This window comes from Rhinolophus ferrumequinum, chromosome 7 (genome assembly GCF_004115265.2).
Source record: "Rhinolophus ferrumequinum isolate MPI-CBG mRhiFer1 chromosome 7, mRhiFer1_v1.p, whole genome shotgun sequence".
In the NCBI taxonomy this organism is placed as follows: domain Eukaryota; kingdom Metazoa; phylum Chordata; class Mammalia; order Chiroptera; family Rhinolophidae; genus Rhinolophus; species Rhinolophus ferrumequinum.
The window spans coordinates 80,890,113-81,156,322 of NC_046290.1; the positions used below are offsets into that span (position 1 = coordinate 80,890,113).

The 266,210-nt window shown below is 37.3% G+C and overlaps 1 protein-coding gene across 1 annotated transcript; it reads right to left on the bottom strand.

The window, feature by feature from the left end:
* Nucleotides 1-119,515: 119,515 nt before the first annotated feature.
* Nucleotides 119,516-239,289, bottom strand: DTWD2 (DTW domain containing 2). The gene is made up of 6 exons (XM_033110683.1): nucleotides 238,991-239,289; nucleotides 204,047-204,137; nucleotides 198,536-198,630; nucleotides 196,121-196,313; nucleotides 125,783-125,911; nucleotides 119,516-119,891 (listed from the first exon to the last, which is right to left on the bottom strand). The coding sequence occupies exons 1-6, from the start codon at nucleotides 239,206-239,208 to the stop codon at nucleotides 119,721-119,723; spliced, it is 897 nt and encodes a 298-aa protein (XP_032966574.1). The 5' UTR covers nucleotides 239,209-239,289; the 3' UTR covers nucleotides 119,516-119,720.
* Nucleotides 239,290-266,210: the final 26,921 nt, after the last annotated feature.

Below are 266,210 nucleotides of genomic sequence, written 5' to 3' on the forward strand. Positions count from 1 at the left end.
AGTACAGCATTAATCCATTTACACTTCAAGAAATTGTTGATAGATATGTATTTATTGCCATTTTATTATTCATATTTTTATCTTATTTTTTTCATTTTAAAAATGTTCCTCTAAGATTCCTTGCAATTCTGACTTGGTGGTGATGAATTCCTTTAGCTTTGTTTTGTCTGAGAAGCTCCTTATCTGTTCTTCAATTCTAAATGATAGCTTTGCTGGGTAGAGCAATCTTGGTTGTAGATTCTTGCTTTTCATCACTTTGAATATTTCCTGCCATTCCCTTCTGGCCTGCAAAGTTTCTGTTGAGAAATCAGCTGATAGTCTATGGGAGCTCCCTTGTAGGTAACTAACTGTCTCTCTCTTGCTTCTTTTAAGATTCTTTCTTTGTCTTTAACCTTTGGCATTTTAATTGTGATGTGTCTTGTTGTTCATGTGTATTTGGGTTCATCTTGTTTGGGACTCTCTGTGCTGCTTGGGCTTGTATGTCTATTTCCTTCACAAGGTTAGCGAAGTTTTCCATTATTATTTCTTCAAAAATATTTTCAAATTCTTGCTCTCTTTCTTCTCCTTATGGTTTCCCTATGGCGTGAATGTTGGTGCGTTTGATGTTGTCACAGAGGCCCCTTAAACTGTTTTCATTTTTTTGGATTCTTTTTTCTTTTTGCTGCTCTGTATGGGTGTTTCCTGTTTCCTTATCTTCTAAATTGCTAATTCGATCTTCTGCTTCATCTTATTTGTTGATTCCCTCTAATATATTCCTCATTTCATTTATTGTATTCTTTATTTCTGACTGGTTCTTTTTGTTTTATATGTTCTATCTCCATTTTTATGTTTCCTATTTCTGTTGAAGTTCTCCCTAAGTTCACTGAACATCCCCATAACCAGTGTTTTGAACTGTGTCTGGTAGATTGCTTGTCTCTGTTTTGTTTAGTTCTTTGTTCTGTTCTTTTATTTGGGACATGTTTCTTTGTCTCCTCATATTGGCTGCCCCCCTGTGGTGTTTCTATGTACTAGGTAGGGATGTTATATCTCCCAGTCTTAGTAGAGTGGCCTTACATAGTAGGTTATGTAGTAGGTGTGCTATGGGGCTCAGTGATGCAGTCTCCCTGATCACCTGAGCCAGGTGCTCCCAGGTGTGTCCCTTGTGATTGTTGTGTGTGCTCTCCTGTTTTAATTGAGTCTTGTTTGATATTTGCACATCAGTGGGAGGGATTGACTCTCAATCTCATTGGACATGAAGACTGGCCATGACTACATTGGAGGAGCTGTTGTACATTGGCTGACCCTATGGAGCAGGATTTGCTTTAGCAGGGCTCTGGTGCCTGGCAATCTGCTCTTTGGGTGTTTCAACCCTGGAGGTGGCTGGGTGATGCTCTGGCTGGGTTTGAAGCTGGCCACCAGCCATGCCAGATCCAGGCCTCCTGGGAGGGATCCGCTGAGGGCCAAGTTCAGCTTCAGCCTTTGCCCTGTCTGGGACCATCTGGAATGAGCTACAAAGTCACCCACACTGGCCTTGGAGATGACTTAAGAGGCAAAGTCGCAAACCAAGGCCGTCTGTTGCTAGTGCCGAGCTTAGGGTTACTCAGCCAAAGTTATGGGACATGCTGAAACCAGATGCTGCTTGTTTGGGTTTTGTGACTGTTTGGGAGATTTTAGGAAAGTCTACAGCATGAGCCAAGGCAGGCCGTTTATAAGGAAAAGCCACTGGAAGTGGCTCTGGAGTGCCCCAAAGTTGGGTGGTGCTAGGTCTCAGGGAATGAGGAAGAACGAACGTTGTTAGCCAGACTGATGGAGGTTCAGATATGGCAGCCGTCTCTGTGTGCATGCGTAGAGGGGGAAGAAACAATGGCTTCTGTCAGCTTCTCTGTCCAAGAAAAAGCTGGCCCTCCAGCCCTCGCCCTAAACCAGACAATTCAGTTCTTCCTCGTATGTCCTTGGCACCTTGAGTTTCTGCCCCCTTGGCATCTGAGTTTCTGCCCCAGCACTGGAGCTCAGAGCGAGTGAGTCCATCAGCAAGTTAAGTCCATGTGCAGTCCCTTTAAAAGGAACACCTGGGACTGTAACCACCCTCGTCTCACTCAGCCACAATCTCCACTGGTTTTCACAGACAGAAGTTATGGGAATTTCTCTCCCTGGCTCTGGAACCCTGGGTGGGGGAGCCTGGTGTGGGGCTAGGACCCCTTGCTCCTGGTCGAGGGGGGAACACCTCCACAGCCAAGATGTCCCTCTGGATTTTTAATGGTCACACGCAGGTGTGGAACCAGCCTGTTCTTCATCTCTGCCCCTGCTACCAATTTCAAGGTGGCTTCTTCTGTATGTCCTTAGTTGTAGTTCGGCTAGACTAGGTGATTCTCAATGATGGTTGTTCTATAGTTTAGCTGTAATTTTAATGTGGTCATAAGAGCAGGTAAGCAGAGAGTTTACCTATCCCACTAGCTTGACTGGATCCATGCCTAGCCCCTTGTTGATTTCTTCAAAATACCTGTCCATGTTGGCAACTGCCTCAAATCAAAACACCTTCATGGTGGTGTCCCATAGCAATGTGGTTTGTTTGTGTCAGCAAATCTCCTCCACTCACTTTCCCCTGATCATGGCGTGTTTAGTACCACCTCCATCATTTCCTTATGCTAATTTCATCTATCCTCCTACTGGAGGGCCTGTACCTTTCCCAACCTTCAGAGTCCAACTCCCATGTCACAAATCCAATGAAGATTTCTCTAACTGGAACCACTTTCTATTTTTTCCTCCTTTTTTAAATCCCTATTATGCACATAATTAATACCAAAGGATGAAGCTCTAGTTTGTGCTTAATTGAACTAAGTTTTAAATTTCTACAATTGTCCTAGAGTTCTAGCACAGTGTGAACACATTTTGGATGCACAATAACTGCTTGTTAATTGAGAAAGGAATTGAGAATACTTGGCTTTGGTGAGTTTTACTGATTGGTAAAATTTATAACAGGATCACAAATAATTGGGCTAATAGAATGAAAATTTACCTGCAAAGTTCAGTTCAATTACTAATAAAAGAAAGACTATTCTTTTAATGTGCTGTGTATTTGTGTGTTTATGTATCAGTGTTCATGCAAACATATTTTCTTTTCTCATTAAGGAAAATAAAGATAAATGAAATGTTCCTGTCCCATATGTTTTACCAATTCTACGTTTTATGTAATTTGACCTAACCTGTTTTAAGAATGGTAGTCCTGAGGCAGCAGCATATAAATCACAAGAAAATGGAATCTGAGAGCTAGAAAGATGTGAGAGTTCATCTGGTCCAATCTTACTTCAAAAAGAGAAACCAGGTTTAAAAGAGATTGAGGGACTCATCCAAAACCAAAATGCCAACGTCTGGAACCCAAGTTCTCCAGATCCTATTCTAGAAACAACTCCCCATCAACAAGTGCTGCATATAGCAGAGACCTAAGGCAGACACAACAATGTGCTCTTGGTGTACAGGTGTCCATGTGTTTCTCTGAGTTCTAGTTTAAATGAAATCACCCCTGCTATCTGTTCGCAAAGACGAAAAACAACCTGTGGACAACTATTCCAGCATGCATAGAAAATAGTTATAGGCCATTTGGCTTTTCTATAGTCCTGGTGTTAATTCCTTCGTAGTGAACATCTATAGTATAAGAGGTGTTACACTAAACTAAATTTCTGTTGATATCATGAGGTCAGCCCAAGTGGGGGCCAATCTAACTATAAATGCATGTTCCAAAGTAGCTTCACATACATACGTAAGAAGGGTTTTGGTTTGTGTTTTTTAACAAAACACTAATTAACATCAATATCTGCATGTATCCACTGATTAGCATGCAGAAAAGCCAGCACCAATTAATAAAACAATATGCCAACAAGCACACAGCCTAGATAAGCCATATTAGAAAAGCATATGGCAAGAAGCTTTGAGCTCTGGCTCTGAAGGCCTTCTGGTTCAGTCTCCCCAATACTTTTTTTATTTTATTTTATATTTTTTAATTAAGCTCTTCAAACACACACTTGTGACAAATTAAGAGGGAAGGTGGGAAGGCAAAACTTCCAATAATCCTGACTCCTTTGCTTAAGCTATAGCATAAATAATACTTCTAAACTACAGCAGGTTTCTGACTGATTGTGCTATTGGGTTTTTTCTTTGCCAGCCACCTGGATGCTATTTAAATCCAATTCATCGATAGGGATTCTATGCCATTTTCTTCTGAGGTTCCTTTTTCTCCCTCATCAATCACTAGAGTGTGAATGGAAACAGAACAGTTGATCCAATGTGGAAGGGAAGACAATAAGAATAGATAACAGGTAACTGCCCTGAAGTTTGAGCTTCAACTGCATCTAACTTCTTAGTCTTCCCTCTGGTCATTTCACTTTCATGTGCCAAACAAAGACTTTTTAAAGAATTTTAAAACATGTTCCTTTAAGGGTTTTCTTTCAGAATGAAGCCTTGCTTTAAACATCTCTTTTGTGCATGCTCTGCAGGACGGCTGGACAATTTCCAACATTGCCTCTGCCTGTAGTCTTTCTTTTTAACAATTTCTGTCCCAAACATGCTACAGAGGCAGCTGATACATTAAAACCTTCAGAAAGGTGCAGTTTTAAGGAGAGCAGTCATGGGCAGAGCTTTGATTCTTTATCTCCCAACAACAGACAAACAGGCCCTCAGCAACTCACCACCAGCGCTGGAATGGGGCAGAACAAAAACATCAGATTCAAAGGCTTCATGCACTTTAGAAATAATGGGTCTTTTCCTCTCTGTTTATTTTTCTTTCCTTTTCAGTTTCAAGTCTGTGCACTACCTGCTTTGGCCATTACAGGGATTACTTACCTATCACATTTCCTACAAAATTTGTTCCTTGGTTGCAAAAGCAGAAAGCACGGAAAAACAATTCCTCTGTACCATCTCACCTAATTCTGGGATTTATCTGTACTTGGTTGAATCAGAATTTTGAACTTTGTGGGTTTCACATATAATCTTTGTATTTTTCTCTCTCAAGATTCCCACTGAATTTAAAAAAAAAAAAATTGTTTAACCATTTGAGGACCTGCCAGACTGTTTTCCAAAGCAGTTGTATCATTTCACATTTCCACCAGCAATATATGAAAGTTCTGATTCCTCCACATCCTCACCATGCCTGTTGTTTTCTGTCTTTTTGAGTACAGCCATCCCAGTGAGTATTAAGTAATATGTCATGTGGTTTTGACTTGCATTTCTTTGATGGCTAATGATGTTAAATATCCTTTCACATGTTTATTTGGCCGTATGTATATCTTCTTTGGAGAAATGTCTCTTTGGATCTCCTTGCTCATTTTTTAATTGGGTTCCCTTTTTATTATTGAGCTGTAATAATTCTTTATATATTCTAGATATAAGCTCCTTATCAGATGTATGATTTGCAAAAATTTTCTCCCATTCTGTGGGTTGTCCTTTTACTTTCTTGGCATTGTTCCTTAAAGTATGAAAATGTTTTATTTCAACTATGTCACAGATACATTCTTGCCTCCAGGCTCGCCCTTAACTTGAAAAACTATAAAGCCAGAAGTTCACATTCACACCATTCTTATTTATTCATTTCTTAGCTAAGAATCATTTTAATGATTGCAAGATAATGGCTAAGAAGCACCCCCATATTGAGCTTTGAGCAAAACTTTATTTCAAGATACTTCACATTTCAGGAGCACAGCTTTTCTCCCCCTAGACTTATGTCTGAGGTCCGTTGCTTACTGGACTCTACAGAAAAGGAGAATAAATTGAAGATTTCAAACCAGGCCACAGATGCACATTTGCCCCTATGAGTTGATCCAAATAAGCCCTGCTTTCTGTAACTACTGCCATTCAGAATTATGGGTTTTAGTCAGTCTGAAAGAGACTTCAAGAGAAGAGATGCCATTTGAAAAATATAGCCAAAATTCTATCAAAAAGCTTGTTTCACATTTATTTGGTAAGGTTAACTCATGTGCAATTTTCTTTAACTTACCTCAAATGACTTGTGCAGATACCAACCAAATAATATAGAGATCCTCAAAAGCCGAGTTATAATTTGAGTTGTTTCCATCAGTAGAGCTATAGAGAGCTTTTCAACAAAGGAGAAAGAAAACTGGAATGGACTTAATGAAGCTAGGGTATGTGGTGCGCCAGGAATGGGCCATTATACTTGTCTCTGTAAACAGATCAATTCTCTCAGCATTTGTTTTGTTAGGCGGAATAGAAATGGAGGCAGGTAGGGCTATAATCATTTGTTCTGCTGCATGACCTCAATATATCTTTTTTGTTTTCCCCCTGTCACAGCAGCCTTGATCATGTAAGAGCCATCCATACCTAAAAGTGACCACTCACAGACAGTGGATGAATAAAGCCTGCCGGAATGAAAGGGAGTACTGTATAATCATTATGGTATGTAGGTAGAAACAGACAATTCGGTGCTGGTAGTAGATTACCCCCAAAATTCCAACTATTTCTTCTGCCAATGGCAAAGATTCCTAAGAAACCGGCTAGCATCACCAGGAAAATGCCTTTAATTAGATGGGTGGTTAGTTTTTCAGATCCTTTTTAAACAAAATGCCTTCTCCCTCCTCCAATGAAAAAAATAATGGAAACACATAAATCAAAGCTACAGTCTGTATAATTCTACCCTCATCTCCCAAAACACAGTCTGTGGGGGACTTTGTGGGGGACAAAAAGGAACTTTCACTAGAATTAGGAATGTGACATTGAATAGCAGCTTTTACTTTTTCAACAAAAACTTCAGGATCTTTGGAAAATCGTGTCTCAACTTCTTGACCATGTTCACAAGAAAAGATCAGGGTTGTGGGCAGAGCAAAACTGCTACATTAAAGCGACAACACCTTGGGTTCCTACAACGCTGCCCAACTTTGAGCCCATTTGAAAGGACTGTCTTTTCCAAGCACCCAAGACCCCAAGAGGAAAAATCATTCTACCTGTTATAAAGATTCAAAACCTGAAACACAGAATATTTTCATAATACCAGTAATTAGTGACTCTTTGATTGCTTTATCCCTTGCTATTCTAGACTTCCTGTCTTCTCCTGACTCCAACCCATCAATCTGGGCAAACTATGCAGGGAAACATTCTCTGTGCTCCATGGATGTAGTTCACTGACCCCCAAGAGGGCCAGTCCTTGAGTCAATATCTCAAGTGTGACTATTTGGTGGAAACTAGGTACCACCTGTTCAGGTCTCCTTACTCAGAATGCAAACACACTCACCAAGTTCTATGGTTGCAGTTTATGCCGTTTACGGCTGCTCATCCAGAGGGCCAGAGATACACCGTCAGCAAACCCCACGCCCAACACATACACACACTACTGCACTGTCCTTCTGAGAAATGGACCCTCTGCCAAAATCACTTCACTCTTCTTTCTGTTTTAGAATATACGGACATACCCAGAAGTTATGGTAACCGTCTGTCATTATACCTGGGCTAGGAGGAGGGCGTTTGGAGTTTGTGGTAGTCCTCCACTTGGTGTGGCATCTTCCAGGAAGCAAATCCCTGCACACACTGGCCTATTCTCAGTCCTCCAGGGTCAGTGAAGCATGCAGGGATGAGGGTCTACCTGCCCAGGACCCAGTCCCATTAACAAGCAGTGAAGCTGTGCCATAAAAGGAGAGCTTTGAAGTCAGGCAGATCTAGGATGAGTCCCACCTCTAACATGACTTATACTTCAACAAGACATAATCTCCAAGGGCCTAGGTGTCCACATCTTCAAATAACAATGCTATTTTCGCAGGTTGTAGTGAGGATTAACAGAGATGCTGTATGTAATGCACTGAGCACAGCCTGACACGGAGGCCTGGTATAGGGGAAACGTGTGATATGATGAGCAATGGCAGTGAACGGGCTCCAAAGCCCTTGTGAATACATGAACTTGTGCTTTCCATAGACCTGCACATAGCTGTGAGCTCTGAGCTCCCCAGACATTGTTCTGTGCCTGGGATCCCGTCTATTTCAGGAAGCCACCAAAGGTTAGAATCCAATCATTTAAAACCCATGACTGACAGCAGCACACCCTGACTACTGGAATTCCCTTCCCTATTAAGCTCTTAAAAGTTGAGTGAGCAAATCTACACACGTAGGACACAGTCCCTTTTATTTCCAAGAAGCATTCATTGGGGTGTGTACTGGGTGCAAGGTACCTGCTTAGTGCTTCCCGGAAAACCAGGATGGATAAGTGCATTTGCTTTTCTCAAGGAATTACGATGCACTGAGGGAGTTAAACATACTGTTATATGTAATGATGACAGACAAAATACACTCAGAGATAACACGTTCACAGAGTCCCTTCGGAAAGCACAGGCTCATCAAGGACTGACACCCAGTGGTTATGATTCAGGCCCAGAAATAAAACACAGCGGAGAAAAGGTACAAGCAGTGATTCCTCTGGGTAGGGAATCAGCCTACCTTACTAAACTTTCTGCTCTCCAAATGTGAATGGGATGTGGTACAGCAGCCAAATACTTGTGTCCTCACACATGTGCACTTCTTCTGTCTACCTGGGCTCAGGGGGGCCCTGAGACATCCAGCCAAGCCTGTTTTTCTTTGTTGCCCTGCATCTGTCTGAGTGTCTGGTGGGCCCTCATCCAGAGCCCTGCAGCCCTTTGCAAACATGACCAAGATGTCTGCTTCTAACAAAGGAGAAGTTTGCACATTCTTCAGAAAGTCCAAGCATCATCTAAGTCAACAAAGGAAAAGCTGAGAGTGACAAGGGCATGTAAGGGCGTGGGCAGGAAGTGGTGGGCATACAGGCCCGTTTGGACAACTCAGTCAGGCAAAGAGCAAATGCTGACTGATGGTGTCCTGTGGAGCCTCAGCTCCTTCCTATCAGCCTGCAGAGGAGCTGGCTCTTCTTTCTCCACTCCTGGTGAGGCTGCAAATGCCAGCACCAATCTGGACAGGAGACACGCCTCAGTTAGCACCCAGGGTACTGGAGGCAGTGAGCAGCTCCTCTCCAGCCTGCTGAGGCACTCGCAGAGGGGGCTCAGGGTTAGACAGCAGCATCTGGTGCCCTCTCATCATTTACCCCTAGACTAACAGCCTCAGGACCTGCGCCCACCAGCCTGGAAAACTCCAATTATGCAGCTGGTGGCCCTGTCAAGAAATGAAAGCATCCTCACTGGCTGGCCCCTCCAGTCCCACGCTTCACAACCATGCCCCTCCCCCATGCACACAACACCTTCCACAGTCACTAAAGATCCTGCTAATGGAAGGTGCTGATAGCTTCACTCTCCTGCTTCAAAAGTTCCCATTTGGAAATCACAATGATTTCCAAACTCCCTGGTTCAACATACAATACACTTCATGACCTGCCTTCATCCCACTTTTCAGTTGTCTCCTGCCATTTTCCCCCTTTGTCTCTATGCTGTGGCTTTCATGCTGAATTCCCTCAGTCCCAGAAGAACATCATTCATTCTGTGTGTGTGTGTGCGTGTGTGTCTTTTTCTTCTCTCTCTCTCAAACCCTTACTTCTGAATATGACCCATTCTGCAGCTCTAATCCTTCATCCTCTTGCTCAGTAAAACTCTTTCAGGACTGAATTGAAATGTCATTTCCTCCTAGAATCTGTCTTTATAGCTTCTAGGAGATAGAAGCTTCTATCTCAAAACACTAAGTGAGGTATTCCTCCTTGGAATTACCAAAGCACCCTCTACTTCTCATAGACTAGCATGAATGACATTAGATACTTGCTATTGATAGATATGTATCAGTTATCACCAGCCCCCTATCTCTGCATATGCTGGGCTCCGTGGAAGTGAGATTCTGTGATTCACAATTGCAGGCATATCCAATAACCCAGCTCAGTGGTTGAAACATAAGTAGGTAGTCTATAAGTGTCTACTGAATGAGTGAATGATAGGAAAGTGAATCAGCATCAAAAGCGAGTAAAGGACTTTCCTATAACTAAATTAAACTTTGGGTCAAGAAGAGACCTAATAAAGAATCCAATTCAATCCTCTTTCCTTTATTTTTTTAAAGATTTTTATTAAAATATAGCTAACCTACAATATTACATTAGCTTCGGGTGCACAAAACAGTTATTCAACATTTACACACTTAAAGAAGTGATCACCATGATAAGTCCAGCAACCACCTGATACTGTACCACGCTATCTCAATATTATTGACTATATTCCCTATGCTGTACATTATATCCCCATGACTTATGTTTTATACCTGGAAATTTGGACCTCTTATTCCCCTTCACCTTCCCCCTCCCCTTTTTTTAATTTTTCAATTTCAGTTGACATTCAATATTATTTTACACCAATTTCAGGTGTACAGCATAGTGGTTAGACATTTGTATAATTTAAGAAGTGATCCCTTGACTAGTCTAGTACCCACCTGGCACTATGCATAGATATTAACATGTTATTGACTATATTCCCTAAGCTTTACTTTACATCACCATGACTATTTTGTAACTACCAATTTGTACTTCTTAATCCCTTCACCTTTTTCACCCTGTCCCCCTAACCCCCTCTCATCTGTCACCCTAATAAATCTAGTACCCATCTGACACCATACATAGTTTTTACATCATTGCCTATATTTCTTATGCTACACTTACATCCGCATGACTACTTTGTAACAACCAATTTGTACTTCTTCATCCCTTTCACTTTTTACCCACCCCCAAACCCCCTCCCATCTGGCAACTATCAAAATGTTCTCTGTATCTATGAGTTTGTTTGGTTTGTTTGTTTATGTTGTCCTTTAGAGTCTACATATAAGCAAAATCAGATTGCACCTGTCTTTGTCTGACAGACTCCACTCAGCACACTAACCTCCAGATCTCACCACAGATGGCACAATCCCATACCCTTCCACGACCAAGCAATATTCCATTGTATATACGAGTATGAACCACTTTCTCATTATCCATGCATTTACTGACAGACACCCAGGCTACCTCCACATCTTGGCCATTGTAAACAATACTGCTGTGAATATATGGATGTACATGTTTCCCTGAAATAGAGTTTTGGGTTTCTTCAGAAAATACTGAGAAGTGGGATTTCTGGGACTTTCTTTGTCTCTTGTTATAGCTTTGTTTTAGTCTATTTTCTCTGGTATAAGTATTGTTACTCCAGCTTTTATTGTTGTTGCTGTTTCCATTTTCATGAAATATCTTTTTCCATCTCTTTACTTTCAGTTGGTGTGGATCTTTCTATCTGAAATGAGTCTCTTGTAGACAGCATATGTAAGGGTCTTGTTTACTTATCCATTCAATCACCTTATCTTTCAATTGGAGCAATTAATCAATTTACATTTAAAATAATTGTTGAGAGATGTAGTCATTGCCATCTTATTATTCATATTTTGTATCTTTTTTTTTCCATCTTAAAAAAGTCCCTTTAACATTCTTTGTAATATTGGTTTGGTGGTGATGAACTCCTTTAGCTTTTTCTTGTCTGGGAAGCTCTTTATCTGTCCTTCAATTCTAAATGATAGCATTGCTGGGTAGAGTAATCTTGATTGTAGGTCCTTGATTTTCATCACTTTGAATATTTCCTGCCAATCCCTTGTGGCCTGTGAAGTTTCTGTTGAGAAATTAGCTGACAGTCTTATGGGAGCTCCTTTCTAGGTAACTGCTTTTATCTTGCTATCTTTAAGTTCTTTCTTTTTCTTTACCTTTGGTATTTTAATTATGATGTGTCTTGATGTGGGCCTCTTTTGTTTGGGAATCTCCACTTCCTGAGTTTGTATGTCTATTTCCTTTGCCAGGTTAGGGAAGTTTTCCTTCATTATTTCTTGAAATAGGTTTTCAATCCCTTGCTGTCTCTCTTCTCCTTCTAGTACCCACATGATACAAATGTTGTTATGCTTGATGTTGTCCCAGAGATCTCTTAAACTATCCTTTTTTTTTTTTTTTCTTTTTTCTTTTTGCTGTTCTGACTGGGTATTTTCTGCCACCTTATCTTCCAAATCACTGATTCAATTCTCTGCTTAATCTAGTCTGCTGGCGATTCTTCTTAGTACATTCTTCATTTCAGTTATTGTCCTCTTCACTTTTTTTCTGGTACTTTTTTTTATAGTTACTATGGTCATTATTATACTTTCTCTTTGTTGAAGTTATCACTGAGACCATTGAGCCATTGTTTTGAATTCTGTATCTGGAAGGTTGTTTGACTCCATTTTGTTTACTTCTTTTTCTGGAGCTTTGTTCTGTTCATTCATTTGGGACATTTGTCTCTTCATTTTGGTTGCCTCTTTTGTTTATTTCTATGTATTAGGCAGGGTTTCTATGTCTCCAGGTCTTAGTAGAGTGGCCTTAAGTAGTAAGTGTCCTATGGGGCCCAGTGCTGCCATCTTCCTGTTCACCTGACCCAAGTGTTCCAGGTGTGTCCCTTGTGTGAATTGCATGTGCCCTCCTATTGTAGTTGAGCCTTGTTTGCTGTTTACATTTCAATGGGACGGACTGGCTCTCAGACTCATTGGTTGTGAGGACTGGCCATGACTACAGAGGAGGAGCTGTGGTGCAGCAGCTGATCTTACAGAACAAGATTCTTCTTAGCAGGGCTATGGTGCCTACGTAGTCTGCCCCTTGGGTGCATCATCCATGGAAGGGGCTGGGTAATGCTCTGGCTTGTTCCAAAGATGGATAAGAGGTGCACAATCCATGGGACCTCTTGGGAGATGCCTGGCCAAAGACCAAATTAAACCACAGCCTATACACTGCCTGGAGTCAACTGACATGAGCCACAAAACAATCCCCAGATGGCCACCACCCATACAGGGCTTGGAGGTGTCTCAAGAGGCCAAGCTTCGCTGTGAACCGAGGCCAGTGCTGATTGGAGATACTCAGCAAGAAGTGTGGGACACACCAAACCAGATCCTGCTTCTTTGAGTTTTGTAAACTTTTGAGAGATTTTAGGAAAGTCTGCAGCATGAGCCAAGGCAGGACATTTGTATGAAAAATCCACTGGATGCTGCTTGAGTGTGCTCAGAAAGTTGGGTGTGGTGGGGTCTCAGGGAATCACCAGGACAGGGTGAAGAATGGTGTTAACCAGGTTGATGGAGACTCAGATATGGCAGCCACCTGTGTCTGCATGCCAGGATGGGGGAGGGCTCAAGAAAGAAACAATGAATTCTGCCAACACTTCTGTCTGTAAGAAAGCTGCCTCTTCAGCCCTCTCCCTGAAGCCAGATAATTCAGTTCCTTCCCATATATCCCTGGTGCTTTCTGAGCTACTGCCCCAGTTCTGGATCTCAGAGTGAATGAGTCCATCAGCAAGTTAGTCCACACACGGGCCCTTTAACAGAAATGCCTGGGACTCTAGCAGGCTCCATCTCACTCAGCTACAATCTCCACTGGTTTTCACATCCAGAAGTTAAGGGGACTTCTCTCCCCAGCACTGAAACCTTGGGCTGGGGGACCCAGTGTGAGGCTGGGACCTCTGCAGCCGAGATATCCCACTCAATTTTTAACTTAATAAAGTCACATGCAGGTGTGGGACCAGCCCGTTCTGCTTCTCTGTCCCTCCTACTAGTCTCAAGGTGGCTTCTTGTGTATGTCCTTATTTGTAGGACTTCAGTTCAGCTAGATTTCAGGAGATTCTCAATGATAGTTGTTCTGTATTTTAGTTGTAATTTATTGGTCATGAGAGGAGGCAAGCACAGTGTTTTATCTACTCTGACACCGCTTCTGGAAATCCCCAACCCTCTTTCCTTTAAAAATATGGGAATTAAGTCCACAGAAGTTAAGTAATTGCCTGGTTGACAACTAGAATTTCAGCCTTAGTAAAATCTAGATCCCTAAATTCCCCAAGAATTGTTCATAAACACCAAGAAAAATTAAGAATCTACTATGAAGGAATAATGTCTTGTTTTGTGATAGGATCCTTAAGACTCTAGCTTCAAATCAGACTAATATTCAGTAGCACAATAAGTGTCCTCACCAAAGGAAACCCTATCTTTAACCTATTCTACTGGATATATCGTATTATGTAGAGAGCCACTCTAATGATTTCACATTGTCCTTTCAAGTTTTTCTTTGTCTATGTAGAAAGGGTAGGCATGAACAACCAGACTATTATGCCATCATCACAGTATCCTCAAAACCCCTTTATGGTCTAGCATAATAAAGATCAATGAGATAAATCCTGGGCTCTCCAAGTTCTATTGCTAATTTATGACAATTTGATATCTGATAATGCTATTATCTGTAGGACAATCGCTGATATAAATTTGCAATACCATATTCCCTTCCTATGGAGATTAACAGTACATTATAATCCAGATTGCTGCATTGGGTAAAATTGAGAGGATTGGATTTTACAAATATTCCATCTGGAAGCTAAATTCAACTCCCAGCCTCCTTCCATGCTGCAGTGTCATGTAAGCAGAGGGAAGTTAGTGCCGCTGGTACTGGACAGCAGGGGAACAATCAGAAGTCCCTAATTTCCAGTGCCAGCTAGAAGGAGTGATGTTATACTGCCCTTTGGGTGCAGCAGGAAGTCCTGAGTGATTGCCCTTAATAAAGTTACCCAGGATCCCACTGAGCTCAGCTCCTGGACTCTGGTATTGACGAGAATGGGAGTTAAAATTTATCACCAATTTTTAGTTCCCCTGTTGAAAATAATCTCTCTCTGAGGCTTTTCCCAAGTTCTAAAATAAGCTGATTTCCACTCTCTGCTAAAGGCTGCCCTGGCTCCTTGGTGAGGGGCAGCAGCATAGTCCATTTCTCTGGGCCCAGTCCCAGGCAAGCAGAAAGTTCTTTGCCTTCCATCATCTTCCATCACCATGATCTCTCAGAAGACGGCTGCCCCCAGGAGAGAGAGATGCTGGAAACTCTTAGTGTGTCCTGTTCTTCAGCGTAGGAAGAAACAGAGCAACTCTGCCTCCAGAAATATCCTGAAAACACCAGATGTTTGAACGGGTAATATCATATTCAAGGAACACTCTATTTAGAGAAAGAATCTGCAACCAACTCATCAGTAACATAAATGTGTCTTAGGCAGAAAACAATAGAATTCTTGCTCTCTGGGGAAAAAAAATCATAAATAAATAAATTTGATATGAGGCTAAGAAATATAATTAATTGTTCCACTTTCTTCTCCTTTGAATTAACCATTCTATATTCTTTCATAGAGTAGCCTAACTTCCTTTAACATATGTTTTTTAAACTAGAGGAATGACATACTTTTCAAATCTACAATAGGATTCAATTGCATATGATGAAATTCTCAATTAACCAAAGATATCCCATAGTAGATCCTACTTACCAGTTCACTTGATCACAGAGTTCTGCTCTCAAAAAGACACTGAGCCCACTCCTTTACCTCTTCCAGGTCTAACTCTGAACTGAGGCAGCTCTTTCCATATTGCCCTCCATCCAAAGGCCTTGGTTGGACAGAAGCCACACTGGTTTTCTAGTTCTGTGAACATGACTCTTTCTAAGATCACCTTTATTATCCTAAGAAAATATACCTGCTCTCTGAAATGTTCATTTTTTTAAAAATCAAATGATGCGTCCCCAGAACACTGATACAGACTCACTTAAAACACTGCAGATGTCACTTTTTCTTAAAGAAATTTTTCTGTCAGAACAGAAAACAAAAGTTGCTTTTATCCTCACTCCCTTCTTATTGGTTTGAGGCAGAGGAGGATTTGGAGAAATTGCCAGCAAGGCACTTCGAAAGGCTAGACTACTTGTTTACATGCCGGTCTCTTCTGGGACAAAGACAGTGTCTTGTTCATCTTTGTACACTAAGCCTGTGAAGCAATTCCAAAGTCTTTAGAGTTGTTCGATAAATTCTGTTGAATGTTGACTGAATGACTATACTTGGTAAGAAGCAGGATTGTCAATGAGATCCTTACAGTGTTTGGATAAGAACAATGTTTGGATAAGCAAGTTGCCATTCACCCCTAGACTCCCACTCAAAGGAGGAACCACTTTTACAATAGCCTGGCTTCTGTATAAGTTCCGGTGACAAAAAGTTATTTTACTCCTTGGAGACCACCCCCTTGCTCTGGAAAATCCAACTGCTTATATTAAACTGAAAGTAGCTCCCTGAAATTTCCATTTCATTTGATACAACTTAGGCTTGAAATCCACATCTTAAAATTATCTTGGAGGCTCTGCTTAGCTTTTGAGTTTAGCAGTGGTACACCAGCTTCCTTTGCTTACTCTAGGAACTTGGACCTCATAGAAGAACTCAGGGAGGAGTAACTGGGTACAAAGCTGATGTTCACGTATATGTCCCCATCCTGGGAGGAACACAATGAAACCAAAAAAAACTTTCCATTGCTAAGGCAAGAGAGTCACCTATGTCGCAAAGGCCTTAACAAAAGGATATCCCTCTTCATTCCGAATCTTAATGTGGCTGAAGTCTACCAAGTTGTTTAAAAACATAGACATTTATCCATTCCCAAGTACCTTTCGCAAGCCTACTACATGTCAGGGACTGTGGTAGGTACTGGACAGATAGAAATTGAAGACATAGTCAAGATTCTCAAGCAACTCATATTCTAGTTTGAAAGAAGTAAACTAATACATATAACACTCTATAATAAATGGTCCGATGGCTATAGACACAGAGTTCCAGACAAATTTAACCAGAGAAATCCTTAAGTCAATCAACAAAGGTCATGGGGAATCTTCCCCAAATTAGAAATGCTTGACTTGATTCACTGGATGACAGAGTAAAATTTAGCCAAACAAAGAAAAGGAAGTGATTTGAAGCAAAATGATTAGCCTGCCTAACAGCATGGAGAATACAAAGACTAAAAAACTTTCTGGCTTACAAATGGCTTAATGTATTTGAAATGTGGGCTGAAATAAGGGATTCACAAAGTGGTGAAGTTAGATGCAAGTGCCGGTGCCTCACCATGAAGAATTAATATGCCATGCTAAGGAGTTTAGCCTTTATCCTTTAGAACAGAGAGTCACTGAAAACTTTTAAGAAGGGAAGTAGCAACCTGACATTTGAGTTTTGGAAAGATCATTCTATAGTGTGGTAGAAACTGGATTGGAGGTGACAAGAGTAATCCAAAAAGAAAGAAGGAGATGGTTGGGATGACCTAGGATAGAATGAAGGGAGATACAGTGAGAATAGAGAGAAAGGGACTGATTTGAAGCACACTAATGAAATAAAACCAAAGGACACGGTAGCCCCTTGGACATGGTTTGAGTAAAAGGGTTGAGTCTAGAATGATTCCACAATTTCTAGCTCATGTGACCAGGTGGAAAGGGGCACGTTCAATAAGCTGCTTTTCTCAGTGTTGCATATGGACCACAAAGATCAGACTCACTAGAGGTGTTTGCAAACAATGTCAATTCCTCACCCCATCCTAGACTTAATGAATCAGAATTCATGCATGATGAAGCTTAATGCACATTGCACAAAAGTAAGAAATACAGGAAGAGGTGCTGATAAAATAGTAAGGAAGGCAATGAGCTTAGTTAAGCTCATTAGTTGAGAAGTCACTGGAACTTCCACAGTGATTGGTTCTATGAGCAGTGGGTAATATAGGACTCCAGCTCAGGGGAAATGGTCTGAAGTTGTTTTCTTTTGGAGTCAAAAGCTTTGAAGAGGTAGCTAAAGGTATAGGTGCTTTTTAAACAAAATCATCCTAGATGGTATAAAAGGGAAACAGTAAAAAAAAGCCGGAGATTAAACCTGGTAACACTGAAATGTAGGATATTGTCAAGGGAAAAGTAGCCCACAAGGAAACATGGCAAGACATTATACAAAAGTACTGAGTTCAGCCCTGGCTTTTATTGAACCAGCAGCAATGAAACATAGGGCAAGCGTAGCTTTTCTGATGATTCCAATCCATTATTTCCAGAGACAGGAAGGAGAGTATGTCAGATGGCTACCACTTAAATCTACAGTAAGAGATTTTACAATGTCTTAACCATGAAATGCTCGGGTTCTTTTTCTACCTAATTACTCCCCAAAACAAGAAGACTTCGATCACTACAAAGGAATACACAGTAGTCACTGGTACAGTTGCATGCACACAAGTTTTGTGGACAACTCTTAGATCCCAGCTTAGCCCCCGGAGCCCAGGGGGAGGAGTGATGGGCAAAGCAGGGTGATATAACGGTTTCTCACATGTTCTCTGTGACAGCAGAGGTGGGTCACTGGGCTCTGGGCTCCATAAGACATAGGCCAGGCTCCAGTGGTGACAAGAAATTTTTCAGACGGACCTCAGGAACTAGCCCTTCAAATCTATTCAAGGTAACTTCCCCACTTCAAGTTTGGCAATGTGGTCCCATACCGCCCCTCAGTAACAGGCACAGAGAGGATTGAATCACTTTCCTATGCCTCAAATGCATTCAATCCAACTACTTCAAACATTTACACTAACCCAATCTATGCAGACTTCAAACAGCAAACCTAGCACAGTGGAGTCATTATCATCCAAAACATTTTTTCTCCCAATCAATAAAAACTCATTATATTTGAAAATGTAGACAATTCCCACACTACATCACTTAACCATAAGTCATCCATCCCATAACCATCACTTCAAAACAATTTATTTACAGCTAATAGAACCACTAAGAGCCTTCCTAAATCGTCATTTGTAGAAGCACTTTTAAGGTTTCTTTGAGCAAACAAACCCTCAAGGGCTTTTCCCAGTATTATCTCTGGCGAACAGAAAACAGCTGATTAGCAAGGTGCCATAGATACAGACTGTAGAAAGACTGTGGTTACAGCATGTCCAATATTTTGGCTAATAGTCATCAATGTGGAAGGCTAATTCTGATCCCAGCCCACCTAATGGTTTATCAAGCAGTTTATTTAAGTCTCTTGGCATTCTCTCTCTGTGCCTCAGTTTCCTCATCTATAAAATAGGGGTAATCATTTAACCTAACTTGTATGGTTGTTGAGAAGGTTAAATGAGGTAATCTATAAAAACACATAGGAAGTGCTCTGCAAGGTTTGTTCTTATTATTTTCATTGTCAAAATCAATAAAGGTCCCTTTTCATCCAGAAATCATGTGAGTTAAAAAATTACTTTAAGGAAAAAATCCTCATCATGAATAAAGCTTTTTCCTTTTTCTTTTTAATCATCAAAGACTCTTAATCACATGCATGTAAAGTCCAAATGTAGCTTATTTAACGAAGTTAGTACAATTTATCTCCAGGAATACTTGACTTGTAGCCTAAATAGATGCCACAGGATTCCATGCGGTGGGGCAGATTGTTGCAGAGTCTAAGCCCTGATTCACTGAATTTCCAGCTTTGAAACATTGAGAAAGGTTCTTAACTCTGAGCCCTATCTCCTCATTCATGGAAAAAAGACCATATCACTAACTTGGAAGGGTTTTTGGAAGGATTAAAAATGAGATACTGTAATAATTTTCAATTACTCAATTTCTCTTCCTCTCTCAGTAGAAACGCCAAAACGTGTCACAAAACTGATCATTTATGGAACATTTGTCTGAGGTCAAGAGCTAAGGCCTAGCAGCGTTTAACTACAGTCCTCACATAATAATAAAACCACCATTTTTCTTCTTTCTTATTATTCAGTGCATTTAAATCATTAAAATTCAAGCAACACCATGTCAAATATCATCCCAGTAGCACAACAACAACAAAAAAGTACTAAATAAAGTTCATTCCAGATTGAGTATAGAACTGAAGCTCAGTATTTGTACCAAGGATCACAAATGCAAATCTACAGGGATCACCCATGTAATAGAAATAAGAGAAGCAGGTTGAGTGTCACGATAGGGAAAGGTGAGGACTGAAAAACTAAACAGCATGTGCCCTTTCTAAAGTTAGCAGTAGCAACAACACAGTTTACCCCCATTGTCCCAGTGCAAAAATGCAAGCCCAGTCAGTGTTGCCAGAGCTTAGTTTTTGAAGAGAAACCAGAAATCACATTTGTATGTGAAATATTCTGAATTCTAAATATTAGCATCAAGTCTTATTAAAAACAAACACTCTAGGCCAAATAAAAATCCTCTGTGCCAAATTCAGTCCATAAGCCATCAGGTTGCAATTTCTAATTTATAAATCATCATTATGATCACCATATGGCCAACCGTGGCAGCATCTCAAAACTGGCCACTCATGTGAACCCTTTCTTTCCTACCACCCATAACTTGCTTTGTTCTCCTTCACTTCATATTGAACCAAGACTAACAATGTTAAAAAGAACTTGGAAAGGACATTTCAAAGAAGTAAATTTGCCTGAACTACTTATCTCTGGGCAAGTTGTTTGGTTTTGTTTTTTGTGTTTTTGGGTTTGTTTGTTTGTTTTGTTTTTGCTTTGTTTTGTTTTGTTTTTTTACCCAAGATCTACTCAAATGCTTGCTTTGACAAGTTCCGGGCCCCCTGGTATTGAAAGGTCTATCTTCTAATGCAGAAGCAAAGGACAAAAAAGGCAGGTCTGACTCAATTCAGGAGTTCCCCTCCCCCGTCATGCCAGCTGACCTTGACAAGAAGGGTGGTGGAGGGCAGCTGGCTGGCTCTCAAGCCCACTAACATTTGGAAGCACAGGTGCAGCCCAGAGCCCTGGCAGCGTCAGGCCAGGCGCTCCTATGACAAGCCCAAGCCTGAAGGGGAGACTCCCCTGACAGTCTGAACAGGAGGCTGAATCTATCACTGTCTGGCTAGAGTGGCTGAGGCGGCTGTCTGCGACAAGTGCTGACACCGGATGCCTGAAGAGAGGCTCAGTCAAACAGGCATTTGTTACAGAAAACTCCCCCAACTCATATTTCACAGTGATCAGAGGCGGTGAGGCAGAGACCCGAAGTGGCTCACCACGAGAATATTAGGCATGGTGGTTATCATACAGAGACAGCTGGGCAGGAGCCAGAGAAGCCCTCTTAGGAGACAACAAATGTTCAGTTCCCTGGGGTGGTAGGGATGGGGCCGGCCAAGCCTCACTCCACCCACCCCCACCCCCCAATCCATCACTGCATAGCTCTCCAACACCCCCGTGAGGCTCTGAAAGGAAAAAGCACAGGGAGACTGAGCTGGGCTGGGAGGAAGGCACACGCTTAGAGGGAATGACAGCCTAGGGGCTGAGCCCCGCCTGTTGTCACTTCAGACCCCAACCCTGGCCTTTCGAACCACAGCCTCTCCTGAATCCTGAATTGAAGCACTGAGAGCCTTTTGGGACTTATCCTTCTAAAACAGGGTGTTTTCTTTTTCTTTCATCAGTGCTGCTCTATATTGCACTCTACCACACTCTCAATTTTGTGCTCAATCAGTCTAATGGAATGTAAAGACAAATAAAAGAGGCATAGGAAATGCCATCAAATTTCGTTTCTGTCTCAGGAGCTTCACAAAGAAATGACTTACGCCCACCCCACACCTTCTTCTAATCATATTGGCATGGCAATCCAGGGTGGTGATGATTCCACGCATCTCACCCATTGACTAAGATGCCCCCAAAACCCTGTTTCAAAGCCTGTCCTGCATTGTTAATGACGTATCTCCTTTGGGAAACTTGAGAACCAAGTTTAAAATAATAAACAAAAGATGGTTTCATCAATTAATCATGACTCTTGAATTCAGAAGCCAAATGGCTTTGGCATGAATAACAGATCTGCAGTTATACAGTTACAAGTTGGTCAATAGAAAGAAGGAGATAATCGCTGGACTAGTCACAAGTATTCAGGTGATATATTCAACCATAATGGTAATAGCAATAATATGAAGAATAACCACTTAACTTTATTGGATGCTTCGCATGTAATAAGCCTTCTTCTAAGCACTTACATGGACATTACTGAATCCTCACAATAACCAATCAAATGGGGATATTACTATCCCAATATTAGTGGAGAAGAAACCAAGGTCCAGGAGACTTAGTTAAATTGTTCAAGTCACATAATTTGCAAGAAGTAGAGTTTGGATTACACATGAACAATGCTTTACACACAGTACATTGATAAGAGTTGCTAAGGAGTGGTGGTGAAAAATCTCAACTTAGAGTCAGAATACATTTAGTCTTAATATGTAAAAAACACCTACCAATTAATGAGGGGAAAAGATGACTATTCCAACAGAAAATAAGCAAAAAATAGAAAATTCCCCCAAAATTTTGATAAGTGACTAAAAAAATGCATATAAAATCTCACTAGTATTCAGATATTTGAAAACTACAACGACATGCTATGCTATGTTTTGCCTACCAAACTGACAAATATCTCTTAAAATTGTAATATCCAGTGTTAGTAAGAATATACCGTCAGTCAATACCTGAAAAAGTGTTGATTTATGTATCATTTCTGGGGGGCAAGCTGGTAGTGTATGTCAAAATCCTGAAAGTGATTTATTTATAGCTATTCTGGTAGTTTTAAAACAAAAACATGGAAACAACCACAGTGTACTTCGATAGATGATTGGATAAAGAAGTTGTGGTATATATACACAATGGAGTACTACTGTGTCATAAGAAAAGATGAAATATTGTCATTTGCGACAACATGGAAGGATCTTGAGAATATTATGCTAAGCGAAATAAGTCAGACAGAAAAAGTCGAGAACCATATAACTTCACTGATATGTGGGATATAAAACTTAAAGCAAAAAAGGAAGACAAACAAAGAAACAAAAGCTCATAGACACAGACAACAGTTTAGTGGTTACCAGAGGGTAAGGGGGGAGGGAGGTGGTCAAAGAGGATGAATGGGGTCAAATATATGGTGATGGAAGGAGAACTAACTCTGGGTGGTGAACACACAATGTGATATATACATGATGTATTACAGAATTGTACACTTGAAACCTATGTAATTTTACTAACCATTGTCACCCCAGTAAATTTTAATTTAAAATAAATGACTATCAATGCTTTGACACTCCTTCCATTGAGAGGTAGGGATCTGTATGCTCTCCTCTTTGAATCTGGCAGGGATTGTGACTATTTCAACCAAGAAAGTAAAGCAAAAGTGACACTATGTTACCAACAAGTCTAGTTCATAAAGCCCGTATGTCTGCCTTGTACCACTGAAAGACTCTTGGAGCGCTGAGACAAGTCATAAAAGTACAACTACACTGAGATCACCAGGCTGGAGACGCCACATGTAGGAACAGCAGTCAACAGTCCTAGGTGAGCTTAGCCTTTGAATCTCCCAGCTGAGATCCCACACGTCATGGAGCAGGAAACAACCATCCCTGCTGCGTGCTTTCTGAATTCTTAAGCTGCAGCATCCATGAGCAAAATAAAATGGGGGTTGTTTAATGAGGCTAAGCTTTGGGTTCGTTTGTTACACAATAGTACATAACTGGAAAAACCACTTATGTAGTAATTATTCTTCTGAAATCTATTCTAAGGGAATAATTAGAGATATGCACAAGAATTATACACAAAGATGTTTATGGCATCATTGTTTAAAATAGGGGGAAGTAGGGAAACATACATTTGAACTTATTAGGCTTTCTGCATGTCATGCAGGGTGTCAGGAGGGGTCTCTAGTCCCGTTCCCCACCTAACAACGCAGGACATGGTGAGGCCAAAATGTAACACCCACGGAGCCATAGGTAGGGGAGTCATACCACTACAGTCTCTCTGGCAGCTGGAGCCATACTATCCGCAACCCGCCATCCACTTGTCTCTGCCAAACAATCTCACTCGCTAGCAATCTGCTTCTCTACAATCTGCAATCCACACTCCACCACTTGCTAGCTCAGCCACCATCTTCTTGTTAGCCCCCATATAACTGCTGGCATAGCCATGGCAGTTATATTATTGGCCAATGGTCACTGGTTACAGCTGACAGCCAACCAGCCATAGCTGATGGCCATTTACTACCCGAGTGAGCACCTTTCCACGTGAGGCTGAGAGCCTGGAAACTGCACTCCTGGCTCTGTCCCCAAACTTCATCCACATAATAAAATGTGGCAATTTAAAATCAGGTTTTGAAAACTATTTAAAGTACAAAAAGACCTTCATAACATAGTATTTAAAGGGGAGTTTAAAATAACATAGAAAGCAGTTCACTTTTGTTAGGGAAAAAAAAAGACATATACATATGCATTAAAATTGGATGAAAATACTCCAAAATTTAAATGGTGGCTATTTCTAAGTTGTAATACTATGAGTGATTTTTATTTGCTTGATGATTTTCTATATTTCTAAAATTCATACAAATAGTGGACAATATGCTAACAGTACACAGTAGGACCTCCTTAAATCTATGTAACTTTTAAGAAATCTTACTGAAGACCTGAGTTCAAATTCCAGCAACTTTCATTTTATTTTATTGTCTTTGGAATGATTCTAAACTTTAATTTCCTTATCTATAAACCAAGATAACATCTACCTCAAGAGGTTTTTATGAAGTTAAACTATACAATAACTAATTCCTGGTATGGACCCATGTACCTAGTAGGCATTCAATAAATGCCTTTTTTTGTTCAATGACAAGTACTTTGTCCAACTTTTCAAACACCATCAGAACGAGCATTTGAAATCAGTATCTGTAGTCCCAGAGTGAATAAAGCACATTCAGGTTTGGCCTCATTTTTTACCATTTGTCTAAAACAAGTGAGATTTGACATTAAATGTATATTGTGTATAGTGTTAGATAGGTAATAGACTTATCGTGGGGATCACTTCATAAATTATATAAATGTCTAATCACTGCACTGTATACCTGAAACTAACATAAAATAATATTGAATGTCAACTATAATTTAAAAAATATATAGTCACGGGATGTAAAGTATGGCATAGGGAATATAGTCAATGGTATTTTAATAGTACGTACGGTGTCAGGTAGATAGTAGACTAGTTTGGGGTTATCACTTTGTGAGGGGTGTACGTGTCTAATAATCACGTTGTTTTGTACACCAGAAACTAATGACAAAAATCAATCAATTAATTAATTAATCAATTAAAGGTAAATAAACAAAACAAGTGAGATTTGGTGGACTGGGAACCACTCTGCCTCTTGCCGCCGCCTGTTGGCCTTATTCATTACCACTGGGGATAGGCAAGCCCCAAGCTTTCCTGCTATGCCCAGTAGATGCCAAAAACATCTTGGGAGTAGAATGAAGCTGCTTGTGGTAGCTGGTTTCCCTCTCTGGATGCGGAAACCCTTTCTGCTATTGATTGAATCTGTCTCCACCATGACTGTGAAGAAAGTCTTAGACCGAAAGCCTCCCAGTGAGCTATAAAGAATCATCTCTCCAGTCTTCTTGGTTTATTGTTTCCTCCTCATTCCTATGGCACGTTATGGTGACCTTGTTAAATTAATATTGGTTAAGCAGAGCCCCAGAGCATTGAATGATGAGCCTGGTTCAACAAAAGAACACAAAGGAAACTGAAATCGAGAAGTTTACGACTCCCGTGTCCTAGAGGAAGTATATGGCATACACCTGGAGCTGGCACAAGGGGAGGTCAAGGCAGGGAGCAGGCAGGGAGCAGGCAGGACCTAGGACACAGGCCTTTGTTAGGGACCGAGACTGGAGAGCTTTGGGGTTCTCAGGCTAAGGCCAGATTGGTCAATGAAAACCAAAAACAGCAGGGTTTTGGTAAGCTACAAGGCGGGGGTCTTACCTAAGAGGCACACAGGGGAAGGAACTGGGGTGACTTTCTCGCAAGGATTGCTGGGGAAGTTATATCAGAAACTTAGGCACTTGCTTGTGATTCCGAGGGCTATTCCCTAAGGCTGTTCTCTAGGGCTTGGGATTTCCAGATATGCTAGTGTCAGTTCAAGGTCTCTGCTTGGCTGTACAAAATAGATGCCAGGGAAGCAATATCACGGAGTAGTTTAGCTAAATCTTTGACACACATGCACATTCTTGATAAAAACTAAGAACAGGAGCTGACCTCTGTTGAGAAGCCCTTTGTGCTGGGTACAGTGCTGAGCACTCGACTTGTATTAGCTCATTTAACCCTCACTAGTGCACTCTGACGCAGGTACTATTATCCCTGGCTCTCATGTGAGTCGTCAGAAACACAGGGGAGTTAAGTAACTCACCCAAGGTTACACAGCTAGAAAGCAAGGTGATGAATCTGGTCAGTCAAGCTTCAAGGCACGTCTTCTTTACCTCTCATCAAGATGATTATTCTATTCATTATACAAAACATGGCATGGGAGGAAGAACGGCAGACTACTTTCACTTAGTCCTATCACCAGGGTTAGCACTTGACCCTACAGCCAACCCAGGTGCTGCTTACTCATTAATAGTGTTACAAATAGAGAAAAAGAATAACCCCTCTTCTACCCTGATCCCTGGTTTACCCTCTCTCCACCCCCCTATGGCACCACCTTTTGTCAGATCCAAATTTCCTTGGACATGTCCTATTAATTTCTGTATCCTCCAGGCCTGGTGCACCATGTAACCATCTCAGCAGCTTAATAACAATTTGCTCAGCTGATCTGAAGACGGTCTACCCAAGTTAGCAATTCCTATCTAATTTCTGCCTTCCAGGAGTTTCTCTTTGGAAGAAACACACACACACACACACACACACACACACACACAGAGTTGCTGAATAAATGCTGACCCATCTAGCATGTGGAGTGGTCTGGGTTTGGAGTTAATGCCTTAAAAAACCGTAATACCTGACCTTTAGGATTGAGTGGAAATTGATAAATGACATCCCTAATGCTGGCTTTGAACCAATCAGGTTCAAACTGGGAATAAGATAAGAATAAGACAGATGGAATCCAAATACAGTATTAACATTTCACTGATTAGGCTGATATTGGAGAATGTGATTTATAGCTGTAGGTCAATGGGCTTCACAAGCCTGAATTCCACAATTAGACTTACACCCTCAGTTGTAGGAAGTGCTGCACCAGGACGGCCTTTCCTCTGGCAGGACAACTCAGGCTCTGTGAGTAGGTCTGCCCCGAAAGAGAAAAGAAAGAATGGAATGTCCACGCCCACTATCTCTTTCCAAGTCACCAATAAAATTAAGTCAATCTTCCTCCTCTAGGGAGAATTAATGGAGAGGGTGGTGAAAGTCCTAGAATTTTAGTCCTTCAGCTGCTATGATTCTTTGGTGAATAAGAACCTGAAAGTCATAGTGAGAAAGCTTTGGTAGGACTGAGGAAAGCTGATAGATTTCACCATTGGGTTGCGCACTTAATTACTACAAATTATTTACATTCCTATTGCTCTCTTATCTGTATAATGTATAATATATGTTGCATTTAATATCAACAACTAAAATTTTTCAGTTTTAAGTTTGTGCTGTGAACCCAGAAGAGCTAAGTATCACATTAACAGAGCCCTCTAAAAATTTGTTCCCACTTCCTTTTTTTTAATTAAATGTATTGGGATGACAATGGTTAGTAAAATTACATAGGTTTCAAGTGTACAATTCTGTAATACATCGTCTATATATCCCATCGTGTGCTCACCACCCAGTCAGTTCTCCTTCCATCACCATATCCACTTCTTATTGTGTAGTAGTATAACCCTGAATTAGGCTGTAAGCTCCTTGAAATTACCGATTTTTTTATTTAATTGTAGTCCCTAGAATACTATGCACATGGTAATTTATTTATAAATGCTTTCCCATTGATACATATATGAAGATACAGTAAAGTAAAAAGAAAAAATCTCATTGACTATTCAACTTGTAACTCAGGGAGAAAGAAAACATAGGCGGTCCCAATTTACAAGTAGGCTGTGTTCTAATAATTCATTCACGTATCAGTTTGGGGCCCTAGGAAACAATTCTCCCATAGAATAGTCTACAACATGCATCTTTGGACACAAAAATAACAAGAGTTAAGATTCATCTAAGTTGCACATGAAAGCCCTAACATCTTACTCCACAAAGAACATGCAAGCATTTCATTTTGGGACCTAGGATGGAGCACAGAATCTAAAGAATGGAGCCTGGGGAAATGGGAACGGGACCTGGAAAGTGGGAGAGAGGGGCAGAGTGCCATGATCTGGAGACTGGAAGAGCAGTCCAGGGGTTTTTGTGTTTTCTTTTGTTTTCTGTACGTCCCCTCCTTTATTCCACCCTCGTTACTTAGGCCAGTTCTCCTGCCCCAAATCATGCCCTCGCCCATCACTAGAGACAAGTGGGAAGCAAGGGGAGGGAGCTATGGGTGCAGGAAGAGAGCTCTGTAGGGTGAAAGGAAAGGGGAAGGAAAGGGACATGAGAAGTACTGTTCCCCAGGAGATGGAAGGAGAGCTCCTGCAGCCAGCAGTAGCTACTGAGGTCTTTCTTATGTGAGGTCCAGTCACCGAGCAAAGAGGACTGAAGTAAACCTATTCAAACTAATATGGGTTCCAGCGTGCTGGACACTTGGTATCATAACTGAAAACAGAGTGGAGAGAGGCAGGCCTCAGTTCCATCTCCATCACTTACCACCCAGGAGACCCTGGGGAGATTATTTATCCTCTGCCTGGTACACAGGGATAATTAAGTATTTACGCCATTCTGGGCAAAGTTCCAAGCACTTTACATGCATCATCTCATTTAATTCTCAAAAAAAAAAAAAAAAACCATCTTAGGAAACAGGCCCAGAGAACCTCGGCCTTAGGGACACTGATGCCACCCAGATGGCCCTCACTGATAGACGTATTGCCTCAGCTGCTGGTAGACAGCGTTCTCGGCTCCTCAAGGATGCCCCAGAGGCAGAGCCGCCTTGACTAAACCCACTTCCCTTCTCAGGACCCACACCCAATGACTGATTGGTGTGAGGGTTTCTCTGCCCAGCTCAGGACAATTCTGCAGGGCCATTCTAGCTCCAGAGCCCCACTGCATGGCTACGTGACTTGTCCTTCTGCCCAGTCCTGCTTCTGTCCCCTTCCTCCCTCTGCCCAGTCCTGCTTCTGTCCGCTTCCTCCCTTGGACCAAGGACACTCCAAAATAAATGACCTGCATGCTAAGCTCATCTCAAAGTCAGCTTCCTGGAAAATCCAGCCAGAGACACTAACTTGCTCAAGGGCCCAAAGACACGTGGTGGGGATTCAAACCCAAGCGGGATGGCACCGGAGCCATTCTGCCTCTCCACTCCACTGCCTCCCACCACTAGCCATTACTACTTCAGTACCCATGAGTCCTGCCACAACCTACGTATCCCCTCTTACCGCCCTGACTTTTCATTAGGTAGATGGCTCAAGTAAAGATTTTGCCTCCAAACTGCCACACCGAATTTTAACTAAGCAAGGGAGAAGCATGCAGCCCTCTGTCTTTGAGGAACAGATCTCATATTAATAAACTCTCCTAACTCTATCCATCTCCCCATTTGCAAAGGATTTTCAGTGGCACACCAAGTCAGTGAGACAGCGACAAGCTAAGGTTTCCTGAGCCCCAGAACTGAAGATTAAAAGGAGAGAAAACAGAGTCCACAGTGCAAGCTCCCTCTTTGGTTCTCCCAGCTGAAAACCGGGACCATGTTTAAATTTAGTGAGAGACTAGTAAGAAGCTAATTTTCTAAAAGATCATTTTCTATAACGCACAGGCTAAAATATTTTCCAAGTTAGTGTTTCCTTCCACTCTGTTGGTATACTCAATCAGTGAGCCCAATTTCCACTGTACCGACGGCCAAAACCGCCTGACAGTGGTATAAACAACTGTGAGTTCTCCAATAGAACACCTTGTTTTGATTTCGTTTTCTTTCTGCTTCTGCTGTGGAGTTCACAGCCACCTCCTCTACTGCACCAGCATTTCACGTACAAACATGTCACACTGTCTAAATTTAACCCCATTAGCCAGCCAGAGCCCCTGACCCGCAGAGCGTTTCCCCAGCCCCCCGGCTCCCTGGCCCCATTACCCTCAGTTGTAAACGTGAAGTCATTTCCCAAAACCACGAGAGGAGAACAGGAAACTGGTCTGGACAACAGAGAAAATGGTCATGGCCCCTCCCTTTTCTGACAACTGACTTTCTTTAAGGTTTTTACCTCTCATTAAAGGGTATACCAAGTGCCATGGCGGCCAAGAAGCCCTGGGATAATCCAGCCTGGTGGCTTTCATTCCCCTTCGTGGTGTTTTGGCAATCAGGATGAAGCCCTACTGCAAACCTCGTCTTAGATATGCTGCTGCTCTGTGCAGTGGCAGTGTTCGATCATCATGAATTGCATGTTCACCTTGCTTCTGATTGTTCTGGTCACGTCAGAGATGTATCTTTGATGCAGACATTGAACTGGAGAAAAGAGGGAAAAGTAGCAGAAAGGAGAGAGAGGGATTAGCAGCTCAAAAGCTTTGAAATCTTGATTTCATTGAAATGAAAACATGTCTTATCTACCGTCTTTAGATGTTGATGATTGCATTAATTTCAGATGACAAATAAATCAGTAGGTGTCACTTTTTTATTCCCCCACAAAGCTGGTGAAGTTTTTCTACAGGGAGACTATAAAGGCAACTGTCTCTCTTCTAGGGCTCTTCAGCAAAACACTGATGTACAATCCCACCAAAATCAAAGTGACAGCTACAAGGCACCCCTAATCACCAGCTCTCTGAGTTCTTTTAGGGCTTGAATACAACTGTAAATTATCAAGGTCCCTTTGAAGACCAGACAAGTAACAGTGGTGCAAAGTCTAAATCGACATCACTACATTTGCACATCTAATAGCAGCACATCCAATGACAGACCCAAGATCCAATGGTACACGGAGGTTAAATTAGGAAAAATCATCAAAGCAACTATAAAATAAAGCATGAAAATGTGTTAGTAATTGGGTTTAATGCAAAGTCACATGGCCACAGTTATCATATCTTCCAAACCAAAAATGAACACATATCCAATACATGGTCTGACCGTAAAAATTGCTTCAATAACTCTCTATGGAGTGACTACTGTATACAAGGCACTGTTCTCAGCTCTGCAAATAAAGTTGTGAACAAACTTCATTTGTGAACAAAAATGAGGACCTTGCCCTCATGGAAGTTATATCCTAACAACAAATATAAAATATTCAATTCTATAATCCTAAGTGCCATGAGGAAAATTATACCATTGTCACATCTTTTCCATCCCCTTCACCTTTACATCATAATAAAATGATGAAAAGTGTTTCAAGTGGACCAAGAAATACTTAGGAATTAAGAAATTCCACCATTGCTTGGGAAGAGGGGCTGAGAGAAGTGGAAGGGACGGTCTCTTTACTGTCATCTCACTTCAGTGATTGAATGACAGAGCTGGTTGCCTACCAGTCCAGTCTCCTTCAGTGCCCAGTCACATTTAAATCATTCAAGACTGGAATCTATGCTGCTTTTAAATGTCTTTCATGGTATTTTAAGGAGATTGGGTTCTAGTGGAGGGGGGAAAAAGGCCTTAATAAAATCATTTGGGACTGTCATTTGAACTGGAGATCAGAGAAAATAAAGAGAAAACGATTAGACAGGAGAAATGAAGCTAAGCCTCTTCCTCCCCAAGCTTTCAAGACCAGAGTTATTTCTGTCAGGGGAAATGAGAAAAGAATCACATGACTTAACAAGCCCTTGGAGGGAGCTCTTACTGGATAAAACATCATTGTGAAATATGATGTCCAGGCAGTTAGAAGAAAGCAATCAGCAGGTGTCTATGCTTTTGCTACTTTGACACTTGGTACTATTTGTCTGAATTCTCCTTTTAATGTTTCCCCCTTTCCTGTTGGCTGCTGTAGCTTGCACTCAAAACAGAAGTAGGGTTAGCAGGTTGGGATGCTGTCTCACTTAGATGGTTTATTGTTGGGGTGAATGAGGATGAAAAGAGGACTGATTTTTTTTTCTCCCACTCTGTATACGTTCCCTAAGCACCTTTACCAACTCTCACGGTGTTATCCATCATCAATGTCTAGCTCCAAATCTCTGCATCCAAGTGTATTTTGTAGCTGTCACACTAGTATTTAAAATCCAACACGGCCAGCACTGGGTTCATGGTCTTCTACATACCCTGCATCCTGTTTCTCTTCATGTACCCTGTATCTTAACATTTTTGCAGTGACGTTCAGAAATGTTTTCCTGTGGCTTGCATTATTAACAACAAAGATGTTTTGTACGCCATGTTCTGTAACATTTTGTAATAATTTTTTTATGTCATCAATGTCGTTAGATTCTAATTTATCTATACTTAAATCTAATTGATGCCACGTAGTATGTTTTGAGTATTTTTTGCTAAAATTCAATACTTTATTACCAAATAACAAAGGTTTAAAATAAAACTAATGTCATTTATGTACAAAGCAGCTCAAAATGTTATTAAATCCACAAAATTGTCAAAATATCAACTTTTTATTTTTTGTGGCTTCTTGACACATTTTGAAAAAAAAAAAACTTGAAATCAATTAATGCAGGGAAAGGATTTTAATGAGGGCACCATCATTGTGTCCAAAGTCACCTACCACTCAGGAAAAACTATAAAGCAAACATGCAGCTACCTGTAACAACATTTTAGAATCAGAAAAATACACCAGTGAAAAATATTAAAGAAGATACAAATAAATGGAAAGGCATCGCATGTTATGGAGAGGAAGACTTAATATTATTAAGATGTTCATACGACTCAAAGTGATCTACAAATTCAATGCAATCCCTATGAGAGGTAGTAACCATAAAAGAGTGAAAAAGAGAATGAGGAAGATGCCACGTTATTAGAAAATGACTTTTTTTTTTTTAATGTAAAGGATAAGGAGATTTCACTGGGTGAAAGGAAATGGGTAGGAGTGGAAAATGGCCACTGGAGTTGACACGCGAGCCTCTCTAATCCTTCCCTCCTGATGTCTGAGTTTGGAGAGGCAGAGGTGTGGGAAGAGATTAGGGGAGTTGATTTCCACACCTACTTCCTTGCCCCATCCATATTTAAATCCATTTTCTCCGACCATGCTATTTTTCTCTTTCATTTGAAATGACTTTGATTGTTGTTATCGTACCAGCTGTCATCGACTCTGCCCAACCGAAAATGTAGTAATTAATTCTCTTTTCCAAGTTCATTATAAATACATTGAAAAATGTTATCCTCAGAATGGATGTGTTCAATATGTACTTCCTTTCTCTCCACTTTTTAAACTAAAACCAATCCCTCATTAGTAACTACCCAGTGATTTATTAAATATTTAAGGTTGCACCTCCTCCACATAATGAGGAGAATGCCATAAAAATGCCTTAAGAAAAAACGCACACTTCAGAATAATAAGGAATATGGAGAAGGATGGGGAACAAACACCCCTCCACCCCAAGGAGGAAAGACATATAAGACTGCACTGTGCTTCTAGTAGACAAATTAGCAGGGCCTGTGCAAGTGATTTTGAGTAAATACAAAGAGCTCCCCAAGTATTTCCCTCAGTACATTGAGCCACATGACCCAAAGCAGCCCTGACCAGGAGGAAGAAGCAAGAGGCTATCAGCCAGTGGACTGATGCTTTCATGAGTCTCTGCTTTCATGTAGTTTATTTCTGGTGAATGACCTCTGCCACTTTGGCTTTATGTGCGGGCACTCATCCTTTACAAGCAAACACAATTGTGAGCCGTTTTCCTCTGTGTATCGTTAGATAATGAATTATTCCTGTTGCAAAGTGACCTCAAGAGCCCAGGACCTCATTTCATTTCAATTTGTGCCAATGAAATGCTTGACAAATTGCTCTTTTTAGAGTCATGTATAACTTTGGGTTTTAGCCTAAGCATTGTTGCTCTTCTGACAAGGACAAATCGGGCTGAGGATTTGTTCCCTATCCATGGCAGTGCCAGTGATTACACGACCAGCTGAGTGGGATCAGCATTGAGTATTTCTCTGTGCTCCATTCACTTGGAATATAATTACCACAATCACAAAGCCCTAGATGAGCTAAAATCATCCAACGGAGAGCAAAACCTACTTTTAAATATATAAACACACAAAGACACACACGAAGAGTACTGATGAAAAGTATTCTTGCGATGTTTACCATTCCTTATTCTCTAATACAAATAATTTCACTTTTCTCGTCAGAGCTTTTGTTCTATGATCGACCTAAACAGAACAATGTTTCTGCTGGTGCTCTTGGCAAACAGTGAAGCTCTCCTGTTTGTCATCTGTTTTGGAACACAGGTGATAAACCACATTTGCACTTTGCTGACCTAAAACCCAAGTTTTTAACCTGAGCGTCACAAAATCACATTGGGAGACACGCCTGTCCAAACACTATCGTAACTGTGCCAGGGCTGCTTGGAATAGCTGTCATTTGCTCGTCTCGTGTTACCCTGAAATTATTTGAACTTCACCTATTCCCGTCTCAAATTATCCTATAATTGCCTTTCATATTATAGGGTTATATCAAAAGTGGCAACTCTGCCAACTGGCATGCAGACATTAGGGACACGAAACTGGCTGTCCCTTTTCACTCACCTCATATGCCCTGATCAGTGTTCATAGAATTATCTAAGGAAAGAAAAGTTTTCTTTAATTCTAGAAATTTACTTAAGGTGCCATCAAGAACATTCTTCAATATGAAGTACACCTCAAAGTCACAAAACTTTACTTTTAAAAACTGTTTAGTTGTTTGTTGCTCAGGGAAAAAAAAACACAAAAAAACATGCATTATTTGCTTCTTGCTTTCCAAGGGGGGATATCAAAATTACATATTGATCATCAGGATTATTTTTGTCTAAATAACCATGATGATTATAATCATGAAGATTTTTGTGTAAATTCTTTGAAAATTAAAAGCTACTTTCAAATTTCCCAAAATTGCCTTGAAAAATAATTTCATGGGTTGCCCTTAGCTGGTTGTGAAATCCCACTGTGGCAGTCTCTAAATCAAAAGATATCAATGCCCACACTGTTTTCTTAATAAAAGATTGTTTAAAAATCAATTTGTGAGCACATTTCCAAATAGGAAAAAATGCTTTAATATCGTGTAGAAAATCATCTATCTAATTGTATGCTTATTATGTGTTCTCCTTTTAACTGATGGTTGAAGTCTTCAGAGGGCCAGGAAATGACAGGAGCAATAGACATGGGACCAGGTTTCTGTCATCTTGACACCTTCAAGTCCCGTGACCTGGGGCAGATACTTCGCTTCTCTGAACTTAAATTTCCTCATCTTTAAATATGGGAATGATTGTGTTTCATTTCCAACAATATGGTGGAACAGATACTGTGAACAGCCCTCCCACTGATAATAACCAAAACTACTGAAATATATATTAAATCTTTTAAAATTCATCACTGACCTGGCAAGTAAATAAGGACACATCAGAGCAGGAAAAACAAAGGGAAAGCTAGACTCCAAAAAGGTAATCAGAGCTCTGAGGAAGGTTTTCATCCTGAGGTCATCAAATTAACCCAGTGACTTTGAGCCTCACTTTTAAAAGGTAAAAGGAAATAAGCCTAGAGTTGCCTAGAGCTTATAGGAGATGGCTGCATAAAGATGGCCTCCAAAGACCTATGTAAGAGTGAAATAGAAATAAACCTTCCTTTTAGAAGGAGACAGAAAAGAAACTTAGTATTTCTCAACCTGGCTATTGGTCTCCTCTGATATTTCATAACCACCACCAGCCACGTTTTATGCTTCTAGCCTGAATTCTAATACTACCTTTGTGACCCCAAAATCATCAATCTAATTAGTTAATTTCCTACGTCAGTAATGTCACCGAATATTCCCCAAAAACAAACATAAATCCTATTTGGAAGAACATGTATTTTTCTCAGATTACAAAAATCCTATCAAGTAGCTTTCTAAGGAATATAAGATCACAGTCCATAGAATAATACCATAAAACACACAAAGAAACAAGAGCTAGAAGAATCACACCTATAAAGATTCTATATAAAGAACAGTGTAGGTAATATAGCCAATAATATTGTAATAACTATGTACAGTGTCAGATTTATTGGGGTTATCACTTTGTGAGGTACATACATTTCTAATCACTATGTTGTTTTGTACACCTAAAACTAATAAAAAAATATTTTTTACACTGAAATTATAAAGTTCAGAATATAAAATAAGTGTATTTGATATGTTTAAAGATATAAAGAGAATACTTAAAATATGAGAAGAAAGTAACTATAAAATAGAAGAAAATTTGAAAAATAAATCGAGAAATAAAAAATATAACACTTGAAATTTAAAATTCATACATTGCAGTACATTAGACATAACTGCAGAGAGAATTTGCCAACTAGTGGATTTGAAGAGATTCAAAATGCAGCACAAATGGACAAAATGATCCTCCAAAATAATGAAAGTTTAAAAAGCATGGAGGATAGAGTTAAAAGGTCTAACATACTCTAATTAAGATATCCAGCATGAAAGAAAAAAAGAATGAATGAGATAAAATATACAAAGAGAGAATGGCTTAGAGTCTGAGAATTGAAGTAAGATAATAAATCAGGTTAAAGAAGTGCAGTGAATGCTCAGAAAAATAAGTTTTTAAAATCCACATTTAGATACATCATAGGGAAATTTGAGGATATTAAAGAGAAGGAAAATATTAAAACAAGTCAGAGAAAAAAACACAGATTGCCTACAAATGACGTAGCATCAAATTTATGGTAGATCCCCCAATACCAACAATGGAGGCCAGAAGAGTAAAATAATATCTTCAAAATTCTAAGAGACTGCAACTCCAAACTAAAATGTTGTACCTACTTAGTAAATCTCCTTTGAAAAAAATCAAGGGTGAAATACAGATATTTTCAGACAAACAAAAACTGAGTTTGACAACATAGACCCTCTCTATTGCAAATTCTAAAGGATATATTTCAAGCAGAAAGAAAAAAACAATATTAGTAGGAAGATTTGAAATGTAAAATGGAGTAGTGCAAAAAGAACATGGCATATTGTGGACAAATCTAAACAAACTATATAAAACAACAACATTATCTAAACTGAAAGTAAAACTAAAATATAGTCCAACAATAGAGAACAAATCAAATGGGAGATAATCAAAAATAAAGTATCCACAGGTTCACGTATTGATCTGGAGGAAGGTAAAGGTATTCATTTTAGAACGTTAAGCATGTATATTTCATCAATCTACTAAAAATATAGAATGTATTTTCCAACTAGAATAGCACAGGGAGAAGTAAAAGAAGGAAACCAAGTCAATCCAAAAGAAGACAAGGAAGAAAGAAAAAAAAGGAAATACAGAAAAGGCAGGATAAATAGAAAGCACAAAAGAAGTTGGTAGAAATAAAACCAGAGCAGCTATTATAACAAAGTCTTCACACAGAGAACATTCTCTGATTATGGTATATATATATTAGATATCAATAACAGAGCAATAAATAAAAAAAACTGCAAAGGTTTGAAAATTTTAAAATATACTTTTAAATAACATGTAAGTTAAAAAGAAATCATAAAATGTGTAAACTTTGCCTTCACTGATCAACTTAGGAAATTCTTCTGAAATATTTTCTCTAATTGTATTCAGTTTAAGGAGAATCACTGAGGAAATTCCTCCTCTTTGGGAAATCCCCTTTACCTATAAAGAGGTTTCATAAAGGACATTAAATATGATAATCTTTAAAAAAAAAATTCTAAGAAAACACCAGATAGGTAAGTTTAAGGATAAGTTATTTTTAAAATGAAATACTTACATAAACTCTACCAGAATAAAGCAAAAGAGGGAAAAATTCCCCCAACTCATTTAATGAAATCAAAAACCTTGTTCACATGAGCAGAAAATGACAGTCTATATAAGGAATGTCAGGGTAATTTCACTCATAATTATAGATAATAAAAATTTTAAATAATAGTTAAGAAACAAAATTCATCATGTAATGTACAAAAAAGATCATGGATAATGATAAATTTGAATTTATCACAGAAATGCAAGGTTGGTTTAATATCATAAAAAATATATATATAATTCATTACATGAGCAGAGTAAAGGGAAAAAAATCATGTTGTCACAGCTGAGTTCCCAAAAAGCAGACACTGAGACGGAGTTTGGGGTGTCAAATGTTTATTCAAAATCAATACCTGCCAAAGGAAGGGAGGAAAAGCAGGATTGGGAATGGAAAGAAGTTGAACTGCAATGCAGACCCAACAAAACGTTGGTGGTTCAGCAAGAAACTCCATCAGAGTTATCCCACATCAGAGGGAAGTGGGCCTTTATCCTTGACCTTGCTCAGTCACTGGATACAGGCTGCTCTGGGAAGAGTGTGAGTGTGGGCCAGGAGACTGTTAAAAAGCTGGCTAACAGAGGCCTTCAGCTGCCTGCATATCCTTAGCTAGAGAGCAAGTCCTTCCTTGAAAGTGGCTCTGACAGCAAGTCTCCATGTCTAATACACATCCCAATAGATAAGGAAAAAAACCTTTCATATAGTTGGACATCTCTTTGTCATCGTGAAAATTTAATCATAGCAACTGAGGGAAGCTTCCTTTATATGATATAAAAAGAATCTACAAAAAGCCCACAGAAAACATCATACATAATGGCAAAAATGAAAATAATCCCATTAAAATCAGGAACAATACAAGGTTGTCCATTATCAGCATTATTATTTTCCTTAGCATAATGTGCTGGAAGACCCAGTCAGCACATTATTGTAAGGAAAATAAATAGATGAGGACTGGAAGGGATGAAACAATCTGTCATTATTTACAGGTAATTTCATTTTCTATATACGAAATCTAAGAGAATTAGATGAATTATTCGTTTGGCAAAGTAGCTAGACAGAAATCAATATATATAATTCTATTTACTTCATACCAAAAAAAATTTAACTGATGTTTTTTTAAAGACACCATTTATAATGGCAACAAAAATACAAGGTACCTGGAAATAAATGCAATAAAAGATAAGTAAGTACCTTGTGTATAAAACTTGATATGCATAAAACTTCATTAAATGAAATTAAAGATCAACAGAAAAATATAGTAAGTTCACAGATAAGAAGACTTAAAATTCTAAAGAAGCAAATTGTTTTCAAATTGATCTGAGATAAATTAATTCCAATAACTATCCCAGGTTTTTTGTAAAACTTTATAAGCTGGATCTAAAATTTATATAAAAAAACAGAAGATCTAAAGTAAGACATTCCTAAGAAGAGAAATAAGATGTAGGGATACCCCACCAAATATCAACATGTATTACAAAGAGGAAATAGGATGTTGGGAGTGGAAGAATTTCTTTAAAAAGACACACATACACCAACCACAAGACATTAAAAAAAAAGATTAATGTACTTCGCTAAATTAAAATTAAGAACTTCTGTTGGCAGAAAGATACCATAAAGAAATTTTTTTAAAAAAAGCTACAAACTGAAAAAAAAATGGTGACACATAGGACTGACCAAGAATATATGAAGAGCCTCCAAATGAACAAGCGAAACAGAAAAAGTGGGGAAATGGGCAAAAGACAGGAGCAGTCACTTTACAGAAGAGAAAAAACAAGCATCTGCAAGCATGTTCAACCTGACCCTCATTAAATGCAAATTAGAGCCACAAAAACTACTGTTTTAGGCCCATCAGATTGGCAAACATTAAAAAGTCTAAAAGTGCCAAAAGTCAGCAAGAATTTAAAGCAATGGAAATTTGTACTCTGCTGGTGATTTCTTTGGGAAACCATTTTGGCGTTGTTGTATATATGTGTACTGTATATATGCATATCCTACAATCCTAGGTATCTACATACAGTTCATTCCCAGCAAGAGACCTGTATAGTAATTCATAATAATATTTTTTGTAATAGGAAAAAAGGAGGAAAAGTCTCACTATTCCTACCAGTAGAATGGGAGACAAATTGTAGAATTTTTAATCAATATTACCATACAGCAATATAAAATAATTAATTATAGGTAGCCCCTTCAACAGGTAAATATCAAAAAGCTACTAAACTTAGCAAAACCACAAATCAAGAGGACTACATACAGTAAGTTTCTTACACATAACATTCAAAGTCTGCAACACTGAAAAACAAATTTTTACGTATTCAAACAAAGCAAAGGAATAACTAAAACAAAATCAGGCATATTAGCTTCTTTTGAAAGGCCAGGGAAAGGCAGATAGGTTCTTGAGGGACACACAAGGGCCTTCGAAAGCACTAGAAATATTCCATACGTTAAACTGAGCAGAACCCACATGCATGTGTTATGTTGTTACCTTTAATATCTTCCACATACGTTGTAGTATGCCTTTGTACCTATTCGGTATTTAACAAAATTATTTATATGAGGTGAATAGCACTTTCCTAATCCACATGTAGGGTTACTGTGGTATTACTGCCTGATGATGCTGAAACTCTGTAATCTGTTAAATCTTAATCATCTGTAAAAATTATAAATATATAAAAACGTATCTAACGTTAGGTGTACACTCAGAATGATGTGTCTCATCATCTGTAATACTTAGACCATAAGCCAAGAGATCTTTGGTCGAGAAATAGAACAATAGATTAAAAAGGGACAGAGCGACTCAGGCTTTGGAGAAATGCAGAAATGGGAGCTCGCGAGACAACGAAAGAGAAGTGTATTGAATTCTGGAAGTTAGAGGCTCTGAGTTCTAGAGGGGGAGAAGAGCTAACTCAGATGAAAAATTCTGGCCACTCTGAGAAATACTGAAGCACAGTTTTGCTAGTAGCCAGGATTGAGGCCTGGGAACTCTCAGAAGTGAGAGAGAGAGCGATCTGGGGAGACCAGGAGTGAAACAGGAAAGAGTTGAAAAGCAAAAGCAGGCTACTACGGAGACAGGGACGAGAAAAGCACAGCCTGGAACGGGCCAGCACGCTGTACAGAGCGCTCGCACATGGGTTGTCTGCTGCACTTTAAATTGACGACTGTTACCATAGCTACGTGAGAAGGGAAAATAGAAAAGTATTAAGGGAATTTCTCAGGCTATCGTCTGACGAGAAGAAAATCTAGACGCAGCACACCAGTGACCTGGCCCACAGGTGTGTTCTGGTTGGTCTGAACCTGAGTGTTTTTGGTTTTTAATTTTTTTAATTGTACTTTGAATTAGTCACCAACATGTAAAAACCAGATTTCTGATTTGAGTTGAAACAGAAGACACGGCAGCATGGGGCCGGGATTACGTACTGCCAATTGTCTGCTGGCACAGGGCAGCCACTGCCTGCTCTGGGTGGCAGTGCTCTACAGACCCCCAAGGTCCCCGCCCAGGTGACCCCACTCACACGTGACCTGCTGTGCCCTGTCAGTATTTGACTTTGGTAACCTTGTTTTTATCTTTAGCGGAACAAAAGAAATAACCATAAGTAAACAAAATAAGTCTCCCAAGGTGGGTGCTTGGGGTGGGGGGCAGCCTTTCACCCTAAAAATGGGAGAGTAGGAACAGGCTTAATTCAATTCTTCCAAGCTTGTCTTATGATTTTAATTTTATATGCATACATTTATCATTTCCAGCTCAATAAGAGCAATAAAACAAGAATCTGTGATTAGATAACAGTTTCGTTTGAGGAAGTTCAATGACCCTTTTCCATGTTTCATTTTTCTTGTTATTATTTTTATTGACTTTAGTGACCTCTGACCTCAGCAGCTGCTCTGTGGGGAGCTGTCGTGGGTGACCACAAGCTGGTGACCAGGCACAGGGAAACATATGAGGCAACAAATCAGGCAGCTGTGGGCTACTTGCAAACAAAAGGCACTGCCAGTCCAGCCTCGCCGGCAGCCACAAAGAACAAGGGGGCTCTAGAGGTAAAACTTAGCACAGATCGTGGATCTAGGAAGTGTTGCTATACTTACAGCTGCAAATAAAGGCAGAGCTGCAGGAAGGACTATGCAATGATGTGTGGGGTTTTCCTGATATACAACATACCCAGCATCCACTGTCCCTGGAACCAGAGACAAGTTAGCCCCTAGACAATAATACAAACCCTAACAAAATATCAGGGCCAAGAAGACAGGGGAACATGAGGAGCAGGTACAAATTATCAGGCCTTGTTGGTAACACCTGCTTGTTGATGTGGCGATAATATCAACACAAGCCCACACAGATGACCCAGAAACCCAATAAGGGGTCTTCACCAACTATATGAATTTCAATACATGTCTCCCCCTTGTTGGGAGACTCCCATTTGTTTCCACTGGGGCCCAAACCCACTTTAGGTTGGCTCTGCAGAGTGGTACCATAAAACAGAGAACAGGCAGACTAACTTTTCCCATAAACTAAATTCTCAAGGGTTCTATACTAGGCATTTATAGAAACTCCAAATTTTTAAATTGTCACTTATTATACTAATGCAAGAAAGTATGTAGAGCATCTCAATCTAGAGAAGCGTCAGGTTCAAATGGCATTTCTTCCTTTCCCTGCTCCTGTTTAAAAGTTGAAAGCAGAATACAGAATTACTGGAGCGTATGGTCCAAAGTGGTCAGCTCAGCAACAGCATGATTTATGTTTATTATTAGGAAGTGAGAACAGTATTAAGAACAGAAGACTTACAACAAACAAAGCTTATACACAGATAACAGTTTAGTGGTAACCAGAGGATAAGGGGGGAGTGGGGCAAAGGAGGTCAAATAAATGGTGATGGAAGGAGAACGAACTCTGGGTGGTGAACACACAATGTGATATATAGATGATATATTATAGAAATGTATACTTGAAACCTACATGATTTTACTAACCAATGCCACCCCAATAAATTTAATTAAAAAGAGAAAAAAAATAAAGTATAGAAGACTTAACCTATAATCAGAAGACTTCATCTGTAATCTAGATCCATGTCTGCCACTTAATAGCCGAGTGATCTTGGGCAAGTCACTTCTCCTTTCCAAACCTCAGTTTAATCATCCATAGAATGAGAATAAGAAAAGCTGGGCCGTAGAACTACCAGGGTTGAAGAATGATACAATAAATTACAGCACCAGAGCACATTTTAGCAGGATGTAAAATGTTTCACTCATGTAGAAGAGTAATATCAGTGGACAGTTTCATATTAGGCCTGGCACTCGTACCAAGTTCATTTCAGGTTGCTTGACAAGAAGGGCCACACATTCAGAAAACTCCAGTGCTATCAATTGTCCCAGGGAAGGCTGTAGTCATACCATGCGTGTGATGGTTAATTTTATTTGTCAACTTCACCAGCCATGGGGTGCATAGATCAAACATGATTTCTGGGTGTCTGTGACGGTGTTTCTGAATGAGATCAGCATTTGAATAGTGGACTCAGTAAAGTAGACTGCCCTCCCCACCGTGGGTGGGCATCATCCAATCCACTGAAGGCCTGAATAGAACAAAAGGCAGAAGGAGGAATTCACCCTTTGTTTCTTCTGCCTCACTGCTTAAGCTGATACAGCTCATCTTATCTTCTTCCACCATTGGACTGGGATTTACCCCATGGTTCTCAGGCCTTTGGACTGAATTACACGAATAGCTTTTATAGGTCCCAGCTTGCAGATGGCAGATCGTGGGACTTCTCAGCTTCCATAATCACATTAGCCAATGCCTCATAATATGAGGTTGGTGCAAAAGTAATTGCGGTTTAAAAGGTTAAAAATAATGGCAAAAACTGCAATTACTTTTGCACCAACCTAATACCTCTTTAACTCGTTCTCTTGCTTTCTGTATTTACACACACACACACACACACACACACACACCCCTACTATTACTTCTGTTTCTCAGGAGTATACTGACTAATACAACAGGCAGCAACTCAAACCCTGGGTTACCTGTTCAAAATAGATCAAAGAAGATCAGAACTAGCCATTGTTCCTTCCGAGGTAGCTGGCACTGATATCCACAGCCTCAGCAACTCAGGGCGAAAAACGGTCTCCCCCCATTCCCCATTTCCTACCACATTTAAACCCAGTAGACTACACGTCTACTGAATATCATGCAAATTGTTTCAAAAAGAAGTGATTAGTTCTAATCTTCTGAATTAGATTCCTCGTGTTTTGAAAATTCTACAACTTCAAGTTTGCAGGTAGAGCCAATAGTGGTCATACGTCCAGCCTGAAATCTGCATGGAGCATTCTGAAGTCCATTTCAGAACCACTGTGACTCATTTAACTAAGTCATATAATACAGTATCCAGCTAGACTAGACCCTAATAAGAATCATTGGTGGAAAACAAAAAGAATTAAAAAAGACGTTTCCTGGTCAGATGAGGGCTTTCTAAGTAGCATGTGCTTTTATCCAAGATATTTTAAGTGCTTTGCTTGAAATACTCACACATGTGAAAATTTTAATGATCCCTGTTCTCAAGCCTCTGTTGCTTCCAATAACTGAATTTTTAAATACTTGATATTTGACATATGCAAGCAAATACATTTGAAACATACGTATGCTATGAAGTAGGTTAATAAAAAGAACACACATAAACCAATTTCATTTTGCAACGCCTGAAGACGATCATTTCAAACAGCAGAATAGAGGGCGAATTGTCAAGCAGGTGAACACTGTTTTCTCACACCTACTTTTCCTTTTTTATCCCTTCCTGGGAGATATGAGTTTTAAAATAAAAATAACCAGATGAAGCAAAGCTTAAATCAAAGGAATGGCTCTCTATTGGCAGCAGTCAGACACTGACAATGGACCTTGGAGAGATATCTTCAGACAAGAAGTCCTCTTATACATAAGCACCTGCCATCTTCATCTGTCAAAACAAATAAACAAAAACATTGTATGCAACACAATTCTAAAATTCAGGTATCTTCGAGTTTAAACAGGACAAACTGAGAGCCAACCTAAAAATAGAAAACTCAATCAAGTATCGTTTTTTTACATCTTGATTTGTAAACTACTCTCTATATAAGAGATAAATTAAGACAGGGCTACAAGCATCAGTAACTTACAGAGAGAGATACAGGACTGAGGCACAACCCTAACTCTGGATCTGCTCTTGTCCATCTCTGCTGCTCAGTCTTGGATAGCAACATACTTAGAGGTCTTTTCTTAAAGTGAAAGTTTCTAGATCATACGCATTTCTCTAAGTGGCTCTACTACTCTTAACTGTGTCACCAGTTCTGGCTTTCATGTAAGAGAGACACCACTAAATTCCATTATGGCCTCTCAGTACATAGGTCTTAGTGCAGTAAAAGATCCAATGGACCACAGGCAAAATTTTGCCTGTTATCATCTTGGGGACATTTATCACCCTTCTGCACTTTTCAGCTTCCTCCTCAGAAACAGGAGGGAACAAGATGAGATTAATCCTAAAGTCCACTCCAATCCAAAAATTCTGAAATTGCCTTTGATTTGAATATTCAATCTATTTGTTAAAAGAAATGCATGAATCTTGTGTGCTATCCCTGAAATCTTAGCGGAAGGAAAGCGTCTCACCTCTGTCTTCCAATCTATTCTAATTTAATTTTTCTCCTTCCTGAATTTCACAGTGTCTGTAGATTCTTGTTGGTATTAGAAAGGAATACTCCTACAATCTGAAGCAATACCCAAAGCAAAAAGGGAGATTAGGGCAAAGGAGGTAGCATTCCTCTAATTCATTTTTCCCCTGAGGAGAATCAAAATTTACCTTTGTTCCACTTGACAAACATACAATCAAGCAGAGCCTCTTCTGAAGCTTATCAGTGTGGTGAGACCACTTTTTACTAAGCCCTGTATTTAAAAAATGACTAATTAACTATACTCTCAACCTTTCATTTTTAAGGAATTTTATGCCACTAAAAGAAACTATTTTTCTTGAGTCTATTCTTAGAAGAGTCAAATCTTTTTCACAATGAGTACCTTTGGACATATTTTGATGATAACAAAACAGACTTGAAACACAATTTACAGAATGGTTTGAACAAAACGTTCTCATTTTAAGTATTTGCTACCTAATATTAAAAGCAAGGAAGCCCACCGATTTTGGGGTTTTATTTCATGATACAGTGGTAAGAGAGAACACTTGGGGCAAGGGGAAAGAAGGTGAGAAGTGAGCAAGGGGACATGGTTTTCATCTGTCATGAACTAATAACACCTCCTACAGAAGTCGTTTTATTTACACATTCAGTCATTCTAAAACTTAAATTCATAAGTTTAGAAATTACATTAAAATCAAAATGGATCAAAGGGCCAGATGTTGCAGGCAGGATGACTAATCAAACAGGGCCTGGGTAATGTGCTCCACGCCTTGCTCAATGGGAAGTAATTACTCTAACATTAGCTTTACAGTGTTTAAACAACCATTTCATTATATTTTTTTCTACACTGATTAAATTTTCTCGGCATTTCTAATGCATCATTATATCTGCTCTGCATTTAGATAATGCACGGCATTGCTACCCATTAAAAAGTCCCTATTCTCTTTCATCACCTTAATAAATCTAATTTGGCTTTATTTACATAAGGCTTTATAAAGAGTGATTAGTTCTCTTATGAATAGCATATCTTGGATGGAAACATCCCACCTATCACCAGCTACAGCAGTTCTTCACAGAGTTACAAATGGACCCCCAAGCATAGCCACCTAAGAGCACACGGGGTGAAAATTTGTAGCCCAAATGCCATTGTAGAATTACTGCTCATGCTTTCCAAGACTGCTGAGGAGTGGATATGATGGCCATGGGACCATATAAGGCACTTTGCTTCCCGTTCCTAAATATATAGCCTAAGGAGTTGTAATAGAGAACAATAAACTCACATTTTTAGCCTTCTGCGTCAATATTCACATTCACACTCAACAACATAGTTAGAGATTCAGGCATTTTAGCCCTTGCCCAAGTAATGGACTATAAAGTAATCACGGAAAGATATTAGATAAGATGAAAAGCTCTGCTAGGGTATCAGATATGCCAGACAATCGCTACACACACTCAAATTGTGCTAAGTTCTCAGGGAACTTTTTCAGCATTGCAATAAGTGGATCATGTTGGTGAACTCTTATGCAGTGACACTGATTCTGTCTTTGAACTTAGGGTTCTAATAAAAGAAACTCAAAACCCACTAAACAAGTGCCTTATAAATCAGAAGAGGAGGGCGGAGATCCTAAATAGAAAGAGAATAACAGCTGAAATCAATGCGCAGTATACTGCATTTGGACGAGTAATGCTGATATTGGGCATGGAATGGAGAGAGCAACCCCTCGTTTAATTCTTGTGACAGAATAAAGCATTGCAAAAACAAATTCCACCAAGTGTTTGGACTCTCCCTTGAGAGTCAGTAACTCACTGTTCAATTCTATGTCGTTATTCATTCCCCCAAACATAAACCACTTCCACAGTGAGAAAAATACTGTGTATTGTAGAATGTACTAAATGTACTAAAACCAAGTTCAAAGTCGTGTATTTTCAAAGCCCTAAACCTTCCCCTCCTACCACATCTCCCTTCTGTTCCCCGCTCTCCTCTACATCCCCGAGTCCTGAGCAGCCTCATGGAGCCTCTGTCTACAGCTCACTTCAGAGTCCCACTCTGCCTGCTCCACTTCATGTGATTCCTGCTGAACAATGTATGAATCCTAACATAATGACAGTAATTACAAAGTTTTTACTCAATTTTATAGGGACTTAACGTCTACTAGGTCGATGGCCAGTAATGAACAAGGGAATCAAAGATAGGTGGCGTGTTCTTAATAATAAAACCTGTTATACAGAGACGAACTTGGCTCTAAATCTAGCCATTCTAAATAACTAATTAGGGAATCTTTAACATATGAGAAGCCTAAGAATTTATAAAGGTGATATGTTCATTTTTCCTTTCCTCCAGGAGAAAATGGCAGGAATGCTACCTGCTCGATATGGCTGATTAACCCTCCTGCCCCAAGACAACTCTCTCTCTGGGATGTGTGCTTAGGGACTGTGGTTACAGATGTGTTATTTTCTTAGCTCATTTCTCCCTTCTAGAATTGTCATCTTTTGTTATAAATAAATAACTTTTTTTTTCTGCTTCAATCCACGCGAGTAGTAAGAAATGTTTTTATTTGTTCTCACTCAAATTATCCAGTAGGTAAAACCCTCATTTCAACATAATTGATCTCATCTATCCGTGAAGAGGAAAGAAATGGCATCAATCAATATACCCAGAAATGGGATTTACTAGTGGCTGGATGAATGCTGTCTTTCTGAGAAAGTCTGGCCCTCCCACAACTCAGACTCTGAAACCATCCACTATTTACCTGAATGTAGTTTTTTTCAGATATTTCCAGACAAGGCAAGGACATGAACCATATCTTTTCATCTTGGTTTTTACCTTGTTCTTTCCACTCTGAGTTCTACTGTAGAGGATACACAGATTAAAAAAAAATAAATAAAAAAAGACTATTCTCAAGAAATTTACAATTAAGAATATAAATTTGATTTTTATTTAACTTTTATAATATATGGCTATTTTGACTGAGTTATAGTTGAAATTCTGTTGGGCTGCCATTTGGTATTAGACAACATAATTTCCAAGAAGTCCTCCGTATGTTCCATTGCAATGGTTCTCAAAGGATGGTTCCATGACCAGCAGCATTACAACACTTGAGAACTTATCAAATTCCCTGGTTCTGTTTCAGAACTACGCAATAAAAAGCCTTGGGGTTGGGTCAAGCAATCTATGATTTAACAGCCTTTCAGATAATTCTAGTATAGGTCAAAATCTGAGAACCACTGTTTTAGACCAACAGGTCTCGCAACTGTCATTGACTCTTCCGGGGTTTCTTAACAGATTATTGTTTATTGAGGGGCCTCGCCATATGTATTACTTAGCACAGGGCCTATGGGCTCATGGGAGAGAGTAAGAACACAGTTCCCAATGGGTTTTCAGAGCAGATAAAGAGTATTGATAATGGGCTCCTCAAAGAACATCACCAGAGAGAAGGCCAACAGCGTGGATCAGTAGGTCTGAAATTAGCGGAACCCATGGCTCCCGCTACAGTCTGTAAATGTATAAGGTCACTTGGAACCTAGTGGTTCCATGTGCACAGAAACAGAGGGGCTCGTTGGCTGGTCAGAGAGAACAGGGGTCAGACCCAGAGATGGTCAGCAGTGGCACAGGTAGCAGTGAGCTTAGCCTCAGTCAACTGCAAAGTGACTGACAGCAAACCACAGTACAGAGAGACTCTTCCATGCGAGAAAGTCTATTTTCAAAGGATCTATTAAAAGAAAAATTAGAGAACAGAATGCTAAAAAAAACAGAACTCCCTGTGAGCCAAGTCACCAGAGGCTGAGCACATTGGTTTCTACACTTTTGCTGCACATAAGGTGCCATTCTTCTGACTGACGGAACATTAGAGGTATATATTAGTGTACACACATCTAGCATATATATAGGAGCAGGAAAAAAATCCAATGTTTCCCTTCCCCCATTTTCTGACAAAGACCCACATTATCTCCCCCAAACAGAATGGCTTTGAAAGGCATAAAAGAGCCTCAAAGTTTGCTTCCTATGAAGCTGTAGCAAGTGGTGGCTCTTGGTTTATTTGGATTTTTTTGTTTTGTTTTGTTTTTTGTTTCTTGTTTTTACCCCACAACCCTTGAATCCCTGAGTTGAAGATTTGTGATCCGTACCTACCACTGCATTGATGTGTTTCTCTCTAACTACTCTTTCTGTATTCTTGGGGAACTCAGGATCTCATGTGTGCCAGGTTTCCTATACCCTGGTCTCAGTCTCTGAACTTCCTCACTTCCTAAAACCTCTTCTATGTCTTATACACTTGCTCCAGACCTTGCCATCACACCACCTCCAAAGTCTTGATTTAAAACACTTACTCTATTACCTCCGCTCCTCCCAGATGACTTACTTATGCACCCTCATTCTAATCATTATTTCTCGCTGCAGAGACTTCCAATCCATTCACATTGCCACTTTTCACGGTGTTCATCACCCCTCCTTCTCACTTCTCTTCTACTCAGCTTAGATCCCATGGTCTAGAACTTTAATAACTTCCTTAAAAATACTATTAGCTCCTCTGCCTCCTCTCCTGGCATCATATGAATCTGGCAAAATTAACCTTAGACAATCCGAACCCTATATACTATGTGACCATTTCCACACAGCTAAATATTTTGGGAGAAAAATCACTCATGACATGTTTCTCTTTAAACATATATCCACAAATTTCAAGTGGGCCCTTACTATTTACCAGCAATCCTGCCACACTTACCAAGGAAATCTGCCTTCCTATGATGTGAGTTAACCATTTCAACGTCCTGTTCTCTTTTATCCAACATACTTCTCATTCTTCAGAGACAATAAATAAATGCAGTCAGATAAGAGCCACCTATCTTCCCCCTCCAAATCCATTAGGAGGTTGTACCTGTACTCACCTGGTTTCCCTTCTATTACAGTAGCCTTTACCCTATCTAAGATGCCCTGACCCTGTCTAAGGCCACCCCCTCCACGTGGGTTCTATTCCCCTCTTCTACTCAAAAATTTTAATCCCTCTCCTGCGTTAAAAAAAAAAAAAAAAAACCATTGTTCTTTTCTGTATTTTATCCACAGCACATTTGCTGTGGATAAACTTGCTATATTATTTCCCATCTTAACAAATAATCCCTTGACCCATATCTCTTTCCAGTTTCTGCTCATTTATCTCCTCCCTTCACAGAAAAGCTTTCTACATCTTTCATCTATCTATTCTAATCAAGTTTTTGTCCACCACTTCATAGAAAGCGCTTCTATCAAGTGATCGTTTGCTCATTTCCCAATACCTATCAATATGTAAATATTTGTGATTGATTATATAAAACAATAGCTCTGAATTCTGACCAGATGAAGTTTTGGATATTTGCATTATGATATGTCAATCTCCTGACCAAACTGTTTACATTTTTTTATTTGAATTTTTTAAATGCAGCTGTCATTTTAGTAGACCAAATCAGACAAAAAAACTACTATTTCCTACTTCGCCTTTGTTCTGACTTGTACATTCTGGAAATGTACAAGAAGATCCTACTCATTGTGTTGGGAATATCAACGAAAGTAATTGATTACACCTGGAATACAGAGATACTCCTGCAAAGATAGAAACAGAAACCTCTAAGCCTAGAAAAACATCATTTTTTCAGTATTGAAGGAAGGGATTTCTGAACTGCAATGTTTCACATCTCCAAATAAAAGCATTCCGTCACTCCAGACTCAACAGCTGAGCTTAAACTGGAATCTGGAATCCAGAAACATTACCAACAAAGAATCCTTAGGTTTCACCAACTATGGTTAAAAGTAGGTTTTATGGTTGTTGTACTTAGTTTTTTGTTTGTACAGATTTTTAAACTGGGGCTCTACTTGTGGGCTTTATTTGAAGTGATAAGAAACCCAAAATAATTTTATTAAAAATTAAATTTTTTCAAGCCACATGAATCCTACTGAAAAAGAAGAAAAGGAAGCAGGGAGGAAGGAAGGGAGGGAAGTTTTTAATTACACAAAGAGGCCATTAGACTAATTTGGCTCCAAAACCATGGTGGCCTACCTAAACAAACCAAAATCTAACCCTGTAAATGCCTCAAGGTTACAAACCCAAAATCCTACAGACAACCAATCACAAACAGCCAACTAGGCTTTAAGCTATAACCAATCAAATAAGTTCCTTTCTGTGCTTCACACTTTCTCTATGTAAGTCTTTCCCCTGGCGCCAATCAGCAGTGTGCTCCTAACCTCTTCTGGTTCGGCGCTACCCAATTCCAATCAATCTTTGCTCAAATAAACTCTTAAAATTTTTAATATGTCTCCGTTTACCTTTCAAAGGAAGGAAGGGGGGAGGAAGGAAAACTTCAGAATACATTGACTATACTTTGAAGTGTTATCCATCTGTTAATTTCCCTGATGATTTTATTCCCTTTCCTATCTGTCTCATATAATCCTAAAACATTGCAACAATCTCTTCCAGCACAGGAAACCCTACATCTCAGGATTTACAGTATGATTAGGGTGTTTAGTTTTGCCTACCATCTCTATTAGACAGGAAGCTCCAGAAAGGCAGTTAACACGTGCCTGATACATGGTAGGCACTCAATAAAAATAAACAAATTAATGAAAAAATAAGCAGATGAAATGACTGCATTCTAAAGTAAACGAACTCCAATAATGCATCATGCATACTCTAGATTTCCCAAATTTCATATATCTGCATTCCACCATAACATTTTCCTTCATATTGCTCACTGGTTTCACTAAATATAATTTCTCTGAAATAAAGTTTCCTATGACTACAGTAAATGCAAAACCATGAATTCTATATCATTTGAATATTGGTTGACATAAATAGGTTGACATACATAGGCAACAACTATGAAAACAAATACGATAAATGTTCGCTTTCTTTGCTTGGTAATTTTCTTTGTGATTATTTTTTTTAACAGCTTTATTGAGATATAATTCACATACCATACAATTCACTCATTTAAAATATACAAGCCAACGGATGCTAGTATATTCACAGAGTTCTCCACCCTTCTGCACATGACAGGTTTCTCAGCCCAGAACTGAAACTGGTTTACTGTGCAAGTCTAGCAATCTTGTCCATGGCTCTTTCCTTAAAGAAGATGAAGTTCAGATTGTCTGTGAATCAGATCTTCCATAGTGCGGCTGTGCATTTTAACCCACGAAAACAGGTTTTCACTGAGTACTCCCAGTACTGGGTAGAGGAAAGGGTCCTGCAGAGTATGCCCTCACAGCTTTTAAGTACACACTGTATTCATTTCCCTCTCCCCAAGTAGAATCACAGGTGAGTGACAGTTCCACACCACACAAGCTTCCTGAACAGCAGTCCTCAGTGGGACCCTGATGAGTGTGTTTCTTTCCTTTTGGTGGATAAAACCCAGGCTTCCTTAGTTCAAGTATGTGCATTAAACACTAAGCCACGAAAGCCCACCTGTCAAGGATCACAAGTTCTCTGATTAAAAAGTAAAGCCCAATCCTGGAACCGGGGGTTGCCTGCCAATAGGCTCTTTGCCCCAGGTATTATGAAAACTGACACAGAAGTGGGCAGAAAAATCATTCCTTACCCTAAAGGATGACTCTTTCCTCGCAAAACAGATGAATTTAGAACACCGTCTTAGTCAGACTAATAAAGGCAAAGGTACAGGGAATTTTACGGAAAATGATCCCCTCTGTATTAGTCTTGAAATTGAATTTTCCAGTCTTGAGATATTTGACAAGCCTCCTGTCTCTCCGACTAAAGGTCATGCCAAAAAGTAACATACGATTATTCATTCTGATCATCTACCTGAGCCATGGTTTACCCGTGCCAAGATTATCTCTGAGGTTCACCCTGACATAAAAATGTTTATTTCTTGTTACATGACTTGCAAATTAGCATGTTCTAATTTCAGAAATGAAGTCTATATCATTTGAAATTGTCTTTGAAATTTCAAATAGAATATACTGTAATAAATACCAAAAAAATTAAAAATGGGAGTGTTATGGGGAAAGGGGAGGATTTTAGTAGCCGTTTGAGCTAGGACATGGGAGCTAGGTGCTCCTCCTTCAAGGCCTTTCTGTTTTCAAGGACAGTGTAAGTGCCTGACCTTAAGCTTCTAAGTGCCAAGGCATCCATTTCCAAGACATTTATCTCAAATAAACGTGCTGCCAGCTATATGACACAACTACTAGAGAACCAGCCAGAAATGACCAGACTGCCCCACCCATGACGTTCCCCTTTTAGGAAGCCCTGGGTAAGCGAGATAACTGACCACCTGAGTGACCTGCTTCTTCCTTCCCACTCCCTAATTCCCACTCCTAGGTTTTAAAATTGCCAATAAAGAGTGAACCCTCAAAACCCTAGGCACCCCACCCTTAACTCTAATAAAGGCAGAGCCTTAGGTCCAAGCTCCCTCCCTCCCTCTCTCTCTATCTGGCAACTTGACCTCACTGTGTGGCGTGCCATGTACCCTCCAGGACCTGTGAGTAATAACCCTTGTTTTTTAAAGTTCCCTGAGGTGAGTTCTACAATCATAGTAAGAACCACAAGGGCCAATCCAATCACAATATCAACGCTAGTCAGGGACTGTCTATGGGACTCGCCCCGAGTAATACAGGCCCCGGTGAGTGCCTTAGGCATTTCTAGACCATAGCATCACCAGCAATAGGCTGAGACGGGCACAACATCAAGTAACTCTTTCTAATTTTGCGAATTAAAATTTATTTCCCTGAAATAAAACGAGTGATAGTAGCTTGGGATAGGCAATGAAACTGACATCAAAGTTGGTTTCTTTTTACTAAGTGTATTAATATAATACATACCCGAGGTATAGGGGTTTTTTTAAGCACATATACATATCCAAGATATGGTTTATTTGCTTTTTACGTTGCATTGTTTTATTTTATTGCCCAGTCTAGTTGGGGTCAAGGGTGGTGAGAGGGCTCTTTGTGATGAGAAAAGAATTTCTGCATTGCATTCATTCCATGACGCACATGCTTTTCCCAGTTTCAAACATATCTGAAACTGACTGCAGCGTAAAATCATGGTTGTCTACTTGGGATTGTGACGTGGTTATCATTGCCTGTGAATATGTGAGTTTGGTTGTTATCACTGGAGACCTGTCAAAGCATGTTTATATTTGTTTATAAATTACTACATAGAAATTTACAACTGTGAAGTCACATTTGACATTTGACTAACATAAGTGAATCAGAGGTGTGGTAGATAATTGAAATACTGTATACTATTCCTGAAAGGAAAAATCAGTATAAACATGAACTTAATGTGATAGATACGTATAAGCATACCTAAACTCTGCTTGTTTTAATGAAACGTGTTTTAGGAGCCAATATTATTCCTATAAAGTATAATGGAAAACTATGGATACACCTTATGAAAACAATAGTGAGATTTTTCACCATCAGCTCACACGCATTTTAAGAAGCAACATGACAGTCACTCACGGGAATGTCTCGGTTCCTTTGAATGTCTTTGTCCTGTTTACCATCCACATAACCTGGACTTTAAATTTAGTATAATTTGTGGTTCAGTTTTAAGTTCGTATTTCCAACATAGTTACATCTCTATATTGCTTTCTGTTTTCTCATATGAATTTATCATCTATTCATGTAAATCAAACATCAGACAAAAGTCTCCAGCTTTTGAACCCTATTTTAACTCCTTTTAAAATTACTTCCAATGTGCCATACAACAGTAATGCCAATAACACCACAGTACAGCCTGTAGCAACCACATTAGTAGCTTTGGTCAATGAATACATGCTTACACTCTTCAAAATTCCATCTTTTCACATACATCTAACTGATGCCTCAGAAAGCAGAGATATTAGCAAACCAAATGTGGAAGGAGACTGCAGGAAGGAACATAATCAACTGATATATTTTCAGAATGTGAACCCCGCATATAATTTCAAAAACTCAAAGACTGGAGATGACTATAACTCAGATTTCATTTTCAAGACAGTGAAATATTGGGTGAGTTCTTATCAGTTGCCTACTTGGATAACTTTTCCAAGTATGAGAGGTTTCCATTTTGCAGCCAACACAGTCTTATTTTATTTTCCTCTCACAAAAAGCAAGAGTCCTTATATCCTGAATTTCTATTCCTTGATCCCCTCCTGGTTGCTAGCTTTTTTGCCTTTGATGAGATTTACCCAACACAACATGTCCATTTGACATGTTCAGTCCTCACTAACGAGATAAAGGTGCGTGCTTGAGCCACTGTGGTTCAACCTCCACAGCAATCTTTTTGGGCAGGAAGCCAATCAGGATTCCTTGGTAATCTTGGTTTCTGCAAGGAGCAGCCCTCTGTCTTCACCATGTCAATGTGGGGAGGATCCCTTCTGCAGTTTTAATGTATTTATACAAGAAGATTCCTTCAAAAGAAAAGTGTTGGCACAGGATCAAAGCAAAGTCATAACTAAAGACCTATAGTCTTGAAGTTTCACAACAACTCATGCTTAAGAAATCAAAAAGACTACCATGACAGAGAGGTATTCATGAGAGAACAGCATGTTAGGTAGTTTCAGGCGGTGAATAGCTAGAGGAAGCAAAAGCAAAATGTACAGAGAGCGTCAGAAAGAAGCAGAAAGAACCTCTGGGTGACTCTATGTGGGCCAGTTATGCAATACTGGAGAAGGAGCATTAACCGTCCTTACTGGCCTGACTAGATTTTTGCATACCATTTGGCAATGTTCAAGCATAAATGTCCAGCTCTCTGTTCACAGGAAATGCCCCTGGATCTTCCCTCAGCCAGTCCAAAAATAGTAGAGAGGTACAGCTTTTGTCTTGAAGAATGAAGATAAAAGAAAGCATTTGCTAGATAGAAAGTATTAGGTTGTCCAACTGGTAAAGGCATGAAAAAAAATGCATTTTTCAAGACTGGCACTGGAATTGGGTCTTGAAGTTCAACCTACAATCTCAGCAGTTCCACCCAAGAGGCAGTGCTTCTGTGCCAGCACACTATATGGCCATTCACTTCTCGAGCACAGTTAGTTCACATAGATACTATAGCCAAAGTCTAAAATTTTTAATTAGCTAAACTAGATCTTGCAAATGGAATGAGCAATGCTAATTACCAGTGAATTACTATATTAGCCATCTAAACAGATACACCTCGCTCTTTACTAGCTCTTTCCATCTCTTGCATAGTAAAAGCTGCTCTCATGGGCATTAGACACTCAGAAGGCACAGAATTCTCGAACTGCCATCTGCTCATTCCAGTTACTGGCACCTCTCAGGCCGACACCCACCCAGGGCGGCAGGATGGCATAACTAGAAGGGAAAACAGGCTCTCGCGGAGGGAGCCAGGGAGTTTTCAATTCTTCATGAGGCTGACTGTAACTGTAGCAGGGTTGTAACAGAAGAGGTGGGATGACAACCAGAAGCAAGCTGGAGAGGAAGAACCAAAAGCCTGATTTGTGGCCACAGAGTCCAAGGAGATCAAGGAGGACTTTGCTTCAAGGAACCTGTAAGGCATCAGAGAAAGCCCTCCACAAGGCCAACACCAAATCAAAGTACAAGCCACACAAACCAAAAGACTGCAATTTGAGGCAAATGGTCAATATATGACATCAGGAAAATCATCATCCCTGGGAAGACAAGCTGAAAACCAGGTCTGGAGCTGGACAGGGTCTGGAGTCTGTACAGAGTAAAGGTTTGCCTGCGTAGCCAGGGAGGAGAACGTCCAGGGGAGACTCAGGCCGTGATATAGAAGAGGCACAAGGCCTAAAATATTAAGGAGGGGGTGCCAACCAAGAATTCCAACAGAGGAGGACACACATGCAACATCTTGGGAACAGAGAATAGGACAAAGTGTCTTGGGGATCTAGAGACAGAGGTATTAGGTAGATGGGACCACACCATTATATCCAAGATGGAAATGAAGGATCGCGTTCCACCCCACCCACTCCATCACCCTCCATCTCTCCTGTACACTTACCCTCTAGACTGCTTTTCCAACCTCATTGGCATAGAGGCCGTCTCCCCATTCTCCTGCCTCTCGTTTCTTCCTCTTCTTCTCTCCTTTCCTCTCCTTTATCTCTTTTTCTCTCTTTCCACTTTCACTTTTCATTGCTATAATTTCATAAATGTTAAATTGTGACAAGTTATTCTAATAGGGAGAGTAGAAGAGACGTAGAAGTGATAAAGTAAAGGTGCTGAAGTGAGTATAATTTGTGTTACCCCTGTATGATTTCAAAAAGCTAATAGACTCAAAACACAGTTATCAGGCTATTTACTTGCCTTTTCCCGAGCTCACATTCCAGGCCACCAACAATGGCTCTGAGAATAACATCCCTGAAAGTTACAACAGCAGCAGCACATCCACAACTCAGAAACTAAGCAGAATTCACACTTGTTAAAAGCTATCCTCCCGTGGTTCCAGAACAGGTCAAATATTAAGGTCAAACAATGCAATTTTTCTCGCATCATTTCTTCTACTGGCTTTCATGCTTAGAAATCTGTGCCTTTAGCTTAATAGTGCAATGAACTGAATGTCTGCGTCAGTCCAAAATTTATGTGTTGAAATTCTAACCCCCTAATGTGAATGTATTGGGAGAGGAGCCCTTTGGGAGGTAATTAGGTCATGAGGGTGGAGCTCTCGTGAATGGGATTAGTGCCCTTATAAGAGAGATTCCAGACACTGCCTTCCTCTTTCTGCCATGTGAGGAGGCAGTGAGAAGATAGCCATCTATGAACCAGGAAGCAGGTTCTCTCTAGACACCAAATCTGCCAGTTCCTTCATCTTGGACTTCCCAGCCTCCAGAACTATGAGAAATAAGTGTTTGTCATTTAAGCCATGCAGTCTGTGGTATTTTTGTTACAGCAACTGGAATCCAATAAGATGAGTAGTTAACTATCTGTCCTTCTGTATATTTTATGTGTTCATATTTTACACTAAATTCTTTAACCTTTCTGGGATTTATTTTAATGTATGAGATGGGAGGAGCGGAGACTAACTTTAACTGATTTCCCCAATACTGTTTGTGAACTAATCTACTGATTTCACATTGGTTTACAGTATTCCATTATCATCTTTTAAGTTTTACTAGGGTGGTATTAATATCCTGTTAAAAAATTATTTAACATAATCCCCCTTTCCCTGTGGTTACCGAAGAACAATGAGAATTTCAAGGACTCTATGCTCTGTCTCTGTAACCACCATCACATAATTAATATTATTTATCACTTATACTTCAAAAAAAATGCATAAAGGACAGTATTTCCACAAGAAGTTTTAGTCACTCTCAGATCTATGAGAAGCTCTGATTGCCACAAATGGAATCCAGAACAAATCTAAACAGTATCGCGTGTTTCTGGGCTTTGCGTCCCTATGAAGAACTCAAAACCAGGTATCAACAATGATGTTAAGCAACTTCAGAGAGAGTCTTTCTCAGTCTGCAGCAGTTGTGTTCTTTGCAGATGTACAACTGATACCCTTTGTTTAGGTTTTATTTGCCTGGTTCAATGTCGGCAATCTGCAGGACTTAAACAAGACAAAGTAAATAGTGTGTTGGAGGAAGTTGTGCTCAGCCAGAACATGGTACTAATTTAATTGATATGGACAATAGTCATCGGTCAAGATGCTCCTATCAAGACCCTTGCCGATCTGGGACCAGGAAAATGAAGCAGGGGGTCTAAGGACCTGGAATAGAAAACCTCCGCCCTGTCCCAGGTTCTTGAAGTCTGAGCAATTAAGTTATTACAGACAACAAAGACAATATCAAGAAGAAATGGGATTAGATAGAGGTTAAATGAGCTTGGTCATGGCTTTGTTTGTTTGGTTGGTTGGTTTTGTGTTTAATATAAATAGCACTCTGGCAGAAAGAACAGGTAGAAAAAAATAGGCTTTGACTTCCTAATAAAATCCCCCTAGGGTAGATGAAACACAGGTTACCGAGCACAAAGTGATGGTACCAACTGTGCTAAGAGAATCTGATATCATTCTAATTTAAAAATGAAATTCACATTTCATTTTTTTAAAAAGCAAACTAGCTTTTTTCTCCGGGGACAAAACAGTCCCCGGAGAAAATTGCAATCAAGATCTGCAAATCATTTTGTCAATCACGACTTTCACGCTTCAAAATTCCTCATTTTTCAGTCTCCTTAGGACTTAGAATTACACAGTCCCTACCTTCCACACTTTCACTGCAGTGTAATTTATATTTATGTTGTGTGTGTGTGTGTGTGTGTGTGTGTGTGCGAGAGAGAGAGAGTGAGAGAGAGAGAGAGAGAGGAGAGAGAGAGAAACAGAGATTGATTGATTTATTAATCAATTTTGAGAATTAATTTGGGTTTAAACTGTGAAGTATTGTCTCATAAATTGAAAATAACCCCCAGTAGTGTAATAAGAACACAATCCCAATTTCTACACAACAGCTATCACCTGAAAAATTTAAGAGAGAAACAGAGGCTGTCTTTCAACTTCAAACTCACAAAATAATTTGTGATTTTTTTTGTTTCCCAAAAAAGGGAATCTGCTTTTTAGAAGTCTCACTGCTAGGTTCCTTTAGGTAAAAATTTCCCCTGGAGCATTTAAAACGTATTTACATTTCCAAAAATTTGACTGACAAATAACTTTTCACATAAACAGCTGTTGCACAGGTAAAGCAAATTTTCACATGTTTACCTCCAAACAATATCATTTAGATTTAAATGTGCTGAAATTCTGAGACATCATTTTCTCAAAAGGATGGTTGATTTTAAAGGGAGAGTTGACGGGAGGGTCAACTCAACATTTATGCAGGGGTGGAAAGGGAGAGGAGTAGAGAGGGTGGCATGAGGCAGGGGTGGAAAGGGAGAGGAGAAAAGAGGGTGGCATGAGGCAGGGGTGGAAAGGGAGAGGAGTAGAGAGGGTGGCATGAGACAGGGGTGGAAAGGGAGAGGAGTAGAGAGGGTGGCATGAGGCAGGGGTGGAAAGGGAGAGGAGTAGAGAGGGTGGCATGAGGCAGGGGTGGAAAGGGAGAGGAGTAGAGAGGGTGGCATGAGGCAGGGGTGGAAAGGGAGAGGAGTAGAGAGGGTGGCAGGAGGCAGGGGTGGAAAGGGAGAGGAGTAGAGAGGGTGGCAGGAGGCAGGGTTGGAAAGGGAGAGGAGTAGAGAGGGTGGCAGGAGGCAGGGGTGGAAAGGGAGAGGAGTAGAGAGGGTGGCATGAGGCAGGGGTGGAAAGGGAGGGCAGGTGGAGAGGGCGGCATAAAGACTCTCAGTGTGCTTCAGATGGCTGGTGAAAAGCAAAGCTTTTCTCCCTCATCCACTGAGGTTTATGTTGTCAGTCTATGGTATGACACGGGACAGCAAATTGGCCCGGGGCCAGAACCAGCACAGCAACAACCCACAACTCTCACCCACCTAAGTCACGGGGGGCCTGAGACCATAGATCATCATGGATAGTGGAAGCAAGGACAACGAAACCCACATGCTCCGTCAGACAAATGTGTTCCCCCTTGGGGACGCCGTGGAGGTAGCATAATAATAGGAGGCAAGGCCAACAGAATAGTATGGACTGAACATTGATGTGCCCCTCCCCCTTCCAAGTCCATGTGTGGCAGGCAGTCTGATGTCCAATGTGATGGTAGCAGGAGCTGAGGCCTTTGTGGGGGGAGATTAGGTCATGAGAATGGAGTCCCTTATGATTAGCTGAAGACACCAGAGTTCGGGCTGGAGTTCAGGAGGAAGAGCACAGTCTAGGAACCAGGAAGTGGGTTCTCACCAGACACTGAATCTGCTGGCATGATGATTTTGGACTTTGCAGCCACCATAATTGTGCAAAAGAAATTCCTGTTGTTTATAAGTCACCCAGTCTATGTTAATTTATTACAACAGCCTGAGCTGACTAAAACGGGACGATGTCTTCAATGATAAAATAGTAGACCCTAGTGTTCTAGCAGAGAATCGAATAACCTCAATTAGTGTTCATCCAGTTATACCAGGTAGGTAACCAGCGAATATGGCTTATGCGTAAGGCCAGAGCTGAATGAAAATTTCAGGGGGGAGCAGGCAAATCACATTAAAAGAAATCTGTCTCCCCAAACTTAGCTAGAAGTTAGGGTGAAGAAAGTGTGAGCTGGGCAGCAGTTCCCATTACAATTTCAGTACATAAGCATGAGGCTAATTATGAATATTCATACTGAAACATGGCACGTGTGGCTCTCAGAACATGAGGGCGTGAAGACATGAGGGCTAAAGTGTCTGGCTTGCAGCCAAAGCAAATAGCACCTGCTCTGAAGAAGTTGCTGCCTTTGGGGAGCATATAAAAGTAGGCAACTAGAATGCAGTGGTAAAGCAGTGTGCCCAGTGCTGTGGGTGCCGAGGAGGACCCCATGTTCATGCATGTAGCTTTTGGAAACTCTAAATGTAATCAGCTAGAATTCCTTTTCCAAATGCAGCACCTGTTTTTAAAGTTAAATCGATTGTTCATAAAGTGCATGGTTAGCCTGATTTTTGATTTTAAGCTCTTCCCAGGAGGCCGGCTGATAACCTATGGGCATTTGGGTGATAAAGGGTGACAACCCAGAGTCCTGCCACTTTCCTCAGACTTGGGAGACTGAGGATTGATTCATGGACTTAAAACTCAGGGACATTAAAGAAGCAACCTACAGACTCAGGGTATAGGGTGTGATTTTTTTAAAGCCAATATTCAGTTTCATAACCAGGAATCTATGAAGGGAGAACAAACCATGGAAAAACAAACAGTTTTATGGTGACTGAGATGATACAAGTTCCTGGGTAAGAAAAAAATCAGTTTTTAAGGACAAACAAGCTAAACCTAGTTCAAGCATCGAGACCATGTATAAAAAAAAAGATATAGTAAGAAACCTGAAGAGCACCTTGGGTCATTAACAGCTAAAGTAGGCATTTCAAGTGGTGGAGGAAGATGTGCTCCAACCATGACCTCCACCCACCACAGCACCCACAGTGATGACGGGGGCTCCCTGAGAGCAGGCATTGCGGTCTTTTATGCCTACATCCCTAGAATCACCCAAAAACTGCATTTCATATTACACTTACAAAATAAATGTCCATTGAATGGAACAATGTTGCTAAATTCTATACTGTTCTCATTCAAATTGGAAAGAATTAAAATAGAGCAAACTAATTTTCTATCCCTATTATCACATATCTCTGAAATTTTAAAGTGGTATTTGACAGGACAGGGAGTGTAAATGCAAATACAGTTGACCCTTGGACAACATGGGTTTGAACTGCATGGGTCCATTTATACATGGATTTTTTCCCAATAGATGCCTACACTGGTCTCAATCCATGCTTGGGAGTCCACAGATGAGGAGAGCGAACTGTATGCACTGACGTCCGCCATTTTATGTAAGGGACTTGAGCATCCACCTGCGATTTTCATTTCCACAAGGGGTCCTAAAACCCATGCCCCATGGATACTGACGGACTAGTTAAGTTTTGGGGAGTCAAAAGTTACATGCAGATTTTTTACTGTGCACGGGAGGGGAAGGAGATGGTTGTTGGCATCCTTAACCCCTGCATTGTTCAAGGGTCAACTGTACCTTATAGAAGACCTGAATTTGGGTGATACATCTTGATATCATATAGCATTTCTGTGAAAAAAGTTAAGCATGGAAACAAGCTTATATATTAGGTTTTTAGAAGAATAATCTAGACTAGTGAACATTCACTATTCTGGTATTTTCAGTTCCACAATGACACAGGATTTTACTAGACTTGTGGTAGCCATTTCAACTACTAAGAACAACCTGACAGGAGGAAAACCATATATATAAATTAGTCAGCAAAAGTTCTTCCAACCAGCATGCTTTACCCAAGAAATATTAGGTTTCCTGGGGTACTAGATCAACTTTCAGTAAAAATGAATTCAAATTTTACACAATATTACTATGCCTTCCCCTTAGTGAAAATTTCTTAGTTGGTTCAAAGTGTGTATCTATACATTCTTTTTGAGTCTGAACAAGCAATGACAATAATTGTGCATGTTGAGCATGTGGTCTTGCCATTCATTGAGAAGAGAGGTCCCTATTCGTGGCAGTCACTGTTAGTCCCCCACCGGAATTTCTCCTGTCCTCCTTCGTAACAGAACCCCAGTGTTGCTCAGGCGGTCATTGCCCAGTTACAGGGGATGAGCAATGATCCACCTGAAATCAATCAGGGAAACCCCATTGCTCTTGACCAGTGATTGACCTACAAGTGAGCACACGCCCTACTTCTGACCAGAAAAACGAAAAGGAAATACTCTCTTCTGTGATACAGAGAAAAATGCAAGAACAGATCTCTCACCCCCTATCCTCCTTTCCTATTTTGTGTGGGGATATGGTGCCCAGAGCTGTGGCAGCCGTCTTGCCAACTATGAGGTGACAAGCCCTTGAAAGAACACCAGTACACTGAGGTTGGCAATGTGGACAGATGAAAAGGGCCTGGGTCCTTGACGATACCACTGAATCACTGGACCGATCCTCAGATGGTCTATCCCCATGCTTTTTAGTAAATGAATAATGAAAGCCCTCACGGTTTATAGTCACGAAAGTAGGGCTATCTGATAAACGTCTCCCAAAGCATCCTAACCGACTCACTCCAACAATTCTTACATGCTTAGGCAAGGATTCAACCTGTCCTGCTTTTCCTCCATTTTCTCTAATCCAACTGTCCCTTCTTCTTTACATCAACTTCCCTATTGGCCTATCTCACATAATCTGTCATTTAATCATGTGCTTACTAGTATTCTCAACTCCTTAGCACATTTGTCCTGCTGCATGAGTCCAGCAAAACCCTATCCTAGATCAAATAAAATATGTACATTGCCCAGCCATATCTGGGCTGATGAATAATGTCAGAGAAAGTCATGGAATCAGCACATTAGTGTCTCCATAAATTCAAAGCCTGCATCCTCAGTTAGGTCCTTAGGAATAACTTACAGTCTTTCTCTGCATCTCTAATTAGCACCTCTCCCAACAACCATTTCAAGCCTTCACTAACTCATTCCTCCCCGTTAAAGGACACCTCTCTTCTTGCTGTGCAGGACTTCCTCAACTTCTCAGAAGCCAATCACAGTTACTTGCCCTCACTCTCATCATTTTCTTTATTTGTTGGAGTCATTCGGTTGTTTACCAAACACCCCAACTATTCATCTTTCTAGCACTTTTTAAGATCACACTATCTGATCCCCTATTTAGAGAATTTAGAGAATAGTTAACTAGTTCCTACCAATGATTCGTTAGGGAGAATGACATATGTTGCTTTGGGGTCAGAACATTTAATTGCCAATGGGAGACCTACCAGGGCCCTCTTCCCCTCTGGCATAGAAACCAGCAATATTTGAGCTCCATTGAAGTAATTACAATGAGCAAAGAAAAGTAGAAATGTAGCATGAGTGAGAATTAAGTCTTTTTATTTTTAATTATTTTTTATTGGGGAATATTGGGGAACTGTGTGTGTGTGTGTGTGTGTGTGTGTGTGTGTGTGTTTTCCAGGACCCATCAGTCGTTGTCCTTCAATCTAGTTGTAGATGGCACAGCTCAGCTCTAAGTCCAGTCACCGTTGTCAAGGGGCACAGCCCACCATCCCATGCGGGAATTGAACCAGCAACCTTGTTGTTGAGCGCATGCCCTCTAACCAATTGAGTCATCCCGCCGCCCCACCAGCAGCTCGTTGTCTTCAATCTAGTTGCAGAAGGTGCAGCTCACTGGCCCATGTGGGAATCAAACCAGCAACCCAGTTGTTCAAAGCTCGTGCTCTAACCAACTGAGCCATCTGGCAACCCCAAGTCTTTTTTCTTTTTTTAAATGACTAAGATTTTAGAGTTGTTTGTTATTGCAGCATAATCTAGCCTTCTCACTTATACATATTTCCTCCCACATCACAAAATATTCTCTCTCTCCTGCCATTTTAGATGTATCCCTCCATTTGCTCTCTATCCTCAGCAAACCTACTCCATTCATCATCCTCTCTCTTTTTCTCTATTTTTAACCTTCCCTTCATTCCATTCAGGAAAAAAAAAATGCTAAAATTACTCCAATACTTTCAGTCTTTTAAAAAATGTCGTTTATCAAGTCTATGTACTTCCTTTAGCCTCCATCTTTATCTCTTTCTCTCATATGCCAATTCCCACAGCCCTGACCAAAATACAGTCTTTACATATTGGGTTCACTTGTATACCTCCCATTCACTCCTCATTCCATTATAATCTGATTGCCACCTTATACCATTCTACTCAAAGGATTCTTTCCAAAATTATACGTGCAATTCAGTAGCCATATTGAAAAAAACCTGTACTGGACATGTTGATTAATTTACCTACTGAACAAACTTCTCCTGGTCACTTCAAGTCGCCAGTCCACACTCCTCCTAAATGAAGCTGCTCTGCCATGACACACGGGCTCTGTCACGTAGCCCTGGATGTTCTCTCTACCGTGAGATCCTCCCAGGCAACAACCCAGGCCAATCACAACTAATTACCCAGGAGGAGATACCTGATCTAAAGGCAGCTAACCAATAAAATGGGCCAGAAATTTGTGATTTGTATATACAGGCCCAAAAGAAAGAGGTTGGCTAGGTTCCCTCACCCATTTGAACTAAGATCAAAGGAAATCTGACAGTTGGTGGGGAGGCAGTGGACCTAGGAGGCCACAGTGGCAATATATAAGGAAGCACAGAGAAAGGTATTGGCTGAGAACAGACAACTAAGCAGCCACTTAGAAATGTCCTCGGGAAAGGGGTGGAGGGAATAGCTTTGGTCCCTGCTGGCTTTCCAGATCCCAGGGGCCAGTCCTTTTGTGGTCTAGTGGTTTGGTTTTTATTCTCATATTTACATGAAACTCCATCAGATATCCTTAAAATAAGCCCTGATTACGATAGCTTGAGTGGATGTCTTCCTAGCAAAAGAACCTTTTAAACCCTTATTTTATTTTGCCTCTTTATGACATTTTACACTACTGACCACTTCCTCGTTTTTAAAAGTGTCTCCCTCCTTGCCTCTCTGACGGGAGGCTCTTCTGCTTTACGTCCTACCTCTCACTTTTTCTCAGTCTCCTTTGAGAGCTCCTCTTCCTAGGCCGATCCTTTACATGCTAAGGGCGCCTGGGGTTTTCCTGTTGGCCTCGGCCCACCTCCCCAGGAGCCCTAACCCATTCCCACGTTCTCGACTCCATTCCAGCTGAACTCTTGGGATTGGTTTTATTCTGTCCAACGAACATGCCTTTACAGAAAATCACATTTGCGTTTACTAAAATACTCAGTTATTAGTCATATGACTACATTTTTCATTTCAAACTGTAGTTTGTAATGTTATAGTGAATGTCCGTGAACAAGTTCTCAACACTGTAATACATTAATGTGGAATGACAACTCTTCAACAAGCATCTGACCAAAACACTTCAGTAGGAGAAGCTAGAGCTAAATTATAATATAATACAATATGATACGATATAATATAATATAATATAATATAATATAATATAATATAATATAATATAACTTGTCCGAACCTTCTGTTTAAATTTGTTCAAAGGGTTTTGGTTATATGCCGGAATCTTGTAATTTCAATTTTTATAAATAAAAGATTATAAATCAAGGTGATGACTGAAGTCAGCTATGACTTGGGAAAAAAATCACTACATATATATAACATCAAAATGACATGAAGAGTACCGAGAGTATGGATTAGTATCATAGAATTTTTAAAAATTTTAAGATCATAATATCCCATTGTCTCATTTTACATATGAAGAAATGGAGAATCAGAGAACTCATGATTTTCCAAAAGTGACACAGCTACCTCTTGGCAAAGTGGGACAGTCGTTAAGATCACCTGCCTCCTTGCCCTGCACCCTTGTGGTACACCATGATTAGACCATAATCAACTGTTCTCAAACTTATCAAGAGCAAAATGGCAAGAAGACTTTGAGGACTGAAGAAGATCTAGTCTAGAGGGCATTTATCCTTTCACCAGAATTGTCCTCTTTTACTTTCTTCCCATTAGCTACTGCGTGTAGGAGATGGGAAGCAGATGTTCTCAGAGCAGGGGTGTGAGAAAGGCAAACTAACACCTTCTCTTTTGATGAGCTTGGAAGGACTCAAACTGCTCTCTCTAGAGTAGTTAAGACAGCTGCAGAGAAGTAGCAAAGCTTTGATCCAAGAGCTTGCGTTCCCAAAGTCATGAAATCACCCCAGGAAGAGAAATAGGGTAATCAAATATGGTAATCTAAGTCTGGGTATGAAATATATTAAATCAGAAAAAGTGGTGACAGATAAAAGGTTAGTGAAAAATGTGCCAAATAATTTCATCAGAAAATTACTCTAAAGTACCATATTTAAATATACTGAAGTTATTTTTTTCAGTATTTCCAACGTTCAACTGGTTTTAAAGATATATAAGTGAATATGTATGCGTTTGTATGTAAGAGTGTATATATATATATATGTATATATATATGTATTTGTGTGTGTGTATTTATGTATAACTGTATTTACTGATTGAAAGAGAAAGAAAACTGCTAGAGCTTGAATAGAAAATCTCATTTGAATTGGGAAAAAGTAAAATCCTGTGGTTCAAACACAAGGCATCTGCCACTTAGTAAAAGCATTTCCAAATTGTGAGTTTAGCTTTTTTAAAGGGCAAAATGAAATATTTTTAAAAGTACATGAAATGTTTTAAAGCTACAAAACATTATATAGCTTCAAATACATACATATAACTATATAACTATATATACATATAACATGTATACATAACACATATAACTATGTATATTTCTTGTCATTTTGTGCTATATATGTACAGTCATAATTATATATGCTATATGTAACTATAACTATATATATTCCCACACTATATAGTATATAGTTATACGAGTATATTATATATAACTATAACTACACATACACACACACACACACACACACACACACACACACACACATAGTGATAAACAACAACATCTGTGGGTTCTAATTGAACTTTTCATATATTATGCCAAGAGAAAACATATTCTTATTTCTCAGTGGAGGACAAAATAACTAAACGGTGAGGGGGCCATTGAACTGCAGCTTTGATTAAATGGCTACACTAAGTCCAAAATTCCAGAAACATTTTGACTGCCTATCTGCGCAGTGGGTCTATGTTAGATCATTTATATCCTGAGGTACCCACATCCAGGGTAAAGTCAAAATCTCTCTTTAGAACAGCAGAGCCATAGCCCAAACATGGCACATGCTTTAGCAGCTAATTTTTTGCCCTTCTAGCATGGATTAAAATGCCCTTGTATGGCAATGCACAGAGTCAGTGTACAAACCTTGGAATCTCCTATTCTTTTTTGGTCCTCAAACTCAGTTCCAAGTCAAAACTCCTTCTCCCAGAGTCCCTTCCTCCCAACTCCAAGGAGAAGATTCTCATTTCTAGCCTTCCTTGCCCCACGAATCCCTTGAACACTCTCCCTGAACTGGCCCTGCCCAGCTCTGGATATATTAAATAATGGCTTCCCAGATCGCCCCTTTTCCAGCCCTTCTTTTTTGTCTTCCATTGTCCAAAATAGCCAGGGACCCTTAAACCTGTCCTATATCTTCACATTTTTTAATGATTCCATCTTTTCTTAGAACACCTAATTGTCTACGCCTTAGGCGCCTCCCCTCAGAACCACCTGCTGAGACCAATACTCCAAATCTATCAGATCCCTCTCAGCAGGAGCTGCCACGCCATCATCACTCTGTACAGACACTGGCCTATATTAAAGACCATACACAGTATAATTACTCATAGCCTACCAGATGAAAGCATTCTCAGTCTGTACACATTTCAGGAAGCTCATAACAGGAAAAATTTCAAAGACCAACAGAAATGAACCTTTCTCCCTGGAGACTGTCACTAACATCCAAGGTTCACCACAGCCCTCAGCCTCAGGAAAGTAAGAAATGCATTCATCTGTTGTAGTTTTAAAGTCTTTACCTCTTGTCAATGTGCTGCTCTGTTTATAAGCTGCAAAATGTTTGGGATCAGATGTCTGCTCCTCAAATCTGCTACTTTTGGCAGGGTTTTCAGTAGTATTGAAGGGTGCTGTTTTGGACAATTTCATGAATTCTCTATGCAAGCTTACAAAAGGCCATTCTCTCAAAATGGACTGGATTTCACTCTCTCATTTGGTATATTTTCACTAACACAGCCTCTCTCTATGTTCAATGCAGCCAGGAAACAAAAGTACGTTGTGTCTCTTCACTGTGAGACTCCTCCTAAATCACTCTCCAGCATCCTCTATTTAGTGATGGATTGTGTTCATTGTCTGCCCACCAGCTGGAAGGTAAGCTCTATGGAGGGCAGGAATTTGTCTTTGCCGCTGATTAATCCCGGGGCCTACAACAGTGCCTGACACAAAATATAAGTTCAATTTATGTTTATTGAATTTGAGTTTATTAAGTAATTAATGTCCTGCTATAAAAGCTTAAACCTACCTACTTTAAATGGAGAAATACCTTGAGGGCTTTAAATAAAAAGTTAAAGGAAATCACGAACATTCCACCCATTCATAATGGAATGAATGACTCCATGAGGGGTAAGAAACATAATATTTCTTTGTGCTCCTAAATGAAGCAAATCTCACTCAAAACCCCCCAAAGACAGTCTTTTTGAGAAGTCCAGTGAAAGTCATCTTTTTGGATTACCTCCCCTTCCATTCTTTCAAACAAGAAATATAGAGCCATGGGGTCCAGAAAAATGGAACAGAGGCTGTTATTCTGTTCCATTTGGTCACTGATGCTCTCAGTCCATGATAAAGAAAATGGTTCCACCCATAGATCTCCCTCCATTCCATGCTCAGCCATGGGGACTCTCACTCAGCTCCCAAGACTATAGTATGTAGCGCCCAGTGTATGTCGGCACCCACATGGCCATCTCCACGTGAGAGTCCTGTATCCATAAAGGCACTGCTTTTCAGTGAGATTAGATCTCCACTACTAATGAAATGATAAACCCCAATTTCCTTCCCAGCCCTCAAGTATCCATCCAATATCCCTAAACCCTTTCATTTTCATCTTAACTCCTTTCCCTTCCCATCTCTCAAACAAACAAACAAAAGTTATTTGTACCTGTTTTGCTCTCTCTCATAATGGTGTTTGACAGCTTGTCCTTATAGATGGATAGACTCCAGGCCCTAGAAACACAAAAAGATCTGGTTTGTCTTTCTCGGGGAACAAATAAAATGCAGGCTTTAAGCTATTCCTGATAGTGGAGTGGGGGGAATTCAGCTAGGATTGGGTTCAGCTGCTTGTGACATAAACCCCAAAGCAACAACAGCCTTTAAAAGACACATTTTTATTTTATCTCCCTTAAAAGAAGTTCTGAGATAGCATTCTAAGCTGCTATGGAAGCTACTGTCTTAATGCTCCACCAGCTTTAGCATGCCATCCCATAATCGAAGATGACTGCTCGCGTACTGACCTTATAGAAGAGGGTAAAAGTGCATGCCAGACGTCTTTTAAGGCTCCCTAGGGTTATTATAATCTTTCATTGCATCTCATTGGCCAGACCATGGAGTCACACAGTCAGACTAGTTATGAAGGAAGATGGAAAGTGTAGTCTTTATCCCATATATGGCCAGATTAGATATTAGAGAAGGTAACTAGCAGTCTATGTTCACAGGGTGAGCATTCATTCTGTTCTTTCATGCTGAGTTGGCAGCGATGAAAAACAAAGCCCAGCATTTTCTCAATATGTCATCAAGCTATATTGAAATATTACTAATAATTCTTTTATTTTTTTCCAAGTTTAAGACCCACCTCAAGTCTCAATTGCCATTTGCCCCTCACTTCTGGATCAAGGAAAGGGAAAGAGACAGTCATTTGTCAGCAGGAACTTCTCAGAAGTTCTTTTGTCATCTGACTTGGTCTCCAATAGATGAATAGATATTCACAGATATGTCATATGGAAAGAAAGGGATGTAAGAGAATCGAAATCTAAAATCAAGCCTGATTTCAATTCTATGAAGGTTAGGCATGCGGCACTGAAGAAATACAGCCAGTGATATTATTTGTCCCTACCTCCATTCCCACCAAATTATAAACTTGAAGAATTTGCATTAGTGTTTTATAACCCCAGAAACTTCTATATAGCCAATACTCGATGTATCTTTGCTGCATTGAGTTGAAAACGGATAATAACGTACACATACACAAGAACTTATATGAAAAGAAGAAGATGAGGAATTTAAAACATTTTTAAATTAATGGCATGGAAGAAAAGAGCACTGAATTTAAGGTTGGCAGGCCTAGGTTCTGTAACTGTCTTCACTAATTACTGCTCATTTGACCTCTGTTTCCTCATGTAAAAAATGGAGACTATAACTCTGCCTCCTCTCTCTGGGTTGTAGTAACAAATGAATATTAATTGTAAAATGCTGTGCGGGATATTACTTTTTGTACCCTTCTTCCTAGGCCCACCCAGTACGTACCCCAGATCAAAGAATCTTTGCAACTCAAGGGATAATCGAAACAAGAAGCAATAAAGGAAACATGTATTGGGATGAAAAGCCAGACTCTAAGGCATTGTATAACCTCCCAGTGAAGCTCTACACAGCAATAAAGAAGACACCCAGAAACGGCAACTACACATCACCCAGGGCAAAACCCTCATGGCAGCAACTAGGAGTAGACGCCTTCTTCCTTCGCTCAGGGCCTCAGATATGGTTCACATTCTTTTTCTGCAGCTCTCATAATCATAATAAAGACAATGAGCAGAGATGTGCTCAGATATCCTTACAAGGCCCAGGAGTCATCAGGAAATAAGCACTCTGACTTAAAAGGATGTTCCAACCACTGTTGGAACCACTGGCTACACACATGCTCCTTGAAGAATCCATTAAATGTCTTTTGGAAAGTCACTATGTGGTTGGAATTTAAATTCAGACCCTATCACCTAATCAGGCAGAGAGGTATCTTCACTCCCGGCCATTACTTGATGGGGATATTAGACTGTATCTCTGGGCTTTGAGAATATGTCCCGGGAAATTGATCAAGTCTGGAGGTCTAGGGAAGGTTCTTCAGAAGCTGGGGCATTTGATCTGAATGTGAAGAATTCAAGTAAAGAGAGATTGGAAGAAGTTTCCAGACAGAAGAAACAGTATGTGCCAAGGCCCTGCAGTAGGAGAGAGAGTAGAGTTTACTGAAGGACCTGAAAATAGGACACTTTGAGTGGAACATGAAGAACAAAGAGGAGGGCACTACAGGACAAGATTGGAGAGTTACAGTAGCATTTGGGGTTCTTTCGTTGTGAGCCACAGAAGTGAACTTGGCCTCGTTCATCAGAATGAGGAGGAAGGTTTTTGGAAATACTCTAAAGAACTCACAAAATTGAAGGATGTTCATAGGATTTAGTGCCACCAAGGTCACTGGTGATCCTACAAGTGCAGTTTTGTTGGATCCAGAGTGAAATGGCTGGCTCGAGGTGTCATTGGGGAGTAGGTGAAGGAGGCATTAAGCACAGTCGGTCTTTTGGGCAGTTGGGGTAGTAAATGGAGAGGTCAGAGAGAATGAGTTGGTCCCAGATATGGGTGCAGGGCCAAGGAAGGCTTTTTCTAAAAACAAGGAGTCTAAACACATTTCAATGCCAACGAAAGAGAGAGGCTGAGTACACAAGAGCTAAGCAATCATGTTTAGCACAGGTTTTCAAGAAGGCAAAGAATGGGTAGCATAAGTGGAAGAACTGTCCTTAGCTCCTCTACTACATGCCAAGAGGAAAGGAAGGAAGTACACAGATGCAGAGCGATTCCTTTGTGATGTAATAAACAGACTCAGTTGCCTGCAGATGGCTTCCATTTTGTTTTTGAAGTCATTTTCTGATATAGGGAAAGGTGAGAGGTGAGTAAAGAGGGTAAAGAGGATTAGGAAATTTGAAGGAAGTAGAAAAAAATTTAAAGTCATTGTGGAAGAGTGGGAGAATGAGGAATGAGAGACACAGCAGAGATGCCAGGCAGGGTTGAGAGTCCAACTGAGAGGCATGTTTTATATTCTTAAATACTGGATGTGAGTGTGTTTTGAGGCCAAGAACCATCTTTATGTTCACCTATGTGTAAACAAATAGTGGGTGTTTAACGTATTCTCGTGGTTTGTTCATTTTCAGGCTTCAGTATCAATGTTGAGTTGGCCCTATGAATGTACTACTTTGCTTCTTATCTTAGGAATTCAGTAAGTTCTGTAACATCTAAATCAATTGTTAAAAATGTGGAGCTGAATTTGTAGCCCACTTATGACAAAGTGTATAGGCACTTGTGACAATTGTTAGTAAAGTTACAAAGATTTCAGGTGTACAATTCTGTAATACGTTATCTATATCTCACATTGTGTGTTCAACCACACGCCCAGTGGTTAATCAACCGTGCCTAGGTAATGAAACTCTATATAAAAACCCTGAAACAATGAGGTTTGGGCACACCCATGTGCTAGGAGGGTGACGGCTCTGAGAGGGCATGGAAGTTCTGCGTCACCTCACACCCTTACCTTGTCCTATGCCCCTCTCCTGTTGGCTGTTCCTGAGTTATACCTTTTATAATAAAATTGTAATCATTGGTTAAAAAATTATTATAGATATGTAAGTGTGTGTATAGAAATAGATATAGATACATATAGATATAGCAATGTTTGCTGACAATTCCTATGGAAACAAGGAATGCAAAACCTAGCTGAGTTTCTACTATGAGAAACAGATAGTAAGAATCTAGCATTTTGTAGAAAAGGAAGACATATTTCCTACTTATTGGTTTAATATTTCCTATAAAACTAAAATATTTTTACTAATATCCTTTCAATTATAAGCAGGAAAAATTATAATCCAAGGTAATTTTATAAAATGTTGAATTTGGGAGAATAGAAAGGATTTTTGTTTCTTACAATAAATTTGTCATGACTGTAAGAACAAGGGGAAATATTTAAAATAATAGTCTCAAAACAACTACTTTTAGGAAAACAAGTACTTTAAATTTAAGCATCTTATCTGGAAAAAGTCACTTATTTTCAGCGTACTTCACACTAAATAATATCAGCGCTTTCTTGACTTTGATTTTAAAATATCTAAGAGAGCACCAAGACGGCATAACAGTTAAGACTGTAGACTCGAATCTCTGTCTGACCGTTCTCTGCCTATATGATCTCATGAAAGACCCTACACGTGCTTGACCTCTAGGCTGTCACGGAGATTCAATCAGTTAATACAGGGGCAATGCTTAGAAGAGTGCTTGGCATATAGTAAGCACCATCTCCATCATCTCAAAGATGTAGAAACTGTATTTCTCCCAAGTGCCACCAGAAGCTTAACGTATCACAGGCAACTATATAGTTGAAATGATAGTGACAGGTTGGTGACGTTGGTCCTTTGGCTTTAAGAACATCCTATTTGCATTATCAAAGGGTAAGGCATACCTTCCTTTGTATTCCAGAGGCAGAACCAAAGCACTAATGACCCCACGTTTATGTGAAGGAGAGTCAGACTGCCCTTCGAGCCATGGGTGCCCTTAGAAGTATCCAGGGGTGAGAGAACCTCATTTTCTAACCTGTTTCACACTCTCACCACCAGTGACACAAAAAGGCACTTTTTGTGTAGGTCTTCTCTGCCTACAGCTCAGGTCTCTGAGCCCGGAAGTGGATTTCAGGAATCTTCAATCCAACTTCTAGATGCCAAAGTGTTTCCCCCAAAGTGTCCAGTCTGTCAGGAAGCGCCCACCAGTCTTTGCTTCTTCTGGACTTGTTGGCAATTAAAAAGCAAACAATTGGTGGAAACTGGCAACAGACAAACTGAAATCCTCTTCTCAGCTCTGCCACTCAATAACCAATGACTTTCATAAGTTCCTTACACTTTCTGAGCCCCCGTTTCCTTAGCTGTAAAATGGAGGTAATTAGAGAAGACTTGTTTGTTTATATCTGTGCTGTGAAAAAGCATCTGGCTTACCCTGTTCTGATGGTTGGGCAGAAGCTTCCCACTTCACACTCTCTTCTTCTATGGAACCCAAATTATAGTGGAAATCCTGGAGTCCCTGTATATCACACAGAGTCCATATACCACAGTGGTACCCATTAATATATTCCCTGTATTATCAACAGTCAAATGTTTCTGATACCAATGCCCTTGCCATTCCATCCACGAGCCTGAATTCCCAATGTTCTGCTTACAGCACAGGGCTTGAGGGGAATAAAAGGAAGAAGCAGAAACACCTGTGGATGATAAGGCTCCATGGTTCTGGTCAATTTAGTATACTATCTATAATAAAAGCATGGAGGAGAGTGGAATCCTTTATTGAGGCACACTATAATTTTTAAGGCTTTGATTAGTGATTACCCTGGGAGTAAGAGTATATTATGAATAGTGAGGACAGTGAAAAACTCCAGGGCTTTTCCATTTATATGATAAAGTGTATTATGATTGTTTCTGATTGACAAAGCCCTTGAAGCTTACAAACACAATTTATAGACAGGTATTTCTCCAGTCTTTGCTGTCGAGCATGAGTACTTTCTGAATTTGAATGGTACACTGGCATTGAAACACAGGCTAGCACATTTCACTTTTATATAGTGCACTTACGAAGGCTACAGTTCTCTTTCAATTGGTCAGGGTTTCTTGTCCCAAGTTTGGTAAACAATAAAACTATCACGGTAGTTTTGGGTTAATTAAAGTTTGGCGAATGCCAAACAAATCTTATTATTTCTATTGTCCTTTATTTTATAAGGTGAATGATCACATCTTTGTGTTATCTAGTGACAATTTAGGTAAGTGGGTGTGCTTTCTCCTTACAGTCTTGCCCCTTCCACTGGCTTCATGCAAACGACTTTGAGACCCTAGGAGATGGTAGGGCCACAGGACAAGAGAAGCCTAGGTCCCCAAATTACCACATGGAGGAAAGCCATCTGCCTACGGAACAGGAAAACCCACTGTGTTACGCAACTGAAATTCTGTGACTTATTTTGCAGCAGCTGTTACTCTAATCAATACAAAAGTTAAATTCCTAATGTAAATACTTGCACATAATTACAAACCTTTCCCTAACATAATTACAATTTAGAACAAGATAGAAGGAAGTGGTACTCAAGGGAAAATATGAAGACTTTCCTGACCAAGCATCGCACATGATTATTCTGCTTACTCCAACAATGTGTTTTTACAGACAAATGGTCCTCCATTATTTTGCCCACACCTCTGAGAACCAAGATTAAATTTCCAGACATACTAGTGGGTCTCAAAAAAAATGACCAACAGATGACAATGACTCCTCTTGTGAGGTACAGGATAAACACAGCCTGCTCCCCAGTCCAGCTGAGAATCACTTCTTAAGCCCAACTATATTTTCCCTCAATCTTTCCTAACATCCAAAAATACTTCAAGGAAATATATATATATCACCATAGTCATTGGAACAATTTTGCTTCAAACCCTTATAGGCAGCTTTCTTTTGGCCTGTATCTATTTACTTCAATTTATCATGAAGGGGTAATCTTTTTGGTAATCCATTGAGCAATCACAACATCCTCCTTTTGTCTGCTTTGCATCTGTTCTTTTTCACTTCCAACTACGTATTTTAAGCCAGGACTATGAGAACCTTCTGCCATCTTCCTCTCATCAGAAAATTTCTTCAACATCTGGTCTTACTAATTTTCTAGACTTCTCTCCAGCCTCTGAAGTTCAGGGAATCATAGAGAAATATTTATTGATTTCCTTGAGGTCATCTTTTGAGAGCTGGACACTGATTGGACCAGCCCTTTCTTTGCTAAACTTACATTTTACACATGTTTGACCTAAGGGTTTTCAATTAGATAAAAAGTGGTTTCCTCATATTCAGCAATGAAAACCTTTGGCAAAACAGAATTCTTGTTCATCTGAAAAAGGACTGGACATATGGAAGAATTCAGAATGAGATGCAAGTACAAGCTTGGTTGTTAATTATTCCTGGGGATTTTTTGTTTTATTTTCATGAAAGGATTTAAGATACAGCTTTATATGTTTAAGGGCATATTCACTACTCAATTTACTAGAAATTCCTGATTGTCGTATTATTAGAAGCCAGCAGGACATCATAAAGGACACAACTTACATATGAAAAAAATCTATTCCCATCATTTCCCAGGGAAGGAAAGAGTGTCATCCATAACAGAGGGAAACATTGCTAACTGTATCATGAGCTTCTTTCATTTCCATGGATAATGTAACAACAGCTTTCTTTTCTGTTTCCCTCTGCTGAATATAAATGCAGTTTAATAAGCCCGTTGAGTGTCTACTATATGAAAGCCTGTGGAAATTCAAAAATGAGTAAGTCATGTTCTCAGCCTTCAAGGGGCTTCTGGTCTAGGTTAATAGATGTAATAAAAGGAATTTGATTTGGGATAATGAGAAAGTTCTGGACACGGATAGTGGTGGTGGCTGCCCACTAGTAGGAATATAATGTCACAGAACTATGCACTTAAAAATAGTTAGGATGGGTAATTTTATGGTATGTATATTTTACCACACACACACAAAAAGAGAAGGAATAGAGACTCTCTCCTCCTCTTCTTCTGTCAGAGGTAGAATTAGTCAAAATCAATCAACTGGCACCAGCACCACTCCTTGAGCAAGAAAGAAGCATGAAAAGTCAGTGTGTGGGGTTTCCCTCTAAGATGCCATCAGGCCCAGGTAGATGGGAAAGGCTCAAATGTGTCGCAAACCGTGAGGGTCATGTGCTGCTCCTGGATGGCAAAATCAGAGTCCCACCCGCAGGCAAATGTGCTTCCCTGGAGCCGCACGTGAATACATTATCTCAGGGGAAAATTAGTTAATGATTTTGACAACAGTGCTCCCTTTACAGGTGACCCAGTCAAAGTGGCAGCTGGGCGGCTGCTCTCACAGAAGGGCAGGGCCCAGTCACACAGGCCCCGGTGCTCAGTGCTCTGCTGAAATCCCCCAAAATCTCTCAATGAGAGGTCCCACATTACCATTTTATACGAGGCTCAGCAAATTCGTTAGGTCACAGTCCTGCAGAGGGGGAGGACACAGCCCCATTTCCCTCCAGAGCCCGCGTGGAGGCCAGAGAAGAAGGGCAATGCTCCAGAGAACAGGCTAAGACATTTGTCAAACTGTGCAAAGCCAAAAGGAACCCAGGGAGAGAATCCTTCCATGGAAAGGAGCAGAGTCATCCTATCCAACCAAGAGACGCAAAGATGGGGATGCATGAGTGTATGTGTCCGTGTGCGTGTGTGTGCGTGTGTGTGTGTGAGTGTGTGTGTGTGCGCGCACAGGAGGATATGAAGCTGGTCAGGGTGGGGCAGTTTACACAAGTCATGAACTTGAAATGCCTTCTCTTGGGGAGTATGAGGCAGCTTCTGAGTTAACTGGAACTCCAACGTCTACAACGTCTTTCTTACAATATTCCACCCTTCAGAAAACGAACTTGAGAACATTGACATGTGGGTCGTGGAGGCCAATGGGACAAGAACAGGGATAGGCAACTCAGCTTCGTCCCTTTCCTCTGAGCTCCAACAGAGAAAGGCATTGGTGCCAATCTGTCACCTCACACCCCAGGCTGGCAGGAAGCTCTCTTCAGTATAATAACAGTCTCCCACAATGAGGAAGCACTCAAGAAAGCGCAAACTTCACGACTCACCCATCTGTAGTGAAGACTGGCCCATAAGAATGAAGGACCCAAGGACCCCCAGTTTTGTGGGGCAAAACAGATGTCATTACAACATAATTATCTTTCCGTACCATTTGAAATTTTTAGCATGAGTCCCTATATATGACTTACTGAGGACTGTCAACTCGTTAGGAAATAGGCCTGACATATATACATTTTTTTTCCTGGTAAATATTCCTAGATGTCTTATATAAGAAATGTCTTTCTTAATATCATCTTCACCCAATTCCATAAGTTTTCAGATATTCTGCCTTACACAAACGGTATCCTTTCATTTTCTAAGACTCAGACCCATTATTTTAAAAACCTCAGTATTACTTTTGATTCCAATCTCTTGTCTCTACCCTTCCCCAACCCACACACAGGCCATCGCTTTGACGGAACTGACCTGCAACGGACGGGTGGGTTGCATGGTCCTTCACTTCTCATCTCCACTCTTCTTCTACCCACTGCTGCCTTCTTCCCTGTCAGGGGAGCGCTAAAGTAGCAGAAAAAGAACAAGAAATACTGTCCTGACTGTGCCAGGTCGTTGTCCTGCCTCTAGGCACTAGATGACAGTGGCACCCCTCCCCAAGTTAGGACAACCAAAACTATCTCCAGACATTGCCAACTATCTCTCAGCCGAGCAAAACCACATCTAGTTGAAAACCACATGGGTTGACTCCTACAGGTAGAGGGGAAATCATAACTTGGTTATGATGTCGCACCTACAGGCTCACGGTGCAAAACAGCATTATTTCTGAAAATTACATAGCTCCAGATTACTGAAGTGTAAGGTGAAGTGAAGTGCATGCTGGGAGGTGGGAAAGGAAAAGCATGGGTGCGGGAAAATGAAGGGACTGATAGAGCATGTGGAGGTGAAAGAATGTCACCCCTTTTGGTGATTATACATCTCAGAAAGAGAATGACATATGGGATTTGAGTTCCAGACAGATGGTACAGGGACTTGGGACTAGTAAGACTGTAGGCCATTGGATCATTCAGGAGCTATGTCAGAAGTCAAGACAGCAGAAGATGAAAAGCACAGGGACTGGTGGAGTGGCAGGAGGGACAGGAACAGGTTGAAATGTATGTAGGAAGCCTGAGTGGATGGCCCTGCTGCTGACAAAAGCGCTCAGAAGGATGGGTGATCACGTTCCATGGCTGGGAAGGAGAAAAAAAGTTTGCCTGTGTTAAGCTGTGGGTGCCTTGTTTCTCCTCTTGCTGGTTAATTTAAGATCTTAGTCTATGGAGATCTATTTCATCTTGACAATTTTCTGGATTTTCCAAGGATGAAATGCTCTGAGATGTCAAGCAACTACCGTGTTTCCCCGAAAATAAAACTGGGTCTTATACCCATATTTCCCCAAAAATAAGACTGGATCTTATATTAATTTTTGCTCCAAAAGACGCACTAGGGCGTATTTTCAGGAAATGTCTTATTTTTTCATGTACAACAATCTACATTTATTCAAATATAGTCATGCCGTCTTCTTCTGGAACATCGTCAAAACGTAGTAAATGCGTCCGTCTAGCTGACGATCTTAACTGGGGCTTATTTTCAGAGTAGGTCTTATTTTGGGGAAACACGGTAGGATGCTTATCTTTTGATCCTTACCATCTTAGGAAACATGTTCAACACACAAAGCATCCTAAACTACACAGTGGTGCTTTGTCAGTAGTCTAGAAACCCTCATTCCAAATGCCACTGACATTACTGCAGCATTGGCCCAATTACTAGTGGAAAGTTGTCATTGTTTTGTTATTTTCTCTGGCAAACTATTAAAAAGAAAACATGAGAGCAGCCAACATACTAGAAGGAGAAGAAGGGAGCTCCTAACAAAAAACCTGATACAAATGACTTTGCCCTAGGTTGGTACTCCATCTTACAAAAATATGGCTAGGATTTTGATTGGATACTTTATGAATTAACTCCAGTGGAAACATTTCTGGAAAAAGAAAACTATGTAGCAATAGTATATACACAAAAACAAAGCAATGTTTGCTGTAGAATTGATGAGCAATCATCAGCAGCATTTTTAATGTAATACATGGAGTGGATTTTTTAAAAGGAGATTTGACTTCTAAATAAACTTTTCATGGTAAGCAACCTAGGAAGTTAAGCTCCTATTAGCCTCTTTCTCTGTTCTTGTCAATGGTTCAGATCATTTAAACAGATAAGCAGCCACTGAACTACACAAAAAGCTCCTGATAAACAGCAGCTAAGGGAAGGCAGGAAACCTGCAAAATTCAGCTCTAGTGACATAAATCTTAATGCAAATCCAAAGCCTGACATATGTGGCTATATCAGTGTCCCCAAATGACACAGAAAGGCATTTGCCTGATCTCTGAAGTATATTTTTTGCACGTTACTGTTACAAAAATGTAAAAAGGATTCCATTTCCTGCTTGATATATTCTTTCCCAACGTCTTGCAGGTCCAAATGAAGATTTGGAGACACTCCAAACAACACATAATAATGTGAGGGGAAGAAGGAGGTGGGGTGGGAAAAAGGGAGGGAAGTTAAGAACGATTTGCATTTCTCTATGTCCCACACTTGTTTAATGGGCTATAATCAATATCACTATTAATTTGGTTTCAGCAAAAGTTGCAAGCAAGGTTGGCGTTAGCACTAAGAAAGCTAATTTCCGGGTAAATATTATGATGGGGTAGGACAAGCGTGTCTACATTTATTAGGCATCCCTTGGTTAATGGCACGTGCATTTCATTCTTGGTCGCCCAGTGCAAATTGCTTCACTTCTCTAAGTAACTAGTCCGCATCAGTCAAGTGGGAATATGCAGCCACCACCATTCTGTGAGGAGAGGCTGTATTTGATGTCTAATTTCACTGCTTTAGAAATACCTCTAGAGCAGTGACACTCAAAGGATAGTCCTGGGTGGCTGGTTGGCTCAATTGCTTAAAGCACACTGCCCATAACACCAATGCCGCTGGTTCGATTCCCACATGGGCCAGTGAGCTACGCCCTCCACAACTAGCGTGAAAACAATGACTTGACTTGGAGCCGATGGGTCCTGGAAAAACACACTGCTCCCCAATATTCCCCAATAAAAAAAAAAAATTAAATAAGAAGGATACTCCACAGACCAGTAGCATAAACATCATCCAGAAATTTGTTAGAAATTCAGAACGACCAGCTCCACCCTAGATTTACTGAATGACTCAAAACAGCATTTTAACAAGACATTTAAGTGAATGGATCAGATATTGGCGCAGCACTGCCTAGAACCATCTGCTGGTCTACAACTCACGTGGTTCTGGTCCACTCCTAGATATGCACAGCATTAGGGTGTAAGCATCTAAACCTTGGATGGCGCTGTGGCCATCACATCCAAGCACGTGAGCAGTGTACTTATGTCCTTCACAGGCAATGGACCAGTGTGGGATTTCAGCCCTCAGGTGCTCAGCTGCCTGTAACACAAGCTACAACAGAACCCCACGTCATCAGGATGGATTTCAAAACAAGAATAGAAAAACAAGCCCTTTGTCACCGTGTCTGAAAGGCACTACTCCAGAGCAAGGGCCAGCAAACTTTTTCAATAAAGGGCTAGATAGCTAATATCTTAAGCTCCGTAGGTCATGGAGTCTCTAAAGCAACTCCTTACCTGTCTTTATAAAGTAAAAGCAGCAATGGATGATGTGTAAACAAATGAGCATGGCTGTGTTCTAATAAAACTTTTACCCAAACAGGAGAGGGCCAGGTTGGATTGACCCCTAGGCTGTCCTGGGCCAACTCCTATTTTAACAAACACGAGTGGCCAAATATGATGCACTGAATCCACGTGACCCAATACAACCCTCGCTTTTGAGAACTGAGGAGGACATGGAACAAATGGCCACTGCCCCCAACTTTGTCAGCGATTTGGCCTACTTGCAGTGGCCACAAAAACAGAACCTGCTCCTCCCCTTCTGTTCCTCTAATAGGGGGAAATCTATGAGGACGAGGCCAAACACATCTCGACCCTTAGCTACCACCCTAACAAAACAAGAGGATCAAAAGGAAGTGTCCATATCAGAGAAAGAAAAGTTAAGTCTCCCTTCTTCTAGTTCAGAGGTCTGCAAACTATGGCCCATTGGTTAATGGCATCTGCCAAATCCAGCCTGCCACCTGTTTTTGTAAATAAAGTTTTATTGGAACACAGCTATGCCCACTCAATTATACATTGTCTGTGGCTGCTTTCAAGCTCCAGCAGCAGAGTTGCATAGCTGCAACTGAGACCTACGGCTGACAAAGCCTAAAATATTTACTGTTTGGAACTTTACAAAAATTTTGCAACATCTGCTGTAGTTCCTCCCATGACTGGCAGCCCCTGTTCCAACGGATAGGAGGACAGGTTTCTATGCCACCATTAATAGGACAGATGCCCACTCTTCTGTCTGGAAAACCATCTGCTGAACAAAGTGGCGCAATCACGGAGGCTTCTTGCTGTTTCTCCCAAGTTTCTTGGTGGCTTTCAAGTTCCTTTTAAGTCAGTTCTTATAGTATTAAAAATACATAGACAGAGTTACTTATTCATGAGGCTTTCTATTAGTCATGTAAAGGCGGCATTAATGTGGTGCCTTTTTACATAAAATTCATAAAAAGAATATTAAAAGCCTTGACAAGCAAAAAAAGCTTGACTGGTCGGACAGTAGCAACCTTGCACTGAGACCTCTGGAACATTCCCAAAGTGAGCAAACAGTTGCTAAACAAACGGGTTCTCTTATTTCTCAGAGAATTGGGGGCTGTTTTTGTCAAAGCTTCAAAGAACAGAAAGCGTATATACGTGGAGCAAACTTCAACAAACAAAACCTTCCGGCCTTTGAATTCAGTGTAAGTAACTCTCCTGACAAGGCAGGAAAGTAGGCGGCAGCGGTATGGGAAAAAGCAGAAATCCACACACACACAAAATCTCTGTGTAACCCGGTGTTAACAAAACACAGTTTTTTCCCTTTTAGCCAGCTGGAAAGAGGCAAGTGTTGCATCAGTTACCCAGTGTTCTGCAGCGACACCTTATAAATACTACTAGTGCCACCTTCCGGTCATCTGTGTCTATTGCATCACCACTGGTCACACGTTGGCCTCATTTTCCCCAAGCCAGTGAATCATGTGTAGTGTAGAATCACGGACTCCTAAGAAAAGAGGTCTGCAGAGATCTCTCCAGATCTTTACAGATTACAGAGAGCCCAGACCAAGTTGCCTTTGAATTGACTTTTAATGCTGCACACGCTTCTTTGCGACCACAGTTTAGCCACATTGGAAAGACCAGAATCACTTCTACTTCTTGCTCCAAAAGCTTGAACATTCTCTGTCAGCAAGAGAGACAGGACTGTCCTACTGAGCTTCCACTCATTGGCAGCTCTCCCCGTGCCCCAAAGACAGCCAGGCAAAGAGCAGTCACTGGAGAAGACGAGGTACATTACTCTTTGGAGCCACTCTCCTCTGATAAAGGGGAAAGGAACTCTTAGGTTTGGGGCCAGGTTTCTTTAGCCAGGCGCCATAGTCCCCATAAGAGTATTTTAGGGGTCAAAGATTGGTAGGAAAAGTCGTTGCTCTTCTGTTTTGTAACTCTTGCTGCAGTAGTTAGATTAAGTAAATAAAGAGAGGAAGCACCCAGACTCTGCTGGGAAAGCCCACCTACACAACCACAAGAACAGAGCCAGTCTTGCTGTTCCTCCAGGTGCTCTCTGCGTGGCCTGCCTTCATCCCCAGTCACTCTCTGGATATAGAACAGAGCAGGACCCAGGCAAGGTTTCCAGGAGGAAGATCAGGAAGGGAAGGCTTAAAGCCTGACAGGGAGGTGAGGCTGGTGGGAAACACACAAGGGCCTTGGGGGCAAAGGGAGAGTTCCGCTGTCTCTCCCTTGACAGAGAGAGGCCCGGCTTGCCTGGGCTAAATCCTTTTGCTACTGATTTGAAAAACATTTGGCTTCCTGAAAAGTAAAAATTATGAACAGAGGCTTTTTCTTAATCCATCTTGCACATCCTCAGAGTTGACGTCAATAAGCCACAAAGGGAGGTTTCTACCAGTCGTCCCTGGGGCGAGGAACGATGGCGGCTATCCTGGCCAGTGTGGCCCAGGGTCCCCAAGGGGAGGAGGAGGAAGCGTCACAGGGCCTTCTGGGCTCTGTCAGGAAGAGAAGCACATCCCCCTGAGGAAAAAGGCATTTGTCTCAAAGAAAAATGACTGCACTCGGGAGAAATGTCATACTTAATGAAGCTAACCAATAGTAAAGGAAGCAAACTGCTATCTCTTTGGAATGTTAGAAAAACAGTGTGTGTTTCGAAGACATTGCTATGATTTACAACGATAGCTGCCATTTGTTGATGGACATTGTTTTCCTTTAAAAAGATAGGCGTTTACTGCTCCTGTTTTATAGATGATGAAATAAATCAAGGTTCAGAAAAGTTCAGCAACTTTCCCAAGGTCAGCAGGGAGTAGGTAGAAACAGGCCCAGGTCCACCTCTAAGCCTGTGCTCTGTCCACTCTGCCCCCTGCTCCCATGATTACAGCAGCTGGTTTGCTCTCACAAAATAAAAGTCTGCACAGGAGCACTTGTATTGAGATCCTCACTTCTCTGAAAATGAAGACCAGAAACACAGATTTCCTGGGATCACCAGCAAGCAAACACATTCCTATGGACAACTCGTTCCCGACCCACAGATGGCCAGCTGAAATGGACTGGGGACTTCAGGGCTGGCTTTAGCAACAGCTCTTCCTGCAGCCAGAGGCACAGCAGCTGTTCCAACTCGTGCCAAGTCAGTGACCTAAAATGCACTGCCCATTCTCAGCCCCACACAGTTCATTACCTCACCTATCATCTTCTTTGTTTCCTACACTTTTTACCAGGACCCTTCTAGGATGAGAGAAATGGCGCTATGATTTACAGCAGGTAGATGTTTCATCCTGAGCTCTGACAGGGAGTGTTACCAGCGACAGATTTCTACAGCAGATGCCAGCAGGACATTCAATGATCAAGAACGGTAAGGAACATCTCCACAGTAACCAGGGAAGATCCAGACAAGACCCACTACCCTATACCACTTTCCTTGAGGCCCCCTTCGCTGATACCCAGGGGACCTTAGGGAGCAGGAAGTGGAGAGGCAAATCTTTGAAAGGACAGAAATATCCCTTTTTGGTAAAAAGTTCAAATCTTCAATTTGAATGAGTATTTGTCTGAAAGAAAAAAAAAAAGACACTGAACTAACCTAACACAGACTATTTAAAAACAGAAGAGACCAAATTACCAGGATACCAAGAACTGGCAAGTTTTAGATTTATTTTTCTTGCTCCCAAATGGAATATGGGATTAAGGACAAGTTGAGATCGCTTATGGAAAATAAAGAGTATTATTTTTTTTGCACCTCTGAGTTGTAACGTGTAAATGTTGTCCCACATGTGCTTACGTTTGTGTATGTTTATGTCAAATAGCCCAATTTCCTTTTTGACATGGTGAATCCATGCAAGGGTTTCAACAAGGCATTTTTATAAAGTCTCCCATGATATCTCTGTGGACAAGATGGAAAAATGTGGGCTGGATGATAAAACACTTCTGTGAACTCTCATGCTGCCTATATTTTGTTGCTTTTTGGACACCAGATTTTCAGGGAGATATTGACAAAGTGGATTTTCCTGTAAGAAAATGGCCAGAATGACGAAGAACTTGGTAATCCTATCCGAGGAGGGATGGAATATTTTATCTGAGGAAAATGCAAGCTCTGGGTGAAGGAGAGAGGTATGCGTCTGTCATAGACTGGAATGAATCCTCTCTTGGAGGTGAAGTTCTAATCATGAATCTTCCTTTTGCTATAAAATGCCCTATGTCATCCACATGCACTTACCATGCTCTGTACTGTACCTCCATTGTTTGCAACAATATCTAGGGTGGGCAATGAGGGCACGGGGAGACAGAGAGCCAGAGTAAGAGAGAAGGGGTAGCAAGACCAGGAAATCTGCGAGAAGAAACAGCAGCACCAAGGTGGTGCTAACACTTACAAAGTGAGTTCATATTCTAGATATGGCATTTCTGGAGCAATTACAGATGGAAGGCAAGAGTTCTAGCACAAAGAAGCAAGAGAATGTGGCTTCAGAATGGTCACATGGGGTAGAGATGGCAGGAGGGCCAAATCTGGAGTAGGCCTGTATCCAAGGAAGACCCTACCAAGAATGGGTGGGGAGTACCACAGATGGGATGGAACCCTGGATGTAGCCCTGGCAGGAACACAGCTGGAAAGCACTGTCCTGCCAGCCTGGCTATAAGGGAGGAATTCTCAAAACCCTACTGAAGGAGAAGCTATGGAGCAAGTCCAGAAAGAAAGGGGCGTGTCCGCACCAGAGGACACACTGAAAGCCATCCCTTCCCTCTTAGACCTCCTGGATCATAGCCTGAAATTCCACTTTAGGATGATCATTCCCTTGACTTAAATGTAAATGGTCCTTAGTGTTTCTTATCAAAATGCCAGTATCCTTGGGAGAAATAATATATTAAGTATTACAATACATTAATTCTTTAATGAGGCTTGGTTCCGGTAGTGGCACGCATTTCCAGAAGTGGAAGCTAGCTGGGATCCAGCCTGCACAATTAGGAATCTACATTGTTTAGGTGAGATGATTGGTTGGAAGAGCTAAAGGAGGGCCTGTGGCTGGCGGGTCGTAGCAGACAGAGCAGGGGGAACCCAGGATGCAGGGTAGCCTGAGAGTCCTGCATATCTGGAGGCAAGAACAGGTGGAGAATGAGGCTCAGAAAACAGGAAAAGAGCAACAGTGAAGATGTGTGAGGCTCCGTGAGGCAAAGCTCATCCACATCATAAGTAGTTCAGCTGAGGACCAGGCCCACCTATTGCTGCTTTATTTCACACCTCTGCAAAGAGCAAAATGAACATGCATTCACTCTGTGAGTTTCTTCAATCATTTGAAAAAATTATTCTTAACAGAATAACTGAAAGAAAACCATTTGTTCATTCATAAAGCATGAAGTCACTAAGATTAGATTATTTTATCTAAGGTCCTTCAAACTAAATTTAGACACTTGCCCTTTGAAAAATGAAAAGACCCAATCTCTCCTCACCTTTTTTTTTTTATACCCAGAACCTGAAAAATACCTACCATGTTTCACCGAAAATAAGACCTAGCTGGACAATCAGCTCTAATGCATCTTTTGGAGCAAAAATTAATGTAAGACTCGGTATTACATTTTATCACATTATACCCGGTATTATATTATATATTATATTATATTATACCCAATATTATTATATTATATTATGTTATATTATATTTTATATATTATATCATGTTATATTACACCTGGTCATATATTAATTTTTTCTCCAACAGACGCATTAGAGCTGATGGTCTGGCTAGGTCTCATTTTGGGGGAAACACGGTAGACAATAAGGAGAGGGGAGACATCTAGGAAGACAAACTAAATGCTCCGAAGTCGGTGCTTTAAACACATGCATTTGAATTATGTGTGAGCCGTTTCAGTCCTCCTTATCTTAGAAACAAAAACTAAGAGAGAAGCCCAGGAGCTTCCTAAAAGCAGATACACGGATAGTTGTTAAGAAGTGGCAGTTATCAGAAAGAGAGAGATACCACCCAACTAAGACAGCTTAACAACCTGGGGTCATGGGCACAGAGATAAAGCGCTCTAGTTGCCTTGAAATCCTTAAAGACATTGGAATGTTAAAGTTCACAAGTAGGGCAGAGTTATTAAGAAAAGATAGGATGGGATTAAATAACCTGAGAAATACCTCCGATTAAGCCTCACAACCTTTGTTATCTGCATCCTGTATTGGTGTCCTTCTAGTAACTCAATTTAATATCTTAAATGCATCCCTAGACATAACAGAGTTAATCAAGATGGAACAGCCACAGAATGCTCAAGTCTCGGACTGATGAGAGGCTCAGTAATGGTAAGGTGCTGAGCTAGGGGGGAAAATGTGGAAAACAAATATGTCACATAAATCCAGATGTGAATGGGACTCCAGTATCTCTCAACAAACATGGAGACAGAGAATCTGTTATAGAAATAACATGATACAAAAAGAGTCCAGATTATATTCCAAATGGATTAGAGAATCACCAAGCAGACTTATCTGTGATAGTCCCTCACTTCTAAAGCCAAGAGGTGGAGGTGGAAGCATGGAAAGCTCCTAACTAAATCAGGTGGTCGGCCCATCAGGTAAGAGTCTTCTCATTCCAATTCACCACCTAGACCTGACCCTGACTTAGGTACATTCCTATAGGGTCCTACTCCTATAGAGAGTGTCTACCACCCATTAGAAAAAAGCTCATTCCACGCCACCCCGTGGGTTCGCATCAAAAACACTAGCTCGTAGAATGCCATTTGTGAGAGGTTCACTGGGATTTCAAGCTCTGAATTGGGAGGAGACATGATATAAAGTACATTTCCTATTTAGTCCACTCCATCTCAATAAACATTCTTAGAAAAGCCTACATGCAAAGAATATTAAATATGATTAGCCTCACGCAAGTCAGCATGGAAATTTGAAAATCTATCAAGTACTGAGAACGGTAAATTTTATTGGCCCAGGTAGAGCTTTTACAAAATATTGTTTCTTTTTTTAATAAACTATTTAAGGAGACAAAAAAAAGTCCATGTTTTTAAATAAGATAAATTGTGGTACGTATGGTAGACATTTACCGTTGCCTTTCCAGTTGCAATTAAGCCTTCTTATGCCCTTGGTCTTCACTGGAGAATTTATCCCTTGCTCTCTCTCAATCCACTGGACTGTTCAGGGCTCCACAGGCCCAGGGCAAATCAATGACCCAGGCCTAAATCAACCAGTGCGTATTATTTCCCCACATCACAGTCAAGGTTCAGAGGTAGGCATGTGATATAAATCAGTTCAATCAGAGCGAATCCCAGCAGCTCTATAGCAGGCGTGTCTGAACTTTTTTCAATGGTTTTCACCAAGGGCCACATGCGGTAAAATACACAAACAGCCGGGCCACTCACTCGAGGTGAAGTACGTGTTGCCTCACCTGGTTTATTTAAGTAAACTAAATATATTTTTGGAATTTGCTGCGGGCCAATTAACAATGGATTGCGGGCCGCAGTTGGTCCGTGGGCCGCAGTTTGGACACCCCTTTTCAGCTTTTCAGAATGGCCCACCCACCTTGGTAAATTCCCGCATACATGGCCTGGTCTGCTCCCTGGAAAACTCAGAAATCGGATGCCCTGCTCTATAGGATTAAGTGGAAAAGAGGCAGAAGGTAGTGATGCTCTATGGCTGGAACAATGAGAGATGGAGAGAGATGAAATATTGGTGATACCATCAGAGGCCCTTCACCAAACCCTACCTTTCACTTTCGACAGCCATTCAATTCTTTTCCTTTTGCATTAGCCCATTTGTGTTGGTTTTCTGTTAATAACCAGTAAAATCACTTGCTGTAATGATTTCAGATAAATGAGATGCCACTTGATGGAAAGGAATATTATACAGCCAATATAATTGTGCATCAGTTAATACTTTTCACTTGTTATCTTTAGATCCTGTTTTCCTGAGGGAGTAAGAATTCTTCCTGAACACAGGACTCCCATTTTTTGCAGCTATAATCTACCGTAAAGCACTTTGGAATATTTCTTCTTGCCTCCTTATAACCCTGAAATCAGGATTGATTTTTCTCACTGAATTTTCCTTAAATTTTTCTCATTTTTTTCCTTAAAATTTCCTTACTTTTTTTTCCCAATGAACTCTACTATGAAACTGTTCCTCTAAAATAAAAACTTTAGCTGAAAATTGCCATGACTGAAAACAGTGGATTTGAAATAGTAGATTCATAAGTTATTCTTAGGTATATATCACAATAATTATGACATGTGGCCTATATGCATTCAGTTGTATATAAAATATATAGAAATAGTTTGAAAAGTAAGGCCCCAATCCAAAAGAAGCAAAAAAAGCTAACCAACCAAAAGCTTGCCTGTAAGTGAAATGGTCAAATGTATTTCAGACATGCCCTGCATCCGCCAATGTGAGTCTAACACAAAGGGTTAGTCTAAATTGACCACATATTAAGTTGTCAGCTCCAAACCCAAGTCACCCTACATCAACCTCAAAGCCAGTCCTGGGACCCGTCAGCCGAGTTAGCCTAATTCCCCTTGGCTCAGCCCAGGCTGGCTGTCTCTGCACAGCAGTGCTCACAGGCCCTAAGATGGGGAAGCCTTCAAAGGGTTCCTTTTGAATGGTTTCTATTGAAACCAAGAAAACCTCCTGATTGTGGGGCTGACCTCATCATTCTGCCTACATTCCCCAGAGTTACGGACAGTAGCTGGAGCTGAGGAAATGTCATTCACCAGTTTTGTGCAAATGAAATTTGAGAAATTTGCACGATACATGTGGAGCCCATTGTTCTTATCTAAGCTTATTAGCTGTTTTCCTCCTGAGAGCACAAAAGAGTTAGTAAGAGTGAAAAAGAAATCCCTTCAGATGAGGGGAAACCGGAGGGGCCTCCCGGAGGACCCTTTGCGGCAGGCCTCATTTAATTCCAAATGACTTCAGCCGAAGCCTATTGAAAGGAGGTCACAGGTATTTACCTTTCTTCCCTGTCTGTTTCAATCTGCTTTATGAACAAGGAGAGAAAATGCCAATGCTCTCCTTATTCTTGAGTCCTCAATGTATTCATTCTGCAGACTTTTTTATGGACGCGTAGACTTTTAAAACAACAAAAGAAAATGTCATTGGAATAGACGTGGGCTTTACTCACAGACCGATTTCTTACCTTAGCTACACTGGATTACTTCCAGAGGTCCTGTCCTTTCTTACAAGTGTTGTTTTGTTAGAACAGAATAGTGGCGGCATTTATGGCTTAACACATCCTTAAATATCACCCACCTCTAACAACATTGCAACAATGTTCACACAGAGAATTGTACAAGGGGTGAGAAAACAGAATAATAGTTTACAAATACCATTATTTGATTATTAGGCAAAGTATGTTAAAAGAAGGCATATATAATCCAAAAGAGTAGATGTTCAAAAATCTACCTTGTATATATGGTTAAATATGTCTGGTAATTAACCTCAATTCATGTATGTTTCCATTCGGTAAATATTAACTAAATGCCAGGTACTTATGCCAGGTACTGTGCTAGGTGCTAAATACCCACAAAGATGAAAAAGGAGTATTTGCTTTCAAAGGTCTCTCCCTCCAGTAAAGAAAACGAGAGAATAGACACGGTTCTATAATGTTGAAGTAAATTATATAGAATATTACGGAAAATTAACATATTTTCAGGTGCCACTGTTAACGGAACAGGTCACATGGCTAACTGTCAGGAAGCTTTTCAGAATGGCCCGCCCACCTTGGTAAATTCCCGCATACATGGCCTGGTCTGCTCCCTGGAAAACTCAGAAATCGGATTTTTGTCAGCACACTGAGCATAAATCTGTCTCTGGGACATTGACATACATTAACTGAGCTTACTAACAACACTAATGCATAACCCAGAATTCTAATTCTAATTAGCTAATTTACAATGAAACTTGCATTGTCTGCAAAAAAAAAAAAGTTTAGAAAATCAAACTCCTCTGTTTCAGCTGTTAAAATAAAAGCTGTGTTGAAAAAAAGAAAAGAAATTTGCATTGCCTTGGGAATTAATGGGCAGAGGGCTTGAGATGACACCGCCAGTTCATTCTGCTTCTGAAGACAGATTTACCTACACACTCTCAACCTCAGTTATACTCAGAAGAATGTTTAGATGAATATAGTCAAAACCAGGGAAATTACTTAGACACATCACATGTTTGATGACTTCAGGTTACGACAGCATGAAGGATCCATCTCCCTACCAGCAATTGCTGCTCAGGATACCTGAATAATTAAGATAACAGCCATCTTAATCCTGGCCGAGGCACAATGGCATGCTTTCTCTGGTAAACAACCTACGGTCATATGAACTCATTTTTTTAAGTTTTAATATTTCTCATTTTAATTGTGTGTACATATTTTTCTGACTGCAGACAAATTAAGAACAAAATTAAAATTATCTGTAATCATGTCCCAGAATTTGGAATAGATTTTCCCTCTAATCTTTACTACATTTGGATAGATAGATAGATAGATAGATAGATAGATAGATAGATAGATAGATAGATAGATAGAATCATATACATATATGTATATGTATTCTATGGTTATCTGTGGGCTCTGGAATATTTCAGTTCAGCATCTAAAATCATTGAAAAATAACAAATATTTGCGATAGTCTTTTGCAAAAAAGAAAAAGACAAAGCAGGAATATATTTAGCAAAACTTCTTTAAAACTCCTTTACCTCATTTGATTTATTCTCTCAGTGTCTCACACCTACAATTCTCTCCCACCCAAAAACTCTATACCCCTTTCAAAACTCACTTGTTCTTTTCAATGAACAAGATCTCTTGCTTGCTCTATTTCTTCTTGGTCCTTTTCCAGTGTAAATCTGGCTATTACCCCATCAGCATCAGCACCGTTTAGTATCTGTTTTCCCCACTAATCCGTAAGCAGAGTGAGGGAAGTGAACAAGTCTTTCTTCTTTCCAATTAGCCCCAGTGCCAAGCAGTGTGTTTAATACAGTTATTGATCACTGAATAAACACACACACACACACACACACACACACACAAACTTATACACACAGGGTTTTATAGAATTGAATTAATCCCCTGTATACCCCTGAATCACTTACATTTTACATTGTGAACAATTTCCCAAGTTAAAACAATTTCTTCCTATGGACCACTTCTTATTGGTTGTATAATATTCCATTATATCACTATTCCATAATTTTATCATTTGCCAATTTGGATATTTCTCTTTGTCTCTGCATAAATAATGCATCGATAAACATCTTTGCACAAAATCATCTCTGAATATTCCCTTAGAATGATTTTCTAGACGTGGACTCACTGGACTTCACTCAATATGAACTTTCCAAGGTCTCAATACAGACTGCCAAATTGCTTTACAGAACAATTACAATTTCAATTGCAATCCCACAGCATTCAAGAGTGCCCTTCTCCTTGAACCCTTACCAGCACAGAATATTGGGGATATTTTGCTTTTATCTTTTCAAAATTGAAGTTTGAAAAAAATATGTCTTTCTATTGGCTATATTAATACCTCCAGTAAGGATTGACTTGACCTGGGAGACAATACATACTAAATCTTTTATGTTACGCAGTTCAAGTTTCCAAGGAGACCCTATGTCCTCTATTTCCAAGCTGATCTCTTAATTTTTTTTTTTTTTTTAAGAACAAGGTGAGGTATAAATGAATACAATCTCCAAGTTCTAGATGAGCATCTTACTGCTGCTCCCAGGAGAGAGAAATTAATAATCCCCATGTGCAACGGAATCATGTTAAGAAAAGCTTCGGGGAGGACATGGAAGGCTTTTTAGAGAAGAAAAAATGATCAAAAGGAGTTTTGAACGAAAGTTCTGTAACAGTTAAACAATGGAGATAATAATTGCACATACTAGATTCTTTCACTAGTGGCCCCCCCCCCCCCCCAAGAAGCAGCATCCTGGCATCCAGGCCCTTGTACAGTCATTGCCCACAATGACTCTCAGCTGCACCATATGACCAGCTTTGGACAAGGGAATGTCAGCAAATACGGAACCACGGAGGCTTGCTAACTACCTGTCCTTTAGGACTTGCCCACCATAAGGTGAAGAAGCCCAGATGAAAGACAGCAAAGAGAGAGGTATCCGTTGTCCCACTATTCCAGGCGAGGTCCCAGATACATGAGTGAGGCGGTGTCAGACACTCTGTCCCCAGTCTGGCTGCCAGCCAAAAGCAGCCAGTGAGTGAGGTGCAAGTGAGTCCAACAGTAAAATTGTGCAGACAAATCTGTGCTGCTTTCATCCATAAATCTAGGGAGTTTATTATGCAGCGATGGATAACTCATCCAACACATTCTAGGCACAAGAAACAGCATTCATTCAACATTTATTGAGCACTTAGAGGGCACAGTCCTGAAAGAGAGATTTATGAGATCATAAAAATAACTGTATAGTGTGACAAGAGCTGTGATATTTGATGAGTAGTGGCACAAAGGAAGGAGTTCTGTACCTTGGTTAGTCAGAGGTTTCAGAAGAAAGAAAACACAAGAACTTTGTCTTGAGAAATGGCTGACTAAGAAGAAAACGATTATAATAGGTCAAGGAAACAATGATGGTGTAGAGATGAAAAATAAAACAGAAACCTGCACATGAATTTATCCAGTAAGAGCACAGATACCTTGTTTCCCCGAATATAAGACTTAGCCGGACAATCAGCTCTAATGTGTCTTTTGGAGCAAAAATGAATATTAAGACCCGATCTTATTTTACTATAAGTAATTTATAGTAAAATAAGACCGGGTCTTGTATCATATATCATATATCATAGCATATCATATCGGGCCTTATATTAATTTTTGCTCCAAAAGATTCATTAGAGCTGATTGTCCGGCTAAGTCTTATTTTCAGGGAAACACAGTAGGTTTCTGGAGAGAAGCAAAAGGTGAAGTTCTTCAGACTCAGATAAGGACTAAGTATCACTAAGTATCATGAGATTCCTACTATCACCACTTTACAGATACGTGAGAGACTCTGAATAGAAGTGAGGCTGTGTCCTCCCTTTCTAAAAGTCCAACTTAGTTGGATCTAAATGCATCATGGTCTATAAACAGCACGTTTTAGTCTACCTTAGGAGATAAGGTATCAAGTTGGGGAGAAGTTAGATCATATCTCACTTTGGGTAGCTTGTTCAGCAATAAGTTCATCCCAGTGAGTTCCCCAGTCTATGTCTAATATCTAATATCAGATAATTCAGCTAGATTTTATAAATTTCTCTTAAAAGTATTATGAAATCTGATATGACATAACAAAAGAAACAAATTTTAGATGATCTGAGAATGGAGATGAAGATCCAGATGACATCCAACAAATAACGTGAAACCAGCAGTGTTAGATTTGAGTGTACTGATTGTTTACACTAATTAAAGGATTAGGTCCAAAGTTGTCGTTTTAAACAAGACATTAAGTATTTTTTGATATGAAGAAACCGAGAGTAAAATGAAACAGCACCAGTTAATTCTTAGCTGGTAAGACTAATTTATTTATTGAGTCTCTAAACTCCATTTTCACATAAAGGCAGGATTTTACACTAATGAGAATAAAATGCATAAAATTAAACAAAAAGTGAAGACAAAATCAAATTTTAATTAGGACGTATCTATACTGGTGTTGGCTGTCTAACAATTTGTTGTATGTGTAAAAGAGAGTGCTGACACTTGTAATTTGCTCTTGGAAAATGTGCTTGGCTCCAAAGCTCCACACGTGGCCCTCCACACAGAGGCACATGATGAACAATGGCTCCCAAATAGATGGAGCCCCCTTTAACCTCATCAGTTGTTGATATTTACAGAAGAGTCTCCCTCTCACTGCAGATAAGGAATGATAGACCATGCAACAAAATTAACGAGGGTCAATAAAACAAGAGTCAACAGTTAATCGATTGCAGAAGGAAAGCTTCAGTGAAAGGAGCCAGACCTCTGTTTTCTCAAGATAATCAAATGCCTGACTCATGCAGACTCATAAAATTGACTTGTTTTTTTCTTGTTCTAATTGACTGATGCCTGGGTATTACATAAACCTTAGGTGTCCTCAAGATAAGACTATACTACTAAAGCCAGACATCTAATTACGCCGTTCCACATGAAAGATAGCCCAGTGAAATGGATGGATGTCTTTCCCACTAAGACAAGCCTTTGCTTTGAAAGTGTCAAGGAGGTCTGTGTGAGCCCTATTGAGGAAGACCTTCCGGAAGCCATGCCAAAGAGATAAATCTTCAGCTATAAACAGTACAGATGAAGTTATAACTACAAAATACATTATGCATGTGACTATTACTCTGAATTTTGTTTTGCTTATGCAAAACTGATTCTGGTATGGTATTTTATAACTTTACAACTGATTTTAAATCTATAGACTATTATACATAAGAGGGACTTTAGAGTTTTTCTAGCCTAATAAATCACCCAAAAGAGAAACCTCGTGTACAGTATCTCTGGAGATTAGACATAAATGTGCATAATGAAAGGAAACAAACAAAAAAACAATTATTAAAGTAAAAATAAAATTTCAAAGTAGTACATTTCCTTTCTGAATAGTCCTAATTATAAGAAAGTTCCCTATAAAGTAGGGCTAAATAGGATTCTTGAAATTTCTACCCACTGACACCTTCTGATAATGCATGTGATTAATCTAGTACATTTGCTTTTGTGTGCATACAAAGCTAGATAACTGTACTTTGTTACATTTTGCTCTTGTAACATTTTTAGTATTTCTGATTTAAGAAAACCTCAGTTCAATATCTATATTTTTATACAAATATTTTTCAAAAATTTAACTGTCTGCTTAAAATGAGTAGTTTCTAAATGTTTTATCCAATATCTCCATCAGTAAATATTTTTGAGTACAACTTCAAATATGTATTTATAAATTATATATGTGTGTCCTTACTGTCATTTTAGTATAATACATATCAATATAAATTTTTAATGATAGTTTAGAAAAATAAAGTGTTCTATATGACCCATTAAAAATAATGGATTATACCTACACATTTATCACTATTCTCTTCCCAACCCCACAAAAAATGACAGTAAAAGACTTAGAGATGACAGAAAACTGAAATCTTAAAAGTAGGAAGGGCAGAGGTAGGGGATTGAGAGAAGTAAAGTGACTAGAAAGGTCAACTCACAGCACTGATTTCAGAAGGACTTAAAAACTACAGGCACCGTGTAGGAGTCTTCGTTGGAACATGAGGATCAGCTGGAAGAGCCCATCTCCCCTCTATGTGGCTAAATGATTCCCCTCATACCTCATCCCAACCTACACATTCTGGTAGAAGACAGTAAGTTTACTTTCTAGACAGCTTTGCATGGCTGAGTGAGACACTGTACTGAGTGATTAAGTTAAATTCTACATACACAAATGTGAGACCTCCAGCTCCCTCCTTTACCCAGCAACCAGAATACCAGAAACCAAACTTATTCCATCCCTGCATGGACTGGAGAGTCCTCTGAGGAAATGAAGCTGCTAAAAGAATAGCTATACTATTTGGCTATTCCAGATGAGAAAACCTGCTCATTGCCTTATTACTCTATCATGAAGCTCACCAACAGATAAGCCTCAATCATACACATAGAAATTTCATTAAGCTTTTTATTGTCTCATTCTTTAATACTGACAAAGAGTCAAGGATCACCAGAAATTTGAGGAAGCCCTCTGACATGAAAAAAACAAGATCAAAACTAACAGAGAAAAAAAAAGATACTCATAAAAAATACAGCACAAGTTTACAAAAATTAAAAGGCAAACAAACCAAAAGAACAATCTATAATCAGGAGCTCTAAGATATTATATCTGTGACACAAGAATAATATGTTATAATCAAAGAATAGTCAAAGAAAAAGAAAGACCTCTTGGAAATAAAAATGTTAGCTAAAAGATGGTTCAATATAAGGACTACAAGGAGAAAAAATACACCAGAAAGTAGAATGAAAAAATAAAGATGGAAAACAGGAAAGAAATAAGAACATTAAAATGAATATGTAAGTTCCTATATCTAATTAATAGGAGTTCTAGAAAGAGAGAATAGAAAAAAGAGAGGGAATTAAAACAAAAATAATAAAGTTTTCCAAAATGAAGGAGATGAGTATGTAGACTGAGAAGAACCACCAAGTACTCTGCACCATAAATGAAGAAAGATGTACACTAAGGCGTATCATACTAAAATTTCAGATCACTGGAGGAAAAAAGAACATTTATAAAAGTTTCTAGAGAGAAAGAAAGGATCAGGAATCAACATAGCATTGGATTTCTTGATAGCAATTCTGGAAGTTAAAAGTAGATGAAATAATGCCTTATAAAGAAAAACAAGTTTCTAAACTACAATACTGTAAGCATCAAAACATTCAATCAAGACATTTTCAGACATGCAAGTCCTTGAAAACCTTCTCTCCCACATGCCTTTTATCAGGAAGCCACTGGAGAATGAGATCTACCAAAATGAGGCAGAAATGCAAGAAAAAGGAAGACATGAGATACAACAAAGTAGGAAATCAACAAAGAAAGGAGGCAAAGATGGTGAAAAAAAGTCAAAGCATGATAGCTATACAGCAACCAATCCATTGCCTTAATAATGTAAACAGTGAATATTAAACAAAAATTTTCTGTAATCATACTGAGATAATGGCAGTATGGCAAGAGTATGAGTGAGCAGAATATAGGGCAAAATCCTCATCTTTCATAATAGAAGTCAACAGATAATGTCTACAATAGAAAAATCAAGAAATAGTAGTATAGGTGTACTATTTAGAAATATAGGGGTAAATGGCAAAGGAAATAGCCTTTGGGGAAAAGGAACAAGAGTGGAAATGGGTATAACGGGGAAATAGTATTTTTCTGTTACAAAGTTTTTTAATTTTTAAGCTTTGTAAATGTATTTCATTCACAAAAAATTAAATTACAGAGGAAAATTAATAGTTCTAATATTTTCTTCCTGGAAGAGAAAGGATTATGGACTCCACGCACATTGTACTTTGGAGACCATCCTTTTATACAGTAAGACAAATAAGATCTTATTTCAATAGCAAGGCTTCCTAGGAACTCTGCAAGTGAGAAGGAGTCACAGAAAAATGTAGAATTCAGAGAGAATGCTCTAGCCTATCTCAACTAATCCATAAATGACATTTCCTATAGAATCAGGTAGTCTGCTTAGACTAAGTCAGTTCCAGGAATCCAGAAGCCCAGCTTCCTTTTCCTGTACAAAGCAAAGGTTCTGGTTCCACAGTGCTCAGAAAAACTACCTGGAGCTCTAGCTGAAAATGCACACTCTGCATGTCTCCAGGGATTTCTATTTAGTAGCCAGTGTAGCACTGGGACCCAGGAGTCTGTACTTTTACAAATGCCACAGGTGATTTTGTCATTGATGCCCAGATCTTGAAAGAACATCAGGGTGTTCTTTCTAGGTTTCATGCTTTAAGGGCGGGGTTGGCAAATGTTTTCTGTAAAGGGTCAGATAGTTAATATTTCAGGCTTCATCAACCACACAGTCTCCATTACAAGTACTCATCTCTGCTGTTGTTGTGTGAAAGTAGAGATAGACAATATGTAAATGAATGAATGTGGCTATGTGCCAATAAAAAATGCAGTTGTGGACACTGAAATTTGGATTTTACACAATTTTGACATGTTACTAAATATTATTCTCCTTCTGACTTTTTTCAACCATTTAAAAATGTGAAAACCATTCTTAATTCCAGGGCCCTACAGACAACAAGTGGGGGACCTGGTTTGGCCCTGGAGTGGTAGTTTACTGACCCTGCTTCAGGGCACTCCACAACCACAAATGAGCAGTGACCCTGAGAGGAACGCATGGGGAGAAGGCAGCTCCAGAAACCAGAGTTAGAAAAGATCTGCGAAGATAACGGAAGTACTGAAAGGAAGACATTTTATGACATTCAAGACATCAAGAATAATACAAAATTGCTTTGAAGGGTGGACTCGGCGCTGGCATCGGTGCATAGCTTCCCAAGGGGAGTACTTTGAAGGTGACCATAGCGATATTCAGCAATGAGGTATGGAGCACTTTTTCTAGGATGAGTTCATGAACTTAATTGTCAGACCTCGTAAATCAGCCATAAAAACCCATTACAAACAAAGCAAACTGAGTAAAATTGGTGCTTCCTTCCTTTCACACATGTTCTATTATGGAAAATGATTTATGACTTTCCCCCAGTTCCCAAAGTCTTACCAGCTTCTTTCAGAACTTTCCTTGATGATTATATTAATCTGATTTCACCCAGATAAAAATACTAGGTGGGAAAGGTGAAGTTCACAGAGTGATTTCCACAAAGTCTTCTTTCCTTGTAAGATTAGGATTCCTTTCTAGAATCAGGCTTTCACAGGGATTTTAAATTGTCTTAACTATATGAATTTTCAGATTATCTAAGTAAGTCAGAGTTTTGGGCATCCAATAAGATGCTTAAATTCTAAATTTTTCTGAATTACTAGCTACCATCACACTGACCCAGAATCTTAGCGTCTAAATGAATCATTCATTCTTTTTGTCATTCATTTGATACTTACTGTGTGACAATTAGTATGCAAGAGTTTATGAGACTTACATTATTACACTAGAAGCTGGTTTAGAGAAATTGGTCCCTATAATTGAATATAGGTTCACAACCATGACAATTTCTACACCATTTTATGGGGTGTTAGAAGCATTCCTTTGTCCAGAACATTAGATGGTTCTTCTCTCAGGTATCAGGCTTCCATTAAGATGATCTGGCACCCCTTCTAAGGTTTTCTCTATCTTGTATTTTTTTCCTTTCATGCACCCACATTTAGAGTAACAACAAATTCAATTAAAGATTTGCTTCCAAACATCCTAATTAAGTTATCCGCCCTTAAGGTTTAGTATAAAATTACACAGACCATTCTGACATACATTACACTGTTTACCATTAATGTATTGTCATTAATTTAGATTGTTTTGTGACTAACCAAATAAGCTTATCAGTATATATTTATATCTTTAAGTTATAAATGAGGGTGTTCTGCCAGAATATAATCATTTAAAACTATTTCATAAATAAAATTTGCATATTAAGAGCTCAAATTATACATACTTGATTTCATCATGAAAGGCAATTGATGATTCCAAATGTAGTGCAACTTAATGGTTGGTTACAAGTTGAAAATAAAAAGGGAACGGTACTTCTGTGCAGTGTTTGCAGACTTCAGTCAACACTGAAATACTGCGTGGCCTTGGAAAAGAACTGTTTACAATCCTTTAGCAGCTCTGCCCATTTGCCTTAGATGCCACTTCACATTCAGATAAACACTTTTCAAAAAGGCAGTGATTTGCCCCATCTTTTGAGTGATTCTTACTGATCTGATCAATTATTCTATCTTGAAATTCCTTGGAAGACTAAAAAACAAATAAAATGCAAATGTCTGTAGCAGCCAGGAGAGCAGATGTGTGGAAGAGTAGACAAAAGAAGTCTTTGGCATGTCAACCCTATACTCAGTTGCATCTTCCAGGTGCCCTGAGCTATTTCCAATCCAGTCTGAATTCTTCCCTACACACACACACACACACACACACACACACACACACACACACACACACAATTTTCTTCCTCCCTCTCCCTCCATCACTCTGCCCTCCACCCTCCATCCCTTTACCCCTCAAACACTCTCTCTCTCATTTCCTGTTCTATACCCACCCTACTCTTGATGCTCTCCAGAAAAGCTAGCCACTTCAACACTTTTACATTCCTTTTCCAAAATTTAAATACTTCTTCAGATGCTCACTCTGTAACATATGCTTTTAATACCTTGTCTCAACTTAGGAGTAAATATAAAAATAAAACAAAGAATCAAGATCTCAGGTTAAAAAACTCCTTAGCTTTACAGGAAAGCAACAGAAACATAACCACTTTGGCTTCAGTCTCTGGCACACATTTTCAGTACCTGCTACTCCCCACCCCCAAGTATAAACATTCCAGGCAGGTATAAAGAACAATGGTGGATGGTGTAGATACTTGACCACTGCACTGTACACCTGAAGCTGAAGTTGAATAATATTGTATGTCAACTATAATTTTATATATATATATATATATATATATATATATATATATATATATATATATAGAGAGAGAGAGAGAGAGAGAGAGAGAGAGAGAGAGAGAGAGAGAGAGACTATATATATATAGTCACAGGATGTGGAGTACAGCATAAGGAATTGTAATAGATATATAGGATGTCAGAGGGGCAATAGATTGGGGGAGGAGTGTTATCACTTTGTGAGGGGTGAAATGTCTAAGTATTGTGTTGTTTTGTATACCTGAAACTAATAAAAAAATAATAAATTAAATTAAATTAAAATAAAATAAAATAAAAATCAACCTTATGATAACAGCTAAAAAAAAACCAACAAAAAACAGAAAAACAATGGAAGGTAAGCAGCCTCTAAATCTGGGATCAGTTAGATCCAATGGTTCACAGGACTCCACTAACCTGCTGCTTCTCTCTGTTGTTCCTTATGGCACAACAATGGACTTTTAAAGAATTTGTTCATTCTTAAACTGTTTACTATACATTCCTTGGTGTCTGTTATAGATACTATTCCTTCCAAGCAATTTGCTGGTCATTCCTATACAGTGAAATTTTCCCTCAAGTACTCTAGTTGGAACCAAACTTGTGTACAATGCTTCAAGTGCAGACAGCAGCAGCAAGATACGCCTTCATGAACATGCCTCAGCCCCAAGGAACAAAGATTTTGAGCCAAGCAACTCAGTTCATATTGAAATATGATTGTTTTCCACCAAAATCTTACACTTTTAGCAAACTTCTATGTCCACCATAAAACCTGGAAAAAAAATCTTAGGAACAGTATTCTTATGCCTGTTAATCTGTTCCATTTTTGCACTGTTTTAGATCAGACAAGCACAGTGAGAGCAATGAATCAGCAGCTATACCTACAAAAAACAATCTAGACACCGCTGGGAGCATAGAAACCTTTCTTAGCATCCTCTTTGACTATAAGGAGTTACATGTAAGCACTCAGTAGGATTCTAAAGAGTTGCAGCTCAAAGGAGGATAGGACCAAGGCAGGTGACACACACGTGAATGGGAGAAGAAACTGAAGGACACCTGTGTACAGGGGGGTAGGTGACACTGGCTGCCCTCTGACTGTTGCTGTGAAAGTATATAGGCTCAATGAGGCCACATCTTTTAATTTTTTTGAAAGAAGACAGGAATCTGAATTTTTAAGCAAGATTCTCAATATAAAATGCTAGCAACTATTTTTTTAATAGTGGCAGGTTGTAAAAAACATGCCACTATTCTGACATATCTACATAGCTAAAATAAATTATCATCATAACCCCTCCAACTCTACCATCAGGAAGGAAGCAACTCTCTTGAATGCCTCTGTGACAAAATTGAGGCAAAAAGGACAGAGAATGATGTCCTGTCCACCACCTTACTTGGGACTAATGACTGAATACTTTGGTAAGAGAAAAGTGGGGTCATGATTAGAAGTGTATTAAGGCAACTCTTCTTCTAACAGCCAACTTAGTTTATGAGAGATAAAGGTGAACTAGCCTGAGAATGCAGGGAGGCTCTACAGAAAGATGGCTGGTCATCTGTGAATAGGTGATTTGGCAAACACCTGCACAGAGTGCTGAGCGCATAGAAGGCTAGGGGCCAAAATTCTACCATGTCAGACAGCTATAACCCTAGGCTTGGATCCCAGCTCCTGACTCCCCCCAGTAATTCATCTTCAAAGCCCTACATTGCAAGGCTGGGCCCCTTGCCCAGAGCCTGGCATTCAACTCTGTGCTCTTCTCCAGAAGGTGAAGGGTGAGAAGCTCCTATCTCCTTATGCTCCTCCTCCCTCTAGGTTTTCTCCAGTAGATGCTATTACAGGCCCAGGTGTGCTATCTGGTCATTCACACTTACTAGGCCTTCAGATGGCTCTAGACAAGATTTTAGGGAGAAAGCAAGGTCTAGGCTTTAGATGAGAAAGATGAGAGTCTATGAGGTTTAAATATGGCTAAGCTCAACTCCCGAAGGCTTAAGATAAATGGGGGTTTAGGTAGGACAGAAATCTAGCCAGAGATGCATTTACTAGCAACTTCCCTTGGTCAGAACTCTCAGTAAATGCTGACAGAACAGGGTCCAGTGGGAAAAAAAAAATGAGCTGGCTTCACAACTAACAATGGGAAGCTAATTATTTTTGTTACAGAAAAGAAGACTGATTAAAGCAGAGAATGCCATATAATATTACAACTTGCAGCTACATCTTCAAAACCAGCCTAGATCAATTAATCAAGTCTTGCTATCATATTTGTACATTCCTGCTGTTTCAAGTCAGCATAGAAGTGACTGGTTGCAATATCAGTCAAAAAATATTTTTTTCTAAAAAAAACATCTTAAAAGATATTTTGATCTGTTAAAATTAAGCTTATACAGATGAAATCACATTAAGGTAGAAATGATTGACCTGTTCAGAAGTTTCAGAAAATAAGAAGAAAAGATACTGCAATTATACGGGAGGTAGTAAGTTATCTAATTACCTGAAAGATTCATGAAAATTTTCAACATGAAAATGTTGGAAAGATAAGCATTCATTAAGACAGATTAGATTATTGCAAAGTCAAATTTAGAGGAAAGATAATTGTGAAATAAACATGAAAAAGGCTTAGCAATTATTTTGTCATAGAATTTGAGCACAAAATGGACATGATTTTTTAGGGGCCAAAAAAATTTAATGTCACAGAAAATATTAATCGGTAATTAAACGAATCAGAAGAAATCCCCAATACTCTGAAAGCTTTACAATTTCTAAGTGCTTCACTCGTAAGTAATGTAAATGTTGACTTTTTCTTTCAAGTCAGTGGAATCGATTCTCTCATGAAGAATTCATGCTACATGGGCAATTAGGCTTAATGTACAGAAACAATGAAGTGTTTGGGTTTTCTTTTTAACTCAAAAAAAAAAACAAACTATCATTTCTTTACTATATTTTCACAGCAAAACTAGGTTGATTTCCACTTTCTTTTTATTCTAAGCTAAAAAATTTTAATACTTCAATAAATCAAACCAAAAATCAAGAGATCATTTTCTTACCTTTGAAAATATGAAATTTTTTGATCTGGGTTCTAGATGCAGTTCCAGAAAGATTCCTAAAAGGTTGTGGAATATATAACCTCCTGAGCTAATTATGAGCCAGGGAAGGGTTGAATATTCTCAAGACTGGTGGCATTAAGTACAGCATTTTAAGGGACTTGAACTCCTCCTCCTTTCAACTACCTTTATGGCCATCTTGTCTCCTGCTACCTCCAGTTTATAAGGGTCTTTGTAAACCAGCAAACACTTCTTTTTTCTTAGTCATGTGTGCTTGGCCTTTTTGAGTGATCACAGACGTTTTTTTCATCAGGAGCTCCAAAGATACAGTAAGGAAAACCCCTCTTTTTGAAAGGCAACCCTGATAGAGCTCAATGGGTGCTCTAAGAATCCAGAGCACCCATTCTGCACAGGGAGTACCAGCAAGTCAGCCGCTGGAGGCTCCAGCAGGATTTCCTGTGGTGCTGTAAGTGCTGATGTAACCATCAAGTGCCCTGAAGGGCTCTTCTGCTAGTCTTGAGAGTTTCACTCTGTAGTTTCCTCAGGTGGGGTTGACGCCCCCTGCACTCTAATGCAATGAGTAACCATTAGCTGGTTCATCTTTACGGCTCAGCTGGAGACAGTCACAGTACAAAGTCAAGAGGAAGTAATTGGGGAGTGAACAGTAAGGCTTTAAGTATCAAATCCTTAAACAGTAATTTTAGCTTTTCCTTCAAAAGGCAGCATACACATTTTAAAATTCCACATGTTGCAAGAATTAATGTTTCTCTTCGGTCTTCCTGACTTTTGAGCAAATCAGACAGTTTGAGAGCAGAATACTTGATATTATGATATAGATTTTGTCATTAGTTTTCTACTTAAAAGGAGTGGGAATATCCACAATTGACATGGTTGAGATGCTGCCATAGAATCTGTTGTAGAATTTATGTCAGAATTTTTAAGTCTGGCAATCAGGAGCCTGGCTTATAATAAAATCAGAATAAGTCATTATAAGAACTAAGAGAGAATGAGACAGAGAGAGACAGAAATAGAGATAGAGCTAGACATAGAGATAGAGAGATAGAGATAAAGAGAGAATTTTCTGAATTATTTTTTCAAACATATTTACCTAAATAAGTTGAAGGAGGAACAAGAAAAAAAATTGATGCCAGAACTATATCTTGTTAAATGCTTCAATTTTGCATGGCTGATTGGTGGAATCCTAGCAATGCATAATGAGAATTTTGTGAATTAGGAAACTCACATTTCAGATTTTGATCATTTGAGAAAATGTTTTACAAAAAAAAGAGATTAGAAATCTATGAGTTATTTCTTTCCTTACTTCACTTACTCTATGCAGTCAGTCCTAAGATAAAAAATTAAAGGCAGTTCTGCCAAACGCATGATGTCCATTAATGAACATTTTAGGATTCTTCATATATTGCCCTATTTTCTTTTCCATATTATTAAAGAATATTTTTGAGGCTTCTTTATTCCATAAATTAATTTCAGAAATGTTTATCTACATGTTTATTCATAGATATTTTTGGCTAAGCTTGCTTATTCATAAATATCTAGATAATTAAAGGATTTCATCATTGGCCTTGAAAAATGTATTGCTTCTTTTTGATATATGTTACGTATAGTACTGTACTTGTAACCAGAAAGTTAGGTTCCCCCCCCCCCTCGCTTTTTAGAGAAACTCAGTATTCACATCAAGTAATGCTGGTACAACTCCAGACAACAAGCACTCAAGCTCCTTCTGGTTCTATTTTAAAAGAGATTGTTTTGACAGCTCTAATTGTGGCATACAGAAATTCTAGTCAGGTAGCTGAACTTGCATTTCAAAGACTATCCTTCAGGACTGGATTTATTAAATATTAAATATGAGCATTAAGAATATCATACATTTTACATAGAATATTTTGGTTTCAACATGATTTCCTCATTGGTCAGTCCAATCCCTTGCCACTATCTTATTTGAATTATGTACTAGGCAAGGCATTTTCCTGTAGAAATCAGCAAGTTAACTGGAACATCCTCTCTGCAGGAAGGCCCTGTCAACATATATTACAATCCTTTTTCTGAATTATATTCTGATGATAATAAAGTGAAGTAGGTTAAGAAAATTAATTTTCTTTATAAGAAATATCTAATGAAGCTTTTATTCACTTCTGACAGGGATTCACCATATGGTGTGAGCAACATCCTGGGCTCAAGAGGAAAAATCAGATTCCATTCTCCACTAAAAAAGGAAATAGATGTAACATGATTTCTAAAGTGATAAATTAAGGAATTAATGACTAGATCACAAGGATTGAGACAAATATTTTAATAGAACAAGTATATATAAAATATTACTGTTGTTGTATCCTTTCTTATACAGATCCACACAGGATTAAAGGATTTCCTAAAGACTACTAATGCCTTAAACCACTTTTAAGTGATTAAAAGTACTCTATTTTTCTCTAGTAGACATTTATAACTACAAAAAGGGAATTAACTGGACAACAGTCAGGTTGTACAACTGGCTTTTTTCTAAGAACAAGATTTTTTAGGAACAAGTATTTATTTGAAAGTGTTCTCACACTATCAAATTTTCCTATCTAGAATCCAAAATATTAAAAAAAATCCAAATAGCTAGATTTTTTTTAATGTACTAAAAACAGCGCCTGATACTTACCAGGTATTAAACATATATTTGTTTACTGAATGACAAATAAGATGGATTAGAAAATGAAGAAAATCAAGGTCTGCATGGTGTATCTTTTTCCATTCATTTACTTTTAACCTTGTCTTTATAAGTATGTGGTCCTTTTTATAAAAGGCATGAAGTTGGGTCTTGCTTCACTATTCACCACTAATAATCAGGGCAATGCAAATCAAAACCAGAAGATATACCTCTCACCTGTAAGAATGGCTATCATCAAAAAGAAAGATAACAAGTGTTGCTGAGGATGTTAAGAAAAAGGAACCTTTATACACTGTAAGTGGAATTTTAAAATGGTACATCCATTAGAGAAAAAAATATGGCAGTTCCTCAAAAAATTAAAAATTGAATTACTGTATAATCCAGCAGTCCCATTCCTGTATATACATTTGAAGGAATTGGAATCAGAGTGTGAAAGAGATAACCTGCATCTCCATGTTAACTGCAGTATTATTCACAATAGCCAAGATATGGAAACAACCTACATTTCCTTCAATGGACTGAATAAAAAAAATGTGGTAAATATATGTAATGGAATATTATTCAGCCATAAAGAAGAAGAAAATCCTGCCATTTGCAACAACATGAGTGAATCTGAAGGGCATTATGCTAAGTGGAATAAGCCAGAAAAATACAGACATATATGTACTACGTGGTACCACTTATATGTGGAATATAAGGGGGAAAAAAGCCAATTTCAAAGAAACAGAATAGAATGAATGAAGGTTACCAAGGGTTGGGAGTTGGGAGTTGGGTGATATAGATCAATGGGCATAAATTTTCAGTTATAAGAATAAGAAGTTATGAGGATCTAATGTACAACATGATGACTACAGTTAATACTGTATCGTGTATTTGAACATTGCTAAGAGTAAATCTTAAGTTTTCATCACAGGAAAAAATAATTTGTAACTATGTATGGTAATAGATGTTAATTAGACTTACTGCAATGATCAGTTAGCAATATATACAAGCATCACATTGTTACATTAGATCTTAAGCATTCTCATCACACACACACACACAGTAACCTATGTTAACTATGTGAGGTGATGGATGTGTTAATTATCTTGATCCTGGTAATCATCCCACAATGTATATCAAATCATCATATTGTACACTTTAAATACATGACTATATTTGTCAATTATTCCTCCATAAAGCTAAAAAAAAAATCACCATTAGGATTTAAACATTCACTGCATGTTCTGACCTCAGGATGAATCCCATCCTATCTTTATATCCAGTCATCTCAACTCAATCAGAAATGCAAACCTCCCTCTGTCATCATAGAGACTCACACTAGGTTTCCCTAATACATCCCATTTCTTACTCTTCCTAACCTTACAAATTGTGATATTGTGATTTATCATAAGAAATATATATTTGGTCTTCTTCCCCATTTCTGGCATAGAGCTCCTAAAACCCTTAGAATTTCCTAAGTGGTAAGAGCAATAAAGGTGTCTTGATATTCATAACAAATCCCTTTCAACCATGCCTTTTTTGAAGTGTTTATGAATTGACTTTTGACCTAAGGATAGGGGCTGGTTGCCAGGAGAACCAACCATGTGATTGGAGGGTTAGAACTTTCAGTCCCCTCATGTTATTGCAGCATTATTCGCAATAACCAAGATATGGAAACAGCCTAAACGTCCTTCAGTGGTTGAATAAGGAAAAAATTATATGTGTGTGTGTGTGTGTGTGTGTGTATAATTATATATACATATATATATATATATATATATGAATGTGTATTTGTTATAATTAAATATTATTCAGCCATAAAAAAAAGGAATTCCTACCATTTGCAACAACACGGATGAACTGGAGCGTATTACGCTAAGTGAAATGAACCAGAAAGACAAAGATCAGGGAGAGGAGAGGGGCTGGCAGCTGAAATCAGTAACCAATGGTCACTGATCTACTCAATCATACCCACGTAATAAAGCCTCCATAAAAATCCAAAAGGATACAGTTTGGAAAGAGATTCCAGGTTGGTGAACACAGGGAAATTTGGGGAGACTGGTGCGCTCAGACAACATGGACGCTCCAAGTCTCTTCCCACATAACTTGCCCTGTACATCTCTTCCATCTGGCTGTTCCTGAGTTATATATCCTTTTATAATATACTGGTGATCTAGTTAGCAAAATATTTCTCTGAGTTCTGTGAGTCACTCTAGCATATTAATCAAAACCAAGGGGTGGGGGGCTGGGAGGGGTGTTGGAATTTACAATCCATAGCCAGTTGGTCCGAAGCACAGGTAACAGCCTAGACTTGAGACTGGCGTCTGCAGGGGTTGGAGGGGGAAGAGTCTTGTAGGACAGAGCCCTGAACCTGTGGGATGTGACGCAATCTTCAGATAATAATACCATGTTTCCCCCAAAATAAGACTGGGTCTTATATTAATTTTTGCTCCAAAAGACACATTAGGGCTTATGTTCAGGGGTGTCATCCTGAAAAATCATGTTAGGGCTTATTTTCCGGTTAGGTCTTATTTTCGGGAAAACACAGTATCAGAACATTGTTAGATTTGTGGGACACCAAGTCAGTGTCCATAAAGAACTTAGTTACTTGCTTGGTGGTGTGGAAAATACACGCACACAATGGACAAATCCTTCAACTGTGTCTTTTAAAATTCAATGGGCGGCCATCAATAGGGTGACTACGTATTACTGTACCACATTACTGTTTTTCTAGTATCCCATCCAATAGATGAAAGTATTCTCATTTACAGAATAAATCAGATGATCAACCTAATTATCAGTAAGCTCTCCTACTCTCCTATTTCCCCCACCATCATTACAACTTGCTGTCCCCCAGGGACACTGCTTCCCCTGTAGCCCTCTCAGATGGAGGTTGCTTTTCCTCTCACATCCCTCAAAGGCTGAAAGTAGGGTACTTTTCCTCTTTGATGGCCATTGTCACTTTCCATCCTACTGGCTTGCTCTCTCCTCCTTTTCCATTAAAAGCCTCTAGCCCCTTTGAAATGTATTGCCCCTTACCCTCTCTGTTGACATTATCTGTTAACCTCCAGTCACTTCCCCCACTCATTGATGAATTCAGCACCTACTTTCCACCACTCTTATTATTCTTGGGGACTCCCATACCCCCAAAAGTTATTCATCCAATTCATAGCCTCTTCATTCTTTAACTACCTAGCTCTAAACAACTGGTCTACCAACCTTAACATCATTTCTGTGCTCATACACTGGAAATTGTTATCAGTACTAACTGCACCACACTTGAAATTTCAATTTCAAATGTCCTGTTCTCTGATCATCACCTTCCATCTTATTTATTCCAGAATAACCATTCCAGCAATTCTCATTAGGATCTCCAATCAATGACCATACCAATTTTTCACTATCCATGGTTCAGATGTCACTCTTCCCTCCTTATCCAGCCTAGATTCTATGGTCTAGCGTTATAACACATTACGCCAACTCCCTTACCTTCTCTCCTTCCCTTGTGCTCATCTAACAACACCCCAATCCAGTATCTGCTACTCTCTAGAACCTTACACTACAACAGAATGTGACACACACACACACACACACACACACACACACACACACACACAACCAGATCCACTTCAAATTTATATCCATATATCTGAAAGGGGCACACAACAATGCCTACAGTCCTACTCTCTCCCTCAGTAAATCCACTCTCTAGATAACTATTCCTTGAGCTCTCTCCATACACACATCTCAATAGCCCCCTTTACACTTAATTGATAACTTTGCCACATTTTCCACAGGGGAAAAAAAGGCAATTTGATAAAAATTTTCATATTTTTCTTCAAGCAAGTCTACCAACCTACCCATATGGCTATTATTAATATCACATATCTCCTTAAAACAATTCCTCTCCTTTGATCCCTCCAAACTATAGTTTCTCTAAAAAATTCCATAATAGTTATTTATGTGCTGCTTCCTTCTCATCATTTAGAACACAACTGAAATGTCACCTCTTCCAGCAAGACCTTTCCCACTACTGTGACTAAAGTCTCATCAATACTCTTCTACAGAACCCTTTTCAATAGCAGGTATCAATACCTGAAATTATTTTATTATGGTATGTCTCCAACCCCAAGAATTCCAACTTCCTGGATACAAGGATTCTGTCTTCTACATCACTGTATTTTCTATTACCTAAAATAGAGTTTGACACATATAAGAGCTAAATAAAAGTATCTACTAAATAAATGGTTTATTGGACTGATTACTGAGAAACACTAAGTAAACCAAGATCTACTACTAGTAGACAGACATAAAACACAGAACTTACACTTTTACTATGTACTGAAAATTGACATTTTTATGGATACACAAGCCTATTTCACTACTAAAATCATCATGTCCATTATCCAAAATAATGGTAAATACCTGGAGGGATATATTACCCAATAGATTCTTTGATGCTAAATACTAGGAATAATTCATATGTTTCAAATTGAATATTCCTGATATTTTAATAACGCTGTTATTGAGAATCACCGCAAAAATAAAACAGCAATTCATTTTTTAAAATAATTCAAGTAACTTTTGTTATCAACAAAAAATAGTAAAAGCATTATTCAAAATAACTACTAAGTTATTAGTACTTTAATTTAACTATTTTTTAAATGGAAGTTACGTTTAACATTTTATTAAGAATTCACTGAATATTAGATATTATAAATTATAAATGTTTAGTACTAAGTAAAAATTATTATAACCCATCAGCAAAGACATTTAAAAACTCTAAGTTAAAATGAGGACCAATACTCTTAAAAGTAATGAAATCAATTAGCACAAACGAAAAATCAAAACTGACATTATAATCCATTTTTCCTACTTTAACTTATTGAATAAACACTTTATAAAAGGACTAGCCAATTTGTTAACATATTTTCCCTTGAAATTTTTCATTATTTCTATTAATCTTTACTCTTACTTTATTCACAAAACAGAGATTTTTTTTTTTTTATAGGAGATTATATATGCCATGGGCGAAAGTATCTGTCATTATTTGCCGCATACTATTTGAATTTGCAAGAGTTCTTAGGATAACTAAAAAAGTATGTATTAAAATAAGATATTAAAACAACAGATATAAAACATGATGATTTTGTTTCTATAATTGTAGATATTCCAGAAATGGAAAAAATAAAAGCTTACATTTTAGATCCAAAATCAGTGTTTTGCATATACATTTAAAAGTGTTTCTTCTTTGATTCTATTAAGAAGCAACTTTAGAAATAAAACTATTTAATAAAGCCAAAATAAAATACAATTATATTTGTAAAATCTGATGATCACATTGTAAATTATTGCGTTTTTAATATCAACTAGTGTTTCCCATGTAATTACATACACACAAAAAATATAATAGATTTTTCACCTTGTAAATAACATATTTTGGGGCAGAAATGGGTAACTGTTATTGGCATGCAAAATCAATGAGAAGTGTATCTGTGATGAAAATAATCCTGAGGCAGATGTGCTTTTAAAAATGTTTTTATTCCTTAATATACTCTGAAATAACAGTAAATTATAATTTCTTATTCAAAGGATATCAATTTCAGTTTTTAAAAAAATTCCTTACGTCACTAAGTTTCCTTAAAAAATTATTATGTTGTTAATTCAAGTGAACATTTATTAAAGACTAAAAAACAATCACTTGTTTCTCTAACGTGCTTTCTTTACTAGAGTAAGGGAACTGAGTCATCAGCATGGAGCCAGTCCTGGCGCACTGACTTCCTAGACAAATTTTAAATATAAAATTGTAAATTGTTGAGACTAAAACAGGATCTTTTGTAAAGAAAAATATTTATGCAACAATACACAAATAATTAGGGAAAATAAAAAATAAAAATAAACTAATACACAGTATAAGGATAACAGAAAAGGAAAGAGGACTGAGAGAGAGAAGAGAAGAGGAGGAGGAGCCTGGAAAGAAAGAAGAAAGTGTAAAGAAAAAGGAAGAAAACATTGGTGACTAAAGTTGATAACACTAGATTATATAACTGAAATTTGCTAAGAGGGTGGAACTTAAATGTTATCACAAAAAATGAAAAAGATAAATATGTGAGGTGATGGATGTGTTAATTAACTTGATGGGGGGTTCCTTTCGTATATGTGTATCAAATCATCATGTACACCTTAAGTATTTTACAATTTTATTCGTCAAAGATACCTCAATAAAGCTGAAAAAAGAGAAAGTAGGGGGAATATGCTAAGCAAACCTAATAAATACAATAAAAAATTTAGATTGGACAAATTAAGAGTTAGTGATTCTAAGGGGGTCGAGGGGTGGTAGATGAGGGTAAAGGTATCAAATATATGGTGATGGAAGGAGAACTGACTCTGGGTGGTGAACACACAATGTGATATATAGATGATGTGATACAGAATTGTACACCTGAAACCTATGTAACTTTACTAACCATTGTCACCCCAATAAACTTTAATTTAAAAAAAAGTTAACGATTCATTCTATGCTATGGGACATAATTAAATGCAAAGTTTCATTACATCTAAAAACAGTAAATGTACCTATAAAAATATCCATTCATACCTATTTTTAAGGCATAAATCTACATAGTAAAAGTCCAGTTATCGAAAACTTTTGAGTTCATTAAGTCAAACTTAATATTTTACTTAGAGCATTTCTTTTTATCAATAACATTTACTTCTATACCAATGACAGCTGTATTCAAGAGTCAACTAGTTACCTCCCTGAAATTCAGCATCATTCAAGGGAAAGGAATTGCTAATAACACTTTTAAAAATATCACATTTAAAAACAGCTAATTTGGGGCAGTAAGTGGGGATATGTGATGAAGAGACTGAAGAGGTTATATAGAAGTGTTCGTCTACATAATTCACTGACAATATGGTAGTGAGGAGCTTGCGCTTTCCAAAATCTTTAGCAAAAACCCCTAAAATTGTAATGGTCATGACTAAGAAAAAATGGGTTCGGAGTCTTAAAGTGGGGGAACGTAATTTTTCATAATATAACTTTTCTGTTCCACATAAGAAATCTTATAATCCAAGCTACAGAAAACTAGCAAGCACTATAACTCATTTCATATAGTGTAGTTCTCAACTCTTTATTCATGTGTGTAAGAAACTCTCAAAATATCACACATTACACAGTGACTTTCACAAATGGGCTAAATGCACAGTCACCGTGCATGTAACAGAATACTGTCCTCTGAGTTACATGGTTTAAATAATTCACAAAACAATCAGCCCACAAAGTGTAGAGTGTAGTAAAGTCTACTATGGGTTACAAAATCCACAAAACCTGAAACTAGTCCAAGGAAATCAAGTAAAAATAAAGCATCTGATTTTAAAAGGCACCTAATACAACAAAAAAGTAACAACTTTTAAAAGCCAGATTGAATTTTCAGTTAAAAGCCTCACAAAATACTACATACTTTGAGAATTTTTAGTAACTGAAACCATTAATAATAATTTTTATAACTACTTAATGAGAGCAAGTAACTAAACAAGTATTGTACACTACAGAAGATTAGATGGAATCATACTGTTAAGAGGTCAATAAAACAATTTTTAAAATTAGTAAAATAATTTAGGAGGTCAGGAAAATAATTTGGAAAACTATGTATTTTTTTCTTTTTAAAATTTTATACATTTCCAAAACCACCAAATTTTAAACTTCGTTAAATGTTCAAAAAAATACCCTAAATACGGTATTTAAAAGTAGTAATTATTCTAAAAATGTCAACATGAATTAAAATAAATTTTTGAGACTTTAATAGTATCTTCTGTAGGAACTTTCTTTTTTAAAAATGTTTAAGAAACCAATATAATTATTATATATTAATTATTTTCTATTATACCTAGATAATAACTTGGTAATAGGTTTTTTAGATTATACATGAGCTAACTTGTTTTTCAAATCCAAGAAAAGTCAACAGTAGAAGAGAGAAATCTAACTTTCAATATTTTAAAATATTTTCTGCATAGTTTCCCCAAACATTCATTAGCTTTCTAATTATGATCAACATTAAAGCTTTTAATAAGGGTTTGCAATAAACTAATAAATAAGGATGAAAATGGTCAGAACTATCTACTGATGTATGTCTGTATATATATGAAGCTTACTTTTAAATGTCATGTTTAGTTTTTCCTTACATCCTATGACTGGACACAAGACGCTCTAGAAGTCATGAAGAATAAAACGAAGTCCCCTCTTCTTGCCAAAATATGTATTTAACTGTAGCAGATTTAAGTTAGATATAAATATATATTACATACACGTCTCGTATTCTATACAAAATCTCAGGAAATATTTTACCAAGGAGATGGGGGAAATTTATTCTCTCAAATTGAAAGTTTATGCCCACAAAAAAAGTTTTAAATAGACCTAGTTACAGAAATATGTTCTTGAAATTACAGTTGTATTATATTCTGCTTCAGTTATGTCATATGAAAACTTCAATAAAACTAGTCTATCAGAGTCAATAAACTGGTGCAATGAATACTAAAAATTTTAAACTTGTCCACAATGATTACAAATAAAAAACATGTGCTATTTCAAAATTAGGGTTACCACCCAGAGCAAATTATAGATTCAATGTAATCTCTATCAAAACACCAATAGCATATTTCACAGAAATAGAAAAATCCTAAAATCTATATGGAACAAAAGACCCCAAATAGCCGAAACAATCTTGAGAAAAAGAACAATGATGGGGGCATCATGCTCCCTGACCTCGAACTATCTTATAAAGCTATAGTAATCAAAACAGTATGGTATCAGCATAAAAGCACACAGATCACCAGAACAGGAGAGAGCCCAGAAATAAACCTGTACATACATGATCAATTAATTTACAACAAAGAGCCAAGAATACACAATGGATTGAAGGGACCCAAAATTTTGCCACCTTGAAGCTGGTTTGGGGGATACTGATTTTCAGCTGTTTATTAAGAAACAAGCCTCAGAAAGAACCTTAAACCCTCTCCCATTTCCTGTCCAAGAGATGCAGACAGAGAAACCTGCTTTGGGAAGGAAGTCTTAGAATGCTGCCTTAGCCTAATTTGAATTAAGTATGGAAAATAAGAGGACATCAGACAGGGCCCTGTTAGCTAGATACACCATGTCCCATTGTTTCTGAGTTGCCCAGCAAGAATTTGCCTGCCGAATGTGTTCCATTCTTCTTCAAGTACTTGTAAATTACCCATTCTCACTTCTGAAATCTAATACCTCATCCTCTCCTTTCTCCTTTGTCCAAAAATGTCTTATATACCCAATGCTGCCTCACTATCTGGAATTTTCATGGTTATGTGAATTCCCATGTGCATGTATTTAAATTTTGATTTTTCCCCTGTTAATCTGTCTATCTTAATTTGATTATTAGCCCAGCTAGAAGAACTTAGAAGGTGGGAGGAAAAGTATTATTTTTTTAGCCCCACAGGGTAAAGGACAGTCTCTTCAATAAACAGTGTTGGGAAAATTGGATAGCCACATGCAAAAGAATAAAATTGGACCACCATCTTACATCAAATTAACTCAAAAATTACACAAAAATTAACTCAAAATGGAACAAAGACTTGAATGTAAGACGCGAAACCATAAAAATTCTAGAAGAACAGAGGCAGTACGCTCTTTGACATTAGTCTTGAAAGTAATTTCTTTTTTTAATCGGACATTAAAAATAAAGGCAAAAAAATCAAAAATAAGCAAGTAGGACTACATCAAATTATGAAGCTTCTGCACAGCATAAAAACAAAAATACGAGAAAAAAAAATCAACAAAATGAAAGGCAACCAACAGAATGGGAGAAAAATATTTGCAAATCATATACCTGATAAGGGGCTAATATCCAAAATATACAGAGAATTCATACAACCAATAGCAAAACAAACAACAACAACAAAAAAAACAATTTGATTAAAAAAATAGGCAGAAGGCCTGAATAGACATTTTTCCAAAGAGAACATACAGATGGCTAATAGGTACATGAGAAGATGCTCAGTATCACTAACCATCAGAGAAATGCAAATCAAAACCACAATGACATACCATCTCACACTTGTTAGAATGGGTATTACCTAAAAGACAAGAAATAAGTGTTGGCAAGGATGTGGAGAAAAGGGAACACTTATACACTGTTGGTGGGAATGTAAATTGGTGCAGCCACTATGGAAAACACTACAGAGGTTCCTCAAAAAATTAAAAATAGAAATACCATATGATCCAGCAATTCCACTTCTGGGTATTTATCTGAAGAAAATGAAAACACTAACTCAAAAACATATGTGCACTCCCATGTTCGTTACAGCACTATTTACAATAGCCAAGTTATGGAAACAATCTATGTGTCCGTCAATAGATAGATGCATAAATAAAATGTGATATGCAAATATATACACACATACAATGGAATATTATTCAGCCATAAAAAGAATACAATCTTGCCATTTGTGACATGGATGGGCCTTGAGGGTATTGTTCTAAGTTATGAAATAAGTCAAACAAAGAAAGACAAACACCATATGATATCACTTATATATGTGGAATTATTAAAAAACAAAAACAAAAAACAGCCCATAGATACACAGAACAGATTGGTGGTTGCCAGAGATGGGGGTCCAGGGTGGGAAAAACGGGTAAAGGGGGTCAGTTATAACATAAATAAGTCCTGGGAATGTGATGTACAGCATGGTGATTACAGTTAACAATACTGGACTGAATATTTGAAAATTGCTATGAGTAAATTTAAAAGTTCTCACAAGAAAAAAAAATGTTGTAACTATGCATTGTGACTAATGTTAACTAGATGTACTGTGACGATCATTTCGCAATATATAAATATCAAATCATTATGCCGTATATCTGAAACTAATATAATATGTCGATTATACCTTAATAAAAAAAATTATGGGCCTTAATTGAACATTTAAGCAATTAACTGAGTTCAAGTTTAGTCCCTAAAGAGTACTTACTTTCCTTACTCTGTTGCACTATTTTATAAAATATATAAGTTCACTCTAAACTACTTATTATTTTCTTTTGTTACTTATTTCAAACTATAAAGTTCATGTACACTATTGCAAATTGATGTAGGTATCCTGTATTATATATCTACACATAATTATCTATGAAACATTAATGGAAACAATACTGTCCCAATCAGGCACAATTTCCTTCCATTTTATAAACATCTAAGCCAGCTCAGCAACTAATCACATTTCAGATTATAGATCTGAAAAAATTTATTAGAGGCACATTTTTTAAAACAAACTCAGTATAAAATTTTTCTTTTTACCGAGTCGGTGTAATTTTTTTTTTGTTTGCTTTTATGGCTATTTGTGTTATATCCATCTTCTGGGCAAGTTTGGTATGCAACGCTCATTCTTTAGACCAGGGGTGTCCAAACTTTTTTCAACAGTTTTCACCAAGGGCCACATGCGGTAAAATACACAAACAGCCGGGCCACTCACTCGAGGTGAAGTACGTATTGCCTCACCTGGTTTATTTAAGTAAACTAAATATATTTTTGGAATTTGCTGCGGGCCAATTAACAATGGATTGTGGACCGCAGTTGGCCCACGGGCCGCAGTTTTGACACCCCTGCTTTAGACAGTCAAAAAACACAGACTTAAATTGTATGAAAAGTTAACCTGGTATTGTCAGCTGAAGACACCACAAATAGCACCGTAAGAACACTGTACTAAATTTTAACACTGTTCATTAACAGCTCCATTTTCCTGAGTTTGCGTTTGTTCTTTGGCATCGGCTTAGGATATAATCCATTTTTCAGAAGGTATTCCTTGCTGAGGCGAATTTGAGCACCGTGCTGAAGCTGGAAAGAGCATAAAGCTTGAAGAGGGCGAAGCAAAGTCTGTTAAGATAAAAACAAAAAACAAAACAAACAAAAAAACTAAAAAGAGTGTCTATGGCAGTAATGATATTCTACCTAGATTACTTTTTCCTTCAGAAACAAGAATTACCTTTATTATTCTGATTATCATCATCGTCATCATCATAATCATTGGCTTTTAACTATGAAAAGCGATAGGTACTCTAATAAATCCATGATTCCTAAATAATTTATTTAAATTAATACCTTACATACCACTAAGTAACTCCAATAAAAAGACACAAATCTATTTTCCATATAGATAATAAAGTCTGAATTTAGTTGTATACATTAATATTTTCAAACACCACGAAAAAATTGTTGTCATTATAATAATTTAATCTGTAACAAGCAGACCACAAGAGACCTTTACATAAAGATTAGTTAATTCAGTTTCAAGCACCGACTGATACAAGCTTCTTGCTACCTGATAACAATTAGATGATGGCAGTAATGGTAAGTGGTTTACTAATTCACACTAGTCTACGGACCAAATACAAGTTAGATATCCAGGTTTTGGTACATTCAAAATAATTCTAACTGTGTACGTACTGTCTAAATTCAAATACCTATAGGGTCAGCCATTGAACATAAACATGTGAGTGAACTTAGTGTACCCATAAGAAAACAGAATGTTGGGAGTTTATGAAACAACTGGAGAATATGCTTTTCCTAAAGTTATTCAAATTTAAAAAAATTAAATGAAAACACTGTACCAGTGTTTTAAACATATTTTGAGTCAGATTCTTTCCTTGGCCCTGAGAGACCGCTGAGCCAAATTAAATCTTTTAAATAACAATAGCAACAAATTGACTGAGCAGAATGTTAAAAAAAAAAAAAAAAAAAAAAAAAGGAATAAAGGAAAGAAACTGATGGATTGAACTACAAAAATTTCACAGTGTCTGTGAAAATTTATTCCCCCGTGTACACAACATAAGTGGGAGAAAAGGGCTCAAGAGCTTTAATTTACAAGGAACTCTTACAGATTGTGGCAGTCATGGGTAGTTGCTTCTTCATTTCCACTCTCTTCCTCCTTACTAAAAAAATCCAAAATTTTATTCAAGGTGGCAAAATGTCCAGCTGGGAATATTACATTTGCTGATGACACAAGCTATCCAGTGAGATGTAAGTGAAGTCCTTGGGTGGGGGGTTTCAGAGATACTCTTTAAAACAGGACAGACTTAGTAGGCATCAGCTTTTACTCTTTCTTCTTGCCTGGAACATGATTGTTAGAGGTAGAAGAACCATCATGGGATAACAGGGCAATAAACATAAAGATTAAAACCAAGTATATATGATAACGCACTGAAAGACAGGAAAAATCTGGGTCTCTGATGTCCTTTTCAGGCTGCAGCCCCAGCCCTGGACTGCTCACCTCAGCTTCTAATTTAAGGAGGAAAAGAAACTCCTGTATGGTTCAACCACTACAGTAAGTGCTGTGTTACATGCAACCAAATGTCATTCCTAACTGATGAACGAGAAAAAGACGACCATCCTGGCAAAACTCTGCATGACATCACTGTAGAAAGCCCCTTAATTATGTTCTCATCATTTCTTTTAGTAGCTTCATTTCTTCAAACGAGAGGAAATGTGGAAATGACTACATATTCCTTTATAGAGTTAACATATTGGGCTGACTGGATTTTGAAACATCATGCCTAGGAAACATACCTAGGACTATATACAGACTGAGACAATTGAAGGTTCTGTTGCTGTTTTATGACGTTTATTACATTCTTCATAGGCAGGAGAAATATGAATATTCCTATGGTTAAGGGCCTCCAACTTTTACCTCCTGAAGATAAGCGCCTATCGATTTTCTGAGGTAATTAAGAGAATGAATTTTGGAGATAGATGCGGATTAGACCCCTGCTCCATCTCTGCGGTAGTCACTAGGGCTATTCACGCATCCTTGGTACATGATCAGACTGCATTTTCTAGCCCCCTCTGAAGTTAGGCATGGCCATGTAATTTGCTTTGGTTAATAAAATGGAAGCACAAATCATGTGTGCCACCTCTGTGCAGAAGCTTTAAAAGCTGTATACGTGTATGACTCACCACCTTCCCTTACTCCCTCCTTGAAGAAAGTACAATGACATGTGTGGACATGCTTCCATCAACCTGGTTCCCTAAGTGACTGCAATGAGCAGAAATCCCCCTGGCAACCCCACTGGACAGATAGCATAAGAGAGACATAAACCTTTATTGTGTTATGCCATTCTAACTTTGGAGTTTTACGTTACTGCAGCCTAACCTGGCCTATCCTGACTGATGCAACGACTTACTAGCTATGTGTTCCCAGGTAAGTTATATAACCTCTCTTTGCCTCATTTTCTTCATGTTTAAAAATGAGGAAAATAATGTCTACTTTACAAAGTTATGGTACACTAAGATGATGCGTTTAAAGTGTTTGGCTTGATAATAAGTGATAACATTTCTATATAAATAAATAACACTCTACATGAGGCAATGTTGAGAAGCTATATGAGAGATGGAACAGTTTAGAGGAACAAAGGAAATCCTCTATTTATAAAATCAGTTAGTTCCTAAAAGTTTATTTGGGGGAAAATCACTGTTTCATAAATTCTTTTATCTGTAGAGCTTTCAAGGGACCATTATTACCAACTACTGGTGTTGGGTAGAGCTAAGGCACTTAGGCTGTAGTTCCACTACAAGTAGTTACAAAAGTTCATAAGACTGTGTAGATGCCTGACCACTGCACTGTACACCTGAAGCTGAAGCTGAATAGTATTGAATGTCAACTATAATCACGGGATGTGGAGTACAGCATAGGGAATATAGTCAATCGAATTTTAATAGCTATATACAATGTCAGAGGGGTAATAGACGGGGTAAGGGGGCGATCACATTGTGGGGGTGTAAATGTCTATTACACTGTTTTGTACACCTGAAACTAGTATCAATCAATCAATCAATCCATGAAGAGACCAAAAAAACCAAACAAACAAAACAACACTGTATTTAGCACCCTAAAAATAAACATGTAAAAATGGAAAAAAAGCTCATAAGGTAAAATTTCATAAGTAGACAAGGGTCTATACTAAAAAAGGTTTCCAAGTTCAAGGCTTCCAAGGTATGAAAATCCCTGGTAAAGTAGTGGAATGAAAATTACTAACTTTTATATCAAAATGTTTCTCATTCTACTGGCAAGAATCAGAGGGGCAAGATAGGGCAAAAGGATGAATTATTCTTAAGTGCCTGATCTGAGGCAATTAACACACATTATCCCATTCAATTCTCACAACAATACTATGAGGTATTATTTTTTAATATTACAGATAAGAAAACAAGCATAAAGAGATTACATGAACCGCCCACTGGCAAAAAGTGATGATGATTAAGTGAAGAAGTTTTCATTCAAACCTGCTTTAAAGCTCCTATCAAGCTACTTCCAAGTGTTTGAAAAACTGCTCAAGAATAAAGGATGAAGATGAATCAACAGGCTTTGAAGGCTATTCTATGCCAAGTTCTTTATTTTGAGGAGCCCTACCTCTAGAATGAAGCCTGCTGAAAAATTACTACTCTCCTTCATCATTTTAAGGTTTTATGAGGATACCATTAATAAATGGTTATTGGGGGGGAGGGATTGTATGCCTCCTGAGAAAAGAGAGAAAAACATCTATGCTCAGAGCACAGAGTAATTGTGTTTCTCACAGGAATGTACCAATTTTTTTATTATTATTATAGCTAGATTTGAACAGGCTAGACTGGGGGCCCCCACTAGAAAGCTAACTTTTGCCATCTGTAATAAGCAACTGGACTGGGGATGCTTCACTACGGATTTCTTCTGCTCATGCTCCCACCAACCATCTCACACCTCCCAAGTCACACGTCTGAAAACATCCTCTTCCTACTCCTGGCAACTATAGGACAACTAGTACTTCTGGTGACAAAAGCAAACACAATGAAAATTCTAGAACCTCACTATTACTTTGGCATTTTATGTTCAATTTGATCCACAGACGAATCTAAGCTGAAGAGACGAAGGGTCCTATCACCGTTATCTTAAACTTTGCCTGTTGCTAGATATTATACTCAGAACATAGGACGGTGTCCTGCTGTGATGGTATATTAATTAATCCTAGAATAATGTATCTTGTAAAACTGGGAAAGAGGGGAATAGTAGCAGCCTTAGTAGTACAAACCCCACCCCAAACCCTAGCCCTATGATATTACAGCTACTATTATTAAACCACCACCACTACCAACATTAAAGCTTCTATTTATGATTGCACTAAAAATCCAATTCCAGTTGTGAGACTAAGAGATATAAAACAAGTCCACAGAGGATTCTTTTCAGAACCGAAAAAAAGAGGAAAGAAAGTTTTATATCTATAGCAAAAAACCTTGTATTTTTCCCTAAAGATTTGAACTTTTAATGGGTCCTAGGTCTGATGTTGGCTGATCCTAGAAAAATAGAAACTGTACAGAAAGCAAGCTTAAACAATAGCACTGGGTTTCATCTTTAAGATAGCTAAAAATAGTCTAGTTTTTTTTTTCTCAAGAACATACAGGAATGATGGTGAATAAATAATACAGAAAGACAAGTATAAGGATATATTAAGTGCTGAAGGCCAGGTACATTGAAGTAGGTGATGAGGTTAGAGGGGAGGAAGAAAAGTCTGAGAACACTCCCTAGTCATTTGGGATAAGACACTAGGGTCCCTCATGATTTTTTTTTCCCCTCAAAGGAAAGAGAACAGAGGAAGAGAAATTGCCTAGATCTAAAACAAAGTCTACTCACACGGGGACACACACACACAAACACACACACACACGCCAACTCATGAAATCCTACTTCTTTCATCAAAAGAAGCGTCTCCAGCTTTGACATTTTCCATGGCTTAGGGTAAGGGAGAAGAAAAGGCAATTCAGTGCTTGCTTCTGGCATTCTTTAAATCTCTTTGCTCTGGACGCCTTTTGTTCTTTTTCTTGGTTGCTAGTCCAGTTACTCTGACCTTAGCTTTTATCCATTATTGAAATTTCCTTCATGGCTAAGGCACACTCTTATAATAGTAACCACAGTGTATAATGAGGGAGAAAGAGAGGAGGGAATTATAAAACTTCATTTAATTATGTTCGTTATCCTCTGACTTTTCTTTTTGCCTTGTATTTATCAAAATTTTTCAGTGATTAAAAAACCCTAACCATGTAAGTTTTATTTTGCTATTTTTTTTCTTTTGCAATAAGTGCAAAGTTTCTTACATGTTCCAAAAGACTGAGGTGTTAATGAGCACACTGAAGCATTATTCTGTACTGATTATTAATTACATATGAAATCTCAGGCTTTCACAGAAATTAAATAAAATGATGATTGCAGGTTGTAACCTTTTCATATTGTGGAGGCATTTTTCTCAAAAAAATTATCTTTTTTATACTCTAAGCATGGCTAATAAGATACACAGGAAGTTGGTATACCTCCTCAAACAAAAAAACCAATGTAAAAAAAAAATGTTTCTGTAAAATGTCCATCTTTTCATTAGAAAGGAAAAAGTTTAGTACAAAAAAACACTAAATACAAGAAGAGAAATACAAAATATTAAAGAAAAATCTAGCCCCACAAAAAACTACTTAATGTTGTGATACATAAAAGCAATTTAGCATATTACAAATGCTGTTTGCACAGCTTAGAATGAATATTTAAATAATGCAATCTGGAATGCTAAACTAACACAGAAAAACACCAAAGGGGGAAAGAAGGTAATAAAAATACACAAATTTCTATCACAGATACATTCTACTTGTCACTTGAGCTACAAATTTAACAAGCTATGCATTGCTAAATTTTCTAGATAAAATATAACCAAACTCCTATTTTCAAAAACTACATAACCTTCCAAACACATACACACCTCTTGTATGTCATTATTTTTCTCCAAGATGGAAAGAGCAACAGCTGCACACTCCAGTGTAGAAAGGCACCTATTAGTTGGTTGTGTCCGAATTACATACTGACTAGAAATGCTAGTTTTTAACTGTACCTGAAACCAAGAACAGAATAGAATGTAATTTTTGTTTTAAATTTAAAACATAAAATCTATTATTTAAATACTAATTACTTTAATTTCCTTGTAAAATTGCCAGTTAAAAAATATTAACTGCATCGGTAACTTCTATTAATATCCTTTTGTTACTGTTAAAAAGAAGATACTTTCACATATATAATATCTGACAAAGAATGCACATAATGCACATAAATTCCTACAAGTCAAAAACAGAAAGACTAATAATCCCCCTCCCAGTGAGCGAAAGAGTGAACAGACACTTCATAAAGAAGATACAAAAATGGCAAATAAGTACATGTAAAGTGCTCAACATGATTTAATGTAAATTAAAATCACTATGAGATAACATTTCATACTCACCAGAACTGTTAAAATAAAAATGACTAACACCATCAAATAGGGAGGATATGAGCAAATTAAAAACTTTCATACACTATAGTGGGAGTGAAAATGGTTTAATCACTTTGGAGAATTGACATTTGGGTTTTTGTATTTTATGGTTTATTCTTCCATTATTTCCTAATATAAACTGATAGGTGTATGTCTGTATAGGTCTGAATGTGTATAAACACACATAGACAAACACACATACACATAAAAACACATACATATGTGTGTCCTCTCTTTTTAGATAAAAAGTAGCATACTATACATATTTTTATCTATGAAGATAATATTTTAGCTGAGACCTAATGACTGAGACAAAGTCAATAAAAAACTCGAATGTCAACTTGACATCTATTTTAATTAATGAAATTCAAGTGATCTTACACTCATAAAGCCATATCCTTAGCTCACATTCTGATCAGAATCACGTTTAAACATGTATGGGTAGATGAAAATTTCAGTTTTTACTCATAAAATACTTAAGCATGGGGATTGAAGACAGTGGTGTCTAAGTCTTAATACATGGCAATTTCTTAAAGTCGGGTGTTCTCTCTTAATTTCTAGAATCTCTAAAGTCCTATGACTCTCTCATTCCTTTACATCATTAAAACTCTCATCCATGGCATCTTGTCCCTCAGTCCTTTTCCTCCTGTTTCTCACGCAGTCCCATGATGAGAAAGAGGAAGAGAGGAGAGGAGAAAGAAAGGAGAGAAGAGTGGAGAGGGTAAGTGGGAGAGAGAAAGTGGGGGAGAGTGGGAAAGAGGGAAGAAAAGTGGCCACCATAAAAGATTCATTACAGAATGTATCTGATTTTGGAATACACCCTTTAAAGCATATTTGACTAATAATGTTTTACATATGATCATATTAAAATTATTGCACATTTCTACCAATGGGAAATAGATGAAAGGAGGGAAATGGAGAAAAATAGTTGAGAAACATGTATAATGCTAAAAGAAAACCTGTGATTAAATAATTGTAAGAACAATTCATAATGTTGATTAACTGTAATTCCTAACAGCTTTGATATTTCATCAAATCAACTAGTAGAACAGAGTACAGCCAACTGCTGCTTCAATACTCAATTCCAAGACATCACTGGAGGAATTATAATAAATATTTGGTTACAACAAAATCTTTGGGAAACATACAAAATTCACAGTAAATTTTGTTTACTGGAATAAATTTAATTTTTTTCTTATTTCAGGAGGAGCTTTGTTTCTTACCTTGGCCAACATGGCTGTATGAAAACTCAGAATTTGAAATTTATCATGTTATAAGTCTTTAGAATATCCTACACAAATCATCTCTCCAGGAATTATCCAGTAACCAGATATATTATTAAAAGAGTATATAACTAAGATCTGTCACATTAACATACACGTTATGAGAGCATGTTAACGTGATCTTCTCTAGCTCCTGCTTTTATACTTATATGCTATTTCTGCTTCATCACACAATTGATTCAATATGTAAATGAGCAAGTGCAGAAACTCTATTGATCCATGTTTTAGAGAAGTCACATGCATCATAAAAATGTATCAGAAATTGCCTTGTCTTCTTGAAAAAAAGTTCAAGAAAACCCAAGGCAAAATTAATTATTCTAAGAAAAAAAAATAGCATATAATGAAGCATGGTGTATAGAAAGAGGATCTACTGAAAGACTGGATTATTATATCAAACCTAAAAAAATCAATCTCAGGCAAGTCACTGAATTTCTCAGTTCCTCCACACCAGTAAAAATCAGATAGCTGGACCTAAGGATATTATATTATATTATATTAGACTCAGTATTATATTACATATATTATATTACATTACATTACATTATATTATATTATATTAATATTATATAAGACCCGGTCTTATAGTAAAATGAGACCGGGTCTTATATTAAAGTTTGCTCCAAAACACACATTAGAGCTTATTGTCTGGCTAGGTCTTATCGTCAGGGAAATACGGTATTATCTCCATTTTACAGATGAGGAAACCGAAGCACACAGAGGTAGAGTAATCTATTCAAGGATCCAAAATCACTCATGGCAGAACAGATATATGAATCTATAGTTTTATATGAGAGCCTGAGCTCTTCATCACAAGGTTAATAATTAAATGGATGAACTCTTAGACAAATCCCAACATACGAAACAAACAAGGAAAAAAACAACTTTTCTGCTAGAAAGCAAGGCTGGGGCACCCCTGAAGAATTTTAGGGTTTTTCTGAACACAGTTTTTAAAACAATAGCATAGGCTTCCGGTCAAGATGGCAGAGTAGGTAAATTCTGTGCTGGCCTCCTCTCACAACCACATCAACCTTACAACTAAAGTACAGAACAATTGAAGTCAAGCTGAACAGAAGTCCTATGCCTAAGGATATACAGAACAAGCCACACTGAGGCTACTAGGAGAGGTATAGACGTGGAACAGGCTGGTCCCACACCCACATGTGACAATTACAAATTGGGAGGTATATCTCAGCTACAGAGGTTCCCCAGAGGAGCAAGGGATCCCAGCCCCACACCAGACTCCCCAGCTCACAGCTCCAGTGCCAGGGAGAAAACTGCCCACAACTCTGGCTTTGAAAACCAATGAAGACTGTGGCTGAGTGAGACAAAGGGTGGCTGGAGTCCCAGGTGCTCCTCTTAAAGGGACCACACACTGACTTACTTGCTGACAGAATCACTTGCTCTGAGCTCCAGTGCTGGGGCAGCAGCTCAAAAGGCGCCAGCAACTGAATTGTCTGGCCTTAGAGTGAGGATTAGAGGGGCAGGTTTCTCCCAGATAGAAGTGGTGGCAGGAGCCATTCTTCCTTTGTTGAGACCTCCCCTTGTTCAGCATGTAGCCGCAGGCGGCCACCATACCTAAGTCTCCATCAACCTGGCTAATACGGTTTGCCCAACCTGGTGATTCCCTGAGACCCCGTCTCACCCAACTTGCAGGCCTATCCAAGTTGCTTCCAGTGGCTTTTCCATACACACAGTCTGTCTTAGCTCATGAAGAATTTCTAAAAATCTCTCAAAGATTCAAACCCCAAACAAGCAGCATCTGGTCTTGGCATGTTCTGTAGCTCTTGCTAAGCAGGCCCAAGTCCAGCACTAGCAGCAGCCAGTCTCAGTTTGCAGCTCAGCCTCTCCCTGGCACCTCCAAACCCAACACAGCTGGCAACCATCCACAGATCACTTTGTAGCTCATATGAAGCGGCCTCAGGCAGGGCACAGGCAGCAGCTAATCTTGGCCTGCAACAGGGCCTCTCCCCAAAGGCCCCAGAACCAACACACCCAGCAAACAGCTTTAGACAACACCAGAGCACCACCTAACCTCCTCCACAAATGACATACTCACACCAAGGGCAGACTAGACAGACACCAGAACCCTGCTAAAGCAAATCCTGCTCTATAGGGTCAGTGCCTGCACAGCAGCTCCTCCAATGTAGTCACAACCAGTCCTCACAATCAATCAGCCTGAAGGTCAATTCCTCCCATTGACATGCAAACAGCAACCAACTACAACAAAAGGACACAACCCACACAACCCACACAAGGGACATACCTGGAGCACCCGACTCAGGTGAACAGGGAGACTGTACCACTCGGACCCAAGGACACCTATTACATAAGGCCACTCTACTAAGACCAGGAGACACAGCAGCTCTCTAATACAAAGAAACAAACACAGGTAGGTAGCCAAAATGGGAAGAAAAAGAAACATGTCCTGAGTGAAAGAACATAATAAAGTTCCAGACAAAGAACTAAACAAAACGGAGACAAACAATCGACAAGATTCAGAGTTCTAAACACTGATTATAAGGATACTTAATGATTTCAGTCAGAACTTCAACAAAGAGATAGGAAACAAAAGTGGAGATAGAAAATATAAAAAAGAACCAGTCAGAAATGAAGAAAACAATAACTGAAATTAACATTACTTTACAGGGAATCAACAGATCAGATGAAGCAGAGGATCAAATCAGCAATTTAGAAGATAAGGTAGCAGAAAATACCCAATTACAACAGCAAAAAGAAAAAAAGAATCCCCCCAAAAAAACTGAGGAGCATTTAAGGGGTCTCTGGAACAACATCATGCATGCCAACATTTGTATCATAGAGGTGCCAGAAGGACAAGAGAGAGAGCAAGGAATTGAAAACCTATTAGAAGAAATAACGATGGAAAACTTCCCTAACCAAGTGAAGGAAAGAGATATTCAAGCCCAGGAAGCACAGAGTGTCCCAAACAAGATGAATCCAAACAGGCCCACACCAAGACACCTCATAATTAAAATGCCAAAGGTTACAGACAAAGAGAGAATCTTAAAAGTAATAAATAAAAAGCAGTTAGTTACCCACAAAGGAGCTCCCATAAGACATAAGCTGGCAGCTCATTTCTCAACAGAAACTTTGCAGGTCAGAAGTAATTGGTACAAAATATTCAAAGTGATGAAAAGCAAGGACCTACAACCAAGATTATTCTACCCAGCAAAGCTATCATTTAGAATCAAAGAACAGATAAACAGTTTCCCAAACAAGAAAAAACTAAGGAGTTCATCACCACCAAACCAATTATTATAAGAAATGTTAAAGGGACTTCTTTAAGCAAAGAAAATTTAAACAGATCAAAAACATCAATAAAATGGCATAACTACATATCTATCAACAATAACTTTAAATATAAATGGATTAAATGCTCTAATCAAAAGGCATATAGGGTAGATAAGAAAACAGGACCCTTACTTATGCTGTCTACAAGCGACTCACTTTAGACTGAAAGACACATACAGCCTGAAAGTAAAGGGATGGAAAAAGATACTTCATAAAAATGAAAATTAAAAAAAAAAAAAATGAAAAGAAAAAAAAAAATAGCGGGGATAACAATACTTATACCAGTCAAAATAGACTTTAAAACTAAGAGACAAAGAAGGACCCAGTAATCCCACTTCTGGGTATTTACCAAAGAAAACCAAAATACTACTTCGAAGGGACACGTGCATGCATATGTTCATTACAGTATTATTTACAATAACCAAAATATGGAGGCAACCTGGGTGTCCATCAACAGATGAATGGATAAAGAAGAGGTGGTACATATATACAATGGAATATTACTCAGCCATAAAAAAGAATAAAATCTTGCCATTTGCAAAACATGGATGGACCTAGAGGTTTTTGTGCTGAGTGGAGCAATTGAGACAGATAAAGACAAATGCCATACGATTTTGCTTTTATGTGGAATCTAAAGAACAAAACAAACAAAATAGAAACAGACTCAGAGATACAGAAAACCTTTTGATGGCTGCCAGATGGGAAGAGATGGGTGTAAAAGGAGAAAGGAATTAAGTACAAATTGGTAGTTACAAAATCGTCATGGGGATGTAAAGTATAGTATAAGGAATAATGTCAATAATACTGTAATAACTATGTATGGTATTAAATGGGTACTAGATTAATTGGGGTGATCACTTGAAAACTTATATAAATGTCTAATCATTACACCTGAAACTAATACAATATTGTATGTCAACTGTAATTGAAAAGTAAAAAAAAAAATATATATTGTAAAAAATGGTATAAAGGGAGGTGTCTTCTCTTACACAAGTAAGACAGTTATTCACAATTATCAGTATCTATGCCTTGCTCCATCCTATCATACTATGAAGTCTACAAAGTTTTCACAGAAAGTAGAGATTCCAAGATTAATGTTAAAACTCAGAAAATCTGACACACATAAAGTTAAAAGGGGTATTAGTTTAGATAAAATGATACTATCAGTGAAACTTCCTAAGCACATTGTTTAAATTGTTTTGTGTTTTTTTTTTTTGAGTTAGCCTGAGAAACTTCTTTTCATTAACAGTTTCTGTAGGGAAGCACATATCCAAAATCATTTTTAAAAACTTGTAGAATATATTTAGTTTAAAATCTAGCACTTTCTTACACATTAAAATAAGAAATAAAGTTATAGGTTGCTTCTCCAACATACATGAACTTTCATGTTAAAAACGCAAATATACAATTGAGTGGCCTAAAACTTTAGCACTTAAAAATTTCAAATTTGAGCAACTCTAAATAATAATACAAAATTTAAATTCTGTTTGGTGACATAGTTAGCCAAATAAATTACTTGTTTTTCCTGTTAAAAAAAGATTTAATTCCCCGTTGTCTTTAACAATACTCTAATACAGCCCATTCCAAAGCTGTCTACCCATTCCAAAGCTGTCATGGCTTCATAAACGACCATTTGAAAAGTGAATCATAAATTGGCCTAGGTGTGAAATAAAGCACAATTATTATACTATCACTTCACTGGGAACTACGAGTACAGAAATATATCCAGAAGGAAAGTAAAAACACATAGATTCATGAGATCACAGAATTGGAAGTTATCTTTAGCAAATAGTCCATCTCTTCGTTTTTAGGCATGATTATTCTTTTAAAATTTGGGGGGTTCAGAGAACTAACCTAACATTTAAAATAATACTGAAATATGATAATTTCTCATAATTAAATAAAAGAAGCTTTTATCTGAATTTCTAAGCTTCTTGAAAAAAAGCATAGGAATCAATGAGGTATAAAAACAAAAAATTCCTTAAGATTACTGGCTACAATAACTTCAGAGTGATTTCAGTAAATTAACAAAACTTTATGCCACTAAACAATGCCAGAAAGAAGAATGCTACTGTAGATTACAAATCTTTACATTGCTTTTTGCTTTGCACCAATTCCCATTTTTTCCAACGACAGTTAATGAAGACAAGTCACTGTTGAACAACACCATAGAAACTAACTTTTGTAATCTCCACTGAAATTGAAATTGTCCAACTTAAGTATCTTTACATAATGCATTTTTTCATATTGGGCTTATGTCAACTTACATCCTTTATTAGGAAACTTAAATTAGAAACTGATTTACGACATTAGAAACTGACTTACTAGTCTTAACAAAGTAATAACCAATTTTATCATGCCTTGCTAGTTATTTTGCACCAAAGAAAAACTTCATTTAACAATTAGCAGGTCTACCCATTCCAAAGCTGTCATGGCTTCATAAACGACCATTTGAAAAGTGAATCATAAATTGGCCTAAGTGTGAAATAAAGCACATATTGTTATACAATCACTTCATATGTTCATTTGCCACATAAGATTTTTATTTTAAAATTCGCTCTGAGTTAAATTGTATGTTTATTTTGTTTTATGAAAAACACATCTCATCTATAACCTTGAAGAAAAATAGTGTGCACGAACGGGGAGGCAGAAAAGCACAGCAACTAAAAGCATAAGATGTGAAGTTAGACATACCTAAATTTAAACCTACGTAATAGTAATAGTCGTATGACCTCAAACAAGCGTTTTCAGTCTCAGAGCCTAAAACATTAGCACCTCAGAGGATGACTGTGCTTTAAGGAGCTAAGGTATATGAAGTGCTTAGCGATGCCTGCCAGATCGCACACACACAGGCAAAGATGTGGATGGGAGAGGTACTGGGGCTGATGACGTTAGTGGGGGTGGCGGTGGTTGACAACGCTTTCTTCACAATCTAACAAATAAGCGTTGCAACAACTCAGCTTTACTGCAATAAAGCCAGATGAGCAGCATGGCCAAGGGTGTAGGATGAGATGGTACTTAAGACAGAACCAGACAAATGTCAACTTTTAAGAATGAAAGAGGAAAAGCTATGGAATAGTTAGAGAAAAAAGCAGTCTTAGAAACAGGAGAAAGAAGCTGAAGAGAGAGGTTTTATGAATACCAGAGAAGAACAAGTTATTTTGCCAGGTAAATAAAATATTCTGAGAGTTACAGCCCTATAAAAAAAATAGCAGAAACATTTTCATTAAAAATGTATTTATAGGCAAAGAAAATACTAGTTTTTTGTTTCGCCCTTTAAGTACATGATCTAAGCATCATTAAACTGTGCAATAATCACCAAAGTAATTTGATCTTGTCTCTATATCGTTAGATATTTCTTTAAAACGTTCCAAAACAAAACAGAAAAGATAGACCAAGATTTTCTAATGATTTTTGAAAATCACTTTAAAAATGAAATATTTTCATTTCTTCCATGACTGGTTTATCTGCCTAATGTTTTCAATGTTATTTTCTCATCTTCCTCTACCTCTTCACATGGGTAATTTATCTGTCATGTTTAATTGATTTTATAACAGTAAAAGACAGACATAGAGTTGGTTAACAATAGGTTGCTATGTTCCTTTGAACAATACAGAGTATAAGATACCTGAATGATAAGAATTTACGTATTATACAGTATCATAACTTTTAAGACCTTGGTTTACTTATAACTAATAATTTGACTCTTCATGTCCAAATATATGAAATTATAAATGTCCACATACTAGTACCTCAATAATTACAGTTTGTATTATATTGAACCGCAGAAAACCTAAATAAAAAGAGACATACAATATAATCTTAGAATGGAAGACTAAATGTTGTACAAATGCTAATTCTCAAAATTTGATTTCTGAATTAATGCAACCTCATAAAATCTAAAGAAATTTTTGTGGGGCTTCATAAAGCTGACTCTGAAATTCTATGTTACTTTCAAAGGCCAAAAATACCAACCTATTCTTGAAGATGAACACAGTAGAAGGATTTGCCCTACCAGTCAGACTTACCGGAAAGCAACGTTAACTAAAACAGTATGGAACTGCCACAGAGACAAACAGACTAATAGAACAGAACTGAAAGCATAGAAATATATTCTCACATATATGTACAAATGATATATGACAGAAATGACACTCCAATGCAATGAGTTTAAAAATGGTGTTTTCAGAAAATGGTGCTGGGACAAAAAATGTACAATAATCCGGACAGTCATATGGGGGGAAAAGTGAAGTTGGACCCATAATTCACAACAAACACAAAAATTAATTACAGGAAAATTAAAGACAAAAGTAAAAGGTAAAACACTAAAGCTTTTAGATGATAACATAAGAGAACATCAGCTAGAGATAATACTGAATATCATAAACAAAACACAGACGACACTAACCATGAAAAGAAAGACTGAAAAAAATTCAACTACATTAAAATATATAATTCCATTTATCAAAACACAGCATAAAAAGAATAAAAAGACAAGCACAGAGGGAATATATTTTCAATATACCCAACTGTCAAATAGCTCAAATCCAGAATACATAATGAACTCCTAGAAATCAATAAGCCAAAAGGCTAAAAGAAAAATGTCAATAAGCTCTTCAAAAAAGAAAATATATAGATGGCCAATAAGCATATAAAAAAGTGTTAAACCACATTAATAACCATGGAGAAAAAGATTAACACCAAATGAGAAACTACCACACATTCATCAGAGTGGCAAGAAACTTCAAACACCTGACATGACCAAATGTTAGAGAGGACAACTCCCATACATTGCAGGTAGGAGGGTAAATTGTTACAATAACTTTATAACACTTCAATTAAATCTAGTAAAATTAAAATTATGCTTAACCCATGACCCATCTATATTTCTTTTCTAGGTATATACCTGAGAGATACTCTTGAATGTGTACATCAAAGTACATGCATATAAACATTCATAGCAACACTTACAATAACTCCAAGCTGACAACCTAAACGTCCATCAATAATAGACCGTATTAATTGTGATATATTCACATAATGGGGTATTTATACAGCAATGAAAATGGACAAAGTACAGGTATGAACAATAACATAGATGAATCTTAAAGATATAATATTGAAAAAGACGATACAAAGGAGCACATGTAGTATGATTTGATTTATATAAAGTTCAAAAATAGGCAAAACTATACCATTTAGGGGTACATACATCTATAAATAAAAACAAAGAGATAATCACAACAAAGGTCAGGATCTGGATACCTCTGGAGGTAAGAAAGAGGTTAGTGAAGGCAGTAGTAACAAATGGTAGAAAGGGGGCCTGGGCCTTTTGAGATTCTATTTTTTTATTTTCTTTTTACTGGAATGGTGGTTATGAATGTTAAGTGTTTCTTACTCTACATATACATATTTTATGCACATCTCAAAATAAAACATGTTATTAAAAATTCTCATGATAGGTATTAGCTCAATAAATGCTTCTTCCTACTGTTAGAAGTTTTCTCTGCTATGCAAAATACTAAAATCAAATTAGAAAACAGAGCGTAGTTGTCAGTAATTAGCTATGTAACTCTGCATAAGGGTTACTTACTTTTAGAGGTCTTACTTTCCTAATATAGGAAATAATTGACTCAAATCTAGCTCTAAGAGTTGTTCAGGTTCTAAAATTATGGGATTCTCTATCTTCCATCATTCAGGTTAACAATATCCGGGTCCTGATCAAATCTTGTGGATGTTCTTCCCATTCTTCATTGTACGGCAAAATGGAAAAAAACTGCACATACTATGTCAAACAGATATACACGCAAACATACTATTTCACTTTTAAAGAATAATCAGCCAAATTGTGACCCTGAATTACTATCTTCTGATCAGCCTAACAGAATGGTAGGGATATAAATAACTGCTGACTGATGAATGAGTTTTTAAAATTCAAATATACAATAGTCATTCTGTATGAGAGCCGAAAAGGTGTTACAGAAATCTAACATGCATCGTAATTTGTGGTGGTGTGGAATTTAATTTGTTAAGACTACTGTTCATTCAAGTATACTCAACATATTGAGATACTAGATAATGCCTATACTTGTTCCGTTAATTATTTTCTTAGACTATTTAAGATAGCTAGTGAAAGCCACAAAGTGAATTGGTATTTCTTAAATTAATCCACTCAAGCACAATTTGGACAACATAATGTCCTGTGTACTAGCCATTAATGATACAAAACATTCCCCTCAGAAAGATGGCAAAATTCTGTCAACTTTGTAGGATGAAAAACACATACATGAATGTCAGATACTGAACTTGACAAATGAATTTGTTTTTAGTTACACACATAAAGGTGAACAATTACCACCCAAAAAAAGTGACGAAAAACTGATAACTGAAAACAACAATGAAAAGAACATGTAAAAATAATATGAGATGGAGAACTCTTATCAAATTACAGAGATTTCTTTTCTATTCAGTAGGAAAAAATTCTGATTTCAAATTAAAACTGAATTTTCCCAAAGCTTATTCATCTTTTCAAGTGGCTTAAATGGAAATTCTGTTAGATGGTTAATCAAAACAGTGGCATGTTAATTCCACACTTCTTCGTGGAAAGACATTAATTACAATAATGGTATCTCTACGGTGATATACAATATTTAACAAACTGTAGTTTATTGTTACGTATGTTGTTTTTCACCATCTGCTTAACGAAAGTTCCTCCTGTAGTTTAACTCATCATTATCACTAAGATTCTCATCACTTCCTTAATCCATATAAAAGCTGTTCGTGCATATTTAATTTATTGGCAATATCTAGAACCTAAATTTCATCTACATTAATTAATTCTCTTTCTACTAGGCAAGGTCAATATTCTAAACTAGAGAAAACAAAAAAAAATCTTTCCAACTGTTAGCATGACTTTTATTTTTTAATTTTTTTTAATTACAGTTGACATGGCATAACTTTCATTTTTAAATAACTTTGTCTCCAATGACAACCCTCAATTCCAAGTCACCATCATTTCTAACCTCTGCAAATGCTTATCTGAACATCTTGCTGCCACTTTAGTCTTCTTATAAATCATTCTCTATGTGTCTGCAAACTGATTTTTTTTAAAACAAATTCAGCACATTACCACTCAGATTAAACTCCTTAGCTTGCTACTAAGCAAAATCTTTAATGTGGTCTATAAGTCACCCATTTCATCAGTACCACTCTCTCCCCACCTCCCTTACTAGAAATCAGCTAGACTAAGAATGGAAATTTCTTTATCCTTCTCTCTGCCTGGCTACTATTACTTATCCTTTAGTCCTCAAATGATAGAAAAGTCTTCCGTGAACCCCAACTTCAATCAAATCCTCATTTTAAAGTACCCTTTATATTCCATTCATAGAATTTAATTTGTAATCATATACTGATCAAAGTGGCTATTTATTTCCACATGATATAAGCTCCATTAGGACATGGGCTGTCTATTTTATTTACCAGTGCATTCTGGTGTCAAGAACAGTGCCCATCTCAGTAGCTGCTGTTCAGTAAATATTGGCTGAAATAACAAACATTATCACAGTCATTAGAAAATAAACTATAGCTGTGAATTTAAACTCAGCAGTTATACTTAAATTTAGGTTTTTTGGTGATTTTACTAGGGAAGCAAATGTGGAAATTAGAAGTGGAGAAAGGATCTGTATAAAGAAGCTGGAGATTTCTGTTTGAATTTAAAATATGAAAATAATAAATCACTGCTTTAGTCAATGATTAACTTCTACATAGAAAAGTTGCAAATGGAAAATATTAGTCATAATTTATTCACTTTTGAGGGACTTTAGTAAGTTTATAAAGCAGGGAGAGCCCACTGATGGCACACAAATCCTACAAGAACCAGAAATTTAGCCAATTAAAGATTATAGAAAAAGGAGTACATCTACACTTAGGCTGAGAAATCTATAAAAAGCACTTAGAGTTTATGAATCAAATATAAACTGTGTTTAATTATAAAATATATAGTGTTTATCAAATCTTTTTCTAAGATTAAAAGAATTACTTTTATTCTATACAATTCTAACGTTGTTTTCTACAACACAAAATCTGAAAACCTTGCATAATATTTTCAGTGATTTCTTCTGGGATACAGGAAAGATTCAACTAGAGCAAAACTCAGCACATTATTGAAATCTACATCAAGAACATAAATAAGTTATCTTTTCCAAAATTGTGCTTTAATTCGAAGTGACATTTTCAGAGCACTCATTTGGAGAAAAAAATTCTAAAGGGAATAAATGTCATGCAATTTTTTAAACTGTATAGTCAAATAAAGAAAGTAGATGTCACAAAAACCTTTTCAACAACAGTTATATTTGTCTAATCACATATATACGTACACATATATATTTATTCTACCATAAAAATGGAGATACCAAAAGCTTCTTAATTGTCAACCCAAGAAATATGTATAAACTTGATATCAAGGTAAGCCAGCGTTTCATGATCAATTGTATCATTCATGTTTCTAAGACATTTAACATTCTATATACAGTTAAAATTTTTAAAAGATTTTAAAATAATCATAGACTGTTTTAATAACCACAGAATATATATTTTGTTCCATTAAAATTAAAATGCTTATCATCTTTTACCCTAACTTCTCACATAACATATTTACATTTAGCAATAGGTTCAAAAAGAAATTCTAAAAAAGATTAAGTATTATACAGACCAAGGATATTTGTTGCACAACTTATATAAAATAAACTTTTACTTAAAGTGAGTGTTTTTGGAATTGTTTAATAATATTGCAAAGGAGTGGATAATTAAGTACTACATGTAAAAATACAGCATATATTAGTTGTCTTTTGACCACTCAGAGGTCAGCTTTAGTTTTAAATTTAGCAATACATTATACCAGTGTAGAAAATGCTGTCTCAAGTTTGGACTTATTAAAGTTCTGATGAAAGATAAAGATGCTATTTGAAAGCCTAAAATTAAAGTAAATACTAGGCCTGGTGATTTTCAAAAACAAATATCCTTCATACTAAGTCTGGCATGACAGCTTAATAGGCTAGTGTATAACTCAAGGTTATCATCTTCGTTAGCAAAGAAATTATTAGAAAAATTTTGCATTTGTGCTTTTACTTTCTATAATCATCAAGTCTTTTCTAGATATAAAAATTGCACGTTAATTATAAAAGACTTACAAGATTTAGAAATGTATAATATAAAAAGTGAAAGTGCCTTATAATGTCACCATTCAGAGACAATGACTATTTACTATATTGTATTTATTCTTTCAACACCTTAATTTTTAATATGTAATTATGAAATTTTTAATATCTACAAAAGAAAATATGTAATATTTGAGTTCTGAAGTATAAGACTGAGAGTGACATCCCTGAATCTCCCAATAAGGATTTAAGAAATAGAATATAACTAAAATAATTGACAGTCTCAGAGAACTCCTCCCACTATGCTCCACAAACTCACAGAAATATAGATAGATAAGTAGATCGATAGATCTATGAATCCAAAGATCTATACATCCAATTTCACTTAAGAAAGTCCTTAGTAAAACAGTAAAAGTTCTAACAATAAATTCAACCTTCTCTGAGATAACCACTACTCTAAATTTTTCATAATTGTCTTACTTTTAGTTATCCTAAATAAGACATTGTTCAATTTTGCCTATTGTTGAACTTTATTTAAAAGGTATATATTCTTCTGTGACTTGTCTTTTTAGTCTTACATTTAAGGGATTCATCCATATTGATTCCTATAGCAGCAGTTCATTCATTTTCATTTCTAACAGTATCCCTGTGTATGTGAATTTGCCAAAATTAATGTATTCATTGAAACACTTGAGTAGCTTAAAGTTATCTGCTATTATAAACAAAGTAATAAAAATTCATGAGTCCTGGTACAGAAGGACAGGAGTTTCACCAGAGTATATTACTAGTAATAAAACTGTTATCAAAATATCGGGTTATGCTTTCTTCATGAAACAATAACAAACTGTGTTCCAAAGTAGTTATATTTCATACACCCTTCAGCACTGAATAAGAGTTCCATTTGCTCCATATAATCTCCAACATTTGACATTATCAGACTTTTTAAATGTTTGCCAATGTAGTGAGTATGGTGTCTTGTGGGTAATTTGTATTTTTCCTTTCTTCTACTAAATTCATGTTTATAAAGCTATCTTATATCCTTTATCTTCATTCCAATGAGAGATTTTTTATTATCCATTTTACAGACAAAGAACTGTGGATGCGTGCATTTTTTTTCAATTTAAAAAAATACTTTTTAAAAAAGTCCCAACAGAAATACCGTGTTTTCCCGAAAATAAGACCTAGCTGGACCATCAGCTCTAATGCATCTTTTGGAGCAAAAATTAATATAAAACCTGGTATATTATATTGTATTATATTATATTATATTATACTATACTATATTATATTATATTATATTATTATTATTATTATTATATCCGGTATTATATATTATATTATATTACATTACATTATGTTATACCGAGTCTTATATTAATTTTTGCTCCAAAAGACACATTAGAGCTGATAGTCCTGCTAGGTCTTATTTTCGGGGAAACACAGAATATGTATATAAGAGGCTTATAGACCTCTAAAAGAAAAACAAAAATCTATCCAAAAGGAAGAAAAAAAAAGGTACAATCTTGGTCCAGAAACAGAACTTCAGAGCGATAAGAAAGGAGTAATTCTGGGTTGCTGATTAAACTGTTTGGGGAGTTCATGTAGAACACCTTTGGGGATTTTCAGCAGTCGCTAATGGTGGAAGATTTGCCGGTAACTGTGGTCAGACTTTACTAGGCATGAACAGGAACCAGTAAGACAAAAGTGATCCAGCCTAGGACACTGGAGGAATCTTAGTTTTCTAAGATTCTACTGCTGGTTTACTCTTTCGCCTGTTGCACCATAAAAGTAGGCTGACTTGTACCTCTTAGCAGCTTAAGAACCTGACATTTTCTTGAACATAATAGGTTTATGAATCTTTTTGGAAAGACATCCAGATGAAGTGGAAAAGGTATTCGATTAGGAATGAGAAGATACAAATTCTAATCCTAGGTTCACCAAATACATCTTTATAACTCTGGCTAAGTCAATTAACTTCTGTTAAGTCTCAGTATTCAGTAATATCTGTTGTGCTTGGTAGAATTATGAGAAAGAGCAAATGAATACGAGTATGGCAAAACCTTCGATGAACTGTAAAATGCTTTACAAATGTAGAGAGTAAATACTATTATTAATGTTGGCAATATTCAAAATTGCACATCTATGTTGTACAATTTGTAATTTTAAAAGTCTGAAAGCTGATTAAAGCTGCAAGTGAAAAAGTTTTAAAAATGTAAGCGACCTCAATAGCAGTCTCTACTCTGCTACTAACCAGGTGACTGATCTTTCCTATTTGTGTGTGTGCTGGGGGGGGCTTTTTCTTAACTTAAGCAACCATGCACGTGCACTCCCATTTTTATAATATTGGGTTTTCTGCCTCCTACTTACTGATTTCTCCATATTTTATATATATACTATATATTTTAAACATATAATATTAACTGAATGTTACATATTTTATATTGCAAATATCTTCTTCCTGTGAATTGCATTTCCACTCTCCTAATGTCTTCTGATGACTAGAAGTTCTTAATTTTAATGAAGTATAGTTTAGCAACCTTTTACTTTATGGTAACTACTTTTCATATAGTGTTTAAGGAATATTAAACATCAAAGTCACCTAATAGGAAGACTCTTCCTAAAAGGAAGAGTGGCAGATACACAGGAATTGGTAGGTACTTGTTCCCACCAGCCAGCCTGCAAAATTTCATGACTCACAGAGTATTGAGTCGAATACACAGAAGGATCTTTCCTCCACAGTGGGGAAGAAGCAGCCCCAGACTAAGCACCCGAAAAGTGTTTATACAACTGTACTTGCCTGCTGCTTCTTACACATCTGCCATCATCATGAGAATATGCCTGAGACAGCCTATGGGGGATGAAAAGCAAGTGCAATACAGCTAATCACTTTGGTGACCTATCCAAGATGTAAGAGTAAGCCCAGCCAAGACCAGCAGAGCTGCCTAGGCAACAACCAGCTGACCATATGAGCAATAAACTTACAGTCATATGTTACTAACACTTTTATGGTTGTTTGTTACACAGAATTATTGTGGCAATATATGACTGATACACCGTGTAAACTTTCTTATGACAAAAAAGATTTTTGGTCTTAAAGCAATCATAGAGCTTTGCAATATTTCAAAGTGAGATTTTCTCCATCTAAAATAAAAGTGTTGAACACTAAAAAATGTAATTACTTTAAAGTGGTTAAATGGTCAATGTTATGTGTATTTTAACACAACAAAAAGTGGAAAGGATCTTTCCATTATACAGTGCCAGGCATTAATATCAAAGATGGCATTAAAAAGTCCTCCCCAACCTATGCCCTATCCTACTTTCTGGCATCTTTTCTTGCCATTTCATTCTTTGCACCGTAGTTTCCAAGGACCTTGATCTGCCTATAGTTCCTTATATACAATCATGTATATTCTCTATCTCTTCTCTGAGACTCTGCTCCCTCTTTATGATAGAAGTGTCCCCCCTCTCTTTGTGACTCTTTCCTGGGTGACGCTTATTCTTTAGGTGGGTAACACCTCTCCTACAGGAAACATTCTATGAAACAGGATACGTCTTTGCTCCTAAATACCTACTATCATTGTTCTTGGCACACTGTACTGTAATTATATTTACGTATTTGTCTCCCCAACTTGACTGTGCTCCTGGGGAAGAAATCTTGCTCTCTCTTCATCTTTGTGTTCATGAAGCCTACCAAAGGGCCTGTCACATAAAATACGCTGAGTAAAATTTCACTTTATAAATACATGCGCAAGCAAACAAGGAGATAAGCCAACCAGTCATACTCCCTTCCTGGGGCACGTAAGGGCCTTACCTTCTAGTTCTTTCTATCCTCATCACTGAGGAAAGTAGCCTAGAATTGGATCTCATTAACTGTCATGAAAATGGCTAAGATTTATGAAAAAGACAACAAATAGAGAAGTGGTTTCAATACTACAATACTGAGTGATAGTTATGAAAAAAATTATACAATAGCACAGCTCTGCAGAAGTGCTCTGAATCATAAGATATTGCATAACACCAAATATGTTTCCTGTCTCTGATACTATTAAAAGTAAGAAAAAGACAAGGAATCTGGTCCTCTGACTATCATTCAGTGAATATTAAAATGTAACATCAGCAGAGATTTGCTTACAAATGATTCAGTGTGACAGTAAATGAATTTTTTACGTGAAACTGCTGTACAAGTTAAAGAAAGAATAGAACTGGTTCCCACATTGATACTATATGCAATGACATATCAGTGTATATATTCCATGTGCAAATTTTTATTTGCTGTTGAAAAGACTGTCTTGCATGAACAGAAATTTATGAAGTAGAAAAAAGGTCTTGTTTTACTATAATATAAAGACTGGGTCTTATATAATATAATATAAATAATAAATATAATTAATATAATACTGGGCCTTATATTAATTTTTGCTCCAAAAGATGCATTAGAGCTGATTGTCTGGGTAGGTTTTATTTTCAGGGAAACATGGTATCTTTCAGACAATTGGTTATATCTGGACTTTTAGATGTATTAAAGATGGTATGCATGAGAAAATAATTCCATTTTAAAGATACATATTTGGAAAATCAAAATGAATATCCATATTATCTGGAAATCTTCTTGTAATGGGTCCATATTGAAATATCATTTGAAATAAAATCTACAAAAGTTTTCATATATATATATTTTCTGCCAATATTTCAGGTTATCATATATCATTATTTTATGCAGCACCATACTTTTCATAATTAATGATTAAAAGTGATGTAAAATAATCTCCCTGAAGAGAATGAGATAAAATGGACATAAGTAACTTTGGAAAATGATATTTTAACTTAATACTGTTTGACGAAAGGCAAAAAAACTATACATAAACATAGTACTCTAGTTGGTAAACGTGTTTCTTAAGGAGATAGGAGCTATTATAATAATCCTGAAACTATTATATATGTATATTCAGGTTGAATAAATAAGTTATAGATAATAGAGCCAGGTTTCTCAAGTTCAAAGAAAGAATTTATAAATAAGCAAGGGGGAAAGGCTGCAATGAACCCTGTACTGGCTTAGAGTTGGAAATATCAGTAAGATATCATTTGTTTTCATATATATGCAGATAGCTAGATAACTAGAAATAATTAGAGATATGCATATATATAGGTTTGTATACACAGATAATATTTTCTAGAGCTGTCAACTGACGGGCCTAGAAAAGTGCCCCCCCCACCGTAGCAGCAAGCATACCTACAGCCCATACCTTGGTTTGTAAATAGAATTCGTCAGCAAAAGGAACCAGGGTCCTTAGAAAAATGGCTGAACTAGAGAAATTTTAGGACTGGGGCAGGAAAAATACTAGATGAGTTTGGAATACCTTTTAGTAACAGAAAGTAAATATTAAGTAAAGAGAGAGAGAGAGAGAGAGAGAGAGAGAGAGAGAGAGAGAGAGAGAGAGAGAGAAGTGGGGGGAGGACTATTGAGGCATGTCAAAAGGACACAGAAACTAACCTGAAAGATCTCATAATGGCCAAAGATGAAACAATATGAGCAACAAATAAGGACAGAACTGGATTGTAACCCAAAGAATAAAGCAAATATCGGTAAGTCAATAGTGATGTAAATAAATGACTAAACAACAACAAAAAAAAGTGGAAAGTTTTTCTGTCTGACTTATTTTGTTTAGCATAATAATCTCAAGATCCAACCATGTTGTTGCAAATGGTACTATTTCATATTTTCTTATGGCAGAATCGTATTCCATTGTGTATATATAACTGAAAACAACAAAAGAACAAGACAAACAAATGAAGAAACAAAAACTCATAGACACAGACAACAGTTTAGTGGTTACCAGGGGGTAAAAGGGGAGAAGGGGGGTAGATGAGGGTAAATGGGGTCAAATATATGGTGATAAAAGGAGAACTGACTCTGGGTGGTGAACACACAATGTGAGATACAGATGATGTGTTACAGAATTGTGCACCTGAAATCTCTGTAACTTTTCTAACAATTATCACTCCAATAAACTTTAATTTTAAAAAAAGTGAGGAGAAGGGAAGAATTTTTATAGATATTCTCTTACAGAAAATTCCATGTAAAATATTTAGGTATTCCTTCCCGGAGGTGGGTCTTAGTTGCCCTCCCCTGAAATGTGGACTGAACTTAGTGATTCACTCCCCCTGAACAGGGAACGGAAATGTTAAAGTAACAACTTTACAGAGGAGAAGGGTGGCAGACACCACCTTAAGCAAGTGATCAAGCTTAAGGTCATCAGTGACAAGTCATGTTAATGTCATGTATACTCTGATATAAGATAGAAAAGTATTTTACCTTTGTTATATTCTTTATAGAGATCCACACTCCAAGTAAAATCATGAGAAGACATAAGACAAGCTCAAATTGAGTACAATATACTTAATCAGTACTCCTCAAAATTATCAAGGTCACAAAGAAACAAGGACTACAGAAAACAGTGACTATGAAAACCAATAACTACAAAACTGTCCAAGATTATAAGAGACCAAGGAGAGACATGACTAAATGCAACACAGTGCTACATTGGATTCTGAAACAGAAAAAGGACATTCCTGGGAAAACTGGTGATATCTGAATAAAATCTGTAGTTTAGTTAGTAATACTGCACCAATGTTATGTTGTTAGTTTTGACAAACGCACCACGATCGTGCAACATGTTAACATTTGGGAAAGCTGGGTGAGGGTATACAGGAATACTCTATACTTTCTTTGTAAATTTTCTATGAGTTATTCCAAAACAGAAGTTTTAAAAAATATGATATAAAAATCACTGAAAGAAATAATGATAAAGAAAGTCACAAAATTAAAAAAGAAAATGTAATTACATAAGCTGTCGTGCCACAAAAATTTTAAATTCAGAAGGAAAATGATCTATTTCAATATCAAAAACCAAATCTATATATTGACACTATTCTCTGAAGCTTAAGAATTGTTTCCCACCTTCTCCTAATCTGGCTTTCTTTTAATGTTAACTTTATCTTTATTTTAATTTAACAATGCTTCCAGAGATGTTTTGTGCTTAACGCAAATACATGTATTCTCTCTCTCATATAGTCTCCTTCTCATCTCATACCCATTTTTCCATAAATTGTATTACACTAGACAGATTGCTTTGCAACTCTGTGTTGCTTTTTACCCCTACTTACAATATAACTTAGGGATAATTGCAAATCTTTTGATAACTATCAACCATATAAAACGCTTCCATTGATGAAGTAACTCTTCAAAATGAATTATGCTCTAGGAATAGGCAAAAAGACATGGGAATGAGGAAGAATTAACTGATACAAAAAATTAATTATATGTTAGCAAAACCAAAAAGAGTTCCATAAATCTTAACTTAAAATATTAATACCAAAACAAAAATATTCAAATCTGAAGTGATGTCTCTGCCACTTTTTCCACATTATTAAATGTGAAAAAAGGATTACATGCAAATAATTTGATCATTTTAATTGATAAGTAAGTTTGTACAACAGCATAATTCTCATAGTTTTTATTTTAATGTTATATATTAGATTTTGAATGCATTCTAATGTCCATCTATTTTGGGAAAAACATTTTATTTCTGCAACAAAACATTTAACATGCAAACAACGTTGTGTTTTTATATGTCCAAATTCATAAAGAAAAACCAAACAGTGAGAGCCTAAATGCCTATTAAGTGACATGAATTTTACAAGAACATGATTCAAATGCTATCTCACTTCCTTTTTTGCCATACATTCCTATGACTCTGAATACCATGATCTAAGATTTTTTTCTTTTAATTTTCATCACTTGAAAAAAATGAGATTTGAGTTTCTGAAAGTTCATACATCCAAGAAATAACATGGTTTATAATAGTATCAAGAATTTGAAAATACTTTTTCTTTCTAAATACCAACATCATTTGAAACATATTTTTCTAGAATCTCAATACTTATTTTAAAAACAAAGGAAAATCAAACAGTGCTGGTCATAGAGGATAAAACTAGAGGATAAAATGGAGGAAAATCAAACAGTATTGGCTGTAGAGAATAAAATGACTTCAAAAACTTTTTAACGAACAGCAATAGAAAATAAACAGCTGATAAACATTACACTTAAAAATGGTGACACTATGGATTTCTGGTCAAGATGGGGAGTCAGAAAATGCTGTACTCGCCTCCTGTCATGACTACAAAGAGATAGAAAACATAAAAATGGAGATAGAAACCATAAAAAAAGAACCAGTCAGAAATAAAGAATACAATAACTGAAATGAAGAATACATTAGAGGGAATCAACAGTAGATCGGATGAAGCAGAGAATCAAATCAGCGATTTAGAAGAGAAGGTAGCAAAAAACACCAAAGCAGAACAGCAAAAAGAAAAAAGAATCCAAAAAATTGAGGATAGTTTAAGGAGCCTCTGGGACATCAAATATACCAACACTTGCATCACAGGGATACCAAAAGGAGAAGAGAGAGAACAAGAAATTGAAAACCTATTTGAAGAAATAATGACAGAAACTTCCCTAACTTAGAGAAGGAAACAGATATACAAGCCCAGGAAGGGCAGAGTCCCAAACAAGAAGAAACTAAACAGGCCCACACTAAAACATATCATAATTAAAATGCCAAGGGTTAAAGACAAAGAAAGACTCTTAAAAGCGGCAAGAGAAAAGCAGTTAGTTACCTACAAGGGAGCTCCCATAAGACTGTCAGCTCATTTCTCAACAGAAACTTTGCAGGCCAGAAGGGATTGGCAGAAAATATTCACAGTAATGAAAAGCAAGGTGTACAACCACGATTACTCTACCCAGCAATCCTATCATTTAGAATTGAAGGACAGATACAGAGCTTCCCAGACAACAGAAAGCTAAAAGACTTATTCACCACCAAACCAGTATTACAATGACTCTTAGAGGGACTTCTTCTTTAAGAAGGAAAAAAAGAAAAAATATGAACAATAAAATGGCAATAACTACTTATTTATCAACCATTACTGTAAATGTAAGTGGATTAAATGCTCCAATCAAAAGTTTGGATGCTGACTGGATAAGAAAACAAGACCCTAACATATGCTGCCTACAAAAGACTCACTTCAGATCAAAAGACACACAGAGACTGAAAGTAAAGAGATGGAGAAAAGATATTTTATAAAATGGAAACAAACAAAACAGCTTGGGTAGTAATACTTATACTAGACAAAATGAAAAGAGACAAAAAAAGGACCCAGTAATCCCACTTCTGAGTATTTATCTAAAATAACCCAAAATGCTACTTTGAGGGGATGTGTGCATCCATATGTTCACTGCAGCACATTGTTTACAATGGCCAACGTGGATGCAGCCTGGATGTCTGTTGATGGATGACTGGATAAAGAGTAGGTGGTACATATATACAGTAGAATATTATTCATCCATGGAAGGGAGTGGGTTCTTGCCATCTGCAGTGGCATGGATGAACCTGGAGAATATTGTGCTGAGTTGGAGTATGTCAGACGGAGAAAGACAGATGCAATGTGATTTTCTTTATATGTGGAATCTACAAAACAAAATAAACAAACAAAGCAGAAACAAATTCACAGATACAGAGACATTTTGATGGTTGCCAGATGGGAGAGGGGTTGGAGGAAGTTAAAAAGAGGAAGGGATTAAGCAGTACCAATTGGTTGTTACATAGTAGTCATAGTGATGTAGGGTACAACATAAGGAATATAGTCAATAATATTATAATAACTATGTATTATGTCAGATGGGTATTAGATTTATCAGGGTGATAGACAGGAGGAGGGCTGCAGGTAGGATGAAAAAGATGAAGGCATTAAGAACTGCAAATTGGTAGTTACTAAGTAGTCATGGGGATGTTAAGTAAAGCACAGAAAATACAGTCAATAACATGGTAATAACTATGTATGGTGCCAGGTGGGTACTAGACTAGTCAGGGGATCACTTCTTAAATTATATAAATGTCTAACCACTAATTTGCACACCAGAAATTAATATACAATAATATTGAATTTCAACTGTAATTGAAAATTTTTAAAAGGGGAGAAAAAAGATGAAGGGGAAAGGAGGTTCGAATTTCCAGTTATTCAACAAGTCATGGGGGTGTAATGAACAGCATGGGGAATATAGTTAATATTGTGATAGCGTGGTACAGTGTCAGATGGTTGCTGAATTTATCATGGTGATCACTTCTTTAGGTATATAAATGTTGAATAACTATAGTGTACACCTGAAACTAATATAATATTGTATGTCAGCTATATTTCAATAAAAATCTTTTTAACAGAGGTGATGTTATGAGTTGAAAAGTATTTATAGTTCCATACCCGATGAGTGGAAGAGACAGAATAGATTAGATTTCAGATTTTTGTAAATTTATAAGGGTTCTTTTTCTGCAGATATAACTTTGCAGTTACCACATGAGAAAAGAATGGGCAAAGAGAAACTACAGACTATGATGAACATTCACTTTCTCTGTTTAATCAAATCTAGAACATTCTTAATAAAATTTTTCCAGAAGCACTAAAATTTTAGAAATGTGTACTTCTCACTTCACTAAGAGATCTCTGCATATATATACACTACATGAAGTTCCTTTTGTATACATTTCAAAAACTCACCCACAGAACCAGAAAAATACTACATCAAACTAAAAAGTGTTTGCACAGCAAGGAAAATAGCAAAAAAACAAAAAGAACCTATTGAATGGGAGAATATATTCACCAATGATACATCTGATAAGGGGTTAATATCTGAAATTTAAAGAACTCATAAACTCAACACACAAAATAAATAAATAAATAAATAAATAAATAAATAAATAAATAAATAAATAAATAAATAATGACACTCCAATTAAAAAATGAGCAGAGGAACTGAATAGACATTTCTCCAAAGAGAACATACAAATGGCCAACAGACATATGAAAAGATGCTCAGTATCACTAATCATCAGAAAAATGCAAATTAAAACCACAGTGAGATATCACCTCACACTTGTCAGGATGGCCATCATCACTAAATCAAAAAACAGCAAGTGTTGGCGAGGATGTGGAGAAAAGGGAACCCTCATGCACTGTTGGGATTATAAATCGGTACAGCCACTGTGAAAACAGTACGGAGGTTCCTCAAAAAAAAAAAAAAAATGAAACTAGAAGTACCTTATGACCCAGCAATTCCACTCCCGGATATTTATGCAAAGAAATTCAAAACACTAATTCCATAAGATATATGCACCCCTATGTTCACAGCAGCGCCATTTAAAATAGGCAAGATATGCAAGCAACCGAAATGCCCATCAATAGACAACTGGATAAAAACGTGGTACATATATACAATGGAATATTACTCATCTATAAAAAGAATGAAGTCTTACCATTTGCAACAACATAAAGAGTCCTAAGGGTATTATGCTAAGTGAAATAAGTCAGGCAGAAAAAGACAAATAACATATGATCTCATTTATATGTAGAATCTAAAGAGCAAAATAAATGAACAAACAAAGCAGAAACAGACTCATAGGTACAGAGAACAAACTGATGGTTACCACATGGGAGGCGGGGTTGGAGGCTGGGTGAAAAAAGTGAAGGGATCAAGAAGTACAAATTGGTCACAGGGATGTAATGTACAGCATAGATAATACAGTCAATAATATTATAATAACCATGTATAGTGTCAGGTGGGTACTAATCGGTGGGATGACTTCATAAATTATATAAATCTCTAATCACCATGCTGTACACCTGAAATTAATATAAAATAATATTGAATGTCAACTGTAATTGAAAAATAAAACTAAAAATAATACAAATAAATTTTTCATTCTTTTTGGCTATTTCAGGAAGTACAATAAAATATTATGCTGTTTTACTTAATATGAGGTCTAGAAATGTTAATTATGCAATATACTATTAATCTCCTATCCTTCTTCAGAAATCAATGTCTAGGAACATCAATAACACTAGAATAACACATGAGTTTGGTGTAACTAAAGTTGAACTAAATTATTAGCATACACATATAAAACGTTAATCAAATACATATTTAAATTTACTTTAGTATAGAGCATTCTATTACTTTACCCAACCCAAAAGAACTTGTTTCCTGAAAAGTAATTCACCACTAATCTCTACTCTAGCCAGTTAAAACTTTTAAAAAAATCATATGCATAGCTTTATCCTTTCACAAAAGTTATTTCTTCAAATCCTCTAATACTTCCTATACCATTTCCCTGGGTAGTTAAAATAACCTTTAAAAACTAAGGCTTTCCTAATAAGCCAGATCCACACAACAGCCACTATATACTCTAGTCTGGTTTCTATTTTACTTTATTATAGACTGTGTTTATTCAGTGGCATTACTATTCAGTTAAAATATCATGGTGTATTCATCTCTGCTCCATAATTTCTCATCCATCCTCTAATATTTACTGAGCTCCTGTATGTAAAAAGCACTGTTCTAAGTAGGGTTTCCAGGTGGGAATTCCCACCCATTCTCAGGATTTTTTTTCACTTTCCCATTCCCGAATCACAAGATATAAACTGTTTTCTGTTTTCCAGGATGACTCGTTTTCACAAAGTGATGGCCGATACTACCAACCACCTGGGTTCACGGAACCAATTTTCCTGATTTCCCGACCAACTTTTCTCGGGATTCGGGAATGGAAAAATGAAAAAAACTCCTGAGAATGGGCAGGAATTCCCACCTGGAAACCCTAGTCTGAGCACTGGAGAATATGTAGACTATTTGCCTTTAAGCAATTAACAGTCATTGCGGATAAAAAGGATGAACAATTAACATGCAGTTTAGAAAAAGACACGCAAAAAAATAGGCAATTATTACAGCATGTAGTTAAGTCCCTGTGGTAGGAGTAAATTGTGAGTGCTATGCAAATAACCTGGAAGAAAAGCCTAATCTGCAGAGGCATGTCAACGACAGCAATTAAAGGAAAGGAAGTTGAAAGTTGGAGACAAATGTAAGTTAATTAGAGGAATGTATGTGGGACGGGCTTCCAGACTCAGGAATATCATGGAAAACCAAGAGGTGAGAGAATTCATGCAGAAGTCAGAGAACCACAAAGAATCTATTATTAGTAGACAGAGTTCAGAGGTATATTGGAGAGAGATGATGCTATATACCACAAGTTCTATATCCAGCATTATTTCAGCTACATTCCATTTATGTTGAAATTATAAGGTTTAAAAAGCTGAATGTGGAGTGACGTCATAGGAATGGCGGCAGCAGGGCGCACTTTCTGAGTTCTCCTCCGGATCTTGTTGCAAACGGGACCTATAACCCATCAAAGAAATTTTCGCTCACCACACAGAATAGTGGGGAGATTCGTGGATTACTTGAAGCTAAGAAATTCTTGAAGGTACGCTAATTGGGCGAGCAAGGAAAGGAAAAAGAGGAGCGGCGTGAGAGCGCCCGGCCGGCAGCGGCGGGAGAGCCCAGCCCCCAACGGAGCCTCAGCTGGCGGGGGCGAAAACCGAAAACCACTGAGCCGGGCACGCACGGGATCCCAGGCAAAGCGGAGAGCGCGGGGACCAGGAGGTGGGCTCTTTCCCTGCGTCCCACGGCTGATTTCTCCCACCGGGAAACCGGCCAGGGCGCCCTACTGTGAACAAGGAGCACAGACTCCATACCTGGGCCCCTCCCCAGCCCCGCTCTCCCGGGCACGGAGGGAATCCCAGGACGGAGCGGAGAGCGCAGAGACCGGGGGTGGGCTCTTTCCCTGCGTCCCACGGCTGATTTCTCCCGCCGAGAAGGCGGCGCGCCCTGCGGCGGACGGGGGGCGCAGTCTCCATACCTGGCCCCTCCCCGCCCTGCTCTTCCAATCCTACCCCGCCCTTCCAGAGACTGGGACTGGAAACCGCGGTGGAGCCCCGCTGTGCCAGGCACGCACGGGAGCCCAAGGCGGAGCGGAGAGCGCAGAGACCGGGAGGCGGGCTCTTCCCCTGCGTCCCACGGCTGATTTCTCCCGCCGGGAGGGCCCTAGCGCAAAGAACATAGCCTCCATACCTAGGCCCCCTCCCCCGCCCCGCTCTTCCAATCTTACTCCACCCTTCCAGAGACTTAAACCGGCCCCTGAACCGAGGAGTGGTATCTGAGGCTCAGGCTTTGGGAAGCCTCACGGGCAGCCCTGACCCAGGCAGACTGGGTAGTGTGCGTGATTTTGGCTGCACTAGGAGAGAAGAGACGCCTCCACCCCCAGCCACCACCTTTTCTGGCCTGCGGGAAGAGGGCGACGCACGGCTGGGCTGGGAGAGTGAAGACCCCTCCATCCCCAGCCCCCACCCTTCCTGGCTTGCCTAGGGTGGGGTGGGTGCAGCTGCCGAGACACACCGGAGATCAGCAGTGAGGCAGGCGCAGCTCTGGGCTTTCAGCAGATCAGAAATCTCCCGCACGCACTCACACACACACACTGAAGAGGTGCCTTAAGACTCAAGAGTTTTGGTCACGTATCTGGTGGTGCCACTCTCAGTGTGCATTTGTGCAGGCAAGGGCAGAAACTGCACTGACATTGTAAAAACTATCATCCAGACCCCTCAGGCCCACGCATTTAAGTCTGCAGTCCCAAAGTCTCTCTGGGCACCAGGTGACCGGCTCTGCCTGCGCAATAAGCAGGGGGCTCTTTGGTACAGCAGAGAACAACCTGGACATTGCTTGGTGGGCTTAGGCCAAGACTGTCGCTGCTTTTTGTATTGCTTTGTTTTGTCTTGTTTTGCTTTGTCTTTATATCTTTGATATCTTTGCCTCTGTCGAGTGGGGTTATCAGGTGGTTTTGCATGTGAACGTATTTGATATTTTACTTTGTTGTTGCTGTTGTGCTTGGTGATTTGCTTTGTTCTGAAACTGCCCTGCCGGGGCCCAGCTTGTGAGGCACGGTCAGCAGATCAGAAATCTCCCGCCCGCACCCATAACACACACTGAAGGAGTGCCCTAGGACTCTGGAGCTCTGGACAAAGGGCTGGTGGTGCTACTCTCGGTGTGCATACGTGCGGACAAGGGCAGAAGCTGCACTGACTTTGTGGAGACTATCATCCAGACCCCTCAGGCCCACGCATTTAAGTCTGCAGTCCCAAAGTCTCTCTGAGCACCAGGTGACCGGCTCTGCCTGCGCAATAAGCAGGGGGCTCTTTGGTACAGCAGAGGACAACCTGGTCATTGCTTGGTGGGCTCAGGCCGAGACGGTCGCTGCTTTTTGTTTTGCTTTGTTTTGCTTTGCTTGGTTTTGTTTTGCTTTGTCTTGTATCTTTGATATCTTTGCCTGTGTCGAGCGGGGGTTATCGGCTGTTTTTTTTTTTTTTTCTTTGCTGTTGTCGTTGCTGCTGTGCTTGGTGATTTGCCTTGTTCTGGGACTTCCCTGCCGGGGCCCAGCTTGGGTGGCACGGGACTCGGCATATCCGGGGGCCAACTCCAGACCAAATCGGAGTGCAGCCGGGTTTGACCTGCAGGTCACACACCTAGAGGGGGTTCTCGGCAGGCTCTGGAGCCCATAGAGGCCAAATCACATTGGGGTGGTCAACCCTCACGCAGCAGAGTGCCCTGCGGGGGGCAGAGCCAAGTCTCACGGCGGGTCAGCCCAGGAGTTGACCCCACCTGCTCACTAGCGGGAAGCAATTAAAGATCTTCTTGAACGGGACAGTGTACACAACACAAGACTCACCTTTGGAGCACACGCAGAGGAGGACGACATGGTGCGAGTCAAATATAAAGGACACATACTACATAAGATAACCTAGCAAGAACTAAGAACTCTAGGGGATCTACCTAATATATCAAAATAAACACAGTCAGCCAGAATGGGGAAACAAAGATACACGTCCCAAATAAAAGAACAGAAGAAGCTTCCACAACTGGAACCAAATGAAGCAGACGTAACCAACCTCTCAGAGACAGAGTTCAGAACACTGGTGATAAGAATGTTTAAGGAGCTTAGAGAAGACATAAAGAAGGATGTAGAAATCATAACAAACGAGCTTAGAGAAAACATAAAGAAGGATGTAGAAATCATAACGAAAAACCAGTTGGAACTAAAGAACACAATTACCGAAATTAAGAACTCACTTGAAAGAATTACCAGCAGGCTAGATGAAGCAGAGGATCGAATCAGCGACTTAGAAGACAAGGTAGCAGAGATCACCCAAACGGAACAACAGAAAGAAAAAAGAATAAAAAACAATGAGGATGGCCTAAGAGACCTCTGGGATAACATCAAGCGCAACAACATGCGCATCATAGGAATACCAGAAGGTGAAGAGAGCAAGCAAGGGATTGAGAACATATTTGAAGTAATAATGTCTGAAAACTTCCCCAACCTGATGAAGGAAACCAACATACAAGTCCAGGAAGTGCAGAGAGTTCCAACCAGGATTAACCCAAACAGGTCCACACCAAGACACATTATAGTTAAAATGGCAAAGCTTAAAGACAAAGAGAGAATCCTAAAAGCAGCAAGAGAAAGACGGAGGGTTACATACAAGGGAACTCCCATAAGACTATCAAATGATTTTTCTACAGAAACATTGAAGGCCAGGAGGGAGTGGCAGGAGATACTTAAAGTGATGGAAAACAAAGGCCTACAACCTAGATTGCTTTATCCAGCAAGGCTATCATTTAAAGTTGATGGAGAGATAAAGAGCTTTCCAGAAAAAAATAGGCTAAAGGAATTTATCACCACCAAGCCGGCATTGCAAGAAATACTAAAAGGACTTCTGTAAATAGAAGAAAGATCAAAACAACCTAACTACAAATTTAAAAATGGCAATATCTATGTACCTATCAATAGTCACTTTAAATGTAAATGGATTAAATGCTCCAATCAAGAGACATAGGGTGGCTGACTGGATAAGACAGCAAGACCCTTGTATATGCTGTATACAAGAGACTCACCTCAGAACAAAAGACACACACAGGCTGAAAGTGAAGGGTTGGAGTAAGATATTTCATACAAATGGAAACGAGAAAAAAGCTGGAGTTGCAATCCTTATATTTGACAAAATAGACTTTAAAATGAAGAACATACTAAAAGATAAAGATGGGCACTATATAATAATAAAGGGATCGATCCGACAAGAGGACATAACCCTAGTAAACATCTATGCACCCAACATAGGAGCACCTAAATATATAAAACAGGTACTGACTGACATAAAGGCAGAGATCAACAGTAACACTATTATAGTCGGGGACTTCAACACACCTCTGACAACAAGGGACAGGTCTTCCAGACAGAAAATCAATATGGAAACAACAGCCTTAAATGATACATTGGACCACTTGGATTTAATCGATATTTTCAGAACATTTCACCCCAATGCTGCAAAATACACCTTTTTCTCAAGCGCACATGGAACATTTTCCAAGATAGATCATATGTTAGGCCACAAAACAAGTCTTGATAAATTTAAGAAAATTGAAATCATACCAATTGTCTTCTCTGATCACAATGCTATGAAATTAGAAATGAACTACAGGAAAAAAAGTGGAAGACACACCAATTCATGGAGGCTGAATAACTTATTACTAAATAATGAATGAGTCAAGCAGGAGATCAAGGAAGAAATCAAAAGATATCTTGAGATAAACGAAAATGAAAACACGACGACCCAAAATCTATGGGATGCCGCGAAAGCAGTCCTAAGAGGGAAATTCATAGCTTTGCAGGCCTACCTAAAGAAACAAGAAACATCAGTAATCAACAGTTTATCTTCACATTTAAGGGATTTGGAAAAAGAACAGCAAAATAAGCCCAAAGGGAACACAAGGAAGGAGATAATAAAGATCAGAGCAGAAATAAATGAAATAGAAACCAGAAAAACAATACAAAAGATCAATGAATCCAAGAGTTGGTTCTTAGAGAAGATAAACAAAATCGACAAACCTTTAGCCAGACTCATTAAAAAAAAGAGAGAGAGGACCCAAATTAATAAAATCAGAAATGAAAGAGGAGAAGTGACAACGGACACTGCACAAATACAAAGAGTTTTAAGAAGTTACTATGAGCAACTATATGCCAACAAATTGGGCAATTTGGAAGAAATGGACAATTTTCTAGAGGCGTACAACCTTCCAAGGCTAACTCAAGAAGAAACAGAAAACCTGAATAGACTGATTACCACCACGGAAATTGAATCAGTAATCAACAGTCTCCCAACAAACAAAAGCCCTGGACCAGATGGCTTTACAGGTGAATTTTACAAAGCGTTCAAAAAAGAATTATCACCAATTCTCCTCAAGCTCTTCCAAAAAATCCAGAAGGAGGGAAGACTCCCAAACACTTTTTACGAAGCCACTATCACCCTGATCCCAAAATCAGACAAAGACACCACAAAAAAAGAAAACTACAGGCCGATATCTTTAATAAACATAGATGCAAAAATCCTCAACAAAATATTAGCAAACAGAATTCAGCAATACATTAAGAAGATCATTCACCACGATCAAGTGGGATTCATCCCTGGTATGCAGGGGTGGTTCAACATCCGCAAATCTATTAATGTGATACACCACATTAACAAAATGAAAAATAAAAATCACATGATCATATCAATAGATGCAGAAAAAGCATTTGATAAAATCCAACAGCCATTTATGATAAAAACCCTTAAGAAAGTGGGAATAGAGGGATCTTATCTCAACATAATAAAGGCCATATATGACAAACCAACAGCTAACATCATACTCAATGGGGAAAAGCTAAAACCATTCCCCCTAAGATCAGGAACAAGGCAAGGATGCCCACTATCTCCGCTTCTATTCAACATAGTTCTGGAAGTTCTTGCCACAGCAATCAGACAAGAAAAAGAAATAAAAGGCATCCAGATTGGTAAGGAGGAAGTAAAGTTATCATTGTATGCAGATGATATGATACTATATATAGAGAACCCTAAAGACTCCACCAAGAAGCTATTAGAGCTGATAGATGAATTTAGTAAAGTGGCAGGATACAAAATTAATATTCAGAAATCAGTTGCATTTGTATATACCAATAATAAAACATCAGAAGGAGAAATTAAAAAAACAATCCCATTTACAATCGCTCCAAAGACTATAAAATACCTGGGAATAAATTTAACCAAAGAAGTAAAAGATCTATACTCAGAAAATTATAAGACACTGAAGAAAGGAATGAAGGAAGATATACATAGATGGAAACACATATCATGTTCATGGATAGGAAGAATTAATATAGTTAAAATGTCCATACTGCCTAAGGCAATATACATATTCAATGCAATTCCTATCAAACTGCCAAAGTCGTTTTTCACAGAAATAGAACATATAATCCTAAAATTTATATGGGACCATAAAAGACCCCGAATAGCAAAGGCAATCTTGAGAAATAAGAACAAAGTGGGAGGTATAACAATACCTGACTTCAAATTATACTACAAGGCTACAGTAATCAAAACAGCATGGTACTGGCATAAAAACAGACACATAGATCAATGGAACAGAATAGAGAGTCCAGAAATAAATCCACGCCTATATGGCCATTTAATCTACGACAATGGAAGCAAGAATGTACGATGGAGTAATGACAGTCTATTCAATAAATGGTGCTGGGAAACCTGGACAGACACATGCAAAAAAATGAAGTTGGACCACCTCCTTACACCATATACAAAAATAAATTCAAAATGGCTTAAAGACTTAAATGTAAGATCTGAAACCATAAAATACCTAGAAGAAAATATAGGAAGATACTTCTCAGACATTACCCGGAGTAAGATTTTTACTGATATACACCCTCGCTCGAGGGAACTAAGAGAAAAAATAAACATGTGGGATTATATCAAACTAAAAAGTTTTTTCACAGCAAAGGAAACCATCAATAAAACAAGAAGGGATCCTACCAAATGGGAAAAGATATTTGCCAATGATATATCTGATAAGGGATTAATATCACAAATCTATGGAAAACTCACTCAACCCAACTCCAAAAAAACAAACGATCCAATTAAAAAATGGGCAGAGGACTTGAAGAGACATTTTTCTGAAAAGGACATACAGATGGCAAACAGACATATGAAGAAATGCTCAACCTCACTAACCATCAGAGAAATGCAAATAAAAACCACAAGGAGATACCACCTCACCCCAGTCAAAATGGCTATCATCAATAAATCAACAAACAACAAGTGCTGGCGCGGATGTGGAGAAAAGGGAACGCTTGTGCACTGTTGGTGGGATTGCAGACTGGTGCAGCCGCTATGGAAAACAGTATGGAGGTATCTCAAAATTCTGAAAATGGAACTACCTTATGATCCAGTAATTCCACTCCTAGGTATCTATCCGGAGAAATCCAAAACTTCAATTCAAAAATCTTTATGCACTCCTATGTTTATTGCAGCACTATACACAATAGCTAAGACATGGAAACAACCAAAATGCCCATCGGTAGATGACTGGATTAAGAAACTGTGGTACATTTATACAATGGAGTATTATGCAGCCATAAAGAAGAAAGAAATCTTACCATTTGCAACAACATGGATGGATCTAGAGAACATTATGTTAAGTGAAATAAGTCAGACAGAGAAAGATAAGTACCATATGATCTCACTTATTTGCGGATTCTAAAGAAAAGAATAAGTGAATGAACTAATCAGAAACAGTTTGGGAGACAATGAGGAAAAACTGAGGGTTGCTAGATTGGCAGGAGGGGTGGGGGGTGGGGGAGAGGGTGAGGGGATTGGAGGGCAGTCGGTGACCACAGGATGGCCACGGGGTTTGAAAATTAATCTGGGGAACGTAATTTGGTGGTTACCAGAGCGTAAGGGGGTTGGGGGGTGGGGGATGAGGGTGAGGGGGATCAAATGTATGGTGATGGAAGGGGAGCTGACTCTGGGTGGTGAACACACAGTGTGACTTATGGATGATGTGATACAGAATTGCACACCTGAAATCTATGTAATTCTACTAACAATTGTCACCCCAATAAATTAAAAATAAATTAAAAAAAAAAAAAAAAGCTGAATGTTTCTGTAAAGTATACCTTACAACTTCATGTGAATCTGCAATTATGCAATTATCCCAAAACAAAAAGTTTAATTTTAATAAGCTAGGTGATAATTTTTTAAAATAGAATACTAGAATTAAATTTTTTAACATAATGTTAGTAAAAAAGAAAATAGTATTTTGATTTCCTGATTCCAATAATTTTACAAGGGTAGGAAATTCAGGCAAGAAATACTCATAATATTCATAAAGAAATTCAATTTAACAATAGGAAATTATATATAGTGTTTATTTTTTTAAAGTGTTGATCTGTTCTGGATGGAGTTAAAAAAAAGGAAGGAGTTAGGAAAAACCAATTTGAAATTGCTGTAATTAGCAAAAATTTCTTCTGGCAGGTTTGAGTGTATGGATGGTACAAAGATTGAGAGTTTTAGGGTCGGTTTCAAATCGTGGATCTGCCAGTTACTTAACCTCCTAGGGTATGTCTTAACTTAAAATTTGTAATACCAATATTTAATCTTCTAAAAGTTTGTGTCAGGATATGAGATACAAGGATGCACCCTAATAAAATTGATCCAAGGGCTTCTTAAAATAAGTCACAGAGATTTCCAGTTAATTTGACTCTTGTTCTGGATAACTGGCACTAAGTTCAGCCATGTGCTTGGACCAGGTTGTGATTGTCTGGGAAGGCTAAGGGTGATCAATTAAGACTGTGTTCACATCCAAGTGTACAGATTTATACTTTCACAGCACATATTGTTTAACTGTGAGACAGATGGAATTTACTTACTCAGCCACATGAGATGGTTCCCCGCACACATCCAGATCAATATACAATTCTAGCCTTATGTATATAAAAGATTGGGCCTGAGGGAATGCCTGAACTTATAGACATTTTAATGTGACTCTTACTCCCGACATTATCATCTACAACTGTGCACATCTTAACAAGAACTTTGAGGTCTGAGGCCATATTGCTGATTGCTCTAACTATATGGACTTTTGTTTGTTTCATTTAGATTAATTTTTTAGTATGTTATTGAGGTAAAACTGATATAGGAGAATAAACTACACACAAAGTATACAATTGGATAAACTTTGACATGTACGTGTTGGTGTGTGTGTATCTATGAAACCATCACAACAATCAAGATAATAAACATAATCATCACCCTTATTAGCCTTGCAATCTCTTCTCATCCCTCCCTCTCTCCCCACCCCACCCATCCAAGCAAGCAATGATCACCTTTATGACAGTATAATTTGAATTTCCTATTATTTTATATAAATGGAATCATATAGTACATAGTCACATTTATCTGTGACTTCCCTCACTCAGTATAATTATTTTCTGATGCATCAGTGTTGTAGTATGTATCAAGAGTTCATTGCTTTTTACTACTCAGTATTTTTCCATTATATGGATACGCCATACTTTGTTTATACATGCTCCTGTTGATAGACATTTTGGTTGTTCCTAGTTTGGGGCTGTTACAAATAAAACTGCCGTAAACATTTATGTACAGGTTTTTGTACAGACATTAACTTTCATTTCTCTTGGGTAAATGCCTAGGAGTAGAATGGCTAGATCCCATGTCAGTTGTATGTTTAACTTTTTAAGAAACTGACAAACTGTTTTCTAAGGTGGCTGTATCATTTTCCACAGCCACTAGAAATATATGAGCATTTCAGTCACTCTAGAGCTTCATCAATACATAGTGTGGACAGTCTTTTTAATTTTAGCCATTCTAAGGTATGTGGCAGTATCTCTTTGTGGTTTTATTTGCATTTATCTAATGACTAGATTTTAAGCATTTCATATTTCCCATTCATCTATCTTTGGTAATGTGTTTAAAACTTGTACCCATTTTTTAACTGAGATGCTTGTTTTCTTATTAGTGAGTTTTGAAAATTCTTTATATACTCCAAATACAAGTCCTTTCTCAAATCTATTCTTTGCAAGTATTTTCTCTCAATCTGTGTGGCTTGTCTTTTCACTCTCTTAACAGTCTTTTAAAGAACACAAGTTTCTAACTTTTATAAAGTACAAGTCAACTTGTTTTGCTATGTATGACGCTTTGGTGAAATCTTACACAAACCCAAGATAACAAAAAAAAATTCCTCCCAGGGCACTGGTCCTTCCCTCACAAATGAGAGAACAAGAAAAATTCACCTCAGACGTCATCAAAATGGCGGCGTGAGGTGAGCCTCTGTAAATCTTCCCTGGAATTTACAAAAAATGGAACAACTATACCTCCACAAAGGACTCCCTGCACAGCAGACAGGCAAGACGAAGACGCCCACTACTGAATTCACCTAAAGGTGGGCGAATCGGGTGAGCAGGGAAGGAGGAAGGGAGAAGTATGGAGACGGAGCCGCGGGGGCGGGCGCAGGACGCAGACCTAGCTTAGCTCAGTGCTCCGAGCTCGCTGCATCCGGGAACTACCACAGCTGCGGGAGAGGGAAGAACTCAGACTGCTAGGGCTCCGCTTATGGCCCACAGGGCTGAGGGGGCAGCATATAACACGGCTGAACCCAACGCTCACGGCAGAGAACTCGGAGAAAAGACTGAGGGAAGAAGGCTGAAAACTGTGGTTTAAGCCCTCACTGCCGAGCAGACAACAGAAGCCTTAGGCACTGACACTAGCTGCCCCTCCTTACCCTCCCAGAGCTCGCCCCGCCCCCACCTGCCTGGCGCTAGAAGCGAAACAGTAGCAGTGTCAAATCAAAAGAATAGAATATTTGCTGTTCTGAGAACTGTGGACCGCAGACACAGATTCTCAGCCCAACTAGTTCTGGCAAAGAAGAGGAAGCTGTGGAAGCAGGACAGGCTAGAGTGGTGGTCGACGCCATTGCTCTGGGCCACCTCTCACAATTCACCCCGCCTCTGGCCCCACCTATCTGGGCGGATCCCTGCAGGAGTAAACAGAACTGCTGAAACATACGGGCTCTGAATTTGGTGCAGGAAGAGCTTTGGAACTTCAAAAGCTCTCCGCATACCCACACGGACACTGCACCCTGTGACTCAGGCAAACTATTAACAGAGGAGAAGCCCGTCTCCCAGGGAATCCCCCCATTGGGTGAGAAGCTGGAATAGTGCAGAGAAAACATAGCACTACCGTGTGAGAGAGAAAAAAAGGCTGCAGTCAGAGAGAAAATAAAATATTCTACCAACAAGTACTCGAAAACAAAAGAAAAACCTCTTCCTATCAATCTGTGGCAGAAGCCACTCCTGTAGATGTCTACGAAGAGAAATAATAAATCAGTAATTGCCATGAATAACCAAGGCAACAAGACAGCTCAGAAAATGAAAAGTCTCCAAAAAAGGAACTTAAAGATATGGAAGTATGTGACTTAAATGACAGAGAATTCAAGATTGCAGTTCTGAAAAACTTCAACAAGATGCAACAAAACATAGAAAGACAGTTTAATGAACTCAGAAACACAACCAAAGAACAACATAAGCATTTTATGAAAGAGATTGAAATTTTAAAAAAGAACCAAATAGAATTTCTGGAGATTAAGAGCTCAATAAGAATGAAATAGCCAGCTTAGGAAGTAGAGTTGACCAGATGGAGGAAAGAATCAGTGACATTGATGATAGAAACCTGGAAATGACACAGATGGAAGAAGAAAGAGACTTGAGACTTAAAAGAAATGAAACAACTCTACAAGAACTTTCTGACTCCATCAGAAGAGCAATAATGGGCATACCAGCAGGAGAAGAAAGAGAGAAGGGAACAGAGAATATATTCAAACAAACTGTTGATGAGAACCTCCCAAACTTGTGGACAGAACTGGGTCCTCGAATCCAAGAAGCAAATAGAACACCTAATTACCTCAATCCCAACAGGCCTTCTCCAAGGCACATTGTATTGAAGCTGTCTAAAATCAACGAAAAAGAAAGAATCCTCAAGGCAGCCAGGGAAAAGACGGTAACCTACAAAGGAAAGCCCATTAGATTATCATCAGATTTTTCAGCAGAAACTCTACAAGCCAGGAGGGAGTGGAACCAAATATTCAAACTATTGAAAGAGAGAAATTATGAGCCAAGAATAATATATCCAGCAAAGATATTCTTTAGATATTAAGGAGGAATAAAGACCTTTCCAGACATACAGAAGCTGAGGGAATTTTCTAATACACGACCTGCACTACAAGAAATACTAACGGAAGCTATTCGACCACCATCAACAGGGACAATTTGTGGCAACCAAAACATAAAAAGGAAAAGGAAGAGACTAAAGGCCTGAACCGGAATATGGGAATGGAGAAAGTAAGTGTGCTGAAGAAAATGGAATACTCTAAATATCAAACTTTCTTTTACATAAACTTAAGGATAACCACTCAAAAAAAATCCAGAACTGAAACATACACTGTAATAAAAGAAGAAACAGAGGGAAACATCATAGAATACCACCACACAAAAATAATAGACAACAACAAAAAGGCAAAGAAACAATGGAGACACAGCCTTACCAGAAAACTAAAGAGAGAATGACAGGAAATCCTCACATATCAATAATCATCCTAAATGTAAATGGACTGAACTCACCAATAAAAAGGCACAGAGTAGAAGATTAGATCAAAAAACTAAACCCATCCATGTTCTCTCTCCAAGAGACACATCTCAGCTACAAGGACAAGCATACACTCAAAGTGAAAGGGTGGAAATTGACACTCCAAGCAAATGATATCCAGAGAAAATCAGGTGTAGCCATACGGATATCAGATGAAACAGACTTCAGGGGGAAAAAGGTAACAAGAGACAAAGATGGACATTTCATAATGGTAAAGGGGACTATACAACAAGAAGACATAACAGTCATCAATATTTATGCCCCCAATCAGGGAGCACCGAAATATACCAAGCAACTACTAACAGAACTAAAGGGAGAAATTGACCAAAACACAATTATACTAGGGGACTTAAATACATCATTGACAGCTATGGATAGATTATCCAAACAGAAAATAAATAACGAAATAGCAGCCCTAAATGACACATTAGATGAAATGGAAATAATTGACATATATAGAGCACTTCATCCTAAAAAATCAGACTATACATTTTTTTCTAGTGTACATGGAACATTCTCAAGGATAGACCATATGTTGGGACACAAAATCAGCCTCAGCAAATTTAAGACGACTGAAATCATACCAAGCATATTCTCTGATCACAAGGCTTTGAAATTGGATATCAACTGCAAAAAGAAAGCAGATTAAACAACATGCAAAAACATGGAGATTAAACAACATACTTTTAAAGAACGACCGGGTCAAAGAAGAAATTAAAGGAGAGATCAAAAGCTACATAGAAACAAATGACAATGAAAATACATCCTACCAAAATTTTTGGGATGCAGCGAAAGCAGTTTTAAGAGGGAAATTTATATCATTACAGCCCTATCTAAAGAAACAAGAAAAATCCCAAATAAATAATCTCATGTTACACCTTAAAGAACTAGAAAAAGAATAACAAATGAAACCCAAGGTCAGCTGAAGAAAGGAAATAGCAAAAATCAGAGCAGAACTAAATGAAATAGAGAACAAAAAGACAACAGAAAAAAATTAATGTAACAAAGAGCTGGATCTTTGAAAAGATTAACAAAATTGACAAACCGTTGGCTAGACTCACTAAGATAAAGAAAGAAGACACTAATTAACAAAATCAGAAATGAAAAAGGGGAAGTTATCACGGACACCACAGAAATACAAAGGATCATCCACGAATACTATGAAGGAGTACATGCCACCAAATTCAATAACCTAGAAGAAATGGACACGTTCTTAGAAACATAACCTTCCTAGGCTGAACCATGAAGAACTGGAAAATCTAAACAGACCGATCACCAATAATGAAACTGAATCAGTCATCTAAAACCTTCCCAAAAGCAAAAGTCCGGGACCAGATGGCTTCACTAGTGAATTCTACCAAACCTTCAAAGAGGATCTAATGCCAATCCTGCTCAAACTCTTCCAAAAAATTGAAGAAGAAACAGTACTCCCTAACTCATTTTATGAGGCCAACATTACCCTGATACCAAAACCTGGTAAGGACAACACAAAAAAAGAAAAAGATTATTTATCACAACCAAGTGGGGTTCATCCCCGGGGCACAAAGATGGCCCAACATCCACAAATCCATCAATGTGATACATCACATAAACCAAATAAAGGACAAAAATCGTATGATTATATCAATTGATGCAGAAAAAGCATTTGACAAGATACAACATCCATTTATGATTAAAACACTTAATAAAATAGGTATAGAAGGAAAATACCTTACATAATAAAAGCCATATATGACAAACCCTCAACTAATCTCATAATTAATGGTGAAAAACTGAAGCCCTTTGCTTTACGTTCAGGAACACGACAGGGTTGTCCCCTATCACCTCGGCTTTTCAACATAGTGTTGGAAGTCCTTGCCAGAACAATCAGGCAAGAGAAAGAAATAAAAGGCATCCAAATTGGGAATGAAGAAGTTAAATTGTCACTCTTTGCAGATGACATGACACTACATATAGAAAACCCTAAAGACTCCACCAAAAAGCTATCAGAAACAATCAACGAGTACAGTAAAGTTGCCGGTTACAATATCAACGTACAAAAGTCCATTACGATCCTATATACTAACAATGAAATCTTAGAAAAAGAAAGAAAAAACAATTCCTTTTGCAATTGCAGCAAAAAGAATAAAATACCTAGGAATAAACTTAACCAAGGATATGAAAGACCTATAAGCTGAAAACTGTAATACATTTTTAAAAGTAATTGAAGAAGACACAAAGAAATGGAAAGACATTCCATGCTCATGGATTTGAAGAAGCAACAGTTAAAATGGCCATATTACCCAAAGCAATATACAGATTTAATGCAATCCCTATCAAAATCACAATGGCATTTTTTAAAGAAATACAACAAAAAATCATCAGATTTGTTTGGAACCACAAAACACCCCGAATAGCCAAAGCAATCTTAAGAAAAAAGAACAATACTGGAGATATCACACTCCCTGACTTTAGCTCGTACCACAGGACGACAATAATCAAAACAGCATGGTATTGGCAGAAAAACAGACACACAGACCAATGGAATAGAACTGAGAACCCAGAAATAAAACCACATAAATATGGACAGATAATTTTTGACAAAGAAGCAAAAAACATACAATGGAGAAAAGACAGCCTCTTCAATAAATGGTGCTGGGAGAACTGGACAGCCACGTGCAAAAGAATGAAACTGGACTGCTATCTGTCACCATGTACCAAAATTAATTCAAAATGGATCAAAGACTTAAGCATAAGACCTGACACAATAAACTGCGCAGAAGAAAACATAGGTACTAAACTTATGGACCTTGGGTTCAAAGAGCATCTTATGAATTTGACTCCAAAGGCAAGGGAGGTCAAAGCTAAAATTAACGAATGAGACTATATGAAACTTAAAAGCTTCTGCACAGCAAAAGAAACCATCGACAAAATAAAGAGGCAACCAACTGAATGGGAGGAGATTTTTGCAAACAGTGCCTCCAATAAGGGGCTAATATCCAAAATATACAAGAAACTCATGAAACTCAACAACAAAAAAACAAACAACCCAATTGAAAAATGGGCAGACGACCTGAAGAGACATTTCTCCAAAGAGGACATACAAATGGCAAATAGACATATGAAAAAATGCTCAACATCACTAATCATCAGACAAATGCAAATAAAAACCACAATGAGATATCACCTCACCCCAGTCAGAATGGCTATCATCAACAGGACAAATAGTAACAAGTGTTGGAGAGGCTGTGCAGAAAAAGGAACCCTCATACACTGTTGGTGGGAATGCAGACTGGTGCAGCCGTTATGGAAGGCAGTGTGGAGGTTCCTCAAAAAATTACAATTAGAATTAACATATGACCCAGCAGTCCCTCTCCTGGGTGTCTACCCAAAAAATCTGAAAACATTTACACATAAAGACACGTGTGCTCCAATGTTCATTGCAGCTTTGTTTACGGTGGCCAAGACATGGAAAAAAACGAAATGTCCTTCAATAGATGAATGGATAAAGAAGTTGTGGTATATATACATAATGGAATACTATTCGGTGGTAAGAAAAGACAATATAGGAACATTTGTGACAACATGGTTGGATCTTGAGAGTATAATGCTAAGTGAAATAAGTCAGACAGAAAAAGCAGAGAACCATATGATTTCACTGATATGTGGTATATAAACCAAAAACAACAAAAGAACACGACAAACAAATGAGAAACAAAAACTCATAGATACAGACAATAGTTTAGTGGTTACCAGAGGGTAAGGGGAGTGGGGAGGTAGGAGATGAGGGTAAGGGGGTTCAAATATATGGTGATGGAAGGAGAACTGACTCTGGGTGGTGAACATACAATGGGATTTATACATAATGTAATACAGAATTGTACACCTGAAATCTATGTAATTTTACTAACAATTGTCACCCCAATAAATTTAAAAAAAAGAAAAGAAAAATTCACGTCTTATAAAGATGAGTAAACAAAAAAAGAAAAAAGAAAAAAGAAAAGAAAGAAACCAGCACAGGATCTATACAAAGCGATTACCAGCAATTTAAGCCGAAAAATGAACAGGAAAAACAAAAGACAAGAGAATAATAATTTAACATCAAACAATAAATTACAGTACATCCATACATGAAATAAAAAGCAGCTAAAAATGAATGAGGAAGCTCTTTATATACACATACAAAACAGGTCCTAGAATACATTGTTAAAGGAAATACCAAATGTCTATGATATCTCCAAGAACTAAAGTGGGGCTGACTAATTGTTTCCCAAATTTTAAACATGGTGGAATTACACTCCAATCTGATATAGTAAAGAGATAAGGATGGGAGTAAAAAGACCAGAGATAGGGGGTATATATTCATTACCACTCAGGGATTTAATTTCTTCATTTTAAAAATGGTGGAAAGATATCTTGAAAATAGCCTAGACACTTGTTAAATGAAAAAAGCAAGGAGCAGAACAGCAGGTATCTACCACATATCTAAGAAAGGGGGGATATATTTATATATTTAGTTGTACACAAATAAAATAAATCTAGAAAAATACACAAAAATCTTGATATGTTGGTCACCTCTGAGAAGGGGAACTGAGAACATGGTGTATAGAGGCGGGAGGAACACTTTTCACTGTATACTCTCATCTTTTGAATTTTCACCACCTGAATATATTAGTTTTATAAACTATTAAATTCAAAAAAATTAAGCTTTTCAACAATTATTTAATTATAGAGATAAACGAAAGTAACTAAGGGAGTGGCCGGTTAGCTCAGTTGGTTGGAGCGTGGTGTTAATAACTAACACCAAGGTTGCCGATCCCCACATGGGCCACTGTGTGCTGTGCCCTCCTTTAAACAAACAAACAAATAAATAAATAAATAAATAAATAAATAAATAAATAAATAAATAAATAAATAAATAAACAAATAAATAAAAATATTATCTCATTTAAATGTCACAACCATCTATTAAGTACATGCTACCATTATTTCTAGTTAAACTGGCCATTTTCCAAATGAGGACTCTAAGAGGAGAAAGTTAACCATATGAAACAGCAACAAAGAAGTGGAGACAGGTATGAAACCAGGCAGTCTGACCTCAGCGCCTGGTCCATACACTTTGCCCTGCACATTTCATTACACTAACTATAATAAAGTTCTAAGAAGCTAGTCTTCTATATACTCCTCAGTAATTCACATTTTATAAACTCTAAAGTTCTTAGACATTGAATTAATTCACTTAAATTTCTATGTATCTTTGAAAACTGGTAGACTTACTTTTAGAAAGAATGCAATCCTAAGAACATAAATTGAACCAAGTCACCAAAATGTAAAATCCTTATTTCACAAGTTTTGTACCCTAATTACATGAATTCCTCTTTAATTCAGAAGTCAAATAAATGCATAGGTAAAAAATGGTTTTAAAATGTGTATAATTCATTATTAAGCAGATTTTAAAAATAGAGCAAAAACATGCAGAGGGCTAAATGTGAAATTTTGCACAGTGAAAAATTCTTCCGTATTTATATAACCATTTTCTCAATCATGAGATTTCATTAGTAACCCTTAGACAAAAAAGATTTTTTTAAATATGTCTTCTTTCTTCTGACTAAAATTTGGCTAATTTTTTCCATTTGTATTCAGGATGTTTCCTAAATTTAAACAAAATTATCCTAATTTTTAAAAATTATTTTTGTTATTAGTATAGCAATGCATTGGAAGGTAAAGTATTTTTTAGCCATCTGTTCCACATTACTTCCCCAATCCACATTACTTCACAGAGGCTGTTTTACCCACCATGCCCTGTAATTGAGGCACATAAAATCATACCAGTTGCCAAACTATACCAAGCATGCCTGCTATGCAAATAGCTCTTCTTTCTCTGAATTAATTGTGTCCACTGGGCCAATTTAATGCAGTACTTTTCCAGTGTTACCTTTGCCAACTGTGACAGCTGTTGCAAGAAAGTCTACAGTGCATACACTGCCACTCACAGTGTGTATGTACTCTCAATTGTGGCAATGCAAAACATTTCTGAATAATGCGCTCCTCTGAAGGAATGCAAGTAATTAGAAGCTTAAACACCATCAGTAGCACAATATGGCTCTATAGAAGTTATAGTATTAATATGTACAAACACCAATTTATTTCATGTTAGTAGATGCTTACATACGACCACAACACATTAAGATCCATTGGATCAAGGCATTAATATTTAATAAATAAAATGCATTATAAACCTTACTCACAGAGTAGTTCAAGTGACCAGGATAACCAAGAAATTACTAGTGACTAAATTAAGACCAAACTCACCCTTAGTTCAAACTTCTCTTACGCTCAAGCACCACAAACTTTTATGCAAGCAAGACAATAAAATAATCTACCTCAGTGCTGTCCAATGAAAATATATTACAACCTAAATATGTAACATTAAATTTCCTAATAGCCACATTTTAAAAGTAAAACATAAAAGTAAAATTAATTTTAATAATATATTGTATTTAACCAAAAATAACCAAAATAAAAAATTATTTTTACATGTAATAAGTATAAAAATTACTGAGATTTTATATTCTTTTCTTAAAAATTAAGCCATTATATATTTCATACATATAGAACATCTTAAGTAGGAGGCTAAATTTTAATCATAAATATTTAATTGGTATTTAGGTTCAGTAAGTTTAAAAAGTAGTTCCCATATCTAAGTTGTTTCAAACATACTAAAAGTTCTCCAATAACACATTTATGTGTCATATAAATACATCCATTCAATATTTGCATTCACATTAACAAAATTGGTTCATCTTTTTGAAATCTCTGCTTTAACTCAGAAGCAAAAGCATATCTATCAGTTTAAAAACTATGACTGTCTAGTGAGCAAATTCACTAAATCTTGTGTCAATTCAGTTTTATTAATGCCAAATTCAAAGGGTACTGCATAAATTGAAAAGTAACTTTAAATTTATCAATATCAATAAAGCATTCCTCAATTTGTTCTTGTGGTTTCCTAGAGCTTCAAATTTATCCAATTCGTATAAACCATGACAATGATGAAAAAACTTAAATCACAATGCCATTTTTTGTTATTGTTTTTGATTGTTGTACACTTGGCAAACATTTTGTCTTTAACAGTACAGAAAATCTTTGTAAAATACTTCTATATAAAACCAACAAGGACTGGTGAATAACACAAAATGATTAAATTCACTGTCCTCTATTTCTTTCAATAGTTCCACCATTAGCCAATGAAAATTCACAGTATTTGTACATACATACATAATTATTTTTAACAATTGTATACATGACACTTTTTAGAGAGATGAGAAAATCAAGGAACAAATATTTTTAATAAGTATCAATCATATGATGAAATGAGGCAATAAATAAAATATCATTTCCTGCTTAAAAATTCAAATATCTGAATTTTTGACCTAAAATAGCTGTAACACTGTCCATATGAAATAAACTAATTTTTTCATATTTAGCTGAAATTCTTCTTTGATAGATTTGAAATATTCAAAAAATATCTATGTCCTGAGTTCAATTTTTTAGGTTAAAAATCAACAACCTTTCTTCCTATATTTGAGTTTATCCAAAGTATTTTTTTTCCCAAACTATTACTGTGCACATGTGTCTCTTTTATCATATGACATCTAAAGCTAAATACAAGTACCGGCAATTTTCCAAATTTTGAATCAGTGGATCTTTGGAATCGTGGGAAACGTCGTATATCCTATGAGCAGGGTGGCTTATATCCTATTGTAGGGGGGCTTAATGTAAAACCTTTCCTTTTTTCTATAAAATATATTTTTTCTAACAAAATTTCCACAACAGAAATAATATCTTTTACTATCATACCATCTAAAAATGACTTACATGTGATCATATAAGTTTCAAAAAAAAAAAAAAAATCCTAAGAAATCCATTAAAACCTTCCTGCAAATAATACGTTAATTTAGAAAGATCTCTGGAAAACAAGGTTAATAAACAAAATTGAATTATATTTCTCTATATTAGCAACAATTAAAAAACTAAATCAAAATACAATGTCATTATAATAGCATCACAAAACATGAAATACTCAGCAAGACTGATTTAACAAAATATATGAAAGACCTAAACAGTGAAAACCATAAACTTGCTAAAACAAATTAAGAAAGAAAAATAAATTTTAAAATATAGCATGTTCATATTCATGGATTGGAAGACTCAATTTTGTTAAGATGTCAATTCTTCCAAAATTGATTTAATGTAACCTGAATCAAAATTACAGCAGGTGTTTTATATAAATTGAAAAGAGGATTATAAAACTTACATGAAAATGCAAATGCTTGAGAATTAGTCAAATCAATTTTTAAAAAGAACAAAGCTAAATGACTTATAATACCCAATTTTAAGATGGATTATAAAGCTACAGTATTCGGGACAGTGTTATCAGTAAAAGGAAAAACAGAGATCAGTAGAACTGAAGAGATCCTGTCAAGATGGCAGAGTAGATAAATGTGTTTACCTCCTGTCATGACCATATCAAAATTACAACTACAGAATAACCACCACTGAGAATCTCCTAAAGTCTAGCTGAACCAAAGCCCTACAATTAAGAAGACACCTCGAGACCGGTAGGAGACATGGAACAGGCTAGTCCTACACCCGCATGTGACAATAAAAAAGCAGGAAGGATATCTTGGCTGTGGAAGTCCCCCCTAGAGGAGCTAGGGGATCCTTGCCCTACACCAGGTTCCCTAGCCCAGGGTTTCAGTGCTGGGGAGAGAAGTCTCCACAACTTCTGGCTGTGAAAACCAGTGAAGATTGTGGCTGAGTGAGACAGAGGGCAGCTGCAGTCCCAGGAGCTCCTCTTCAACAACCCACACAGGGACTTCCTCACTGGCCAAATCACTCACTCAGAGCTCCAGTGCTGGGGCTGCAGATAAAGGGCAATAGGGAAATAGGGGGAGGAACTGAAATGTCTGGATTCTGAGAGAGGGCTAAAGGAGCAGTTTTCTCCCTGACAGATACCATTGTTTCTTTGTTGAGACTTCCCATTCCAGGTGTGCAGACACAAGCGGCTGCCATATCTAAGTCTCCATCAACCTGGCTAACACCATTCATTCTCCCTGATTCCAAGACCCCACCCCATGCAACTTTCGGGCCCACCCAAGCCATTTGCACTGGCTTTTCTTATAAACAGCTTATCTTGGCTCATGCTTCAGACTTTCCTAAACTCTCACAAACATACACAAAACCCAAACAAGCAACATCTGGCTTCAGTGTGTCCCATACCTCTTGTGGAGAAGACTTATGCTCGGCACTAGCGACAGCCAGCCTTGGTTGGCAACATGGCCTCTCGAGGCAACTACATGCCCAGCGTAGGTGATGGCCATCTGCAGATTGCTTTGTGGCATATGCCCAGTAAGGGCACAGGCTGCAGCTGAACTAGGCCTGCAGTGGGGCCCCTCCCCTTGGAGTGGGGTCCCTCAGGCTGGAGCACCCAGTGGCCAGCTTTGGGCCAAGCCAGAGCAATGCCCAGCCACCTCTGGGGACAATGCACACAAAAGACACACTGCAGGCACGAGAGCTCTGCTAAAGAGAATCCTGCTCCATAGGGTCAGCCCCTGCACAACAGCTACTCCAACGTAGTCACAGCCAGCACTCACAACCAATGAGCCTGAGGGTCAATCCCTCCCAGTGACATGCAAATAGCAACCAAGGCTCAACTACAACAAAAAAAAGCACACACAACCCACACAAGGGAGTTTAAAAAGGAGTGTCCAGCTCAGGTGACCAGGAAGACTGCACCACTGAGCCCCATAGGACACCTACTACATAAGGCCACTCTAATAACACTGGGAAAAACAGCAGCTCTACCTGATGCATAGAAACAAACACGGAGGCAGCCAAAATGGGGAGCCAAAAAGCATGCCCCAAATAAAAAGTAACAAACAAAGTTCCAGGAAAAGAACTACACAAAATGGAGACAAGCAAACTGCCAGAAGCAGAGTTCAAAACACTGATTATAAGTATGCTCAATGATCTCAGTCAGAACTTCAACAAAGGGAAAGGAAACATAAAAAAGGGATTAGAAAACATGAAAAAAAAGTCAGAAATAAAGAATACAATAACTGAAATGAAGAATACATTAGAGGAAATCAACAGTAAATTAGATGTATTATATTAAGTGGCAGAAAATACTCAAACAGAACAGCAAAAAGAAAAAAGAACCAAAACAATGAGGATAGTTTAAGGGGCCTCTGAGACAACATCAAGTGTACCAACAATCACATCATAGGAGTACCAGAAGGAGAAGACAGAGAGCAAGAAATTGAAAACCTATTTGAAGAAATAATGACAGAAAATGTCCCTAACCTAGTGAAGGAAATAGATATACAGTCCAGACAGCACAGAGAGTCCCAAACAAGATGAACCCAAAGAGGCCCACACATGAAATTAAAATGCCAAAGGTTAAAGACAAAGAAAGACTCTTAAAAGCAGCAAGAGAAAAGCACTTAGTGACCTACAAGGGAGCTCCCATAAGACTGTCAGCTCATTTCTCAACAGAAACTTTGCAGGCCAGAAGGCACTGGCACGAAATATTCAGTGATGAAAAGCAAGGCCTACAACCAAAATTACCTACCCAGCAGAGTTATCATTTAGAATTGAAGGACAGATACAGAGCTTCCCAGACAAGAAAAAGCTAAAGGACTTCATCACCACCAAGCCAGTATTATAAGGAATCTTAGAGGGACTTCTTTAAAAAAATAAATAAATAAAGGATCAAAAATATAAATAATAAAAGGGCAATAACTGCATATCTATCAACAACTACTTTAAATGTAAGTGGATTAAGTGCTCCAATCAAAAGATGGGTAAGAAACCAAGACACTTACATAGGCTGCCTACAAAAGACTCACTTCATATCAAAAGACACAGACTGAAAGTAAAGATATAGGATGGAAGGAAAACTGACTCTGGGTGGTGAGCACACAATGTGATACATAGATGATGTATTACAGAATTGTACTCTTGAAACCTATGTAATTTTACTAACCATTATCACTCCAAAAAATTTTAATTTAAAAAAAAATAAAGATATGAAGAAAAAGGTATTTCATGAAAATGGAAATTAAAAAAAAAAAAAAAACAACTTTCTGGTAGCAATACTTATACCTGACAAAATACACTTTAAACAAAGGCTATAACAAAGAAGGACCCAGTAATCTGACTTCTGGTTATTTATCTGAAGAAACCCAAAATGCTACTTTGAGGGGACATGTGCATCCGTATGTTCATTACAGCATTATCTACACTGGCCAAGATGTGGGTGCAGCCTGGGTGTCTGTCAATGGATGAATGGATAAAGAGAAGGTGGTACATATATAACCATGGAATATTGCTTGGCCATGGAAGGGAATAGGTTCTTGTTATATATGGCAACATGGATGGACCTGGAGGGTATTGTACTGAGTGGAGTGACAGATGAGAAAGACGGATGTAATGTGATCTCATATGTGGACTCTACATAACAAATAAAAGAACAAACAAAACGGTAACAAATTCATAGATACAGAGAACATTTTGATGGTTGCCCGATGGGAGCAGGGTTGGGGATGGGTGAAAAAGGAGAAGGGATTAAGAAGTATAAATTGGTTGTTACACAGTGGTCATGAGGATGTAGGGTATAGCATAATGAATACAATCAATAATATTGTAATAAGTGTAGTATCAGATGGGTACTAGATTTATTGGGGTGATAGATGGGAGAGGGGTTTGTGGCAGGGTAAAAAAGGTGAAGGGATTAAGAAGTACAAATTGGTAGTTACAAAATAGTCATGGGGATGTAAAAGTACACCACAGGGAATATAGTCAAAGATATGGTAATAACTATATATAGTGCCAGGTGGGTGCTAGACTAATCAGGGGGATCACTTCTTAAATTATATAAATACCTAACCACTATTCCGTACACCTGACATTAATATAAATTAATACTGAATTTCAAAAAATAAAATCTTCCCCCAAAAAAACACCTCTAATCTGCTGCAAAAAAATATTTACAAAATTGTTACTCAAGAATTGGTGTAATTTTAATCACAAAAATTATCATTAAAAAGCATTTAGCTTAAGGGGGAAAAGTTATCCTTAGCTCCACTGCATATTTGAATTAGAAATACTGACTTAAGTATATAACTGTATTTGTGAATTCACCTACTCATTAAAATTAACTTTTACCTCCAAAACCAGTACTCTAGGTGTCACAGTCACTTGCAAACATGCTCACCTAAGAATAAGAAATTTGAGTTGCCCAATGCACACATTCCTAGCTGAGGTAGCACACAGTGACACTCTGCCACCTTTTACAGTTCTCATACTATAAACAAGTATCCTCTCCTCAGTGTGTTTAGTGCCACATTTTGTGCATTTTTGTGCTTTTTGTTGGTGATTTCACTATTTTAAATAGTCCCCAACAAGGTGTTGAAGTGCTGTCCTGACAAGAAGGCCGAGATATGTGTGATGAAGAAAATATGTATGCCAGATAACCTTCATTCAGGCGTGAATTACATAAGGCTGTTGGCCATGAGTTCAGTTAATGAATCAATGATATGTATTAAATAAAGTGTCTGTAAACAGAAACTCACATAAAACAAGGTTATATATTGATCGACTGACAAAACTGTTATGACCTGAGGCTTGCAGGAAACTAATCCTTTATTTCCCCTAGGGGTGATGGCTCAATATTCACTAACTCAGTGTTAACAGCAACTTTATATAACATATCACAAATAACAAGAATTAACTGTATACATAAACTTCTTCTGGAAGTTTAACATAAATATATATATAAAATATATGCTTGCCATCCAACCACTCAATCTTGGCAGTGCAGGTGAAAAACTGAACCGTTTGTGTCGGGTCCAGCATTTGTCATGGACAAGATGCCAGGATCCTAAGCTTCGGGATGAAATTTTTATCATCAAACCTCTCCCTAAATGGACTTGCTGCCCATGCCAGTATGGCAAGTGAAGTCACCACCCTGGCACATCAGTCCCTGGACAATTCTATGAAAGCAGGAATCTTTATAACCAAATTCTTTCTCCCCAGTGCCCAGAGCACAAAAGTTTTCTGTCGTCTTTGGAACTTTGCCTGCAAACAGCTCAAAGGAGACGCAGGCAGCCCAAGGGTTCGCTATTCAAGCCTTGTCGAAAAACATGGTGGGGTTGACCATGGCTGGGCATGGCGTAGCTCTGGGACGGAGGCATCTGGAAGGCCCTGACCAGTTCAGTTTTTTGGGTGTTTTTTTTTTTTAATTTTTAAAATTAAATTTATGGGATGACAATGGTTAGTAAAGTTACATAGGTTTCAAATGTACAATTCTGTAATACATCATCTATATATCACATTGTGTGTTCACCACCCAGAGTCAGTTGTCCTTCCATCACCATACATTTGACCCCTTTACCTTCTTCTACCACCTCCCTCCCCCTTTACCCTCTGGTAACCACTAAATTGTTGTCTGTGTCTATGAGTTTTTGTTTCCTTATTTCTCTTGTTCCTTTGTTGCTTTCAGTTTTATATCCCACATATGAGTGAAGTTACATGGTTCTCGATTTTTTCAGTTCAGTTTTTAACAATTTTATTTTTGCTGAGAATCAAATTAAAACAGAGATCAGAATGCCTCTGATTACATTTCCTCTAATGCTTACTATCTTGCCTAAGTCATACCATTCATGTAGTTGAAGAAAATGCTATATATTGGTATACAACCTATTGGGGTATACCATGTGAGTTTAAACAAAAGAGATCTATTGTATCTAGTTAAGAATTACAGTGGGCTGTAGGTTGTGTCTGAGACCTGTCAACATAAATTAGAGAAGTTCTCTAAGTGTGTCCTAACTGTCCATAGATTATCAACTCAGATTATCAGGAGATCACAATGACTTAATTAGGAGTTTTTATTTTTAAGCCAAGCTAAACTCAAAATTAAATCAGATGGTTCACTATGATATTAAGTTCTTCTGAATGATTCATACTTAATTCTTTTCTCTTGTTTCTATGTTTTGGGCAAATTACTATTAAACGTATTCTAATAATATGGCTATATTATCACATAACAATAACTTTTCTCACTTTATGCTATATCAATATATTATCACTGTAGCTAGTGATCCTCTGAGAAACAAAATAATTTATGAAAATGAAATGATTTACCTTGAAGTGTTGAATAGTGGAGCGCTTCAAATCTGCTATTTGAAATATCAGTTATTAAATGTTCAAAGGCAAAAAGAAAATATGTCTTTTGTGTTGAACAGTACCTAAAACATAGTCGGAACCCAATAAATATTTATGGAATGAATGAAATATAAGTAGATACATACGTGAAAATGTATAACTAAAATGATAAAGCATGTGAATATATGACAACTATAATCCATTTATACTTAAAAATACCGGGAGTGCCAAAAAAATGACTTGTATTCATCTTTTGTTATTGGTATATATTGAGTATTACAATTTCAATACAGTTATTTCCTTTCTTAAAATGTGTATACATTTTTTTTGGCATCCTCTGTATATCAAACTGATAAGAGTACCCAGGTTTCTGTAAACCAAAGAACAACCTCTTCAGGTGAAACTGAATATTTACAGTTAAATTTATAGTTACATCCATCTATCATAATTTTTCTTCAACATAATTATCTCAATGAGTCTTATTCACACATAAAGACTATACATATTTAAAATGTTTCTTCTGATCAATGCAGAGGGTAAAAACAAGAATTACATTTTTTTCAATCACAATCACCTCTGCAAGCATCCATTTGGGAAAAGCAGACTTAATACCTGCTAGAACTCATAAATCTACGATAATTTGTGAGATGTCTTCTATCATGTATACACAAATGATTGCCATATGGATCTCAAGATTTGGACTGCATGCAAAGTTGTTAATGATATCAAAGGACCAGATGCTCTAAGCTCATAAATCATTAAAAAGTTGCTGATATGCTTTTATGCCATAGACATAGATCATTGTATTACTGTCTAGTCTTTCTATATATATTATATTATATCCTCTGGGTGTGTCTGCACATTATATCATATAAGCAACACCAGATTTTATTACTAATTAATCTTTTTTTTTAATTTAGTCATTAAAATATATTCAATATTATCATTATAGTGAAAACACTACATCCTAAAACTATACTTTTTTTCACCAAAAACTTTATTATGAATGTTTACTATCCTACATGATACAAACCTCAGTCACTATTTCTCCAATACAGCGACAACAATATTACCTAAAATATTTTTCTGGGAAGCAAACAGATAAATTTTAAATAGTTTTGAAAACTATAAATTGCTACACAAATGGTAAGGATTATCAATGTGTTTTCACAAGTACAAAGAATGTTGATAATACTTCTATTTTAAAAAATATAACGACATAACTTGAGAGAAATGGACATCGTACACCATGTTAACTAAGGAGCAATAAACAGCCTCTTTCTTATACTTCTGCTTGTTTTGGTTTAATTTTCTTAAAACATTAAATATAAACTGTACTCTAGAGTGACTATTAATCAGTGTTATGGGTGGGGTTAAAAGGATTCCAATTCCAAACAGTAAAACTCAGTAATACTTGAGGCTGGCTTCAAAATACTTGGAGAATACAAGTATGATCTGCTCCTCTGAAGCCTGCTAGCATTTTCAAGGAGAGTGTTAGGACGTCCAAATCTCTAGCTAACTAACTAAAGCAGATTCTTACCACCCCATATGTTCTTTAAAAGTTGAGTATTGTAAACATTATGTACTCCCATTATGATGATGAAATTCCATTAAAAATAAAATTGAATTTCCTAGAAATGTAAACGTTATAATGTATAAATGTATAAAAGAAACAGAATCTCTACTATATTAATCATAACCATAATCTTATCTATAAATACATATTTGAAAGTCAATCAAATGAAATGGAAGCATTCAGGAGAAATGACATTTTGCCTTAAAATATAACATTTATATTAGATAATTTTACATACATATTAGTATGAAATTATGTCACAAAGAATAGAGGATCAAAATCTCTAGAACTTCTTATTTAGGATTATAACCAACATCTTTTAATGTTCACCATTAGTGTCTATATTAAATTTAGGGTTACAGAAAGAACAGGTAATTTGATTAAAAAGACATTTGAAACAATAATCAGATACCACTTTATACCACCATGTTAGCAAAAATTAAAATAATATAATTAAAATAACATAATATAAAATTATAATATAACATAATATAATATCAGGACTGTTGAGAGTATGTGACCACAAATACCTTCACATGCTGCTAGTGGAGACTGATCTGGCAGTGTCCCTCCAGATATAAAATATACTTACCTTTAGACACAAAATTCACTTCTAGAAATCAAATAAAAATTCTCACATGTTCAAAAAGCTAATGTGTTCAAAGATGTTCACTAAAATATAGAAATAACACCCTAAATGTCCACTAAAAATAATGGTTAAATGAATTATCATATTTATGTACTGTACTGACAGAAAAAGATCAACAATATAATGTCAAGTACAAAAAAGAAAAAAAAGCAAGTTCCAGAGTAATACGTGTAAATGTGGCTTCATTTGTTTAACATGCATTTATATAACAGAAATAAAACATTTTTTGTTTGTTTTTCAACCAGCTGACAGTAAGGGTTCTGCCTGTGTTTATGAAAATACCTTACACAAAATGAGATGTATAAAGAAACAGTGAAATCAAAAACATATCTAAATCTCTCCTGAATTTAGAAGTAGTGGCAAGTTGAAAGGCAAAAGAGAAGAAAATAAGGGATAACAAATAAACAGATATTATGAGAGGGAGAGAGGGAGGATATGAATGAAGGAATATGACAAAAAACAAGAACTGAGAGTGTGTGAAGAAAAAAGTTGTTAAATAAATAATTTTGAACAGTTCACCTTGTTCCAATCTTTCCTCCACCTCACAACTTCATCTACCCAAACATGGATTAGAGTCTACTATATATATACATGAATGCTTTGTGTGAGTGATAGAAATTGTAGACAAGGGGCAAAATTCCACATCTGAATAGACAGCTGAGAAAAGAAAACATTCATGGGAGGTTAAGAGTACAGCAGAGTAGCAACTCAGAGCAAGAGGTAATCATACATTTTTTGCAGAAAACTTCCACCACATATTTGATGAAAAACATGAGACAATTTTATTTAAACCTCAAAAGATAAATTAACCTCTGTTAACAACTGTGTTATACGTTTGTATGATTGTAAATATTTGAGTGTATGTAAACATGTGTGTCACATATTTATATATATACATATTATGTATGTTTTAAAAACAAAACATTTATCACCCACATTCGCTTTGTTAAAATAAATTTTCCCTTTTTTATTTCACATTGTTTCTCAGCCTTGCTCTTTTCTCCAAGGAGCTGCTCTCTGGTTTGAGAACACAGGCCCTCCAAATTAGCAATTGCTAGTAAAAGGAATCTCAGAAAGATGAGATACTCGGGCTCTTTCTCTTACAGCTGCAGAGGACAGAACATTCTGAGTCAGAAGGACTGTCCAGATAACATTCACAAGAAAACCACAAGTCTAGTACAGAGGCTGTGTGTTAAGTTACAATTGTAGTCATCCTTTTCTACTTTCTACGATAAAACCATCCTTACAAATGTTTATTTGAAACAAAGGAGTCTCTCAAGTCATCTGGATTCAAAATATCTTAGTATGTCCTGTGACTAACCTGTATCTAAAAAATCTGGTTATTTAATGGGTTGCCTTGCTTAACCATAAAATCTTTAGCTCTTCCCATCCTTCATGCATAAAGGGAAAATAAGCTGGCTTATCTGGTAGATTTTTTGGGGGGTTTTTTGTGTTTTTTTCTTGTTTTTTTTTCTGCTAGATTTTTTTATCATAAAAATCATACATATGAATTTTTAAATTAATTAATTAGATTTCATCAAAATTAAGAAATTGTGCACTTCCAAAGAAAATGTTATAGAGATGAAAAGATAAGCCATAGACTGGGATAAAATCACATACCTCATAAGGGACATGTATCCAAAATCTATAAAGAATTCTTAGACTCATTAATAAGAAAACAAAGAAGCCAATATAAAAATGAGCAAAAGATTTGATGCACACTTTCCCAAAGAAGATATATGGATGACAAATAAGCACATGAAAAGATGCTCAGTATCATTAATTATTACGTAAATACAAATTAAAGCCACAAGAGACATCCCTGTCCAACTATCAGAACAGCTCAAGTTAGAAAGAATTCCCCAATACCAAGTGTTTTCAAGGATATGAAGAAACAGGATCTCTCACAAATTACTGGTGGAAACGTAAAATGGATCAATCATTTTAGAAAACAATTTAGCAGTTTTCAAAACTGCCAAAAAAAAAAAAAGTTCAACACACACCTATCATACAATTCCAGGCATACAACTTCTAAGTTAAAGTATTATATACTCCCAGGTAAAAAGCAAAAGAAGTGAAAGCAGGAGAAAAGAAAGCATACATCCATACAAAAATATGTTCATAGCCACTTTATTTGCAATAGACAAAACCTGAAAACAACCTAACTGGTCATCAACAGATACCAGATAAACAAAATGTAGTATATATCCACACCATGGATTACTGCTGGGGAATAAAAAAGAATGAACTTCTGATACATGCAACAAGAATGAATTGCAAAATAATTATGCAGAGTGAAAAAAGTCATACCAAAAGAAGGTCTATAATACATCATTTTATTTATAAAAAATTCTAGAAAATGCAAACTGTTTGACAGGAACAGAAAATCACTGGTTGCCTAAAAATGGAGAAAAAAGGATTGCAAAGCTCAAGTAAATTTGGTAAGTGATGGATATATGTTTATTATCTTCACTGTGGTGATGGCTTCACAACTATATAAACTTGGCAAATCATATACTTCAGACATGTGCACTTTATTGCATGACAGTTAAAAAATAAATAGTGGACATTTATCCGTAAAGATATATGTGCTCTGATGCTCACTGCAGCTTTATTTACGGTGGCCAAGACATAGAAACAACCAAAGTGTCCTCTGATAGATGACTGGATAAACAAGACCTGGTATATATACACAATAGAATACTATTCTGCCACAAGAAGAAATAGTACCATTTGCGACAACATGGGTGGATCTTGAGATTATTATGCTAAGCGAAATAAGTCAGACAGAAAAGGTCAAGAATAATATGATACCACTGATATGTGGGATATAAAACTGAAAACAACAAAGGAACAAGACAAACAAATGAAGAAACAAAAACTCATAGACACAGACAACAGTTTAGTGGTTACCAGAGGGTAAGGGGGGAGGGGGATGATAGAAGAGGGTAAAGGGGATCAAATATATGGTGATGGAAGGAGAACTGACTCTGGGTGGTGAACACACAATGTGATATATAGATGATGTAATACAGAATTGTACACCTGAAATCTATGTAATTTTACTAACCATTGTCATCCCATATTTCAAGTATAAACCTATATTTCAAGTATACAGTTCTGTAATACAGAACTATTTACTAACTACTGTCACCCAAATAAACTTCAATTTAAAAAAGAAAGGAAGGAAGAAAAGATGCATTCTCAAAATAAATACAACACAACGATGTAAGAAATTTTTTTAAGAGGCTTTGTGGGAAGAAAAGATAAGCATATAATTATTCATACAGGCACCTATACATCAAAATGAGCCAAACAATGGAAATGTGGTGATGATGTGTTTATTGGGTTACTAATGACAAGTCAAAGATGTCAGAATACACTGATTCACTACCCTGTGAGCAGGAGAATGCAAATAATAAAGGACAATTCAAAATTACCGTTGGAGACTACATATCTACCAGTAAGTAGAAGATACTCCAATATAAAAAAAGAAATGTGAAAAGGAAAAACAAGGACAGATAGATGTCAAATGAACTTCGACATCATTCTCTCCTTTGGTATCTACAGAAAATGTTATAACAAATCTTTATGGAAAGTTATCTTGCTACGCATTTCTAAAAGATCAACAAGAAACTCCAGAGAAATCAAAATTTCAATTTATTTTATTACTGATTGTTTTTGTCATTGATTTATCAGGAAAAATTTTGTGCATCAAAATACACAATTAACAGAATGAAAGACAACCTACGGCTCTTCTTCCTGTTTCCAGTTCTTTGTCTAAGGAGCTTGGAAAGTTGCCACTAATCCTAAGGATGAGCAAAATAAGCTGGAAAAGCTTTTTTGAATGACAATGTAATATACACTGCATTCTCATTTTCCTTTTCGTGGGGACATTTCGCCAAGTTAATTCATAGAGATCTGTTTTAGTCAGCTCAGGCTGCTGTAACAAAATACCACAGACGAGCTATCATTATCTTCTGGGAATCCCTTGTTACGAGCCTTATATGTGAGCCTGAGAGCTCAGGTAATAACTATGTGTGATGCCAGGTAGGAACTAGCCTTATGGGGTGGGGGGGTCACTTCGTAAGTCATAAAAATGTCTAACCTCTATGCTGTAAACCTGAAACTAATATACTACTGTCAACTGCAACTGAAAAAACAAATTAATTAGAAAAAAAGAAAGAGCTCAGAATCTAGATCTCCAATATTGGGAAACAATGCTCTGTGACTATTTTCGTGTTTCTTCACACACACGGCTTTTTGAGCACACAGCACTAGCTCCTTGGTTAAAGGATGCCTGAATAGGGCACATGCCTTGGAAGTGAATATATACTGTTGTATTTTACACAAGCACAGAAAAAAAAATGGAAGCAAATGCAACATACTTTTAATTCTAAAAACCTTGAAGTGCAAGGAAAAAAGTTATGGGGTTACCTGGAAGAAAGGCAAAGGAGATTAACTTTTGCTTTTAACACTGACTTGTTTCAACAGTTAATATGCCCCATATTAAAACACATACTTCTTCAAATGTAGAGTATTTGGTTCATGAAATTATATCTATTCATGGATTTAGTGAGTTGTCCAAAAGCTATAAACAACATGCAGGCCATAATGAAAGTTTTCAATATCTCACTGACATATACACTATAATTACGTTAGGTGATAATTACTACCTGGATGTGGGAAAGTGTAACTATTTCTAACTTCTCATAAGAAAGGTTCATAAAATATGCGGTAAAACACTTGAAAAATATACCGGTATGGCATTAGATGCTTACCCAAATTACAGCAGAATTTTCCCAACCAGTCCTAACCCATTCCCACCAGGCTTTCACACAATATCTTCTCTGTCCTTCTCTGTGATTAAGATTAGGGATTAGTCTTTCCACCTCTTAATATCAACTTCGTATTTGATACAGAAACTTTAAAAATATGTGTTAGAACTCTTTACTAGTTCTACTACTTACTAGTTATGTGACTTTGGACAAGTTACTTAACATCTCTGTGACTTGGTTTCTGCTTCTACAAAATAGAAATAAAAATACCTACCTTATGAAATTGTTCTGACAATTCAATGACTTATAATATTTATATTTATAAAAGTGACTGACACATAATAACCTCTGTAAGACTATTTGGACAAATTGGTTGTTACTCAGGAGTCATTGGGATGTACGGTATAGCACAAGAAATATAGTCAATAATATTTTAATAACTATGCATCGTGTCAGATGGGTAACAGATTTACTGAGTTCATAGATGGGAGGAGGGTTGGTGGCAGGGTGAAAAAAGAGATTAAGAAGTACAAATTGGTAATTACAAAACAGTCATGGGGCTGTGAAGCATAGGGAATATAGTTAGTAATGTGGTAATAATTATGCATAGTGTCAGGTGGGTACTAGACTAGCCAGGGGCATCACTTCTTAAATTATATAAATGTCTAACCACTATGCTGTACACCTGAAATTAATATAAAATAATAGAATGTCTAAATAAATAAAGTGTAAAAAATATTATTTGGAAAATTAAATTAACAAAGAATTGAGTAACAAGTTTTTCACTTTTGAAAATATTTCTATTAATAGTATTTGATACCCAGGGAATCTTAAGCACTTCTTGCATTTCTCCCAAAACCAAACTTTCCTTTGACTTTATTTATATTCAGGGTCTCCAATATTTTTCCCCTCACTTCTTTTCCTCTGAGCATTAAAACAGCTAGTAGTCAAGAAACAACCGAAAATGAAATAGATAAATTGAACTTCATCCAAGTTATAATCTCATCAAAGAACACAATCAGGAAAGTAAAAACACAACCCACAGAATGGAAGAAAATATTTGCAAGTCACATATCTAATTAGGGGCTCTTCTACAGATCACTTGCAATTCAACAATAAAAAGAAAAATAACTAGATTTAAAAATCAGCAAAGAAGTTAAAAGCTATTTCCCCAAAGAAGATATAGAAATAACTAATAAGCACATAAAAAGACACTCAACATCAATACTCAGTAGGGAAACACAAATCAAAACCACAGTGAGATACCACTTCATACCCACTAGGATGGCCATAATTTTTTTTTTTTTAATAAAAGCACGTAACTAGTGTTGGCCAGGATATGGAGAAGTTGGATCATTCATACATTGCTAAAGGAAATGTAAATATAAAACAATGTAGCTACTTTGGAAAACAGTTTGGCAATTCTTCAAAAGTTAAACATAGAGTTACTAAATGACCCAACAATTCCACGCCTAGGTATATACCCAAAATAACTGACAACAGGTATCTACACAGCTTGCACACAAATATTTATAACAGCATTATTCACAATAGCCAAAAAGTGGAAACAAACCAAATGTCCATCAATGGATGAATCATAAACAAAATGCGGTATACTCGTATGCATATAACAGTATATTATTCAGCCATAAAAAAGAATGAAGTATTGATACATGCTACAATGTGGAAAATCTTTGAAACAAAAGTCAAAAGAGTTCATCACTGTTACAGTAAACCTTTGGCATCCCACATTTAACATTCAACCGTTCTCATTGTGCCCCAAGAACACTGAAGTTTCATGACAGCAAATAGTTATTTTGCTGGCACTAATTTAAAGCATATTAATTGGAAATTACAGTACAAAACTCACTTAACAAAAGTAAGTATAATAGAACAGGCTATTCAGAATCTATATCTCAATGAGGCTGTATTATTCCCTAGTTTTCCAGAATCTTTTACATACAGAAATAGTCTCAGAGATATAGAGGAAAAACTGATGGTTGCTAGAAGGGAGGGGGGTGGGGATGAGGAAGAAGGGAAAGGGATTAGACAGCATAAATTGGTAACTACAATATGAAAGACGGTTTGGGGAATCTAATCAATAATGTTGTAAAGATTTTGTAGGGTGTCAGATGGGAACATGTCTTATTAGGGAGACCATTTCGTGGATGGTGTAGATGCCTGACCACTGCACTGTACACCTGAAGCTGAAGTTGAATAATATTGTTTGTCAACAATAATTTAATATATATATATATATATATATATATATATATATATATATATATAGTCATGGGACATGGAGTCTATAGGGACATAGACTATGTCCCTATGACTCTGCTCCCATAGGGAATAGAGTCAATGGAATTGTAATAAATACACACGATGTAACGGGACAAGAGATTGGCGGAGAGGGTTATCACTTTGTGAGGGGTGAAATGTCTACTGCATTGTTTTGTACACTGAAACTAATAATAAAAATTTAAATTAAAAAAAATGCTTTTCAGGGTATAAGGGCATTAAAAACTAAGGCAACTCCCAATGCTGGTACGAGAAGTAAACAAAACTCAAGTTTTGGATAAAATTAAAAGGCTAATCCAAAGAAAACAAAAACACTAACTCGAAAAGATACCTGTACTCCCATGTTCATTGCAGCATTATTTACAATAGCCAAGGTATGGAAACAACCTAAGTGTCCACAGATGAATGTATGAATAAATGAAGAAAATGATATATTCTCTCTCTCTCTCTCTCTCTCTCTCTCTCTCTCTCTCTCTCTCTCTCTCTCTCAATATTACTCAATCATAAAAAGGGAAATTTTGCTATTTGCGACAACATGGAGGAAACTTTAGGGCACTGTGCTAAGTGAAATAAGTCAGAAAAAGACTGACAAATACTGTATATCACTTACAATTGGAATCTAAAACTAAACCAAAAATAAAACCAAAAAAAAGCGATCTCATAGATACCGAGAACAGGGTGGTGGGGAGGTAGGCAAAATGAGTGAAGGCAAAAGGGACAAACATGCAGTTTTAAAATAAGTTATGGGGACATAACGTACAGAACGGTGACTATAACTAATAATACTGTAATGCATATTTCAAAGTTGCTAAGAGAGATTTTAAAGTCTCAGCATAAGAAAAAATGTAACTATGCATGGTGGCAGATGATAACTAGACTTATTGTGCAGATTATTTTGCAATATATACAATTATCAAGTCATTAGGTTGTACATCTGAAGCCAAAATAATGTTATATGTCAATTATACCTCAATAAAAAAGTGAAAAGGAGAATGGTAAATTTGAATCTCATAATAGATATGTAACATAAACCAGTCTGCAAAAGCTCTACGTAGACACAAGAAAAAGTTTTCACGCAAATGCCTTAGCCAGTGAGTGCTCCCAACAGTGCTCTGCTTATCAAGTGAGAAATTAAGCTTTAAGTGCAAGTTTTACAGGCAGCAGAAAAAGGATATGCAAATATTCACTGAAAATACGGTTCTAAGAAAGCCAGGAGCCTCTACAAACATTTCCATATTCACCTTGGATTTATTCCTAGCAAATGTTAAGAGTCCCCTATGTAAAATTCCTCTGTGGGAGGAGATTCACTGCCAAATGGTCTGGATATATTAGAAATCCAGATTAACAGGAGGCCAGGTTAATGGGTTTGCATTACAATTCTTTCATTCCTAATTAGGTAAGTACGAAGTTCACATATGGTTACTTGCTTATTTGGAAAACAAAAACCTATATATTTTTTTTTGGAAAGAAAACAATAGTTTGAATTTTAATTCTGATTTTTGTTTTCTTTGTGCCATTTTCTCTCATGCACATGGAGCAAAATTTTTATACTATTACAAAAATTGAATGAATTGACTAAACTAAGAGTAACAGCTAAGATAAATATATGCAAAAAGCAGATATGTGGGAGTATGTATATATTGAGGGGATGGTAAAAAATGACTAATTACATTTAGAAATAACATCTAGTTAACTTAATCTACATTATTTATAGATTTGGAAAACTTACACAAGAACTGACCTATATTTTCCTTTTACGTTTTTATTTTTCACTTGGTGAACAAGACTATAAGAGAAAATTACTAAATATTTATATACAGCACTAACTTTGAATGAACCAAGAAATATATAAAACAAGCATGCTTTTATAAGGAAACAACTGATGAGTCGTAGACTGTAGTTATCTATGGTTTCTGGTTGGCCCATCCATGATTTTAAATCATCCTGATAAAAACAGCCCACGTCTTCTGAGGAACTTTTTCCTGATTCATGTGGTCCTGCTGTCAACAGTGGGATGCAATGGGACCACCATCCACCCCCAACCCCAACAATAAGACCATCCAGGATTCTACTCTGGGAAAGAGAAAGCATCTTTCTATTAAGACAAATAAAACCAAGAAGAGATTAATCTGCTGCTCCCCACAGACCTCTTCCAGTAGAAAGGAGTAAGTTAAACCATGGTAAGAGAAAATCAGACCAACACAAAGTGACACAAACCTCAAAAACAGAGCTGTCTGAGAACCAGATCCAGCCAACCCTGAAGCCACTCCTACCCATTCTGAGCTCCTCAGTTACATGACCTATATACTTCCTTTCCTGTTTGAGTTATATTGAGTTGGATTTCTGTCACTACCCATGAAAGAGGCATGTTACTTACAATTTACTTGTATCCATTATGAAAGTCCCTAGAAAAGTCTATTATAGAACAAAATATTTTTCCAGAAAAGCTGAGGAATAGGGTTACAAATTAAACATCATCACAAATAAATGGGAATTTTTTCAATAATTCAAAAATACATTAAAAACAAGCAAACCTTTTTAGTTTTATAGAAGGTAGTTCAGAACTGACTGTAATTATCAATTATCATTTTATAATTTTTAGATGTCTAAAGATATGTCTATAGTTACTTTTAAAAATCAATCTTTTTTTTCTTTAAATTTATTAGGGTGACAATTGTTAGTAAAATTACATAGATTTCACGTGTACAATTCTGTATTACATCATCTATAAATCCCACTGTGTCTTCACCACCCAGAGTCAGTTCTGCTTCCATCACCATATATTTGATCCCCCTTACCCTCATCTCCCACCCCCTACCCCTCTTACCCTCTGGTAACCACTAAACTATTGTCTGTGTCTATGAGTTTTTGTTTCTCATTTGTTTGTCTTGTTCTTTTGTTGTTTTTGGTTTATATACCACATATCAGTGAAATCATATGGTTCTCCGCTTTTTCTGTCTGACTTATTTCGCTTAGCATTATACTCTCAAGATCCATCCATGTTGTCACAAATGTCTTTTCTTACCACCAAATAGTATTCCATTGTGTATATATACCACAACTTCTTTATCCATTCATCTATCGAAGGACATTTTGGTTGTTTCCATGTCTTGGCCACCGTAAAAAAGCTGCAATGAACATTGGAGCACACGTGTCTATGTATAAATGTTTTCAGATTTTTTGGGTAGATACCCAGGAGAGGGATTGCTGGGTCATATGGTAATTCTATTCATAATTTTTTGAGGAACCTCCACACTGCCTTCCATAACGGATGCCCCAGTCTGCATTCCCACCAACAGTGGATGAGGGTTCCTTTTTCTCCACAGCCTCTCCAACACTTGTTACTATTTGTCTTGTTGATGATAGCCATTCTGACTGGGGTGAAGGGATATCTCATTGTGGTTTTTATTTGCATTTGTCTGATGATTAGTGATGTTGAGCATTTTTTCATATGTCTAGTTGCCATTTGTATGTCCAATCAATCTCTTTTTCAATTCAACTTACCTATTTATCTCTGAGATATATATATATATGCATATATATACATATATATATGCATATATATATACATATACATATATGTTAGATATATATTATATGTGATATATGTATGAATGTGTATATATATATATATATATATATATATATGAAAGAGTAAATGTACAGACTTCATTGTTTTTTGCAACAACTTCTAGAAATATATTGTATCTAACCAAGCCATACTCATATTTGGGCTGGATACTGTATGACACTCTAAAAAGCCATATATATTATTATTTCTAAGATTATTGATATTTCCCAAGTATACTAAGATGAAACTGTCTCAAGAGATATGAATATAACATGAGTTTTTATAAACTGTGTTCAGTTTTAAAGTACTATTTTTTTACTTCAGGGAAAAGATATTTAGGAAAAGACAATCTTATGGGACTACAGCCAGTAAAATTTCAACTTCAAAAAGTAAAATTTGGATATCTACTCCTTACTCTCAAAAGGTTCAGAAAAACATAATTAGAGATAGAGAATGACAGACAGACAGACACTGAGAAGGCAAATATGACATGCTTTTAACACCTGAGGGTATCTGAGGGACCTTTTATTATTCTTAAAATTTTCTGTAAGTTTGAAGTTATTTCAGCATAAATGTTTATAATTTAGTATCTGTTGCCACATAATTACAAGGGTAAATAATGATTTTTATACATACATTTACTTTCTATTTTGTGAACTTTGTTTTCGTATCTACAGCCATTTTGTAATTGAGATTTTTCACCTACATCTTATTCATTTTAAGAACTTTTAAGCTTATGATGCCTTTATCTGATTCCTACTTGTCCAGAAAGCTATATGTCTTTTCACTTTAGTTCATGGTGGTTTTTTCCCCCACATAGTCAAATCTATCTGATATTTCTTGTAAGTAATTTTTTTTTATCTCACAGTTGTAAGATATCTATTTCAAGGTTAAACAAATATCTACTTATATTAGCTTCTGATTTGGAAAAACAAAAAAGAATAAAAGATGATAGAAATGTATGGCATAGTAGGACCGGGGAAATTATTCAATTTACCTATTTCATTATCTGCTACTCAATTTAAATGAATAAAATAATTGCGGTGATAATATTTTAAGTAGCTTTTAATTTGTGTAATGTGACTATGTACTTCATTTCTGTGGTAGTCATGTAGTTAACACAAAATGAAAGATTAGAGATGCAGACACAGCATATCCATACAAAATAGAAACAGAAATTCAAATATATGCATTAAAATGTTTCACAGATGTAACATTTTCCTTAAACTTTTTTTGTATATTGGGCAATATCTAAATGCAATGTGAACATAAAATTTTACCTGTAACACACCACCATCTAACAGTATCCATGCTTTTTATGAATTGGTTCTTGTGGAACACAAGAAATATTTAAGAAGTTAGATAAATCTATAAAGGTTCTATATGTAAATATCCTGGATGGAAATTTTCCATTTTAGAAGCAGGTATACTTAGATTAAGACCATGGGCTTTGGCGCTAAACTAGATTGGTTCAAATCACAGCTCTACTGTGAAATACTTATGTGATCTAAAGCAAACTAACATCTCTGTGCCTCAGTTTCCTCATCTGCTATCCAAGATTAAAAACAATACTTACTTCATGGGATTTGGAGAAAGTTAAAACAAGTCAATACATGTAAAGCACTTGGAATTGGGATTGGCCCATTACAAGCATTCAACATATAAGTTATTTTTTAGAACTGTTTTTCATATTTGAATCTCATCTAAAAACCATGTCTGCATTTCAGTCAAAAGAAATTAAACTACAAAGAATTTGAATTTAAATCTCAGAATCAAGTGTCACTATTATTTTTCACTAAGTACATGACTTATATGCACCTAACAGTTGATAAATATGTAACACAAAAACTATTGGAAATGCCGAGACGACTTGATTAAAAAATACATAAACAGAAGCTTTTCATATGCCTTTTTAAGTATCAAATAGCCCAAGTATGCCAAAAACAAAAACGTACAAAAAATGCAAACAACAAACTTTAAAAAAAATATAAACACTTTCTTTGCTAAATAGAGAATGTGAATTCTTTATAATCACAGAACATGTACAAAAATTGACCATGTACTTATCCACAAACACATCACATATTATTCAAAATATTGCAGGCAATGTTCTTTTATCACAATCAAACAAAATCAGAAATAAAAAAGTAGCCAAAAATGTTATTAAGAATTAAGAACTCATTGATAATCCATGGGTAGAAAGGAATCAAAACAAATTATAAATTATAACAATACTATAGATATAAGCAATAAAATAGAGAAATCGCTTTTGAATCTGTTCAATGAAAAAATGTGTGTGTGTGTGTGTGTGTGTGTGTGTGTGTGTGTGTGAGAAAGAGAGAGAGAGAGAGAGAGAGAGAGAGAGAGAGAGAGAGATTAGAAAAGAGAAAGGACACATTCAGAAAAAATTGAAATAAGTATGTATGAAAATATACATGTATATGGCAACCAATTTAACTCAGGGGAAAGAAATAATTCCCTAGAAAAGATAAAAGGTATCAAAAACTAAAACAAATAGAATTAAAAAGCTTGAATAGTTTCCATAAAAAGAGTTTGAAAGAAGTTTTTAAAAGTCACCATTTTTAAAGAGACCAGGACCAGGTGGATTGGCCAGTGAATTCCATCTAATTTTTAAGGAGCAAGGAATTCTAATATTGTTGAAACTAATCCAGGCCATAGAAAAATATTAAAATCTTTCCTATTTATGTAATGAAGTTAACGTTATCTTAGTATCCAAACCTGATGATAATAAAAGTACAAAAACTATATAAACTATAATTCAATGCAATTAAATAAAATATAAGCTTCAGCATTATAGCAAAAGGATAATATATTAGGTTGGTGCAAAAGTAATTGTGGTTTTTGCCTTTATTTTTAACCTTTTATACTGCAATTACTTTTGCACCAACCTAATAATATGACCAAGTAGACTTCACTTCAGCAACACCAGAATGGTTCAATATCAGGAAATGTATCATTATCATCACTAATTACATCAACAAATTGAAGGACAAACCATACGATTACAATAATGAATGAAAAAAAAGTACTTCATAAAAATTCAGTCATTCCTTATAAGAACAAGGTAACTTAGTTACCAAATAAAAGTATTAAACACAACAGTTCTGAAGGAAAGCATTAATACACACAGAAATAATTAATCCTTAGATTTCTCTGATTAAATGCCTGAGAGACTCTTAATGTAGCAAACTATGGTGAAGTTTGAAAGTGGGAATTGAGAAAGAAGGACAAATTTTAAATTTTCTACATATTTATCTCAAACACACACACACAAGCATATGCATATCTATACATACATTCACATATGTAAATACCATCAAAGCCATACATAAAAATGTATGTCTATCCCCTCACAGATAATACATACAACTAATCCTACATTTGTATTTAGTCTATGTTAAAATACGAGTTTACCTGTTTGGGTAGTCGGAACAAGGAATTCTTATAGAAAATGTCCTTAGCCTGGCTCCATGTACCATCAATGATGATGATTGTAGAAGGATAAACAGGAGAATCTAATATAAATTCTTCCAAATTAGCAGCTTCATCCCCTGGATATAATATTAATGTACCAGACCTCCGACAAACAGCTGAAAGTTCAGGATCTCTAAAAGTTTTAAAAAGAAAATCTTTATTAGCTTCTTGGAAACAAAAAGTTCACTAGTCTTACTGAACTTCATTCAAAAATACGTATCAAAGCATTGTGGTGCTGGAGATGTAATAATAAATGAGACAGCTTCTTTGAGCTGAATAAAAAACAACCTTGAGGGGAAAGGAAACTAGTTAAAGAGTTAATTAAAGACAATAAATGGCATCTTCTTCAAACCAATAAATGGCATCTACAACAAACAATGTACAGCCAATATCTTATTTAACAATGTTCCTTGAGATGTGGATCCAGGTAAAGATGTTGGCTTTCACCAATCCTAACACACATTGTTCTGAAAGTCCCAATTATTGCAGTAAGGCAAGAAAAAGGAATAGCAGACATACAAAATCACAAAGGAAGAAGTATAAATGACCTTATTTGCATTTGATAATACTACTTATACAGAAAGTCCTAAGGAATCTACAAAATAATTTATACAACTAACATGAATTTAGAAAGTCGCTGGATAGAGGATGATATGCAAAACCCAATTGTTTGCTTATATACTAGAGGCAAAAACAATTTGAAAATAAGTATTTTTAAATTCCATCTACAAAGGATACCTAAAGTAAATGTCTCAGAATCATTCCCCCACCGTTACATCACATACTCTAACAAAAGCATAAATTAATCATTCAATTACCAGATTAACATTAATTCAATAATGTTAATCAGCTTTCGTTTAAAGTCCATCGGTGAATAATAATTTACTGAGTAAGCACTATATTAGGCACCATGGAAAAAACTAAACTACTTAATATAATGGACTCAAAGTGGGTGGGCTATTTGGAAAAGGTCAAGCTTCTTATCCTCAAGCTTGTTTGTGGAAGGGTTCGATAGCCAAACGTCTGGGATGACCCACATAGATTCCATTTCTACCACCATAAATGCATATCACTTTTGCAGTAAAATAACCTAGATCCAAATTGACAGATTAGGTGTAACAATATATGCACATCCACCAAAGGATGAGAGAGAAACTATCATTATAAAGAGTTTCTGTGTGAAAGCAGGGTCACAGAGTTAACGATGTGGCTTCTCCCCATGTAAAGAGCTCTGGATCTCACTTCCCTACCCAACAAAATTGCAAAATTCCCAACAGCAGCACCAAGCCCAGAGCAAACCTCTCCTTTGAGGGTAACCCAATGCAAAATCTGCACCAGAAAATTCTACATGAGAAAAGTGTCTAACCAACAGTTTCAGAGAAGAGAGAAGATGATTTTATAAAGTTCTAATATGATGTTATTTTCATAACATAAAGCTAAATAATAAAGAAAGCTAAAATAATAAAGGAAGAAAAAAAGTTTGATTCCCTGAACTTGGTGTTAGTACTGGTCTTAGAATTTTCATAAGTGAATTGAAAAAGAAATTTCCGTATTTTCAAGGGAAAATAAATTTTGCATCTAAAAATATATTGAATTGTGTAGACAGGATCAAAGTAATTTGTGAAGGCTTTGTGAATGGGCAGAAAAGCAATAAGTATGCTTCAAAGATAAGAAATGATTTGTAGAAAAATTTAAATACATATACAGTATATAAGATATAGTTCTGATAGCACGTTCTATCACACAGAGTGAAATAAGATCCAAGAACATCAGAGAACCATCAATGAAGATATCAACTAATGGGCTGCTGCATCTAAAAATACTGGGCCAAATCACAAGGAATATTTTAAATATAACAGAAGATGTTTTATCCTTTAAAAAAATATATGATGTGCTTCTAACTAGAATACTAAGTATAGTTCTAGTCACTGTACCTTAGGAAAGCCTTAATGGGCTAAAAATGTATAGGTATGTGTTTATTTATATAAATGTATATCATATATAATTATTAAAAAAGAAGAAAAACTGAACAAAATCTAATACAAGTACCCTACCATCTTGAACAAAAATGAAATAAACATTAAATATATATACCTTTTAGGCCCAATACAAGAATGTTAGTATGGAATTCAGATAATGCTATCACTTCTCTGTTTATTCCACTTTGGTCTGTTTTGGGGGAATGCTTTTATTTGTTTTGCTTTATCTTGTACTATTTTGAGGGAGAAGGCAGAACTTAAATTTGTTCCCCACTTCCAATGTACCATGTTGTAGGTCGAATGGATAAACTGAAGAAAACCATTTTTAATGATCTCTGTATAAAACAATTTTAAATTGCCCTAAAAATTCACTTACCTTTCTTCACTGAAGCGACGGCCAATCTTGACTTTACATTTGTCCTGGGGTAGGCACGCTGCTAGAAGAGGGACTGTCCGCAACACTTTGCTTTCCTTTAATTGAAACAATATTAAAACACAGATTTTTAATTATACACACTTAAAAATTTTATCATGAACATTTGTTTCAGAACGTTATATAGAAGTTTTACAAAACTTTTACTACAGAACACAGTTTAATAAAAAGATCTATAGTTTCTCTGATTTACAATATTAAATATTATACTCATGTACATTTTTATTCTATTTAGGTACGTTTAAGGTTTACTGATCAAACAAGATAACATTCAATTATAAGATAATAAAAAATGTAAAACTTGGGTTTAAATTAAATCATTTATTCTGACAAACTTTTTATTTCAATAGTAATTACATATTGTAGCATTTCAACTTGAAGATAAGTGCCTAGATCTTTATATCCAGAAAGCAAGAACGTGTTCAAAAAAAAAAAACAAACAAAACAACAGGGTATACCAAAGGGACACAAAACCAATCTTAAAGAGCTCCCAACAGCCAAACTGGAACAATTTGAGCAACAAAATAGGTAACATAGTATTTGGATTACAACCAAAGTATAAAATAAATATAGAGTTCAGACTGATATAAGAGATGATTGAAAAAATAAATAGGAGAGAAGAGACAAATCTGCCTTATAGAAGGATTCCAAGTAATAAACGTAAATACTCCCCACTCCAGGAAGTGGAACTTATTAATCTCTCCCTCCTACTTGAGTGTGGGCTGGATTTATGGCCTTACTTCTAAAGAATAAAGAGTACTGGGCTGCCAGTTGGCTCAGTGGTTTGAGCGCAATGCTCGTAACACCGAGGTCACCAGTTCGGTTCCCACATTGGCCCGTGAGCTGTGCCCTCCACAACTAGATTGGAAAACAGTAACTTGACGTGGAGCTGATGGGTCCTGGAAAAACACACTGTTCCCCAATATTCCCCAATTTAAAAAATAATAAAAAAAATTTAAAAAAGAATAAAGAGTACTGACATGGAAAAAAATTAAAACTTTAGAGTGGAGAAATCTGGTAACCATTTCTGTAAGTTCCATTAACTCTCACAAGTCATTTTTTTCAACGTCCTAGCTTCCAACACTAAAATCACTTTTCTTGCTGTCACAAGAATTCTATCCGTAGTCCCACTACAGCCAGGTGATTAGCTATTGTGCCTTGGCCTCACACCTTTCTTGGTTATTTTGGTCTATATTGCTCAGACACTCTGGCTCTTCTCTGCTGATCCAACTGTTAAAGACATGCTTGATCAAATTAACTAACAGAGCCACTCTCTAATCAGTTTATCTACATACAGTACAATGTTATCTTTATAATAGCTATATAATCCTACTTATATACAAGTATATCCTCACAGTGATAATTTGACTATTTTTGCTTCTGCAAAACTGCAAAAAGTGACAATGTCCCTAAGGAATAGCAATATTACTTTCCTTTAGGAATATCAATTACTTAGCAAATTAATACACAAAACAGTAATGTTACATATGATTTTACTATATTAAAAACAAATTTATAATTACATTATTTGTTTATAACAGAAAGAAAAAGTATTGTACTAACAGTATTCAACAATCACAAACACACACACACCATTTAGAGACATGTTTGTGTTTACCTCTTTTGCTCCTGGGTCCCTGAAGTGTTGATTAAAATAATATGTAAACATAAATTTTAAAATGCTGAGAGTAGTTAAATTGATCAACTAATGAAAAGTTGGAAAAAGAAATAGGAGAGTAAAAATTTTCTGGGATTTTAGCTAAAAAGAACATGTAGCAGAGAGCTCTGGGGGAGCCTGGAAAGTAGCGATTTGGAGCAGCTAATATACACACGCTGGACTAGGAGGAGACAGGTGAGGGAAGTTTTAGGACATTTTACAATGTTTCATACAGTTTTCTTCCTTCTTGATCATCACTATGAGGTACTGACACATACTTAAAACACTTTCTAAACTTTTATCAAAGTGATACATGTATATATGTCAAGTTAAATAGTGCCAAAAAATGTATAATATCCCCAGATACACTCCCCTATACCACTTCCGAGAGGCAATCACTTTAACTCTTTTTTAGCTATATCTTCTGGTAGTCACCTCCAGATTTCTAAATAATATGTGTGTACTGCTATCTCTTGATTTATCAACTTTATCTATCTACAAACTACAATTTATTATCATCATAATAGCTAACTTTAATGTACATAATTCAAATATATTCTAGATAAATTTACCGTTCAGTAAAGAAGTGTATCTTTTACTGTGTCCATTTTACTAATGATGAAACTGAAGCACAAAGAAGTTAATTAACTTGCCCAGGGTTACGGAGTTTACCAGAGCTGTTAAGGATTTAAACTCAAGCAGTCTGGCTTCTGAGCCCTTACTTTTAACTACGTAATAAATGAGGATTCCACTTTCCTACATCAATCCTTACCCCCGCATCTTCTAATATTTTTAATTAAATCAATAGACAGAGTTTACCTCATTATGGCTACGTGTACATTGTTCACAAGAGGCCAAGCAGTTTAACACAACCTTTCTCGTAAAGCTTTTTGTTATTTTTGAGATAACTGTTTTGTTTTTACCCTTAAGTAATCTTCAAGATACATATGCCTACTCTTTGAAATGCACTCCATCAAGTCTTCTATTCCCAAAGCCAACTCCTACAGCCTATCCAAATGGTTTTCAATCACTTTTTAGGGTGAGTCATCAAATTGGCATATTCTTTTATTGAAAATAGTATGCCGAAATTCAGCACAAGGCAGCCCAGTATTATTGAGTTAGATTAAGATTGGAAAATTCCTTGAGTGATACAGAAAAATAATATAGATATACTTGTACTCATATATACATAATATACAACTGTAGCACACATCATTATAGACTGCTCACCTAAATTGTGAATTAACCATGAATGAATGGATGGACAGATGAAAGGAAGAAGGAAGAAGGGAGGGAAGAAAGAAAGGAAGGAAGGAAGGACTTGAAAACATTAAAATTTCCATAAATCAATGCAAATACCTACATTTTAAAAGCCATCTTAAGTCTAGAACCAAACAATAATAAAAGGGCACTATACTATGATACTACAAAATGAAAACAGCATTCATCATCTAAAGTTAAGTTTTAGCCAATACTATTATGGCCAGTAAACTACCATTTTATGTAAATTTGAGCTGCACAATGATGTAAGTTTAAATGCAATAAAATAATTCTAGTGACCAAACTGTCACAATTCTGACCACAGCATGTTGTTGTTAACACTGAAGAAAAGGTTGCCCTTGCAAGGCAAGTGAAAGCAAAAATAAATGAATGGGACTATATCAAACTAAAATCTTCTGCACAGCAAAAAAAACCATCAACAAAACAGGCAACCAACCAAATGGGAGAAGATATTTGCAAACAACACCTCTGATAAGGGACTGATATCCAAAATTTATAAAGAACTCATATAACTCAACAATAAAAAATACAAACAATTCAATTTAAAAATGGGTAGAGGACATGAACAAAAACTTCTCCCAAGAAGACATACAAATGGCCAACAGACTTATGAAAAAATGCTCAATTTCACTAGCTTCTAGGAAAATGCAAATCAAAACCACAAGGAGATATCACCTCACCCCAGTCAGAATGGCTATCATCAACAAGACAAATAGTAACAAGTGTTGGAGAGGCTGTGGAGAAAAAGGAACCCTCATACACTGTTGATGGGAATGCAGACTGGTGCAGCCGCTATGGAAGGCAGTGTGGAAGTTCCTCAAAAATTTAAGAATAGAATTACCATATGACCCAGCAATCCCTCGCCTGGGTTTATACCCCCAAAATCTGAAAACATTCATCCATAAAGATATATGTATTCCAATGTTCACTGCATCTTTATTTACGGTGGCCAAGACATGGAAACAACTAAAGTGTCCTTCGATAATGATTGGATAAAGAAGATGTGGTATATACACAATGGAATACTATTCTGCCATAATAAAAGAAGAAATACTGCCATTTGCAACAACATGGATGGATCCTAAGATCATCAAACGAAGTGAAATATGTCAGACAATCAAAGTCAAGAACCATATGACTTCACTGATATATGGAATATAAAACTCAAAGCAACAAAGGAACAAGACAAACAAACAAAAACTCATAGACACAGACAACAGTTTAGTGGTTACCAGAGGGTAAGGGGGGGAGAGGGCTGGTAGAAGAGGGTAAAGGGGATCAAATATACGGTGATGGAAGGAGAACTGACTCTGGGTGGTGAACACACAATGCGACGTATAGATGATGTGTTACAGAAATCTACACTCAAAACCCATGTAATTTTACTAACAATTGTCACCCCAATAAATTTAATTTAAAAAAAAAATAAAAAAAGGAAAAAAATGTCACCCAACAAATGAAGTAATTAACAATTTGTGATAAAAGAATAAGTGTTTCTTCATTTGGAAAAGGAAAAAGGCAGATTAATATCTTTCTCATCTTTGTTAAAATCTTCAAGTGACATAAACTTCAGAAATTTAAAGAAAAAGGTCCCTCTTCAAAAGCCTGATTCAATACGTACTGTCCTGAGTTCCTAAATGCTGGAATAGTTTTAACTTCAGTTTACACTACACCCATTTGTACCATACATTGACTAGTTTTGTTTTAACTATAACTTGTGCTTCTCTATGACCTCCTTCACCCTGCTCTTCATTGCTGCAGTTAATCAAAAGTTACAAACACACATACACAACAGCACACACATATTTCTCACTAATATAGGAAAGTATTAATTAAAAACTCTTCCATCACCATATAAATATATGGTGATGGAAGGAGAACTGACTCTGGATGGTGAACACACAATGTGATATATAGATGATGAATTATAGAAATGTACACTTGAAACATATATAAGTTTAGTAACCAATGTCACCCCAATAAATTTAGTAAGAATTTATTAATAAAAAACTCTTTATATACAACATATATACTATAAAATATACATATCTGTTTCATTCATTTGAAAGACCAAAAGTTTATTTTACACATTCATTTTGTAACACTAAAGTGCTGAGAGTCACTTCCATTTTAACAAGAAAAGATATCAATGAATATAAGCTATGACAAAATTTTAAAAGCAATGATTTTCTTAGCTCTCTACTCACAAAAATCTTATTTTTTTTCTTCACTCAAAATTGTTGGAATTCTAAATTTCTATACTAGTCAACAGTACTGTTTTTATGAAATAACAGTTTTATGAAATAATATAGTTTTTACCTAGCTCCAAAGCATATGACACTATACTATCATATAATATATAAAAGAAACAATTTTTTTCCCTCGTAGAATACACTTCTTATCAATTTATTTTCAGAAATGCAAATGATCTGGGAGGGATGAGTATGTTCATCGGTGTTTCCTCTTCTACACTAATATTCTATTTGAAATTGCGTACTCTACAAAGTCTTACTCACCTCCGCTGGATGCTGAATTATATACAAGTGGGTGGAGATGTGCAGAGGATGCAGTGGTAGAAATGGACACAAACACACTTTCTGAGGCCGGCTACAGGGCAGAAACAAAAAGAATGCCTGTAAATGTCTAAAATACAATATGACAATAACCTCAACCTTGAACATAATCCAACTTCATTATTCAAAGAGATTTGCTAAAGCTGCATTCTTTTAAAATGAAACACCAGGAAAGAATTTAATCACTCAGACTTTACATATGAGAATTTGGAAAAAGATTCAAGTAAATTTTTTACCATCAATCTATATCAAAGTACCTCACAAAATCTTGTCTTTACAAACAAAGAAACAAAAACTCACAGACACAGACAACAGTTTAGTGGTTACCAGAGGGTAAAGGAGAAGGGGGGTGGTAGATAAGAGTAAAGGGGATCAAATATATGGTGATGGAAAGAGAACTGACTCTGGGTGGTGAACACACAAAGTGATGTATAGATGATGCATTATAAAAATGTACACCTGAAGAAACCTATATAATTTTACTAACCAATGCCACCTCAATAAATTTAATTAAAAAAAAATCTTGTCTTAGTTATCGTTAATAGAATAATCATAAGTCACCACCATGGTCCTTTAATTCATGAGGCAACACTTCTGTGAACTTGAATTCCAAATCAAGAGCAGATCTTATGTCAAAGAGAAACTGCCAATTTTTCTAAATTGTCAGAAGTTGAAGGGAATATAATGATAAAATATTAGAATATAATTACCATCTAGAAGAGAGTTCTAATCAAACTTAGCCATCAATAAACATGGAGAACTTACCAATTGTGAGAAGAAACCCAAACAGGGGCCATCAAATTATAATTGGCTGGAATTATGTCCAGAGTGTCTGCCTTCTCTATTAAGTTTCCCTTCTGTTATTGTTTACTTTGTTTTTTCTGTTTTACTTTCTTTTGAGTGCTTTACTATTGTTTCAGTAACACTTCTGTTCATTACAAAATTCAGATGGAATAGAAAGGTATACTTCCCAGCTCAGTCCTCCACCCTCGGGCATTCTCTGCCCTAGGGGCAGACAATGACCTGATTCTTGTGTGCCCTTCCAAAGGAACTGTAGGAACGTACATGGATACTTTACCATTAAATCCTATATTTAATATATATGAAATTCATCAAGCAGCCAGATAGAGTATATCATCGGAGTAAATTTTCACAAAGATCACCACTACAGGAAGATGTCGTATGCCACTGCAATAGTACACGAGTGAATGTTATATTACAGGGCATTCCCAACAGCATACTTCCTACTGCAAAAGTGACAGCTATCAAAACATTCTTCAATTTTAATTAAGCAGAGTTATAGTCCAAGGTAACAAATGCTTATATTAATAAACCACAGAGTGAGTAAAATGGTTCGATTAGATCTACCACCTCATTCTGCAAGAAACTGTCTAACCTATGCTCCTGCTGAAGAAATTACCTAGATGAACCTAGATGATAACTTAGGCAGCGGGAGAAAGGTAGAAATGTGTTGACAACATGACCCTACTCCCCTCTCCAGCACTGAACCTAGAGTGGATGGTTAACCCAAGGAAAACCAGTATCCTCGCTTTCCAGTGACATGTGAAATGATTCGGTGACATTATTCTGCCCTACACTGGATTCCCCTCTCAGGAAAGTGAGCAGATTTGTAGAGATGGAGAGAGTCATTCAGTGGTCACAAGAGGAGCAAACACAGAGAGGAGCAGACAGTGATTGATGGAACTAGATGTACTGACAAACAGATCAAGGGCTGAAGTTCGAAAGGATTCCTCATTCAGTAGAAGAATAGCAGGATAATGTACATTCAAATTCTAAAATCTTAAGTTTCTGACATTTTTTATAGGAAATTCTGTATATGACTGAAATGCACAATCAGATGTCAGTAAAATTCTTTTATAAAATGTAATTTAAGATCAGATGAAGCCATTTAAAAAACTCAGAATTTAGTTGAATATCAACTTTAAAATCTATAAACTATGTAATTGTAAGAATATAAAAGAATGCAAAAAAAAAAAAATCAAATGCCCTATGCAGGAAACATCCACGTATCAACAGAGCCAAAGAACTGCAAAATCCAATCAAGTAAACAAGCTGGGTAGAAGCTACAGACTTCTGTGGGTAGCAGAAAACTAGGCAAATAAACACTGAAAATAACATCTTTAGCTCATGATATTTACAGTGATAACAGTTCTTAGTATGATAGCTAGGATAGTGCAAAGAACTGCTCTGGATATTGGTAGCTCTGGGTTTCATGTCTGACAAAAACCTCTGTTCATTAAAAAAAAAAAATTATTTTAAACTCTCAGTTATCTAGGATGGTAATTTCCTTACTGAAAAGACGTCTTTGAGCTTTAGGAATATTCAAAATTAAGTAGTTTGGAAAGTTCCACTTCTAGGATGATAGGGAAAGTTGCTTCACAGACCCCCTCTCCAGTGAAACAAGCAAAACTGACAAAAACTATTTTTAAAAACAACCATTTAAAGTCTCTGGAAATTGTCCTAAGGATGTCTTCGAAAACAGAAACATTATTCAACAAAATCTACTAAACTTTGGTATTGGCATAGTTTGTGGCATGCAATGTAAGTTACATGAGGGCAAGAACTTGGCCTACTTTTTTCACTTATATCCCAACCTCTAGCACAGTAAGCTATCAATAAATACTGTGAAATACATTAAGGAATGCCTAGATGCCTTTCTCCTCCTACATAATTTCTTATCTATCCCTTTATTTTCTTACATATCAAATACTGATCTCCACTTCCTCTCTAATATTTAAGCGATTAGTTTCTATTATAAATGAAATTCAGAATCTCAAATCTTTCTTTGTTATAATTTGTAATCATTCTGTAAGCAATAGCACGTAAGAGGCAAAAATATTTACTGAAGAAAATATTTACTAATTTAAAAAGCAGCTAAGCACTTTATGAGTAAACACTGTAACTACGATTCAAGCTAAAATTCATTGTTTTGGCTTATGCTTTGACATTATCACAAAACATCATTACTTACTTATTTTAAAGCATGTCCTCTTTATTAACCTAAGTCTAATTACAATTACCTCCAACTAATAAAACTATAGTTCTTTAAGACATTTTGCATTCCAATTGATCAACTTTATATTTAGCAAGTTACTTTACAATAAGAATTTGCACTTCTTACTTCAACAGTTATTTTCTCATACTTTCCTTCTCCATAATGGTCTGCATGCACTGCACTGGTGACTAGCTGTCCAAATGTTAAACACCTCTTACCAAATTAGTGGATAAGTGCACAGCAAATGCCTTCCTCATACTAAAATCCTTTTCCAAAGAACAAAAACACTCCCTACATACTTAACTCTTTAATATTTAAAATCGATAATACATTAAATAATTTATAAATTCAGCAATTTTTTTATTATGTTAGTTTCAGGTGTACAAAACAACATAATGATTAGACATTTACACCCCTCACAAAGTGATAACCCCCCCAAGTCTACTACCCTCCTGACATCGTATATAGCTGTTACAATAACACTGACTATATTCCCTATGCTGTACAATAAATTCAGCAAATTTTTATTCAAATATTTACTGTACACCTAATTACGTGCCAGACATTAGGCACTTAGGACAACAAAACAAAGATTCCTGCCCTCATGGAGCTTATCTGTTGTCACTATTTTAGAAAATATTATTTTAAAGTTCCTTCAGAGAGTAAGGGGGTAGAAGGGGGGTGGATGAGGGCAAACAGAATCAAATATATGGTGATGGAAAAACTGCCTCTGGGTGGTGAACACACAATGCGATATATATATGATGTATTACAGAATTGTACACCTGAAATCTATGTAACTTTACTAACCACTGTCACCCCCAATAAACTTCTTTTTATTTTTTTTTTTGCTCGTTTTTATGACAGTGACTTTTATTATGTTACTAGCTTCAAGAACAATTAAATCAGCGGGAACATAAAGAGAAGTATCTGTTGACTTTTTCTCTTTTCAGAATATGAAGTTATATCCAGAGAAAATGGGTCATTCAGTGGGAAGAACAAGTCCATTCAAATTACAGATCAAACCGTCTCCACAATAGAAAATCTAAAACCAGACACAAGGTAAGCCACCAAGTGACATTACAGGTAAATTCTGAGAGTGCAAAAGTCCTACCAGAGGAATGAAATGACATCATCCCTCTGTGTCTTAAGGGAGGACCTACTGTGCATTTCATTCTTTGGTTTTCCATACACAGCACTAGATACCTTTACAGTCATGTTTTACAAATATGCAAGTTATTGCTGGGGATACAAGAACTAACAAGATGGTCTTGTAAGCTGACAGCATAGCTGGGAACATTGAATAATAGAAGACCATTAGTACCAAATGTTGACACTAATACCAAAATTTAGAGAAGGAAAAGTCTGTGGACCTTTGGTGTGCATGATGTAAACTAAATTTGAAGCATAGAAGAATTTAGCTGGTATGCTGAAAAACGGAGGGCAAGGAAATAAAAGCAATGCAATAAATATAGGTGAAAGTTTATAATAGTTAATGCTTAAAATAACTAGAGACTAGTCCCAGACATGGCAATACTTTGTTTTGGGGTCTTTTTATCACAGACAAATGAGAATAGATTTTTGAAACAAGAAAGAAATAATATTAGCATTGACCTACGATAAACAACTTTTGTTGGTATCCATTATTACACATTGATACGAGGTTGTTTATAGTACTGCATAGTTTTGTGATTCCTTTTTTCCCCCAATAAACTTTAATTTAAAAAATATAAAATTAAAAAAGTCCAAAGTTTTTGTGTGACATATATTTGTACTTTCACCTAAATAGAAGAGAGTGTGGAATAAAAAAATAATAAAAAAAAAAAGTAAAAAAAAAAAAAAAGTTCCTTGCTTCCTATGAACTATTACAGTTGACAGGGAAAAATATACCAGATAACTACACATCAAAACGGATTATTTATAAATAAGAAACATTTATTTTAAAATAAAAAGTAAACCACGTCTAAAATTTACATAGAAGAAAAATTAGCATCTGAAGAAACTTCCACTGGTCAATTGAGTATAGGTTTGGGAAATAACTCTAAGATATGTCACTGACAATGTCATTGTCTTGCTATTTGATCTTGAGCACATCACAGGTTTTCAATTTCCTCCTTCATAAAACTAGTAATAAGGCACCAAGAAACTTCTGGGGAATAACTACTGAATCTCAGATAAATTTTATAAAAATGTAATCACTTATGACTATTATTTTTTAGCTAATGTATAATGGAATGACCAAAGTAAGAGCTAAGATTTTTTTCCTTCTTCCACATTTATAATGTACTGCAAATGTATTATAAATACTGGTTTCCATCAGTGGAGTTTATCTTCTTTAAAATCTATACAACCCAATTAATGTTAATTATATTCTTAAAATATAAAGGGAATTTTCAAATAATTTCCCTGAGGGAATTTTATGAAATAAGTTTTTTCTTCTTTTCTCATTAAGGATTACAGGAATAAATATGTAGGCTTCCTGTCAGACTAAGAGTGACTGGCTTCCGAAGTGAATGATATAATACAAGGGTAATCTGTCACTCTGGGCATACTATCTCTGACAGCCTGTGGGCAAATGAAATTATATTTGACGTATGACTAGAGATGCTAGGACCTACAAAAAAATCTTTCAAAAGTTTAATTAAATGTCTTACATAATTCACTGAAAGCTACTTTTCTCATAGTACTAATTTTAACCAAGAAACTCTCACATAGGCAAACTTTAAAGATTAGTGAAGTTCACAAGCATTACTATTTTTACAGGATATTTTACCCACTAAAATAAAGGAAATGCACAACACAGAAAAAATAGTGCACCTCAAATTTACCAACATTCACCAAAATTTTTATAGTCCCAACAGAGTGAAAAAGCAAAGAACAAAGAGTTACATAACCTTTAATAGATCAGATGAATAAAGACACTACATTACACATAAAAATGCCAACAACTTTCTAATTTTAAAATTCATAGAAAAATTAAATACCACAGTGCCCTCTATTGTCATGTTAAAGAAACTTAAAAATCTGTATAATAAATTCTAGTTTTCAAATTTCTGAAACTATATTCAATATAACCAATCAAAGAAACAGCTTTTCATTATTAATATAGTATTATAAACTTTCATCTCATAAGGAAAAGAAAAACAGGTAACATCTACCATGTCTGATTGCTTCAAGTATAAATAACAATAATATTTTCATACTCCCCAAAACTATCCTTATCACTATATTGTTCTATTTTATAACTGCCTTCAGGAGTAGAGGAATGATAGGCTGAGGAAGTTAAAAAAGGAAATCACTGTTATAGAAGAGGAAGTTACTCCACAAAGAGAATAAATATCTTTAGATGAGACTTGCAGAGACCTGTGCTCCCGAGGGCATGCCTAAAGCACAGGTCTCCAAAGTGGGTTAAGGAAAATGACCCAGTGAGGTGCAAAAGAAAATATTATCACATCATTTATAATTAGACATTACTAATAATTACTATATAAAATAATATAGATAACACTCCTTCCTTGGGTTGGCGTATCAAATGCTAATGCATCAGTACATGTGACATCCTGACTGAACAGGAGTTCCGTAACATGGAGTGTTAATAATGGCATCCGCAGAGAATCTATACTGAAGAAAATCTAATTACACAATCACAATGAACAAGTATATGGCAGAGCTGCTTCTTACTCCCAGTTCAAACTCTTCATTAGAGTTAAAAAATCTAATCAGATATGACAGTAACTTTAAAAAGTAGAAATTATTTGTACTGTGGATTCACATTTTACAATCATTAACAATGAATCTCACCGTAAGTATATACTCATATTATGCCTCAAAATAATGGATAATGATAGTATGATTCGATCACAATTATCAAGACTTTTTTTTTTTTGACAGATCCTGCCTCAGGTTTATTTGTACAAATGGCACAGAAGGACACCAGCCCCATGCAGACAGCAACCCAGGGATCACACCAGACCTTTCATAAGTGCTTTGAACAAGCCACTGATTTTGATACCTTTTCAGAGGCACATCAGCAGACAGAGGGAGCAAAACATTTTTAAATAGTGTCCTTCACCAATATCTCTTCCTTTTTAGTATCTATTTTGTGTATGTTTTATGAGGCCCATCATATATTAATATATAATAAATGTATATAATCACAGGTTAATATACCTATTAGATATACCATAGTTAAACAACATAGGTACTATACCTATTAGTATTACATCCTCTATTTTTTAACCAGCTATGGTATGTAATCAAAGCAATTTAGAGATCACTGGCCTAGAGATAAGCTTATTCCTACTATAGGGTCTATAATTAAGAAAAAATTTAGTAAGTGTTATTATAATTAAAGAAGCCTTCAGAGGAATCAGATGCCTGGAAAACAAAAGCCTTGGGTACAGAGAAGTGACCATATACAGCAGCTATATAAAGCCCCTACGAAAACTGCAACACCCGATATGATATGATATGATATATGATATGATATGTGGTGTATGATATATAAGACCCGGTCTTATTTTACTATAATTATACTATACTTTTACTTATACTTATACTTTTAAAATTATACTATAATTTTACTATAATTAATTTTTGCTCCAAAAGACACATTAGAGCTGATTGCTGGGCTAGGTCTTATTTTCGGGGAAACACAGTAGGAAACATTTTCATTTTGTCTATTCTTTCCTCTCCTTTCTCTTACCTAAAAGCTGTCTATATTTTAAAATACAGACTTTGCATAGCTGATTTATTAAGGAAGTATTCCTCCTAATTTTATATAAATGTCCATTTATTCAACAGAACAAAAGAGAATTGAGAATAATAAGGTTTAGGTTAGTGTTCCTTTACTACATAAGAGAATACCATGATGCTATGAATAATCCACTGATTTTGATGCCCCTAAAAAAAAGTGTTTTTCGTCAATGTACCATTGATTTGTAGCTGGAAAGTGTGTACTTTTGCAAGCCTCAGGATGAAAATCTGCATAATGAGGCAATTTACTTATGGTGACCTGTAGCTTTAATACATGCAAAATTATTTACTATAGGATAAAGAAGGCTATAAAACGCCCTTAATCTCTGAATCTAGAAAAACTACCCTAACAGGAAAGAAGTTGACTAACAGCCAAAAAAAAAAAAAAAAATTCATAAGTAATAATAATGATACTTCATGGAGGGAAAATGAAAAAGGGAAGAGGGAGGAAAATGAGGGGGAGGGGGAGAGAAATTGGAGAGGAAGAAAAAGAAAGAAGAGAATGAGGAGGAAACAGTAAAGAGGAAGAAACTAAGATTAATTACACACTTCTGTGTTGGAGGCACTACACTAAATAATTTACCTTCATTTAATTCTCAAAAAACCTGTCAAAGACAGGTGGCATTATTGTCATAATTTACAGATGAAGAAACCAAGGCTTAGAGAAGGTAAGTAACTTTCTCAAGAGAAAACAGAGCTGGGACTAGAGCCCAGTTCTGTCTAATTCTAAAATATATGCCCTTAATCAAAACATTTTGTTGGTTCCATATAAGCATTTAATGTTCAATGTAAAGTTATTAGGTTGGTGCAAAAGTAATTGCAGGTTAAAAGGTTAAAAAAAAAAATTGCAAAAAACGCAATTACTTTTGCACCAACCTAATATAACACATAATTTCATCTACCTTCCCTAGGTCCCAGAAGACCTAGCAGAATTAAAACATTTGGTGATAAATAAAATAAACCTAAGAGTCTGAAAGAGACAACCAAGAAGCAAAAGGGCAAAGCCAAAACATTCATACAATTCTCCAGTATAAAATGGCGACAAGTAATGAAGGATATGTGGTTAAAGATACAGAAGAAATATGGAAAGGCCAACCCACAGGAATCTAATAGTATTGTAGAGAAAACAGACAATATTAGAAGTTAGAAGAAGAAGCAATTCAAACTTGGAAGACAGTAGGAAGGATGAGAAACGGTTGCATGCAAGACATAGTATTTGAGCTGGACCTTGAAATGAGGGTTTCAGACAGCAGAGATGAGGAAGAAGCCTTTGACACAAAGAGAATAACAGAACACAGGCATACAGCAAAACATAAAAAACACCTATTTGGGGGAGTAGTTCAGGGTAGCTGGAGAAAGTGGTTTGTGAAGGGTATGGTGGAAGAAGAGACAAGCAAGGACAGGCTGAGTGAGGTCTTACCTGCAAGGCTCTGGATGTCACACTAGAATTTTGACTCCATTCTTTACCTAAAATATAAGGGTGGAAGGTCTCCAGGAAAGAAATAAAATAAGCAGATCCAGATGTTAAAAAACTAATTAACTTTGATAAAAAGGAATTGGATAGATGACAAACTGGAGGTTGCAAAACTACTTCAATTAGTATAGGACTGTCAAAATTCAGGGCAGGGCAATAGCACTGGGAAAAGCCAGATACTAAAGAATAGTTTAAACACCACCTCCACTGTAAAACTCCCACCTCTGTCCTCCTAAAACACATTATTCACGTTATAATTACAGCTGGCTTATATATGTTACTCCCCTTAAAATTCCTTGATGGCAACAGCCAAGTTGCATTCATTTTAATACCCCCAGTACCTAACTTGCTGAAAGGCTCTAGTTTGGAGGCAGTCACTGGCATTTCTTGGTAGCCTGGCTATAAAGCTATCTTACTACTACCAAAATCCCACAGTGATCCTAACATCTTCATTAGTTTCCTAGACATATAGCTAGATTGGACTGCTTCTCTGCTGCTTTGACAGATTTATAAGATTAAACCTCAAAAGAAGGCTATAAAATGTTCACATTTAAAAAGTATTGGACTATTATCTGGCATAGGTGGGTGGGTGGTGGTTGTCACAAGGTGTTATGAGGAGTTTCCACATGATCCATTATATATTTCTGTAATAACTTTTTCTACTCATCACACACTACTTCTGTATTAAGGAAAAAATGTTTTTAAATGGTATGGCAGTTTCTCAAAAAATTAAAAATAGAACTACCTTATGACCCAGCAATTACACTTCTGGTATTTATATAAAGAAACGCAAAACACTAATTTGAAAAGATATATGCACCCCATGTTCACTTCAGCACTATTTTACAATGTCCAAGATATGGAAGCAAGCCAAGTGCTCATCAATAAACGATCAGATAAGGAAGTGGTACATATATACAATGCAATATTATTCAGTCATAAAAAGAATGAAATCTTTCTGCGACAACATGGATGGACCTAGACGGTATTATGCTAAGTGAAATAAATTAGACTGAGAAAGATAAATACCATATGATCTCACTTATATGTAGAATCTAAAGAACAAAATAAACAAACAAACAAAACAGAAATATAGATGCACACAACAAACTGATGGTTGACAGAGGGGAGGGGTGTTGGGGAGCTGGGTGAAAAAAACAGAGGGATTACTGCAAACTGGTAGTTAGAAATAGTCACAGGGATGTAAACTACATCATAGGGAATATGTCAATAATATTGTAATAATTGTGTATGGTGTCAGGTGAGTACTAGACTAACTGGAGGGATCACAGCATAAATTATATAAATGTCTAACCACTATGCTGTATACCTGAAACTAACATAAAATAATAAAAAATTAAAATAAAAGCCCAGTTATGAAAAAAACTGTTTTCAAGAAGAAGCACTGAATATTTGCTACTTCCAGGTTTCTCCATTTCTGGAGAAGATTTCTGGACAGAAGATCTGTCATTTTCAGATCTTTTCACCGTAACATTTTCTTATGATCATACTTATGCAAGTCAGTTGATGATATGCTACAATGCCAGTCTTACTCTTTAGCATATATGTATTAATAGGACAAAGTCAAAAATAATTACGAAAGGAAAAGATCAGGAGTTACACTGAAGTTAATTAAATGAATAAAAGCACTCACTATTAGAATCTATCTCCTGGTATGCTGCTTTCCCTAATAGTCACAAATTAAAATTCAATCAGTAACAGAGATATGGGATAGCAATTCTGAAACAACTTCATGTGTAAATTATGGTTAAGCAAATAATGTGCTATATGCTACTGATAATGCTATAGACATGCTATAGATAAAGAGAGCCAGGTTTCTCACTGTCAAATAAAGAAGTTACAAATAAAGAAAGGAAAGCTAGAATGAACCCTGTGGTACTGAATGGAAATCATTGTATGTATGTATATGTACTGGACTGTGTACACACACACACACCACACACACACAGATTCAGAAATAAATACAGATGTAGAGATATACATGAGTCAGTATATGTACGTATCGTATCATATCGTATTGTATTGCATCACATCGTATCGTAGCTCTGTCCACTGATAAGATGGACATCCCAATAACAATAAGAACACCTAGAGCCCAGGTCTTGGTTTCTAATACCATTCTCCAATAGCCCAAGGCTTCTTGGACAAGTGCTTAATTCTAGGTCTGAGACAGGTAAAATACAAGGTGAACCTGAGCCATCTTATGGTGCCAAAAAGAAAGTTCTCAAAAGACAAGCCTCTCAAAAGGGTCCAGGAGCCAACCTGAAAGAGCTCCCAATGGCCCAAAAAGAACAATCTCAGAAACAAAATAAATAATAATACTATTAGATTATCATTCAGGGAATAAAATAAAAATTCATTATTTCATACAGACATAAATAAATTGAGTAAATAGAAAGAACAAACAGCTCTTCCGTATAGAACAATTCCAATCAATCAATTAGAAGTAATAGTATAAATAGAAAATCACCATTAGAACACCAAAGCAATAATTGTTACAGGCAAGATCCACTGATGGATGCAAAAATTAGTGGGCAGAAATTTGAGGCAAAATAGGATATTTACATAGATCTTAATAATATTTATTAATTGCCAAGGGAAAAAGAGTAACTTTAGAGTAGAAACACCCTCTTCATCAAGTGATCAGACTTAATGTCACCAGGAACAGGCATAGAGACGTTATGTAAGTCTGTGCTAAGAAGGACACATCACACTGTAGTTATTTCTGCCAGAACCACATAACCTCATTCTAATCATGGAGAAAATGTGAGTCAAACCCAAACTGAGAGACATGCTATAAAAACAAATAAGCAGTACTCTTCAAAAGTATCAAGACCATGAGGAACAAGAAAGACCTGAGGTGTCATTGCAAACTAGAGGAGCCTAAGGAGATATGATAATCATATGCACCATGGAACCCTGGGCTAGATCCTGGAGCAGAAATAAAGGACATTAGTGGGAAACGTGAACTCTGAAACAGTTACTAGTGTTGTACCAACATTCATTTCTTCGTTTAGATAGCAGAACTTGTTGGGAGATAATTCTCCACAGGTCTCCTGCATTTCTGTATGTGTTATGAGTGAGGCACTAACTACCCTTTGGTTCTGGGCTATCTTTTCAAAGATGTTTGTATGGTGAACTGCCTTTGAAGAGAGATAAGTTCTCCCACTGGAACAAAGTGCAGGTTTGTTTGCAACCCATTATAAAAGATTTGGGAACCTTACACTCAGGGTTCTCCAGCCGAGCTGCAAACCCACTGGGTGCACAGCGCCCACCTAGGTCCCCCTATGAAACTCCTACAGGACTTGGGATAGGAGAGGAGAGCAAGGGGAAGCGCCATCCATGAAAGTCATTCTGGATGCTGTGCCATGAGTAAAAGAAGTCCTTTGTCTTTAACCCAAGAATCTCATGTCTTTTGCCAGCATCCATGAAACTGTTGCAGGCTTACTTGTCTACTTGCAAATAACATAAAATCTCAGGCCCAACCTCAGAAATGTAAGAGACCTGTGGAGAATTATGTCCCGACAAGTTCTGCTATCTAAACGAAGTAGTTCATGATAGTACTACGGCTATGTACAATAACCATATCGGGTTGTAGGGTGACAGGTATACGGGAACTCTCAGTACTATTTGTACAATCTTTCAGTAAGTCTAAAATTTTTTTTAATTAAAAATTAAATCCATGAGTAGCCAAATACCAACTCTTCTATTCCAAGAGAAAAACATCATCATCACCATCATCATCGTGCCACTGTGTCATTTGTATATGTTACATTAGGTTATCCTCTCAAAGAATTCATGATTTGGTGGGGGGATGCATAGAAGAAATGGGGGAAAAGTCAAAAGGTATACAAACTTCCAGTTGTAAAATAAGTCATGGGGATTTAATATACAGCATGATGATTATAGTTAACAATATTGTATCATATATCAGAAAGTTGCTAAGAGAGTACATCTTAAAAGTTCTCATTACACGAAGAAATATTTTTTGTAACTGTGTAAGGTGAAGGATGTTAACTAGACTCAGAGTGGTGATCATTTTGCAATGTGTACAAATACCAAATCATAATGTTGTACACCTGAAACTAATATAAGGTCAATTATACATCAATTTTTTAAAATTGAGGATTTCCTAGAGCAATGGTAATCACTACATTTTTCAGTGATTTCCTCTGTTTGGGGGTTTGCATGAAACATTCAATTTCACATATATTAAGGGTTATATATACACCATGTTTGTTAACTACTTAAGTGACTGTGTATCATCAATTTATGGAGAAATTGTATTGCTGATGAGAATGTAAAATGGTTGCAGCTTCTACGGAAAACAGTTTGGCAATTCCTCAAAAGGTAAACCTAGAACTATGATGTTACCCATAAATTTTACTCCTAGGTATATATCCAAAAGCAGGAACTAGAACAGGTATTTGTATACAATGTTCATAGCAGCACTATTTCAATAGCCAAAAGGTAGACACAAACCAAGTATCCATTAATAAATGAATGGATAATGGATTAACAAAAGAACAGATAACGGATAAACAAAAGTGGTACATACATAAAATTCAGCCATAAAAAGGAATGAAATTTTGATACATGCTACAACATGTATGGATCTTGAAAGTATTCTAAGTGAAATAACAAACATAGAAGGACAAATACTGTATGATTATACAAAGTATCTAGAAGAAGCAAATTCATACAAACAGAAAGTAGAATACAAGTTACCAGGGGTTGGGGGCAGTGGAAGATAAGAGAAGTTATCATTTAATGGGTACAGAGTTTATGTGAGGAATGTTTAAAAAGTTTTGGGTATAGATAGCAGTGATGGTTACACATTATTAATGTATTGAATACCACTGAACTGCACATTTATACATGGTTAAAATGATAAATATTATGTTATGTATATATTAACACAGTAAATAAAAAAAGATTAGCCTGCCAAGCAACATGTCTACATAAACAAAGAGATCAGACACATTTCTATCAGGTCAGACCCTCTAACCCTTTACAAGGAGACTCATTCCATAGCTTTTCATTTTTATCTTTGAGTAATCCTGGAACACTTCACTTCACTCCTCCCTCTTTCCCCCACAACCTTTCTACTAGGCTTCCAATAGAGAAAAACAAAATACATGCAAACAAAGAAAAATCTCAACAGTGGAATAATAAATTCCTACCAGTAATACCTTCAAGTTTGCCTTTCTAACCGAAAAGTGAGGAGGCACTAATAGAAACGAGAAGTTTACCATTGGGAGGTAAAGGATTCAGGAAATAAAAGCTCAATCTTTGAAGAAGACAATAATTAAAATTGCTTATCCCAAAATAATAAAAAGTAGCCATGTAGAAAGGAAAATGAAAAGAATGTATGCATGAGAAGACAGAGGTCATTGGAAGTATTTATTATGTACGACAGGAAAACAAAGACAGCCACACTGTTCATTTCAGCATAATTCATTATTATGTGCTATACTAATAAATAATATGAAAACTAAAGCAGCTCTACCTCTTACTAGTCACCTGACCTTGAGAGTCTATAAAAAGGAAAAACTATTTAAACCACAAAGTTGTCTTATGTATTGAATAAAAATGTGCATAAAAAAGCACTTTGTAATCTGTGAACTTTTTAAGTAATACCAAATTTTAGACTATACTATTTCTGAATATGTTTTCTCACTACATAAGCACTAACAGAACTATGAATTATTAATTTGGGGCAAATGTACTTTAAAAAATTAATGTGCTTTGATGTCCTTTGAAGAAAACTTCTGTCACAGGGTAATAATATAATTCTTATTTTTCTTGGGGAAAATAAATCAAACATTTAAAAAGCTCTAATGTGGTTTTTAAAATCGGTCACTCCTCTTTGGAGACTTAATTAAGATTAAGAGAAAAATTCCCTTTTGATATATATCATCTTTGCTCAACTTTGAAAATATGATTAGCTTGCACAACAATGTGTAAATCAGTTAGCTTTCCACATATATCATGAATGAGTTACTTCAAAGAATAAACATATTTTCTATACTAACAGGAAAGAAAAAATTAATAATTTTCTCTTGGGAATATGATACTTTTGATATGCACAAAGAATTAAGTTTGCAGATTATCTAAGTTTTTACCCTAAAAGTCATCATCAATAATCTAGTTGATTTTAAATTTACCAAAATAGTTTATTTTCTAATTGTAAATGTTGACACCAGTTCAACCATCTTAATTATTCTAAACTACCTTAGGAATTACCATTTTTCACTTTTATCTACCAAACTTGCAAACTTATTTACCCTGCTGCTCAGGCAGACAAGCCACAAGACGCACATGAGACCCAGAATCAAAAACAAGTGCCTACAAGGGGCAAGAAGTGATCATAGGTGAGTTAAGCAGGAATGACAGGGAGCTAACGTGACCTGGAAAAATCATGCCCCACCTAAAGGGTGTTGCCAATACACAGCTCAGGAAGGTGTCCCCACGCTGCTAGATATCCCCATTCTCACAGAAGCTGGAAATCTAGGTTTTTATGTAAAACATCTTGATTTTTAACTGTTACCGTGTTTCCCCGAAAATAAGACCTAGCCAGACAATCAGCTCTAATGCGTCTTTAGGAGCAAAAATTAATAAAAGACCCGGTCTTATACTATATTATATTATACTCAGTATTCCATTATATATATTTCATACACATTATATTATTATATTATATTATATTATATTATACGAGACCTGATCTTATAGTATAGCAAAATAATTCCAGGTCTGATATTAATTTTTGCTCCAAAAGACGCATTACAGCTGACTGCCCGGCTCGATCTTATTTTCAGGGAAACACGGTAGCAACTAATTTAAAAACTGGCAAAATACAGTTAAAACATCTGTGGACTGCCAGTATGTGGCTCCTGAATTCTTCTTAAACACGCACAGTCTTCCCTCCTTCCCTCTCTCATAATTTTATCCACATCACTTTTTTCTCCACAAAATCCAAGCCTAAGAATAAGGAAAAGGTTAACATGTAGAATTAAGGGTCTAGGTGTTGTTAAGGGTTAAATGATACAAACTTGGAACTGGAAGATGAATAAGTTCTGGAGATCTAACACACAGCACAGTGACTACAGTCAACAATATTGTAGCGCACGAGGTCTGACAAGTTCTGACAATTAAGTTCACGAACTTGTTGTAATGATATTGCTAACCTTTGTTGATATCAGAGGGATTATTCGTTATGAATTTATATCAACTGGACAGTTAACCCAGTTTACTATTTGGAAGTGTCGAAAAGGCTGCAAGAAAAAGTTAGACAAGGGCCAGCCCGGTGGCTCAGGCGGTTAGAGCTCTGTGCTCCTAACTCTGAAGGCTGCCCGTTCAATTCCCACATGGGCCAGAGGGCTCTCAACCACAAGTTTGCCAGTTCAATTCCTCGAGTCCCGCAAGGGATGGTGGGCAGTGCCCCCTGCAACTAAGATTGAACACGGCACCTTGAGCTGAGCTGCTGCTGAGCTCCCAGATGGCCCAGTTGGTTGGAGCACATCCTCTCAACCACAAGGTTGCCGGTTCAACTCCCACAAGGGATGGTGGGCTGTGCCCCCTGCAACTAGCAACAGCAACTGGACCTGGAGTTGAGCTGCGCCCTCCACAACTAAGACTGAAAGGACAACAACTTGAAGCTCAACTAAGATTGAAAAGACAACAACTTGACTTGGAAAAACAAAAAGTCCCAGAAGTACACACTGTTCCCCAATAAAGTCCTGTTAAAAAAAAAAAAAAAAAAGTTAGATGACCTGAACTTTTCGCCAACAATTCATGGTCCTTGCATCACGACAATTCACCAGCTCACATGGCACTGTCTGTGACGAAGTTTTTAGCCAGTAAACAAATAACTGTATTGGAACACCCTCTCCACTCACCTGGTCTGGCCCCCAATGACTTCTTTCTTTACCCAAAGATAAAGGAAATATTGAAAGAAAGACATTTCGATGATATTCAGGACATCAAGGGTAATACGACAACAGCTCTGACGGATATTCCAAAAAAAGTTCAAAATTGCTTTGGAGGGTGGACTAGGTGCTGGTGTGGTGCATAGCGTCCCAACGGGAGTACTTTGAAGGTGACTGTAGTGATATTCAGCGATGAGGTATGTAGCACTTTTTCTAGGATGAGTTAGTGAACTTAACTGTCAGTCCTTACACATTTCCAAATTGTGAATAAACTAGATCTTAAATCTCACTACCAAAAAAAAAAAAAGAAAGAAAGAAAAGAATTGAGAGTGACTCAGAAATATGGCAGCATGAGCGGTCCCCCTTGATCTCTCCCCTTGAAGTTACAACAAGTTGAACAGCTACAATTCACAAAAGGATTCCCTGTGCAACATACAAAACATGTTTGAGAGATCCACACATTGTAACATCTGATGGTGGGTGAATTGGGGTGAAGAGGGGAGGAGGGAAGGGATAAGTGCAGAGATGGGGGATGGGGACACACCCCAGACCTCACTGTGGTCCCAGGAGAGGAGAGGCAAGGATTGAGACTGCAGGTGCACTCTCTGTGGCTCCAGCAATCCTGCCTGGAGTGATCAGCATATAATATGGCTGCACCCAGCTATAGGGACAGAGACCTCAGGGAATGACTAAACACAGAAGTGAAACAACTGTGGTCTAACAGCCCTCGCTTCCAGGCAGAAAACAAAATCACAGAGCCTGGCTGCCTCCCCTACCCTCCCAGAGCTAACCTCCTCCACACCCTCCCAGTGCTCACGTCCCCCACACTCTCCCAGTGCTAGCAGTGGTCCCCACAAAAAACTGTAGCAGTATCAGATTAAAGAGAATATCTACAGCCCTAAGAACTGGAAACATAATTCCTGAGCAAAAGACACACACAGAGGAAGAGATACGGGGGCAAGGTAGCTGGGGTCTGATAGTCACCATTACTCAGAGGAAAACAAAGCCACAAACACATCAGCCACCTCTCCCAGCCTACCCTGTCTCCATCTTTCAGGACTGCACCCAAGACTGCATAGGCAGCACAATTCTGTATCTGGCTGCAGGGTCAGCACTGGGATTTCAGAGGCTCAGAACCCCATCACCCACCACATCCTCCCATGGGGGTGGTGCCCAGTGGCCAAGACAACCTGGTTACAGAGGAGATGCCCCCCTGCCCAGGAAATCTTCCACTGCCAGAAGCTGGAACAGGGCAAGAGAAAATAAAGAGCTCCAGTGCTGCCTACTGGAAAGCGAAATAAAAATTTCTTCATACCAACCTGCTGCAGAATTCACTCCTGTAGATGGTCACGAAGAGAAATAACCCATTAATTACCACGAATAACCAAGATAATAAGCAGCTCAAAAAGAAAATGAAAAATCTCCAGAAAATAAATTTAAAGACATAGAAATATGTGACTTAAACAACAGAGAGTTCAAGATTGCAGTTCTGAAAAAACTTAATGAGATGCAAGAAAACTCAGATAGGCAATTTGATGAATACAGAAATAAAATCAACAACAAAATAAATACTTTACAAAAGAGACTGAAATTTTAAAAAAGAACCAAATAGAATTTCTGGAACTAAAGAACTCAATAAAAGAGATAAAGAATGAAATAGAGAGCTTAGAAAATAGAGCTGACCAGATGGAGGAAAGAATTAGTGATATTGAGATAAAAATTTGGAAATGACACAGATGGAAGAAGAGAGAGACGTGAGAGTTAAGAGAAATGAAAGAACGCTACTGGAAGTATCTGACTCCATCAGAAAGAGTGATATAAGAATAATGAGTATACCAGAATGATGAGAAAGAGAGAGAAGAATATAGAGAGCCTATTCAAACAGTCCATGAGAACTTCCCAAACCTATGGAAAGAACTGAGTCCTCGAATCCAAAGAGCAAACAGACCACCTAATTACCTCAATCCTAAAAGGCTTTCTCTAAGGCACATTTTACTGAAGCTGTCAAAAATTAGTGACAAAGACAGAATTTTCAAGGCAGCCAGAGAAAAGAAGACAGTAACCTACAAAAGAAAGCCCATCAGACTATCATCAGATATTTCAGCAGAAACTCTACAAGCCATGAGGGAGTGGAATCAAATATTCAAACTATTGAAAGAAAGAAATTACCACCCAAGAATAATATGTCCAGCAAAGTTATCCTTTAGATATGACAGTGGAATAAAGACCTTTCCAGATATACAGAAGCTGAGGGAATTTTCCACCACAAGGCCTGCATTATAGGAAATATGCAAGGAGGTTATTCTACTTGAAACAAAAAGACAAAAGGATACAAACCTATGAGTAAGATTATTAAAGACAGACAAGCAGGAAATGGCAAACCCTAAACAGAAAAGAGCACTATACACTAAAACATAACATATAGGGTAAAAAAATAAAAACATTTAAAAAAAAAAGAGAGAGATGACAATTTGCCACTGAAACTCAGAAATGAACTCGCAGCATAAAAAGGGATAATTTGTTACAACAAAAACATAAAGGGGAGAGGTAAAGGCCTGAATTTGCAAAGGGGAATGGAGATAAGATATATACTGTAAAAAAGGACTACTGTATTTATGAAACTTTCTTTTTCATAAACTTAATGAAAACCACTCAAAAAAAAAAAAAATCCAGAACTGAGACACATAGCATAAAAAAATAAGAAAAAGGAACACTACCAAACTAAAATAACAGAAAAAAATACAAAGGCAAAAAAAAGAAAAAAACAATGGAGACACTGAGCTACCAGAAAACAAAACGTAAAATGGCTATAGGAAATCCTCCTATATCAATAATTACCCGAAATGTAAATGGGCTGAACTCACCAATGAAAAGGCACAGAGTAGCAGACTGGATTAAAAAACAAAACAAAAACCCAACCATATGCTACCTTCAAGAGACACAGCTCACCTACAAGGACAAATATAGACTCAAAGTAAAAGCGTGGAAAATGATACTTCAAGCAAACGGCATCCTGAGAAAATCAGGTGTAGCTATACTTGTATCTAATGAAACAGAATTCAGGATAAAAAAGATAACAAGAGACAAAGATGGACATAATGATAAGAGGGACATTATAACAAGAAGATATAATACTCATTAATATTATCTATGCCCCCAATCAGGGAGCACCAAAATATATAATGCAATTACTAACAGAAGGGAGAAACTGACAAAAACACAATTATATTAGGGGCCCTAAATATACCACTGACATCTATGGATAGATCATTCAAACAGAAAATCAATAAGGAAATATCAGCCTTAAATGACACATTAGACCAAATGGACATAACTGATATTTGCAAAGCCTTTCATCCTAGAACACCAGACTATACATTCCTTTCTAGTGCACATGGAACATTCTCAAATATAAGCCACATGATGGGACACAAAATTAGCCTCAGCAAATTTAAGAAGATTAAAATCTTACCAAGCATATTCTGCAACCACAAAGCTTTGAAATTGGAGAGCAACTGCAAAAAAAAAAAAAAAAAAAAAAAAAGGCCAGGAAAAAACACAAATACATAGAAATTAAACAACATGCTATGAAAGAACGGCTAGGTCAAAGAAGAAACAAAAGGCGAGATCAAAAATTACACAGATACCTGAAAGTAATTAAAAAAAGATACATAGAAACAAAAGAGAATGAAAATACATTGTATCAAAATTATTGGGATACTGTGAAAGAACTATCATTATTATTATTTTTTATTTACATTCTAACTATATTTTATTTAGAACAGAGAGGAAAATATTTTTAAAGTTGAAATCACATAAAAATGCATAAGGGTGTAAAAACATGCGTCAACATTGTGATGAATTTTTTTTTCAGGTGTACAATTCTGTATTATATCATCTATAAATCACATTGTGTGTTCACCACCCAGAGTCAGTTCTCCTTCCATCACCATATATTTGATCCCCTTTACCCTCATCTACCACCCCTGACCCCCCTTACTCTCTGGTAACCACTGAACTATTGTCTGTGTCTATGAGTTTTTGTTTCTCATTTGTTTGTCTTGTTCTTTTGTTGCTTTTGGTTTATATACCACATAGCATGAAGTCATATGGTTCTCTGCATTTTCAGTCTGACTTATTTCGCTTAGCATTATAATCTCAAGATCCATCCATGTTGTCACAAATGGTCCTATTTCATCTTTTCTTACCATCAAATAGTATTCCATTGTGTATATATACCACAACTTATTTATCCATTTATCTATCGAAGGACGTTTTGGTTGTTTCCATGTCTTGGCCACCGTAAATACAATGAACTGCAATGAACATTGGAGTACACATGTCTATGGATAAATGTTTTCAGATTTTTTGGGGTACATACCCAGGAGAGGGACTGCTGGGTCATATGGTAATTCTATTCATAATTTTTTGAGGAACCTCCACACTGTCTTCCATAGTGGCTACACCAATCCCACCAACAGTATATGAGGGTTCCTTTTTCTCCACAGCCTCTCCAACACTTGTTACTCTTTGTCTTGTTGATGATAGCCATTCTGACTGGGATGAGGTGATATCTCACTGTGGTTTTTGTTTGCATTTCTCTGATGATTAGTGATGTTGAGCATTTTTTCATATGTCTATTTGCCATTTCTATATCCTCTTTGGAGAAATGTCTCTTCAGGTCGTCTGCCCATTTTTCAATGGAGTTGTTTGTTTTTTGTTGTTGAGTTGTATGAGTTCCTTGTATATTTTGGATATTAGCCCCTTATCGGAGGCACTGTTTGCAAAAATCCTCTCCCATTCAGCTGGTTCCCTCTTTATTTTGTCGATGGTTTCTTTTGCTGTGCAGAAGCTTTTAAGTTTGATATAGTCCCATTCATTTATTTTAGCTTTTACTTCCCTTGCCTTTGGAATCAAATTCATAAAATGCTCTTTGAACCCAAGACCCCTAAGTTTAGTACCTACGTTTTCTTCTATGTAATGTATTGTTTCAGGAATTATGCTTAAGTCTTTGAACCATTTTGAATTTATTTTGGTACATGGTGACAGATAGCAGTCCAGTTTCATTCTTTGCACTGGCTTTCCAATTCTGCCAGCACCATTTATTGAAGAAGCTGTCTTTTCTCCATTGTATGTTTCTTGCTTCTTTGTCAAAAATTAACTGTCTGTATTTATGTGGTTTTATTTCTCAGTTCTCATTCTACTCTATTGGTGTATGTGTCTGTTTTTCTGCCAATACCATGCTGTTTGGATTATTGTTGCCCTGTAGTATAAGCTAAAGTCAGGGAGTGTGATACCTCCAGGATTGTTCTTTTTTCTTAGGATTGCTTTGCCTATGCGGGGTCTTTTGTGGTTCCAAACAAATCTGATTTTTGTGTTCTATTTCTTTAAAAAATGCCATTGGGATTTTGATGGGGATTGCATTAAATCTGTATATTGCTTTGGGTTATATGGCCATTTTAACTATGTTGATTCTTCCAATCCATGAGCATGGAATTTCTTTCCATTTATTTGTGTCTTCTTCAATTTCTTTTAAAAATGTCTCATAGTTTTCAGTATATAGGTCTTTCACATCCTTGGTTAAGTTCACTCCTAGGTATTTTATTCTTTTTGCTGCAATTGCAAAAGGAATTGTTTTTGTATTTCTTTTTCTGAGATTTCATTATTAGTATGTAGGAATGCAATGGACTTTTGTACGTTGATTTTGTAACTGGCAACTTTACGTTTGTTGATTGTTTCTAATAGCTTTTGGGTGGAGTCTTTAGGGTTTTCTATATATAGCATCATGTCATCTGCAGAGAGTGACAATTTAACTTCTTCATTCCCAATTTGGATTTGTTTTATTTCTTTCTCTTGTCTGATTGCTCTGGCGAAGACTTCCAACATTATGTTGAAAAGCAGAGGTGATAGGGGACGGCCCTGTCGTGTTTCTGAATGTAGAGCAAAGGGCTTCAGTTTTTCACCATTAATTATGAGATTAGCTGAGGGTTTGTCATACATGGCCTTTATTATGTTACGGTATTTTCCTTCTATACCTATTTTATTAAGTGTTTTAATCATAAATGGATGTTGTATCTTGTCAAATGCTTTTTCTGTATCGATATACTCATATGATTTTTGTCCTTTATTTCGTTTATGTGATGTATCAAAATGATGGATTTGTGTATGTTGAACCATCCTTGTGCCCCGGGGATAAACCCCACTTGGTCGTGATGAATAATCTTTTTAATGTATTGCTGCATTCGATTTGCTAGAATTTTGTTTAGGATTTTTGCATCTGTATTCATCAGAGATATTGGTCTGTAGTTCTCTTTTTTTGTGTTGTCCTTGCCAGGTTTTGGTATCAGGGTAATAATGTTGGTCTCACAAAATGAGTTTGGGAGTACTGTCTCTTCTTCAATTTTTTGGAAGAGTTTGAGCAGGTTGGTATTAGATCCTCTTTGAAGGTTTGGTAGAATTCACTAGTGAAGCCATCTGGTCCCGGACTTTTGCTTTTGGGAAGGTTTTGGATGACTGATTCAATTTCATTACCGGTGATCGGTCTGTTTAGATTTTCCAGTTCTTCATGGTTCAGCCTAGGAAGGCTATATGTTTCTAAGAACTTGTCCATTTCTTTTAGGTTACTGATTTTGGTGGTATATAGTCCTTCACAGTATTCTTGGATGATCCTTTGTATCTCTGTGGCATCCATGATAACTTCCCCTTTTTCATTTCTGATTTTGTTTATTAGTGTCTTCTCTCTTTTCAGTTTAGAGATCTAGCTAAGGATTGTCAATTTTGTTAAACTTTTCAAAGAACCAGCTCTTTGTCACATTAATTTTTTCTGTTGTCTTTTTGTTCTCTATTTCATTTAGTTCTCCTCTGATTTTTACTATTTCCTTTCTTCTGCTGACCTTGGGTTTCATTTGTTCTTCTTTCTCTAGTTCTCTAAGGTGTAACGTGAGGTTATTTATTTGGGATTTTTCTTGTTTCTTGACATAGGCCTGTAATGATATAAATTTTCCTCTTAAAACTGTTTTCACTGCATCCCAAAAATTTTGGTAGGACATATTTTCATTCTCATTTATTTCTATGTATCTTTTGATCTCTCCTCTAATTTCTTCTTTGACCCGGTCGTTCTTTAAAAGTATGTTGTTTAATCTCAATGTATTTTGGTTTTTCCTGCTTTCTTTTTGCAGTTGATATGCACTGTCAAAGCCTTATGATCAAAGAATATGCTTGGTATGATTTCAATGCTCTTAAACTTGATGAGGCTAGTTTTATGTCCCAATATATGGTCTACCCTTGAGAATGTGCCATGTACACTAGAAAAAAATGTATAGTCTGATTTTTTAGGATGAAGTGCTCTATAAATGTCAATTATGTCCCTTTTCTCTAATGTGTCATTTAGGCCTGCTATTTCATTATTTAGTTTCTTTTTGGATGATCTATCCATAGCTGTCAATGATATATTTAAGTCCCCTAGTATAATTGTGTTTTGGTCAATTTCTCCTTTTAGTTCTGTTAGTAATTGCTTGGGATATTTCAGTGTTCCCTGATTGAGAGCATAAATATTGATGACTGTTATGTCTTCTTGTTGTATAGTCCCCTTTACCATTATGAAATGTCCATCTTTGTCTCTTGTTACCTTTCCCACCCTGAAGTCTGTTTCATCTGATATCAGTATGGATACACCTGATTTTCTCTGGAAACCATTTGCCTGGAGTGTCAATTTCCACGCTTTCATTGTGAGTCTATGCTTGTTCTTGTAGCTGAGATGTGTCTCGTGGAGACAGCATAGGATTGGGTTTAGTTTTTTGATCCAATCTGCTACTCTGTGCCTTTTAATTGGTGAGTTCAGTCCATTTACATTTAGGGTGATTATTGATATGTGAGGATTTCCTGTCATTCTATCTTTAGTTTTCTGGTAAGACTGTGTCTCCATTGTTTCTTTGTCTTTTTGTTGTTGTCTATTATTTCTGTGTGGTGGCATTCTATGATTTTTCTCTGTTTCTTCTTTTATTACAGTATATATTTCAGTTCTGAATTTTTTTTGAGTGGTTACCATTAAATTTATGTAAAAGAAAGTTTGATATTTAGAGTATTCCATTTTCTTCAGCATGCTTACTTTCTCCATTCCCATATTCCGGTTCAGGCCTTTACTCTCCCCCTTTTTATGCTTTGGTTGCCACAAATTGTCCCTGTTGATGGTGGTCGAATAGCCTCCTTTAGTATTTCTTGTAGTGCAGGTCATGTTTTAGAAAATTCCCTCAGCTTCTGTATGTCTAGAAAGGTCTTTATTCCTCCTTCATATCTAAAGGATATCTTTGCTTGATATATTATTCTTGGCTCATAATTTCTCTCTTTCAATAGTTTGAATATTTAGCTCCACTCCCTCCTGGCTTGTAGAGTTTCTGCTGAAAAATCTGATGATATTCTAATGGGTTTTCCTTTGTAGGTTGCAGTCTTCTTTTCCCTGCCTGCTTTGAGGATTCTTTATTTGTCGTTGATTTTAGACAGCTTCAATACAATGTGCCTTGGAGGAGGCCTGTTGTGATTGAGGTAATTGGGTGTTCTATTTGCTTCTTGGATTCGAGGATCCAGTTCTGTCCACAAGATGGGAAGTTCTCATCAACAATTTGTTTGAATATACTCTCTGTTCCCTTGTCTCTTTCTTCTTCTGGTATGCCCATTATTCTTATTTTGCCCTTTCTGATGGAGTCAGAAAGTTGGTGTAGAATTCTTTCATTTCTTTTAAGTCTCAAGTCTCTTTCTTCTTCCATCCATGTCATTTCCAGGTTTCTATCTTCGATGTCACTGATTCTTTCCTCCATCTGATCAACTCTACTACCTAAGCTGGCTATTTCATTCTTCAATTCTTCTATTGAGTTCTTAATCTCCAGATATTCTATTTGGTTCTTTTTTAAAATTTCAATCTTTGGTAAAATGTTCATGTTGTTCTTTGATTGTGTTTCTGAGTTCATTAAACTGCCTGTCTGCGTTTTCTTGAATATTGTTGAGTTTTTTCAGAACCACAATCTTGAATTCTCTGTCATTTAAGTCACATATTTCCATATCTTTAAGTTCATTTTCTGGAGACTTTTCCCATTCTTTCTGAGCTGTTTTGTTGCCTTGGTTATTCATGGCAATTAATGATTTATTATTTCTCTTCCTAGACATCTACAGGAGTGGGTTCTGCAACAGGTTGACAGGAAGAGGTCTTTCTTGTTTTCCAGTACGTGTTGGTAGAATGTTTTATTTCCTGTCCTACTGCAGCCTTTTTTTTATCTCTCACACTGTAGCGTTATGTTTTCTCTGCACTATTTCAGCTTCTCACACAATGGGGGTATTCCCTGGAAGGCGGGCTTCTCCTGTTAACAGTTCGCCTGGGTCATAGGGAGCCATGTCCATGTGGGGATGCGGCGAGCTTTTGAAGTTCCAAAGCTCTTCCTGCACCAGATTCACAGCCCGTTTGTTTCAGCAGTTCTGTTTACTCCTGCAGGGATCCACCCAGATAGGTGGGGACAGGGGCGGGGTGGGTTGTGAGAGGTGGTCCAGAGCAATGGCGGTGACCACCACCACAGCCAGTCCTGCTTCCACAGCTCCCTCCCCTTTGCTGGAACTAGTTGGGCTGCGAATCTGTCTGTGAACCACAGTTCTCAGAACTGCAAATATTCTGTTCTTTTGATCTGACACTGCTACTGTTCCACTTCTAGCACTGGGCAGGTGTGGACGGGGCGAGTTCTGGAAGGGCAGGGAGTGGGCGGCTAGTTTCAGCACTTATGGCTTCCGTTCTCTGTGGCAGTGAGGGCTTAAACCACCGTTCTCAGCCTCCTTCCCTCAGTCTTTGCTCAGAGGTCTCAGCCGTGAGCGTTGGGTTCAGCCGTTTTATATGCTGTCCTCTCAGCCCTGTAGGCCATAAGCAGAGCCCTAATGGTGCGAGTTCTTCCCACTCCTGCAGCTGCGGTAGTTCCGGGATGCAGCGAGCTCAGAGCAATGAGCTAGGTCAGTGTCCTACGTCCCCCCAGCTCCGTCTCTGTACTTCTCCCTTCCCTCCTCCCCTCACCCCCCGCTCGCGCAATTTGCCCAACTTTAGGTTATTTCTGCAGTGTGCCTCTTAGTCTAGCCTGTCTGCTGTGCAGGGAGTCTTTTGTGGAGTTATAGTTGTTCAACTTCTTGTAAATTCCAGGGGAGATTTCAAGAGGCTCACCTCACACCGCCATTTTTATAAAAGCAGTATTAATAGGGAAATTTATATCATCACATGACTATCCCAAGAAACAAGGAAAATCCTAACAACCTAACATTACATCATGAAGAACTAGAAAAAGAAGAACAAATGAAACCCAAAGTCAGCAAAAGGAAGAAAATAATAAAAATTAGAGCAAAATTAAATGAAATAGAGAAAAAGGACAATATGGAAAATTAATGCAACAAAGAGCTGGGTCTTTGAAAAGATTCATGTAATTGACCATCACCTGGCTAAGCTCACTAAGGAAAAAAGAGAAAAAACAAAAATAAACAAAATCAGAAATGACAAAGAAATCATGACAGATAGCACAGAAATACAAGAATACTATATGCCACCAAATTCAATAACCTAGGAAAAATGGACATGTTCTTAGCAATATGTTACCTTCCTAGGCGGAATCACGAAGAACTAGAAAATCTAAATAATCTGATCAACAGTAAGGAAATTGAAACAATCATCCAAAACCTCCCCAAAAGCAAAAGTTCTGACCAAACACTACCATGTTTCCCTGAAAATAAGACCTAGCCGGACAATCAACTCTAATGCGTCTTTTGCAGCAAAAATATAACACCTGGTTTTATTTTACTGTAATAGAAGACCAGGTCTTACATAATATAAGACCAGGTCTTATATAAGACCTGGTAATATAATATAATACCAGGTCTTATATTAATTTTTGCTCCAAAAAAACGCATCAGAGCTCATTGTCCGGCTAGGTCTTATTTTTAGGGAAACACAGTAGTGAATTCTACGAAACAATCAAAGATATTTTAATATCTATCCAACACAGACCCTCCCAAAAAATTGAAAAGGAGGCAACACTTCCTAACTCATTTTATGAGGCTGTTATCCTGAAACCAAAACATGGTAAGGATAACACAGAAAAAGAAAGGTAGAGAACAGTATCTCTGATGAATGCAGATGCAAAAATCCTAAACAAAATACTAGCAAATCAAATAGCACATTAAAAAGATAACACATCACAATCAAGTGCGATTCATTCCAGGGGCACAAGGATGGTTCAACACACACAAATCAAGAAATGTGATACACCACACAAAATAAAAAATCATATGATCATATCAATAGATGCAGAAAAAGCATCTGACAAGAGACAACATCCATTTGTGATTAAAACACTTAATAAAATGGGTATAGAAGGAAACTACTTCAACATAATAAAGGCCGTATGTAAAAACCCTCAGCTAAGTTACACTCCCTGGCTTCAAATTATACTAAAAAGCAACAAAAATCAAAATAGCATGGTATGGCAAAGAAACAGACACCAATGGAATAGAACTGAGAACCCAGAAATAAGTCTACATATATATGGGCAGATAATTTCCGACAAAGGAGCCAAAAACATACAATGGATAAAAGAAAGCCTCTTCAATAAATGGTAGTGGGAAAATTGGAAAGCCATGTGCAAAAGAAAGGAACTAGACTGCTTCTTTCACCATTTACCAAAAGCAACTCAAAATGGATCAAAAACCTAAAAATAAGACCTGAAACAATAAATTACACCAAAGAAAGCATAGGTACTAAAGTTATGGACCTTGCGTTCAGAGAGGATTTTATGAATTTGACCTTAAGGGCAAGGGAAGTAAAAGCTTAAATAAATGAATGGAACTATATCAAACTAAAAAGCTTCTGCACAGAAAAAAGAAACCATCGACAATACCAACAGGCAACCAACAAAATGGGAGATGGTATTTGCAAACAACACCTCCAATAAGGGGCTAATATACAAAATATATAAAGAACTCATACAACTCAACAACAAAAACAAACAATGCAGTTAAAAAATGGGCAGAGGACCTGAACAGACACTTCTCCCAAGAAGACAAACAGCCTACAGATACGTGAAAAAATGCTCAACTCCACTAGCTATTAGGGAAATACAAATCAAAACCACAATGAGATATCACCTCACACATGTTAGAAAGGTTATCATCAAGACAAATAATAAGTATTGGAGGGGTTGTGGGGGAAAAGGAACCCTCATACACTACTAGTGGGAATGTAAATTGGTACAGTCACTGTGGAAAACAGTATGAAGGTTCCTCAAAAAATTAAGAATAGAATTACCATAAGACCCAACAATGCCTCTTCTGGGTACCTACCCAAAAAATCTGAAAACACTGTTAGTAAAGATATATGTACCCTTATGTTCATTGCAGCATTTTTCACAGTGGCCAAAACATAAAAACAACCAAAGTGTCCTTTGATAGATGACTGGATAAAGAAGATGGGGTACATGTGTACAATGGAATATTACTTAGCCATAAGAAAAGATGAAACTCTGCCATTTGTGACAACATGGATGGATCTTAAAATCATAATGCTAAGCAAAATAAGTCAGACAGAAAAAGTCAAGACTCACATGACTTCACTCATATGTGGAATATAAAACTAAAAGCAACAAACAAGACAAATAAACAAAGAAACAAAAACTCATAAACACAAACAACAGTTTAGTGGTTACCACAGGGCAAGAGGGGAGGGGAGTGGTAGGTGAGAGTAAAAGGGATCAAATATATGGTGATGGAAGCAGAACTGACTCTGGGTGGTGAACACACAATGCAATATATAGATGATGCATTATGGAAATGTACACTTGAAACCTATATAATTTTACTAACCAATGTCACCCAATAAATTTAATAAAAAAATTTTACAGATCAAATTGATAATTATGTGAAGATAGCTGACACTACCAGTGGTAATCACATTGCAATATATTAATATATCAAAGCAACATGTTGTATACCTTAAACTTACATAGTTATATGTCAATTATATCAATTGTTTTAAAAAAGGAGCTAGAGGATATTAAAGTTCAGGCAACTGGTTACTAAGCTTGAAGTAAATATACTTCAGCTTAAAAAGTATGAAAATCAGAGCTATTCTTGCAGCCTTAGTGGCTCTACTTCAACTGGTGACTACAAGTACTCTGCAAACTAAATCGTAAGTTTTCTTCAGCGAGTGTTGAGCAAGGTCAAGTGCTTCCATGAGCTGGAAGCCAAGTGGACTGCAACTGGAAACCCAATTCTGCTACTTGCTTGTTACCTCTACCTCCTTATCATTTAACAATGTCATCAACTCTAGAATGCTGTTATAAGAAATATCGTATATAAAATACCTAGGCCTGGTGGTAAGCTGCAGATGGCCACTGCTTAATAAATGGGTGCTAAATACATTGGTGTGGTTTATTATAATCCTTACAACTCTAGGGGAAGGCACTGGAGAGAAAAATTTCTGTCTCAGGGTCTAGCTGTGTCAGTTTGTGTGCAAGCTCTCCCTGCTATTTCCCTCCCTCAGACAGATTAAAACAAAACAAAGTAAAACAAAACAACACTGTATTTAGACAGTATTCCATTATTCTTATGACCAACGATTTGCAGGTAGTTTCTACCTCTTGCCCTCAGGATAGTTCTGTGGATAGAAATATGCACAGAAGATATAAAAGCGTAATTAAGATGTCTAGCATCTTTACTAGAATGAGGCCCCAACTCTTCTTAGTCAAGCTTTTTACTACTGTATTACCATCCAATCTGCATTTTTAAAAATTAAAAGAGAGAGTAAACTATAATAGCTAAAAGGCACCTACAGAAGTCAAACTTGTCACCACCATTCAAATATATTCGTAAAAATACTTCAGTGGCCAGGTTCGTTGGGTTCTAGTGCATTAGGCTCAAACTCCCTAACAAAGATTATCTGGCCCTTCTGAAATGCAACCACCACTAATTTCTGCAGCCTCGTCTCTCACCTCCTTTCTGCCTAGCTCTCCAAATACATCACATTCTATACACTGTACTACTGTACATGCTGTTCCCTCTAACAGGAACATACTTTTTATAAAATCTGTATCTTGCAATAACAAATTAATTTGGGATCTTTTAAAGAACATTCCATTCATGTTTAAGACACAAGGTGTGATCAGAAAATACAGTGAATGCTACTGCCGTGCACCATCCAGCGGAAAGGCAGGGATCTTCAATATGGGAAGTGGTGTGTCAAACCTTAGTAACAGTGTGTGACAAGTTTCAACTTGTTCAGTGCAGTCAGTCGGGTGTGAGCTACGGTTGAGAGGTGTGTTTTAAAGTGTGCCGTAAATCATCCTCCATCATGATAATGCTCCCTGTCACACATCGCTTCTGGTACACAATTTCTGTCAAATAAAAACATTATGGTGTGTTGTCATCTACTTTATTCACCAGATCTGGCACTGGGAAACTTCTGGCTCTTCCCCAAAGTCAAAATGATTCAGGACATTGAGGCAGCCACGACATTGCAACTAAACACACTCACGAACGACTTCCAGAACTGCTTCAGAAAGTGGCAAGAACAACGGGTTAAGTGTATTTGAAGCGAGGGGGAGTATTTTGAGGGGGATTAACGGCAATGTGTCTTTTACCGTAATAATTTTTTAAACATTCACCATATTTTTTAATCACACCTCATCTGCTGTTTTTCTAAAGAGAAAGGCTGTGATGAGAAGTTAAATTAACTCTGCATTTCCTAAACAAAACCAATTTTTGGAACTCCACAGGCTGTGACAATTATAGTAATGTGTTTACAGAAATGAATACTGTTTAAAGTAAATGGCCAAATAATTGTGACTTAACTGATCGCTCAAATCTAAGGATGATTTTTAGTTTTTAAAACTATTATAAGCATAAACGTAAAGAAGTTCACCCAGGGAACTAACAAAACCCTAACAGCCTAATGAAATAAAATACACAGAGCCATCAATTACTTTATATTTTATTGACAACACCTAAACAGTCTCCATACTCTACAACTGTATTCTAACCCATTAAAGCAAATAAAATGCATCGCATGTTAAGTGGGAGAAGAGCTTTTAAAAGGTAGAAAATTTCACTAGATAAAGCAAAGTGTAGAAATGTTGGAATGAATCATAACCCTAAAGTATTAACTAAATGTAACTGAAAACAAGCTAAAATACAGCAAGTCATTTTTTATTTTTTAAAAAGTAGATCAGGCTAGGGGATATGATGGGTGAAAATGCAGAGCAAAAAGGATTTTTAGGGCAGAAAAATACTCCGTATGATACTATAATGGTGGATCTATGTTATTAGAAATTTGTCCAAACTCAAAATATGTACAACACCAAGAGTGAGCCCCATTATAAACTATGGAATCTGTGTGACAATGTGTCAATGTAGTTCATAATTGTAACAAATGTACCACTATGGTGGGGAATGTTGATAATTGGGGCAAACTATGCACGTATGGGAAATCTCTATACCTTCCACTTCAATTTTGCTATGAATCTAAAACTGCTCTAAAACACAAAGTCTGTTGAAGAGGGAAAGCAAATTAGAAAAACTATAAACCTTTGCTCAACAAAGAAGACTATTTTTTTTTAAGTATATACAGCATTTATAATTAGCAGTTCATTAAAAGATTGAAAACTACATGATAAATCTAGCGTGATAATTTAGTCCTGGATTTATATTTGAAACACTTTGCTTTCAGCATCCTATTAAGGCCCCTTTGCCACATTTTAAGTGTTATCTCCTAACATCTTTAGAGAACTCGTTAAAATAAATGATATTCAACACCCTTCTGTCCATATATACTGTCCCTTCTAGACACAAATCATTCATCCTCCTCAAAGATCTACTGAGTGTCTACTACTATACACAGGACGTTTAGAAAATATAGTAAGCTCCTTACACTCAAGATCCGTTTTTCTGAGGTCTTACAATCTAGCCCTGGGAAAAAGTCAAGATGTTCAAGATAGGATACTCCAAATACTCAAGTAGTTAAGACATTCAATCAGTCTGTACTATTCCCCTTCTTAGATTTTTTTTCTCCTGGCTGGATCCCCCTCATCTTTCCAATCTCAATATAAATGCTATCTCCTCAGAAATCTTTCCTGGCACCATCCTGCTATCTTCTAACATAGCAACCCAATCCTTTCCTTTATGACATTTCTTGTTTTTGTTTGTTTGTTTTGTTGCTGTTTTTCCCCGCAATCTGTAATTATGTATTTGGTTTCTTGTTTACTGGTTTATTATCTGTATCCAATAACATACTGAACACTACATATGAACACAGACTCCACTGCATTACCAATGATTAGCAAAGCACTCAATAAACATTTAAATGAACGCCTAAGTCTGGTGCTCAGGAGAAGGGTATGGGCCACAGATATTCGGGTAGAGGTGATAACTTACCCATGGAAACTGGTAAGATCATCTGCAGGAAGTATGTGCAGTTAGGAGAGAAGAGAATCTAGAATCAAGACCTGAAGAAGCCCAACAGGCAAAGAAGACAAAGGCAGAGAAGTCAGATAAACCAAAGGGAAGCCAAAGAAAGAGACTGTTCCAAGAAGTAAGTACTCGATTGCAAAATGCTGCCAAAGAGTTCTAGTGAAAAGTGAACATTGGATTTCATCTCATGGAAATTACTGCTGACTTTAGTGAGAGCCATTTCAGGGCAGTGTAAAATCTGATGACAAATTGCAGAGTGATTCCGAGGTGAAGAAGTAGATGCACTATCAAATAGTTAAAACTGGGAAGGGTAACAGAGAGATAGGTGATAGATGGAACCTTCAGTAAGCAAAGAAAATGATCCTGAACACCCAGGAGGTAAAGGGAATAGTGTATCGGAATAGCATGAGATTCCAACAAGTATGGAAAGCGATCCTCAGAATTGTGAAGTACACCAGCACGATGAGGTAATCTTGAAAAGCACTCCAACAATCGGGCACTGTAAGTATTCAATAACGTTACTAGGTTGGTGCAAAAGTAATTGCATTTTTGCAATTATTTTTAACCTTTTAAACCGCAATTACTTTTGCACCAGCCTAACAGTTGGTGGTGGTGTTGCTTGTTTGATCAATTGTCTCTTCATTAGCCTGTAAATGCCCCAAGGAGGGCAGAGACAAAGTCTGTTTTATCTAAGCCTGCATTCCCAGGACCTAGCTAGCACAGTGCCTGGCACCCAGCAGGTGCTAAATAAATATTTCCAAGTGAGTTCAGAATTCTGAATACAATCTTTACCGATTCCAATGGCCACTTTGTCTCTCTCTGCTCTAACACATTTTATGTTTTTTTCATTTGTAAGATGACTATGTCACTTAAGCATAAAAGTGTTAGCTATTGCCATTAAGCCTTACTTCCCCATCAGATCCCTTTAAGTTTCTTGACAGCCGAACTTCTGTCTGTTAATCACATGACACGTTCAGTGCAAGGAAGTAAGCTAAATAATCATGAACCTGGATAAATGGCTTGTTACAAAAGAACTGTGACAAGTATTTCAGTGACCCCAAGGTCAACCAGCGCACCCACCGCCCTAAACGCGGAGATGCCACAGCAAGCGCTTCCCGGGGCGGAAGCCGCAGCAGCCGCCTCCCCGGAAGGGGGCGCTGCAGCCTCCTCCGAAGGCCGTCCCGGGTCTCGGTCCCCGCCCCCCGCCCCGCAGTCACCTGCAGCGGCTGCACTCGGGCCTCCGCTCTGCCGGCTCCACTGGTAGCTCCCATAGCCCGTCTGCACTGGCGCCATCCGACTCTTCGTCCAGAACAGCCGCCGGCGGCGCTGTGCCGCCCTCCCGGCGCTCCTCCTCGTTAGGCGTCTCACACCGTGAGGTCGCAGGCGGCCGCGCCACGGGGTCCCTGGGTGTTCCGGCCTCTTTCTGCGGCTCCATGACAGGCGCTCAAGTCCGGCTCTCATAGAGTCCCCGCTGCCGCCGGGGGGCGCCACACGCTGCAGAAATCGGCTCGCGCCGTACGCTGCCACGCACACACGCAACGTAGGGGGGCGGGTCTCCAAAGTTTATGCTGGAGATCCCGCCCTGCAGGAAAAGAAACGAGCCCATTGGTCGGTGGCCAGTGGGACTTTTCACCTAGAACCTGATGGGGAAGTGTGGCTTCTTTTGGTGGGGAGCAAGTGAGATTAGATTAGCGTGCCTGAGACAAGTAAAGGAATCAATCACCGCTGTAAACACCTCAGGTAGCAAACCTGAATGAACCTTCCTTAAATTCACTTCTCTAAAAGGTGAAAATAAGATGGAATTCTGCATCCTCCGCCTTAGCATGACACTTTAACAATTAGCTGGGTGAGTGCACACAGCAGCTGCAGCAGCTGTTGTACTTCATAGCTAAAGACCAATGCAGGAGAGGCTGTACTGACTGAAAATTGGATTCCCTCTTATCTGTTTCATGGAAATTTATTGCTCTAGAAGGGCAGGGACCTGTGTTCCGTATCTTGTACTTCTTGGTATTTTTCCTGTTTTACAGTAGACACCAAGTATTTGTTAAATGAGATTTTTAAATGTCTTAGGCCCCTAAGATCAGGAGGCAATAGAAGGGCTGAGATATTATGGATGAGAAAGCAAAGCTCTAGAAAGAGAACGACCTTGCCCAAGTTTTTACAGCTCGGGCATAACAGCAGTATAACCCACAGATTTTTTAAAAGCCAAAATGAAGTCCACCTAGAACGAAAGCCAAAAGACTACATGCCCAAATGGGTGCTGCAGGGAAGATGTTGAGGAAAATTTGCCTTCATTGGCTGATGTGAGCTTTTGTGTATTAGTTTTTGTTCCTTTGTTTCCCCACATGAGAGACTGCACATGAGGTATTGGTTAGCTTTCAGTTAGCTTTTTGTTCCCCCACATGAGAGACTGCACGAATGGTATTGGTTAGCTTATGGTTAAAATTTCTCCCTCGCCTCGTTCCCAGCAGGAGAGATATAGGAGGGTGTTGCTTTTTGTCTGTTTTGCCCACATCAGCAGATGAGGGGGAGAAGAAACTAAGTTATATCACAATGACGTGACAGGCATGTTACCAGGCTTTGGAAGGACTTGGGCCGATGGTCCCAGGCGAGAACAGCAGGTGTTGTTTGTCTGAATGAACTGGCCCTTCAGCTGGTTAAGCAATATTCTTATCACAGTAACTGCCAGGCCCTCCTGGAACTGGTCATTCCCAGAGCGGGAGGCAGGAACAAGGAGCTCTAAGGTACATCTGAGAAAATATATAAGACAGACCTCAGTTGGCAGTGTAAAGTTCGTCATTTGGTCATTTGTCATTGGTGATTCTTCATCTTTCTAATATTTTGAAGACTCATATACAACATACAGCTTATAACAACTGGAGACTCCCTGACTTCCAGCCACGGACCTGGTGAGGTCTGGCTGGTTCCCAACCTCTCCAGTGTTGTTCCCCTTCTTAAGAACTTGTTAGCATTTTGGAAACTTGTATGTAGCTTGCAGCTTGTAGCATCAAGAGACACCCTAACTTCCAGCAACAACAATAACAGCAATAGCAACAGCATTCTTGAGAACTTGTTAGCATTTTAGAAACTTGTGTGCAGCTTGCAGCATCAGAAGACACCCTAACTTAAACAGCAACGACAACAGCAGCAGCATTCTGGGGAACTAGCAAGCAGCAGTGGGAGATGCCTGAGTTTCAGCTGCAGACCTGGCAAGGTTTTGATTCCTGACCTTTCCACTGTTGTTTTTCCTAAGGTTTAGTGAGCTTTTGGCATCTACTGTAATAGGTGTTATCCTATAGAGTTTATTACTGCTTTTGGATTCTTCTTACTGATATTATTTGTATATTTAGCCAAGTGATTTGTGATCAAAAGTGAACATATGTTGAGATCTCTTAAACTTGCATGTATGTGTACTCCTTTGACATGACATTCTTATCAATATACTTAGTCTTTTTTACTTCGTCATTAGCACATTCTTTTAAGTGCCTTTGTCTTTTGCTATTACATACTGCTAAATAAATTGATTAGATATTGCTAAATAAATAAATTAGCACCTCTAGCATGTTCCTCCCCTTCTTCCCCTCTTCCCCCCTACCTCTCCCCCGTCATTACAGGTGCTCATTCTTTTCATTTATTAATACTTTATTCTACTTAATAAAATAGATTTATCACTAACAGTAATAGACAATATTATGTTTCTTAAAGTATTTGTTTCACTGTTAGGTTTTTGGTTATCTTAAAATCAAACTTGTGAATAGAATACAGAGCTATTATTTTTAAACATCTTGCATTCTATCCCTCTGCAAACAGCACCCATCATTTCTTTTGGAGTACTCTGAGGGAGAAAGAGGAAAAGGCTTACACACTCACCTGGTAATGGATGTAGGATTTGGGAGATAATCAAAACACGGAGACTGTAGGAAGGAAAGACAATCAGAAAATAAATACTGATTGCAGGTTTAGGTTGGAGAATCAACTACCAAAATTAAATTCTCACGTGACTCTTCTCTAGTTTCAATATGTGAAATGTTCTCTTAAATCACTTAAGGTCCCTCTGGACTTTCAATTATAAGGTACGTGAAGGCAGATGAGTCCTGACAAGCCTTATATTTGACTTTAGCATCCCATGTCAGGTGATTGGCTCTACCCTTAAAAGTATTCGAAGTCCAGCCATTTAGCTTCCCTACTACTTCTGCCTGGGTTCAAGCTTCCATCATCTCTTGCCTAGGATTTTTGCTCCAGGCACATAAGGGATCACTTGCCCCATCCTTGCTTCACTATAGCCCATTCTCCCAGTGGTTGACCAGAATCAAAGAAAATCCCCATGCAGGAGGGATACAGCCAGAGTCGGGAGAAAAAAAGAGTTTCCCCCTCCGGAAAACAAGAAATTCACCCAATATCTAGGTTTATGAACCCTGACCTTGAAAGTCTGAGGAAATGGATCCCCCACACAGCCAGCTGCTACTTTATGTGAGGCTACCAGCCTGAGACAGACCCTGGTAGCAGAGCAAAGACCATCAGTGACCCAACCTCTGGGAAACGCCAAGACACCAAAGGAGAGTAAAAGTTTCTTTAAGGAATACAACCAATTTAACAGTGTAGGAATGTTACAAGACAATCCATTGAGATGGTAATTTATCCTTTGTTTCTCTCTCAACTCCTAGTAGCTAGCCAGACTTTGTGATTCTTTCCTTCAGGGGAGTTTGAGTGGTAAAAACTGATTTAGAGCATCAAGCCTGGTTTGTTTTTGTTTGGTTGGTTGGTTGGTTTGTGTGTGTGTGTGTGTGTGTGTGTGTGTAGGGGTGGGGATGGATAAGTGCCGTTGGAGTAACTGCAAAAACTGTTAGACCGAAGATTTCTTCTAACTCAGAAAAGGACAAAGGATGACAAAAACTCCACTCCCATGCCCTAGACCCCAGGTTTCCCAGCCTTGTGAAGATCCTGCAGCTACCACCAGAATATGTGGGATCAGGATGGCAGGGCAATGGCATCTCATTGGTAGCAAATGATGACAAAAGGTCCAAGAGGCCTCCCTGATGTTTTTGCTGTGAAAAATAATACAAATGGAGCCATTTTAAAATGGAGTTGGAGGTACCATCACAGAGGAACTGCCCTCTGTGCCTTACTCCTCAGAGCTGTATGTTAAAACCAGGCAAAATAACCCTTGGACTGAGCCTAAAGTCACATTGTACCCCACAACAACTGTGTGCAAACATAACAAGAAAGAAGATATTACGACTGCTGGACTGAAAATTAAAAGCCTTCTTTAGAATTAGCATTACTGTGTTGGTTTATCTGTACCTATAGAAATTCCTTCTATTCACATAACTGTTCCCCTTCCATTTCTCATAAATGCCCTCCTAATTGGTACACTGAGTTTCTTCTCCCTAAAACAGTGCTTCCCAAATACCTATTGTTTTTGATCTCAAACACTTATTGCTTCTCACTCTGGCCTTTTATTTTTAGGTTAATCTGGCACATGGTAAGATCCTTGGGAACTTGTATGTCCCTGATAGAGCCTGGGATTAATAGGGTCTGGGATTGAATACCCTGCCAGCCCAGCAAAATGAGGATTCAGCATTGGACAAACTTTTATTTAAATAAAATAAAGATAAAACATTTCTTTATATAACATTAGTTATAACAAAAGGAATAACAGTTTTCTATTGCTCCTCTAACGAACTACCACAAATTTAGTGGCTTTAAACCAACACACATGTATTACCTTAACAGTTCTGTAAGTCAGGAATCTGACATATATATATACCGTAGGGCTAAAATCTAGGTGGTAGCAGGCTGCATTCCTTTGGCGGCTCGAAGGAAGAATCCATTTCCTTGCTCATCATTCAGGTTGCTGGCAGAATTCAATTTCCTTGTGGTTGTCATTTTCTTGCTGGCTATCAGCAGAAGGCAGTTCTAGAGGACACCCATGTTCCTTGACTCGTAGGGAAGACACACCATTACCTTTACTAAACCTCTTAGGGTCCTTTTTGTCTGAGCCTCAGAATTAAACTGACATAAGACAAACCAACAGAAGAAAAACATACAAATTTATTTAATACAAGTTTTTTTGTGACATGGGAGTCTTCATAAGGCATGAAGATCCAAAGAAATTGTGAAACTAATTTGCTTTTATATTAGGTAGAACAAAGAAAAGCAATTGCAGAAAAGTGACTCAATATGTGGGCAGGCTAAAGGAAGATAGGAATTATTTTAACAAGGTCTGTTTGAACAGAATTCTCTTGATCTCAACTTCCTGCCCTTGATAATTAGAACGTACTTTCCTTATGGTATAGGAAGGACATCTTCTATATAGGAATTTCATCTCCTGCTTTTAAGAAAAATAAGGAAGGTCAGAGTGTTTTTCTTGTATTTGCTGTTTTTCAAGTGCCTTTAACACAAAATAGTCAATATGCCAGAACAGATATATTTGGGGTGGCATGTTCTGGACTCCGTCTAGCTCATAGCTCCCTTCCGGCATCTGCTAAGCCAGTAATGGCAGGTTGAGTCCCTCTCATGATTCAAATCTCTCCTGTCTCTTCCCCACAGACACATCTCTCTGACTTCCTTTTCACTTCCATTTCCACCAAGATAATCCAGGAAAATCCCTGTTTTAAAGTTATCTGATTAGCCACCTAATTCCATCTGCAACCAGAATTCCTTTTTGCTGTGTAAAGTATCAACAATCCAAGGCAAAACACCAGGGCATGCAGATCTTGAGGGCCAAAATCTTGCCTTCCACATTTGTACATCTAAACGTAAGGTTGCAAATTCATACAAACTTCAGAAGGAAAAAAATGGAAATATATATGCCAAAAATATTAGTGATATTTATAACAACATGCTGGGATTAGAGGTTTCTGTGTGTGTTTTTCTTGTATCTTACAAATGTTTGGCACAATGGCCATGTAAACCACATTTTTTAGATAGAAAAATATGGAACATTTACAGCTAGACATTGAAATCTAAAATGGTCTGAAGGATATCAAATAATGTAAGGGGAATATGGTTTGTATTATTTCCTTGGACAACCTTTCCTTAAGAATGTATTTCTGATCTTTTATATGTGAATTAGTAGTAAGTTCAGTGATCCTTATATTTATCGCATGTTCCCTCAGTACATCTGTAGTGATTATTGTGACATAAATTGTTCTTAAATGACCTAGTCAATGATAAAGAGGTGATTGCCTCTCCCTCAAACCCTAAGTCCCTGGACCCTTTGCTGCTTCCTCTAGCTCCAGTGAAAGGGGTGAGATTTTTTTCCTCAGGGCAGGGGCTTGCTTCACAGTTTCATGCCTTTCACCCAGCTTGTCTCCCAGGTTACCTGCATCATTTCTTCATTAGTTATTGTTATTAGTTATTAGCATTGGTATATGCTTGCTTTTCTTTCTTTCTTTAACTTTCCTGACACCAATTTTATATAAAAATGTCCTTGATTGTTTTTCTGCCTGCATTTCCTCAGGGATCTACTCTAACTTTTGTATTTCCTGGCTATGCAGTTTTGGTTTCATAATTTTCAAATTCTAGTTTTAACTAACTTGGAAATCTATTATCCTATATCTACACATATAATTTTGATCCTCTTCTCACAAGATTATTTTTAAAGCATCTTGTTTGCTTAGATTTGTTTTACTAATTAGTTTTATAACAGTAGACACTGAGTTTTTACATTTTGAATTAAATATCCCTACTGAGAATTAAATAATTAAAATTTTAAAGTCCAATTCAGATGACTGGCAAGTTTTTTAATTTAACTATCTGAATGAAACAAAATTAATTCTATTATTAGAAACCACTGATTTTAGGATGGGAAGGGAACTTACAGGTCACGAGACGCAGTACTTCTCCAGCTTGCTTTACACTGGAATTATTTGAGGAGCCCCACGGTAAGACAGTTACATCAGAATCTGGACTGAGCGAAGGGCCTACAGGCATCATTATTTGTTAGAGATCATTGTAACTCTATTTTGCAGCTTGAGTTGAAAACCACTGATCTGTTCTAAAATCCTACTTTTTTAGAGATGAGGAAGCTAAGGCCCAAAGAGAGAAAAATGGCCAGGTAGAAAATTCAAGCCTCCTGACTTTAAACCCAGTGAGTTTTCCATACCTGCGTTGTTCTCAATCATTGGGGTGATTAGAATCCTCTCTGGAGCGTTCATAGTGATTTGATGAAGCCCTAGAAGCTACTTAAAACTTAATGAAGCAGAATCCAGATGAGCACCAAAGTTGAGAACCATGGCAATTTACCTCGAGTAACGATTTTTATCATAAGACAAGAATATAATCAATATTTCTCTCTTCCATCTTTTTAATTTGATTATTCTGTTTTTGTTAGCTTATACATAGATAGGTAGAGATTATTATTTTTTGTTAATGTACTACAATCCTATTTTGGGGGACATTTTCACCACAGCAATAATTCATTACTACCATGAGTCTCCTTTCCTTTGTTTTTATTCTTTTTTTAACCTTATATTCTACAAGCTATTGCAATGAGGCAATAAGTAAATATTAAAATTGAATAGGAAAAATATGACGCAGAATGATTAAAACTAGAATGTCTAAATATCTACCAAGAATTTGGCAGACATAACAGTTAGTCTAGAAAAATATAACTTAATAGTTTGATTAGTTTTAGGAAAAAGCACACTTATTGACAAACTTAAATTTATCAGGCACTATACTAATAAGCAACTTACATGCACTATCTTGTATAATCTTAGCAATAACCCTGTGAGGTAATTATTATGACTATTTCCACTTTACACAAAAAACTGAGGCATAGAGAGATTCAGCAAATCAGTCAAGGTCACATAGTAATTAGTTGAGCATTTATAAATTGGAATGATTACCAAAGATATTTGTCTGTCTCATTATACAAAGCACTAAATATACATAGCTAGTTCTAGAAGTCAATGATATTAGGTACAAAGAAGACCAACTGAGAAGGTACTAGACTACTTTGAAATCCTATATTTTATATTAATTCAATCTATCAACACTGCTGGCTGTCATGGTGATTTTTCTGGATGTTTTAATTTCAAATTTTGACACAAGAGAAAAATGACCTGAATAGACCAATATCATAAAAAAGTTATCAAGAAATTACCTCTAGTATATTCTAGGCTCCAGTGAGTCTACTTACATAACTTCAAACCTTGAACAATGGATTATTTCTGATTAAAATTTGGAAAAACACGGAAAGCTATTCAGTTTATTTTATGAAGCTAGCAAAATCCCAGTACCCAAGCTTGACAAAAAGAGGACACAAAAGAAAAAACCATTGACATTTATAATATAACAAAAATCTCAGTAAAATATTAGTAAACCGTCTTAGTAGTAATTAATTGAATCGTGAGCTGAGTGTATCAGGGAAATAGGAGATTATTTCATATTAGGAAGTCTATAAATAAAACTCATTGTATAGTAGGCCCAATAAGAAAATTCCTATGATAAAGAATCTTAAATAGACAGCCATTATTGTTCTAAATGGAACAGTTCTCTTTTAAAAAAAAACCTTAGAGAACTAGAGCTAGAAGGATACAACTAGTATCTACCTATCTTTAAGTTAAATGATGATGGAGGAAGATTACCAACAGATGTCAAACTTAAAAGTGTAACATACTCCATTTACATAAAACTAAAGCCAGATTACTGTCGCCATAATGTAACACTATTCCCTTATTTTTCTAACAAATGCAATTAAGTGTCAAAGAAACCAAGCCTAGCATTTCTACACTTTGTATTAGATTGTGGAATAATTTACAGGTGACTGGTCAACTGACAGTTTGGGTGAGCATACTCAATTTCTATTAACAAATATTTACAACAAGTGAAAAAAAAGACAATTTTCTTTAACGTGCATGTTTAACAAGCTCTGAAATCATCCAAGCTTCCCAACTAAATATTACATTCCTGGGAGATTAACTTAAAGATTTTGTAGTTGAACTATTGATTATCACTGAGATCCTCTTTCTCAATTTAAATAAACATCAAAGACAAAATAATTATGATAACAAGAAAAAGAACATATATGCAAATGAAAATAAGAGAAAATCTCCCAGATAGTCTTGTAAAGAAAAATAAAATAAAATAATAATAATAGATGGAGTCACTTTAAAATGGAGCTGGAGCTGTCATCCCAAAGGAACTGCCCTGCACATCTTATGCCTCAACATTTGGGAATGTTAAAACAGGACAAAACGACGTTTGAGCTGTGCCTAAAACAACATTGTGTCCCAAAGAACTGTTTGCAAAGATAACAAGACAGCAGACATTATGGCTACCAGACTAATGACAACCAGACCGAAAATTTAAAACACTGTTTAGAATTAGCATCACTGTGTTAAGCTTTTCTGCACCAATAGAAATGCCTTCCTCTACCCATGTAATTGTCCCCCTTCCCTTTCTCATAAATACGTATTTCCTTTGTCTCCTAATCAGAACATTATTTGGGCTTCTGCCTGAATCAGTGCTTCCCACATAGCTATTCTTTTTCATCTCAAGTAAATGCTTATTGCCTCTTACTTTAAAAAAGGCCTTTTACTTTTAGGTTTACAGTCTCCAACAAAACAATTTCTTTGTACCTCCATGGTAAATAGAAAGTAAATATTCTCTCTACTTTATCTTAAGACAATTTAAGAATGTTTACAGTCTCTAATTATTTACTGGCGACAAATACAATTGTAATTGTTGCATTTCTATAACATGGGTCAGTAACAGACGTTACCTTCCTGATTCCTAAAGGCACACAGTACAATAAGAGATTGCACTACGGAGAAGGAGGGGAGAAAACTTTATTTCCTCAAATAATATATAAATTTATGTTTTGTTTTGTTTGGGGCATCAAAATGATGCTCAGAAACTGATTGTGGCTTTGCCAGCAAATTTATTTAACAAAGACTCACTCCAGCAGGAGTTTCACAAGTCAATAGCATACAGGATAATCTCTCTTAATAAGCCAAATAAAAAAATAAGATACTCCGAACAAATAACAGATTAATCACACTGTTGTTCCAGGCAAGGGGAGATGAAAGAAATATAGTCCAAATTCGGTTTAAGGTATACCTTTCATTTGAGCTTGGTTTCTTGGGAGAGTCAGCTTAACTGACCAGGAGCTGACTTTCAGATGCCATTGAAAACACTCCAGTCCTGTGTCGCTAGAGCACGTTTCTAGGGGACAAAGGTGCTGGTGTGGGTGGTTATGCCAAGATGCTCTGAGGGTTTTCACTCCAGAAACCGTTGCTCGGCTTGCACCACTGACTCACCAAGGCAGGAACAGATATCCCTTCTCTTCCTGAGACTGTGCATGGTTTAACACCACTGCTGACCAAAGAGTCGCCTTGGCCACAGCAGGAACAAGTGTCTCAAGATCTTCAGAGAGCTGCTGTAGTCAGCAAAGTGTGCCTTCCCCAGACTGAAACTGTCAAATAGTCCTCACAAACTTGCCGTATTTACAGTCTAAATGTTCCCTTGCCAGAATTGCTTCTCCACATGTTTATGGCTAAGGCCCCAGCGGAGCCCCGCAGCAGCTGAGGTGCTGAGCGCTCATCAACAACAGCATTATGTGACACACTTACTTCATTTTTATATCAAAATAACTTTACTTCTAAAAACGACTTTTTTGTCTTTGTCATAAATAAGTGGATTAAACTAACTTCACAAGTGATAAATAAGTGGATTTGAAATCATATTAAACTAATATACAACATATATATGTTAATGTAAATATATATGTTAATGTAAAAAAGAAAAACATTATATATGTATATGTGTATGTGTATATATATATATATATATATATATATATATATATCCCAAGACAATCAACAGGAAAACTCTAAGGATCGATAACAATAAATACTATGAAGTTTCAGTAAAGTGACCAGAAATAAGATAGATAAGCAAAATCAAGATTCCCTAATGTCAAAAGACAATTGTAGGATACGAGTACAGTCTGTGAAATTAAAGGCAAAATAAACTGTACATAAGCACTGATAAAATTGTTTCCTATGAGAGTACAGGTTAACAATTTTTTTGGGGGGGGGTTCAAATAGAACATTTATTAACATGGCAGTTGTCTTTGTTATAATTCTTGTACTCCCATACGTGTATACTGAAATTGAACAGTTAAGTACAGGAATAACAGATGGTGGGAGCAGCAGAGTTTCTCACTGTTGGCGTGGGAGTTTACAGATAAGCAAGGGGTGGAGGTTTGACTGGTACATGTGGTAATGGATCAGAACTGGAGACATCCACGTAAATTTATGTTTAGCTTGATATGGATATAGATGGAGATATATATACATATATATAAATATATATATATGTTAGTATAACACATATTCCTTGTTTTGTCAGCTAGTATTAATAGTATGAACGCTTGAGATGATCTCATTAAAATAGCAATTGATCTCTGTACTCTTCCTTCCAAAAACCCGTAATTCCAGTCTAATCGCAAGAAAAATATCAAATCAATTCCAGTTGAGGGACATTCTACAACATACTTGACCAGTATTTCTTAAAACATTCAAGGTCATAAAAAAAATAAATAAAAAGTCTGAGAAATGCTCACAGCCAAGAGGAGCCAAAGGACAGATGATTACAAAATGTAATGTGATGTCCTCTGGATGGAATCCTGAAACAGAAAAAGGATTTAGGTAAAAATAAGGGAAATATGAATAAAATATGGACCCTAGTTAACAATAATGTATTAATACTGGCTTCTTAATCGTAACAAACGCATCATAATAATGTAAGATGTTAGTAACACGCCAGTTTCTAATAAAATAAATTTTCTCTACTATCTTCACAATTTTTCTGTACATCAAAAACCATTGTGAAAAATAAAGTTTATTTTTTTAAAAGAGACAATTGTAGGCAGTGAAAATATAAAACTAAAAAAAGTTCCATTTCATAATAGCAACATAAAATACCTCGGATTAACCCTAATCACAAGTGAGCAATCCTATTTGAAGAAAAGAAATAAAACCTCACTGGGTGATATGAAAGATTTTGATAACTGCATAGCATTTGTATTTGTAGAGAAACTGAGAATGGTAAACATGTTGTTTCCTTCCAAACTTCAGTAGACCTCCTTATCTGTTTCCAAGACCCTCAGTGGATGGTTGAAACCGTGGCTAGTACCAAACCCTATATATACTATGTTTTTTCCTATACATACATACCTGTTGTGGGGACAGAGCCCCAAAAAGCAGTTTCCAGGCTCTCGGCCTCACATAGAAAGGTGCTGGCTCAGGTAGTAAATGGCCATCGACTGTGATCAAATGGCCAACAGCTGTGGCTAGTTGGCCGTCAGCTGTAACCAGTGAGCCATTAGCCATGAATATAACTGCCGTGGCTAGGCTAGCAGAAAAGAAAAATGGGGGCTAGCAAGCAGATGGTGGTTGAGCCTGCAAGCGGCGCAGGGAAGGTCTAGAATTGTGTGGCTCCTGGTTCCTGTGTCTCCAACCCAGCTGCCAGTGACAGTATAGTAGTATGATTCCCCTACCTATGGCTCCGTGGGTGTTCCTTTTTGGCCTCACCATGTCCTGCGTTCTTGTGTGGGGAGTGGGACCAGAGACCCCGCCGGACACCCCACATGACACTTGGCGTAGTCGCCAGGATCCCCTGCACTACACATGGCGCAGCGAGCAGGGTACGGTGCCGGCCAAAGCTCTCCGAAAGGGCGGTGGAGCAGTTTGTGCCTATGAACACTCAGTTGCAGGAAGACCAGGAGGAGCAGCTGCCTGAGAGCTGGAGCCCCGTGGAGGGGTGGGAAGACGTGGATGGTTCCCCAACCAGCAGAGGCCGGAGAAAGGGAAGGTTGTGGTGGCCCTGTGGGCTGGGAAGTGCTTGCTGAGGCAGCCCGGATGCAGGACTTGTAGTCCCAGGAGGAAAGGCTTGCTGAGTCCTCCGTGGGAGCTGAGGGTGAGGTCAAGGTCATCCCTCACCCTCAGGACAGCCCTGGCGAATGACTATGGACTATGGGGAATTGCCTTCCATCCCTAATTTAATGGACAGCTTGACTATTTGTTTGGGAACATACCACAATGTAGTGGAACTGGTGGATCTTTGCTTTTGTGTCTTGACCGGCCGCCATCGAGAATATGTAAGCACCTTGACTGTGAGCCGCTGTTGTTCCAGCACGGTACCCTGAGAGGCCCAGAGAGAGTGGCAGTGCCCTGAGAGCCCTGGCTGAGTCCAGGAAGTCTGGCTGTGCCCAGAGAGAGTGGCAGTGCCCTGAGAGGCCCTCGTGTGCCCGGGGAGACTAGTGGTACCCTAAGAAGTCCAGGAAGTCTGGCTGTGCCCAGAAGTACTGGTGGTGCCCTGAGAAACCCTGGCTGTGATCAGAGAGCTTGGCTGTGTCCAGGAAATAGCATTCACCTCCAGGCTCCTCGCACAGGGCCCCTCGCGGAAGACGCTTGTCACGTAGATTGTGAGGCGAGACCCTGTAGGGGTGGAGTGTGGGGACAGAGCCCCAAAAAGCAGTTTCCAGGCTCTCGGCCTCACATAGAAAGGTGCTGGCTCAGGTAGTAAATGGCCATCGACTGTGATCAAATGGCTAGCAGCTGTGGCTAGTTGGCCGTCAGCTGTAACCAGTGAGCCATTAGCCATGAATATAACTGCCGTGGCTAGGCTAGCAGAAAAGAAAAATGGGGGCTAGCAAGCAGATGGTGGCTGAGCCTGCAAGCGGCGCAGGGAAGGTCTAGAATTGTGTGGCTCCTGGTCCCTGTTTCTCCAACCCAGCTGCCAGTGACAGTATAGTAGTATGACTCCCCTACCTATGGCTCCGTGGGTGTTCCTTTTTGGCCTCACCATGTCCTGCGTTCTTGTGTGGGGAGTGGGACCAGAGACCCCACCGGACACCCCACATGACACCTGTGATAAAGTTTAATTTATAAATTAGGCACAGTAAGAGACTAACAACAATAACTAATAAAAAAAATAGAACAATTATAACAATACACTGCAATAAAACTCTCTCTCTCTCTCTCTCTCTCTCTCTCATACTCAATGTGATAACAGCGATGGCTACTAAGTGACTAAGGGACAGGTAGCATATACAGTGTGGATACGCTGGACAAAGGGACATCCCAGGTGGGTTGGAGCAGGACAGCATGAGATTTCATCACACTACTCAGAACAGAGCACAATTTAAAACTTATAAACTGTTTATTTCTGGAATTTTCTATTTAATGTTTTCAAACAGCAGTTGACCCCAGGTAACTGAAACTGTAGAAAGCGAAACCATGGATAAGGGTGAGACTACTACAGTGTATAATGTTAGTACAAACCTAAATGGAACTTATTCACTGCTTATAAAAATGTAAAATGGTAGAACTACTATGGCAGTTTCTTAAAAGTTAAATATATACCTATCTTTGGACCTAGCCCTTTTTCTCCTCCCCAAAAGAAATGAAAACGTATGTTCACACAAATATTTGTATTTGAATGTTCCTAGTAGCTTTCTGTGTAATAACCAAAACCTGAGGGAAAAAAACATGAATGTCCATCAATAAACCAGTGGATAAACAAAATGCGGCGTATGTCCATACCAATGGAATAATACAAAACAACAACAGAAAAAGAGTAATGAACTACTAATACATGTGACAAGGTGGTTGAATCCAAAAATCATTATGCTGAGTGAAAGAAGCCAGATACAGTGTGATTCCACATGAATAAAATTCTAGAAAATGCAAATCAATCTATAGTGACAGAAAACTGATCAGTGTTTGCATGGGGCCAGGGCAGAAAAAGGGTTGTATGCAAATTGGCTCGAGGCAACTTGTAGGGGCAATAGAAATGTTCCATATATTGATTGTAGTGGAAGTTTCATGGGGTTATACAAATGCCAAGTCTCATCAAACTGTATCCTTTAAATAATGGATGCAGTACTTGTATATAAACTATGCCTTAATGAAATTTTTTAAAAACTTAAATCAAGTATGGACCAGATTTAGCAAAATAATTTTTCTTATGAATATACGTGTAAGAGAAGAGGAAAGAAGAAATTGGTAATACAAGGAAATGAGTGGGTCCTTTCAAAAAAAACAAATTCAGATTTAGTAAGAAGATATTTTATTGAAAGGGTTATTGCAAGGAGGGAAAAGGTTTACTGCAATAGCAGAACTCCTACCATAAGATCTGCAACCTTTTCCTTTATAGAACGAATGAACAGTCTAGTAAGAGCCCAGTGTGGAGTAATGGAGAAAGAGAGTGGAATTAGAGCATTTTTTTTTTTGTACCCTGAGGCCAGCCTGTTCTCTGGAGGGGCTGTATGGTGGCTCCAGTTGAGGATGGGTCAAGGTTCAGGGGCCTGGAGGAAGGAAAGAATTTTAACCAAACGTTGATTAACAAGCACTTGTTCCCCTGTATTAGTAGCACAAAATTGTTCAGTTAAGCATTTATGAATGGGTATTTGGGGATCTGCCTGTGGCCTTGTTATAGGTAAGTAAGGGAGTCCTACATGATGACTTATATGGGGAAAAGTGCTTCTTTGCTGCAAGCCATTTCTGAAACACAAAGGGCGGACAATTTATTAACCTTTGCTCTTTTCCAGGACCCCAGACTCAGGTAAATTCAACACTGTCAATCTTTTCTAGACAAGGCGGCCATATTGTACAATTCCAGGGGTGCATTTTATTCTGCTCCTAGATAGTAACGCATATGAATCAACAGTAATTAAGACAAATTAATGGAACAAAATAGGTAACTCTTGAACTCTTATAACTCTTACGGTATATAAAAAGACCTAAAACATGAAAAATAATATATCAATCCATGGGGAAATCACACATTTTTCAAAGTGTGGTGTTAAGACTGGATCTTGGGATAAAAAGCAGATTAGAGCTGCATATGATAGCAAAAACTAAAACAGGTGGCAAATAAAAAGTTGAATTTAGAAATTATATCATTTTTAATAAACTCAGAAAATACAGTTTAATATTTAGCTGATATCTGTATGAGGAATGTCTATAGCATAAAGGCAAGGCAACAAAAGCATAAATGAAAACTTTATATGGTTACATATGAGTAACACTATAAAACATTTGCATGTCAAAAGCAACATACTGAAATTTTAAAACACCTAATAAAATCCACCACTCCCCTCTCATCCATAAGGACGTGTCATTGGCCTTGACTTGTAAGTGATTATTGATATGGGGGAAGGAAAGATTTGGACAGATTATATCCTGGAACCATTGAGTGCAGACCTAATAATCAGCCAATGTGCATCAATACAGCCAAATCTATTATTAAAATGCTGCTTTACAATATCTGCTTCCTGGAGCTGCACCTTTCCTATTGTTGATCCAGCAAACAAAGAGGTACACTTGGCACAGCAGGAGGCCTCCAGGACCCTGATCCAGCCCTGTTATTTGCATCCATTCTGATGGGACAATTGGGCCCTATGTGATACTCATTATTAAATACTTTTGAGTATCATCCTTGGTTGTATAGATATCATCCCAGAGCATTTTTAGTATCAGTAAGAAGAACCATCTCATCCTTCCTTCCCTTCCTTCCCTTCTTTCCTCCCTCTGCTGCCACAGAGCTAGTATGTTACATAAGTTTATTTCTACAATTGCCTGGAAGAATGACAGAGAAAATTATTAACTGAAATTTTCAACATAAGGAGATTGAGGTGGTACCAAAGCAAATTATTATCTGTAATGCTAAATAAAACACCTGTAAATGGGGGTGAGAGATAAGGAGAAAGCATGGGAGAAAAGCAAACTTCAAAAAAGATTGATGGGGAGACCCTACTAAGAGATGATAGACTCCCATCTGTCTGTGGGAACCCTAATACCCCAATCAGGGATTCCAAAGCTGATACCTATGGTCCAGGCTTATGGATCCCATTCCATACATTAAACTGTCTATCTAAGGAGATAAAAAGGTCAACCTTGAAATTTTTTGAGGAACAAACACCTCCCTCCTGACAGCTTTGAGCCCCAGAGAGCATCTTGGTCTAACAAGTCATCTGTTGGGAATTCCTCATTTGAGCTAACAACTGAAAGTTCTAGCTCTCCTTTTAAATTGTTCTGTTTTGAATCTAAGTAGTATACAGAGGGAAATACAAACTTTACTTAAAAGCATTCTAGCAGTTATCTTTTGCTCTTCCTACTTAAATGTTTCTGAGGGAAACTGTTGCAAATGTAAATATTAAGTAACTTTCGGTTTTTAAAGTTGAAGTTCCGTAATCAGTATATTGTGTCAAAATCCTTGAGCAGAGAGAGAGGACAGGTTTTGTTCACCTGCTTCCCCCAAAGCAACAACCCTGCACGTGAGCTCCTATACTAACCTGCAAAGACCTTGAGCTCAAAATATACCTATCATCCCCCTATCCGTGACACAATGAACCCAGCTATTACTCAGGAGCCTTAATTAAAATGGCACTAGAATTCAGCCTGATACAAAAATATGGAAGCAGAAACCATTGCCATGAACTATGGAATTCTAGAACAACTGGGCTCCTCAGAGATAATCTTCTATAACCTTCCTATTCATTTCATAGCTAAGGAAACTGAGGACCAGATATTTTAAGTTACTAATGAAAGATCTGACAGCAAGGCAGTGCTAGATAGAACCAAGTCCCCATTTTCTTTCATGTATTTTCTTAAAGATACCATATAAATAATTACGAGAAGTAAGGCTGTAATAGTGCCATCTACGGACGAATCATTCCATCCTAGGCAATACTTACACGCTTCTTCTGTAGACCTAAGGCAATTAAAAGCAAATATCTTTTCTTTAGACAATTGGGCAGATTTAAATAAGGTTTGTAGATTAGATAACAGTATTAAATCAATGTTAATTTTCTTGTTTTAAAAATTGTATGTGGTTGTATAAGAAAATATCCTTCTGTTGGGGAATAATACCCTGAAGTATTTAGGGGTAATGAGGTATCATGTCTGCAGCTTACTTTTAGATGGTTCAAAAAAATGTGTGTGTGTGTGTGTGTGTGTGTGTGTGTGTGTGTATGTGTGGAGAGAGAGAGAGAAAGAGAGAGAAAGTGAGAGAGAGAGAGAGAGAGAGAGAGCTCACACTAGAATGAGAACAGAATGATGAAAAGATATGCACCAAATTAAGTATGTGTTTTAAAAGTAAAGTCAAAAGACTGGCCGATAGTTAGGTATACAGACTAAAGGAAAAAAGAATCATTGGAAACTCACAGATTTTTGGTTGGAGTAACTGAGTGATAATGATGTCATCAATTGACATAGGGAAGCCTGGGGTGATGAACGTGTTTGGGGGAAAAGGTACGAAAATAGCACGCCAAGAATTTTGTTTTATCCGTGCTGTGCTTCAAGTATCAACATTGAAATTAAGTATGCAGTTGGATATAAGAATCTAGATTATTAAGGAGAGGAGAGGGATGGAAATAAAGATTTGAAACTAATGCTGATATTAAATATGATTTTGATTTAAAAAAAAACACACACAGAGATTTGACAATACCCTAGAAATATTCAGGGGTTACCTGATTTCAGAAGTGGCAGCAAATAAAATGAACCATCACTGTTCTAGGGGTAGCTTTTACTACAGACAGCTCATGAGATCTTTTCAAATCCGTTTGATTATATTGTAGACTTCAAGAGGTCTGCCACATGAAGGTGACCACTGGTGCCTCTATATCTGTTTTCACTTTATTGTTCATAGGAATAGGACTGGTGGTGAAAGGAATGGAGAACATATGAACAGGGGAAATTTGATACTTCTCAAAACAAATGTAAATCATTGAAATGGCATATGTGTATATATATATATACGATTTAACAGAAACAGAATTCTAAAAGAAATATCCTTTGAATTTCTTTGTAATACTAACCTCAAAATTCCTGCAAAGATGAACAGGATGTAGCCTTGCCACTGACATACCCCTCGGAATAGTCTGAAATTTGCACCATTTTACCAAATTCCATGCTAAAACCGATGAAACTGTAGTTATTATGTAAAGCCCTGGTGTTATTTCTGAAATTATAACTTACATTTATATAGCACTTTACAATTTATGAAGTCTTTTTACCAACATTATTTCATTTTGTCCTTCCTTACAGCCACAAGGTAAATAAGATATATACCAGGGGTGCCAAAAAATTGTATACACGTGACTTGTATTCATCTTTTGTTATTGGTATATATTGAGTATTACAACTTTAATACAGTTTTTTCCCTTCTTAAAATGTGTAGACATTTTTTTGATTCCCTCTATATTATTATCTCTATTTGACAGGTAAGGAAAAATGACACCCACCGGAAAAGAAGTGGCTTGTTTAAACCAACATGACTATTTTAAGACACAAGACTATGCTTAAAAGCTAGATCTTCTATCTCTGGGGGATACTGCTCTTTCTGTGATATCATAAAGCTTCCTCCATTTTTTTCCACACTGTTAAATGGGTGTTTATTAATGGTTTCCCCAATTTCATAATATACAAAATTGAGATTACCTAGAATGAAATGAATGCCTTGACATCATGAAATTATGTATATCAGAAGGCGCTAAGATTAGAATTTATATTTCCAGAGTGCTGTTTCTTAACTAATCCATTAAACATCCACTGATGATTTTGCTAGAGATATTTACCACTGTAAATCATTGTTTCTATTATATAAATACTGTGAGCTAAAACCTGTGAGCACAATATGCCTGGTATCGACTCTCTTATGAATGCTTAGAATTCAATCTCTTACGACATTTTTCCAAGTTTCCAAAGAGATGATGGTCATATTATATAAGCAACCATGCATGTTTTTAAACCCCTTTTGCAGAAGGAAGTTTAAAAAATCACAAAATTGCTGAAGCAGATGTGGCTACTGCCAGAAAAAAAAAAAAAAGGAAGTTTAAAGAAAAACTAAATATACAAATAATGTTAGAATATCAGATGTTAGAATGCTTGAGTGAACACATTGTGAAGTCACACATGGGAAATCTTACATTTTACATTTTAGAGACTTGTTATACACAAAGCTTCTATTCAGTGAAATGTCATTATATGGGTATATGATGAGTGATTTATTTTGTTTATTTTAGAAGAGGTAGGAGTGCAGTTTAAGACTAGCCCAGAGAATCGCAAGTTGAAATTTTCTCCACTAAGTGGCATGTTTCTCTTCTAAAATATCTCTTTTTTTTTGTAAAAAATCACTTGTTCTTGCATTCAAACAACAGTTTTTGAATACATGCTCCAGAATTAGAATTAAATATGGTAGCATATCAGCTGACAACAATTAATTTTGGCCCAAGGCATATAGTTAGAATCCCAATTGACTTGTTATTTGCCCTGGAAATTCTCCTAACTAAAAACACGTACAGTGGCCCACAACTGTTGTATAAAACAGGTCAGTAGTTAAAGACCAAAAAGATTCATACTCCTCTATACGTATATTTAGCCAAATTATTCGATACAATCCATGGTGTGAAAGACCAGTGGTATGTATAATCCCAAATAGTGCATAATCTCCAAAAAGGAATTTAGGACATGCATTTCAGTAAAATATGAATATTTAACAACTTGAGAGTTCACAGTTCCTAAAAGAGATTGTTATATTGTGAACACTGAAGCTCTAACTAGACAAGAGCTGGGTTTTATGTTTTGGTTCTTAACTACGATATTTCCAAAACCAAAAATCATTATAAATAATCTGAAATCATCTGAGATCAGTTCTGCTCTAGATAATTCATGAAGCCTGGTCAGCCTATTTCCAGCTCTTATCCCAGTTTCCTGCCCCCCAGTTCCCCAAGTCCTCTTTCTAAAGACAGAAGCTCTTGATTCCCTGACTGATTCCAAGCTTTGGAAACAGTGCTGCCTTCCCTTCAGTAGGACAATTCAAAAGATTTTTTTATTATGGTTTTCTGGATATTTCAAATTCTCTACAATAAGCAATTGTTAAAATCAGTGTTTAAGAAGCAATCAAAATATTGTTAAGGGATTTAAGAATCATTAGTTCCACTTGCAAGTGATTCAGGAAGAAGTGATACCTGGTCTTGCCATTTGTTGGATCCTAGCTTAGATTCCCGGTCAAAATCACCACCCTCATACCTTAGGACTTCCTGTTTTGGAACTCTGTCCTATTCTATCTGTGGTCACAGAGGGCTCGGAGCCTTTCACTCAGCTTGCTTCTTGCCATTTTCATCCCTGGAACGGGGATCCTGTTAACTGTTGTCTTACTTCCCTCATACTGCATGCCCCTTTTCTGACTCACCACTAATTTCTGTTGTTGTATTCCCCAGAGCCCAAGGTTTGTAGGTGTTGGGGAGGTTATAAACTGATGGCCCAGAGGGCAAATTTGGCCCACTAACATAGGTGGTTTGGCATACTCAAGATTTGAAATTTTAAAATATGTATATCTGTGGGCCAAAAATATGTTCTGCAGTTTGCCACAGTCTCTAGTCCTGCCTGTTTCATTATACCTGCCCCTTTATTGCTTTGCTTATCTGTCTGGGGCTTGAAACCATTTGAGTTAGAGCCCTAGAGAGAGAACCCCTTCGCTATCCTAACAGAGTCCTTATCATCATCTCTACTGGATTCTACTTACCTGGTACCTCAGCAGAAAGCCTAATTACAAGTCTCAATTTCTCCTAGACCTTCTGGCTCCACTGATGTCAGCAAGCCCACTGTGGGAAATGACAGTACCATCTCAAATGCTGAAACATTAGGGGGAGGGGTGATATTTGCATTCTATGCTAGAATTACTGATTTATTTACTACATCCCTCCAAATTACAGCTGCACTCTGAAGAAATATAGAAAGAAACACACCAGAAGAGGGAATTGAAGAACAGCCCAGATGAAATGCAGATGAAAATCTGATGGCTATTGATGTGGCACATTTCGATGAGTTAAAAGTGAGTAATACAAAGATGGATGTTCGTTGTCCAACCTCTCCATGTGTAGTAGGGTCCAGGGTCTCTCCAGAAAGTGCACCCAGCTCTATGGTCTCATCAACTACGGATTCATTCCTGCATTCCATGCAGTATATTAGGAATTTGTGCAATTTGGGAAAGCATTTCATATTAGTTTGGGGAATATTTGATGGGGGAAAGAGTCGGGATAGGTGGAACAAAGAAGTCAGAATGGCCTAAGAAGCAAGAAAGCAAGCATGAGTAAGGAGGAAGGGAAAAAGGAAGAAAGGGAAGCAGGAAGGCAAAATAACAACTTGTTGAGCATGTACTAGATGCCAAACATGTACTCAATCCTTTTATAGATATCATCTCATTTAGTACTCATACCCTCTCTTAAGTTCAGAGAATTAAGCATTTACTCAAGGTCACAGGGGCACAAAGCAACAAAGTTGGACTATAAAGCCAAATCTGTGACTCAAAAGTCCATGCACTTTTCATGACACCACAACTCGCTCAAAGATGATTTATTTTAATCTGTGCAGCAAAAGTGTACATGAAAGCTAACTCAGTGTTTCATGCATGGATTGAATGAATAAACTTAACTTTCAAAACAGTCCTGTGAGATAAGTATTGTTTTTTCCTTCTTCACAGATAAGGAAACTAAGTGTCAAAGAACTTAGACATCACACGAAAGCCAAGGGCTTTTGCAAACATCGGCATTATCACTTGGTGTGTGCCACAGGCAGAAGGGTCCCCCATTCTCTGGACAGCTTGCAAAGAGGTGAGTTAGGTAGGGCCAGAGTATCGCTGGATGCATAATAGGGCTGTGCTTCAAGAGAGATCCCATACCCTGTTGCTCTCCCTTTTATAGGGCAAGATGAGAATGGACTTCTAAGTAGGGACACAAAGTCTGGCTTGGGCACCAGTCGTCTGTGAACACTAGTTGTTAGCTCCTGTAGGAAGTTGGTTTGGGGTGCAGCTTTTCCCATTGGAGAGAAAAAAAACCACTGGTTCCACACATTGTTTCAGACGCAGCCCCGTCCACTGGTGACGGGACAGGGGTCCCCTACCCAGCTAGTTCATCCAAACAAACCGGAGAGAACTTCTAGGGTCATTTATTGGATGATCCAACTTCTCCTTACTCATTCACTAAAAATAGCAGCAGAGTCAGGACTTAAATCCAGGTCTTTTGATTTCAGAACCTAGGTAGAAGTTTGGAAAGCTAGCTCTTGTTGAACGAAGACAACAGCCAAATCCAATGGCTATGGTAAATGCTGGGTTGTTTCACATGACTTATTTGGGATTTCAGGTGTTCAAATGGCAGGTGATAGTCAAATAGGTAAATGCCATTATCGTGGTTCCAGGTGATGGATCTACTCATTTCATCCCAGACACAGCTAAGGACTTGAGAAGCAAGATGTCTCCAATTAGAAGAGGAAGGGTACCTCAGAGACTAACAAAGGGAGTCAGTAGAAGCCTTTTCCATTAAAAGACAGCTTCATAAATAACTGCACTCTCTGTTCTTCACCAAAATGCCTCTTTATGGAGAAATTTTCTGTGCAAACAAATATAGAAGATCAAAGAGTATTTCAACTTTAAGAGGCTTGGATCTTTCCCACTAATATACAATGTCGTTTTTGTTTCTAAAATGAAGTAGACTATATGTAAGGAGTCCTACTGTGAATACTGTTGTAAATAACTACCCCATGGTTTTTAAAATTGTCCAACTAGTTTTTTAACTATAATTAAATTTTAAATACAGTTTTCTCTATTATGTTTGTGTTTTATCTCTATAGTAGATTTAGAGCAAAAACTTGCATTTTTCTTTATTCTCTAAGAGGTTGAGAGATGCTTCGTTATGTCATGCAACAAACCATTATTATTAAACAGGTACTGACCTAAGAATGCCCCTGTTTTTATTCCTTTCTATCCTAAAACTGAACCAGAGATGACAGGCAAACAATAAGGGACTTTCTTCCTAAATCAAACTTTTTTTTTTTTTTCACAAATAACTCATGTGATGAAGTGATATTACCTCCTTTTTGCCTGAGACGACAATCAGGGCCCCAGTGTTCACTTATTCCTACATTTGATCCTTGGAGGCCTGGATCTGTGGGTCAAATGACACGCTGCTAACATACATGATTCACAAGGGTTATTTACAGATAGAACATTGACCCGGTAGATGGGTTTATTTATTCTGTTTTCCTATGCTTTATTTCCTTCCTTCTTCCTTCTTTGCTTTCCTTCCCTTTTCCCCTTCTTTTCTTTAGCTGTGCAGCCTATAATTTAACTCATAAATAAACCTAATGTTAATTATAAAGTTCTATTTTGTGATAAAAATGGGAGAGATGAATGTTAACATATAAAAAGGAGAAAGTCAACTTTTACTGAATGTGTACTATAGTTTACTTTCTACATACAGCCTACTATGTTGTTAATGTAATGCTGTGCTTTGAACCTGTATATATTGGTAGTTTTGGCAAGACATTTCTTGGTACTTGGGATCAGTGTATAGGTGGGTGGGGTGTGTCGTAGACTGGGTTTCCCCAGAAGCACATCCTGAAACAAGGATTTGTGTGCAGAGGGTTGACTTAGGAGGTGAATCTCAGAAGCTGTAGCAGAAGAATGGGGATGGGGGAAAATAAGAAAGGCAAGAAAGTTAGCTTTCAATAAGCAGATTATAGCTGTGTAATTTGGGCAGATAGGTAGAATTTGCTTTTGAGTCACCCCTTTGACAGCTAGGGCTCTCCCTGAGGGAGAAGGGACATATAAACATGGAATTAGGCAGATAAGAAAGATACTGGGACATTTGATTGGAACTATCAGTATTAGTACAAACTCCTAATTTGTAGAAAGCATATGTGTGTGTGTGTGTGTATATGTGTACATATGTGTGTATGTATACATACACACAGAGAGTGATAGCATATCTAGTGGGAGATTGAAGGGTTTATTTTGTACATTTGGGTGGACTGGACATTTTAAAGGCAAGAACCTATATCTGAGAGAACTAAGATAGGTAGTAGTGGCCCAAAGCAATGTGAGAAATTCCCAAAGGGGAAACTCAGAGGGAAAGTGTTTTTCTCTTCCTTTTTGGACAATATCTTTTTTGAGCTCTTCTCTGCTCTAAACTGGATATAGTTTTGCATTTTTATTTAATAAGGAGGCTCCCCGAACGGTCATTTTTCCCTTAATTGGTTCAAGAAAGCAGGATAACATTTGCCACAAAATACATTTTTCTTTATTTTTATAAAATAAACTTAAGAGACTACATATGAAAACTCAATATTTGATAAATAAGAGAGTTATAGTAGAAGTAGCATTAAGTAAATGATTTTTGTTTACAAAACACAGTGAGGTCATCTGATTCAAATAGTGGCAGATCAGATCATTCACATGGGCCTTTTCACTGAGTACAACTACAATTCTGCAAGAAATATAAAACATCTGATCATGAGCATTAGCAAGCTACCGAGTGAATGAAAAAGTACTGGGTCAAGATATAGGCGAGGACAGAACTCCAGAAAAAGAACCTGAAATTTGGGAACACTTCTGCTTATCAGTTCCTGAAGAGGTAGCTGAGAGTCTAAATATATTGATATTCATAAATATATACTTGCTCTCCTTTCTCCTCTTAGCTTCATTAAAGACATGAAATTACATAAAGTAATATTTAGAACAATGTATAGCTGGGTTTATGACATTTACAGATATTCTAGATATCATAAATACAATAATAATACCACAAAGGGGCAGAAGAATAGATCTATATAGGAGTAATGTTTCTATATCTCACTGAAATTAAATTAGAACAAATCTGAAACTGAAGCTGATAAATTAAGACACATATGGTAAGCCCTAGAGTAACCACTAAGAAAATAACAACAAAAAAAGTGGAAAACATCATTAACAAAATTAAAATGATACATTAGAACATATTTACTTAATGAAATGAAGGCAGTAAGGAAATTAGAGGGGAAAAAAACAAAAGATACACGGAAAACAAAAAGTAAAATGGCAGATGTAAACCCAACTATATCAATAATGACATTAAATGTGAACGGACTGAACAATCTAATCAAAGGCAGAGATTGTCAAATCGGATTAAATAAAAGAAGATCCGATTATATGATGATACAGGAAACACACTTAGATTCAAATACACAAAGATTGAAAGTAAAAGGATAGAAGAGGCAAACAAGCAACCACAGAAACCTGGAGTGCCTATACTGATATCAGACAGAATAGACTTTACAACAACCAAAAATACAATAAAATGTACCTGATCATTAAAACATTTTCACCTATGTTCATACTGATCTGCAAAACCCATCCCAGTTTCCGGAAAAAAATTGGAACAAATTCCTTTTGCTTATGGAAATCCTGGTCGTTCTTCAAAGTTCAATTTAAGGTCAAACCCGTCTGTAAAGTCTTCCCTGACCCATGCCCAAAGCTTTTGCCCTGACTTCTGAACACCTCCAGTCAAAATTATCTACACCATTTTTAGTAAAAAAGAGTATTTCCAATCCATAAATTAGGATCTAAAAGCAAACAAACAGAATTAACTTCCTTTTTTTTTTTTCTTTCTGGTGCTCTGCCCAGATCTCCTTTACTGTTTCTGTGCACCAGCCTCTTTCCCCTTTCCAAAATGCTTTCTGCAGCCCCTTTTGACCCCACAAACTGTGGGGTCAGTTTATACTATGGTGCCTTAAGTGACTTCTCCTTTTTGTACATGAACTGAAAAACTGTTTCCTTTGGAGCATATAACAAGGCCTACTAAGCTTTATAAATACCATACTAGTTTATTCTAAGAGTAGTTCACTACCTCACTTTAAGGTAGACTTAATGATAAGTATATGATTATGCACAGGTGGTTTCAGACTTTCCACCTGGGAAAGACAAAATGATCCAATAACACAGTAGATGCTTTGGTGCGTCACCCACATCTCCCCTTCAGGACCAAGGCACTCATTCTCACCAAGCACCAAAGGTGTGAGCTACAGCTAGCTCAACGCTGAGAGCTCACTGGGAACTGTTCTCCGCTAAAGAGATCTGCCTCGCTCGAGGTTAGATACTCTTCTCAAGGATGAACAGCTTCCAATGACCTGTCCCTGTGGGTACACAAATGCCTAGCCCCCAACCTCAATTTAGTAAATCTCAGAAGAATCAGCCCAGACCCAGGTTCCTATAAATTCTGTAGGAAGCTTTTGTTTCAATTACACTGAAGGTCACCTTTTCCCACTGACCAGTACTGCTTCCCTCTCTCACCAGTCTTGTTCCAAGAGCATTCCTGATAAACCTCTTGAGTGAACATCTATGCCTTAGAATCTGTTTCCCAAAGAACTGGTCTATAACAAGCAACGCATGTTTGGCATATGTATCAGTTTCCTAGGCCATAACAAAGTACCACAAACTGAGTGCCTGAAACAGCACAAATGTATTGTCTCAGTTCTGGATCCAGAAATCTGAGACCAAAGTGCCGGCAGAGCCATGCCCCCTCTGAGAGCACTAGGGAAAGATCTGTTCCAGGCCTCTCTGCCAGCTTCCAGTGGTTCTTCAGATTGTGGCACCAAATTCCAACCT

Bases quoted from the DNA above. Each gene is read 5' to 3' on its own strand.
- DTWD2 (XM_033110683.1), bottom strand. From the start codon at position 239,208: ATGGAGCCGCAGAAAGAGGCCGGAACACCCAGGGACCCCGTGGCGCGG. The intron at 198,631-204,046 runs GTGAGTAAGACT...TTTCAATTAAAG, and splicing joins TAATTCAGCATCCAGCGGAG to GAAAGCAAAGTGTTGCGGAC. The intron at 196,314-198,535 runs GTAAGTGAATTT...TAAAACTTTTAG, and splicing joins CGTCGCTTCAGTGAAGAAAG to AGATCCTGAACTTTCAGCTG.